General features: G+C 41.3%; 10 protein-coding genes and 4 long non-coding RNA genes across 14 annotated transcripts in view; 9 read left to right on the top strand and 5 right to left on the bottom strand.

Annotated features, from left to right (window-relative positions):
* Positions 1-6041, top strand: part of LOC145450161 (uncharacterized) — a 14726-nt gene extending 8685 nt beyond the window's left edge. The window contains exon 2 of the long non-coding RNA XR_013918437.1: positions 5518-6041. This is a non-coding gene — a long non-coding RNA (uncharacterized LOC145450161). The remainder of the gene's footprint in view (positions 1-5517) is intronic.
* A 5165-nt stretch (positions 6042-11206) lies between these two features.
* On the top strand, positions 11207-13955 carry LOC145451089 (uncharacterized). The gene is made up of 5 exons (XM_080329580.1): positions 11207-11362; positions 11476-11624; positions 11774-11876; positions 13577-13697; positions 13756-13955. The coding sequence occupies exons 2-5, from the start codon at positions 11476-11478 to the stop codon at positions 13857-13859; spliced, it is 477 nt and encodes a 158-aa protein (XP_080185706.1). The 5' UTR covers positions 11207-11362; the 3' UTR covers positions 13860-13955.
* Positions 13956-52208: 38253 nt separating this feature from the next.
* Positions 52209-59649, top strand: LOC145451093 (uncharacterized). The gene is made up of 7 exons (XR_013918686.1): positions 52209-52701; positions 53221-53347; positions 54167-54283; positions 54856-54962; positions 56281-56397; positions 56608-56714; positions 59414-59649. It is a non-coding gene; the product is annotated as an uncharacterized LOC145451093 (long non-coding RNA).
* A 46801-nt stretch (positions 59650-106450) lies between these two features.
* Positions 106451-108941, top strand: LOC145451087 (UPF0669 protein v1g209471-like). The gene has a single exon (XM_080329579.1). The coding sequence runs from the start codon at positions 107452-107454 to the stop codon at positions 107995-107997; it is 546 nt and encodes a 181-aa protein (XP_080185705.1). The 5' UTR covers positions 106451-107451; the 3' UTR covers positions 107998-108941.
* Positions 108942-109432: 491 nt separating this feature from the next.
* LOC145451062 (tRNA (32-2'-O)-methyltransferase regulator THADA-like) lies at positions 109433-122546 on the bottom strand. The gene is made up of 19 exons (XM_080329545.1): positions 122400-122546; positions 122213-122339; positions 121386-121470; positions 121084-121271; positions 120905-121018; positions 120682-120822; positions 120398-120614; positions 120201-120340; positions 115900-116502; positions 115617-115838; positions 114918-115097; positions 112985-114584; positions 112683-112927; positions 111354-112073; positions 110153-110253; positions 110007-110094; positions 109850-109946; positions 109672-109790; positions 109433-109599 (listed from the first exon to the last, which is right to left on the bottom strand). Exons 1-19 carry the CDS (start codon positions 122432-122434, stop codon positions 109549-109551), a joined length of 5073 nt encoding a protein of 1690 aa, XP_080185671.1. The 5' UTR covers positions 122435-122546; the 3' UTR covers positions 109433-109548.
* A 5-nt stretch (positions 122547-122551) lies between these two features.
* Positions 122552-127325, bottom strand: LOC145451078 (4-hydroxy-2-oxoglutarate aldolase, mitochondrial-like). Its single transcript, XM_080329570.1, has 2 exons — positions 127007-127325; positions 122552-125438 (listed from the first exon to the last, which is right to left on the bottom strand). Exon 2 carries the CDS (start codon positions 125401-125403, stop codon positions 124417-124419), a length of 987 nt encoding a protein of 328 aa, XP_080185696.1. The 5' UTR covers positions 125404-125438; positions 127007-127325; the 3' UTR covers positions 122552-124416.
* A 2938-nt stretch (positions 127326-130263) lies between these two features.
* On the top strand, positions 130264-135196 carry LOC145450693 (baculoviral IAP repeat-containing protein 5-like). Its single transcript, XM_080329197.1, has 4 exons — positions 130264-130629; positions 131516-131614; positions 131958-132089; positions 134920-135196. Exons 1-4 carry the CDS (start codon positions 130453-130455, stop codon positions 135019-135021), a joined length of 510 nt encoding a protein of 169 aa, XP_080185323.1. The 5' UTR covers positions 130264-130452; the 3' UTR covers positions 135022-135196.
* Positions 135197-143732: 8536 nt separating this feature from the next.
* LOC145451066 (TBC1 domain family member 1-like) lies at positions 143733-279326 on the bottom strand. Its single transcript, XM_080329558.1, has 2 exons — positions 279315-279326; positions 143733-149346 (listed from the first exon to the last, which is right to left on the bottom strand). Exon 2 carries the CDS (start codon positions 149263-149265, stop codon positions 146092-146094), a length of 3174 nt encoding a protein of 1057 aa, XP_080185684.1. The 5' UTR covers positions 149266-149346; positions 279315-279326; the 3' UTR covers positions 143733-146091.
* Positions 153401-189854, top strand: LOC145450943 (uncharacterized). Its single transcript, XR_013918646.1, has 2 exons — positions 153401-153644; positions 189755-189854. It is a non-coding gene; the product is annotated as an uncharacterized LOC145450943 (long non-coding RNA).
* On the top strand, positions 208790-211807 carry LOC145449984 (uncharacterized). The gene is made up of 4 exons (XR_013918395.1): positions 208790-208798; positions 208889-208991; positions 210271-210328; positions 211441-211807. It is a non-coding gene; the product is annotated as an uncharacterized LOC145449984 (long non-coding RNA).
* LOC145451091 (uncharacterized) lies at positions 223054-246415 on the top strand. The gene is made up of 9 exons (XM_080329582.1): positions 223054-223060; positions 225430-225543; positions 230961-231070; positions 232626-232770; positions 241109-241155; positions 244026-244116; positions 245637-245698; positions 245757-245840; positions 245918-246415. Exons 4-9 carry the CDS (start codon positions 232643-232645, stop codon positions 246118-246120), a joined length of 615 nt encoding a protein of 204 aa, XP_080185708.1. The 5' UTR covers positions 223054-223060; positions 225430-225543; positions 230961-231070; positions 232626-232642; the 3' UTR covers positions 246121-246415.
* On the bottom strand, positions 251392-255075 carry LOC145449966 (uncharacterized). The gene has a single exon (XM_080328404.1). The coding sequence runs from the start codon at positions 255073-255075 to the stop codon at positions 251392-251394; it is 3684 nt and encodes a 1227-aa protein (XP_080184530.1).
* LOC145451069 (glutaminase kidney isoform, mitochondrial-like) lies at positions 264801-283284 on the bottom strand. Its single transcript, XM_080329559.1, has 12 exons — positions 282724-283284; positions 280047-280417; positions 277877-277982; positions 275289-275880; positions 273590-273719; positions 271732-271873; positions 271546-271664; positions 270893-271068; positions 266660-266859; positions 265661-265746; positions 265443-265577; positions 264801-265032 (listed from the first exon to the last, which is right to left on the bottom strand). The coding sequence occupies exons 1-12, from the start codon at positions 282851-282853 to the stop codon at positions 264958-264960; spliced, it is 2262 nt and encodes a 753-aa protein (XP_080185685.1). The 5' UTR covers positions 282854-283284; the 3' UTR covers positions 264801-264957.
* Positions 268491-270465, top strand: LOC145451079 (uncharacterized). The gene has a single exon (XM_080329571.1). It carries the CDS (start codon positions 268598-268600, stop codon positions 269576-269578), a length of 981 nt encoding a protein of 326 aa, XP_080185697.1. The 5' UTR covers positions 268491-268597; the 3' UTR covers positions 269579-270465.
* Positions 283285-288358: the final 5074 nt, after the last annotated feature.

Here is a 288358-nt window from a genome sequence, read left to right as displayed (position 1 = left end):
ATCTGCCGCGAAAAATTCTAATTTAGTGGTCACCAACGAGGTGCCCGCGGGTGCCAGGTCGCCCGCCAGGACCAAATGAGTAGCCCGTGATCGCAGTAGCAAATATTCACATGAGATCTTTGACGGTTGAAGTGGAGAATAGTTTCATATCAACAGCAGTTAAGCATGGGTCAGTCGACCCTAAGAAACATGCCAACGAAGTTTTCGATCGGGGCGTGGCTCGTCTTAGCCCTGCGGAAGCTTAACGGGAATATAGGCGAGCGTCGGCGCGAACATTGGACCTTCGACCCGCAGTGCGGCAACGCAACTGAACTCGGAGACGCTATAGTGTGAGTCCCGGAGAGGGTTATCTGTTCTTGGTAGGGAGCAGAAACCCTACCAGTGCTCTGAATATCAAATTATAGATAACTAACATTGTTATCTATAGTCTAAGACTAAGTGAAGAAATCCAACATAGTGCGGATAAACGGTAGGAGTAACGGGTTTCCCTTCTCATTAGCCAATACCCAAGAAGTAGCTATTGGTTTCAAAAGGGCTTGTGATCCCTGTTCTAATTTATGGTCGTATAAGAAGATCGGAGAAACATGTGGATTGCCTCTGGCTACGCCGATGCGTCGGAACTAATATTTTAGTCATCAATATCCCAAATTTCGTAATCCAGGCTAATCGAATTTTGGTTGGCCTTGCGAGTTCATAATAAATTAACTGGATAATTTATTTTTTGATAATATATCATTTCGAGAATTACCTCGCCGGCCACCCAAACATTGTCATTCACCACGGGTGGGTTACCCCTGATCTACGTGATATAACTGTTGAACCGACGAAGATTTAGGAGAGTTCCAACCATTCCACGTCGTATACGTCGACTACAGGGTGCAAATCATCCGTATAGCCAGTACTACATGTGCTGGATAATAAAAGCATTTAACATTTAATCAGAATTGCTTCGCGGGCGGGCCTCATGTATGACATCCCTGGATTATATAGGATGTCGGAACGATCATGTGCCTAATTAGGCTCTATCGTCGTAGTTCTCAACCGCCGGCATTGTCAAAGTGCGATTCCATAACCTTCCCGCTTACATATTTTGAGTATATAAATTTATAAATCAGGATTGTTTGATCACACTGTATATGTAATCGCATCACTGTTGTTGTTGTTGTTTTTGGTGTTTGTCGACTACTATGGTCAATTACACCAGGCCAATTTTCTTTATTTTTTTCAGTAGCTGCCGACTTGGAGCACGGCCCACTTTTAGGCTTATATAAGACACCGCTTATACGGATGAGATGGCAAGGACGAGCTTAGATCGCATCACGGTCGAAGACTACTCAAATCTAAATTTGCCGAACCCAGCCCTGGTCGGGGCTCAGGCACTTTTGGTCGCAAAAGCCATTTTCACCGTAAGGCCGTGGTGAGGTTGGTCAGAAAAAAACATGAGCCTACCTGGTCCGTCAATTACATGTTCGAAATGGGACTGGACGTAGAAGAACAAATTGAGAGTTTTGATAGTATTTTTAAATTTTCGACTTCCTAGTCCCGTTAAAAGATAGTAAACAATTTATGGTACCTCATATCCGAGTCGCAGACAATTTTCAAGCATAGCCTACAGTTGTGACAAGCTGAGAATGTTCGCGACGACGACATAGGAGAGGGAAACGGCAGCTGGCAATTTAGAAAAAGTCGGACTAAAATGCAATTTTCAAAACTTCCAGACATTTAAGCATGTTTTATCATGCTCCCCGGACACAGTTGAAACACTAAAATCCGGGACTTGTCCAGGGGAAATTCGGACTTATGGTGACCCTAAGCTGGCGCCAATAGCACTAGCGCGGCTACAATTTATGTGGGCCTATATTAGTTTAAATTCCCAGTGCTAACGACAACATGTTGAGCAACGAAAACGTTAAATTTCGATCACTGACAATCAGGCCAACCTAAAGTCGTGCATTATCGAGTACAAAATATGCTTCACTACTCCGTACAATCTGACTCTTTGCATGTGTATTATAAATAAGTCATCGATCGTGATTCCGTACTGTTACCAGCATATGGTGTATCGCGATATAAACCAACGCATCATACTATGTTTGTTGATTATGGGTCGAGTCACCATCTCCTTTCGTGCACTATGCAATTAATAGATACATAAACCGTCCATCCTGTATATGGAAAGGATGTCTATCGCCTTGTTTGCAAGCAACTCACTGCGAAACCTTAATCTACCACACTCACGTTCGAGCGTAAATCAACACAACGAGACCGTTTCAAAGCACGCTTGCATATCCAGCCATTTGCAAGCCGTTTGTTTAATTTCTTCAGTATCGTAAGTTAGAACTCATCATTAGGGCGATTTTTTTGACATGTCGAAAAAGTCAAAATTGTAGCGTTAGGTCAAAAAATGTCAAAAATGTTTACAAAGTTAAAACTTTTTTGCCACCTGCATTTCGTTTTGTATCGTAGATTTTGCACTGTCGATGAACTTATCATTTGAAATTTTACAGCTTGTAGCCTACTTTATAAGGCAGGGTTGCCATCGATATGGACCAAAAAGTAAGGACAGTCGAAAAATTAGATCAGCAATAAAAAAGCGTTTTTGTACCTATTTTGTATTTATACGAGCCGTGGCATATCACATTCCATACTTTTTGCCAGAAACAATCTGCTTCAGCAACTCCTTATTATTAAAAAGTGCTTCATGGATCTCACGGCAGCGCAGGTCTAGGTTTGCCTTTACTTGTAACTGGGATTTGACTGTCATTTCACAAGTAGGCTATGTTCCTTTCCTTGGTCCACTTCGCCGACACAAGAGAGAACACTCTTTAACTTTAACACTAAACTATATGAAAAGAGTGACTTCTTGTGACTTTGATTGTTACGGCACCCTTTGCTACATTGGCTTTATTTTGAATCTGGATTACGCACGCGAGGTATACGTAATTGCGGCATATTATTGAACAGGCTTCAAAGTAAACGAATATGCAGTTCAGTTTTCACAGCCTGTGGTTTTAATCCATTCATAAACATTCAAAAGTAGGTTTTATGTTTTGAATTCGAAGCAACTTTTCGCGTGCCAGAATAGCGGCGCGGGCCGCACTTTGTCCAGGCCTGATCTAATAAGTCATGTCTCTTGCGTACCGCACGAGTGATTGGTTATGATTGCGACATCGTATTGAGTAGCTCGCCTCCCAACAACTGTTTTCTGATTGTATCAACGACGTCTCTGACGAGGTCGCGTGGATTCGCCTAATTACTAATTACTAGTTACAAATTACTGGGGCGTTTGAGCATTTTGTACGAGGTGGCGCACGTAGCCCCGCTACAGCTGAAACTGCTATACCACTCACGAATCTAGCTATCTCACCACTTAGAAGTCAAATCCTGTGGTGTGTACACCACAGGAGTTCCGTTCATTCATGATGTCATGCAATCTCGACGCAAAAGCATAATTTACGAATATTATGCAACACAGATACCAGAGGCAAACGATCGAAGTTCTGTAGTTGTTGAAATTAAAACAAAATAAGGACTCAGGTTGAAAAAAAGGACATTTCTTAGAAATAAGGACAGTTGAGTTTTCTAAGACCTGACCCTTCAAAATAAGGACAAATCTTAGAAATAAGGACGGTGTGGCAACCCTGTTTATAGGCCTACCGTTGCAGACGGCCCATTGTCTGCTCATTGTGAATCATAAATATTCAAATGAAACAAATAGGTTGACATGATGTCATCATAGTGTCCTATATGGTGTCGACACAAGCAAATCTCACGGCTCAGTGAAATTGTATCACGTCACAATTTCCATTTGGCTACAGGCAATTTGACGGTCATTTTTGACCGGCTTGTCGAGCATTAAATTTGGTGAAACGGGTATCAATCGAAAGCTGTCTCTGCACTGATTAGTCTCTCGTTACTCTCTCGTTTCGCCAGACAGCATTGTTGCGTCCCAATGCCAATCTCCATAACAATGACAAATTCGAGGCTGATTGTGGGGGTTCCAGGGCCGCGAGCGGAATAAAATTTATATTTTCGTAATGCGTGACAGTAAATTCAAAAAATAATCTAACCGTTAATATCGCTGGTCAGCCCGTTTCCAACACAGATGATGCCAAATATCTCGAAGTTTTACTGGACTCGAACATGTCCTGGAAGAGTCATATTCAGTCCCTAGAAACTAAATTATCACCGAAGTGCGGCCTGTTCTACAGCCTTGGGCGCTTCATGCCAGCATGGGTTCTTCTGATACTCTTTAAATCCTTAATCCAATCGAAGTTACCTTATGGCATCCTCTGTTGGGGGGCTGCCAGTAAAACTGCACTCAAACCGCTGCAGAAACTACAGCATAAAGTACTCCGAATCATAGCTAGGGCCCCAAAGGGGCCTGGCTGCCCATCCAATAAGTCGCTGCTGAAGAGATTCGGCGTCCTAAACATAGAAGATATGCGGAAACTAGAAATCGCCAAGTGTATGTATCAGTTTCACTGCGGTCGTTGCCCCGAATATTTCAATGACTTCTTTACCTCTGAATCAAAAGCGCACAAGTACAACACACGCGCGTCCACGTCGTCCAAATATCATATGATCGACCGAAAAGATCATCGCTTTATCAAATATGCCGGACCTGATGTGTGGAACATTATCCCGCCGGCCATCCGACAGTCGACGAGCATGTCCACATTCAAGTCGAAATACAAGCAATTACTACTAAATAAATACAGTCCATCCTCAAGATTACCGGACCACGACTGACCTATCGATCTCGCTTCCCATGACATGCCACCCTACTTCTTGTCGCTTTCTTTTTCTATACTATCTTCTTTACTTTCATTCAGTGTGCATGCCTCCTCTTTACATCGCCTAGGCCAAGGTGGGTGTCAGATTCCATAGACTACTCCTTGTTGCTTCGACATCTTCCTGTCTTTTCATTGTATCGCATTTTTTGTGGTGTATTGAACTGATAAAATTGCTAATAAACCAATGTTGATGATGATGATAATGTAACAATTGGAATTCTTCATGGGGCCAGATTTCGTTAAAATAAAGTTTTTTATGTAGAAATTTGTCAGTTTTTGAGGCAAAAAAGTTTTCTTCAGACCAAACTACCTCGTAAGGACAGACAGTTCCATCCAGAAATGAAGATAAGTAGTACAATTTTAACATTATTTGGGAAAACACCTAATTTGCATACGTTAGGTAAAATTTGGTTAAAATTAAGATTATTAAGGTCCAAAAATGTCAAAATTTTGATTTTTTATGTCAAAATCTTCCGTTTTTAGGTCAAAAATAAATCGCCCTACTCATCATGTTATGGCGCGTGCAGCGCGCTGTTTTCACACATTTTAGGCGACATGAAAGCTTTCTATCTCGTGTTCATGGGTAATCTCTTCAATAAGAAGCGTACGAGACCCCGTGAATGAAAAGGTGTATTTGCATTTGCGAAGCGACCATAATATGTATAGCTCTGGGCGCAAACTGAGTAACTGCAGATTTCGTAAAGACTTTTCTGTTATACAGAATCGGTGCTCAACCACAAATCATTGATTCACCATCGTTGCTGGTATCTTCATCAGCACAAGACACACAATGCAATGCGCGATGCAGTGAGCAGATAAGAAGATGTCGGAACCAATGTGTCCTCTAATTATTCAATCTGTCTGTTCAGTCTGCGCAAGCATCACACGAACTCTATGCGCAGTCACTTGGACAATTGTGAGCAACATCCAGGACCAAAACAGCACTTTTGCAACCCCACAAAGCGCTGGTCTTCAGTCCCACAGGACTCTGGAGAGATACTTCTGGACATACTTCTGGAGGGTGCAGCCCACCATCTACGGATAACTTCAGTATCGTCACAAACACACACTCTTATTCCGCATAACGAACCAAGTTCGGCATCACGCGATTAACGAACGAGACGGGATAAGTAGGCCTAATACGCGAACGTTGGACTCGTGTAGATATTTGTATCGGCTGACTACGAAAGTATGTTCTATAGTGTCAAGGGATGCATTTATTCAAAAACATGTGTGCTTAATTGACTGCTTGTACTTGCATATTCAGCTATTATGTCTTATCCTCTCTCAGCATACGTGATCATATTTACCTGTAGGGCTGGATGATGAAGGGGTGACTTCGAAAATTCACGGCATCTAGGCTAATTGTACAATATACCTTTGAGCAATGTTCTTGCCACGCGGAGAAGACTATTCGTTAGTTTTCCACCGGTTAGCGTCGAGCGAGCCCATTGTTATTTAGAAGTTTGGTAATCCATGATATTTCTCCACCTTCATGAAAGATTGCGCTACTGAAATGATGTTGGTATCTGCTTTCGTGAGACGCACGTCATTCAAAATTCTCATTTCTTCGCGGAGCGCAATATGCACCTTTGCGGGCCGCAATTGTAGCCTACCTCGGGCTCAGACTGCAGGAATAAGACTCTTCGTCCCAGGCATGGGCGTAGCCACAAAATATTTAGGGGGAATTTTTTTTTATGAGTTTAGGGGAACTCCCCCCGAGGGAACGGACCACGGATCCGTCCATCCCGCAATGGACAATTTTATCACTACCCTTTATACCAGGGGTTCTCAAACTTTTTTCAGCGCGACTCAAATGTGAGTTTTATCGTCATCTCGCGACCCAAGCCTAGCATATCGGAATAACGCATGTTTAATGTTACTACGTTTCACGGGCATGTATGAAATATAAAAGGTCGGCACAACCTATGAATCATGTGTGACGCCGGTGTTTTCGAATTGGGGTGCATTGTTTTCGTCGGTTGGTCGCATTTGCGCTGCACGGCTCAGATTGCAAGGACCATTTCGAAGACATGACATATCAATATCGAGGGTTTTAGCCAACCAGCGACGGTCTTATCGCCGCCGATTTTTTTAGCACCGCACTCGGGCAAAACCTCATGTCTTCATGTGTCCTGGTGCGGAAAGGGTCAACGCAGAAATGCCTGTGTCTAATAGTCTCGCGCCCGCAGTATATTACCACCCATAGACTAAAGCATCCAACCGATCTAAGACGGTGTTGAGCGATACCAGGAATTTACCGTACTTTCCCAGTTGCGAATACGGTTAGAATTATTTTTGTAAATTATGCGCATTAAAAAATCTATGGGGTGTCGCAGTTATGGCCCCTTCCTCCCTCGTCCATATCCGAGTATCGCCCGCGCAAGTTAGAGCGTTCCAGAGAAACCAAAGACAAATCTCATCATGACATCAAACAATTTTTGTAATACAATGGTCCACATATGTTTATGAGCAGGCCATATTGCCGTAACTATTTTTATGCGTTTCCTGCTTATTGGTTATACTACCCAAAACAATGAATGAACAGAAAACGGACACGAAACCCTTAACACCTGTTACACTTCTGAAAGCCGTCTCATGACGACGCGACGTCACTCCAATAAATATTTCTCCGAGACGACTTCGTGATGTCAATGGGAATAATAACGTTAGCTGCATAAATACGATCCGATGCATTCGGTCGCTCCACTGTCTCACACTGAAAAATGCTACAGAATGAATTATAATACGCTCATTTTATATCATATTCAAGTTGGATTATTCTCTTGCGCTCAGCACAGATTTTCTGTGCGCAACTCACCAGTGAGCAATTGCGCACGAGCGCAGCTCAGAGGGAACAGTGGTCGGAACGACCACGTGACTAATCTTGCTCTAACATGCCCCTCAGCTTAGTGGTATTGCTATAGGGTTGTGTTGGCAACATTGCGATTAACCTGTTCAACAATCCAACAGATTCGTGTCGTTCTCGTCGCCTAATATAGCTTTCATTTGTCGTCGGGATCTGAGCATCATAGTCGAGCAACATGACAGGGATAAACCTTGATTTGGCTAGGGATTTTCAAAGTAGTATCGAAGGAATTCAGCCGTTTATTTTTCGACGTGGGACATCTAAGCCACATTGGGACGAAGATGGGCTGGTATCGGATGCAGCACTGGATCCCAACCTTTTTCCTGTCATGGATTCCTTGGCCGAAAAGTGAGCCAAAATTCCCCCATAGGAGAAATCTGCGCGGTGATTAAAAATGTCGTTTTTCCCCGCGCAAACACCTGTTGACTGAAGAATAAGACGTGCTCTACAGAGTGTTTGTTTCAAGCAGATTTCAAACAATACTTTGTCAGCCTCCAAAAATAATGGTCTTGGTCCCAATCAACACAGCTTCTGGAAGGCTTCGTTCCGCAGATTCCCCATGTCGCAATACTTCCATTGATACATACAATTCACACTGACACAAACACACGCACTCACAACCCTTTCCGCAGCGAACCAAGTCCTGTATCACGCGACTAGTAGATGTGGCCGGGATAGGTAACAGCAAACGTAACACTCATCCATTTATGCCTATCGGCTTACCATACAGCAATCGCTAATATAACTGCAGTGAAAAAGCAGTATGCATTAATTTATTGGTTGCACGATTTTTTTAAAGTTTATGAATGAGTTTAATAGCATACACGTGATCAGATTTCCAGCTGAGGCTGATGGAAATGGTGCCTTCGAAAAATTTTGGACACCCCATGCCATACAGTTAAGACTATTAATGACCTTTCGGATGGGTCGACCTTACTTTGTTGAAGCATGTTGCTATTTCGTGACCTCCGGTAAATATTGTCACTAGGCTATTCGAAAGATTCCAAATTAGTATTTCTTGACTGGGCGATATCCTTCTTCCTCGGGTCGCATTTGTACCACGGGTCTCAGTTTCAAGGGCAGGACTATTGGTTGCCATGATTTCGGAGCCTCGCAGTCATATCAATATCGACGGTTTCGGTGAACATGTGTCGGACATTTTATTTTCTAGGTGTTATCATCATCGTCGATCTTTCTGGGTGCACATTTCGCAGAGTCTCAGGTCTTGATGTTTCCTATAGTGCGGACATGCATGTAGGCCTACCTAATGGTCCCGCACTAGCCTACTGCGCAGCTCTAGAATGATGCATCTCTACTGCCTTACAGGTCTTACGAATGAAAAGCCCCACTCCCCTTTTCATCAATAATATAATAATAATAATCTTTACGGCCTCCAGATATACTAACAAAATACCGTCCTTTCATAATTGCGAATACAGTTTTACTCAATTCTGTAACTCAAACGTATTTGATATTTTCATTTTTAGTTTGGAAATATTTGAAGTCAAATGAATTTGCACCAAAAATAGTCTATTTATTGCTCATTATAAAATAACAAAGAGGTCCCTTTCGCCCTCTGGCTAATAAATATAGCACAAATAAATAGTACGCCCCTTTCTGTTTTGGGAACATTGCAGCAAGTTTAGCATGTTTTTTTTCTCGCTCGGGTGGCTGTTCACAAAAAATGAGGCAAGTTCATGCACTTGGGATCTCCTTGACTTGAATCGATAAAGTTGGAGTGTTTTGTCACTACCTGAAAAATGTTGACTCGAAAATAAGATAAATACTTTCACTAGAGGCCTCGTCGTGATGTATTCGGCACGACGTTTGTCCGCTCAGGCCGTCGCGGGGCCATCAAATTTGTCTCGCGAACTGCATTTTTAGCATATCTAAACTAGTTTTAAAAGTAAGTGGGAATTTGCTTCCAAAGGAGAGATTTCAAATAGCATTTGAGCATCTACTTACAGAAAAAAATATAGCCAAAAGGAACATACGATCGGAGGTAACTAGTTGACTACTTGATAGTTCGGACATGAAATATCATATAAATCCGTTACATTCTACAGCAAAATTTCCCCCTAAAATTACAAAATTCCCCTTAACGATGGAATTCCCCCCGGTTGGGAACCATGCACTGGGATACAGAAATGATTCATAATCTTTTTTCCAAAGCAACCCATATTTGTAGAAAGTCTTTTTTTGTTGAATTTCCCTAGGACAAATTTACAACGTTTGCAATTAAAAAATTGTCCAATTGCTGCAACTCATGTTGCACTAAATCAAGCCTCCAAAATATCAACGGTTGTTGAGACGGAATGTTTGAAATAGTATATACTCCACTGCATAATTTATTGATTATTTTTTATTTGAAGGGCGGAATCGGAATACGAGTCCTTAATTCAACACGAGACTTGCATAACTTATTGGTGCAATAGCTGAGAGAGAGAGAGAGAGATATGATATTCTTTCTCGCCTGCACCATCGAGATGCTTTGGCGACGGAGTTGCGATACGGCCCCATGAGGTCATCTAGTCTGCGCCCCCGTTTTTTTCTCCTCCATGCTATCCGTGATTGCTGAGCGCCTAGCAGGATAGCTGCGGATACCATTTTTCGAGTCTTTGGTATGACCCGGCCGGGGATCGAACCCACGACCTACCGCTCGAGAAGCCGGACGCATAACCATTACACTATCTCGCTCTGAACTACGTCTGTCAATCTGTGCCAGCAAATGGATCATTCAAATCATCTGTTTCCTTACTGGGGGCCTGATATTAGTCACAATAGTCAACAAACCAGCATGCACAAACGTCGGTCATACATTGTCTGGCCATGTCGATGGCTCCACAACATGCTGGCGCGCGGTTACTTGATTCACAAAATCAAATTTGATCGCAAAATGTCTAGTCTTTCACAGATTTTTCCAACATCACATTATTATTAAGTTAGTGCATTGCCTTCCATCAAATTCATAGCAGAATTCATAGCAGAATTTAGTGACTTTATCCCAATACTGAAATACTACTATCGCCATACACGGCACATAGACTAAATATGGGAGTACATGAGCTGCTGCTAGATAATTCTTGAAATGGGTTCGTACTGGCTTGTGTTTACGACGATTAGAAGCCTGATTCCGTGACTGTAGCAAAAGATTGGGAATCACCGCTCACCAATAAATACTCTATTATCTTAAACCTGATTACGGCAATCTTAGGAACTTACGCTGCAGTCATCAGTATTTGATGTCGAATGATATAATTGGCGGAACGAACCGTTGTTGTTGTTGTTTTTTGTTGTTGTTGTTTTTCTCGGTGGTATGAATGTAGAGTAGTTGAAAAAGCATGATTATGATTGCGTTGGATTAACATAATTTCGGATAAACTATGTCATGGAGGGCTGCCGTTGCTGCAGGCTTCATTGCTGTGATCGACCTATGCAATTTCCGAATATAGTATATATTTTCATGCTCCTTTGAATTAGTCATTTTCTCAACAGGATGTCAGTGTAATGATGCTTCTGCCCATGCAGCCATTTTGGCCGTAATGATTAGCCCCATCGAAGAGTATTCAAATCACACTCCGTGGTGTGACTGATTTAGCAAAAAACGTATAAATAAAGCTCCAACGGGCACTGAAAGTTACTGGAACACAAGATTGATTAGTTGTGGACTCTGGGTTTCTCCAATAACGCTACAACGGTGAGTTGCTCTCTTTTGCTATTTGAGTACGATTCAAGAATTGTATATCATCGATACTTAACACAGCAACAAAGATACGAGTGTAGTATAGTATTATTATCGTTGTCTATTAGATGAAATTCCTGGTACCAATAATGTTGATGATCGCACTCTGCATCGTGATCCAAGACGTAAACGCATGGGGAAGAAGGAGACGGAGGGGTAAAAGTGGTTGGTTTAAAAAAACAGTTAAAAAGGTCGGGGGATGGTATAATAAGCACAAGTGAGTAACTGACGTTGCAATATTTTTAACTATATGTTTACCTAATGACGATGCTAAATTACAGGAATAATCATATTTGACTTTGTGTGGCCAGGCCATTGCTGTTTGCTAACGTGGCTATTCGCTAACAAATTGAATTTTTCACACAGGCCAACTATTCATAAGGTTGGGGGCGCGGTATGGAACGTAGTAAAAAAATGGAAAAAAGACTCTGATAAGGAGCTCGTCGATCTTGCCTATCTCAAAGAACATGTAAGTCTCCTCGACAGCATATCAGGAATTGAAAGCGGCGATGTCGAGATTTATCAATAAAACTCTATATCGGACTAGGAGACAATTATTACCACCATCTATCCCTGAATAGATTTGTTAAACATATTTACGTGCGAAGTCAGAAGCGATAAAATGATTCTCCGATTTCCTTAGCGTTAGCTCACTTGAGTTTAAGTAGACGTAGTGTACTCCACTTGGCCTATATAAGGTAAATTACAACCACATTTCACGTGCCGAATACTATTCAAATTGGCAATTCTTCACGGGCCGCAGTTCGCACACCCTGTTGTAAAGATTTACTGCAACAGGTAAATTAGCAATGAATGACGAGATAGCGTGGTGGTGTGTTCCCCAGCTGTAACATAAATGAGTAGCGAGTCTGACCAGCTCCAGAATCCCTAACTAAGTGTTGTGGCTTATCTAGCCTCCTCCTCGCCATGTGATCGGCGTACGCGGTGTCACAAAAACCTAGAATGAAAGCGGGCGAGCTAAATGCTGACAGCTCAGGAACCATGAAGATAATGTTGGCCTGGAGCAAAAATGGCCATTGACCTATGTCAGGGGCGGCCAACCTGTGACCCGCGGGCCAAATGTGGCCCACGAGAAGGTTTTGAGCGGCGCGCGAGGCAATTCTCGCAATTAGGTATAATTCCCAAAATCAATTATCAATCTAATTTATAGTGAATTCGCCAGATCCACCAACAATTTGATTAGCCTGACGGCGAAATTTGAGATGGGGATGACTAAAATATCAGTTCAGATACATTGGCGTAGCCAGGGGCCAGCCACATTTTAGTAGATCGTCGCATATAACCATTTGGTAGAATATTTCGCGGCAGATTTATTTGACTTGATATTTTTCTCAGCACTTTACGAGATTTATTGTCACTCGATTTCTTGCTTTTAGTACCGGTACCCCTTCCTGAAAATTAAAAAGACGCCCAATTTACAGAATTGAGTCTGACCATAATCGCAATTATGAGTGAACGTGTCGCACAGCATACGATTTCGTGTCTGCACTCGCAGAATGATCGTGGACGATGAAACCTTTGCACAAAATGATACACGCATCTTCGCCGAAATCATCGATATTTATACGTCCAAGCGCCGAATAATCCTGTCTTTGCCAAATGAGCCGAGCCGTATAGAAAGGCGACCCGCAAAATATGCAAGTGGCATTGCTATTGGCCGAATTCATTCATAAACTTTCAAGAATTTTCGTGCTTAGCGCGGTAAAGACATAAATGGACATTGGCTTTTCATTGACATAATTGTTACGGATTTTGACGCGTAGTAGCCTATTATAAGTGTTGTGTTCACCTGTTCGCTCCTATCGGACGAGTAAAAAAGGTGATCAACATTCAAGTGGCCCGCGCAATAGTTCGGAAATTTCATGTGCCTTTGGGCCGAAAGGTGGGCCACCCCTGGCCTATGTACTCGAAATACGAAGTTACAGCGTGTGGCCCATAGAAAAGCGTTCCTTTCGAATTATAGAATCTATATACTCACGCCAACATTACCAGCTATGTATTCGACTTTATACGTCACATTTAACGGCGCAAAAAGCTTTCGTTGCCAAAAGCATCATAAATCATTTTACACATAATAGTCGTAGCACCATGAGTAGCCTAACAAAAACAACAATAGCCTTGAAGTTATATATTTTTCATCCCACATAGGATCGGGACGAATACGATGGTGCGTTGCAGCAGATTCGCTTAGATGTGGAAGAGGAATTCCCAGAGACAGATGCCAGCCAGGTAGTAGCGACTCTGGATGAATTGATTAGCATGGACCCTGGTAAGTCGAACATATGCTTGGTGTGGAGAAGGACATGAAATGAGCTTTGAAATCACAGACGAACGCTCGCGTGTCATGCACAGCTTGGACGTTGAGGGTAGCCACCAATATGACCTTGAGTTTCTCGAAGCCTTGTCTGAACCAACCGCCGACATGGACTAAAGAAGCCCACTGCTTCTGTTTTTCGCAGCAACCGTCTCTGATTCGACTACTATCATCCAATTATTCAGAAATGATTAAATATATGTGCACGGTATATGTTGTTCATTGGGATTTTTTTAAAGTAGAGTGGCTGTCCTTATAGTCACATCCTTCTAATTGGCAAATCAACGCGTTGTTAGAGACCGTGGAAGATAAAAGTGCGGTGGAGCCAAGTGTCGAAACTTTAGAGACCGCGTGATATAAAGGTGCAATGTAGACCAGTGACGTTCCCCCTGTCTCGTGTTAGACAGAGGAAAGATGTTAGCTTCTCGTTTTTCTGCTTAGATGTTATCAAACTAAAAATTCGATTTACCTACCATGTGCAGTCGACCATGAAACCTCGAGTGGAGACTGGAGAGTAGAGTAACGTTGTAGGCTATTTCACAGCCAGATCTTAGTTCTAGATATCCCTGTTATGAATGCCTGAGAATTGGAATTAATTTCTTCCTACAAAGGCTTTGTGACCGTTGATGGGGAATTCAGCAATCTAGTCCGATGTGCTACAATGAGCAAACACTTGCCGCGACGCGAGCAACTGATAACTATAGGCAGTGGCGGCTCGTGACAATATCGGGTGGTGGGGCAAGGGCTGCGAGCGACTTTTATCAACATGACGTCACAATGGCGTTTTCCAACGTAAAAAAGTAACTTTATGATGCTCACATGAATTTCCCGACAACAGTGATTTTAACGTAGGTGCCGCGAGAGGTTTGCCGGTGAGCCGTGACTTGAAGTGTGGTAACAAATGTTTTATTCATTTATTTTTTAACAAAGGATTATTTTACAAAATGTACGTGAACTAAGAATCGTCCCTATGCCACGAATCAAGTATCAGGTCATCCTTAGTAGCATGCGTTATGATTTCATGGTATAGTTATAGATTACGCAAATCGATAGACCCTAATTTTTCTAAGCCCGTCCGAAAGTGTTTCGTACACGATCCTGGTGTGTTACGACCACTGAGCTGGTGGTTACGACCAGAGATGGGCGGATTCCAAAATTTCGGGATCCGAATCTATCCGGATCCGGCTGGCAATTGGAAATTCATAGTCCAAAGAAATCCGGCTGGTGAATGTCCAGTTCGGAATCCGAAAAAATCCTGCCAGAACAATGCTAATTAATCATATCACAGCAAAAAAATCCGGCTAAAATCCGACCGTCACCCCAAATTCAAAATCCGGATCCAGTCCGGCCAGGTAAAAAAACATTGAAATCCTGCTCCGGCTCCTGAACCGGACTGTGGCCATCTCTGGTTACGACCAGGTGCAGGTGATAATAGGCAACCAAAACGTAGGCACCCGGCGTACGATTGGATCAATAGACTGGACAACTTCTAGACCTCTCATTTTCGCTCCAAAGACAACTGCGTAAACTACGTACGGAGCAAAGATTCAATACGATTCATGTTCGCACTTGACTTGACCTGACTCATTCCAATGACTAGAACTCGAGAGATTGCGTAAGCCTAACTGGAAAGGTCAACGAGTTCGGACACATACGCAATTGTTATCTCATAGATTGGGCCTGTCATATTGAATCCAGAACATCAATTTGAATGGTCTTTGAAGAACTAAGGACAGCAGCCTCGGAACTTCGGTCTCGTAACATCATAGGACATTTTGGCCTTGAAACTGGAGACTGTGACACAACACATACGGCTTACAGTCTATAAGTCTGCTGCGAAATCGCCGTTGGAAAATATACTAATCAATAAATACATGAATAAAAGCCGTAACTTAGTATACTGTTACAAGAAATCATCGAGAAGTAGCAAATGCAATCTCATAACCCATTCCGGTATGGTACACTGTCAAAATCAATACAAACAGACGAACACCGAACTTTGAGTAAAATAGATCAAGGAATAGGCTGATCGAATGATCAGCTGTTAGCCGACATCGAAAATGAAATAGCTATCGCATTTGACAGGGGATTGTAAGCAAATGGTTTGAAGGCCACAATTTCACAGTGAAATGGACATTGGCGAACATAAAATTATGTGAATATTTGAATGCAAACCGAGAATCTTGGTCAGCTGTTTCATGCGATCATCGAGATATACCATTGGAAATATCATCACCGATCTCGTTATGGAACGCAGACTATAGATTAGCACAGACCGACACCGGCTATTGCGTGAGATCCGCAATGACGTCGGTAGGCTAAGTATCAGATCAGCGCGCATCTCTACCATACTCGACCTCGAAAACTAAATAACTGCCTCAATCATCGAGTGTCAACTTTAAGACTTGGCACCGTATTCGATACTAAAATCCAGACATACCGTGCGAAAGCGCATGACAGATCTAGGTATGGAACATCGTTGAAATCAATAGAGACCAATAACGGCTTTTGCGTAAATTTGTTGGCGATAAATGAAGAGTCAGCTCTTACTCGACTTTGGAAACGAAATTACCACCCACATAGTTCAGTGACAAACTTGTAACTTGTTACAGCGGTCGATACTAACACTTATCGTGCCAAATGTCATGACCGATCTCGGTATAGAACATCGTCAAAATCAATGGAGACCAATACCTATTCCAGCAAAGGTCGACTCAACGCATATTACGGTAACCGAGTTCAGATATAGATGCGATTGTTACATCACACCTTAGGGGCGAGCAAGCATATTTGCCCCGGTTGCTCGGCCATTTTACGAATAGGAGAGAGTAAATCACCGTTTCTTTATTGTGCGCGGCTTTGAGAGAATAGATAGTGAAAGCTTGTTATGAGCGCTACCGGGGCAAGCCCCGGCTAGGCATTCACAAAGCGAAAACACAGAAGAGAATTCGATTTTCGCAGAGACTTCGCTATGTATGGGCGTTTGCAAGCGAAAGCACAAGAAGAACGCGGGTTTCGCTGTGATCTCGGTATATATTGATTGCTGTGCGTCTATAAATGGTTAAATTGTTATTGAACAGAATTTTAGGTGGGGCAATGCCCCAGTTGCCCTATAGGACGAGCCGCCACTGACTATAGGGCTGGGCAAAATCGAGTATCTGAGTGATTCGATTCTGAATCACGTACTATTCTTCGAGTCGAGTATTCGAATATCGCTCATTATGACGTCATAACATAATGTAATATGTAAAAGTTCAAATATGTGCCTTTTACGCTGCCACAAAGAATGTAATGCCCGTTATTCATCGCAACTTTGGTATTTCTTCGACCCTGTAGTAACGTGACTGACGGTCTGTATAATATACTAGACGTGTAGTTCTCAAGCGGTCATGTATTCAGTGACGACTAGGGTTGGATTATCCGGATAACGGTTAACCGGTTAACCGGTTAACCGCAGGTATTTTCACTATCTGATATCCGGATATTTTTCTGCCGGTTAACCGGATAAAAAAGAATCGTTGCTAATGCATTTTACACGTTTTAGTAAGCTTCAATAAGTCGTATTCAGTGTTGGCGCGGCCGATTAACTAGAAGCGTGTTGCCAATTAGCGAGATGCGTCTGTACACATTGCACAATGTAATGTGACGCGATCTCCTGCTGAGAAGATCGTTAAATTAGGCAGTGGCGGCTCGTCCTATAGGGCAACTGGGGCATTGCCCCACCTAAAATTCTGTTCAATAACAATTCTTTACCATTTATAGACGCACACCTATCTATATAAACCGAAATCACAGCGAAAATCGTATACTTCTTGTCCTTTGGCTTGTAAATGCCCATATATAGCGAAGTCTATGCGAAAATCGAATTCTCTTCTGTGTTTTCGCTTTGCGAATGCCTATAAGGGGCTTGCCCCGGTAGCGCTCATAACAAGCTTTCACTGTCTATTCTCTCAAAACCGCGCACAATAAAGAAACGGTGATTTACTCTCTCCTATTCATAAAATTACCGAGCAACCGGGGCACGATAGCTCTGTGCCCTTAAGGTGTGATGTAACAATCGTATCTATAGCTGAACTCTGTTACCGTCATATGCGTTTAGTCGACCTTTGCTGGTATAGGTCGATTTTAATGGGGTTTCACACCATGAAAACTCTTGAAACTTGTTATGTCATGTCGTGATGGTGGTATTTAACACTGCCCCAAGTTTCAGGGTTTCTACTTAAAGTTTAGGGTAGTAATTCCGTTTCCGAAGTTGAGTGTGTGCTGATCCGTCATGTATCGCAAACAGATTTTACTCAAAAGCCGGTATTGGTATCCATTGGTTTTGACGGTGTTCAATACTGAGATCGGTTATGACATTTGGCACGGTAAGTCTTAATGTTAGTATCGAACGCTGTACCAAGTTTTAAGTTTGTCACTGAACTGTGTTAGTGGTAATTTCGTTTCCTAATTCGAGTGAGAGCTGACTCGTCATTTATCGCTAACAGATTATACGCAAAGCCGGTATTGGTCTCTATTGATTTTAACGATGCTCCTTACCTAGATCCGTCATAAGCTTTTGCACGGTATGTCTTGATTTTAGTATCGAACGCTGTGCCAAGTCTCAAGGTTGACACTCAATGATTAGGGCAGTAATTTCGTTATCAAGGTCGAGTATGGTAAAGATGTGCTCCGATCTGACACTTTAGCCCACAACACATTGAGGATTTCACGCAAAAGCCGGTGTATCTGCGGTAACGTTAAGTGAGATGATGATATCATTCTCAGTTTGCATTCAAATATTTACTTTGATCGTATATTCTCCAATGTCAATTTCACCGTGAAATTGTGGCCTTCAAGCCATTTGCGTACAACCCCCCCCGTCACTTGATCAGCCTATTCCTCAGTAAATTTTACGCAAAATTCGGTGTTGCTCTGTTCGCATTAATTTTGACAGTGTACCATACCGAAAAGGGCCATGAGGCCACTTCTCGATAATGTCATGTAACAGTGTACCAAGCAGAGTTGGATCAATTGTAATTGTAATTGTAATTGAATGTAATTAATTACATTTTTCAATGTAATTGTAATGTAATTGTAATTGAAGCATTTTTATTTTGTGTAATTGTAATTGTAATTGTAATTTGACAAAAATTTGGCTCAATTACAATTTCAATTACATTAAATTGCTATTGAGACCTGACAAGCACAACATAAAATATTTGACTTATAATGCATTCTCTTGAAATGTCGACAAGGAATTTGGTGGATCAATTTGCGGAAGCCCTTGACTGCGCCCTTGCGGGCGAAGTTTTTTTTATTTTTACCGCTATGCTGGCCTCGGCTGCCATTGTATACAATTTTTAGATTACTAACCGACGGATGGATTCGCAACACGTGACTCACGATTGAATACGCCGAGAAGCGAACTGCTGAGCCAGCTAAAAGCAGCAGAATTGATAGCCCCATACCTGGCGATCCAAGTGTCGAAATTTGATATGTATGGTCCTAATCGAAAGCTAGTGTCGCACTGATTCCGCAATAAAAGTATAATTCCAGGCAAAGGTACCATCCCAAAATAGTCGTGAAAGTCTGGGAATCGGCATTGTTCTGAACAATCGCTGGGCGTAATTGGCAATTGTTGTGGTCATGCTGCTGCAGCGCTATCACTTTTCAGAACAGTCGGCCTTAAACGGCTATTTTGGACCAGTTACATTGCCCTGACGAGATTTTATTTTGTATTTTCGGAAGTAGTACATCAATAGCTTACGATAAAGACCAGATGCATCAAATTTGGACGCATGGATCGCCAGCTCTAGGACTACAAAGTTTGCTGCTTTTAGCCGGCTCTGCAGTACGTTTGTCGGTGCATTCATCCGTGACTCACATCTTGCGCATCTATCCGTGGGTTGGCAATCTACAATACGATTTCAGATCACGATGCTGCATCGTTACTTCGTCTGGCTAACTAACCAGACCACTGGATATTATATAACGTCCTATCTGACAAAGCACGGTTTTGTTTTTACTCCTCATCCTAATTCCTACGTCCCTCGATAAAAATAATATTATTTCTTTAATTATATACTATATACGCAAATCCAACACGTGCATATATTATAATACTTTTTCAACGACATACTGCACCCTATCCATAATCCTAACCCATAGGAAATTAGGTAAATAACATTTTACATTTCCAATTACGTGAGCCATAATTACCGAGCATACAAAACACGCTTATATTACGTCACAATGACATCTTACATAGCATACTATGTACGCACATAAACGCATTGATTACTACACAATCTGAACTAGACTTGAATTGTTGTTAAATACGACGCTACGGTTGTCAAGGAGCACGGTTGAATTAATGATTAATCATTACATGTTCAACAGCAGCAATTGTAATTGTAATTGTAATGTAATTGAAGCATGCAAGGAGTAATTGTAATAGTAATTGTAATTTGATATTTTTAGCATGGAGTAATTGTAATTGTAATGTAATTGAAACATACATGAAAGTAATTGTAATTGTAATTGTAATTGAACTGAAATAATGTAATTGATCCAACTCTGGTACCAAGTTTAGGGCTTTCATCCACGTATTTATTCGGTAATATATTTTTCAAAGGCGATTTCGCAGCAGACCTATAAGACAGTAATAAAAACGTATGTGTCGTGTTACAGTCTCCAGTTTCAAGGCCAAAATCTCGTATGCTGTACCGAGACCAAATTTCCGAGGCTGCTATTCTTAGTCCTTTACAATGATGTTTTGGATTCAATAGGACAGGCCCAATCTATGAGATAACAATTGCGTATCTGTCCGAATTCGTTGACCTTTCCAATTAGGCTTACGCTATCCCTCGAGTTATAGTCATTTCCATTTCTGCAGATAATTAGTCAGGTCTAATGCGAACATGAACCGTGTTGAATCTTTGTTCCGTACGCCGTTTACGCAGTTACCACACTTCAAGTCACAGCTCACCAGCGGACCTCTCGTGGCACATACGTTAAAATCACTGTTGCCGGGAAATTCATGTTACCGTACCATCATTAAGTTACTTGTTTACGTTGGAAAACGCCATTGTGACGTCATCTTGATAAAAATTCGCTTGCAGCCCTTGCCCCACCACCCGATATTGTCACGAGCCGCCACTGAAATTAGGTCATTGATTGCCGCGCGCTCGGCTATCGTCTCTGGCCTGATTTATCGCGTCTTCAACAAGCCGATAGTTCCACTGGATTGAAGAATCACATCTGCAATAGGCCATGTGCAGTGTACACACTATTCCATCGCTGGCCTGCACAATCGCATCTTCATTGGCTTGGTGCTCACGATATTATCGTTGACCTACACAATCGCATCTGCAATAGGCCTACGAACTATATAATCATTGGCCTAACCATCTCGGACCCAGCATGCATTGGCTCCTATCTCTCGATGGCTTGTTGACGATATGCCGTTAAGTGTATTCTAATTAGTGATTCTGAGAGTGACACCGCGAAACTGAATGACATCGAATGTTCGCAAAAATGTGCGTGCGTGCAAGCGTAATTGATTTCCGCTGATGATTAATTCGAAAAAAAATCGAAACCCCCTGATTTTATTTCAATCCCCTACATTTTCGGCTGGCTGCGTGCCTGATCACGTGAATTAGAGCGAGGTATCATGTCGGCATCAATTCCAGTATCAGCTAGTCGTCCTTCTAGTACTCCAAACCTAAACATAAGGATGGTCAAAAGGATGTAAAGCCGTTGAAGTTTCCGGCGTACGACCTGCCAACCTTTTGACTCTCTACGAAACGCTGCTTTCTATTCAGCCCACTTCTGTGGAAGCTGAAAAAGCATTCAATGAACGTGGACTCTTTGTTACAAAATTCCGGTCCCGGCTACAGGATCCCACAATTGATGCATCTGTGCTTTATAAAGAGGGCATTGCAGAAGCAGTGAACATTAAATTTGCGTGGTTTTTCTCGTATTCGCTCTTACTGCGCGCGTAGGTAGGTACTCTACAATAACACTGTGTAATGATTTTGCGATCCGTTTTACATGCAGACCTAACGAAATCGATTGTCTCACTTAGCAGTTATTATCCGGTTAACCGGTTAGATAAATTCCAAAATATCCGGATATATCCGTTATCCGGATAGTGAAAATTATTGATATCCGAACTAACCCTAGTGACGACCAAGCACCGTAGCATCTGCGATGTCGTCACACCCTAGTGGCACCATAGAGCTACCACTACATCTCCCTTCTCGGGACAAGCACAAAAGCTCATAAGCAGCACATATAGCAGCACATATATACAACGCAAAACAGAATGAAGACACTAAACCAGTCGTTCTCAACCTTTTTGTCTTTGCGGACCCCTTTCGGACCGTCACGGACCCCGCGGACCCCCACGATATTTTTGGTCAAATTTAGCTCAATTATCGTGCAATCGTCATATGTCTTGTGCAAGTGATAACTGTAGGCTTGGTAATAAACAGCTACAGAATGTGGAAAATAAGATCATACTTCATGTAGAGATTGGGTTCACTTCTGTTATTTCAAAGCGAATTCTGCAACTGCATTTTTTGAAATACGTGGTCGTGTCTGGAAAATCCGCGCCTTCGATTTGGATTGGATATGAACGAGTGCCGAAAACCTATTTCCACAAATAAAGGTGGTGGCGAATGTAATGATAACTCGCAACGCTTCCGATGACACATTTGGGTATGATCGCAACAAAAATGGCACCAAAATTGACAGCCAATTCTTTATTGAACATATAGCGTCAAGCCTGGTCATTTCTATCAACCAGATTATTATCTTGAAGTTATTATGGAAAATTAGCTGTATCACAGGAGAAAATGGATTTTTGTAAACATCTCGAAGTCACCGTGAGTAGTTAGTATGATCGGTCGTGACTTGGTGTTTTTTGCATAGGGCTCTTATGGGTGCGGCGGTGATTCGCCTGAAAACCGGGGGTGGCACATCGTACTTTCAGACCCCCCTTCCGCTCGCACATCGCCATTGGTTCTTATGGATGCGGTCGCATGTCGCACTTTCAGGTATAGGCATCTCTCGCACATCGCATGGAAAACTCGTGGTGGCACATCGTACTTTTAGGTATAGGCATCTCTCGCACATCGCACATCGCTATAGGCTGTGGTGGTGATTCGCCTGTCATGTATTCTTACGCGGTCTCTGGTGATTCGTCATGTGTTCTTATGGGTGCGGTCGTGATTCGCCCTTTCGGGTATAGGCATCTCTCGCATATCGTATTGAAAACTCGGGGTCGTGACTCGCCTTTTTTGCTATAGGCGGTGGCGGTGATTCGCCTGTCGTGTATTCTTACGGGATCTCTGGTGATTTACCATGTGTTCTTACGGGCGTGGCGGTGATTCGCACTTTCGAGTATAGGCATCTCTCGCGCGGTGTTGAATATGTACGAGTCACCAACAATAACCGCACAAACGGAAACGTGGCTTGTTGTACAATAGGATTTACGCAGTGCGTGCGACCTATATTTCGAATAACCTGCGCGCTGAATTGTTTCACGGCTAACCGCGTGCTACTATCGATTATTACACTTTTCCATTCAGTGCGAAATAGTTTGCTAAATCTAGGAGTCACTTCCGAGGTTAATTAGTTTACCGCAGAGCCGGCGTAGACGGCGATTCGAATATCAACAATAACCGCGTTCACAAACTAACACTTCAAAAATGTGTGAAATAGTTTGCAAAACCCCGCGATCGCTGACAAGATAATGTCTCGGACATAACCATCTTTCGCGACTTGGTGTTACAGGCATATCGATCGCTCACGCGGTGAAATATTCGTAAGCATCATTCGCAGAATTATATTTTGGTAATTATTTTGTCACAGAGCCGGCGTAGACGGCGATTCCAACACCAACAATAACCGTGCACACAAACTAACACTTCAAAAAAGGTGTGAAATATTTGTAAAATGCTACGATCACTCACAAGATAATGTCCCAGACATAACCATCATTCGCGACTTGATGTTACATACATACCAATCGCTCACAAGGTAATAATTTGATAGTTTGGTACGGAACTTGATTTCACTCATAAGATTTAATAAGTAACGAATAACAGACCGCCAGTGTCGGTAACTTGAATAGCGACAAATTGTCACTAATTTCCGCTCTAACCCTAATCCTTTGTGAAGTGAACGCTTATTCAAAAGGGTGTGATATAATTTTAAAATCCAACGACCACTCACCGGGTAATGCTTCAGACATAGCAATCCCTCATACCGAACGCTCACAAGGTAATATTTCCGCAATAAGTTTGTCACAGAGCCGTCGCAGACGGTGATTCGTAAACCAACAATTTGACACTTTCTGGTGGTCGCTATATGTTTTGACACTCCCGAATAGTGGTTGACTTTAGTTGCGTGATAAGATCCATGAAAATATTCAATCAATGTGTTAGTTTATCAACTTGAAATGAAACTCACTACACATATCAAGTCGATTCGTATCTGAATGTTTTAAATCGGTACAACTCTAATCCTTTGACAAATCCCTTAACGCGTTTTTGTTGAATCGAACGTAACCCGAATATTACTGACGCCGACTTTCAGCCGCATCGAATTATTCGCACATTCCGCGCCACTGTTTTCACACTTATAGAATCAATACCAACTATAACTCTACAAGAATCAAGAATCACAAGTATGTGCATTACACAGTTATTGTCTTTATTAACTTGAAATCAAACACTTAACAAAAACACGCAACTAATCATTTGGCAACTCTAGCATTACCAAAAAATTCCAGTATTGTTGATTGAAAATCCTTGAGTCATTATTATCAAAAATGTTATAGTACCGCATCGGAATCCATTCGCGGGATGTACTAAAGGTAAATCCAGATAATCCAAAATGAAATATTTGGACTTTGACAAACATGACTACCAACTTTGATCCAGTCACATTTCAAGATCATACTTTGAAACAATCCTTGAAACTTACAACTCTATTCACGACTGAGTTTTCCGTTTATCAAATAGAGTTTCAGTAAATACTATCGCTATATTTTAATGTGTTACTACACACAATTGAGTCAATCAATGAAATAGCACCTGTTGTAAATATTTCTAACTTGACAACCCCTTGTGCATACCGCGATCGAGTTGCGACGCGATGAATTAAATCGGAATATTTCAATCTACTTTGTCGAGACCTTGAACAAGCTATCTGGTTATTTTTTGTTGCAATTGAGTTAACGGAAATAGTATTACGTCTCGACATTTTAACATCTTGCCATACTCCAAAGAGACAACAAGGAAAACCTTGTCAAGTAAATCCGTTTGTAACTCGCCCAATTAACCCAACAGTATCCGTATGGAAAGTAGACAAGATTACACGAGTACATACAATCGCTACAATCTAAAATCCATAACAAGTTCGGTTGTAGTCATACACCTCCAATTCGTCTTTTTGTTCAACTGTAAAAGTAATTACTACTCGGTATACTCTGTAACATAAAGTAATTACTTCTCGGTGCTGGCGACTTGAGATTAACATAATATGTTTGAGTATACGAGATTTGAAAGTCTGACCAACGTAGTTGAGAATTCATTTCTTACAATCGAACGCAGGTGTTATATTGAAAATTATCATGATGTAAACATAAGGATTGACACATTGATTTGACATATGGGATTTTGTAATCGTCGATCATGACTTGATTAATAAATTATTAACGGTAATTAGACCTTGCATTGTGGTAAAGGTTATTATGACATCAACAAACTTTTCACTACCCTTACACACCTTACACAGTATGAAAAAATCACTTTGGACCCCGGGCGACATCATTTAATCCGTGTTAAACTCTATTCACACTCTCTGTCGAATGCGTGAAATGTAAAACATTACGAGGTTACACTCTAAGACTTTGATCAGTGCAGAAGCAATTGGAATATCTTTACTGGATGGATCCTATTCAACCGATCTTGGTTAATACAAAACTCATACCAATAATAAAATCGAAGTATATGCTACACTGAAATCTACAAAAAAATGTATTTGTATTGGTGTTCATAGTAGGGATATCGATTTGAACCTCCAGAATAATTGTCATCATCTAACCAAACTACTGAAAGTCGTTGTCAATTTGTATGATGTTCACTGAATGCATACTAGAACTATTTGTGCAACACACACCATGAGAGAAATTGGAAATTTTTTCCAATATCATTCGTCAAAGTAAATGTCATCTCAATACTCATACTCACTAAATACTTTACTTGTATATGATTGCATCACCGACAATTAACTCGCTAAATCAAACCCCTCAGAAATTTCACTCATCAGATTATGATATTAAACAGCCTCGCTTAATCGGTGTAGATCGTTTTTTTCTAAATGCAAATCATAGCCATCCAACAGAAAATAATTTTCACTCGCTTGGTAATGAAACCGAGGTGTGGGTCTTCATTCAATATTTTGTTTACTTGTATGTGATTGAATCGCCGACAATTAACTAGCTAAATCAAACCCCTAAGAAATATTCCACTCGCTCATTGGATATTAAACAGCGTCGCTTAATCGGTGTGGGTCGTTTTTCCTAAATACAAATCATATCTGTCCTGCCAAAAACAATTTTCACTCACTTGGGTAACGAAACCAGTGTGCAATATCAACACAAGATATTTCCCTCGCACAAAAAAATAATCAACTTTACTCAATATTCTCGTAAAACGAAACTGTACAATGGTTTCATATTTTTTGTATGACATGGAATTAATACCGATCGAAGTAGCCGCATTGGAAATGATTTTTAAACAAACACACTCTACGTGGTTAACATTCTCATCGATTCTATTGTGATCAATGTATACTTCATGTGCTCTGGATTCATTTCGATATGGTTAAGCATTCAACCTCGACAGATACGAATTGTCACACACTCAACTAATGTCATACCAAATAGTTATTTACAACAACCAAGACACAGAACATTTGTTTTGAACTTTTTTACACGAACGGTCACACATCTAAATATTCAAATAATCCACCACACAACTATAGTACTTACAGAAATATCATAGTTCTTGTAACAAAGTTATATGTGTACAATACATGTTTATCATAAGTCCTACACAGTCATGATATCTGGCCGAGTTTGACTTTTAGAAAACATTATACCGACATCGCGACATCTTACAAAATTGAAACCGCGGTGACTGCTTGAGAGACCTACCAGTGATATCGCAGTAATCTAGTTACTTCCACAAAATAGTATGTATTCAACTTACTTTCCACAAATCTAACGCGCAAAACAATTTACTTTGCTAACGAAAAGTGCTGAGTCATCATATCATTATCCACGCAACAATACACCTAAAACATACTATCATACAAAATGGTCGCTAACCTCTTTGTGCACCAGCTGTAAATCTCACAAGCAACAAGTTTCAAGATTCCAGTTATTGAAAAAACGTTAAAGTGTTTCTCCTGCGCCAAGTCGTTATGTTCACGAAAGCGTATATTGTAATATCATGATCGATTTGCATTCGTTGGTCACAAACTGTCACTACTCTAAATAATTATTTTTCACTCAAACACAACAGCATACTTGTCGCCATTCGTTTTCATCAAGCACGAGTTCAATAAACTTACTTACTACGACATGAATTGGTATTTTTATGTTGTGTAAATAGGTAATAATTAATTTTAGTAACACTATATCAACATCATCGAGTTGTGCGAATAGATTTACATGTGGTGTTATGGTTTTAATCGAAGTACACTGCACGATCTAATGTAGAGTCATCTCTATTGTATAGCAACTCGGTAATCGAAATGCATGCATTAACATTTAAACAGCGATCGTGTTTCGTCACACGAAAAATATGTTCACTACCGCGATACTCTGCACAGGGCGTGCAAATCCGTTTCACACTCGTAATAGTATACCAACGGCTACCGGCGACAACGTTTAACAATACCAACGACACTAAACATACGATACCTACCCAAGTAAAATTTCCATTTTCACCCGGAGGTCAGCCGTTACCTGACTAAAAATACCATTGTCCTTTGGAGATCTTTGGTTTACCTAGAGTGACAATACATTTCACTTGGCGATCTACCTTTTCCTATAGTAGCAATAACCTTTTCGTTTGGAAATATATTTTTCCCTGGGTGGCAAACCATTTTCACTTGGCAATCTATATTTTCCCTGAGCAACAAACCATTTTCACTTGGTGGCAGTGGCGTAGCAGCCACCTGGCGGTTCTGGCTCTGCGCCAGGGGCGGCAGGCTCCAAGGGGGCGGCAAAATGAGGCTGCACAGTGAGAGAGATGCCTGCATCATCGTGATGGTTTGAAGACGGAGATGCGATAAGGACTTTATAGTAAGGTCATCTAGTCTGCACCCCGTTTTTTTTCTCCTCCGTGATTGCTGGGCGTCTAGCGGGATAACCGCGGATACCAGTTTTCGAGTCTTCGGTCTGACCCGGCCGGGGGTCGGGCACACAACCTACCGATCAAGAAGCCGGACGCATCACCATTACACTATCTCGCGCGGCGTGTAGACAGCCGGCTAAAAGAAGAGTGCTTGGTAGTCCTATAGCTGGCGTCCCGTCAGCTAAAATTTAATCAAACAGGTCTCAATCGAAAGCTAGTGTCGCGCTGATTCCGAAAACACGAATTAATATGTTAACATGGCGATGGAATCACTCCGAAATAGCCGTCACGGCCGATTGTTCGGAGAGTTCGCAGAAAAAGGAGAATGTCTGGCGAACAAACAGAAGATGCTGGCCTCAGTGTTGTTGAAGAATTTAGACGATGCATGTTTCAAGCATAGGACAGATTTAAACTTGAAGCTGAAACTAGGTTTACCGGCATTCACCACTTAAATGATATATTTGGATTTTTGAATTCCCACGCGCTGCTGCAAAGCGAAAGTCACAATTTATTCACCAGCGCTTTTAGAAGCCCTTATGACGACGAGGTGGACTTTTTGGAGTTAGCTGCGAAAATTGTCATGCCTTATACCTCGAATTAGGGATCGTATAAAGCAGAAGATTGCTAGCTTTTCGTACAAACCAATATGAGGCCTCTAGGACAGGGGTTCTCGACCTGGGGGGCGCGCCCCCGTTGGGGTGGGGGGCGTGAAAGCATCTTAAGAGGGGGCGCGAAGAATCGGTCAAATGAATTTTTTCGCGCTATGCGCGATTTACCTCCAATTCACGCGTGTTTCTCTATATATAGACCCAGTTTCTTATTTTTGAATTCTCTCATCAACAGTCATAACCTTCCATGCCATCAAACAATCTGTTAGGGGTTGCTAGCATCCCGATTGGATCTTGTAATATGACGATACGAGGGCGCGGAATTTTTCACTATCCTAAAGAGGAGCGTGTCTAAAAAAAAGTTGCGAACCACTGCTCTAGGACGAACACAAATTAAGTTATGATCATATGAAGTTGTTCAACTTGAGATTTTAAAAGGGTTAAGAGGCTGGTGCGGAGCAGTGAAACCACGTCTGATGTTTTACAGTGGTTGTTTAATGCAAAGCTACTTGATTCGTCACCGTATTTATGCTCGTGTCAGAAACTTTATCTGAACATTGGTGTTTCAACTGCGAGCTGTGTGAGGAGCTTCTCAAAGCTCAAACTGATTAAGTCTTATATATTTAGTTCTATCATGATTCATGAATAATGATCGGCTATCAGCTCCATCCATTCTGTCTATAGAAAGAGCCAACGTTCAAAAACTTGAATTTGAGGATATTATCGCTGCTTTTGCTTTGATGCGGCCATTGATTTTCTATTTGTGCAATACATTTGTTCGCTATTTCTTGTTTTTATTATTTTTGGCGTTCACCATTAACGTTGAGACGGTGAAGCTGAGAAGGGGCATATTATTTGTAATTATTCCTATTGACAAGATTACTTGAACATCAATCTATGTCGAAATTTGATGAGGTCTACCTAGGGGGCGGCATTTTCAAGAGATCCAGGGGCGGCAACACATGCTGCTACGCCAGTGCTTGGTGGTCCATCGTTTACCTGGTTAAAAATATCATTTTCCTTTGGAGATCTGACGTTTACCCAGAGTAACAATACATTTCATAAACATTATGAATATTAGTAATTCCAGTCGTGTCTATCTTGTGATGTTTCAAGTTGCTAAAACCATCGAGTGAATCAGCGAACGGATAGTAATCTCGGTTAAATCTCGATACAATTATTGTGGCCAGTCCCCATATTTACCTGTGGATATATCACTCTAATGATATGTGTTGCATACTGTATCGTTCGCTGTATCGAGAGATCAATGGTAGTTGACTGAAGTCCTGGAGGGTATGATGATGTTGTCTATGGGTCATACCGATGTGTGCATAAACACCCAACATTTGTACACCGACACATTGTATGTAATGTCATAAACCACATTTACGTGAATACTTGGTAGGGTTGAACAATCGTAAAGTATATTCGATATGTATTGTCATTTTTCACGAAAAAATCAAGGGTTGTGAATCTATATGTTTAATTACATTTGGTCATTGGTTCTGCTTTATCGCTTTGCATTGAATATCCGGATCCGGTTATGAACTGGCCTGTATTGGGTTTGTAATTCCATACTGGATGGGGCGATATGTATTGACCAAACCGATTACCGCTACATATCCCTGTACGTATAATCTGTATAGTGTGAGCAAGGAAATTAATCACAAGTAACCTGGAATCGTGCGCACGATGGGTAGCATGTGTTCCTACATTTTCCGAAGATTGTTATCCGTGTATCAACCAGTTAACAAAGTCGGGGGGGGGGGATTACAACTTTAGACGGATTGATTCTGGAAAATCTAAAGCACGTACCCGGACATTGCAGTCATATCGAAATAGCGCGTTGTTATTGTGTGTGTGTGTGTGTGTGTGTGTGGCTAACCGTCGATTTTGATGGGATGCACCAGAACAAGTGAAAATGCGATTACACAAATGTATCGGAGTCGTTGTTGGTGTATATGTTGTCACTGTCCGTTGTAACAATATCCAAAAATATCAAATTGACCCGGTGTGGTGGTTAGTTTTCAAAACGAAAATGGTATTGTTACCCAGGAAAATGATAGATTTCCAAGTGAAACGGTATTGGTACTCAGGTAAATGACAGATTTCCAAGTGAAAATGTATTGTTACACTGGGTAAACGCCGGATCTCTAAAGGAAAATGATATTTTTACTCAGGTAAACGACGGACCACCAAGTGAAAATGGTTTGTTGCTCAGGGAAAAATGTATTTCCGAGTGAAAATGGTTTCTTGCTCAGGGAAAAAATATATTTCCAAGTAAAAATGGTTTGATGCTCGGGGAAAAAATATATTTCCAAGTGAAAATGGTTTGTTGCTCAGGGAAAAAATATATTTCCAAGCGAAAAAGGTTTGTTACCCAGGGAAAAAATATATTTCCAAGTGAAAATGGTATTGTTACTATAGGAAAAGATGGGCCGCCAAGTGAAATGTATTGTTACTCTGGGTAAACGTCAGATCTCCAAAGGAAAATGATATTTTTAACCAGGTAAACGATGGACCACCAAGCACTGGCGTAGCAGCATGTGTTGCCGCCCCTGGATCTCTTGAAAATGCCGCCCCCTAGGTAGACCTCATCAAATTTCGACATAGATTGATGTTCAAGTAATCTTGTCAATAGGAATAATTACAAATAATATGCCCCTTCTCAGCTTCACCGTCTCAACGTTAATGGTGAACGCCAAAAATAATAAAAACAAGAAATAGCGAACAAATGTATTGCACAAATAGAAAATCAATGGCCGCATCAAAGCAAAAGCAGCGATAATATCCTCAAATTCAAGTTTTTGAACGTTGGCTCTTTCTATAGACAGAATGGATGGAGCTGATAGCCGATCATTATTCATGAATCATGATAGAACTAAATATATAAGACTTAATCAGTTTGAGCTTTGAGAAGCTCCTCACACAGCTCGCAGTTGAAACACCAATGTTCAGATAAAGTTTCTGACACGAGCATAAATACGGTGACGAATCAAGTAGCTTTGCATTAAACAACCACTGTAAAACATCAGACGTGGTTTCACTGCTCCGCACCAGCCTCTTAACCCTTTTAAAATCTCAAGTTGAACAACTTCATATGATCATAACTTAATTTGTGTTCGTCCTAGAGCAGTGGTTCGCAACTTTTTTTTAGACACGCTCCTCTTTAGGATAGTGAAAAATTCCGCGCCCTCGTATCGTCATATTACAAGATCCAATCGGGATGCTAGCAACCCTAACAGATTGTTTGATGGCATGGAAGGTTATGACTGTTGATGAGAGAATTCAAAAATAAGAAACTGGGTCTATATATAGAGAAACACGCGTGAATTGGAGGTAAATCGCGCATAGCGCGAAAAAATTCATTTGACCGATTCTTCGCGCCCCCTCTTAAGATGCTTTCACGCCCCCCACCCCAACGGGGGCGCGCCCCCCAGGTCGAGAACCCCTGTCCTAGAGGCCTCATATTGGTTTGTACGAAAAGCTAGCAATCTTCTGCTTTATACGATCCCTAATTCGAGGTATAAGGCATGACAATTTTCGCAGCTAACTCCAAAAAGTCCACCTCGTCGTCATAAGGGCTTCTAAAAGCGCTGGTGAATAAATTGTGACTTTCGCTTTGCAGCAGCGCGTGGGAATTCAAAAATCCAAATATATCATTTAAGTGGTGAATGCCGGTAAACCTAGTTTCAGCTTCAAGTTTAAATCTGTCCTATGCTTGAAACATGCATCGTCTAAATTCTTCAACAACACTGAGGCCAGCATCTTCTGTTTGTTCGCCAGACATTCTCCTTTTTCTGCGAACTCTCCGAACAATCGGCCGTGACGGCTATTTCGGAGTGATTCCATCGCCATGTTAACATATTAATTCGTGTTTTCGGAATCAGCGCGACACTAGCTTTCGATTGAGACCTGTTTGATTAAATTTTAGCTGACGGGACGCCAGCTATAGGACTACCAAGCACTCTTCTTTTAGCCGGCTGTCTACACGCCGCGCGAGATAGTGTAATGGTGATGCGTCCGGCTTCTTGATCGGTAGGTTGTGTGCCCGACCCCCGGCCGGGTCAGACCGAAGACTCGAAAACTGGTATCCGCGGTTATCCCGCTAGACGCCCAGCAATCACGGAGGAGAAAAAAAACGGGGTGCAGACTAGATGACCTTACTATAAAGTCCTTATCGCATCTCCGTCTTCAAACCATCACGATGATGCAGGCATCTCTCTCACTGTGCAGCCTCATTTTGCCGCCCCCTTGGAGCCTGCCGCCCCTGGCGCAGAGCCAGAACCGCCAGGTGGCTGCTACGCCACTGCCACCAAGTGAAAATGGTTTGTTGCTCAGGGAAAATATAGATTGCCAAGTGAAAATGGTTTGCCACCCAGGGAAAAATATATTTCCAAACGAAAAGGTTATTGCTACTATAGGAAAAGGTAGATCGCCAAGTGAAATGTATTGTCACTCTAGGTAAACCAAAGATCTCCAAAGGACAATGGTATTTTTAGTCAGGTAACGGCTGACCTCCGGGTGAAAATGGAAATTTTACTTGGGTAGGTATCGTATGTTTAGTGTCGTTGGTATTGTTAAACGTTGTCGCCGGTAGCCGTTGGTATACTATTACGAGTGTGAAACGGATTTGCACGCCCTGTGCAGAGTATCGCGGTAGTGAACATATTTTTCGTGTGACGAAACACGATCGCTGTTTAAATGTTAATGCATGCATTTCGATTACCGAGTTGCTATACAATAGAGATGACTCTACATTAGATCGTGCAGTGTACTTCGATTAAAACCATAACACCACATGTAAATCTATTCGCACAACTCGATGATGTTGATATAGTGTTACTAAAATTAATTATTACCTATTTACACAACATAAAAATACCAATTCATGTCGTAGTAAGTAAGTTTATTGAACTCGTGCTTGATGAAAACGAATGGCGACAAGTATGCTGTTGTGTTTGAGTGAAAAATAATTATTTAGAGTAGTGACAGTTTGTGACCAACGAATGCAAATCGATCATGATATTACAATATACGCTTTCGTGAACATAACGACTTGGCGCAGGAGAAACACTTTAACGTTTTTTCAATAACTGGAATCTTGAAACTTGTTGCTTGTGAGATTTACAGCTGGTGCACAAAGAGGTTAGCGACCATTTTGTATGATAGTATGTTTTAGGTGTATTGTTGCGTGGATAATGATATGATGACTCAGCACTTTTCGTTAGCAAAGTAAATTGTTTTGCGCGTTAGATTTGTGGAAAGTAAGTTGAATACATACTATTTTGTGGAAGTAACTAGATTACTGCGATATCACTGGTAGGTCTCTCAAGCAGTCACCGCGGTTTCAATTTTGTAAGATGTCGCGATGTCGGTATAATGTTTTCTAAAAGTCAAACTCGGCCAGATATCATGACTGTGTAGGACTTATGATAAACATGTATTGTACACATATAACTTTGTTACAAGAACTATGATATTTCTGTAAGTACTATAGTTGTGTGGTGGATTATTTGAATATTTAGATGTGTGACCGTTCGTGTAAAAAAGTTCAAAACAAATGTTCTGTGTCTTGGTTGTTGTAAATAACTATTTGGTATGACATTAGTTGAGTGTGTGACAATTCGTATCTGTCGAGGTTGAATGCTTAACCATATCGAAATGAATCCAGAGCACATGAAGTATACATTGATCACAATAGAATCGATGAGAATGTTAACCACGTAGAGTGTGTTTGTTTAAAAATCATTTCCAATGCGGCTACTTCGATCGGTATTAATTCCATGTCATACAAAAAATATGAAACCATTGTACAGTTTCGTTTTACGAGAATATTGAGTAAAGTTGATTATTTTTTTGTGCGAGGGAAATATCTTGTGTTGATATTGCACACTGGTTTCGTTACCCAAGTGAGTGAAAATTGTTTTTGGCAGGACAGATATGATTTGTATTTAGGAAAAACGACCCACACCGATTAAGCGACGCTGTTTAATATCCAATGAGCGAGTGGAATATTTCTTAGGGGTTTGATTTAGCTAGTTAATTGTCGGCGATTCAATCACATACAAGTAAACAAAATATTGAATGAAGACCCACACCTCGGTTTCATTACCAAGCGAGTGAAAATTATTTTCTGTTGGATGGCTATGATTTGCATTTAGAAAAAAACGATCTACACCGATTAAGCGAGGCTGTTTAATATCATAATCTGATGAGTGAAATTTCTGAGGGGTTTGATTTAGCGAGTTAATTGTCGGTGATGCAATCATATACAAGTAAAGTATTTAGTGAGTATGAGTATTGAGATGACATTTACTTTGACGAATGATATTGGAAAAAATTTCCAATTTCTCTCATGGTGTGTGTTGCACAAATAGTTCTAGTATGCATTCAGTGAACATCATACAAATTGACAACGACTTTCAGTAGTTTGGTTAGATGATGACAATTATTCTGGAGGTTCAAATCGATATCCCTACTATGAACACCAATACAAATACATTTTTTTGTAGATTTCAGTGTAGCATATACTTCGATTTTATTATTGGTATGAGTTTTGTATTAACCAAGATCGGTTGAATAGGATCCATCCAGTAAAGATATTCCAATTGCTTCTGCACTGATCAAAGTCTTAGAGTGTAACCTCGTAATGTTTTACATTTCACGCATTCGACAGAGAGTGTGAATAGAGTTTAACACGGATTAAATGATGTCGCCCGGGGTCCAAAGTGATTTTTTCATACTGTGTAAGGTGTGTAAGGGTAGTGAAAAGTTTGTTGATGTCATAATAACCTTTACCACAATGCAAGGTCTAATTACCGTTAATAATTTATTAATCAAGTCATGATCGACGATTACAAAATCCCATATGTCAAATCAATGTGTCAATCCTTATGTTTACATCATGATAATTTTCAATATAACACCTGCGTTCGATTGTAAGAAATGAATTCTCAACTACGTTGGTCAGACTTTCAAATCTCGTATACTCAAACATATTATGTTAATCTCAAGTCGCCAGCACCGAGAAGTAATTACTTTATGTTACAGAGTATACCGAGTAGTAATTACTTTTACAGTTGAACAAAAAGACGAATTGGAGGTGTATGACTACAACCGAACTTGTTATGGATTTTAGATTGTAGCGATTGTATGTACTCGTGTAATCTTGTCTACTTTCCATACGGATACTGTTGGGTTAATTGGGCGAGTTACAAACGGATTTACTTGACAAGGTTTTCCTTGTTGTCTCTTTGGAGTATGGCAAGATGTTAAAATGTCGAGACGTAATACTATTTCCGTTAACTCAATTGCAACAAAAAATAACCAGATAGCTTGTTCAAGGTCTCGACAAAGTAGATTGAAATATTCCGATTTAATTCATCGCGTCGCAACTCGATCGCGGTATGCACAAGGGGTTGTCAAGTTAGAAATATTTACAACAGGTGCTATTTCATTGATTGACTCAATTGTGTGTAGTAACACATTAAAATATAGCGATAGTATTTACTGAAACTCTATTTGATAAACGGAAAACTCAGTCGTGAATAGAGTTGTAAGTTTCAAGGATTGTTTCAAAGTATGATCTTGAAATGTGACTGGATCAAAGTTGGTAGTCATGTTTGTCAAAGTCCAAATATTTCATTTTGGATTATCTGGATTTACCTTTAGTACATCCCGCGAATGGATTCCGATGCGGTACTATAACATTTTTGATAATAATGACTCAAGGATTTTCAATCAACAATACTGGAATTTTTTGGTAATGCTAGAGTTGCCAAATGATTAGTTGCGTGTTTTTGTTAAGTGTTTGATTTCAAGTTAATAAAGACAATAACTGTGTAATGCACATACTTGTGATTCTTGATTCTTGTAGAGTTATAGTTGGTATTGATTCTATAAGTGTGAAAACAGTGGCGCGGAATGTGCGAATAATTCGATGCGGCTGAAAGTCGGCGTCAGTAATATTCGGGTTACGTTCGATTCAACAAAAACGCGTTAAGGGATTTGTCAAAGGATTAGAGTTGTACCGATTTAAAACATTCAGATACGAATCGACTTGATATGTGTAGTGAGTTTCATTTCAAGTTGATAAACTAACACATTGATTGAATATTTTCATGGATCTTATCACGCAACTAAAGTCAACCACTATTCGGGAGTGTCAAAACATATAGCGACCACCAGAAAGTGTCAAATTGTTGGTTTACGAATCACCGTCTGCGACGGCTCTGTGACAAACTTATTGCGGAAATATTACCTTGTGAGCGTTCGGTATGAGGGATTGCTATGTCTGAAGCATTACCCGGTGAGTGGTCGTTGGATTTTAAAATTATATCACACCCTTTTGAATAAGCGTTCACTTCACAAAGGATTAGGGTTAGAGCGGAAATTAGTGACAATTTGTCGCTATTCAAGTTACCGACACTGGCGGTCTGTTATTCGTTACTTATTAAATCTTATGAGTGAAATCAAGTTCCGTACCAAACTATCAAATTATTACCTTGTGAGCGATTGGTATGTATGTAACATCAAGTCGCGAATGATGGTTATGTCTGGGACATTATCTTGTGAGTGATCGTAGCATTTTACAAATATTTCACACCTTTTTTGAAGTGTTAGTTTGTGTGCACGGTTATTGTTGGTGTTGGAATCGCCGTCTACGCCGGCTCTGTGACAAAATAATTACCAAAATATAATTCTGCGAATGATGCTTACGAATATTTCACCGCGTGAGCGATCGATATGCCTGTAACACCAAGTCGCGAAAGATGGTTATGTCCGAGACATTATCTTGTCAGCGATCGCGGGGTTTTGCAAACTATTTCACACATTTTTGAAGTGTTAGTTTGTGAACGCGGTTATTGTTGATATTCGAATCGCCGTCTACGCCGGCTCTGCGGTAAACTAATTACCAAAATATTACCTCGGAAGTGACTCCTAGATTTAGCAAACTATTTCGCACTGAATGGAAAAGTGTAATAATCGATAGTAGCACGCGGTTAGCCGTGAAACAATTCAGCGCGCAGGTTATTCGAAATATAGGTCGCACGCACTGCGTAAATCCTATTGTACAACAAGCCACGTTTCCGTTTGTGCGGTTATTGTTGGTGACTCGTACATATTCAACACCGCGCGAGAGATGCCTATACTCGAAAGTGCGAATCACCGCCACGCCCGTAAGAACACATGGTAAATCACCAGAGATCCCGTAAGAATACACGACAGGCGAATCACCGCCACCGCCTATAGCAAAAAAGGCGAGTCACGACCCCGAGTTTTCAATACGATATGCGGGAGATGCCTATACCCGAAAGGGCGAATCACGACCGCACCCATAAGAACACATGACGAATCACCAGAGACCGCGTAAGAATACATGACAGGCGAATCACCACCACAGCCTATAGCAGTGGTCGGGAACCTATGGCTCGCGAGCCATATATGGCTCTTTGGGGCATAAGATATGGCTCTTTGCGAATTTTTTATTTTTGTGCCCAATTTTTCAATATTGCAGCAACGAGTTATTAAATCTTCAACACGAGCAGTATAATTCTTCTTGTGGCAGTATAAAATGTATTTGAGAGGTTACTACAGTGACGTATTCAAGGTTAAGAGTTCGGACCCCCTTTTCAAAATCCTCAAATTGAAGTTGCTGTCGCGTCGGCGATCAATATCACTCGCAATAAATTCGATGTACCCGGTACGAAATCTTGAATTGCACGATGCATTCATTGATCAAAGAGACGAGGAGACATGGCGGCACCTGTATCACAATGCAGTTTTCAAATATGCATTGTCTTTCTGATCTGCGGCGAGAAATAAACTGCGATGGAAGTGACATTCACAATTACAAATTTAAATTACAAACAACGGCATAGCTATCCACGTTCTTGATTGATAACGTAGCTTTGTAGAATGTAGACGTTGTTAAAATGTAGGCGTGGTGCGCAAATGTTACCGCCGAACACGTGAGAATTAAGAAGTCGAATCGGTATCAGTGAGACAATTACATTCGAATAATATCAGTCATTATACATTCAATGATATTTACGATGAATTGCCCTATCACAATGCCTTGTCCTCTGTTTCGAACTTTATTTTCTGACAATAAATAGGCAATAAGTTACGTGATTTTGGTAGTAAAAATTAGGGATGGTGTGAACGTGAGGTTCACGTTCGCGTTCTGTGTGTGAACCTCAGTAATTTTGAGGTTCGCGTTCACAACAGAACCTTGATAGGTTCTGCACTGTGAACCTTTTTCATATATTACAATTTTCACGTCATTATAACATCTTTGGTTCACATTTATTGCATTTCAACTGCGGGGCACTTTATATGCATGGTGCTGGCAGCATAAACGATCAACACTAAACGAGCATGCACCTTGACAATCTCAAAAGTTTGCTCGAAATATCCAACTTTCCGTTTGTGAATATCTATTAGTGACTCTCTGCTGTGAGCTTGACCCGCAATCACACAACACGAAGAGCGAAATACACCACATGTAGTCAGCGAATGATGCTTATTCAACCAATCAATGAGATTGATATCATTTTCTGATGTAAAAATCTAGCAGGCGATGACATCATATGTTTACTTATAAAAGCCGAATCCGTGCGATTGCGGTGTTGGCTACACCTGTATAACTTGTTAATGGGGTAATATCGGTAGCAAGTATAGTAACCCGTTATGCACTCTGCTCAATACCCAGACGCTGAATACATTGTCTGGTCTGGACTAGCCAGTTAAGGCTTAAGCTTATATTCACTGGCAAGTCCTCGTCGAAATTATAGGCAAAACGTCGGAAGATATTGATTTTATGGGATCATTTGATTGTCTCAGTTGATACATTTAGCGACGTTTGAAACGTCAATATGTACTTCAGCATGGTGGAATTAATGTGACCCGATTCGTCGCTAGGTATCGTGTACAAGTACATTAATATAGACTGTCACTTCATCGAAATATAGGGTTGATATTATCAATATGACGTCACGTGACGTCATGAGGTTCACGTTCGCGTTCACACAGAACCTTTCAAAAAGGTTCGCGTTCACACGAACCTGAACCTTTCAGAGGTTCACACCATCCCTAGTAAAAATGTTCAAAATCTAGAAGACAGGTGAGGCACTACGAGCCATATATAGCTCTTTTGAGTATAAATATGCTTCTTTGCCAAATATATATTGTTGTACTGAATTGATCAATATTGCAGCAACTTGCTAGAAAATTTTCATCACGGCCAGAATAAGTATTCTCGTGGCAATATACACATGGCTTTGAGAGGTAAATACAACGCCGTCTTCAGGTTTGGGGGCAGGAACCCCCTCTTTTCAAAATCATCAAATTTAAGTTACTGTCGCGCCGGCGACCAATATCAGTCGCGAATTCGATGTAGCCGACTCGAAAGCTTGGATTGCACAATACGTTGATTGATCAAAGAGATTAGCAGACATGGCGACGCCCATATCACAAGTCACAACGCAGTTTTCAAATACACATTATCTTACTGATCTACGGCGCGAAATGAAATGCCGTGGACGTTACGTTCACAATTACAATACTCAAATTACAAAAAATGTAGTAGCTATCCATGTTTTCGATTGGTAGGCCTAAGTAGCTCTGCACTACCGGCAATAAGACGTAGGCGTGCGGCGCAACGTTATATGTAACTGCCGAACACTTTGAGGATTGAGAATTCGATCAGTATTTAGATCTTCGGAATCACGGGGACAATTAGACTAGATTAATATCAGTTTTATTAAATCATATAAGCTATTTACGATGAATTGTGTTATCAATGGTCTGCGTCTGTGTCTACCTCACGTTTCGCGCTTCATTTACGAACAATAAATATGTAAATTGTGTGATTTCGGGAGAAAAACGTTAAAAATCGTGTCATTCATGAACATCGATAGAAGATACCAAAAGTAATTGAAGGTTTCAAAATTTTCGTTCACTCATCCTGACGACAGGTGAGGTACTGCCTCACTTGCCTCCCCTAACCCGACGTCACTGATGTATCACAAATTTTAGATTGGTAGGCATATTACTGCAGTAGTGGCCATTAGGGATGGTGTGAACCTCTGAAAGGTTCAGGTTCGTGTGAACGCGAACCTTTTTGAAAGGTTCTGTGGGAACGCGAACGTGAACCTCGTGACGTCATAATCCTAATTCCAACCATGCATTTCAGTGAGTTGATATATTAATGTAAACAATACTTTGCGACAACTCGGACCACATTATGCCACAATGCAGGAGTAGGCTACATACTGACTTTTTAACCGTCACCTAATGTATTAAGTGGAGCAATCAAATGATATAATAATCCCATAAAATCAATATCTTCCGTCACTTTGCCAAGAATTTCGACGAGGACTTTATGGAAATATCAGCTTACGCCTTAACGGTATAGGCCAGACCTGAGCAAAGTGTAAAACGGGTTTCTTTCTATACTTGCTACCCATATTACCCCATTAACAAGTTATACAGCAGTAGCCAACACCTCAATCGCACTGATTTGGTTTTAATGATACTGTAAACATGTGAAGTCAAGTTTGACGCCTGCTACATTTTTTACATCCAAAAACGATATCAATCTTCTTGATTGGTTGAATAAGCATCATTCGATGACTATATGTAGTGTATTTCGCGCGTGATGTTGTGTGAGTGCGGGACAAGCTCACAGCAGATAGTCACTAAATATTCACAAACGGAAATCTGTATATTTCGAGCAAACTTTTGTAACAAAGCCGGTAAAATTTTTGAGATTGTCAAGGTGCATGCTCGTTTAGTGTTGATTTTTTTTATGCTACCAGCGCCATGCATAGAGTGGCCCGTAGTGAAATGCACAAAATCTGAACCAAAGATGCTATAATGAAGTGAAAATTATAATACATGAAAAAGGTTCACAGTGAACGTGAACGTGAACGTGAACCTCTAAATTTCCAAGGTTCACACACAGAACGCGAACGTGAACCTCACGTTCACACCATCCCTAGTGGCCATGTTTGGCTCCACCTACGCATGTGATCATGGGTTCTCGCATTTAAAAGGACAATCACGACGAATCTACGTTCTAGTAACTCATGTTTTGCATGCTTAAATAAAGTAACCAGTATGATTAGAACGGGTTTTAACAGAGAAAATGTGGCGCACCCGACGGATCCCATGTAGTTAGTTGAAATTAGTGCTACCATGACGTCACGAATTTTCAATTGTGACGTAACAGTCGATCCACATGTATGGCTCTTTGGGAGTTAAAATGGAAAAAATAGGGCCAATATGGCTCTTCGGACAAAAAAGGTTCCCGACCACTGGCCTATAGCGATGTGCGATGTGCGAGAGATGCCTATACCTAAAAGTACGATGTACCACCACGAGTTTTCCATGCGATGTGCGAGAGATGCCTATACCTGAAAGTGCGACATGCGACCGCATCCATAAGAACCAATGGCGATGTGCGAGCGGAAGGGGGGTCTGAAAGTACGATGTGCCACCCCCGGTTTTCAGGCGAATCACCGCCGCACCCATAAGAGCCCTATGCAAAAAACACCAAGTCACAACCGATCATACTAACTACTACCGTGATTGACCTTACTCATCCAACTTTTCTTTCCACAATCCCCAACAAAACATCACTAAACAGCAAAAATATTTGTATCAGTAGGCTATCGGCAATTTAACAATTAAAATGAGTATGCACAGTAGGATATTTTATCTCAGACGGCCAGTCTGTCGATGTGAGCTCCAGAGTTTTATCAGTAATGAAGCGAAACTGCCTCGTGATTTTCCGAATTTAAATGAATACAAATTATGTTGTCAACTATTTTGAGGCTTCGCGGACCCCCTGAAAATGCTTCGCGGACCCCTGGTTGAGAACCGCTGCACTAAACAATCCGAATTGAGGCAGTTAGCGGTACAAAGTATGATGCAATTGGCAGGAAATAGGTGAATGAAGAACACAACATATTTACACACACTACTCCTATAACTACATCAGTACTCCTCGATGTATCTGCCAGGTGCAGTTCTGTTCCGATCCGACCGCCGGACTAGCGGCGCCTCATTACGGTCATCGCGATCGACTCTAGTAGTGCTCGAACTGCTATCTCCTCCCTGATCGGGAAATTTGAAACATACACATGCCTCACTGGTGGTGATGTCGACGCCTTCTTGTGGGGTATTCTCCGTCTGGTATCTCCGCACCATTCGGCGATTTCTTCTGAAGGTGTCACGCCCAGTTCTGATAACCAACGATCTGGGTTGAGTGTCGCTGTCAAGTTTTTCCGCAACACCCTGCGATATGCAGTCCCTCCCAGACTCGATCTCCCACCTTGAACTCATCTCCAGGTACTAGGCTACTCTGTGTCTTTTGTAATCACGAGTCACTCTGAGTCGGTAAACTGCTTCGGCTTTCATCATGGCGGTTCGGTCGACAGATTTGGACAGAAGATCATCTGAATGACGCGGTATATACTCTTGTTCTTAGTTTGCACCCCGTGCTCAATTCTTCCGGCGAGTAGCCGATAGCCAATGGCGTGTTGCGGTATGTGAGTAGCGCCAGATATTCATCGTCACACTTTCGCAAAAGGTTTTTAATGGTCCGAACTGCACGCTCAGCCTCCGAGTTCCCCTGGGGATATCTAGGCGAGGACATTATATGTTCAATTTTCCAGCTTTCGCAATAGGATGCTAAGTCACGGGAAGAGGACACAGGTGCTCCATCTGTTACCAAAGTCTCGCAGATGCCGTGCTTACTGAAAATCTTCTTGAATTTCAGAATCGTCTCTGCTGCGTTCGCTTTTTTGGATACAATGCAAATCACAATGTCCTTGGAGTAGGCCTAGTAGTCAACGGCTAGCAGGTACATGGAATTCTGGTATTGAAAGAAGTCGGCACCAACACGGGACCAGGGTCTCTCTGGGGAAGGATGCTGACAGCATCGGTTCCACCCTTTCTCGCTGATGTTCTGTGCACTTTTAGCAATTTCTGACGGTTTCTTCAATGTCCTTAGAAATTACAGGCCACCAGCATGACTGTGCTGCATTGAGTCGGGATCTTGTCACCCCTTGGTGAGCATCATGAAGCTATCTTGGAACAGTGGTTCTCAACCGCCGATCCGCGACGACTATTCTGCCGGCTCGCCAGTTAAATTATATACTTTAATTGCAAAATACAATAAGTTGAAGGCTTCCAAATTGATAAAAGAAGCAACACATCACATTTACAACTGAATAAAAACACCCACATTGTATTCGTACTATACGCTTTTCGTAGAACGTCTGGTTGTAGTGGGAAATGAGCAAAGGGGTTTTCCCGACTCCAAAACGCATTTTCTCTCGATATCATCGAGTAGAATAATTATATTCAAGTTGGTGTATCCCAGAGGTTCCCATCCTAGGGGTTGCGACCCCAATGGGTCCGTTTGCCTATTCTACGGAGTCGCGGGGACAAATTAAATACCAATCACCATTACAAAAATGCCATTGAGCGGGTCTGCAGTTCATTCCTGAATATTTTAGTTCATTTTGCAATATAGAAGAAAAAACGACCTCGAAAAACTTGGCAAACAGGGTATCAGATCAGTCGTTTGGGGTCCGCGAGACAATTTTTGGGAGCGCGAAGCACCTTCCGAAAAATTCAAACTATCCATAAAAAAAACAATTTTTAGAATATAAAGAAATTCACGTAAGTAATTGCTAAATCAAACTCGCTGGTGGCCGACATAATATCGTTAATAAACATGAAGTAGAATATCTTGGTGCGAAATTATTCAATTGTAAATTTTAGTCTTGTTTCGCGCGCTTTTTATTATCACTATGCATTTCTCGATTTTATTGTGCGTAGACCCACCCGGGACAAAATACGCATAAATTTACAGAATTGAAATCTAAAGAATCTAACTACATTCGCAATTATGGGAGCATCGCTCATGGCCGTTGAAATACTTTAATCTAGGGGCGGGTAAAGAGCGGCTGCATTATCGCCATTTCGGCGCTGACCGTCTCCGCACCAGGACACACAAAGACATAGAGCGGTTTGGCTAACACGCGACTTCACGACAATTGCCCTTGCAAAAAGATAACTGTCGGCATGTTGGCCGGAACCTTCGGTATTAATATGTTCAGGCGCCATAATAGTCGTCACCGAATAGTCTTAATCTAGGCCGCGCGCGGTACAAATGCGACCCGCGGAAGAAAATGCACCCAGTGTTAAAATGCGTATTGAAAAGGAATTTTTCCTCTATCTTAGTCTGTCAAGTGTGAGCGACTCCTATAATTTTCGAGTAGCCATAATCATTACCTGGGTTCACGAAATAACAACATGCTTCAACAAATTAAATTACTATAATATTGACAAAATTTACTCCCTAAAACACTGCGCGATTCACGCGACAAGAAAATAACTGCACAATGATTTTTCCACGATTGCTTGGTGCTTACTAAGCAGATAGAAACAAATTAATAAGTCTCGCGTATGCCGTTAGCTAATTCGGCTCGTTCGTGAATCGCGTAATACCGTTTGTGAATCGGATGTATAAAGGGTAGTGTTGAAATTACCGAAAGCGGTACGAGGGATCTGAAGGATTTTTTCCCCCAGAAATTAGGTTGCTCGCCCTGTGGCGACCATGCCCATCGTTTTGTGTTAATTTGGTAAGGGACCGTGAGTCATACAAAAGATGGCCAAGGGACCGTTTCGTGGAGTTTTCCTAGAAGTTTGAGAACCACGGAGTTAACAGAACAAAGAAACACGCTAAGCGCGGCCAAGCAACTCATAGATTGTTGTCTGCATTTGGCGCGACGCAGAATTTCACGTAGCAGTACTCGACTACTTCGATTCGATATAGATAGAAATTCCAAAACAACGATATATTGGTATAGTCTTGGACGGAGAAGGAGATTGACACGTCCATAGTTACAACCAGGGCTTTGGAGCCGGAGCCGGAGCCCGGAGCCGGAGCCCCGGAGCCGTGCATTTTCACCGGAGCTGGAGCCGGAGCCGGAGCTCTACATACAATTCAGCCGGAGCCGGAGCTGGAGCTCGTTGTTTGAGGAGTAGCTCCGGCTCCGACCTATTTCATAAGATGCTATATATATATGCAACAACCACATCCGCTGATTTATCATAATTGAACACCAGGCCTGAATTCTAATGCTGTGCACAGAAATGGCATATAGTAAAGTGCGTTCTACTGCAACTATGATGTTGTCGACAATTGACAAGTATTCAGTATTCAGTATGAAGTCACAAGCCGGCACGGCGGCACCTATATGTCTTCGTTGCTACATCGGATGTTACTGACGGCTGAGAGACTCTAGATTACTATAGATAACTAACCTATGGTTAGATTAGTAATCTATATAGACCTGGAATGGCCAACCTCTTCGGCTAAAGGGGCAAATGCAATTGACGACCGAGTGAGCGGTCCACTAGCCGCGCCAAGCGGGAAGATTTTCTAAGTTTATAAATAAACTAGGTGAGTATTGCGGGTCTATTGTATACCACCCGCTAGGCTCAGTTTGCAAGGACACGACTATTCGGCGTATGGACACATCGATATCGAAGGTCTCCGATAATATGCGACTATCATTTTGTGCCTACATTTCACCGTCGACGACTTTTATGCGAGCGCAAACGCGAAAAGACTTTCTCCTGTAATTGCGAATACAGTTAGACTCAATCGGGTAAATTAGGCGTTGTTTTTTTTCATTTTCAGTAGGGGGTAGGCTACCAACCAAGAAATCGTGTGACAATTAAACACGCGAAGCGTGAAGAAAAATTTCGCTACTATTTTAGTTTATTGTAATATACGACGATTTACTGAAAATGTGACTGGACCCTGCATCTGCCAATGCGTCGGAACTGATATTTTAGTCATCAACATCCCAAGTGTCGCAGCAAGAATTGTAATTTTTGGTTGGCATTGCAAGTTCACAATCTGAGCAATTCATTTTCGATAATATAAAAGGAAATTACCTCGCTGGCCACATTTGGCCCGCGGGTTGGCCACCCCTGATATAGACAGGACTATTCGATAATTTCAGAGCCGGAGCCGGAGCTGGAGCCGGAGCAGTGGTAATAATGCGGCTCCGGAGCTGGAGCCAGAGCTAATGTATGATAGAAGAGAGCTCCGGAGCCGGAGCTGGAGCAGTTTAAATTTACGGCTGCTCCAAAGCCCTGGTTACAACATTGCTCTTACTGCGCGCATGGTCGTCAGCTTTCCATATGCTCACCATTTTTTGTAGCCAGCACGCCAAATTGAGAGGTAGGGTAGCGGAACATTTTCAAATCGGAGTTAGATGTCCCGAGGTCGCGACCATAAAAAGGTTGGGAACCCCTGATGTAATCGGTTAATCCACGGCCTTCGACACACTATCGCAGAATTTAATGAATGCCGTCATGAACACAGATAAAACCCACAAAATGTCATTCTTTAGTAGCTCTAGCAGCTTTCTTGAAAAACTTGCTTGCCATTTTTTTATCGTAATTGCATTTCGCGCTTATTCGATTTTTGAAGGTCCACCGGTCCGCCGACTATTTTTTGAAATTTTACCGGTCTGCGAGCTCAAAAAGGTTGAGAACCACTGTTGAGAACGTCTTGACTCAGCGTACAGGGGATCACCAAGCGATTCCCTTTATGCAGGAGTCCGTCATAAGTAGATAAACAGGCTCTATCATTCCAGTATGGCCCAAGTGGGCCATGCAGCGTCTCTTTGCATTTTAACCACCCCGAGTATACATATTGCATCACTATGCGCAATACGACATCTTTCGGGAGCTCAGAGCGAATTTCTTCCTACCGTTTGCAGGACGCAGGAAGGCTGGATGTGACGGCATTGACATAGGCTTCTGTCTCGTTATGGAGGCCATCAACGTCCTCGAAAGTTGGCAAGGGACAACGAGACAATGCGTCCGCAGTATATGGCAGTTTCCCCGGCACATGAGATATGGTGAAGTCGAACTTCATCAAGTGCATTCGGAACCGTTGCACTATAGAATGTAAACATGGAACGGCAACGACCGATTTTGGAGCTTCGCTTCGCTTCGCTGAGGCTGGAGTGGAGAATTGTTTTGCGTAAGCGACTGTAGGATTTCTGGCAATTCTAAAGTTCAAAGGGTGGTGCACTATACAAATAGATATACAATAGATCTTGCATGCAGGAAAGGTTCTAGCGGCCTGATATTTTATGCCTCAAAAATCTATGTCGATACTTGAAAGGTTTGAATGGCTATCATTGAGAAAGGTGTACAGAAGGCTACATATATTCAATTTGTTGTGAGGTTGATAATTTAATATGATGTCACAGACTAAGATGTTCCAAAATGTGACAAAACAATTTAGCTGTGGAATCAATTTCAGCAGGGCAGAGGTAAGAATTGAATGATCACAGGGCAAGTTTTTGCAACTTTTTTTTAGAGCTTCTGGCCGCTTCCTAAATACTATAGTTATGTAGTATGGTGTTTTAAGCTGTTTGGAGGAATCTTATATTGCAACTTTTCATTTTTTCAAGCAACTTTTTGCAGCTTTTCGATTTTTCATGCAACTAACTTCTTACTGGAAATATTTGGTACTATATGTATATAGATCGCTTGATTTTTTCACTGTCGTTTAAAATTGAGGTCATTTCTGATTTGACGTGCATTCAGGCTAGACTGCCGAAAATTATATTACCACTTGGTCAATTTTTTCGGGCAATTGACTTTGTTGAAGTCGCCAACACTGAGTGTTGCTACGGTGCCTTGGATACGCATCGATTCGAGTATCTCATAACTTGATAATTTCAAGGAACTTTAGTGAAAAGTAAATGCAACTTACTGCAACTTTTATGAAAAATAAGTGCAACTTTCCGCGGATTTGACTGCAACCAAAACTTGCCCTAAGATCAGGGGTGGCATAAGACAATTTTTACCATTACATTCTTTAAATGGGCTACCAGTTCAATTCAATATAATTCTTCTAAATAGGTGGGTCTCGACACGCGAGCAGTATAGTAAATGTGCGGAATCCCCTCATTCTCGATTTATAATAAGTAAACAAAGATTATCAATATAATAAGTAATTAAAGATATACCTCATTCTCAATTTTGCAGCAATATTTTTATGACCCTGTCTGCGGCAATCAAAAAAGGGGGGATTGATGCTAGAGAGAAAACGAACAAAGAATCTCGATTGACCTTTTGTACTCTGGCCAGACATGAAACTTGGATTATTAATTCTACTTGTACTTTTCCACTCGCCCTCTGATTTTACCTCGCTTGACCTCTGGACACGAGACTTGTGTATTTGATAGTATTTTTTATATTTTCCCTCGAACAACAATGGATTGGCTTTTAATTTCAATGGTATGCACGCCGACGAATCGGTATAGTTCTCCTGTCTTGACTTGTCGTTCCGCGGTGGGTTGATTAATCCAATTACGTGTAAACACGACGGGACTTGGAAATATTTGCCCGTCAAACATGACGTCAGTATAGTATTTGTTCCTTCGGATCCGTATGTGAGATCCCGGCTCGTGTTTTAGGTGGATTGTCAACGCCTGGGCAGATGAATTGATAAAGTGGTTTTTCCTTTATTTACAACAAAAACAATACGTATCTATCCGTAGTATAATAATCTATAGTACGATGGGGGCTGGTAGTGGTTGTCTGACGCGGAGTTTTCTCCTGATACGTGATATCCAGGTACGTGTTTTAGGTTTCAATGCGTTTGGCTGTGTAAAGTGACGCTCACGGCCTGTGTCATACTGGATGGGTTCTTTTACTGCTTCACGTCTGGTCAAGCGTAATCATGCCGGTGTCTGTAAATGATAGACAATTTACCGCGGCATATTAATTTTGTATGATGTACATGATGTACAACTTGAATCGATCAGTTGGCGAACTGTACGATATATATCGATCGCTAGCTCACCACGCACTTGTCGTTCGAGAGCGACTAATTTCGCTATAGACAATCAGTTGTGTTCGCGTGTACCGTAACATATCCTCAACACTTGTTATGCCAACACCTCCACGCATATTTACAATATCATACTAAGGATATATTGCTTCGGCAGCCACGCACTGTCGTTCGAATTCGACTAATTTTACTGCAGACAATCAGTTGTACTCACGTGTGCCGTAACATATCCTCAACACGTGTTATGCCAACACCTCCAAAGCATTTTGCAGTATCATACTACGGGTAATCGGGTATATTGACTCGGCGGAGTGTTCCCGTCAGAGAATTGCTGCGTCACGCCTTCGAGCCTCGCATTTCCCGTTCAAACTCGGTAACTGCGAGTACGATGTCAGATTCAATTGTACAGTGACGAATCGGGGTAGCTCGCTTCATCGGGGATCAGTGGCTGAAACGCGCTCGGTTTCGGTGGTGCAATAATGGGAATGAAGTGTGACAGATCATACGTGATGCGATCTATAGCCTGCTTTCGGTGAGGTGTAAAGATGAGTGGGAGATTTCGAAATCGGCATCCACTGTGACTATAGGGTTGCAAAATCAAAGTCCAAAAAATCCGGCTGGCACGTAAAGTCCTGGTATTTCCATATATTGGGGTGGTAAAATGTATCATAAATCCGACTCTCTAAGACACTTGGCCGCATCCAGTCCGGGTTTAACCAAAACTGATGAAATCTGCGCCGGGTCCGGAAACGAATCGTGACCACCCCCGTCCAGACAAAACAGTTATGCTGTAAGGGGGGTGTCGTTGTACATTAATTTGCGTACAGCGAAACTTTGTATCGACTCATTGGCGGACTTCTGTTTGTCTGTACAGGTGTTATTAGTGTAATTAGATTTGGCACCACAAGGAGCATATTGGCAAAATCACACAACGATAACAACTTTACCCGCCAACAACTCCAATGGGATATATCCATGTAAATTTCATTCATATTATTTTGAAAAGCTAATCCACCACGTTCACACGATAATATTTCGTACGACTCCTTTGACAGGGTTGTTTACGTTAGTATTCTAACATGGTGATCGGTGACGGTGGACTTCTAATCCAGGTTTAAAGAGTCTAGAAATTCGTCAGTATTACACCCGTCAGCCGGTAGGGTATTCGAAAAAATCGCTTAATTTTTCGACAGGAACGATGATCACACCGACGGGTTCTCATGACTTGTCGTTCGAATACTTGTAATTTCGATGTGGTGTGATGTACGCAAATCAGCTGTGGGCAATCGAGCGTGACACAATCGATGTCAGTCATCAATCCGCCTGTTTGACAAAACTCGCGTTTTCTGGTTGACAGCAACACAATGCGATCCATTTGATGTCCCCATCGAGCCCGTATTTTAATAGGGTTACCATACGGCCTCAGTTAGGGGAGCATACACTGTAAACGAAAATGGTGTGTTTTCGCAATTCACACCCAAGCGTAGGGTGTGTTTTGGGTCATCACACCTATTGGGTACTAAATTTGTCATTTACACCTAAGCTATTGGTGGAAATGAGCCGAATACACCCCTACACACATATACCATAAGATATACACCCCTAGCATTGGCATTTGGGGTGAATTGTTAAAGATTACACCTTTTATCAGACAAATATGAAGTTTGGGATTCAATCCGCGCTAGCCGCTTCCACAAAACTTGACTGTTGAAGTTTTAAGTCTGTGTCGGTCAGAAGTCTGGTTAAGCAGGTACGGGTGCGGCAAGTCTGCATTCTTGTTAAAAATTTAGTCTAATCCCTGTACTGATCATTGTATGGGCAGTGGGCACTTGAGAACTTCTCTGCTGTGTCTAACTGTAGGTCGTGTAGGACATATTCTCTTTGGGGTTGAATTATCCACCGAAAATGCGTGTTTTCGCCCACTTTATTGTTGTCCATGTCTTTAAGGCTTCTTGGGTAGGCTTCGGCAATGTTCCATTGTTCAGTTTTTATGGATTTAACCCGGTTCGATCAAGTAAACTCGCCTACGCATATAGTTTCAGCTTCAGTGACAAATAAGCATTCGTTGTATAAGTTCGTGTGCTACATTGACATGAATGAATAATAGCTAAGTCCGCAATATCATATTGTAATTCACATTTATCGTGCACTGCGGTACTCGTACTTTGGCTGAAATTTCACCCTGTCTACTGTAGTGTGACCGATGTATCTCAAGTGTGTGGCAAAAATACGACACATTATGAAGTTGTCACGATACTGGTTTAGAATTTCTTTCATGTCACGTCAAATGCACAATTGTACATTGTACGTAGCCTATATGTACAAAATATATCGGCCCTATTCCGCACAGCATTAGTGTATAACCACAATATAATGCAGGTTAAGGGTATTTAGAGCTGGGAATACTAGAAGGAGTTATTACAGCCACAAACTTATATGAGCAGTACGCAATATGGGCGTAGCAAGAATTCAAATTAGAATGGAACACCAGGTTACGTCACGGAACAATCATTGAATTGGGCGGAAGAGGGACTAAATTGGGCAAAGTTTCCTGGTTATTTTCATATCTATATTGATGTGTTATTCACTATTTGGTAGCTTTATGAATTGCACACTAAGCCTAACCGACAATTCGCATACAGCTTTCGGATCGTATCAATGGCTCGATCTATGAAGATAAATCTAGTACTGCAAGACTTTTTGAAGCTTATTATGATGCAATCTGCAGCTTCACAGCTATCAAATCCATATTTCCGATAAATCAATTATAGTATACATACAAATATTCCGGAGATCCTTAACTTCAATATATTTATTACATCAGTGAGTCTATTGTCACATCATAATGGAATATACAAACCGTCGTCACCAGAACAGCTGCTGCTATGTTTGGCTACAGCTATGTAAAATGTTTCGTTATATGCCGTATTTCCGCGCTTAAGAGACCAGACTGGCTATCGACTGACCGTATTAGTCGTCGTGAATCTGTGAAGAAAGCCTCTTTCGAGATTGAAAATATCTGGAGGGTGAGTTACATTTCGTATCTGTACTATTGTAGTAAAGAACATTTGTTCCGTTGCGTTTCCAGTACAGATCCGATTCCTGTTACTCAGTGTCGCAGCTGTACTGAACAGAATTATATGTAGCAAGTTGGAATTTTAAACGTACCGGTAGTGACGATACATTGAATTCACATAAATTGTTGTATCACCAGTACCGATACCAATCTCCAAGACACAGTAGCTCAATGTCTCTAATGAAGATACTGTTGACAGGTCCAGCATTAGCTATGATTAGAAACTACGGTAATTTGGGTTTGAGCGACATCGTTTGTAAGTGCATTGAAAAAAAATCGACTCGATTGTCGTTATATTGATTACCAAAGCACATCACGACCTGTTTGAGTGTAAAGGGTAGCCTACCACTGACTATGCAGAGAGATGTTTATAGGCCTATCACCCTGTCATTATCACTGAGCTATAAACACATTATATATTATGTTATGTTATGGTAGGAAGGTAAACATATTATCTATTCTACTTCAGACTTGCAAGGGCAAAGATCGCAAATTTGGGGTCTTGAAGAATGAAATTATCGATTTCTCCTCATGAGAAAACAAGTGTAACATACAAACAGCAAAAGGCAGAAGCATATGAAGCAATGGTATCTGAGGTGAGCAATGGACATTTGATGAAAGCTTTCGATCCTCGTAAATTGGGGCCAGTAAATGTTAATGATATTATGACATGGGTGAAAATATGACGATGCTATATTGCTATCACTATGAATATGAGAGACTTGACTAGGAACAGGCTTACCTCATTGAACATATTTTGCAGTGGCCCCCTCAGACTATCTGCTAAGAGTATGTGACCCATCAACTAGACTACTTCTTTTGAAACTACTTCTCTGAGTTCTGTTCATATATTTATTTTAATTTGAAGCAGCTTGACATGGATTTGACATAGCCACTTCTATATGCTTGTCATTGAGTAGAAATTGACATCTATTGCTTGAGTAGCAATGCGCACTACTGCGGTCAACTCGGTGTGCAACAATGCACGGATTAGCTGGGTCTTCAATGTTTTGACCAATATGAAGAGGCAAACATAGCCTTGCCAAAGTTTATCAAACTATCCTTTCGATCAATATAAACAAATCATAATATATGCACTTCTTGACTCATGATAAGACATCCTACACACGATCTGTGCATATGCACAAATCTGCTTTTTGTTAGATTCAAGGACTGATTGCTATTAGTAGCAGACTCTTACTCTGTGAATGTGAAATCAAATATGTTGTTGGTGAGTAATATACTATGCGTAGGATAGTTACAAAATTGTACTTTAACGCGCTTATTTACAAGCATAAAGCAAGTCAAGGCTACAACATCAGTACACATGTCGGATGTCTTGGGCCTTTCGAATCCAATCCAAATTTTCAACTAAACGTTTACCGTATGCCTCATGGTTATTTTTTCAATTTTAGGATGCTGCTATAAAAGCTAATATCATGGAATTTCGACCAAATCGACGTCACATTTAACGGTAGAAGCGTATGCTGCGAAACAGTAAAGGATCGTTATCAAACAGCTTGTATTCCAAGGTAATCATTATCATTCAGCTAATTTGCAAATTTCCATGTATAGGCTAAGGCAGTGGTTCCCAACGTGGGCGATATCGCCCCCCAGGGGGCGATTTGGCGGTCTAGGGGAGCGAAAATGACGAAGGGGGCGTCAGGGGGGCGAAAATAGGAAGGGGCGATAGGGGGGGCGATGACGCGTCAAAACGGCTGACCTTTTTTTTTTTAGTCAACCCACGGAAATTTAGTTACAAAAGTGTGTCAAATTAGACATCGAGCCGAAAATTTGACCTTTTTTTTAGTCAACCCGCCGGTGATTACTGTTTGTATGCCCAATTTTCGGTACACAAAATTTTGGGAGGATGATCGGTGTTGACCTTGAAAAGGAGGCGATGGGTCGAAAAAGGTTGGGAACCACTGGGCTAAGGCAAGTCAAGGTTTCCTAATCAGACCTGTATCTGCGGTCGCTTTGAATCCATTCTGAAAGTCAATATTGCCCAACTATAGAAAACGTTTTGTGTTTTGGATTAATACCAAGTAGTCAAATTTAAATCAAGTCCATGCATCTCTTTCTCTGATTATTTTTTAAATTTTAGGATGCTGCTTAAAGACTGCATGCTCCAAGAGCAAGATTATATCACTGGAACTAACCGAGTTTAGGAGTATGCTGCGACAACTGAAAGACTCGTTATCAAGTCAGCAGGTATGACAACTTTGTTAACGACACCTGATGTCAACTTTCGTAGTCGCATATATGAAGTAAACCAAAGCAGAGATGGTCAAAGTTACTAGCGTTGCTACTCAAGTCTATGTAGAAATACCCCGTCAATTTATACTCGATTACAAGTAGATGCAACAGTTCCCAATACAAGTCAAAACTACGTCAAGTGGAAGTAGAATACGAAATGTCGGAAAAATAGTCAATTATGGTAAGTAGTTTTTCGGAAGTTTGTACTTTGAAAATTGCAATATGAATCTTCGCGACTAATATTAAATTACTAATGGTATATGACACTACTAACAGGAACAATCTTCATAAATATATTCAGTTATTCCTGGTACAGGTGGTGTTGCTAGACTTGGACAACTAGATATTCTAGTTGTTTAATTATACTAATTGAAGCTATTCTAATTTGTGAAATGTTTCTATGCTCTAATTCTAATTCTAATCGAATTTATGAAATCTTTCTATGGTCTACGGTAATTTTAATTCTAATCTAATGTCTGGGTTTCCTGAAAAGGCTACAGGAGAACTGTAGAATGCGAAACGAGCCAAGCTTGCGGTGCAGTAGGGGTGTTCAAAAATGACTTTTTATTCTCAAATTCTACTCGCTACTTGATAAAATTGTTAGGTTACCTTATTGAAGCTTGCACACTAAATTTGGTTTGATTCCAACCAGCAGCCGCATTGCTACTGGAGAAGAAAGTTTTTTTAATTTATTATATTAAAATGAGTCAAAATTTTCTGTTCACCCATGAAATTGTTGTCCATAAACGATGCCCACCAAATTTGCCACAATTCAAACCTGCCGAAGCGGAGTTACTGATGTCGAAAAATTTGGATTTGAATAAAATAGTATTTACGGTGGGCACAACTGTAATAACTGATTAAAGAATCGGTCACCGTAAAAATACTTTTGTATTAAAATACAATATTTTTTAACGGCAATAACTCCGCTTCCACTAGTTGGAATTGAGCCTAATCGGTTGAGCAATGTTTCTATAGGAAACCTAACAATTTAATGGGGTGAACAGAAAATTTCAAATCTTCTTTTATTCATTTTCATATAATAAATAAAAAACTTTCTTCTCCTGTAGCAATGCGGCTACTGGTTGGAATCGAACCAAATTTGGTGTGCAGGCTTAAATTAGGTAACCTTACAATTTTATCAAGTAGCCAGTACGATTTGAGAAAAAAATCAATTTTTGAAGACCCCCAGCGCACATATCAGATGAGTTTAGAATCCAATCCAAATTGTCAACTAAACGTTTATACCTCATGGTTATTATTTCAATTTTAGGATGCTACTATACAAGATCATGTCAGGGCATTTCAACCAAGTCGACGTCGCATTGAACCATAAAACCGTATGCTGCGAAACAGTGATGGATCGTTATCAAACAGCACATATTGCAAGGTAATCATTAGCATCAAGCTAATTTGCTAATTTCCATGTATAAGGCAAGTCAAGGTTTTCTAATCAGACCTGTATCTGCGGTCGCTTTGAATCCATTCTGAAAGTCAATATTGCACAACTAGAAAACGTTTCGTGTTTTGCATTAATACCAAGTAGTCAAATTTAAATCAAGTCCATGCATCTCTTTCTCTGATTTTCTTCTAATTTTAGGATGCTGCTTAAAGACTCCATGCTGCAAGAGCAAGATTATATCATAGGAACTAACCGAGTTTAGAAGTTTGCTGCGAAAACTGAAAGACTCGTTATCAAGCCAGCAGGTATGACAACTTTGGTAATGACTAGGGCAATTTTTTTGACCTAAAACATGGAAGATTTTGACCTAAAAAATCTTAATTTTGACCTTTTTTGACTTAAAAAACTGAAATTTGACCAAATTTTGACCTCACGTATGCAAATTAGGTGTTTTCGCATATAATGTTAAAATTGTACTACTTATCTTCATTTCTGATTGGAACTGTCTGTCCTTACAAAATAGATTGGCCTGAAAAAACGTTTTTGGCTCAAAAACTGACAGATTTTTACATGAAAAACTAGTATTTTAACGAAATCTGGCCCTATGAAGAATTCCAGTAGTTACATTACGTATTCTGGTGGAAATAATTAAAATTTGTTGTAGTACAACGAAAGATCCTTTCCTACATTCTCGGGTAGAAAGTGTCTGTCCTTACTACGTAGCTTGCCAAGAACGGAGAAAGAACATTCAACAGCAGCATTTGTTGGCTGACAACACTCAAGTTGTGTGCACACTGCTAGTGACAAACCGTGTTGCTTCATTCTGACAATGTTGTCTATATCACAATTTTTAAGCTTGCGCTTCTTGATATAAGAACCATGCAATGTCCAAGCATTCTTGCTTCAGCTAGGATATTGTGGTACGTTGACCATAAAACCATGTCCATATTTGTTTCATTAGACCCTTTATGATTCACAATGAGCAGACGATGGTCCGTTTACAACGGTAGGCCTATAAAGTAGGCTACAAGCTGTAAAATATCAAATGATAAGTTCACCGACAGCGCAAAATCTACGATACAAACGAAATGCAGAGGTCAAAAAATGTTTGACTTTGTAAACAATTTTGACAAATTTTGTAAACAATTTTGACAAATTTTGACCTAACGCTACAATTTTGACCTAATTTTGACTTTTTTTGACATGTCAAAAAAAATTGCCCTAGTAATGACACCTGATGTCAACTTTCGTAGTCGCATCTATGAGGTAAACCAAAGCAGAGATGGTCAAAGTTACCAGCATTGCTACTCAAGTCGATGTAGAAATACCAACTTCAATTTATACTCGATTACAAGTAGATGCAACAGTTCCCAATACAAGTCAAAACTACGCCAAGTGGAAGTAGAATACGAAATGTTGGAAAAATAGTCAAGTATGGTACGCAGATTTTCAGAGGATTCTACCTTGAAAATTGCGATATGAATCCTCGCGACTAATATAAAATTACTAATGGCATATGACACTACTAACAGCAAGAATCTTCAAAAATATATTCATTTATTTCTGATATAGGCGGTGTTGCTAGTATTCTAGTTGTCTAATTATCCTAATTGAAGCTATTCTAATTTGTGAAATGTTTCTATGCTCTAATTCCAATTCTAATCGAATGTATGAAATCTTTCTATGGTTTAATTTTAAGTATAATCTAATGTCAGGTTTTCCTGGAAATGCTACAGGAGAACTGTATAGTGCGAAACAAGCCAAGCTTTCTGTACAGTAGGGGTGTTAAAAATGAATCTTTATTCTCAAATTCTTCTGGCTACTTGGTAAAATTGTTAGATTACGGAATTGAAGCCTAAACACCAAATTTGGTTCAATTCCAACCAGTAGCCGCATTGCTACAGGAGAAGAAAATTATTTTATTTATTATTTAAAAATTAGTAAAAAAATTCAAAATTTTCTGTTCACCCTTGAAATTGTAAGGTTGTCTATAGAAACGATGCCCACCAAATTTGCCTCAAATCAAACCAGCCGAAGCGGAGTTATTGATTTCGAAAAATTTGGATTTGAATAAAATAGTATTTACGGTGGGCACAACAGTCATAAATAATTAAAGAATCGTTCACCGTAAATACTATTTTATTCAAATCCAAAATTTTGTGACGGCAATAACTCCGCTTCCACTGGTTGGAATTGAGCCAAATCGGTTGAGCATTGTTTCTATAGACAACCTAACAATTTAATGTGGTGAACAGAAAATTTTAATTCTTTTTTCGTTCATTTTCATATAATAAATAAAAAACTTTCTTCTCCTGTAGCAATGCGGGTACTGGTTGGAATCAAACCAAATTTGGTGTGCAAGCTTCAATTATGTAACCTAACAATTTTATCAAGTAGCCAGTAAAATTGAAAGAAAAAGTCATTTTTGAACACCCCTACTGTACAGTAGACATTTGCTATTCTCATGCTCATAAGATGAACTATGATTTGATGATAACGGAGTTTGATTCAACTTTTCGCGATTTCAGTAATTCTAATTCTAATCTAATTTGAAAAAAACTGTTAGCTAGAATTATAATTTTAATCTAAGTTACAACTGTGTAGCTCAAATTTTAATTCTACTCTAATTCGAAAAAAAAAAACTTGTAGTTGTAATATAATTCCAATCCAATTTGGAAAAACGGAACGTTTTCTAGTTGCCCAAGTCTGCCTGTTACATGCGGTTTGCATGAAAACTATCCATCAATTTCCATCTTGTCGATGACTAATTGCCCACACATACAGTGATCGTGTGTGAACATGTTTCCTATAGCGGTAAGTTCACCCTATCGGACCACAGTCTGTGCTGCAATTCCTTAGCAAGTGTAACATCTCACTTTTTGTAAGTACTTTGTGAAAATATATATACTTTGTAATGGCTTCTATTTTTGTGGTCTTTCATTAAGTTATGCATGTTAGCATATGTGCCTGTTATTTGGGTTGTGAATATGCATTTTGATTTCAGAATGATGCCACAAGTTCTTGCTGAAGATAGTGACTCAGCCTTCGCCGTACAAGAGTGTTTTTCGGAAACCTGGAGGAGGCGACTTCCCAATACTACATGGGCAATGTTCTTCGAGCAGTATTTTCAGTGAATTTTTTTCTTCGTCGCTGGGATCTCTGTTTTTGTTATTTCACTAAATATGTTTCCATTTTATGTTATTATGGTTCAATTGATATCGAATATATGCAATCAAGAAAGTTTATTTGCAATAGCGTGCCATTTGGAAGAAGATGCAGGATTTCAAGTGGGGTGTATATATTGAAATTCCGCCCCAATCAATTCTAATGGCTAGGGTGAGATATCCGATATACACCGCAAGGAATCGGGTGGATCCTGGTCATTCACACCGGCAGGGTTACGTAAGTTCTGTTTTCGTGTACCACCTTTTGGGGTGTGTATAACCACTCTTTTCGCTAAGAGTGATGTCCTGCTTTTCCCAGATATGTCACCCCTTCGCCCCAAATGTACTCTCTTTCTGTCAATTTGTCCTCCTTGTTAGCTTAAAATATCCAAAAAAACACCACGACTAACGCAAAATGTGGGCCTAGATTACGAAAGTCGGGTATTTACGTAGCCAAATCGGAAAAATGACGCTATGATGGTATTGTGCAGGCTATTACGTGGATACGGGGGCCTGTGTAAACATGTATAGGTGAGTAGTAGAAGCGCCCCAAACTACCGTTACATCAAAAAGATCGAGCGCACTCGACCATGTCGGGATATATCCACCTTGGTACAGCCAAATGATCCAATGTCGTACCGAGAATAGCCGGGGTGGTGGTACATCATTCTCACAAGATGTAGTTTGGAATGCGTGTGAAATCGACATCGTCCGCTACTCGACTGAAGCAAGTCGCCACTGCAGTCCCTCTCTGTGTATACACAACCTGCTGAGCACTGCAGATCCGGACGAAACCATTCATTCTGGCGTGGTTATCGAGATAGCTGGAGCGATTTACAACACATGCTAAATTTACTTCAAACGGAATGACAAAATATAGCTTTGGAGTACTCAAGTAGTTTTAAAGAAATGACGGTATCGTGATATCGCTTTCTATCCTAATTATAAAAGAGTAGGTCCCCATAAAACTGTCGAGCCCAAGCACGTTGGTAACTGTGATAGTAGACAAAACTGACTCGAGTACCTCAGAAATAGTGACTGTATTTCGTTTGCTGACCACGCTCCTGCTTATTCACACCGACTGACTTGCGTAGTAAGCAACTGCACCCCCGCCATCTTCTTATTGCTCAAATAATTTTACAATGAATATACACGAAATCCATTCTAATTTGTCGCTAGTGTTATCAGCACAAAAGACACAGTTACACAAGTCTCGCAAAAAGGTGTTGTGTTGATACACTACAATCGTTTTATCGCCACTATTTAACTCATAGCTCGATCGCACGACTGACGTTTCCGCAGATCAATTTTTGACGTTTGATCAACTCTTGCCTGGTTATGGGGTTTCTAATCACAGGACGATTGAGATTCTGGTGTGTCTTTTCGATACGTTGCGCAAACTCGACACCTTTCGTTCGGAGTACGTATTCGCGTTGCGGAAACCATTTTGCATGTTCTGTCCAAACCTCGTCTTCCCGGTCCCAACGAAGCCCTCCGTCACAGTACTAGCATTTGGTTCTGTCCGAATCGACGTAGTAAAACCCCGCTTTTGCTAACTGTTCAACGCTAGCCTTAATTTTATTCGGTTCCCAGCCGTTGTCGAACGTTGCGATTCTTTTTGACAACGACGACATGAGAGGATTCACGGGGTTAAGACAAGGAAATAGTTGCTCAAGACATCGCTTTTCGTCCTCGGAGGGTTGCTGTGGTTCTTGTAGATGTAAAGTGAGACGTCGTATTTTGTCGTCAAGCAACTTATCCAAATTGTCTCGTTCGTGCTCGGTTAGCGCCACATTGCCCGAATCGTCGCCACGTGCGAAACAACAATCCGGGAGATACGTCAAGTGTATTTCAGATACATCGTCTGTAGGCCTCCAATTGCGGAGAACGCCGGAGCAGCTGAAGCACTGCGTTCTGTCTAGGTCACCGAGGTAGAATAAACCTTGTTTTGCCAACTCGCCGACCGCCCGTGGTATGGGGTAGCTGGGCCATTTATCAAAGGTTTCGCGACGCTTCGACTCCTTTCGCAAGTCGAGATTCCTAACCCGATACTCGTGCTCTTGATCAACGATATTCGCAAAGTTGATGTTGGCGTTTCCAGCGTCTTTAAACTCTCTCAATAAACTTTTGAAATTCGATTTCACGATAGGTATGTTCAACGCGTCTCGTACACAATTCGCGTCATGACGCCGTGAACTCGACCCGGTCCATCTTTCGAGGTACACACTGCATCAAAAGCATTTGATTTTATCTTCAAATCCTAGCCAGTAGTATCCTTCAGACGCTAAATCGGTGCGTGTTGCGTATGATACTTTAGAGAATTTGGCGAACGTGGCGAGTCTGTACAATTCACTGCGGTGTGAACCGGAAGCGATATACACGCGTTTCTGTCCGGGTGGATCAGAGTATCTCTCCATTCACGTTATGCCAAGCTCTTTCATAAACATGAAGTACTAAGACAGAGCTTTTGTGTCTAAACGTGCCCCATAGGTCAACCGAGTCGGCTCACACATATATTCCTAGTTTATCCTTGAGAGCTGTATAGATTACTGGTAGCTGTACTTTTATGGCTGATTGACAACCGTTAGCTGTCGCTATTGCACCATGTACATATGTGTTTACCAGGAGCGGGCCACTTCTGCAGTCCGCGGGGGGCGTGTATAGCATAGTACCTCGGCGGTGCGAATTGCTGAATCGATACATTATTCGACCACCGATCAACATATACGAGAAATAAATCGTATTCAATCAATGTATTTTAGCAACAGCAATGTCACTACAAAGCCGTATCTCGCCGATAATAACGAGGACAATGTGGATTTGAGAACAGTATTTTTATACAGGCACCGCCATGTCTGCTTCTCTCTAATCAATTAACACACGGTGCAATACTTAAATAAGATTTCATAGTGGTCTATAAGCCTGATACCCTAAATTGACAGAGATATCAATTCATTACAATTGTTTTCTAACGACGCTACAGACAAGTACCAGACCAGTAAACACAAAACGAATAGTCACACTGTTGCGTCAATTCACCGAAGACTCAGTATGAGACACTCTCGACCAACGAATGTGCATTGGGCAACCGAAACAGGTGACCTTGCGTAGGGGGGTATTTTCGATAACACCGATACGGCAACTTTATTTTCTCTAAACGGGGTGGGGGGGGCAGACTAGATGACCTCATGGGGCCGTATCGCAACTCCGTCGTCAAAGCATCTCGATGGTGCAGACGAAAAAGAATACCGTATCTCTCTCTCTCTCTCTCTCTCTCTCTCTCTCTCTCTCTCTCTCTCTCTCTCTCTCTCTCTCTCTCTCTCTCTCTCTCTCTCTCTCTCTCTCTGTCTCTCTCTCTCTCTCTACTGACAATGTGATGGAGAGCGGCTTAATTCAGCAGACAAAGACTGGAAGCAACAACTAGCAAACACAAATCTAATGGCCACACCGACATTCACAGGTATTCGATAGACCCGATCATACCGAGGTTACCCCACTTCTGTAATGGCACGGGTACGAAGCATTTTGAACGGTGTTGCTCAGTCGCGGTTCTTGGCATTTCAAGACCTCTGTTAGCATCAGTCTATCTCACCGTTGGAGTGCCAATGTCAAACGTCGTAATAGTGATCACTCGCTCATGTGTAGAATATAGAAATTGACGCCTGTCCTATTTGCATGACCTCATGTCTTTTGGTAAACTTACTAAAGCGGAAAGTCACTGCCAAGCTGGACATTGATTGATCGGGCATCGAATTGACTATAGCTCGTATCGCGAAAATTGTTCACCGACTATAACGGCTTTCTGGGATGCATTTCTCTATTTACGTTCTCAGATCCTTACAGCAATACACGATCATGCGCAGGATTGAATTACAATTCGCAGGCACAAACAATAACACACTGTTGAATTTCGTCGTACAAACAGACAGAATTTCACACAGTCGGCGCGAATGATTGTAATTGGTGATGGTGGTTGGCGGCGTTCGAAAGATTAGTGCCTCGGCCTGCCATAGCTGAAAACAAGCGACCCCTTCCCCCTAAATAAGCGAGCGACCCGAGTTCGAGTCGAAGCTCATGTATTGGAAACCAATGTTCTACTGACAGGGCCATTCTGTGCCTACCATTTTGCCACCCGGACATACAAATATCGAAGGTTTTCGCCAACAAGCGCGGTCGCTCCGGGCCATGGTTTTATCACCGCCGATCATTATGACAGCCCACTTCGCACATGCAGTCACATATTGTTGCCTGAAACTTTATATCTTGGTGTGTCCTGTACGGAAATGACCAGCGCCGAAATACCAATGCCAGCGGGTTGTACAGGCACGCCCCTAGATTAAAGAATCTCAACGGTATTGAACTGTCTCAAACGACACCAATATTTTACCAGGGCTTACAATATTTTCAGCCTCCCAAACAGTGCATTTTTGGTGTTAAGTAAAACGAAAATAGAATTGTTACGTTTGAGTTTGATGATGTTTTATATTCTCTTGTTAGTAGCAGGCAAGATTTACAAGAACAAAGCAAGCAAACGTTACAAGAACTGACACCAAATAACAAATCATTGAAATCAAATATATTTTTCAGATTCAGCCCATGACTATCTTGCGGTTCCCTTAATTTCTGCCAATAAGTAATGATTAGGGCAAATTGTTGTTGCACTAAAATCACGAGAAAGTTGCATTTAATTTTAACAATAGTTGCAGTAAAAAGTTGCACATATAATTTGGTTAAATTATTAGGGTATGAGATACTCGAAAGGCTCCGTTGTATAACCTATAGTTCCGGCAGTGCTGTCAAATTTGTTACTTCGCCATTTAACGGTCTGACCAAAAATTACATTTTTTTCGGCACACAGCAAGAAAATTACGCAATGCGGGAATAATTTTCCCGCAAAATTCCAAACAGCATAGCGACAACCCCCACCCCCTAAAACAGTGGCTCTCATCCTGGGAACGCGGGAGGCTCTGAGGGGGGCGCGAGAAATGGACAAAGTCTGTATGAATTCTGACTAAATATGTGTTTCACAACCATTCTGAGAAGACGATTGTTGGAGATGAAACTTATTTCGTAGTCAAGAAAGCTCATCAAATTCAAACCCCAGCAGTCACGATCAACGGAGTATAGGCTGATGTCAACTTCATTTGAACAAATTTTTGGTATTCTTTGAAGATATAGAGCAATTCCCACATGTCAGTCATTCATTACTTCATAGCTTTGGCAGTAGCCTAAAGCTCGATGCGCTGGATAGTTGTTGTTAATAGCTAGCGAACTGCACTGCCTTAAGACAGACTTAGATGCAATATAGGTTTCTCGGTTTCGACCTCAATTAGGTTACCCTAAATCTACACATTTTAATTCAATTCCAAAACTGATCAAATTTAGCATGGCAGTAGGGGAGATGTGGTACCGATGGATCAAAAATTGGAAAATGATCGCTGGCCCCAAAATGTTCAGCCGGAAACAGCAGGTCTTTTGCTGGCTCAGCACTTTGATACAAGCTCTACCTATCGCGCACATCGTCTTTTCAAAAAATATTTATGGACGTTCAAAATTTGTTGCTCGAACGTGTCATCGGTCCCCACCCGGTGAGTCCAATGGCACACGACCCGGGGACCTATGACACACATACCCTAAATGCCTCAGATGTGACAACTGTTCTTGCTCAGTATTATAATCTAAGCTACAGTAAGCCAAAGAAGAATGTTTGATCGCAACCGTCAAGAAATAGAATAAATATTAACTCAAATGTTGTCATAAAATCACGTTTCGATTTAGGCTCGGACTTATAAATTTGAGGGTACATACATATTGCCCGAAAATCGACAGTGTGACTTCCAAACACCTCGTTATAGCGATAAAACATCATATGCAATTATTACATAAAGATTTTCTGTACGTAGGCATGTTTCATTTGTTTTATGATTAGTATGCTTGATTATTTTGCTTGATTTGGCTATGGTATCATCGGTCCCCACCCCTAGAATTTTATACATGAATCGAAAAAAATTCCACTCAAGGAAAGTACTGAAAAAAATAATAGGTGCCATTATATAGCCTGATACAAGCCCTGCACGTCACAGTGAAAATGATTGCTGGTTGGTTCGTGTTGAGGGTTACAAAGAAAAATGTATATGTCGATATAAATTTACTTTACACCCCCCAAAACAAAAATCATCTGTGAGAGACGCCATAGCTCGCGCACGTCGAATTTCTTTGTATGTGAGGAAAGATTTTGCCAACAAGCAATTGTAGACAAGTTCACGGAGTGTAATCATGGAATTATCATAGAGAATTTTCAAAGTATTTTCGGTCCCAGTGATCCATCGGTACCACATCTCCCCTACATAACGACGCCGTGCTCTCAGTAGTCACTACCAGTACCAGCATAAGGGTTAGTCTCAGTGCAACCTGCCTTGAAATAAATTGATGTCTTGTTCAATGTTTTTTTGCTATTTTCCATCAAGTTTGAGGAAATTTGTCAGAAATGTTATAGACTCAACAACTGGAATGCGGATTCAAACTTGGCGTAAGACATAGGCTACCATATACTATTAGATCAGGGATGGGCAACCGGCGGCCGTAGAAGGGAATTTGCACGGCCGTCGACACCTAATTCAATTAGTATGTGTTGGCGGCCGTCGACATGCAATTTGAAATTACGAATTCACTGCCGAATTTTCGAGAGATTTCAATTAATTTTGGAATATTATTCGCGCTCCACGCAATTCAACATTACTTCAGTTTTCGATTTTATTGTAGTAGCGCCTTCTCAATCTCAGCCGGAATTCCGCGTGCTCCTCATGAAAGAAATTTGTTTATGTTACATTTGGGCGATCTCAATATATTTCCACTACCGATGCAATCGACAATCCTAATGGGGGGGGGGGTCAAGAAGTAACAGCATGCAAAAAAGTAACTGATAACAATTGGCCCACCCGAAGTTGCATCATCATTTATAACTTGCCCTAAATTTTCGAAAGCACTACCTCCATTAATTCTACCGGGGAATCTGATCACATGGGCTGAGAAAGGATAAATATTTGATAGTAATATGTAATATGTGATACTGCTACTATAAATTACGGAATACGTGAATCTGAAAATTTTTCGCGCTGCGCGCAATGCAATATCCGATCCCAGCAACTATTCATAACTTTGCCACTCACGATTTCCGTGCGTACAGTAGGCCGTTGTGAAAAGTAGAAAAGTACGGAGTTCACCGGGAATGATATAGACAGATTAGCATAGGTATTTTGTGTCAAGTTAATTCATTACGGCTATGTCCTGGAATGCGGCCTTGGGCTACATAAGTAATCGAAATGCGGCCGTGATTAGCAAAGAGTTTGTCTACCTCTGTATTAGATTATGTGCTCTTTTTGATATGACGAGGGCGCAATTTTTTGATCATCGCCAAGGGGGCGCATATCCAAAAAGGTTGAGAACCGCTGCCCTAAAACAAGTAGAATAACACACCCCAAACCCTCTAGGTCTACAAACTTGACCCAAGGTATTACATAAAAACTCACTCTTGGCGAATTGAACAAAATCAGTAGCCTGAAGAAGGGGATCCAGTGAAAATGTAATTTTCGGAGGTCTCGCCTTGGCGTTGGCGAAATGGGAAACTATCTCAAATTTAAACGACACAATTAATAACGTGATCAATTTACATATTGTTTGGGCACGGTGGTGCCTGGCTGAGGTAGTTGAACTTCTTGCTTGCAAGCCATTGTGTCATACATTGTGAGATGCAGCTAACCCATCATAATAGCTCTTTGTTATGCAAATCGAAGAGAGTAGAACCATACTAACAATTGTTTATAGTATGTTTTTAAATCACTCCTTTACGTTTTTACGCAATATTTTATAGAAGTTGCAGTAAAAATTGTCTATGAAAAATAGAGAAAAGTTGCAAAAAGTTGCACTATTAAATCCCCCCAAACAGCTTAAAACACCATAGTACATAGATTCTGAGTATCTACGAAGTTGTCGGGAGCAGTAAAAAAAGTTGCAAAGTTGCAAAAACTTGCCCTAGTTCGTGGAATTGTTCACAGGAAATATCATTGAAATAAAATAACTACTACAGTGAAGATGATCGAAACTGATCCAAGCAATAGGTCTGTTAAGTTCAGACGTGGTCACTAAGTAGCATACTTCTACTTTATCAAAGTAGGCCTACTCAAGTAATTTTCTTCAACTAGCAGTACTTGCTCAAGGAGATCTAATATTCATATATACCTCTACTTCTACTTGGTAATATTTGGTGATATATATTCTTACTTACTTTTCGCTATCGCAGTATCTCAAGTAGAAGGATTAGATTTTTCCCGTGAGAGAGACGGAGCGACCAAGTGATTTAGTGGCTGTTTTCACGCTGCACAAACGAGCAATTTATTTTTAACAAAACTTAAGCAAAGTCCAGAATTTCCGTCGAGGTTAGCGCGAGATGGATTTGGAGGTACAAATATTTTCCTTTCACACCGCGTTGTCGCCCATATAACATGTTTATAATATCATTAAATATGGCCCAACGTTTGATACTATCGTATCGTTGTCTAGTAGCACACGGCATGTCCTAATCTCGAAAAAGTGATCATCGACTTTTGAGCATACTCGACCCTATTTTGGCGAACCACCGATGAAGCTTGCTGGACAAGAGACGCAATATATATATTATATGTTACGCTTTTTTGAAAATAGTATTCGTATTTATTTTTATTATTATTGAGCATCTAATTGATCTGACTTCTTTCGCCGGGGCACATGCGGCTTGAAGTTAAAAACCCAGTGTGGCTTTGCATTGCATTTTCCGGAGGTGTAACCAATTTTATATTTACCAAATAGCTCTGTAGCATACCTCAAAATGCCCTTGTGGCCCACCAGTTAAAAATACTGCTTTAGGCCAACCTTGCTGTCTGATTAAAAGACGACTCCAAGTATCGCAATCTTGTGGTGGTTTGCAGTGATGAAAAATTCAATCAAAATGACTGACTGGCACAGACCAGAGTTTGAATCAACATTTTCATACAAGTTGACCAATCCAAGTTTATTAAGACCAGTGTTTCCCAAACTTTTTTCACACAGCGCCCTTGAGCCATAAATCAGGTGTCGAGCGCCACCCCCTAACCCACCATACTCCCGAAAAGAGTTCTTTAGTAGTTTATTGCAAAGTCACTACATTTTCTGGCAGCTTATTGGTAGCCCGATATACGTTATGTACCATATGTAAGAATCACATTTTGTACTAATTTGAGAATGAACACAATTAGTGAAACAATCGTACAATACAGCTCATTTTCCACATCACCATAGCCTACTTCGTTTTGGTGCGATATGGGCCTGAAACTTCATCGTCTTCGTTGTGCATGCGTTTGAACGTGTGCTCGTTACTTGCGCTCAATAAGTGCATCGCTGTTTGATTGATTTTTGCAAGGTTGTAATGACTCGACTCATGGCTCGACTCGAGTGGCGATTTTTGGTTACTCGACTTGACTCGAGTCATTTTTTAACAGTGTCAAATGACTCGACTAGAGTTAATTTTTGTATTGACTCGACTTGTACTCGAGTCAGTGTGCAAGACTCGAACCAACTCATGAGATTCGGGACTAGGACGGCCAAGACAGACATTTCATTGTAATTTCGAAGAATAGTAAATTCACCCCATTGGTATTTCGTCTATCAGTCCTGCGATACTTGGAAAATAGGGTCAGAAACTGTCAACATTGTGGAAAATCAATATGTTATGAGTGCGAGCCATTCTATATCACTTGAGCAGAGTTGAAAAAAGTGGGTGGAACCGGATTGAACTGAAAATTGAACAGTGAACACAATTACTTGGACTAGGATTCGAGTCAAAAACCTATGACTCGATCGACTTGATCCTCTTTCAGCTGACTTGGACTCGGACATGCCTCGGTGTTAGATTGAAAATTACTCGACTTGACCCGAGTCAAAACTATAAAAATGAGATTGTCTTCTGACTCGGAACCTTGTGACTTGGTTACAACTAGGGTTGCATTTAAAACAAATGGTTGTTTATAACACTTTATGTTTAAAACATGATTTAAAAATGTTTTAAACAAAGGCCTTTTAAAAAAAAAATTAAGTTGTAGAATTATGCCATAATTGTGTACATACTTCCCAAACGACATGTTGTATGAGCCTACGGACGATTATCACCCAATATAGCCGACGTATAGTACCAACCATTTTTGCAACCATCAAGAGCTACTTCTTGGGTACTGATTGAAGCGGCGGGCTACTAGGGATGGTGTGAACCTCTGAAAGGTTCAGGTTCGTGTGAACGCGAACCTTTTTGAAAGGTTCTGTGTGAACGAGAACGTGAACCTCATGACGTCACGTGACGTCATATTGCTGATTCCAACCCGACATTTCAGTGAAGTGAGAGCCTATATTAATGTACATTGTACACGATACCTAGCGACAACTAGGGCCACATAGCGCCACAATGCTGAAGTACATACTAATATTTTAAACGTCGCCGAATGTATCAACTGGGCGATCATATGATATCATAATCCCATAAAATCAATATCTTCCGTCGCTTTGCCAACAATTTGTACGAGCAAGGGAATATAAGCTTACGGTCTAGGCCAGACCGGACAATGTATTCGGCGTTCGAGTAATGCTACGTTGACATAGTGCAGATTGTAAAAGGAGTTTCTAGACTTGCTACCGATATTAACCCATTAACAAGTTAGAGAGTAGTAGCCAACACCCCAATCGCACGGATTTGGTTTTCATGATAAAATAAACAAATGAAATCAAAATTGACTCCGTGCACCTGCTGATTTTTTTTTTACATCAAACAGCGATATAAATTTCATTAATTGGTTGAATAAGCATCATTTGCGAACTACCTACATGTAGTGTAGGCCAGTGCTCTTCAACCTTTTTCGACGTGGTACACCCTTTTAGCGTTTGCTCAAAACTCGTACACCCCTGTTCATTAGGGGTCTTCAAAAATGACTTTTTTCTCAAATCGTACTGGCTACTTGATAAAATTGTTAGGTTACCTAACTTAAGCCTACACACCAAATTTGGTTCAATTCCAACCAGTAGCCACATTGCTACGGGAGAAGAAAGTTTCTATTCATTATATAAAAATAAATAACGAAAAATGTCAAATTATTCTGTTCACCCCATGAAAGTATTAGGTTGTCTATAAAAACGATGTTATTCAAATTTGGTTCAATTCCAACCAGTAGAGAAGCGGAGTTATTGCCGTCAAAAATTTGGATTTGAATAAAGTAGTATTTGGTCACAGAGTCTATTCGCAGCTAGTTAGGCCGCCCACCACGCAAATTGGAATTTATTTCGTGTCAGCCGAAAAACAGCATGACATTACGAACGATAATCAACCTAAATGTAACAGTATTGGGGAGAGAGTAGGTAAAGCTACTGCTGCAGAAGCGGTAATTCAGATCAGCGATGATAGCAGGCGCACCAGCCTACTGCGTGTCAGGCCTGCCCCACGCCACACACAGTCGATAGTAGCACATTAGCAGCTGCAAGAGACGTCAGTAACCTCCGACCGTATGCCGCTATACACAGTCTATTGTCGCTAATTTGCATCACAAATATCAAAATACTAAATTGCAAATGTCTGGCGAAATATTGGACATAAAATCGGCATTTTAAAACGAAAGGGTTTCGATTTCAACATGGAAGCTGTTTCGACCCTGGCTGGCAACTTCACTTCAATTTTGTGCATTGCGGTATTTATTAACGTCGGGTAGGAAGTACCGATTCAAGAAGTCTGAGCTATCGCGGCGGTTTCCTCAAAAATCATGAACAGACAAATGACTAGCTGGACACATGTTTGTTAACTGCATACTTTCCAACACCAAACGGAACCATTGGTCTGTTGCCGACGGCTAAATGAATAGGAGAAATATTTTCTTATGACATCATAATCAAGCGCTGTACAGTATTACTATAGATTACTAACCTACTAACCTAACCGTCGGTTAGTAATCTATAGTATTACACTTGAGGTAACATCGTACCATATTGCTCATTAACCTGTGCGTCAACCTGTATACTGACCCATAAACCTGCCTTTGTGATAGCTAGCCATCGGCTCATTGTAATTCGGATCTGGTACACCCCTGTACACCCCATCCGAGTGGTACACCCTTTGCAAATTCTGGTACACCCTAGGGTGTACGACAACCCCGGTTGAAGAGCACTGGTGTAGGCTATTTCGCTCTTGATGTTGTGTGATTGATTGCGGGTCAAGCTCACTGCAGAGAGTCACTACATATTCGAGCAAACTTTTGTTAACAAAGCAGGCAAAATTTTGCTCATTGTCAAGGTGCATGCTCGTCTAGTATTTGATTTTTTTATGTTGTCAGCGCCATGCATAGAGTCATCCGCAGTTGAAATGCAATAAATTTCAACCAAAGATGTTATATTGAAGTGAAATTGTAATATATGAAAAAGGTTCACAGTGCAGAACCTATCAAGGTTCGTTTGTGAACGTGAACCACAAAATTTCCGAGGTTCACACACAGAACGCGAACGTGAACCTCACGTTCACACCATCCCTACGGGCTAGCATTCACTCCCGCCGTTTACGCAGGTACCAGACTGAATTCCCACTTTTATCTTCATAACACTGGGCAAGAATCACATTGTGGGAAGACTTCTAAGACATGAAAATCAAAACATCTTAATTCAACTAGCTAGCCGCAAACATTTCTAAGAAACCATGAATTACGTCGCACTATGTTTGCATAAAATATGCAACAACAGTCGACTCAAATTTTTAAATAAATTAAATAATGTCACACTTCGGACTGGACATCATGTCATCTGTTTCTATATCAGTCCGTGGGATGTCTGTTTGTGGATTGCCAGTCTGCAAGGTCACGTCAATTTTACATTGAATACTTCTATTATTGACGGTGCGACCCGCGGCGTCATCAAAAACTAGGGAATTGGCCCGCGAGCACATTTGAGTTTGAGACCCCTGGTTTATACATACCACATGGTTCAGTCCGCGCGTTAAAATTTCAAATTCGGTTTTATTTTCTAATCTGACAATACATTCTTTGTGAAACCTGGCTGAGGCAATAGATATGGCCGGCAGCAGTACAAAAATATCTATTCAAATAAATTCAGATCATACAATTCTAGTGGTAAAAATGAAAACACCAATTACTATACAAGAACGTTGCAGACCACGGAAATTTAATAAAGCAAAAAAGAGGGCACCGGACCTCGGCTACCTTAACAATACCGACTATACAAAAACAGGCTAATCGAAGATGTAGAGCAATCTCTTTCAACTGACTGCCAGGGAAATGATGTGGACAAACAAGACGAAAACCGATAGCACTATCGATACTAATGTCCACAAAGAACATACTCCCGAAAAATAAAAAGGAAATATTTGGAAACTTATGGGAAAGGGATCAATCACTGAACGATTTGCTATAGAAACTGAAAGACGAGGGACGGAATAATCTGGACTCTCAAAGTGCAATAGCACTGCTCAGAAAGAAGATTAGAAAGATTAAAAACTTTTTGATGAAAAGCACTGGAAAACTGAAGCAGAAAAAATAAATCTAAACGCGATAAACAAGGAAACCGCAACTCTGTTCAAAACGCTAAAACTCACGGTTGTACTCTTATACATTACAGTGTCAGATTCGAGATGAAAATAGACGACCGGACGTACGTACGCAGGCAAAAAGTAGGCACGTTGGCACAAAGTAGAATTTATAACAAAACTTAACGCGAATCTCAACGATGTTTGTTTTTCATTTCATTGACATGCTAACGACATCCATAGCGCGACCGTTTTACCAGGGTACTGCACAACCCTGTGCGTCTATTGAGCACGTGACTCCAAAAGCTCCAAGTTCTCAGCCACAAATTTGAATTTCATACAACTTCCTATAGCTGCAAAACGGTAGTTGGCGTCTACCGTGTCTTGAAGGTTTCCGCCGGAACGACTCTTATCCTCCTGAAATCACGTTTCAAGATTTCCCGAACATTCTCAATTGATACAAACGTTGGGGTGATGTACCATTGCTTATGAACAAGCAGAAATCCAGCGAATTGCGAATGACGATAGATATTCTTGCCGATCTTTGCCAGATAACCCTATCCTACCGCCGGGCATGATGGCAATAGCAATTGGTGATGTTTGGTCTGTTGACGAATGTTGAAGCAGACAATCACGTGAACCCACTCCGTGATTCTGAAAAGTCCTCTTTGATCACGATCCGGGACCAAACTCGATTACTATACGATTCAGTCCATTTAGGAGTAGGCCTACCCTACTCCTACTATCGCACAGAAGATTACGATTATGGCGATACTGTAGGGTGATCGATTCAGGTGGTTATCCAACTCAATATGAACCGAAATATTGTTATGCAGATGCACCTTTCGGCAGCACAAAATCAACCGTTTATAATGGACTTACTCGTTTATATGATATACCGCCGGAGATCACCGGAATCCCGACCTTCGAAACGGATTTAACCAAATTATATCAGGTATTTCTGATTTGACTCGCTGCAGTTAGGTTTAAATAAGGTTATAACTTACATGTAACAAAGAAAGATTTGTAAATTCCGACGAAAATGCTGCCAAGTCAAACTTTTGGAGTTCTTCCAATTCCTTAATTCAATCTCTCGCGCTAATCATGATCCGGTACAGCAGCAGGGTGTAGGATTTGTTCGTGATAAATGTATCGACTCGACGACCATGGGTTCTCGAAATCCTATTTTGATAAAATCACTCTTGATCGGGGAATGGTGTATATCAGGGTCCGCCACCATTTTTTGCTCAGCTGGTATCAAAATGATTCTTTTCTCGGGCCGGGTCATTTGGAACAATATATACAGACATCGAATTTGGATATATTATTGATTCAGGAAACGCATAAGATCGAAAATATGGATATACGTAACTGGGCAGCCGACATCGGATTTATTATCTACTTCAACACAAAGAACGAAGTGAGACAATATTCTGGTACTGCGATAATGATTAAAGAACATCACGAAGGTAAAATTTTACGCCACTATAGCATGATCGAAAACCGTGCCCAATGCCTCTGCATCCAAATTGACAAATGCCCAATAGCTATAATAAATATTTATGCCCCGTCTGGACAATCCGCAGATGCGAGAAAGTTACGGGACGATTTCCTAATCCAACTAGAATCAGAAATCCATGAAATTGAAGTCCCGGTTATAATGGGTGGTGATTTCAACCTAATTATTGACAAAAAAGACACTCGAATTAAACAGAACCTCCATGTTAGAAGCGCCGAGAGACACTTTGAAAAGCTAACTAACGACGCGGAACTGATTGATGTGTTTAGGAGTAAACATCCTCTTGCCGAAGTATTCACTTACGTCACTGGAAAAAACGCGAGGAGACTAGATCGTTTCTACGCAACCTGTGAACTCATGAGCCATGTCCAAAATGCAGGACATGAAAATAACCTTGTAGCTGACCACATAAGTCCGACAATAACACTCGCAATTGAGCCAAGCACTCTATGGGGAAGAAAAAATTGGAAGTGTAATAATGATCTTTTGCGAGATGACGTGTACCGAGATATAATATCTAATCTCATAAGCTTTGAGGAGAATAATATTCAACACTGCCACGGAATACAACAATGGTGGGACAGACTAAAAGATAGAATTGCCAACGTAAGCAAGAGATATGAAATAGACAAATATAAAACCTGTGACCCTCAGATAACGTATCAGAGGGTAAAAGGAAAATTGCGCATGTTAACCAAAGTTGACCGTTGCGAAGGTGAACCTAACACGACGAGACAATTTTGGCAAGAATTGAAGACCAGACGGCGCAAGACCGAGCTTAAAGAACTTCAGCTCAGAGATGGAACGGTAACGACTGACCGCAATATTATTGCTAACCAGATTGAACAATTTTACACAGAATTGTGGACCCGACACGACGGCATTAATTCGTACGATCAAGACGAATATCTATCATCGTATCAGCAAGACTGCATGCACGGGAAAGACAATGAACAAATATCGGTAATACAATCTAGCGAAATATTACAAATACTCAAAGCAATGAACAGGGAAAGGTCACCGGGTTTCGACGGCCTGACAGTGGAATTCTACCTTGCAATGTGGCAAAACATTGGTTCGAGATTAACAGAAATCATAAACAACGCGCTAATATACGGAAACATACCGCATAGCTGGAAACGTGCTAAAATTATTTTGATTCATAAAGGAAAGGACAAAAAGGATTTAGCGAACTGGCGACCCATTTCGCTATTAAACACGGACTACAAAATAATGGCGAAAATTCTCAACAACAGACTGGTTGAGGAGATCTCGAGCAACATCAACATGACACAGAAAGCGGGAATTCCCGGAAGACAAATGGACGTGATACACAACAATGTGAGTGCAATTGTTAATTATCATCAAGAAAAACCTTTGGAAGGTTATATAATGACCATCGACGCTAGGAAAGCCTTTGATAAGGTGGACCATCAAATGCTCATGAAAGTGCTTGATAAACTGCCCGTCACGGGAGAAACTCTTAAAGTGATCAAAGCCATATATGATAATCCTATTGCGACCCTCGAGGTTAACGGCCTCCAAGCAGCCAATGTAAATTGTACGAGGGGCATTAGACTAGGACAGGGGTGGGCAAACTACGGCCCGCGGGCTGCATGCGGCCCGCAACACCGCTCTGTGCGGCCCGCGAGAATACAAAGAAACTTATTAAAAATATTGATGAAATGCGTACTAAAAATCGAATTAATGCAGGGACTTGATTAAATCTTTTCTTAGTATATTTTACCATGATAATTCGAAGGCAGTGGTTCTCAAACTGGGGTGGGGGCGAAAAGCTGAGCTCAACTGAATATTTTTTTCGCGCTCCGCCCGATTCACAGCCTAATTCGTTACTATTGCTCTGTATTTAGTCTAAATTTCATATTTAAAAATCTCTCATCCACAGTCGTAACCTTACATGCCATCATGCTATCCGTTTGATTTGCTAGCATCCTGGTTGCCTTTTGTGATATAACGACAAGGGGGCGCGAAATCTTTCACCATCACAAGGGGGGGGGGGGATGGCGTGTGTTAAAAAGTGTGATTTCAGATTGGCCACTCTAGTTTTAATTTTTTCAGTGATGTGCTTATAAAAAAACACGATTCGCGCGTGTCTTATGTAGAATCGTTCATTCTCTGTCTGCGTCTAATTGGGGTATTTGTATTTTATCTATACCAGTGGTTCCCAACCTTTTTTAGACACGCCCCCCTTTATGATAGTGAAAAATTTCGCGCCCCCATCATCGTGATATCACAAAATTCAACCGGGATGCTAGCAACCCCAACAGATTGTTTCATGGCATGGAAGGTTATAACTGTTGATTAGAGAATTACAAATATGAAATTTGGTCTATATATAGAGAAACACGCGTGAATTGGAGGTAAATCGCGCCTGACGCGATTTTTTTTTCAGTTGACCACTTCTTCGCGTTCCCCAGGTTGGAAACCACTGATCTATACGCATAGTAGAAGCGTGTTTGACGCTAACATTGTTATGATGCTGTCAGCATTGTGTGTCCTGGAACTGATTCAAAAGTGTAATTAGTAAATCTATGAACAGATCGCTGCTCACAGATTTAAATTTTAATCCTGTTCTAATAATCGGGTCAACCGACTTTCTTTTCTATAGTTTTGACGAATTGGTTATTGAAGTCGACCTGCCTAGAAAATATCGCCACTATGTTTCCGACGCGTGTACGATATCACCAAAGCAATGTTTGTTTTGTTTTAAATAAGCACATATAATATCTCCATGTCATCACTATATAATCAAATACGAATATTACGATTTTGTTTATAATCCCAATTTTATATAGTGCGGCCCGCGAATGGATTCAGATGATGAATGCGGCCCGCGAGCTCAAAAGTTTGCCCACCCCTGGACTAGGATGTCCTCTGAGTATGACACTATACGCGATTAGCGCAGACCCTCTAGCCCACAAGCTATGCACTAATGACAACATCAAAGGTATCCGAATCGGCGGGATGGAGCATAAATTGGACCAATTTGCTGATGACGTCACACTGTATCTAAGAACAACTGACTCTATTACCACAGTCCTTAACGAATATCAAAGCTTGCATAGAGTGACAGGTCAAGATATCAACACAGACAAGACGGAAATCCTACCGCTGAACGAAAAATCGCGTATCAGACTGCGAAAAACTGCGCACGCACATATGCTAAAGCCAGTAATTAAGATACTGGGCTTATACCACGGAGAAAGCGAACTGCAAATGAACTTTGACAGACTCTGGCAAGGAGTCGAGAAAAGCGTAAGGCATATTAAATCAAAACGGCATTCTTGGATTGGTAAAATAACGGCGATTAAGGCATACATAATTAGCAAAATAACTTATACATATGCTAACAAGCAAATTCCAGATGACAAGCTCAAGCAACTCGAACGTCTCGTCTTCGGCCTACTGTGGAGTCCTGAGAAACTTGAGCAAAAAAGCAGAATGCAACTTATCAGACCTAAGCCAGAAGGAGGAATTGATATGCCAGATATCGAATCTGCAACACAAGCGAAGAGAGCAAAAAGACTACAACAACTCAGTCGACTCGAGCAAGCGATCGATATCTGGCATGCAGAAGCGATATACAACCTAACAACGAAGGTGAGAGATATAAATTGCAATTTATACAACAACCTCTACCCTCACAGAAATACATTGACGGAGGAATGGAAGAAGGAAAAGAAAATCTTCGACGTAATTAAAAGCCAATCACAAGATATACAAGAACTAAGCCAGAAAGAAATGTACCAGATCCTTGTTAAAACGAAGACGCAACAAGGAGGAAGCCGCATGGCGGACTGGAAAGAGATATGGCTATACCAGCCCAACATTGACAACAAGAAACGTGAGATTTCGTATCGCATTAACACTGAGAGCTACTTTACAGGCTCCAGAAAAACCAACGCAGGCTGGGTACGACGAAAAGACGCCTACTTGAAAAACAAATGCAAGTTCTGCCAACACGCCGAAGACACTCTGCGTCACACTTTCGCCGAATGTGCAACTTACAAAAAACTGTTCTCTCTTGTAATACAGGATCTCGAGAGCGACCTGCAAACGTCTATTGACGCTACACCCGACGAGATCATACGCAACGTCTACGACGGACCGCAAGCTCCGACTATAATACAAGCTTTTATGAACGTGAAAACCCTTGTGTGGGAATGGAAAAATGCACTCGACATACAAAATGAATACGCCCAAAATATTGACGAACGCATCAACGATATAAGAAGTAAAATATACAGAATAATTTAAGCGAGCCCATTAAACGCTCGCGCGATAAATCGTATTGTATTTATCGACCCACAAAAACCAACCAATCCACCCACAACCCATCCCAACCCCCAAACCTCCCATCCATCCCACTTTACCCCACCCCTAAACCACTAAACCCTACCCCGACCAACCCTATCCACCGCCCCCCTACCCTATTCATACCCCACCAACCACCGCTCCACCAAATATATATGAAAACACACGTAAACGAGCGCCAAGTTCTGGCGGCTCCTACTACGACCGAGACCGCGAATCGACATCGACTGCTGAGATGAGATGAGCCGAGCGACTACGAGCGCCAACTTTCGAAGGCGTCTACTACGACCGGGAATACAAATCCGACTTCGGCAACGGCTGAGACGAGATGACCCGATGATGGGGAAAGATTTTCTTTATGAAATTTTTGATATTTTATGTACATATTTAAATAAACATCACTAAAACGGTCATTCGAAGACCATATACGTTCAAATATAGTGTAGCTTACACGCTAGAAGGTAACTAGAGAGTGTCTAGTAAGGCAGCGACACACATGTATCGATGAAAGATATTAGGACACTTTGTTTTTAAGCTTCATCTGAGATATTTCAAAACCAATCGAGAAATTTTCAGTATTGGATAGAAGACATAATATCGCTCAAAATCGCGTCGCGGCCCACATTTGGCGCAATCTATGCTCGTAAACTGTGTTTGCAAATCAAAATATCCAAGTAATTATAGTGGAATCTGTTTTGTGTATGACAGCGATTTCAGGTTTCAAGACAGTCCTTTCTTATCTTTTGATAACTCGAGCCTTGACACACATCTTCTGAACGTTATGTTTTAGTAATAGCGGATATCAATTAGGCTACACCCATTAAAGTTTGAGGCCAATAGCGCAGATTCGATGTTATTCAGTTTCAAGATGTCACTCTTGAACCTGTATGATATATATATATAATTAATAATATGATATATATAATTATACACCAAACGGCATTGTCTCTAAATTAGGGATTCTCAACTGGGAATGATAACCTGATATGTAATTTTCTAAGTTCGCGGGTACATTATCACGTCGCTGGACGCCATATTATAGTGTCTATGTCCATTTCAGGTGTACTCCGGACTAATCTATTTAATCATATAGGCTTGCTATACGTACCGAAATCGCTAGTGTTCACTGGTCATGTTACGGGGGTGTTCATAGTTGCGCAAAGCGCGAAAAAAATTTCAGTTTTACTAATGATTTTCGTGATTAATATTGATACATATTACTATCAAACATTTATCCTTTCTCCACCTATGTGATCAGATTCAACGGTAGAGTTGATGGAGAGGGTTCATGTTTTCAAAAATATAGGGCAAGTAATAAATGATTAAGTATCTGTGGGCGAGCCAATTTTTATTATTAACTTTGTTGCATGCTGTTATTACCTGACCTCCCATCAGTATTGTCGGTATAGTGAAGAGTACACCATTCCGAGTTGGTATTTCAATGTGGGGCGCATCATTTTCCTCTGCTGTTCGATTCTGTAATGTGGGGCTTTGATTACGGAAAGGGCGCTACTATTAAAATAGTAAAAAAACACGAAGTAACATGGAATCGCGCGCAGCGCGTAGAAAATTTCAAGGTTCATTACCATCTCTCAAGAATCTCTCAAGTCAATTCGTTAATTCAAATTGCATGTCGACGGCCGCCAACACATATAAATTGAATTTCGTGTCCGCAGCCAGGGCATGGTATGGTATGGTATGGAACGAAATTTCGGTATGGACATTTCATCCATTGTCGCAAAACGATTTAGTGGTGTAAAATTATATTGCAAGATCTATTCCAGTGGTTCTCAACCTTTGTCTTCGCGGACCCCTTTCGGACCGTCCCGGACCCCGCGGACCCCCACGAAGTTTTACTTCAATTTTACCTCAATTTTCGTGCAATCGTCCTCTGTCTTGTGCAAATGATAACTGTAGGCTTAGTGATAAACAGCAACAAAATGACTTGTCTTGAAAATAAAATCATACTATTCATTAAGAAATTGGGTTGAATTCTATTATTTCAAAGCGAATTCTACAACCGCATTCCTTGAAATACGTGGTCGTGTTTTGAAAATGCGTGCCTTCGATTTGATATGATCGATGTCGAAACTCCATTTCCACAAATATAGGTGGTGGCGAATGTAATAATAACGCTTAACGCTTCTAACGACAACTTTGGGTATGATCGCAACAAATATGTCACCAAAATTGACAAACAATTTTTTTAATGAACATACAACGTCAAGCCTGGTCATTTCTATCCAGCAGCTTATCTTGAAGTTATTATGGAGTACTGGATATATATCACAGGAGAAAATGGATGTTTTTAAACATTTTGAAGTCGCCGGGATTGACCTCACTCATCCAACTTTTTTCCGCCAATCCACAACAAAACATATCTAAATAGGAAAGTGTCTGTATCCGTAGGCTATTAGCAATTTAGCAATTAAAATAAGTCTGCACAGTACAATATTTCATCTCAGACTGTCATTGATGTGAGCTCTGGAGTTTAACTGGTAATGAAGCAAAACTGCCTCGCGATTTTCCGAATTGAAATAAAAAACATACAAATTAGGTGATCAGCTATTCTAAGGCTTCACGGACCCCCTGAAAATGCTTCGCGGACCCCTAGTTAAGAACCACCGATCTATTCTAATGCAGTGTGGTTTCCAACCGGTGGGAATTCCCCACTTGTGGGCATTCAGGGCTTTCTGGTTGGGGTGGACTCACTTGTAAAAATATACTTTATTTAACCTCGTTTATTAAACGTCTGTATGGTATTCCGATCGTATCTCTAATATTTCTTAGCTCATTTTCAATTCAACAATTCGTAGGATTATCAGAGCCTCCAATTAGCGAGAATCGACTGGACAGCGGCACGCGTTCTTCCACGTATAGGTTGTTGTTCATTTGTCTGCGAAGCACTGTGATTGAAATCACCTGATTCGTTATAATAAGAGTTCATATGTATATGAATATTGAATATGTAGTCACGGGAGATCGCGGACTCGATAATTGATAGCATAGCGGGACTCGTTGCAGATTGAATACCATATTTCTTTCTTTTTGAGTTATAGTAGCGGGCGAAAGTGTAGCTTGTGGCAACTTATATGTTTCATACGCATAAGTTCGTCAACACCAGGAGGTTTATCTGACCCATGCATTACATTGGTCAACAAAATGAAAAAAAAATTTAGGAAGAACTTCTGAGAGCCGTTTCTGGGGTTTTTGAGGTTGCTGATTACGAATATCACATTAGTTTTGTCAGATTGGCTTTTTGTCAGGAGATATTTATACCCCTAAAAAAGCCCAAAATTACTGTATTTACCTTTAAATATTTCACTTGGTAGGAAGAAAATCGTGTTTTTTTTCTTCTAATTTTATACTGCGCATGAATAGATGATTGACTATGAAGAACCCTCATGTCGTTTTCAGTCATTCTATCAATATTAACATGACATGATGCGAAATATTTGTTAGTCAAAAAGCAGTTTGTGATGCCTAAAAATTGTACTTGTGCACAACGGAAATACATATTCTCCTATATCAATTGGTCATTCTACCATGATTAAAGAGGAGTATAAAGCTATAAAATTAGTCCTTGAAAAGCTTAACTACAATACTCATATGCGTATCATTCCTTTTGACTGGTAAATGGATAATTTTCCGCTGAGTCAACAAAGTGGGTATACCTAGTAACCCTATCAAACGAGAAGCTTAAATCGGGTATATTCGAATACCGATGAAAGATTCCAATTTGACATTAGGAAGGAGTTCACTGCATGTAGTTTCTCCTAAGATGTAGTAAATAAAACTTTTTAGATGACCGCAAAGCACCCGACTACAAACAGTTGGTCCGAAAATTCGTATCTTTATATCGAAAACTTGAGCACAAACATGAGCATAAAACTTCACTTCCTGTGATCATCTTGTTGATTAGCTTGCGGAGGGGTTCTACTATAGCGTGCTCTGTCGTGGGCGCGCTTTCTTCTTGGTCCGCGGCTCGATAAGTCAAAGTAGACAAGTCAGCATTGCTCTTTTAATAAAACAACTAAAACATGACGATGCTCGTCCGACGGAGACTAAAAGACGACTGGCATCGCGGACGGTCACTAAACGCGACTTCATAAAAGAGTGCAACACAACAAGACGTGGCAGTAACATAATCAGTCATCAGCGAGGGTAATTATAGGTTAATCATGGAGCGGTACGCTACACTACCAAGACATCAGAACAACAAAAGAAAGATATCAGGGCAGATGGGATCAAAAATTGAACATATTATGGCAGACCATTGCTGGAACCTTTCGAGAAACTGCCCAAAATGGCTTACTGGCGAAAATCGTACAGAAAACAATTGTGCTTTAAAGTAAATTATTAATATTATATTCCAACTGATTATTTCAAATTTACAATAGTTGGTTGACGGTCAATACGTATATACAGTACTAGAGTTTATTTATGTACATGATATCCGTGAAAGTCTGTACCTATGATAAATCTAATACCCATAAATATAGTGCTGTTGCTGTATTTTGATTTCAAAGAGTGTTCTCTGTGTAAAAATAACAAGTAGATTTAATTTCTAAACTTTATAGTACGACTGAGCCGATTTTATATTTAGTCATTACCGCGAAAATGGGAGATTTTGGTCGAAATAGCCTCGTGGGTTATCTCCACATCAAGAGCCAATTTGAAGAAACTAATGACATTTTCGGAATCAGTGCTCTTCAGAACCCCTAAAACCACTCTTACTTTGTCTGCCTAAAATTATGTGTTGACCAGTGTTATTCGTCATTTACACATAATTTGATGCTTATACTCGCTCGATTTGCAAAAATTTCAAACCCTTCCTATTTTTCTGTCCGCTTACACATACATTTTGCGAAGGCGCAACATTCCATTTACAGTTACCAGTTCAATGCTCATTAATCTTATTGCGTGCTGTTCAATTCTGGGGGTCTTAACTTTCACCAATAGAAAGTCGTTACAAAAGAAAGTCTTGCCAAATTCTATCGGAGGGAGCAATTTTAAAGGGTGTAGATGTAGATGTCAGGTTGTGGGGAATGATGAAAAAGGTTGTCCGTTGTCTTCTAATTTGACAATACCTTTGATTTATGTAATTTTATAGATGATGTTACAGCTAGCAGTGCATTACTACGCTAGATTTACTTGCCATGAGATCCTGTTGTGATTTCCAAAGAATCCCGTGTGTAACGTTCCGTCTCCGATGATTAGGCAACCTACATTGCTTATTGCATATGATATAAGGAAACTGGGGAGATCATTCGTGCATCTGCATCAGGGATGTTTAGATGGAAAATTACATTCAAAATAGCTCGAATATATACGCCGGAACATTTCCACACATCAAAAATAGAATATCACTTTGTGTGATTATCTCTTACTACTATCTCTCTCTCTAGTAGTTTCCCTAAACGCATGAGCGATCTCGTCTTCTTGCTGTTGTGATTGTGCTACGTGTGTGCATGTATATATTAGCACCCACATCTTGTGAGTTGTTGGAGCAATAGGGATTAGGTTAGTCGGTGCAACTGTTCTTTTGTATTTCAGTTTGATCATTTATTACGGTATTTAACCTATGAATAAATGCAAAGTTGCACATGATCAAACTTATAACAACCAAGGACTACGTTATTGGGGCGCAAATTTTATGTTGATTCCCGCTTCAATCGCCATTAGAGTATTTGGTTGGACGTTCTCTACACGCTGTATTTTGAACTCCTCACTCAATGCATGTTGATTTCGTTAGGAGTTGGGGGGGATGTGTGATTATATCTTACTACTATCTCTCTCTCTAGTAGTTTCCCTAAACGCATGAGCGATCTCGTCTTCTTGTTGTTGTGATTGTGCGACGTGCGTACATGTATATATTAGCACTCACGTCTTGTGAGTTGTTGGAGCAATAGGGATTAGGCTAGTCGATGCAACTGTTCTTTTGTATTTCAGTTTGATCATTTATTACGGTATTTAACCTATGAATAAATGCAAAGTTGCACACACTTGAGAGGTTTGGCAGTTTCGAAAGTATGGAAAAATTATCAAATATGGAATGGAAGAATGTCGCTATGGTATGGAAATTGTTAAGTATGGTATGGGACGATTGGGGCAGCGGGCAGGTATGGAGTATGGAAGATTCCCATTCCATGCCATGCCCTGTCCACGGCCCACGGCCGCACAAATTTCCTTCTACGGCCGCAGGTTGGCCCCCACGAATGACATGACGAGGAGGAGCCTAGATAAACCTCTAGCACTTAGGTAGGAATGGCGAGGAGGGGCCTAGATAAACCAGCAACACTTAGGTAGGAATTCTGGAGTCGACCTCGGTCGGACTCGAACCCGTAACCCATTGGTGTTGCAGCTGTCGATTATATCACTACGTATTGTCGGCATTGAAACATCCTGAATCGAGCCATTACAACCCTAATTTCGGCCCCCGAGTGGCATTGTCGGCATCACTGGGCTATATTGGCATTGGCGACATTGACAAAATAGATACACATCGACATTGGCGATATTGACAAATTAAATACACCCTGTAGCCGACCAGCCGTCCAGCAGAGATGAGCGGATTTGAAATTTCTATGTCCTAATCCAATACAAAATTACAAATCCGAAGCTTCATATCCTAATCCAAGTCCTAATCCAGAAATTTTGTATATTCCAATCCTAATCTTGATCCCAATCCGATATAAACTTGGAATAATAATAATCGTTGGTTTATATTTTTCATCTGAACAAGTCACACATAATGTACAATGCGATGTAAACTTGAATTTCCTCGTAAAAAAATCACATATTTTGCCTCTAATTATGTAAAAAGTAAAACGCAAAATGATTGCCAAATTACATGAAGTAGCTTTGGTAGGACGAAAAATCTCGCCGCTATTCGCCACAGGACATGGACAGGACATCAATCTGATCTGCCTGAAAATCGGTAAATCCAATCCTAATCCATCACAAAAAAAAATCTGAAATCCTAATCCAATTCAAATCCGATAAAATTTCACAAATCCTAATCCTGATCCATGCTCATCTCTGCCGTCTAGCCACTGTAGTCTGTAGTATTATCCAAACGAGGCAAACATCAATTCCTTTTGATGCCTGTGAATGATTTCTGCAAGGAACGGTTAGTGCCAGTATAATGTAGTAGGCAATGCTATGGGCGCTATCGGATTAGATCATATCACCAAGTGAAACTAGACACTCAAGTGCAGTGGTTTTGTTAATGTTCAGTTTATTAAGAATTTTCATCAATTCAAATCACCACACAAGACTGCGATATAATGAAAAGATAGAAAGCTGTCGAAACGACTTGCAGTACCGGTAGTCTTTGAAATCAGACACCTAGTTGTTCCCTTACTTTGAATGCGTTGCAGATTCTCATTCAATCTACTTCCGTTCGAGAACGGACCGACTTGAGGTCACAAAGCCTATCCATCGTATTCTGGGCCATAGGCAACCAGAAGTTAATTCCATCTTTAGTGCGACAAAATAATGAACGTTTAAAAATGAAAAAGATATACGCTCCACATGAAATTTTGTGCGAATTGGCCTGTACCCTGCACCTGCAGTAATTAAAAGGTTTCCGACTCCTGATTCTAGTTGTACGTTGTAGGCTACCATGTTTCCTGACTAAAACTTTATCGCAAACGGACCAGCTTTTGTACCGTCGTATAGGTTATATCTATAATCTTGTGAAAGATTGCCTGGTCTACTATGATGTACCCAGATTCTCTGGGCCGACATCAATGCTTATGAAATGCATCAAGGTAGGTATACTTGTAGGTAGCTATAGCTATAGGCAGTGGCGGCTCGTGACAATATCGGGTGGTGGGGCAAGGGCCGCAAGCGACTTGTTATCAATATGACGTCACAGTAGCGTGTTTCAACGTTCATGATGGCCACATGAATTTCCCGTAAACAATGATTTTTAACGTAGGTGCCGCGAGAGGTTTGCCGGTGGCGTGACTTGAAGTGCGGTAACAAATGTTTTATTCATTGTTTTTTATTCAAATGATTATTTTACAAAATGTACGCGAACTAAGAATCGTTCCCATGCCACGAATCAATCATCAGGTTATCCTTAGTAGCATGCGTTATGATTTCGTGGTAGAGATTACGCAAGCGCCGAGTAAGACTATACCAAAAATACACAGACCAACTACCTACAAAGAGCATATGCATGACACCTTGTGGTGTTTTAATCGTTCCATGCTCAGCAATTCTGTAAAGTGCTGCAGCGCCTCCGACCCGATTTGTATATGGATTCTCGTCCCGAAAGCGAGTCAAATCGATTTGCCCTCGTCCGAAAGTGTTTGGTACACGATCCTGATGCGTTACGACCAGGGGATAGGCAATCAAAGCGGTGGCACCCATAAACGTAAAACATTATAAAAAGCCAGCTGTTATCCATGGAAGATTAATTACGAGTCTGCCTGCCATCATTCAAGCAGGAATCAAAGCATTGTGTTAAATTGAAATGCGAGCACATATCGCATTAAACAATTTCATGAATAAATTATTTCATCTTGATGAATTTTTCACTTTTTTTCCATAGCCATAACAAAATATATCGGTAAATTAACTGTCAGTGTTCCTCGAGTAATAAGGATGAAAACCACTCACTTTTCCTTAGCCATAGACATGGTTGAGTTACCTGGGCTCACTTGATTGAAATTATTCGGAAAGAACATGATGTGTACAGTCGTCCGCCCACCAGCATTAATTTATGTCTTGTATAAGTATTGTGCGCGACGTGATTTCTTATTAGCAAAATGTTCAATAACGAGTTTATTGAAATCTGGAATTCCCAGAACCACGTCGTTGTGAATCGAGAGAACAGCCAACGCATTAAGCCTATCTTGGCCCATCCTGTTTCTGAGAAAGGTCTTGATACGTTTCAATGTGCTGAAACTGCGCTCGGATTCCGCGGATGAAATCGGGATGGTCAAAATGATATTCAGAAAGCTAGTTACTGTAGCAAAGTTGATCGAAAGCGAATTTTCAACTAGGAATTTTGAAAGTTCACTAGTGGTTTTAATTTCCGAAAAGGATGTGTTAGAATACAAACAAGTCAACTCGCTCTCCAACCGAGCAATGTCGATCATCGGGTAATAACGAGGCACGCTGCGCAGTAGTCCAGAAGGAAAATGAATTTTGTAGGCAGGGAAATTTCTCGGATTTAACAGGGCGAAAGTAACCAACTGGTCACTATTCAGACGATGTTGGATTTGGGACATCAGTATATCGCAACATTCGTAAGCCGCAACAAGCAGGTTTTGCACACTTATCCCACGACGTAAAAGCGCTGTGTCACCAGCGAAGTGTACATTCGCCCGGATATGCGAAATTGCCTCACAAAAATGTGCAATACACAATTGCGCAGTAGTACCATCGGCCATACGCGACTGAAAAGTGCTGTACAGTGTATCGACGTGCATGAAGATGTCACAAAAAAAGCTTCAAAAAGAACAAAAATTCTTCGTCTTCCAGGAGTCGTTTAAGCCCCGCCGCTTCACGTATGGAAGTATCATCCCAGACAGGAGAGCTCTCAATCACTGAGAAGCATTCCAGAAGCTCCACCCTACTCTCTGACACTCGTTGCACAACTCTGGATTGGAAGTTCCACCGTGTTGATACGCATCTAGGTAACCGGTGCTTGCATATGTCGCGCAATAGATCAGATCGCTTTGGCGAAACAGAGAAAAAGGAGGAGAACCCTGAAAGATTTGCAAAGAATATCTTGACAGAAGATATTCCTAAGCACATTTTTTTCACTACAAGATTGAGCTGATGCGCGTAGCAATGCAAAAAATGCGCATGCGGGTAAACTTCTTTCATTAAAACTTGTACGCTATGTCGCGATCCGCTCATGACTGCTGCGCCGTCGTAGGTTTGCGCAATAAGTTTCGACTCAACTGAATAGGGCTGTAATGTTTTTTTTAATACGTAAGAAATTCCGACAGCAGTGCGATCGTCAACAGCCACAAAGCTGTGGAATCGTTCGACTGGCATACCAAATTTCGTGAACCGAAAAATCACGACTAGTTGTGACAAACACGTAATGTCAGTTGTTTCGTCAGACTGAATAGATAGAAATTCAGCGTCAACAATCTCGGTAAACAAATGCTGTAGATAGATGTGATATATCGAATCAAGCACATCATTTTGAATAGTCTTTAAGGTACCCTTAGCTACTGTCGCGGTGTCGAGATGTTCGCGCAAAATGCTATCAATGGAAGCCGTGTATTTAATTAGATCCAAAAATACCCCCCTATTGAGAGAGCATTCCTTCTCATCGTGGCCTCGAAGGGGCAATTCATGAACTCCAATAAATTTAATGGCATCAATCACCCGAGAGAGAACATGCCTATTCTTATCTACAAGCTCATTGTGCTTGCAGACTGATACGCGATAACTTTCATTGAGCTTCGACATTACATTTACTCTGCCAAACAATTTATATTTAACTGCACTAGCCATGTGCACTTGGGATTTTTGGTGCGTTTTCAGACGCTCTGACAAATGCTTCAGATCGCGATAACCAATTTTGTTCCAACAAGAGCCACTGCTTCCGGTACCGGCACTGTCGAATAAAAGACAGTAAAAGCAAAACAAGGCGTTTTTATCCTCGCCATAAGTAAGCCATTCATTTTTATCGAAATGCGCTGAAGAAAAGGCACGAGTGCGCTTTCCTCCGGCGTACGATTGGATCAATGGGCAATTTCTAGGCTGATACGGACCTAGTCGCTTTACCTCTAATTTTTGCTCTAAAGGCAGCTGGCTAAACGGCGTACGGAGCAAAGATTCAACTCGATTCATGTTCGCACTTGACCTGACTACTTATCTGCAGAAATGGAAATGACTATAAATCGAGAGATTGCGTATGCCTAACTGGAAAGGTCAACGAGTTCGGACACATACGCAATTGTTATCTCATAGATTGGACAAGGAAATGTCATATTGAATCCAAAACATCATTCTGAAGAACTACGGATAGCAGCCTCGGAAATTCGGTCCCGGTACAGCTTGGGAGATTCTGGCCTTGAGGCTGGAGACTGTCACACGACACATACGGCTTACGGTCTATAGTGTCTATATGTCTGCTGCAAAATCGCCTTCGGAAAATATATTACCGAATAAATACGTGGATGAAAGCCGAAAACTTGGTACACTGTTACATGAAATCATCGAGAAGTATAGCCTCATGACCGTTTTCGGTATGGTACACTGTCAAAATTAATACGAACAGATCAACGCCGAATTTTGCGTAATATTTACTGAGGAATCGGCTGATCAAGCGATCAGCTGTTAGCCGCCATCGAAAACGAAACAGCTATCGCGCTTGACAGGGGTTGTAATTGTGAGCAAATGGCCCGAAGGCCACCATTCCACGGTGAAATTGACATTGGAGAATATAAAATAAAACTAAATATTTGAATGCAAACCGAGGATGTTAGTAAACTGTTTCATGATATCATCATCTCATCACCTATCTCAGTATGGAACACAGATACACCGGCTTTTGCGTGAAATCCGCAATGCGTTAGGTAGGCTAAGTGTCAGATCAGCACACATCTCTACCATACTCGAACTTAATAACGAAATTGCTGCCATAATCATTGAGTGTCAACCTTGAGACTTGGCACAGCGTTCGATACTAAAATCAAGACATACCATGTAAAAGTTCATGACGGATCTAGCTAAGGAGCATCGTTAAAATCAATGGAGACCAATACCGGCTTTGCGTGAAATATGTTTGCGATACATGACCGATCAGCACACACTCGACTTTGGAAACGGAATTACTACCCTAAACTTTGAGTAGAAACCCTGAAACTTAGGACAGTGTTAAATACCACCATCACGACATGACATACCAAGTTTCAAGAATTATCATGGTGTGAAACACCATCAAAATCGACCTGTACCAGCAACGGTCGACTCAACGCATATCACGGTATCCGAGTTCAGATATAGATACGATTGTTACATCACACCTTAGGGGCGAGCAAGCATATTTGCCCCGGTTGCTCGGCCATTTTACGAATAGGAGAGAGTAAAGCAACGTTTCTTAATTGTGCGCAGCTTTGAGAGAATAGATAGTGAAAGCTTGTTATGAGCGCTACCGGGGCAAGCCCCGGCTAGGCATTCACAAAGCGAAAACACAGAAGAGAATTCGATTTTCGCGGAGACTTCGCTATGTATGGGCATTTGCAAGCGAAAGCACAAGAAGAACGCGGGTTTCGCTGTGATCTCGATATATATTGAGCGCTGTGCGTCTATAAATGGTTAAATTGTTATTGAACAGAATTTTAGGTGGGGCAATGCCCCAGTTGCCCTATAGGACGAGCCGCCACTGGATAGGTCCTAAAATGTCATTCATGCAAATATATGCACACATAGCGGGTACATATCACCTAGAATGGAATTGGTAGTAACGTCACGCACAAATCCTTCTGTCACGCGCAACCTATATTGCTAAAAACGACCACTGTATCCCGGCTGGCCTATCACAACTTATTCATTGTCTGATCTAATTTAATATGAACCTATTTGAATTTTAGTAGTATCAACTTTGATATAATACAGTCTATAGCTGTAACTGTAAGCCATTTGTTTGAAGGTTTATTTGGTATGTTGAATGGTACGAATGGTGTGATTGCGGGTCTAGCTCACAGCAGAGAGTCACTAAATATTCACAAACGGAAAGCTGGATATTTTGAGCAAACTTTTGTAACAAAGCAAGTAAAACTTTTGAGATTGCCAAAGTGCTCGTTTAGTGTTGATTTTTAATGCTGCCAGCACCATGCATAGAGTGGCCCGCAGTTTAAATGCAATAAATTTGAACCAAAGATGTTATAATGAAGTGAAAATTGTAATTTATGAGAAAGGTTCACAGTGCAGAACCTACCAAGGTTCTGTTGTGAACGCGAACCTTTAAATTTCCGAGGTTCACACGCAGAACGCGAACGTGAACCTTACATTCACACCATCCCTAGTCTTAATGTCTCAAATCGATTTTTTAGCAGAAAAAGTCTTAAAGACCAATTAGTCTTACCAAGTACTTTCTGTCTCAAAAGTAAGACACAAATTGATCGAAAATAGTAGCAGCGATTTGGGGGTATCCTTTTCAATGTTGGGGTCTGAGCGAAGAGGAAGCATGCGAGAGACCTGAATTTGCAGTGTTGGTATAATCATAGTGTCCTATATGGTGTCGACACAAGCAAATCGCACGGTTCAATGAAATTGTATCACGTCACAGTTTCCATTTGGCTACAGGCAATTTGACGGTGATTTTTGACCGGCTTGCCGAGCATTAAATTTGATGAATCGGATATCAATCGAAAGCTGACTCTGCACTGATTACGAAAATATAAATTTTATTCCGCTCGCGGCCCTGGAACCCTCACAATCATCCCCCAATTATTCATTGTCGAGTAGATTGGCAGTGTGACGCAACAATGCTGTCTGGCGAAACGAGAGACTAGCTCAAGAGCAAGGATGCGGCCGAGCGGCGAGAGTGGGATCAGCTGACGTCGCGGCAATAGCGATGTGCAAACGCGCCACAGAGAAACGCTGCGCTGTTGATACTTTTTCTATGCGTTTCGGTACAAGCAAGCACACACCAGCCTTTCCTTGACTTGTAAGGGTAGAACTGGGTCCACAGAATGTATTAGGGCCCTACCAAATTTCGCGCAATATCCTTCAGCTGATAAAGATATGTAGGCTACGTCTAAGTAGTCTACATTGGATATGTCAGATTATTATGATATCGATTGCCTTGGCCCGCTTGTTGCGTAGGGCTCCAGAGACACGTCGCGCTGTTGATGGCGGGTGTCGATACTTTCTATAGTCGCTTTTATGGTTAAGTGTGAGCAAGGAGCATTGAGCATGAGCAGTCGAGCATACATTACAAGCTTATATTTGATCCGTATGGGTAGGACTTGGTCCGCGAATACAGCAGGTAAAATGTTGATTGTTGAATAAAGTTTAACAGCAGGAGTGTCGAATTAAACTGGTATCGCTGTCCGGATTCAATCCGTTACTAGAAAGCTTGCGGGCCATACCTGCCAAATGATTCCGAAATGTTACCACCAAATTCATACCTTTGTTTTTCACTGGAATATATCTGATATCACTATAAACGTTGACGTTGGAATTTGGTTTAGCATTTTTCAATCACCAAATAGTTTTTTTTGAATGCCGGGGACCTTTTGCGTCAAAAGTAATACAGTGGTATCACAGATATTTGAATTATATTCATTCTGTAGCCTGTATATATATTCCTAATGTAACTTACGTAAAGCGGATTTGCAGTATTTTTTTCGCATCTGTGAATAACTGAATGTCCATTGTCCATTCGGCCCAACAGAGTTTGCACTTTTTCGCCTTCTCGGAATTTGGCAAGGTCACCGACGTGGTGCTTATGGGGACTAGAGTGAAAACTCAACACTGTAGTTGTATTACTACATTATGATATATTTACATTATCTAAATTTGCTGTCTTGAGTGAATCTTATTACTTGAAAGTATATTTTTCTTACTAGAAATATCTCTAACAGCTGAAGGATTGCGCGAAAATTGGTAGGGACCAAATACATTCTGTGGACCCAGTTCTACCATTACAAGTCAAGGAAAGGCTGGTGTGTGCTCGCTTTTAGCGGAGCGCATAGAAAAAGTATCAACAGCGCCACGCATCTCTGGAGCCCTACGCAACAAGCGGGCTAAGGCAATCGATATCATAATAATCTGACATATCCAATGTAGACTACTTAGACGTAGCCTACATATCTCTATCAGCTGAAGGATATTGCGCGAAAATTGGTAGGGCCCTAATACATTCCGTGGACCCAGTTCTACCCTTACAAGTCAAGGAAAGGCTGGTGTGTGCTCGCTTGTACCGAAACGCATAGAAAAAGTATCAACAGCGCAGCGTTTCTCTGTGGCGCGGTTGCACATTGCTATTGCCGCGACGTCAGCTGATCCCACTCTCGCCGCTCGGCCGCATCCTTGCTCTTGAGCTAGTCTCTCGTTTCGCCAGACATCATTGTTGCGTCACACTGCCAATCTACTCGACAATGAATAATTTGGGGCAGATTGTGGGGGTTCCAGGGCCATGAGTGGAATAAAATTTATATTTTCGCAAGCAGTACAGCGTCAGCTTTCGATTGATACCCGATTCATCAAATTTAATGCTCGGCAAGTCGGTCAAAAATCACCGTCAAATTGCCTGAAGCCAAATGGAAACTGTGACGTGATACAATTTCATTGAACGGTGCGATTTGCTTGTGTCGACACCATATAGGACACTATGGCATAATACTGTACTAAGAAGTTTACAAGATATTCACTAGATTACTTTATCAAGGTACATGTCACTTACTACTGGCATGTAATATTCAGAACAATATATATACGGTTGTGTGAGTCAAAACTAGCATTTGTGATGAGGGCGTGGTTATACTCAGCTATCGCAGCTCCCGCAGCTATCACTTATGGATATACTCAGCTATCGCAGCTATCACCAAAAATCGCAGACATCCAGGTCATTTAAAGGTCACGTATCGTTTAGGGCGCAGCTATCAGCGCTGGACCTTGTCTGGGTTGAAATAGTGCGCAGCTATCAGATTCGGAGCATGTGCGGGTTGAAATAGTGATCAGCTATCATATTCGGAGCATGTCTGGGTTGAAATAGTGCGAAGCTATCAGATCCGGAGCACGTCTGAGTTGAAATAGTGCGCAGCTATCAGATCCGGAGCAAGTCTGAGTTGAAATAGTGCGCAGCTATCAGCTCCGGAGCACGTCTGGGTTCGAATATTGCGCAGCTATCAGCTCCGGAGCACGCCCGGATGCAAATAGTGCGCAGCTATCAGCTCAGGAGCACGTCGAGTTGAAATAGTGCGCAGCTATCAGCTCAGGAGCACGTCTGAGTTGAAATAGTGCGCAGCTATCAGCTCCGGAGCACGTCCTGGTTGAAATAGTGCGCAGCTACCAGTTTCAGAGCATGTCCGGGTTGAAATAGTGCTCAGCTATCAGATTCGGAGCATGTCCGGGTTGAAATAGTGCGCAGCTATCTGATCTGTAGCGACTCCGGGTTGAAATAGTGCGCAGCTATCAGATCCGGAGCAAGTCTGATTTGAAATAGTGCGCCGCTATCTGATCCGTAGCGACTCCGGGTTGAAATAGTGCGCAGCTATCAGATCCGGAGCAAGTCTGATTTGAAATAGTGCGCAGCTATCAGCTCCGGAGCACGTCCGGGTTGAAATAGTGCGCAGCTATCAGATCCGGGGCAAGTCTGATTTGAAATAGTGCGCAGCTATCAGCTCCGGAGCACGTCCGGGTTGAAATAGTGCGCAGCTATCAGTATCAGAGCATGTCCGGGTTGAAATAGTGCTCAGCTATCAGATTCGGAGCATGTCAGGGTTGAAATAGTGCGCAGCTATCAGCTCCAGAGCACGTCCGGGTTGAAATAGCGCGCAGCTATCAGCTCCGGAGCACGTCCTGGTTAAAATAGTGCGCAGCTATCTGATCTGTAGCGACTCCGGGTTGAAATAGTGCGCAGCTATCAGATCCGGAGCAAGTCTGATTTGAAATAGTGCGCAGCTATCTGATCCGTAGCGACTCCGGGTTGAAATAGTGCGCAGCTATCAGATCCTGAGCAAGTCTGATTTGAAATAGTGCGCAGCTATCAGCTCCGGAGCACGTCCGGGTTGAAATAGTGCGCAGCTATCAGCTCTGGAGCAAGCCCGGATGCAAATAGTGCGCAGCTAACAGCTCATGAGCACGTCTGGGTTCACATAGTGCGCAGCTATCAGCTCAAGAGCACGTCTGGACCAGTGTCGGGATGACTCGAGCCATGACTTGACCGTGACTCGAAGCAAAATTAACGAGCCAATTTCAAGTCATCAAGTAATCGCTGTCGATTAAATCACTCGCACTTCTTTTTCCTATTTTATCTTCTTTACTTTTTGTTCAGTGTTCATGCCTCCTCTTTACATCGCCTAGGCCAGCGGTTCCCAACCTTTTACGTCTCGTGGCCCCCTTTGGCCGATAGTTGAGCTGAAATTCCCCCCTATGAAAAATTTGCCTGTGATTAAAAAAGGTGCTTTTTAACGCACAGCCATTGTTGATTGAGCAATTGCTGGACAATCATATTCAGATATGTCCGAACTATGTCGAATGCGGACCGCACTACACTGTGGTAAAGTACAGCTAAACTTGATCTGTTTTTTTTAGCGGTCAGGTAGCCGCTGACGAAACATAAATCACTATAAGCCCGCTTGCTATGGCCTTGAGTCGAATCGATAAAATTGATATGTTTTTCACATTAGCTCATATGTTCACTTAAAAAAGGTAAACATATTTCACCAGCGGCCTTGTGCTGAATTCGGCTTGACTTTTTCCTGCTTTTAGTAGCAATTTAGTCGGGAGGCTGTCGCGGGCCCAACGAAATCGTCTCGCGAGCCTCACTTTATCAGGGGGTGTAACGGTGTATAGGCTATATCTACGGAAGGCATTGAAACATACACCCAGCTGAAAATCCGCCAAAGAAACATACACTTGTAAAGAATTAGTTTCTACGTAACAGTTCTACCATAAAAATCTAAAAACCTTGTGCACCCAGTAGGTCTGTTTTGAGGTGTTCATGGTGTGTATTGACTACTATGTTCATTTACACCAGGCCAATTTCCTGCACTTTTGATATTCCGTAGCGGCCGACTTATAGAACGGCCAACTTCTATAGCCTTTTATAAGACACCGCTCAAACGGATGGAATGGCAAGGAGGACCCTAGATAAACCCCAACACTCAGGTAGGAATCCTGGAGTCGACCTCGGTCGGACTCGAACCCAGAACCCATTAGTGTTGCAGCTGTGGAGTTTACCGCTGCGCTATTTCGCCACACATTGTGAACCATGTGTATCTTCCGATACAACGCCAAAGTCACATTACCTCCTAAAAATTTCAACATTCCCCAATAGGGGAATCCCCCCCCCCCCCCCCGTCGCCGATTGGGAACCACTGGCCTAGGCCAAGGTGGGTGTCTAATTCCATAGACTAGGCTACTCCAAGTCGCTTCGACACCTTCCTGTCTTTTCTTTTCATTGTATCGCATTTTTGTGGTGTATCAAACTGATAAAATTGCTAATGAACTATATAATGATGATGATGATGCCGTTATAGTAGATTAAACTAATAACAATGTGTCTCTGTTTCTTAGACGGTTCAATGCTTAAGTTGCGCATGCGCAGTGCTCCCCTTTAGCAACCCTTTTGTATGATTTAAATCGAACAACTATGGTCTGTCCGTTTATATTCTCACGGAAGTGTAGATGGGTGGTGTAGGCTATTGTACCATATAAATTTGTTCTCAGGGACTGTTACCAGCAATTTTCCATCGGATGATATCTGGCTCTTGTTATGACGCATGATGGGCTCTGATAGGAATATATATCGAATATCAATCTCCTGTCTTTTTCAGGTTTATCATTCCATTCATACAGGTCCATTTCAATACTTTAAAAATCCAGTGTTTCTCAACCGGTGGGTCGCGACCCACCAGTGCGCCGCGAAGCTATTTTAGGTGGGCCGCGAAGACGCTCTAACTGTTATACTTTCGTATTCAATTTTCCAACTATTCTAGACACTTTATATTCTCAAGATTAGAAGAGTTAATGCACATTCTTCTCCTCCAAATTTCAATTGTTTTGCGCCCACAAGCACCACAAGCCACGTTGCCGTTCTCACAATAATTCGTGAGCCAGATTTTCGTCACAGTCATATTGATTGCAGCGTGAAATCCGACGTTATTGTGTAGCGACTGTAGCCTATGCTTGAAATTGAAATTCATTCTTTCCTCCAAAGGCTTTGCGAACGTTGGTCGTGAGATGCAGCAATCCAGCCCAATTTGTCGTTACAATCAGCAAACAATTGTCGCAACGCAAGTTACTCACTTTGTGTTCGACGTAAAGACGAATGGCTGATTGGATACGTGCTTGCTCGTCTGTTTCTGTCTGTGGTAATCATGGTGTTTTTCTACAACAACGGTCATTTACACCGGGCCGATATTCTTTATTATGATTCCACATCTGACGACTTGGAGCACGGTCCACTTCCAGGCTTTTTTAGAACACCGCTAAAGCAGATCAGATGGGAAGGAGCCTACATAAGCGTTTCACGCCTGTAATCATCTCTGTTACATGCAAGATGTTATGTTCTTGATCTTGTTTGAACAATAACTCAATACGACGAGGTTGCAATAAGAAATCAGTATATTAACAGCAGAATAACTTTTAGACAGGCGACACGATCCAGAGTGCAGTTAAATGAAAGACCCCGAGAGAACAGAACACAGGGTATAAATACAAAGCACGACACACGAGGAAATAATGATTGGCGGTAATTACTAATCCTAGACAAATAAGAGACAAACGATACCAACGTAAAATGCACGAACATAACAGTCCTCCCCTGTAAGTTTAAAGTACAAGGTAATTTTACGTTGGCCGATAGAAATCAGTCTGGGTCCTAATTCTAAGCTGTTAACGTCTGCCCGACGTTCGAGCAGGACTAGTTGCAGGGCGTTGTGCCCTATTCCTGACCAATGGTTGCTCAGCTTGGGACTGTTGAGGCCGAGCAACTTCCTGTGTGGCTGTATCATGACCAGCGGAAATCAAGCGTGGTTGGAGTTGGTTTTTGTGCCTCCTCCAATACCCATGATCTGTTTTTATGATGTACACAACACGCCCCAGTATTTCCGTCACCACGCCAGCAACCCACTTGGGTCCGCTTCGGTAACTGCGAGCGTAAACCGAGGAACCAATCTCAAAATGAGTGACTGATTGTCTAGGCGTAACGGGTTTCGATTTGTCGAAGGGCGAGCACAAACTTAACAAATTGCGCGGCTGCCGACCATGTAAAATCTCGGCAGGCGTTTTCCAGTCTATGCCCGGGTGCGGTGCACATCGGTACGTAGCGAGAAGTGTTTGGAGCGCGAAGTTGAGATCTTTTCCCCCGTCGCAATTTTTTATCAATCCAGCTTTTAGAGTCTGGACGAAACGCTCCGCTTCCCCGTTAGAGGCAGGGTGAAAAGACGGTGATACGATATGGCTGATTGCCAAATTAGAACAAAACGTATCGAATTCATTCGATGTGAATTGCGGCCCGTCATCCGTGACAATTGTTATGGGCAAGCCTTCAATACAGAAGACTTCCCGCAAAGCGTTGACTACACACAAGGTTGTGGTAGATCCGACATTCATTACTTTAACGAAAGGATATTTCGAATGCGCATCGACGATGACAAGAAACATTTTATTGTTTATTGGACCTGCGAAATCCAAATGAATTCGTTCAAAGCTTTCAGAAGTTTTTGGCCATTCGCGATACTGACGATCAGGCGCTTTCATTACCTTACGGCAAGCGTCGCAACTCTTAACGAGATTTTCAATGTCGCGATTAATGGAAGGCCATGCGATGTAACGTCGAGCCATCTGCTTCATTTTCGCGATACCCCAATGTCCTTCGTGCAACAATGATAAGACTCGAGAGCGAAGTGACTGCGGAATTACTACGCGCTGAAAACCATCAATATTGAGCATGACTATGTCTTCGTGCAGAGAAAGCGAATGTTTGCGAGTCGAAAACCAAGAAAAATCATCAATGTGCACCTTTGGATTCCAATTACCATGAGTGACAGATAATTTTACCAATTTCATGGTTTTGTCCTTCAGCGTCGCGTCGCGAATTTCATTGCGAGTTAACGGCAAGCCATCGAATGCCATATTAATAGCGTGAACGATCTCCGCGTTTTCACGAATTTCCAGTTCGTCAAACTCAGGGTCTGGACCCTTTGGTAGGCGAGATAAACCGTCGGCGTTTCCGTGCTGATTAGTCGGTTTATAGCGAATATCGTATTGGTAAGCCATGAGCGTTAGTGCCCATCGCTGTAAGCGTTGCGCTGTAATCACGGGAATTTTCTTGTCTGGCGAGAAAATAGCTAAAAGCGGTTTGTGGTCCGTTACGAGCGTAAATTTTCCACCATACAAGAATTGACGAAATTTAGTGACTCCGTAAATGATTGACAGAGCTTCCTTCTCGATTTGAGAGTAGGATTTTTGCGAATCGGAAAGCGTTTTCGACGCGTGCGCGATCGGTCTCTCTTCGCCATTGTGCTCAATTGAGAGGACAGCGCCGATTCCGAATTGAGAAGCATCAGTTGACAAAATGCGCTGCTTGTTTACATCATAATGAGCTAACTGCGTAGCGTCGATTACGTCGTTTTTGAGAATGCGAAAAGCTGCGTCACAGTCCGCATTCCAAAATGTATTTCGCGTCTTTTTGAAGAAGGCGATACAAAGCAGCGGCTTTATTCGTAAAATTAGGAATAAATGCGCGATAATAATTGACTTTGCCCAGGAATGCCTGTAGCTGGCGAACATCCTGAGGTTTAGGCAACAGTTTGATTGCTTCAACGGATTTGTTAGACGGGCGTTTGCCGTCCTTGTCGATTATTTGACCAAGGTACTCGATACTACTTTGGAAAAATTCACATTTAGCGAAGTTGACGGTGAAACCGTATTCGGTGAGGCGCTCAAAGAGTAGCGATAAGTTGCGAAAATGGTCGCGTTCATCAATGCCAGTAACGATTATGTCATCGATAAAACTAGCAACACCGGGTAAGCCGGCGATCATGGCATCAATACAGCGTTGAAAATTGGCGGGACTAGATGCGACTCCGAAACACATGCGTCGATAACGGAATAGACCGAATTGCGTGTTGATGACACACAAATTCTTCGCATCATCATCTAATTCTAGCTGAAAATAAGCATCGGCAAGATCAATTTTCGTGAAAATACAACCACCCTGTAACTTATGAAGGATTTCATCCAAGGAGGGCAGGGGATGTTGATCTATCTGAATTTGTTGATTCAATGCTTTGAAGTCACCACAAATGCGTACTGATCCATTTGATTTAGTGACGGCAACAATTGGTGCTGCCCAATCACTGTAATTGATTGGTTCGAGGATACCTTGATTGACTAATCTATTCAATTCGGTTTGAACAGCGATTTGCCTTGCGAAAGGCAAAGGACGTGGCTTGTTAAATACGGGCTTGGCATTAGGTTTCAAGTGAATTGTCACCTTTGTCTTGGTGCATCGTCCTAATACATTAGAGAAAACGGAGGGAAATTTGGACTGAAAAGATACCAATTTGTCGTTCGAATCAGAAATGTCAATAGTATTACATGATTGCGATTCGACCATCTGCGAGGAAATTGCATCCAAAGCAGACGTTCCCTTAGCGGTCATGGAGAAAGCATCGCTCCAATCGAGACCAAAAATGTTTTGCCCACGGTGTTCGTCGAGAACCACCAATTTTAAGCCAACTCGAACTTCAGAACCCACCTGCACGGTTACAGTGCAAATACCTTTCACTTTCAATGGCTTGTCGCCATACGCTACGAAAGAGCAATGGTATGCTGAGAGTTTCGGAGAGCCCAAAGTTTTGTACCCAGTCAATCCCACCATGGCGGAGGGTGCACCAGTGTCCCACTGTGTCGGCAACGGAATGCCGTTGATGCTGGAGTTGATCCAGAGCTGGTTTCCCACGCGTCGATATAGTTGATCGATGTCGAAGGAGAGGAGTGGCACTGAGCAGAAATTGACGGATGTGACCTGTTGCGTGATACTGGTTTGGTATACATGCACACAGGTTTGATATGACCTTTACGACCACATTTCTGACATACTGAATGTCGATATTGACAGTCTTTTCTCTGGTGATCGATGAAACAGCGGCTGCAGGATTTCAGTCTTTCCGGGAAGTTGCCTTGGTTGGATTTGGAAGGTTTTTTCCCTTTCTGATAACTTCCCGTCATTTTGTTGACGACGGAAGTGTCTTTACCGCTACTCTCGCCCTGGATAACCCTATCAGTTTCCAGCGTTCTCACGTATGTTGCGGCTACTTTGAGAACGTCGTCAAGGGATGGATTGGTTTGTGTTAGACAATGCCGTCTCACATCCGCGTGCGGCGTTTCTTTAATGATGAGATCGCGCATTAGCTCATCAACGTAGCTCTGATCACAGCCATCTCTTGAGCATATGAAGTTGCAATCCTTGGAGATTCCGCGTAGAGTCGCGATCCAATCTGCATACGATTGTCCCGGCTGCATTTTGCAATTGTAAAATTCGTACCTGGCTGCTTGCACATGAATTGAGTCCCTGAAGTGTGTAGGCTAGACAACCTCTCAGTCAACGCGTCGAAAGTTTGCGCACTGACATCAGCAGCACCAAACAAATTACGTAGGAGCGAGTACGTTTCAGGTCCAACCCATGAGAGTAGACACGCTCTTTTCTTCTCCATGTTGGAAATGCCGTAAATTGCTAGGTGATGGTTGAATCGTTGCAGATACTGGTCCCATTTCTCCTTTGATTTTACAAATGAATCAAACTTGGGAGCGGTAGCTTCAGATGTTGACGCACCGGGACCCAGCCACTGCGTTGATTGCGCCATCTCTGTCATGACTTTTGCCATTGCTTCGTCATGCTTTGCTTGTTGTTGTACCATCATCTCTTGCTGCTTCGCTTGTTGCTTCAAATCTTCTCTGTGCTGTGCGTGTTGTTGCTCCAGCTGTGCTTTTTGGTTTGCCATTGTTTCATGTAGGCTCGCCATCATTGCCTGCTGCTTCTCGAGAAGCTTCAAAATACCTGAATCCATGCTTTACCTTCGTCGCAGAAATAACTATGAATCCGACTTCTGACACCAATTGTTATGTTCTTGATCTTGTTTGAACAATAACTCAATACGACGAGGTTGCAATAAGAAATCAGTACATTAACAGCAGAATAACTTTTAGACAGGCGACACGATCCAGAGTGCAGTTAAATGAAAGACCCCGAGAGAACAGAACACAGGGTATAAATACAAAGCACGACACACGAGGAAATAATGATTGGCGGGAATTACTAATCCTAGACAAATAAGAGACAAACGATACCAACGTAAAATGCACGAACATAACACAAGAATTTAACTGCCCCACCCTAATCCCCCAATTGGTGCATCGAGCTTGAAGATGGGCGACAATTATCCCATGAATCAACATATTCAACATATATTATGGAGTATTTGTTTGGAGACTTATTGAACTTCTTTCAAATTTTCTTCGCGCATGGCACGAATTGGCAACGATAGTGTCTTGGTTTGCATAGCGGTTTACACATCTCCCTAATAGAATAATACGCATAATTGATCGAAATAGGCCTTTCGGTTTCGGCCATTGCCGCTCCACGATGCACCAAGACATAAGAAGTTTCGGCCAACATGCGACTCCCCGAATTATGCAGCCAAAAACGTCGACAGTGAGAAAACCTCTGCCGAAAAGGATCGAAACCTTCGGTATATATATGTCGAATTGTCCATGGACTATATGCGGCACGCGCCTAAATGACTGTCTCCAAATATCGCTGTCTCCAAAAATTCATACTAGTAGCCTATATGTAATTGGAAATATCATTGACTGAATGCCATACATGAATTCCAGAAAATATTCGCACTAGGCGCGACCAGATAACTGTAACACACTGACAACATAAAAACTGGCACCCACTAGCAGTGGTTTAATCGCGATTCGCGAAAGGGCGTCTATTGGGTCGCGCAATGAAATTTGGATGAAAAGTGGGTCGCGAACTGGAAAAGGTTGAGAAGCACTGCTTAAAGCGTTACAATCCAGGTTTATAAAGTGATCGTTGAAGGTCAATGAACATGCTTGTCACTAAATCGTACAATACAACGATCAAGTCTGACACTTTTGAATGGTTTTTCACTTAGTTTCAACTTTGATCATAAAATTAACGGTTTAGGCGTTATTTGCGGTGAAAAATCTGTCTGTAGCGGCAATGCGCGAGCGCAGTGTCTTGTTTGGTCCCCAGACTTTACAGCGAGCCGTCTCGAGGAATCCGTGGTTTAGATATGGCAATATCTGCGGACAATTGGTCTCGCAATAACTCTTTAAATTATCCTCTCGTGACGAAAACGTGGCGAGGCACGATGACTCCAGTAGACTCGTTACACCCTCAATTATACCCTCCGAATAGACTCACTTGCCCCAACCTTAATTGAGTGATTTAATAAAAAAAAATTCAGGGGATTGAAGCATATTATATGTTATGCACACGATAGTCCTTTCAATAACGCGATGTGCATTGCAACTATTTCAACCCGGACGTGCTCCTGAGCTGATAGCTGCACCCGGACTTGCTCCTGAGCTGATAGCTGCGCACTATTTAAACCCAGACGTGCTCCGGAGCTGATAGCTGCGCACTATTTCAACCCGGAGTTGCTCCGAATGTGATAGCTGCGCACTATTTCAACCCGGACGTGCTCCGGAGCTGATAGCTGCGCACTATTTCAACCCGGACGTGCTCTGGAGCTGATAGCTGCGCACTATTTCAACCCGGACATGCTCCGAATCTGATAGTTGAGCACTATTTCAACCCGGACGTGCTCCGGAGCTGATAGCTGCGCACTATTTCAACCCGGACATGCTCCGAATCTGATAGCTGCGTACTATTTCAACCCGGAGTTGCTCCGAATCTGATAGCTGCGCACTATTTCAACCCGGACGTGCTCCAGAGCTGATAGCTGCGCACTATTTCAACCCAGACGTGCTCCGGAGCTGATAGCTGCGCACTATTTCAACCCGGAGTTGCTCCGAATCTGATAGCTGCGCACTATTTCAACCCGGACATGCTCCAGAGCTGATAGCTGCGCACTATTTCAACCCGGACGTGCTCCGGCGCTGATAGCTGCGCACTATTTCAACTCAGACTTGCTCCAGATCTGATAGCTGCACACTATTTCAACCCGGAGTTGCTCCGAATCTGATAGCTGCGCACTATTTCAACCCGGACGTGCTCCGGAGCTGATAGCTGCGCACTATTTCGACCCGGACGTGCTCCGGATCTGATAGCTGCGCACTATTTCAACTCAGACTTGCTTCGGATCTGATAGCTGTGCACTATTTCAACCCGGAGTTGCTCCGAATCTGATAGCTGCGCACTATTTCAACCCGGAGTTGCTCCGAATCTGATAGCTGAGCACTATTTCAACCCGGACGTGCTCCAGAGCTGATAGCTGCGCACTATTTCAACCCAGACGTGCTCCGGAGCTGATAGCTGCGCACTATTTCAACCCGGAGTTGCTCCGAATCTGATAGCTGAGCACTATTTCAACCCGGACATGCTCTGAATCTGATAGCTGCGCACTATTTCAACCCGGAGTTGCTCCGAATCTGATAGCTGAGCACTATTTCAACCCGGACGTGCTCCGGCGCTGATAGCTGCGCACTATTTCAACTCAGACTTGCTCCAGATCTGATAGCTGCACACTATTTCAACCCGGAGTTGCTCCGAATCTGATAGCTGCGCACTATTTCAACCCGGACGTGCTCCGGAGCTGATAGCTGCGCACTATTTCAACACGGACGTGCTCCGGAGCTCATAGCTGCGCACTATTTCAACCCGGACGTGCTCCGGATCTGATAGCTGCGCACTATTTCAACTCAGACTTGCTCCGGATCTGATAGCTGTGCACTATTTCAACCCGGAGTTGCTCCGAATCTGATAGCTGCGCACTATTTCAACCCGGAGTTGCTCCGAATCTGATAGCTGAGCACTATTTCAACCCGGACATGCTCTGAATCTGATAGCTGCGCACTATTTCAACCCGGAGTTGTTCCGAATCTGATAGCTGAGCACTATTTCAACCCGGACGTGCTCCGGAGCTGATAGCTGCGCACTATTTCAACTCAGACTTGCTCCAGATCTGATAGCTGCACACTATTTCAACCCGGAGTTGCTCCGAATCTGATAGCTGCGCACTATTTCAACCCGAACGTGCTCCGGAGCTGATAGCTGCGCACTATTTCAACCCGGACGTGCTCCGGAGCTGATAGCTGCGCACTATTTCAAATCAGACTTGCTCCGGATCTGATAGCTGTGCACTATTTCAACCCGGAGTTGCTCCGAATCTGATAGCTGCGCACTATTTCAACCCGGACGTGCTCCGGAGCTGATATCTGCGCACTATTTCAACCCGGACGTGCTCCGGATCTGAGAGCTGCGCACTATTTCAACTCGGACTTGCTCCGGATCTGATAGCTGTGCACTATTTCAACCCGGAGTTGCTCCGAATCTGATAGCTGCGCACTATTTCAACTCAGACGTGCTCCGGATCTGATAGCTTCGCACTATTTCAACCCAGACATGCTCCGAATATGATAGCTGAGCACTATTTCAACCCGGACAAGGTCCAGCGCTGATAGCTGCGCCCTAAACGATACGTGACGTTTAAATGACCTGTATGTCTGCGATTTTTGGTGATAGCTGCGATAGCTGTGATAGCTTTGTATATCCACAAGTGATAGCTGCGGGAGCTGCGATAGCTGAGTATATCCACGGGGCCGCGATGAGTGGGTAAAACGAGACCAAAAAAACTGCAGAATTCGTCTTGAAAACAAGACCAAAAGAACTGAAGCATCAAAAATTATCTCAATGAGCTAGCTGTGTCTGTAAAGTCCTTAGCGCAGTATTGTCCCATGGTCTCTATCACTCTCCCCCTTCACTCAGAACGGAAAAGGATGCCCCCAAAGCAATGCTCCTATTATCGATCAAGTTGAGTCTTACTTTTGAGACAGAAAGTACTTGGTAAGACAATCTGGTCTTATAGACTTTTTTTTCTAAATAGCCTAATCGATTTGAGACCAAATTTGTCTAATTTTATGCTCTTGGCCTATGTCAACTTTCCGGTCTCATTTTTAAGACCACGAACAATGTTGTTTCTTGATTAGCGAAATCCGTCTTGAAAACAAGACCAAAAATACTGACACATGAAAAACTGTCTCAAAGAGCTAGTTATGTCTTGTGCTCTTGGCCCATGTCAACTTTGCGGTCTCATTTTTAAGACCACAAACCATGTTATTTCTTGATTAACGAAATTCGTCTTGAAAACAAGACCAAAAAAACAGATGAATCAAAAACTGTCTCAATAAACACAATATGTCTTATAAGATGCGCTTTATTGGTCTGATTTTTAAGACGGAATGATTGTGACTATTTTATATGGTCTTAAAAAGCTGAATCAGTCTCAATTTTAAGACCTAACTTCATCAGCAAGACTGAAATTGCTGAAAATTAGACCAAATTATCCTCATGTCTTACATTTGAGACCAACTTTGTCCACTTTTTTTTGTAGTATAGACTGGATCATGAGACGTGACTCATTTATTAATTTCGCGAAATTACAGTGTGAATGTGAAGAGTGGAATACAAAATTGTAGTATCGTAGAAATGAATACATTTCAGATCAGCTTTACATTTTTGCAGTCATGATCTCAAGGTAGCGTAGTCTCTGGTGGTGGTCGACGTGTGCTATGCAATGGGTATACCAAAGGAGATATTTTTGCTATTTGCCGTTCTCTTCTGCAATCACACCGCCTTTGCTTATGGCGAAGTCGGTCTGACTCATGTACAATCCTTCGAAGGAAAAGTGGGTAGCGGCAACTTCACATATTACTCTCTCAATCTCGCTGGACATGTTATCATACAACTTGAAAGCTTGTTTGGAGATGCGGACTTGTACGGTTCTTCGTCGACTCTACAGCCTACTTGGGAGAATTATGAATTCAAATCGGTCACATGCGGGATGGATGAAATTCATATTGAACCGAGATTGAAGCGACCAATCGGTATCGGAGTGTATGGTTATATATCGGAGGATATCAACCACTTTAAACTCAGTGTTTACATAAATACTCACTACGTAAATCCATATCTTAAAGAAGGGTCTAATCTGGACCGAGAAAGTAAGACGGAATCTCCAGTTAAAACAAGAGCACCGTTACATGATGAGACAGAAGAAGAATCTATACTGTGGACTATATTTGTTGGATTTCTAAAAGTATTGTTTGATATTTTAATCTGATCAATATTTTTTCATATCTTTTATCTCCAGTTTGTTATGAAATTATATTGTGTTTAATAACAAATTTCTTTGTTTTTCATGCTCAACTGAAATGATATTCCAAATATCATGATCTGATTTTCTATTGTACTATTGATTGACACTGCCCACCTTCTCTATTAGTAACATACTCAGGTTTCCTCCGGAAATATATTGAAACTGATCAATATGATAAGATAAGACATGCTTCCAGATGAATGGTATATAACTTTGTAATCGTGATTATGTTATTGATGGCATGCTAACGCAGTGCTTCACTACTGGTGTGTAGCGATGGTGCTGGGTGTGTCGCAGTGTTAACTATTGATATATGTAACCTGAACTTTAAAATACTTTTCCTACTAAAAAGACCTTACAACCTTCGCAAATTTTCATGTTGCAACAAACAGCTATACCACTCTCAAGTCCAAATTTCCGATGTTAGGCCTATATTATTTCATAATTGAAGTCTTAAGTATCCTGCAGAGGTACTCCAACTATATTAGTACTGCTACTTTTTTCGATTTGATCCAGTACAAGTTTCTTAGGCAACACTACTCACTTTTACACTTCGGATTTAGTAGAGTAGAATGTGGTTTTGCTGGCATCAGTTTTATGAGTGGAAATTGTCATGAAAACCGTGTGAAATAGCTCACGTATCGTGGCAACCGAATATGAATATATATTTGGAAATTGCACCATGATGCAATTGATGCATTCTATTTGGTGTAGTTTTGTCATGTAAGCTACTTCTACTTGTAATTGAGTAGAAACAGTGGCTACTTTGACCACCTCTGGACTCTAGTAGCCAGTATTTCGCTGGTCGAAATCAATAGCGGCAAGTAAAGATGTTGCGTCAGTAAAATTTATCGATATCTTGTAATACAATGGATTCTTCAAGAGAATAAACGACCAACGGAGGATAATGAGCCAGAATGAGTGCACAGCATTTCAGGTTCGGAAGGTAGCTTTTTAAATTAGGCACAAAGTTTTCCATCTTCGTTATTGATTAAACACTATTGCATTTAGGTATTGCATATAGGTAAGAACTAAGAACCAACATACATGTTGCATATGCAAGTCTGGTGGTTCTCTAAACAAGCTGCTGGGTTCCTGTCTACATGCAATGCGGCAAGGGTAACCCAACTTGTGTGCGTGTCTTATCGCTGCTGGTCAAGGTCTCTGCTCCATAACCATAATAATCCAACTTGTAGCCTATATGGCATACATGTGTTTGAAAAGTGATACTACATGTTCAAATGACCTACATCCTAACTTGTCTACTATACTATTATCCCTAAACATCAGCTCAATTTCGCATTCCCACAAATAACCGCTTATCTGCCAACCCTGGCAACATGGTTAACTTGCACCCGTACAATCTAATATGAAGTCTGCCACTGATATGTGCACAAAATCAATGCAATACCACCATATATTGTCAGTTTCTTAAAATATCTTTCAATTGGTGACAGAGTAACGGCTGTCTCTAGGATTCCTGGCAAGTAGACAGCATCAGAAGAAATAGTTCAGTTATTCAAGTGAATCAAGTCCTGCAGTCACTTCTGCCTTCAGGATAGGTGACTGAAATTTGTTTAAAAATAACAAAATTATATCACCAAGACGTAGCATACAATGGTAATAAATGGTACTTACATCAGAAGTATCCTTGAAGAAAGTGAATAGTTTGAGAAGGTTTTTTCGGCAATCATTGCTCCTTGATATTCTCGATGCCAATTGCAGACATTTGATATGAACCAAGTTGTACAAACGTCCTATAAAGCAGTGTTGGAACTGTACCGTTTCCATCATACCATTAAGAAACAAAACTTACTTTGCTCTTCAGAATGAATTTCAGAGACCCTAACTATTAGTTCACTTGCGAGAACATCCCGGTTTGATTCATTGAGATCATTCATCAGTGGGCTGACCTGAGACCAAAGCAGTGCATAATAGATGACATGTACTAAAGAAAAATCAATATGTTTTACCACAAAGGCATCAGCCACCATTTCCGCCATCATGACCGGCTCCTCGTATAAATTGAATGGTTCAGCTTCGAAAAGTACAGATTGATGTCTGTTACATGTAGCATGTTAGATCAGTAAAATGCCTTATATTAGATGGGCATAGTTACTTGACGAAATGTTCTTTCTTTAGTCGAAACACATCTTCAAATATTGTCACAAGAGAAGAGAAATCGAATGCAGTTGTGGCAAAGAAATGTTGAAGGAATTTCTGTAATTATGAGATAATACAATCAAAATTATTCCACACCAAGTAGACTAATCGGAAACATCATTTTGGCGTATCATGTACTGAGTGCCCAATCCCATTCAAGAGACTGTCAGTAACGAAGTACTTGTACTTTTCATGAGTACTCAAGTAGGTAGTGTCTAGTCTACTTTAACTATTCAATAAGTTAGGGTTACCATATTTTGAGATCCAAAAAAAAGGACAATTTTTACAAATCATAAATACGGGAATTTGGCAATTTTACTGCTACGGTAATTGATGAGTTGACTAAAAAACGTCATTTTTCCGATCATAGTCCCGGACGAACCCGCCCAACCCAACCAACTTTTATTTTCGGCAACCTTGCCATCCGATTTATTATTTCACGTATTTTGTGCCATCTTTTAGTTGTCTCTGTACTGGCTCTCAAAGCTATAAAGGAGGACAAATTGTGAATAATGAGGACATTTTAGATTTCTTGAAACTGGAAGATATCTGGTAACCCTAATTAAGTGATCGTGTTTTCAGACTACTTCCACTTCCACTCGATAATTTTGAGGCAAAACTATTTGCTTTTTACACTTAGTTTTTTGTGCAAGTAGAAATTATTTTTCGTATAGGAGGGCATGACTTGTGTGAATGAAACTATCATAATAACACAGCAAAATAGAATAGCCCCTGCATCATAGTATTGGTGGCAGTATATATTCTTGAAAACACATCATTTGTGTTATCGCAACGGTTCATCTTGTGATTTCGAGAGAAGCCCACCTCAGATTTACTACTAACAAGTATGCTAGCGACACTTCAACCAAATCTATGTTTAAAAACTACTTACTGGAGTACTTTTCATGAGTTTCTAACCCTACTCGAAGTAATTTTAGTAGTCTTGGATTTCGCTAATTTAACTTGTAATTACAGTACTTTATGGCATTACTTCTGCTTCAAAAGCAATACTGACTATTTAGACCACATCCGGCTAAGGCAGTATCAGTCTACGAATATTTTTCATCATTTCAAATGGAAACAGAAATTTTGCAAAAATCTAAAAGTTTCTTACACACTTCCATTACTATTCAAAAAAGAGCATCAAATCACTGTACCTTGCTAGCGGAAGTATGATACAACCCGCCATGCTGTCGATTTTCAACGAGCATTTCAACAAAAGAGCAAGCTGGTTGTCTGATGTAACCTTGTTCGTCGTGAAGAAGAGACAGGATAGCACAAACGAAGTCTCCCATCTTAATCCTGTCAGCCGTTACACGTTTGAACACTTCAATCCCAGCAATTTCAATTGCTTCCGCTGCAGATAACCGCAGCGGCTCAGATACTTCATTTCTCGACGTCCGTGATATAACTTGATCAATCCATGTTGTCAGAAATTTGTAGAAGTGTTTGTGTTCACAATTTGGTTGATTTGGTAATAGCTTTACGCGAGCAGCGAGAAGAACCGACAGTAACTTCAGACCAGAACATTGTGCGCTCAAACCCAAGTCACGACAAATAAAATCACAGGCCATTTCACCAACGACATAGTACCCTTTTTTGGCTAGCAGGCGCACGAATATAGGATTATTTCTGTGAGAAGCTAGAACCTCAACAATACTAGTCAGAAAGCTAGTATTTTCAACTTGAATATTGTCCAGCATCAGTTGCATCAAATCATTATCGTATTCATGATCTGATATCCATTCGATGGCAGCTTTCAACATTGCGTTGTTCCTCTGATTCAGGCATTTCTTCAGTAGATGTTGAACAGAAGTGCCACGAAGAAGTTGAAGTCCGAGCTTTGTCTTTTGATATTGACATTCGTAATCACCAATCTGAAACGTCATGTTTCCACACCAAAACAAATGTCTCCGTAGGATCATTTAATGACTGATAACCAGACAGTGCACATAATTCATGTTAGTATTTTGATTCATTTGAAAATTCGAGTAAGGTGCATTTTTCAGAAAATGATAACATAACATGGCAATGCAAATATCCAGTGTCTAGGTTCGGGTCTGTGTTCCGCAAGAGCTAAATTGAGGCACGTTGTAACCTGGGCTGGTCCTTTAATAAATTCAGCTGAGATGGAGAAGATACCTTAACAATAACGGACCCCACTTTTGACATATCGTTCTTGTCAATAGTTCGTGGCATATTCTAGTTTTGTCTTTCTTATGTGTTAATTATTGCATCTATCAGGGTTCATGCCTCTTTAATGGTTATTATTACTAATCTCATGTCATGGATTTCAAGAAGTCTTATCAGCTTCTCTGGGTAACTTTTATAGCATCGCAATATTATGGTGCTGATAACTACTATGAAAATTATATCTAAAACAATAAACTTCAAAACAAAATCTATTTGTAAGTGGGCGGGTAAAACAGGGTCAATGACATTGGAAATTCCATTGTCTAATTATAATTATGATAACAACCACTTACTTGATGCAGTAAAGGTTTCGAAGATAATTCAAAACCCGTCAAAACGTCCTCAGCGACAACATATTCATATTTTGACACAATTTGTATCGCAAGAGAGTAATTAATCGGATGGATTCTTTTACTCTTCAACAGATTAGTCAATGTCATAAACACAGATCTTGATTCTGAGACTTCTGCATCGGCTTTTCCTGCTTCTTGTAAAATTAGTAGAAAACCGTGCAATGCGTTGGAATCACTGATTCGCTCTGTAAAACGTCAACATTTTTGATATGACTAACTTGAAACAAACACTCCTTGAGTACCTGGCAACGCATCGGTCAAAGTCGTGATAAAAACCATCTTGCTTTTGACAAGACCTAAAAGTGCTTTCGCGGCCATACTTCTGATCAGATACACGGGACTCGACAGAAATCTTGTGATCAAATCCACGAAACCGACCGGTATAAAGTCTTCATCGTCAATACAATACGTAAGCTTTGCCAGCAGACACAAAATCGGATGCAGGGCTGGCTGCGGTAGTGTGCTTGACGGCAGTGATTTTTCCATTTCTTCCGACAGAATCTTGCCAACGGTTGGATACCGACAGAAGAAGTCACAGCTCGACACCGAATTTTCCATCGATTCCACCTGGGACCCGTCAATGTGTTTCTGACCCAGCATGCGGTTCGTGACAGCCCCGAACAGATGAGTCGCGGCATTTCGCACTACCCATATCGGCGAAGATAAGGATTTTGTCGCTATTTCAAGAACGGAAGAAGCGTACGTCAACACGGCAGAACCGAGTTGAGAATTTCGGAACAAGTGTTTTAAAATATAAAGCCCGTGCACTTGAGGAATATCAAACTTCTCATCGTCTTCAACAGCGAAAGGCACTTTTAGTGATAAATTCACAATGCTTTTCAATACAACGTGGAACAGCTCAGAACACCTGTGCGCCGCTTCCGCGACTAACACGGCTTCTAAAATCAGCGGAATACCGGCTGACCTTCTTGTTACGTTGCTTCCAGTCACACTCTCCAAGTTAATGCACACTTTCGTGATTAAATCACAAGGAATCCGTCGATAGCTATCGGTTTTCGAACATAACAGAGACTTGCATACAAGCAAAAAAGCTTCGTAACACCCTTCGATCGCGCCTCTATGACGACAGCTGGTCATGATTTTCACCAGAGTGTCTGAGATAGATCTCAGCAAATGCAGTTCGCCAGCTTGTTTCTCAATGATCAACGCGAGATGCGCCAGCAAAGAACTACCGCGAAGCAGGCATAGCCAAAACGAAGCCAATATAGTCTCATGATCGTCAGTTAGCAGTGTTTCACGATCTTTACTATTATCAAGTGTTAATTTTTCAATGCGTTCCGTCATTTCGCAAAAATCTGCAGATACGCCAAAGCATTCATCACTATTCCCATCAGATCTAGCGTCACCCTTGAAAACGGTGTCCAGCGAGAATTTAATCAGGTCACGAGTAGTTTCGGAAAGTTGAACCAGTAACGGATAACAACTCTGCAACAAGAAATCAGACTGTAATGACGAGATGCATTCTTTGATCACCAACAGCCATCCGTGAGGTGGGAATTGGCGCGATGATGTGACAATATCGTTCTTCATCAATTCCACAGTGTTTTGCAACTGTTTGAGGTGATTCACCAGCATGCTTTTGCGTTCGTTAGAATTTTTGCGTAGCGCTACGACTTTCAATATATTCGCAGCGCTTTCATTGTCTCGAGAGCGGGGACTGGTGCTTAGACGATGGGCGACGGTAGAGTGTCTCTCCAGGCAGCTTGAAGGTATGAACGCAAAGAACTTGTTGAGAAACGCGGAAGCCAGCGTGCGAATTTCCGGGACTGGGTCTAGCAACATTTCCAGAAGCATGTCTGCATTATTGTTTTCAAAGAGTACCTGCGAATAAGTAATTGAAAATTGGGACATCAATGCAAAGTTGGTCAATTATGAAGTACTACTTTTTTGGAGTAGGCCTACTCAAGTAGATTTCGCCGACTTGCACTACTTTACTCGAATGATTATGATTTCATGATTTCAGACTGCTTCAACTTCACAGTTTTCTATTTTTCAAGCAAAACTATGCCTACTTTATTACTCCTCTAGTAGAAATTGATGACATAACTGCTACTAATACTAGAGTGCCAACGACGACCAGTTTGCTACGACATGAAAAATTCTGAGATCATTTGCTATGGGAAGTATTCTCCATATAACAAGCTCAGTAGTCACCTGTGCAAATGGGAAGTCCTTTTGATTGGTATAAAATGTATTGAGCAGTGTTCCAAGAATGTCAATGGCAGTTTTCTTTCTTTGATAAGTGAATTCCGGGTGCAAAGAACCGACAGAGAGTTTGTACAAGAATTTGAAAAGGTCGCCGCACTGCACTGCATAGTCGCCATCATCCACGCTCTGCGAGAAGACAGAACACTCATTATGGATAATGCTGTAAAATGGTACACAGACATATATTTTGGGCAGTATGGGATTAGTGAAAGGCTCAAGCAAAAATAATGGAAATGTTAAAATCGTATTCAACTGGCTGAATATGGTACTTTTGGCAGTAGTAAATTTATCAATTAGGAATGGACTACTTTTCAGAGCGATATGCAGAATATGCATGCAGCATGGCTAAAGGTGTAACAAAGAGTACACAGGGTCAAGACCAGGGTTGTAACAAAGCCACAAGGTTCCTAATCACAGGCCAATATCACTTTTATGATTTATGATACCAGCAATGATAAGAACAGCGGATTCTGCGGAGTTAATATGAGATTCCTTTATTGGCTGCCCGAGTTTCGAGTTTGAAACAAATCATTAGGAAAACACAAGTAGAGACAACCTACTTCGAAAGAGTAAGACTAATATGTCGGTGACGTCTTTGCCTATGTCCAAGTCAAGTAATGCACTAGTTTTTTACGAAATACACACCTCAAGTTTTGACTTTGCCCTTTTATTCGGATGTACACCGTCGCGTATTCGTTCGGCAATGCATTTAACGCAGTACTCCAGCTGCTGTCTGAATACCACTGAGTCGCTGTTCATGTTGAGTGGCAAGAAAGATTTAATCAACTCCATTTCCGGTTTCGATATTCTTGCCGACGATTTGGTGTAGCAGCACACAACTTGGAAAGCCTCCGACCTGACAGCATCCTGTTTAAAACAAAGATCATCATCAATTATATTCCTTTTTATATAAACTATTCTTACTAACGTTGAAGTGTGACAAGCCGGTACAGATGAGATTATAGTCCAAGTCCGTAAAGCTCAACTTGTTTTCTCTCCTTGCGAATTTGGAGGTCGCCATGAGTGCAAGGTATTTTATTTCCGCGTTAACTCGGTGCTTGTTAGCGTCTTCTTGTATTTTACCGAGTATTTTATGATAACTATCTCTGAAGGATTTCAAATGTATCGGAAGCCAATACAGCACAGCGTTACTCCTGACATGGAGATTGCGATCAAGAATCGCGATAACCAATCCAGGAAGTAATATCTCTTCCCAGAATTGAACGTCTTTCCGAGCTGCTATATCAGCAACAATTGTTCGGTAAGTCTTCGATATAGCAGGACACATGTGATTAACGGCAAGGAGCGGTTTTATTCGGCACAAAAAGTTTGGATATTTCTGCAATAAAACCTTGGCTCCAGCTCTCGCGACGACCAATGAGACAAAATTATATTTCCCTTTGATCGATGCGGGCAGTCGCATCAATTTGCCGAGCAAATCATGGAGAAATGTTTCTTCCTTGCCAGTCGACTTCATGCAATCAGCAATCGCGGTCATGATGCTCAACACAAGTGCAGGAGTGCCAGATATCTGAAAAAGAATTTTGATTTCTATACAGTACCTCACAGAGACAGTAAGGAACAAATTGCTTGTTTTCTTGAGTAGCCTACTCAATTGGATTGCCTACTCTCACTACTTCATTCAAGGGGTTGCGTCCTTCAACTACTTTTACTTCAACTTAAACTGCTTTGAAGCCAAACTACATACTTATCAATTTATAGATTTTTATCGAGTAAAAAGCATATTTTGATAAATTTGCACTACTGCTGTTAAAACCAAGCGATGTAGACCCTGTTTTGTGGAAACGTAATATATTTTTGAAAATTGCACACATTTGTGATGTAATTAGTCATTCTGAGTTGGTTACATGGATGCATCTTGCAATTTTGAAAGCTGTTGCCTGCGATTGACTAACAAAAGGCTTTAATCTACTTTTTACAACTACTTCAGTCATTGCAGGACCTCTGATTTCAGGACAGGGGTCGCCAACTCAAAACGGGTCGCGGGCAACTTTTCAAAATTTGTAGAGGCCGCATGACTTCAATATCAAGATAAAAATAGGCAACACAGTTTAACAGCCACGTCAGTACAACGCTGTGCAATCTAAAATCGGTGACAGCTATAGTTACCACAAAAGAAATCATATTTTATCGAAGAAATACAAATACAACAAAAATCATGATCATCACTTTCATTCTATTTTGATCTGTGAGCTGCGCACGATACCTGACAACACTCTTCAGCAACTAAAGCAGGGGTGGCCAACCTTCGTGCTATTCACGGCCGCATTTCGATTACTTATGTAGTATATGGCCGCATTCAAGTGCATAGTTGTAATGAACTAACTGGAGGTCAAATATCCACATTAAACTGTCCTTGTCCATTGCCGGTGAATTCTGGAGTAAACTAGCTATTCACTCATATTGGCTTACTGTGCGCACCGAAATCGTACGTATAGTCTCGTTATGTATAGACATAGGGATCCGTTTTGCAGTAGCGCCAAGCGCGAAAATTCTTCCATATTCATGAGTGAATTTCGTCAACAATATTAGCATAGTTTCACACTATCAAATATTTATCCTATCTCAGACCATGTGATCAGATTCACCGGTAGAGTTGATGCAAGGGCTGGGTGTCTTTGAAAATTTAGGGAAGTATTATTCCTGTGCTACGGTACATCTTTGGCTGGGCGAATTGTTATTAGTCCACTTTTTCGTCAGTCTCAATTGTTATTCGTCCCCTCTCAAAGATTTGGGCGCCAATTCGTAACTTCAATTTGCTTATTAACGGTCGCACATTTTTCCTTCTACTGCCGCCGATTGGCTACCCCTGGACTTAAGAATCGATATTGGGGTTAGCTAGACACGGTAGGCTACTTGCTGTAAAACTATCCCCTCTTAAAGCTTGGTATTTTAGGGATCCCGAAGTCGTTTTCTAAGCATCTCGGTCTTGTCGGCGGCGGGCCATAGCGCGTCCAGGCCATAATATACCCATTTATGTCAGCAAATTCTTACTCTGTGGAATGATATTAACAACGCCAAAGCCGTATCAGCTAGTGAGAAATAGTGAGAAATTAGGCACAGAAGAACAGCTTGCTTTGAACAACAGCAACAATATGTTTAGACCGAAATCAATTTCAGCATTCCCAAATGATATTAAGCGTTCTTCCGAAATTTCAAATCAGGTCACGGGCCACAAAATATGACCTCGCGGGCCGCGTGTTGGTGACCCCAGTTTTAGGACATCAAATGCCAGTAATTTGAACAAGTTTATAAAATTGTTACTTCCACTTGCACTTGAGTCAACATTCAGGGCATAACTTTTACTGGTAGGCTACTTGAGAGTATCATCAATGACAGCTTTTGACTGGTAGTTCGTTGAGAGGTAGCAACTGCTCCATACCCTCATAGCCACATTACAAAGCGAATGCCGAAAATGTACGACACATCTGTCAGAAACGGTTGCTCGACATACCACGCAATGGAAAACGGCAGTTCAGCATGCGTCACGTCATCATGTGACATTCTAACCAAAAACTTACCCTAACCCGAAACACTGCCCTGAAATTAACCCTTACATATATCTTAAGCCTAACCCTAACCCAGAGGTCTCAAACACGCGGCCCGCCAGAGCATTTTGTGCGGCCTGCCACGACATTTTAGATTTTTATTAATTTGACAATTATATAAGTGTCACATATATCTTTTCAGGTTATAAAGTGAAAATTCCCTCTTAAATTGCCCCGAAAGCCTCACACTATTCATCAAACTTCACCATCACATCAATTGCAAACGCTACCATGCAGTGGAAGATTCACTATTTCGCCACATTTCCAATTCATGATGACAAATCGTGACCCTTAGACGATTCGTAACTGAAATTTGTGAGTTGGACTTAGACGCGACCTTTCCTAAATTACTCAGACTCGGGCTAACTTGATGGCAAAATGAAAATGACTCGAGTGGACTTGGAGTGACTCGGAATGCCGTGAATTTGTTAGAACCATGGACGCAACAAACTAATCGCGTATCAGTGGAGTAATAGATCAGAAGGTCGCAGCTTGGTATTTCGCTAACTAAGCAAGTTGTTAGCCATATGCAATCTGTTAGTTACATCTTTGGTCGCTAAACCATGTTATTAAGGCCACTTAAAGGTATCGAGTTCCGTAGTGGGACGCTATAACGATGTAACAGGAATGGGCCGTTCGGCGTTCCGACATTTCAATCACTAGGACACATTCATTAATATATTTATATTATATTTATATTTTTTCTGCTCCTATATTTGAAGATATATGGCCATGAGATTAATAGACTACTTATCAGAAGTATACCCGAATCATGGATTGGAATTACAATGCTCAACTATTGTTTTGATATCAGATCAGTCTCTATTATCAATCTGTTAAATTCAAATTATTCATAGTAACTGAAAAATAATAACCTGATAGCTTTTATGATGGTATCACACATTTGTCCGCCATATGGTGTCTATATCTTATAATTAATATATATCAAGTACAACAACAATTCCATTCAAATAGTTATAAATGTGATAATTCTATTCGCGCCAGGCCTAAATTGATACAAGAGTAAATCACATTTTGACGATGTGTGTTCACTGTCAGTCTGTTGGATCGGCTCACTTTCAATAGGAAAATTAATTCCTGCAAAATAAGGCCTACTTGGAAAGACATAGAATACCCCTATAAATGCTGCGGCCCGCGGCGTCGTCAAAACTGGAAAACTGGCCCGCGAGCACATTTGAGTTTGAGACCTCTGCCCTAACCCAACCATGCACCCACCCCTAACCTGTAATTTAACCCACATGCTCATGTGTCGCATGCCGAATTGTCGCATGCCGAAGTGCCGCATGCTATAATGTCGCACGCTCATATGTCCACGGACCGCCAGAAACGTCTTACCTATCTTGTGTATTTATCGCGCCGTATTCTGGCAATCGATTATTACATCCTGCCGTAATTTACTTCCGGTATGGCACGACAAGAGGATCAGGGAGATTCATTGCTAAACCTACTTGCATCATATTCGTATGTCTTGAGTAATATCTGTGGACTAAAATGATGTCATACGCCGAGGACAGCTCTTCCAGATTATGTAGCCAGTCAGCTAAACTTAATAATTTGGTTAGCTCTACTTCTACTCCAGGAATCCCTAAAATATATATATAATCTAAAATATAAATATATATAATCTTGGCTAACATACCGGACTATCCCACTGCCGAAAAATAAGCTGTACGGTGCCTTTCACGTGTTTGTCTTCGACTTGTACCATATCACGACCCGATTTGAGGTGCTCTTGTGATTTCAGTGACCCCTGAACTTTCATCCACCATAACTTCAGAACTGTACAAAAATAGGTAGTCAGGCATGTGCTTTCAAAATGATACCGTACTTGATCACCTTGCAGGCTATGAAACTGAATTTCCTCGTGCAATTCTGACGCTTCGCATATAGCATCGAATAAAACATGTAGTAGCGTGTCGCCACATGGCAAGTGAACAAAAAACACCGATGATCGTACACAGGAAAATATCCCTTTTAGGAAAAACGTCAAAATCGTGCGACTGTTGCTCGTGCAAGGAGTTGGAAATCCAAGATCAGAAAATACACCGCTTGCCTATAGCAACATAAGCAGAATTAACTTCTCCCGTGATCTAAACTTTAAATTCAGCACAGTGGCTTACAGTTATGTTAGCAGGAGCGCCTGACAAAATATTGGAATACATATTCCAAATAATTTGAGAAAGAGTATGATCTGCTTGGCAATAGTTCAAAATGTTCCCAAGATATATACCCGCCATCAAGCGGACAGCGTCGTTGTAAACCTTAACGACAGAAAAACCAGCTTTAGAATTTGTCATCAACCGACTGGGTGTAGCGGAATGCGACAGACTTTGTCATATATACCTTTGTTCGCGACAAGATTTGTATGCAGAGCTTTGAAGCCTGAAGCAAATCACGGCTCATTTCACTGCTTTCTTGGAAACAGCGGTCAACATCATCATGGAAGAATTGAAGAATCTATGCCAAGAAAAGGAGTTCATTCATGGGTTCAACAATTTGGTAACCGAGCACACATTCAACACCTGCACCATGACTTTTAGTTGTTCGCATAGCTTATCTTGGTCATATTTCTCACGGACATCACTGTAAGATGATAATAAGGCTTTGCTTAGTAAATGAGCTAAGCACTCGATGTATGCAGCCAACAGATGTCGTAAACGGGGGTACTCTTCCAGAAGAAATGACAATGTCACACAGTGGACCTCAATATCTAAAATAAAATTATTGCGATTGTGTAGTCGTGGTGGATGCTAAAATTTTGGAAATGAAGCAATCATTATTTGAGGAACTTATCTAGTCTGAAAATAATATTATGTAGGCACACCTGAAGAAGGTAGTTGGACAAGTCTTTGCTTGATACAGATTTCCAATTCACGGAAATGTTCTTCATTTAATGAGATTATTACAGCCTGCAAAATTCATAACATATGACCATAATCCATTAAAATGAAAAGTATTACTATGGAATGTAACTGCAGGACAAGTATTTTTATGCAGGTGTTTCTCGATAGAACATAGTTAACCTTATTCAGTAAAACAAATTAAATCACTCCTAGTGAAGAGAAATGTGAATGTCACGTATTGAAATATAGGGAGCCATCCAGAAACTGATGAACAGGAATGTAACCAAGTCACAAGGTTCTGAGTAACAAGTCAATTTGACTTTTAGTTTTGACTCGAGTCAAGTCGAGTCATTTCCAATTCACCATCCAGTCCAGACCGAGTCCAAGTCAGGAAGAAACGGGTCGAGTCCGGGTCATAGTATTGAGACTCGAGTCAGAGTCCAAGTCATAGTTCAACTCACTTCTGTGAAACTCTTTGGTGCAATCGAAGACCTCGGATTCATAATATAGGCCTACTCATTTTTCTCACTCTCTACATGTGTATTCAAATAGATAAAAGACCGTCTCTGGGCCTACTGTCAGTCCTGATATGCGAGAAAAGAATAAGTCATATAGAATCTGTCCAGTCATGTACAATGACTCAAATACAAGTATCTTGATAATTCGTGTATTGACTCCGGTCAAGTCATTTTCTATGTTTAAGAAAACACATGCGTATGATTTTTCTGCGTACCAGAATGGTAGACTAGAGCGGATGATAAGCTACAATGGGTTAAGGGCTACTCCCTGCCCCATTCGACAATCATACTTTGAAAGGCTTCTTCACTGATTTAAAGTTCCTTCCAGAGAAGAGTATAGCTGCTATTGATTCACACAGTGATTGTCCCGTCAAGTCAAGCTTCACCGGACTCTCCAAACCAATCTTTGCACATGCCCTAAAAACAGATTCACAACAATATGATCCACGGTCATATGTAACTCTAGCTTACGTGTACCTTGACAGTTCGTTAATTGCTCTGTTCAATTTCATGATGCCTTCAGCACGTTACATGAATCGAAGATGATAATTCTGAAGGGGTTTCGTATACGCAATGCCACATATCTAGTATCTACATTTAAAAAACTACATAACCACACACTATGTCTGAAGTGAGCAATGAACAATTTGAACATGATTTCCAAATTTGCTGAAAATATTTCGAAAGCATTAAATGCGAAAATCTACAGGAGCTTTTATGTGGAGGACACAGGATTTTGCAACGTCTGCAAAATCCTGAGGTCCAAGTACTGTGGTGTAATTACACTTCAAGGACTCATTACATAAGTACAAACCCAACAGGAAGTATTTGAGGGGAAGAGAAGCTTTTCAAAAGGTCTGTTGCAAAGAAAATTACCAGGTATGTATGAATCAGATTTGGTGCAATGGAAAGTGATGACTTCAAATTTTCAAAACTACATTGATATCAAGTTTTGATTACTGTTTTCGCTGCGGTAGTTAACGTTTTTGATTGAGCAAGTTTTCAAGTCAAAAGTCAATCATCCAGCCTACTGCGAAAACAATTGCAATCATACCATCAATACTGACTTACGACAAATTTATAGGGATTTTATGACACAGAAAAAGAGAAAACGACCTTGTAGTTAGTTGATTGCAATGTGCACTATGCTATAATAAACAAAATCATCAAAAAAAGGTCATGTATTCTGTACTGGACTGCAGCAAATTAGGATGCGAGAATTATTGCCTGAAGAAGTGAAGATACATGGCATGATCAATAGCTAACTCTTCTCTGCAGTTATACAATGCTGAGTAGCACAAAAGTTATATCTCAGTACTTTTCTTTCAGTGATTAAACTTCTGAACATAGAAATTTTGAAGGAAAAATAACTATATTTGCAGTTAGAGGAAATGGAGCCGTAGGCCTACTCAGAAATCTTAAGACAAAATGAACTTTATAAAAAATGGGCGATACAAATCAAGGATTTGCAGTCAACACTAAAGCCAGACTGATATCTGCCTCAGTAGAAATATCAGCATCAGCATCGGCCAGCCAACTCCAGCCGATTTTCATTAGTCAGTCCAATGACATCATCACTTCATATAGGCCTACCACGTTCCTTGGTCATTGTTGATATCTCATATTCCTTGTAAACATCACATTGTTGCTAGAATAAAATGTGGAATCCATCGCCTCATTGTTATAAATCATTCAAGAGATGATAGCCTACTGTCTGACCAATACACCGCCAAGTACTTATGGAGGTTCATTAAAGGTTAAAGCAGTCAAGAGAGGGATTCTTCATAACCCAAAACATTGCCTTGTTCACATATCCCTCCCTGCTGTTTCACTGTTTTATGGTAATGTTGGTGCTTTCGATTTGTGATGTCAGAAAAAGCAAGGTATGTTTGCAGTAAGGTTGGAATGAAGACAGCAGGATAACGCGGAAAAGTTGTGTTACCCTACCTATAACATATGTATTTTGGTATGGAAATAGTTTTTTACTCTGCTGCAGTTTTATAAGAAGTACTGTAAATGAAGGCGGATAGAATATATTTTTCAAATTACTGCCACCAATTAGAAGATCTGGTTGAAATATATTTTGATGTCGGTACACGGTACATAATATTGTTTGTGGGCAAAAATAAATTGTATTGGTGAAACCAGCCTGATATCAGCCTGTCAGTCGGCGCCAGAAAATACAATTGCTTTCAAAACACACTAGTGAACTATTTTGTGAATAAAAGAAAATATGGCACAGTATCATACCATCATCTTGGTACTAATTGTCAGAATGCACATTAAAAATTTAAGAGATTAGGAACAGATATTTGCCGCAGAAGACAACGATTCAGTCTCAGAACAAAGGCACATGTCGGATCAGATACTGTCAAGTCATTGTTCTTGGTGACACTGGGTCCATGAAATTATTTTGCTCTCAAATTTTTCATCGGCACAAGTGCACGCAAACCCCGAAGTCTAATGAAGTATCTCCAAACCGTGTCAAAATAAGTTACTGATTGAAAAACCCACTGTTATTGAATATCTTCAACATCTGACTCCTGCTGGACGCGCTCAAATCTTCCAAAGGCAGTCTTGTCTTGCCTCCATAGTAGCCAAAAGCATCCAAGGCCGCTTTAAGCCCGGGAACTCCAAATTGCTTCGTCACGGCAATATTCGGCGCTACCAGTCTCTGCTGCAGCAACTTCGCCTCTTCCATTTTTTCATTGTCAAACAGATCCTGAACTCTGCATACTTCATCACCTAGCATATTGGCCAGTGCACACACACCCCCGACACAACCGACAGAGAACGCTGGAAGAAGAAATGATGCTGAGCCAGCTAAAACTTGAAATCCTCCAGGAACTGACTTGGTCCGAAAGATTACGTTTGTGAGTTTAGCTATATCTCCGTTGCTGTCTTTCATTCCGATGATATTCTTGTGGTTTGAGAGACGCAATATTGTTTCAATAGGTAAATCCAAACCGGTGTTGACGGTAACATTATATATTAGCACGGGAATAGGAGAGTTACTGGCTACTTCTTCATAGTGTCTCGCCAATCCAGACTGGGTAACTCCTGACTTGTAATAAAAAGGAGTTATGACCAGAGCCACATCGGCACCATGTTTTGCCATTTGTTCCGTCATAATTATTGTCTCGATAGTCGATTCACACCCGGATCCAGCAACTAACAATTTTCCATCCGGTATCATCTGCCTAACATTTTTAACAAGTTCGACACGTTCGAATGCCGACAAGAACGGGTATTCACCGTTCGATCCCATGACCGTGTAACCCCGAAATGGTTTTGTGTTCCATTTGTTAAAGTTTTGATGAAGTTTATCGTAAGCGACGGTTCCTTCCTTCTCGTCGAATGGTGTCGGAATCGGAGGGAACATGCCTTTCAAGTCGACTGCATTTTGAGAATACTTTCTCAAATCCTGTATTTGCCTCGAGAATTTAACACTTCTGCAACCAGTCGCAAATGCGGTCATCATTTTTACAGCAAGTCTATATAATTTGATGCCTGAAACTAAAACAAAATTGTAATGTAAACCTGACGGTAGTTACAAGGATGCAGTGCAGGGCTTCGTCACTCATTAGCCTAGTCAGAATAATATAGTCGGCATTTAGGGCTGGAAGGTAGGAGTCCGCACAATTAAATTTGATTGGAAGTAGCCAGGGAGGTTGTAAAATGGTAAACAAATATGTTCCTCGTGCCTCGTGGTAGAGAACTTGAATATTGCAACGAACAACACAATCATATTCACAATTTATTCACTTTAAGCTTTTCAACTGACACTCATCTGGAGCGGCCGTCAGTAAATACGGAGATTGCAATTTGAAATACAAAGATGAAATACACAGTGTGACGAAAGTATGGTATTAAAACACCAATGACACAAAAACACAAAACAAGAGCGTTAAGCAAAAATGCAATTAGCGCAATACAAATTAGCTGCAATTCATGGACAGAAACGCAACACTAATGAAATACACAGAGAAATTAGAGCTTTTGTCGACAAAGAATCAGTTGCTTGAGTTGTATATTATATTCGATTCGAGAAGCTTTAAATGGAGCAGAACACGTCCTCATTGTCTCTCATTGCTGGTTTTATACCATTCTTACGTCACACTATCTATTTCATCCTTAAATTTTTAATTGCAATCTCCGCAGTCCGTGTATGTAAACTGACGGCTGCTCCCGATGAGTGCCAGTTGAAAAGCTTAGAGTGAATAAATTGTGAATATGAATGTGTTATGCATTGCAAAATGGTATACATATTTAAAATTATAAGTCATTCATTCTACTATGACATCATAATATGATGTGATATTCGAAGCTTACTACTCGGATCAGAATTGAATCACCCAGCAGGAAGACTTGGACAACTATAGACATTTATAGTTGTATATTTAGAGCAAAATACCTGTTCGCATATGTAATCCGAATCTATGCTCTAATTTCAATCCGAATCTAATTTCAGGTTATCATGAAAATGTTACAGAGCTCGAGAGCTGTATACTGCCAAACAAGCCAAAGCTTGCTGCATAGACATTTGCTATATGGTACTCATGCTTATAAGAATGAGCTCAGAATAGTCTCATTTGATATGAAGTGAACTGGAACTTTGTTGTATTGTTATTGGCATTGTGAATTCGGTAATTCTGATTCTTTTCCATACTAGAATCTCGCTACGTTTTGCTTAATCTAACACACAAACAGCGAGGATTCTCCCAAGTTGAAGTAATTTAATAAAAATAATAAAAAAAAATCAAGAAGTGTGCGAGCAGTGAGCACAGGACACCGATTCCATGATTCTAATTTATATATGGAAAAAATTCTGTACATATAATGATATTTTTATTCGGAAAATCTGAAAACTTTCTAGTAGTTAAACTCTGCACCCACTGACCATAAGGGACTCGCTCGATATAGCAGCTATCAATCAATCACATTACCGTCGATTGTGCCCAGGCCACAATTCTATAATCGTTGAATTATGCCAATTATGCCAACCAGTTGGATGGTTAACACCTCAAACTGACAGTCCTCACTGTGTATTGTAGGTGTACGCACTATCCTTATTGAGCACTCACCAGCAATGACCCTCCTTCAGCATCAGCTACTCTGCTACTGCAAGTCTGCATCTCTGCAATCCAACAACTCCACAACGATGCGGCATTCTCCCCCTGTCTATCAGCTACGCATGAGTTGTCCTCGATTTATCCCCAGTTGCAGGATGCCCCTCTGACTTATTCTTTGTTGTCTCGTTAACCGGCCCATGGTATATTCAAGAAAAGTAAAGCAAAGTGGAGTCACTAGTTAACACGCAGACGATTCGCTACACACACAAACCAAAATCACGCAGACAACATATTTCCTGCATTTAGAATTTGATTCACCGTATTACTGAGGTTGGCTACGGATGAAAATCAGCCGAAGAGCTTTTACTGCGTAAATTAAAGATATTACGTTATCGTATCGTTTCGTTTGATTCTGAAACTCTGTTCCCTGATCCGTGAGAGGCTTCTTTGGAATCAAAGTCTCTCAACTTGTTTGAAACGCAAAGTAAGTATGGACGATCCACATGTGGCGGTAGAAACCCGCGCAATACGAAATATTTATAAACACTAGTTTTAGTACTGTAGCCTACTACGCGGCCTACACTTGGCAGTAGCACTGGCGCTGAGGGTATACAGCGATTTGTATCGTATAGCTGTTCTCTGACACGCGGATTTGATAAGGAGGAGGTATATTTTTGCTTCAAATTGATAGCGAAAGTCGTCATTTATATTACAGACCCGCCCCCGCCATTAATTGAACACTACAAAAAAATTAGACAAATTTGGTCTCAAATTTGAGAAATGAGGCAGATTTGGTCTCATTTTCAGCAATTTCAGTCTCACTGATGAAATGAGGTCTTAAAATTGAGACTGATTCAGCTTTTTAAGACCATATATAATTGTCACAATTATTTGGTCTTAAAAATGTGACCAATAAAACGCATCTCATAAGACATATTGTGCTTATGAAGAGTTAAGACAGTTTTTGATGTGTCAGTATTTTTAGTCTTGTTTTTAAGACAAATTTCGCTAATCAAGAAACGACATGATTTGTGGTCTTATAAATGAGATCGGAAAGTAGACATGGGTCAGGAGTTCTAAGACATAACTAGCTTGATGAGACAATTTCTGATGTGTCAGTATTTTTGGTCTTGTTTCTAAGACAAATTTCACTAATCAAGAAATGACATGATTTGTGGTCTTAAAAATGAGACCGGAAAGTTGACATGGGCCAAGAGCATAAGGCATAACTGGCTTTTTGAGACAGTTTTTGATGTGTCAGTATTTTTGGTCTTGTTTTTAAGTCGGATTTCGCTAATCAAGAAACAACATGGTTTGTGGTCTTGAAAATGAGACCGGAAAGTTGACATGGACAATTTGGTCTCAAATCTATTTTTATGTTAGGTTCTGAGTGAAGGGGGAGAGTGAGAGAGACCATGGGACGATAATTTTCTAAGGACTTCACAGACACAGCTAGCTTATCGAGATAATTTTTGATGCTTCAGTTTTTTTGGTCTTGTTTTTAGGACGAATTGTGCAGTATTTTTGGTCTCATTTCACCCACTCACCATAAATGCTATTTTCGACTCGGACAACCATATATATATTGATCTGAATAGTACATGTGAGCAGTAAGTGGCATGTACCTTGATAACTATATCTAGTGAATATCTTGTAAACTCCTTAGTACAGTATCATCCCAACACTGCAAATTCTGGTCTCTCTCATGCTTCCCCTTCGCTCAGACCCTAACATAGAAAAGGATGCCCCCAAGGCACTGCTACTATTTTCGGTCAATTTGTTTCTTACTTTTGAGACATAGAGTACTTGGTAAGACTAATTGGTCTTTAAGGCTTTTTTTTGTAAAAAATCGATTTGAGACAGAAACTTCTTGATAAGACTAATTGGTCTTTGAGACTTTTTTTGTAAAAAATCGATTTGAGACATTGAGACCAAATTTGTCTAATTATTTTTTGTAGTGAACCCATGGCATTGCCTATTCTGTTGCTATAGAATGCTATAGTCCAGTGGTTCTTATACTTTTTAGACCGCGACCCAAATCTGACTTTTAGTGGTATCTCGCGACCCAAGCAACACACACGAAAATGAATGCATTTGGGTGCCGACCAATTATATCAATAACGAAGGGTTTGGCCACCCAGCGACGGTCAATTATCGCCACCGAACTTTTTGGCACCGCACTTTGCCCAGCCGTATGTTGGCCCAACGTCATATATTCATGTGTCCAAGCGTGGACGGGTTTTGGCCTCATAAACCGGCAACCGCTCGTACAACTCTACACTAAATCGTCCCAGGTCTCCGACGGTGTTTTCCAGAGAAACCAATGTTGAAAAAATCTTATCACGAATTCAAGCCAATTTGTTTAATACAAAGGTCGGCACATTTTCATGATCAAGTCATGTTGTGGTGGCGACGTCTCCGCGTGTCTCGCTTATTGGCCGTGGTACCAAACTCAGTGACCTCTGATATGCTCAAACCAACTACAGTAAATCGCGCGAAAAGCGAAGATATTTTTGTTGTTGCAATGACCTGTAATAATATTACATACATATTAAAGGACTGCTCTGGTACCTTCGCGACCCAAAATTATACCCTTCGCGACCTATGTTTGGGTCGCGACCCATACTTTAAGAACCACTGCTATAGTCGAATTGGATTTTTATATAGATTGGCAATACACTGTTGGCTGACTGCCTTCGCTTGAAAGCAAGTTGTTAGTGTGATCAGTTGAATATACTAGTAGCGACTTCATATGATCCGGAATTGGTGGCAACGTCACGCAGGATTTTCTGTTTATTTGCTTGATTATTCTATACAGAAAAGCTCTCATCACGCAGGATTTATTTCAAAAAATGAACCGAGATTTCATATAGGCGATATGATTTGTGCATGTACTGGGTAGCTTCGTTGCCTGCATGTCTGATTAGGTGAAACTCATCCAAATTAGGCTGTTAGAAGTAATTTGAAAAGCGAAAAGTCGGGCATTAATGCTGTATATTCAGTACAAAGTTGAAGAGATATGCTACATATGTCTTTTCAGGCGTGGGACGAAAGCAATTTGATTTGTCATGATTATGAGTGCATTTGCTGTATCTAAAGAATCAATTTTTAAACCACCACTTTGAAACCATAACAGAAATACCATCACCACAAATAAAATTAGAAAATATTGTTGCACCCTGAAGTCGATATTGTTTTGTAGCTATATGATGGGATTGGGTTGAGTTTTATATAATAGAACCACTTGAGCCCTCCTAAAATTACGCAGTTGTTCTCTTGTGACAGATTCACGGCTCACGCAGTGAAATACGAGCTGTCATGCGCTTCTTTAGTTTGATACACCCCAAAATCGACTAGAATACAAGCAATTGATTACGGACAAACTACCTTGATTCTACCCATACAAATCTACATTTCTCGAATGCCAGATAATTTTATTACTGATTCTGGGTAGTTTTATGCCGATTGACTTTCATCGAAAGGCGGAACATCAAATTTTACCTGAAGAACAGCAATATTTATACTTTAAAATGCTTGAAGAGCAATTGAAGATGATTTTCACCACGGAGAGGCTTCGCACCATGCCCAATTGGCCATTCACAAAGGAAGACGGGTCCAAATGCACTGCAGAGAAGGTGATCATTTGTTGTTGAATTAGTGTCAGCTGTGTAATTCATATTTGTCAAAACTTTGAGAACATTACAGAAAATGATCACCTAGTTGAATAGTGTCTAGTGCTAGCACAACATCACCTTCGCTGTGGATATTTGAGTAAATGCTGTCTTAACAAATCATAAGCAGGTCTGTACTTATGTCAGTAATTCCAGAGCTGGTCAAAGTGGTCAGCGTTACCACTCAAATAGAACCAAACCCATGAATTTCTATCCAATTACAAGTAGAAATACGGTAACGATTTCTACGACATGTCAAAACTATTTCAAGGGGAAGTAGCCTACAAAACAAATATCTGAAAAGTAATTAAGTGGAAATAATCTAAAAATGTAATGAATAGAGTCGTAGAAGTAGGCAAAAAGAACTTGGTTAGACCTACTTTAAAACATCTATACAATATTCATGCATCGCTTTCATAATAATGATAGTTATTCATCATGTGCCAAATTTACTTGCAACCGCTATTTTAGTTGCAAATTCTTCTACCTATTAGAGATCGACCGATATTGATTTTTGCAGGCTGAAACCGATACCGATTATTGACACACTCACAAGGCCGTTAAACGATATCATAGGCCGATATTAATATGGAAGGAGCAGAGAACCATTTCGCCAAAAATATTATGTATTAGGAAAGATGGCACTTACACATGCCTCACAAAGCTGAACTTTTGAACTACAAACGAGAAAACTGAAATTTGAAAGAATTATTGCTCAATAACCTCGGTAATCGGCCGACCTCTACTACCTACCCGAAGTGGAAACTCCCTGTGGTTATATTAGGTTCGTTAGAACACATCTTGTTTCCTGGCCTGTATCTCAGTTCCTTATCGTTTGTTATTGGTTTAGCTTGCGGAGGCCGGATTCTATTGCCCGAATCCACAAGAGGACCCAGGAAGTCTCTGCTGCTTTTTATGTCAAAAAGAACTGGATGGCTGGGAACCTATGGTAAAGTGCAAGTGCAACCACTTTAAGTCTATCATTTTAGCCTCGGCTATAATACTGCTAAACTCTCTCTACTAATCGGTTCTTCTCAAGACTCCCACACGAATTCGGGAAGTGGTGACCCGCCATAGGCCGTATTGGTGCACCTTTTATTTGAGTTGCTCTGACTCCATGCACCCATTTCGGCATTACCATATGCAAAATCAAGAAGTGCGTGTGAGCGAAAACGGTCATTTCACCTGCTTGGCATCCGGTTATCGGTTTGCTTTCGCCTACTAAAACTATCATCAGAATTCAATAGTGATGTCAGAGGTGTGCTTCGAACTTGCTGTTTTGTTGTTCGCAGGATGACCCTATGGAGGAACATCGTAGCCACAATGCGAGATGTAAATTTGTGAAGATGGGCTTCAGAGACTCCGAAGATATGACAGTGAAAGAATATATGAAACTATCAAAAGACATTTCTCGTTTAAAATTGGTAAATTCAATAGCCATTAACTTTTTTGACTTGGATTTCCAACTTAAATTAGTAGGCCTGCTAGGGTATTTTGTAAAATCAAGCTATAGCACTGTGCTTTTCAACCTGTGGGAAGGTACGCACTTGTGCGGTAAGTATGGTGGATCAGCAACTTCTGAACTTGTTAGACTTGCGACGCACCACAAATCGTAGCTTTTACAATAACTTGATATCGCACCAGCCATAGTAAATTAGTATTTACCAGAGGTGGTCAAAGTAGTCAAGAAAGCTACTCAAGTAGAAGTAGCGATGGAAAAAATCTACTCAAGTATGAGTAGAAGTACTTCTTCCATAACCAACCTAAAACTACTTGAAGTAGAAGTAGAATTGACTGACTTCAAATCTACTCAAGTAAGTAAGTAGCTGTGAAAACGATAGTAATTCGTTCGCATGGATTGTCAAAAGGTGCAAATTGTGTTATGCGAAAGGTGCCGAGCTTGGTTCATGCATACCAGGAGGTGTACATTAGGGTTGTTCAAAAAAAACTTTTTTTTCCAAATCTCACTCGCTTGGTTATTAAATCGTCAGGTTGTCCAAAAAAACGATGCACACCAAATTTGACTCAATTCCAACCAGTAAAGGCCATGCAATCTTGAATTGAAATTTTCAATTTATTATTAAAAATTGAAAAAAAAAATTTTCAAATTTTTCTGTCAACTCCATGAAATTGTTGAGCTGTCTCCAAAGACGATGCAAAATAAATTTGAGTCAATTCCGACCAGTAGAAGCGCAATTATTTGAGTTTTTCGTTGATAATCCCGAATAACTCCGCTTCTACAAGTCGGAATTGACTCACATCACGAGCATCACGCTCGGTGAAAAGCTCACCCTTAACTCATCCGCTTAAGCTTGATGCTGACGGATCAAAAGCCATTAATTCTGCCATCGGCAAACATCTGTTCGATAATCCGAGACGAGAGATTTCGCGTCGTTGGGAGGGGCCGTTCACACTTCCACTTTCACACTTCGTGCGCCTTGGTGTCGACTTTTATCAAAATACACCAACCAAAACTCTGTCAACAAAAGGAGTTCGTGTACCACCTAAAAATAGTACATTGAACGCTCATTCGAAATTTCATGCTGGTGACGTCATATCTTGTGATAGGATTGTTGGTATTAAATGTTCTTTCCAATTCTCTACTAGTTGCTGACGATTACTCCTGACGAGTGTCAGCCGAAAATATTAGGGCTCATTACAATATGAATATACTATTCAATTGGATATTATTTTTATTTAATCAAATATCTAGTTCGAAAGTGAGTGTAGAGGCAGGCATACACTGAATCAGCACATCTGAGCCTGCGACAATTCAGGCTGATAAAGCCTAATATCCCGTTGATTGACTAATTTTTCACAGTAAAAAATCTGCTGGACAGTGACGCTGGGTCAAGCTCACTTCTGGTCGTGCACTATTTGTAACTGTCATCTCTGAAATTTTATGGTATGCCACGAAGCATTGGCGTTTGATGGTGTTGTCAAAAGGTGCGGTTACATAAATTCGAGAACTTGCATTAGGATTATTCAAAGCCTGGATTTGGCCTTTTCCTGAATCCACTGAAGTACATTGATCAATGCTTCCTAGTTCCTCCAATATTTTCGATATGCCACTCGTCGCCTAGAAGATTCCAAGTCACCAGTCAATTCACTATTACTGTTTTGACTCCCGAGTCAACTTGAGTCATTTTCAACTCGTCACAAGGTGAAGTCCGAGTCAGGTAGAAAGGGTCGGGTCATAGTCCTGAGACTTTGAGTCCAAGTCTTAGCGTAGCGTTTTTATAAATAATTTCAAGTCAGGTGTAAGTAGGGTTACCATACGTCCTCCTTTACCAGGATTTATTGTCCTTTTTCAGGTTTTTGAAAATGTCTCCTTTTTGGCAATTCGTCCTCCTTTACAGATGATGTCGAGATTCGAGTGAAAATCGGCATAAATGACGCTAAATAGGGGATTCGTGGTTGGTGGTTCGATCGAAAGTGACGACCTGTTTTTTTAGTCAACACCACTAATTAGAAGTAAAAAGTGTGTAAATCGGGAGTCGAACGAGAGTGATGACCTTTTTTTAGTCAACCCACCGAATTTTACAGCAAAAAGTTTGAAATCGGCTGTTTTCAGGTTTGATCAACTAACCCTTCTGATTTGGCAAAAAGTGGCTTCCTTTCCCGATTCCAAAATATGGTAACCCCAGGTTTAACTCACTTTTCTGTAACTTTTGAGTGATATCGAAACCCTCGCATCCAAAATGTAGGCCTACTGATTTTCCTCACTCTTACATGTTTATTCAACAGATGAGATATACTTTTGGGTCTATTTTTCAAGTGTCGGTCGAAGATAGACGAGACTTCATAAATTCATGCACAATTCACAATGACTCAAATAAAAGTCGAGTCATTTTCCTTTTTCAAGAAAATGACTCGTGTCGAGTCAGCAAAAAAATGATTATTGAGTCGTTATAGCCAATGTTCCCTCTAAGCTGCGCGCGTGCGCAAATGCGCAGTGCTGACACGGTCTCTGCGCACAGAAAATCTAAGTTGCGCACAAAAAATCTGAAGTGATGACCTTTTTTTTCAGTCGTTACGCACTGTTGTCCAAGGGTCTGCGGTCTGCGCAGTTAAGCTGATGAATGTGCGCAGACTCGTCAAAAATTAGAGGGAACATTGGTTATAACCCTGCAAGTTTAACATTTTCCAAAGGCATCTTTTTATATCGCTAAGGTCTTTATAACTTCTAATTGACGAGGCGGTAACGGTAGAAAACTATTAATAGGAATGGTCATTAATTCCATATAAATTCAGGACGAAATGGAACAACGCATTTTGAAGGAGCATCGGTCAGCCACTGAAAAGGATGCAGAGGAATTGCGGAACTTCATCGAACCTAACCGCTCCGATTGTTGAAAAGAAATTTTATTACTTTGTCCTTACTGCAGAACTGTACCGTACTCGGTGTGCAGGTTACAAAATACCACCCACCAAGGAGTCCCAGTCATTCTTTTTAATGTTCCTGTAACTTGCAGGAACTCATTACATGTCTTTTAACGATCTGTATTAAAGCTTTGTTTTCGCTAATGTACATGGGAGCTGGGTATTGAGTACAATTTTCTGTTTTATCTGATGTATATATTTAGACATGGGGCTATTACGGAGAATGGAGATAGTGACATATAATTGAGGGGTGTCAAAGCAAAACGTGGCAGTGATCAGGCGGGTGGTAGTCGCGATTAGGGTTGGATTATCCGGATTACGATTAACCGCAGTTATTTTACTGTCTGATATCCGGATATAATTCTGCCGGTTAACCGGGTAAAGAAGTATCGTTTTGATGCGTTTTACACTTTTTAGTATGTTTCAATAAGCCGTATCATTATTATCAGTGTTGCGCGCGGCCAATTAGCGAGAAGCTTGTTTCCAATTAGCGAAATTCGTCTGTGCACGTCGCACAATCTGACACGTTCTCCTGCTGAGATGATCGCAAAATTTGGTCATTGATTGCCGCGCACTCGGCAATCGTTGGTCCGATTTATCGCGTCTTCAACAAGCCTAGTTCCGCTGACGTGAAGATTCTCATCTGCAATAGGCCCTGTGCAGTGCACACTTCACCATCCCTCCTCGCTACCACATCCCCGTAAGCGGTTTCATATTTACAAAAAGCCTAGAAGTGAGCCGTGTGCTATTAGTCCGCAGTTACGGAATAAAAATGCAGAATATCGGCCGGGTGTAAATGACCATACTAGTCGAAAACACCATGAACACCACAAAAACAAACAAACACTACACCGGCCGTCGCTAGCCTGCACAATCGTATCTGCATTGGCTTGGTGCGCACGATATTATCGCTGGCCTAACCATCGCGTCTCGGGCATAGCATGCGTTGCATGGCTCCTATCACTCGATGGCTTGGGAACAGTAAGCCGTTCAGTGTATGCTGACTGGGCAATTCCCAACCTGGACAATAAAAGTTGGAACCACCACATTCCCAAATCTTCTGAAATTTGGTACATGCATGGATGAGTTAATTTCGAACATAATAATGTTTATTTGAGGTAAATTGATCCCCGGTGTCAAAAGTTATGTCATTTTGAAAAATTGACGATTTTCTGCTCATTTCAGCTCTGCAGCCTTCAATTTTATCGATGTAAAATTCAAAAAGGTGTAAACAGATGTTGGATTACAGTTGAGATTTGACACTGTGTTTTCTGAGTAACTAGTATATTGGTCTATATTCCCATGTGGTATTGAATGCCATGCGGTGTAGTGTTAAAGGTTAAATTGAGGCGAAACTTGGTCGATGGTCTGAAATCGGTCAAGCGTTACGCAATTTAGAATGCGAATTGGGCAAAACCTTATAAGTATATTCAATCGAGTAGGGTATCATATGAAAGCTGGTTACAAAGACAATTTTCCATATCTTTTTCATTTTGCTTTTTCGACTGTAAGGTGGGGCAATCGCAATCTCAAGAGTACACTGCATTTGTACATGGATATTGGATATGCTTAAGTTTGGAATACTACCCATACTTTTTTGACTCAACACACCTTGTTAAGCTCAACTTATATTCATCACTACCCCTGAAGACTATATGTCAATTTCCAAGAACCTATTTGAAACCAAGAGCTGTTCCTTGGGTACATATTAATGAGAATAGCTACCCATTGCTCCAGCCGTTTACCCGTCCGTTGCTAAATTTCTCAACTTTGACATTCAGAGTTATCTTATTTTTTAATAAAGAGCAGAAACTCTACCGATAGTGCTCTGAATGTCAAAGTAAGGAAATTCATTGGATTAGTCCGGAGTTCACTGGCAATGGACATTAGACAATTATCGATATGGACAGTTCAACGTGGGTATTTGGCCTTCAGCTAGTTCGTTACGACGATGCATGTGAGTGAATGCGACCACACTACATAAGTAATCGAAATGCAGCCGTGAATAGCAAAAAGTTTGGCCATTCGTGCTTTAGTTGCTGAAAAGTCTTGTCAGGTATCGTTGCGCAGCTCATAGTTCAAAATAAAATGAAAGTGATGATCATAATTTTTGTTGTATTTGTATTTCTTCAATAACATATTATTTCTTCTGTGGTAACTATGCCCGTCGCCCATGTTAGCACAGCGTTGTACTGACGTAGAGTTATCCAAACGCGGTTAATAAACTGCGTTGCCGAGGCCCCGGCGTTGCCTATTTTTATCTCGACATTGAAGCCCGCGGCCTCTAGGAATTTTGAAAAGTGGCCCGCGACCCGTTTTGAGTTGGCGACCCCCTGGGTCACCCTCACTCCCGTCGGTAACCCGCGCCTATGTTTAATTTCCTTATTTTAACATTCAGAGCACTATTGGTAGAGTTTCTGCTGAAAAATATAACTCTGAATGTCAAAATTGAGAAATTTAGCAACTGACGGATGAACGACGGGAGCAATGGGTAGCTGTTCTCATCATCATCAATGGTTTATTAGCAATTTTATCAGTTCAATACACCACAGAAATGCGATACAATGAAATATAGGAAGGTGTCGTAGCGACTTGGAGTAGTCAATGAAATCGGACACCCTCCTTGGCCTAGGCGATCTAAAGAGGAGGCATGCACATCATCATCATCATTGGTTTATTAGCAATTTTATCAGTTCAATACACCACAGAAACGAGATACAACAGATTCCATTGACTACTCCTTGTCGCTTCGACATCTTCCTGTCTTTTCATTGTATGGCATTTTTTGTGGTGTATTGAACTGGTCAAATTGCTAATAAACCAATGATGATGATGAAGATAGGAAGGTGTCGAAGCGACTTGGAGTAGTCTATGAAATTGGACACCCACCTTGGCCTAGGCGATGTAAAGAGGAGGCATACACACTGAATGAAAAGTAAAGAAGATAGTATAGAAAAAAGCAAGCGACAAAATGGGGTGGCATGTCATGGAAGGCGAGATCTATAGGTCAGTCGTGGTCCGGTAATCTTGGGGATGGACTGGTATTCATTTAGTAGTAATTGCTTGTATTTCGACTTGAATGTGGACATGCTCGTCGACTGTCGGATAGCCGGCGGAATACTGTTCCACACATCACGTCCGGCATATTTGATGGAGCGATGATCTTTTCGGTCGATCATATGATATTTGGACGACGTAGACGCTCGTGTGTTGTACTTGTGCGCCTTTGATTCCGAGGTAAAAAACGCCATTGAAATATTCGGGGCAACGGCCGCAGTGGAACTGATACATGAACTTGGCGATTTCTAGTTTCCGCATATCTTCTATGTTTAGGACACCGAATCTCTTCAGCAGCGACTTGTTGGATGGACAAACAGGCCCCTGTGGGGCTCTAGCTATGATACGGAGTACCTTATGTTGTAGTTGTTGCAGTGACTCGAGTGCAGTTTTATTGGCACCTCCCCAACAAAGGATGCCATATTGTAACTTCGATTGGATTACGGAATTAAAGAGTATCAGAAGAACCCAGACTGGCATGAAGCGTCCAAGGCTGTAGAACAGACCGCGCGTCAGTGATAATTTAGTGTCTAGGGACTGAATATGACTCTTCCAGGACATGTCCGAATCCAATAAAACCCCGAGATATGTGCCATTATCTGTGTTGGAAACGGGCTGACCAGCGATGTTAACGGTTAGGTTATTTTTTGAATTTCTCAATAATATATTCCCAAGGAACAGCTCTTGGTTTCAGATAGGTTGTTGGAAATCGACATTTAGTCTTCAGCGGTAGTGATGAATATAAGTTGAGCTTAACAAGGTGTGTTGAGTTAACAAAGTATGGGAACCATAGGTTTACCATATTCCAAACTTAAGCATATCCATGTACAAATGCAGTGTACTCTTGAGATGGCGATTTCCCCACCTTACAGTCAAAAAACCAAATTGAAAAAGCTATGGAAAATTGTCTTTGTAACCAGCTTTCATAGGATACCCTACTCGCTTGAATATACTTATAAGGTTTTGCTCAATTCGCATTCTAAATTGTGTAACGCTTGACCGATTTCAGACCATCGACCAAGTTTCGCCTCAATTTAACCTTTAACACTACACCGCATGGCATTCAATACCACATGGGAATATAGACCAATGTAATAGTTACGCAGAAAACCCAGTGCCAAATCTCAACTGTAATCCAACATCTGTTTACACCTTTTTGAATTTTACATTGATAAACCTGAATGCTGCAGAGCTGAAATGAGCAGAAAATCGTCAATTTTTCAAAATGACATAACTTTTGACCCCGGAGATCAATTTTCCTCAAATAAACTTTATTGTGTTCGAAATTAACTCATCTATGCATGTACCAAATTTCAGAAGATTTGGGAATGTGATGGTTCCAACTTTTGTTGTCCAGGTTGGGAATGGCCCGACTAGCGTTTGGGAGCAACGAGTGACTTCGCGAAACTGAATGACATCGAACGTTCGCAAACATGTGAGTGCGTGCAATCGAAACCCCCCATTTTTTCAACCCCCCTTATTTTGCGGCTGGCTACACGCCTGATGATGGTAAACTCTCGAGGAGGAATTAGAGCGAACCATCTTGTCGGCATCGATTCCAGTGTCAGCTACTCGTCCGCTTCAATAAGTACTTCAAACCTAAACAGGAATAAGATAGGTCCGAAAGGAATGACCTTCACACTCTCTATGAAGCGCTGTTTACTATTTAGCTCGCTTCTGTGGAAGCAGAAAGAGCATTCCGTGCATGTGGACTCTTTGTTACAAAACTCCGGTCCCGTCAGTGACGTGCGGTCCAATGAGGCAGGTGAGGCAGTGCCTATCACCTGTCGTCAGGGTGAGTAACTGAAAATTATCCGTGAGTCGATGATTATTGATATTTTACATCGATGCTCTTAAATAACTAAATTTGAATATTTTTTCACCCAACTTCATCAATTTGCATAATTATTATTCAAAAATCCAGCGCCAAATGAGATGTGAGGCACAGGTGAGGAACGGGCGGCTAGTGTACCTCACCGGCGACAATGCAATTTTCCATAAATAGCTCGTAATTCATAATAACTGGTATCAATCAAATACACAAGACCAGAGCTGGTCAGTAACGAAGTACTTATACTTTTTGGAAGTACTCAAGTAGTTTTCCTCTACTTCTGGTACTTACTCAAGTAGATCTGATTTTCTCTACTTCTACTTCGTAATATTTTGTGATCTACTTACTTACTTTTGGCTATTTTCAGTTTGTCAAGTAGAAGTAGTTTAATCCCCCAATACGAAAGATATAGCCTTAGGAATTTCGGGGCTGTTTTCACGGAGAACCAACATTTAATATTCATAAAAGTCAAGTAAAGCCCATAAATTTTGTTGCGCTTCGCGCGCAGTAGTTATGGAGTGACAAATATGTTTTCAGGGAAGTATCAGTGAATATAATTTAGGTACTGGATCGCTTGGTTCCGCTCACACCGCATTGTCGCCCATATTAAATTTTTCATCACAGTAGATATGGCCCACCATAACGTTTGAAACTACCTTTTCGCAATCTAGCAATTACCAATCATATCGTGATCTAGCAGCCCATTACGTGTCCTGCTAATCTGGGAAATCCAGCTGTTTTGAACGTTACACCCGTTTCAGCAGATCACATTTGAAGCTTTATGGACAAAAAACATGAAATATAGTTTCCGCTTGTTAGAAGTGGTATTTGTATTTCACTTTCAATTGCGAGTATCATACTTTGAGTTCTAAATACTTACTTTTTCATGGCTACTTCTACTTCTACTTGAGTAGCTTTCTTGACTACTTTGAACACCTCTGCACAAGACAAATACATTCCGACAGGGAAAAATTATATTCCAGTGAATAAATATACCAATCTGAAATCGTGTGATCTTTTAGTTTAGCACGTTTACGCGATTCTATATTTTTTGATATTGCAGACCGCAGACCGCCCGCCCGAATATGTTCAATGTTCAAATTTACGGGCTCTACAGTTTCAAAGACCACACTCAGCTCTATACCGGTAAATCTGATTACGTGAGCAGAAAGGACATGAAATTGATAGCAATATATATAGAATTCCCGTTCTTATTGACCGATTTCATCATGAATTATCGAAAATTTTCGTGCTTCGCGCTGGCTCACTAGACCAGTAGTTCCCAACCTTTTTATCCTAATTCACCACTTCCGATTTATTCCGAGCCTTCATTCCTCACCTAAAATCTCTATATCCATATCTACCCTTTAAAGTGCTACCACCAACAATAAAATTTTGCAATACTTTGCTGAGTAAATAGTACGTGCTATTGGTGATTGTTAAGATCCCAGAAATTGATCAGCACACAATAAAATTAACGCAGTGGTGAACTGGTAACCGTAAACGCACCTGCGTAAACCCCGGCGCGCAGCCAACAGAAAAAAAGGAGGGGTTTGAAAATTTTCCAGATGTTGCGGCGTATCATCAATTTACACACGTAGGCTAAATGCCGAATAATACATGGGTCAGATAAACTTCCTGATGTTGACGAACTCATGAGTGCGATAAGCCGCCGTAAACTACACTTTCGCACAATATTAAATGGACTTGAAATAACATAAATATGTAATTTAATTTGTAACGATCGAGTCCGAGTGTGCTATAAATTAGCGAGTCCACGATTTCCCTTGAATGCATGTTGAGCAATATGAGCTCTATTCAACGAATCAGAATTTTTCTATCACTGCGTTTCGTGACCGATGATGTTGTACAAATTAATAAAAACATTTCTGGAGATCGCTATCCGCAGGCGATTCTCGCTAATTGGAGGCACTGATGATATGAATCGCTGAATTGCAAATGAGCTATGAAATATTCGGTCGGCACTTCAAAACGACATTTAATATAGGAGAATATTACTGTGAAGATTTTTCAAAAGTAAGTCCATTCCCCACTAGAAATTTCACACCGTCTGGGAACCACTGCACTAGACAGTAGGCTACAATTATAATATCGTGGCAAAAGCGGACTTTGCTAATCAATATATATCCCCGATGCAATGCAATTCCCGATCATATTGACCGATTCGGTCATGAACTATAGAATTTTCTCGCGCTTTGAGCGTTTAGGCGAGAAAAGATGACTCACTAAACGGACACCCAATGTAGACGACAGTAGCTGTAAACACTAGGCTATATAACCTGAGGGGGTTCTGGGGTTTATCACCATATGTGCAGGGTTGTAATGACTCATCGAGTCATGACTTTGACTCGAGTCACGATTTTCGGATGACTCGAGTCATTTTCTCAGAACATGCAAATGACTCGAGTCAATCTGTGTATGACTCGAACCAAGTCATATGACTCGAGACTCACACAGCCAAGACCGACATTTCTTGATAATTTCGAAGAATAGTGAAGTAACCACACTATTGGGATTTCGTCTATTGGTACTGGTACTTGAAAATGCGACCAAAACTTCTGAAAGTGAGGAAAATTAGCATAATATAAATGCGAACCATTCGATATCACCAAGCAGAGTTATAAAAAGTGGATTTAGCAAGGCTTCAACTGGAAACTTTGCAGTCAACACAATGACTTGGACTGGTGGTGAATTCAAAATGACTCTAGTCAAAACTATAAAAGTGAGAATGACTTGTGACTCGGAACCTTGTGACTTGGTTACAACCCTGCATAGGGGGGGGGCAAGACCAACGTTTTGGGAGGGGCCTGACGAAGTGCTGTTACGGCTCTGCTGATATAGGAACAGATAACATGAGGTCCAGTCTAAAGTGTGACATGATTTATTTTAAAATTTGCGTTGACTGCTGCTGTATAATTTATAAAAACATGGTGGGAAGTATAATTCATGATTTCTTAAAAAATCTTAGTGGCTAGCTAGTTGAAATGAGATATATTGATTTAAGAGACGGACATTCAGTCTGGTACGGATAAACGGCAGGAGTAAATGGTTGCCCGTCGCTCCAATCATTACCCAAGAAGTAGCTCTTTGGTTGCAAAAAGGTTGGTGACCCCTGCTCTAATTTGTCACGAGTGTGCACTCACCAACTCACCGCGCGGTCTCTTGAACAACAGTGCGCAACGACTAAAAAAAGGTCATCACTTCAGCTTTCTTGTGCGCGGCCGCGCACGTGCGCAGCTTGGTTAGAGGAAACATTGGCTGTGACTGATGTCAGTGAACAATGCGCGCGCTCTAATCATAATTATTTTTTCATGGTACCAAGGCCAAGTACACGCCTTGGAGTAAGAAAATAGCTGTATATTCTGATACTGCCGCCATCGCGGCGCCGGCTGAGGTGGAAATTGGACTCTTCGCCACTTGATAGGCCTATTTTTATTCCCCAACTGCAACTCGTTAGCGCTCGAGATAACGGGATCACGATATGTCATATCGACCTCATCGACCGACGGGTGCCTGCCTGACCAAAAGGCAACTCCTTTCGATTTTTTTTCATTACATCGCAAAAGTTGTGACGTTTTGCATGGATAAAATTACCAACAAAACTGATACAACGCTGAGAAACAGGGACGAGTAAATGTAATGTGCTGCCTGTGGTCTGTGCTACCATGCCGCTATGGAATGTAATTTCAAGTTTCCAGCGTTTTTGCCGCGACCGTGTAACTCAAATATCACCCTGTTTTTCTTATTTGTAACATGCGAAAGAAAAACACACGAATTGCAGTGGGACGGTGATTTATTTCGGATATGATCGTAAATAGCACAAATTAACATCGATCGCCGGTTGCCTACGTCTCGAAAAATCGATGCGAGTGTAAATGCTAGCTTCAGAAACAGTGTAGCTTCACAAACAAAACCTACAAGCATTCCAATGGCGTATGGTGCGCAGCAAGGCGTTGGCGATATTGTCGCAAAGTGGTTATAATCATAATTAGAGACCGGCGAGGTAACCCAGCAGAATTGCACGAAAGCGTTCATTGAACTCAAACGAAAAGACCAAGGAACAGACAACGCTCCATTTAAAATCAATGACCGTAATGAGTAATATCGTCACAGCTACGCAAAGTGTGACAAAAGTACGTATCGTTGGCGACATTGATCGACAATCGTACTAAAATAACTACAAACGGTTAGCAACGAAGCATGATTTATCAGATAAGATACAGATCAATGATACAGCGGCAATGAAACTGGAATTCAAGTATCAAGTTCATGATCGTTCAACCATACGGAATCAGCGGATAAAAGTTATTGACAGTTTTAGCGTAAAAAAGTGGTTTTCCCCACCAATCAATGGAACGGGTCAACGCTTTAGGCCGAGCATTTGCAACAATATCGTAAATCAGTTCGTTGGCAGACAATGTGGCAAATAAGTACGTTATCCAGGGGGGTAACCAATTACTTTTTCAGTTCTTATCATTCGTAACAGGTGTTTCGAGTAACGGGAATATGCGCTTTCACAACAAGAGTATTTGACAAAAAATATAGTTTCGGCACTTTATTTCCACCGTTCGAACATCGAATCTCGCTTAGCGGTATCTCAACATTCAAAAACATGTTGCAGAAGGATACGATTGTTCAAGTCATTATTACCAATCGTATGACGTCATAATATATGATACTCGAATCGATTCGAATTACCCAGGTACTCTATTTTGCACAGTCCTGCTCATATGATGGGTGGATACTATCGGCGCTACCATGCATGGTACCTTGTTTTCGACTCTTGGCAACGGAGTTAATCACTGGTAAAGCACTCGATTGCCTTTGGCTAGGTATTCCCCAGTATGAACGAAGAAATTTGCCGTTTTAACCATCCCATAACAACAAAGCGGACGAAAACAAGTCGAAAATGCACGGCCGAGTTAATATGTTATATGATGCATTCGATTTGGGTTCTGCGGCGTGATCAAAAAATGATTTCGAGAGGAATGTTTCCATAATCCATTGCCACAAAACAAACACTACTGCACCACGAGATGGAGGCCAGAGCATTTGCTGATTATAGTAATGTGCAGGATCTCAGTATCGTATTCTTGAAATATCTCTCTCTCCACAGCAAAGCAGTGGCTAACAGCGCGGACAATATATATTCCATTAAACATTCATTCAGAAACTCACAGAGCAGAATGGACGAAAATCTTGGTGGGCTCAGTTCATAATGCCACATGCGAAGGGAAATGACTGATCATTCTACGAGCAGTTCATTTTAATTCTGGATTAGTTCAACAGTAGTTTTCTTGTTAGTTACACAGTGTCAAAGATTGCCAACAAGGCAGAATGTTGAACACATCAACTTCATCAAGTACCGCGGTTTCTTTGTGGCTTGAAAAGGGAATGGACAAGGTCTTCCATAATAATGTACTCATGATTCACTTCCTATACGTTTCTCGCTTTTAAATATGAAAAGATATGCGTCCAAGTGACAAAACCACTATTAATAAATGGACAATAGGACACCACACGTTATGCCTACAGTAATACAGTCACCATGCGATGGAATAAATCCGCAATTTCAACAATAAACAATGAAAAAACAATAAAAAGTGAAGAAGAGCATATGAAATCAAACAGCAGCAAAATATGTAAGGACAGTTTAAACGAGGAAACCTAAAAATCGGAAATGTGTAAGTCAGACGGAAAGTGCACTGTTTCAGGACTGCTTGTGTACCGACAGCGACGTAGATAAGAATAACATGTGCGTGCCGTAAAACAAATTCAAAACTAGCGATAAACGGGACCACCATAGCAAACATATTCGCGAGGCGCGGTATTCCATCAGCATATTATCAACGACATGGTGTGAGCAGCAGTGTAATTAACTGTGGATATTGGAACCGAAACATATTGCTACTAAGACATAAAATCAGTGAAGATGTCATGGAATCAAGTACTTGGTGTCATGAGATCATACAAGTACCGGTTAGCAGCTGCTAGATATGCAAAACGCAAAACTCATGAATTCTAATGACTTACAATGACCTTTCGGGAGCGCCCATAAATTTTTAAAAAGCTACGGTAGCTGTTACTCGAGATTTTCCCTAATTCGAAACTGAACAAGGACTTTGCCAGACGATTCAATTTCTACAATTCTCCCTAAGCTGCTTTTGTAGGGAAGCGATTTTTTGCTGCGCGTCTTGAATCTGCCCCATCAGCTCACAGTTACTCTCGGTTACTTTGTGATTCACGTTCTCCAAACACCGGATCTGATCATCCATTTGCTTGATACGCTCCACAAAGAAATTATTGATCGGTAATTCCTCGGATAATACACGGTATTCCACTTCGTACTCTTGCAGTTCAGACTCGATAGACAACGCCATCGCGTCGTTTATCACGTCGATCAGACATTGCGTGTCGCTTTGCGGGATTTCCGTTTTGATGTAGTTCATGATATCCTCAAAGTCGTCTAATTGCAAAAACCCAGACTTGTGCTTTCCGAGCAAGCAAATCGCTACTTTGTAAAGTGCGTTCATACCGTCGACAAACACCATATCGAAAACCCTGGCGACAAAACTCATCGGGAAAGTGGACGCGAACATCGTCAGAAACCACGGAGTCGCGACAAGCATCATGGTGATTTCGTGAGTTTGAAAGAACGCGTAAACCTCGTTTTCTTTATCGTGCAGCAATCTCGTCATTTTATACATCGCCATCTTCATACCTTTCATATCTGGGAGATACATGCTCCTGCATCCGACTTCGTGCATGATACAATACAGCAACTGATAAGCCTCATCTTCAATGCACGTGTGCATTAAAAGCACCCCGGCGATGAACGACAGACCTTGGCAATAACCTACTTCGGTGTCGAACAAGGAATACGCTTTCAGCACGTTAAACAGGCTCAACTGGCCGGGCCCGAGAATTTGCGAGTACATGGGGTGTGTCGGAAAGGTTCGTCCTATATCGATAAGAATCGCGTGTTGGTACGGAGTGAGGTTGTCCAGAAGTTTTTGGTACCGTTTCGTGCCAAATTGTGCCTCGTCGCAAGCAACATAGTGACATTGGTTACGGAGCAGCTTCCAGACCCGTCCGCGATAGCTATTTAACACGCCTTTTCTGACAGCTTCATGCAAAACTTGATGGTCCACATCCTCTTTATCGTCCAGCGATATTCTGAATAACTCCATCCAAATCTCCTCCATGTGATCCGATATGATGGTCAATTCTGAATATTCATAACTGCCGTGCGAGGCGTTACCTTGAGCGGGTTTTGGGGCAGCTATGGCGTTAATCTTATTCAACAGAATCTGGTATCCGATGGCCCATTTCCAGGCTTTCCGTATATCTTCCGCAGTATCGAGGGGGCATTGATTACGCTTACGCAGATTGGAACGAGTGTAGCTATTCACTGCAGGTGACTTACCACCAGGCCCCGTGTTTGTAACGGCGTGATATATCTTATGGTAAAACAACAGGGGAATGTTATTCTTGTCTTCGTCTGATAAATGCAAAGACCTTGGTTTTAAACCAACCGATGTGGAGCGACTTCGTGACTTTGAAAGCCCGTCGAGCAGAGAATTGGGCTTTTGCGGCGTGGTCGGGGCTGATGTTGAAAAGGACTCGGAAAACATCCGAAATTTCTGCACCGGGCTTGTGCCGCTCTTTTCCGAGGAGTGGTCTGGATCCAGGTGAAGTTCTTGCATTTTCTTTTTTCCTTTTTGTATCAAGCTTCCGAACGAGGTCATGGCCCTACTTTTGATGTTGTCGAATTTACTGGGCGGGGAACCGAATCGGCTGTCAATATTCAGACTGTCGACTGTCTTCGATTCGTCAGCGTGTTTGATGTGCTTGATTTCGTAGAGTCTACGTAACGCCGCCATCAACGCAGAAAGACGGTCGTGCCGATTTTTTGGGTTGATCTCCAGCACTTGAGCCTTCAACATACTAACTTCGATATCACTCAAATCCTTCATTTTACGGCTCACAAACGCAGACGCTTCTTCCACCGTCATGGAGTTCATTTCTTTGCACAAAACATCAAATTCGTCCATCGGTGATGCTTCACTGTACGATGTGGCGAACGCTTGCCTGATTCCTTGCATAATCTCTTCGCATATGCTTTCGTCGGAACACTGCAACACGTAGCAGCTTAATTTTTTTGCGTTTCCGTGATGCTTGTGGCCACGTTGGTTACTGCCGTCGGAATTTGTAATCATTCCGAAATGGTCACGATGTTTGATGCCTTGCATGCATCGGGAGATATTCGCGAACTCGATTTCACACGTACGCACGGCTTTATTGGGGCAGACCATTTTTATGGAAGAGTGCCCAATTTGAAATAAACGTATCCTGGTTTTACGCGTATCGCCTGCTAGTACGCTGGGTTCGCTGCAGTGGCGCTGTCTGCGTCTTGGCGCTGGTCGGTCTGTGTTTGCGTGACCAATCGAACTGCACCGTTGTCTCATTTGCTTGATCATTTCCATTGAACCTTCTCTGGAATCATCGATTAACGAATTGGGTGAACCAGACTCGATAACACCGGGAGAAACGGGAGTGTGACCAATATCAACAGAATTACTCTCAATTTTGCTTTTTTCTATTCGCTTATACCGTTCTTCAAATTCGGCAACTGCCTGGTCAATCAAAGAGTGCGGAGGGTCAGGATTTTTCAGGTTCACCACCCCAACTAGCATGACTTCAAATCTCACACAATCGTTATCACTATTTTGATTACAGTCTTGCGGAGACTTTGTGAAAACGCACTGCATTCCAGTTTCTGATTCCACTTTTATTCGTTTCTCAATATCATTGTTCACTATTGCAATGATGTTTGTATCTGCTTTGAACGCATGACAGTATATGGGTTTCTCTCCTTCTTGTACAACCAGTATGAAGTATGACGACAGTGAGTTTTCAATTAATCGAGTGTGCAAAATTCTGTTAAGTTGTATCTGTAATATTGTTTCCATGACGACTGGCAATTCAGCCGGGTTAGTCATATTGAGTGGCGACGTCTCACCCTCCTCCGCAATAACATTGATGTCATCGAACTTCATCAAATCTTCTGCGAGGCTTTCCAATCCATCAGGAGTGGTGACGGAATTCCCAGAAGAGCTCGGAATCCTCGATACGAAATCGCGCTTCAAGGCAATCTCGTGCGACGCCAAGCACACGGTGACATTTTGAAGCCGTCTGCCCAATTCGATCTCGCTTACAATCCATGGCAGCATAGAGTCGGAAAAGTATGAATTTATAGCAGCATGTCCCATGTAACACAGCGAATATACTGGGTCTTTGTCGGACATATTTCCCACTTTCAATATATCGATCCCCACAAATATTCCAAATAGGTTTGTTTCACTAATTTACACCAGCTAAATAGGATGCTGAAATTCGCATGCATTTTGTACTTTAAATCACAAATCATGTCCATGAAGAGACGAGTAGCCTAACTGGCGCAATTTCAATCAAGATAAGAATTTTAATTATTGATATTCCAATATGGCTTTATGACATTCTCTTAATATCGGTTTAGTACCATTCATGTAGGAAATGACATGATACCTTGACATTGTACCTACAGTCACAAACTTTATTGAAAAGCCATGTTTCTACTTCTACGGTGTTTCTATTATTCAATAGTCAGTCATTTTAATTTTTTACTTCATAAATTCACGACATTGAACTGAGAGCTTGAAATTGCAAATAATATGTAGCAATGGACAACGCGACTAGTTACTCATCAATTCTGACGCAGCCTTGCGAGCAGAGCGACTCACATATTTTGCAACCCCTACTGCTAGCATACAAAAATTACTTAATGGATCAAGAGTGGGGAAGGAGATCTGATGAAGAATATGTAAGAATGAAGCTATAATGTAATAATGAAACAAACATTTGTGTAACTGCGAAAATCTAGAGTATAAAGAAAACTGTTCAACGACACTAATATCAGTTTTAGCAAGGTATTCAGTCGAATATTAAGAGAGTATAGCCAACTAAAAATATGTCCTGTTAGCAGTAATGATGTAGTCCCACACCTACTTGTTAAAAACTTGTCCATGTTTTGGTGTATTCCTTTTTTTAATGTGATATTTGTTATTAGTTACATGTTCTGTATAGAAATTGCAGTCAAAATTGGACAAGTGCTTTCTATATTCAACCTGTAAAAATTACTGGATTATATCGAAAGCCAGCTGTGATTCAATAATTATTGATTTAATTCATACGGCTAAGCAAAGTTGAGTACCTGTATGAAAATAAACTCTCTACAATTTACGAATGTTGAACTCTTCATTCATTCTGCAAGTCTCACCAGCACCTGTAGCTTATGTATTGTAGTGACAGTGTGTAATAGCCTAATAGGCTTGATGATTACCGTACGTCTTATGTGAGCCTTCATGCCGGCTTACGGCTGTATAACTGGAGCAATATCTGAACCAATTCCAACGCACGATTTGATAATATGTTTTCAGCATTATTTTAAAATGAACTTTGTTTCAAATGGGTTGGCAGAATTCCGCAGTCAGCTCATCAGAATTATGTCTGATTGACACTATATTAGAGTTGAGGTTGAGCAATTGTATATGCTTTTGGCCGGCCCTACTGGAATCTTGCTACGTTCTGTCTAGTATATCCGGTGAGCAGCGATGATTCTCCAAGGTAAAGTAATTTAATAAAAAATAATTAAAAAAATAAAACGTAGTGTGAGCACAGGAAATACAGGTTGGCTGGCTCCCTCAACATCCAGTAGCTCACTGAAAACACACACCACCTATGGAAAAGGGATAAAATATCAACGACATACTACCAGTGCTAACAATGAAGTATAAGTATATGGTTTACCGTATATAAATAAGTATGCCCTAGCCCTATAGTTAGCCGGCCGGCGACTATATAAATACAGTAACATAAGTTAGGGGCGGCCAACCCTTGGCTCGAGAGGTTTTGAGTGGCAGGCGAGGTTATTGTCGAAATTAGTCATACTATCAAAAAATTAATTACCGAGGTCATTAATTATGAACGTATCTAACGTGGCCCTTTAATCGGGACCTACTCGGGACCTATCATCTGGAATGCATTACCACCACACATCCGTGAATTGCCTTATAATAGATTCAAAAAAGCCCTACTTGATCACCTCTTGTCGTTACACTAACACTGTTGCCCTACCTCGCCCAGACATTGCTTCATTGATCATTTGCTACGATCGTTTAAATTTTCTTCTATTTTATTTTTTCAACTACTGTAACCTTTTTTACAGCCAGACTGCTTAGAGTCAAGTGTACCTGTTTGATGCTGGTGTGATCAGACTAGATGACCTTCACGGTCTTATCGATCATTCCTATCTAATACCGAATACTGTGCAAGCATATTTTCTGTACCACCATCACGGCCGTGTGTTATGTATTTTGGTTGGATGCAAATAAAGACTCTCTCTCTCTCTCTCACCCCTGTTATAAGTTCAATGCTTGGTATTAGCCTACCTAGGACTAATTTTTCGTTTATCCATTGTAATTGCACAGGTGGACACTATCGCCATATTCACTAATCCGGTTCAACTGACTAGCCACCAATATCATCGCCTGTCGCATATCGCACCCATTCATGCACTGCAATGCAAATGCAAACTACAGATTGATCCCAACGAGGCCTTTGCAGTAGGAACAAAACAATCAACAACGGCAGAGTGAGGTCGCTGAGCGCACGAAGAGACGAGCGGATTTGAAATTTCTATGTCCTAATCCAATCCAAATCCGAACCTTCAAATCAAAATAAAAATCCTAATCCATAACTTTTTCATATTCAAGTCCATGTCCAATCCTAATCCGATTCCAACTGGAAATTCAGAAAAAATACTAATTTATGCAATGGTGGGATTCGAAAATTTTCTTTCACAACCAACGATTCACTTGATTCAAGATAACTTAGTAACCATAATTACATTAATAACTGATCTCAATAAAGTTTGTCACCATTCGCCACACGACACTTCAATCACCCAGAAAATCGGTAAATCCAACCCAAATCCTAATCCATTCTGAAAAAAATGTCTAATCCGAATCCAATCCAAATCCGACAAACTTTCACAAATCCTGTTTTTTCAAAACCTAATCCTAATCCATGCTCATCTCTGGAATATAGATTCGGATCTGAGCCGGGTTTCTGCAGTGATTAATCGATTGCCACGATGTAGCCTGTGGTTATTACCATACTGGTTGGAATATCTCCTCAAAATCAAAAAAACATCTCTCATCAATGCATTCACTTATGTCCCGTTGCTGGTTCAAATTATTTATTAACTGTTATCACTATACCCAATGATATATACAATTGAATAGTATATTCTAGGGATGGTGTGAACCTCTGAAAGGTTCAGGTTCGTGTGAACGCGAACCTTTGTGAAAGGTTCTGTGTGAACGCGAACGTGAACCTCGTGACGTCACGTGTCGTCATATAGCTAATTCCAACCCTATCTTTCAATGAAGTGATAGCCTATATTAATGTACACAATACCTAGCGACGACTCGGGCCACATAATGCCACAATGCTGAAGTACATTTTGGCGTTTTAAACGTCGCTAAATGTATCAACTGAGGCAATCAAATGATATAATACTCCCATAAAATCAATATCATCCTTCGCTTTGCCAATACTTTCGAAGAGGAGTTGCCAGGGAATATAAGCTTACGCCTTAACGGTCTTGACCAGACCGGACAATGTATTCGGTGTATGAGTATTGCTACAATGATATTGGGCAGAGTGTAAAACAGGTTTTTATACTTGCTACCGATATTAGGCTACCACAAAAGTTATACAGCTGTAGCTAACACCTCAATCGCACGGATTTGGTTTTAATGATACAGTAAACATATGATGTGAAGATAGACCCCGTACGCTAGCTAGATTTGTACATCAAAAAACGATATCATTCTTATTGATTGGTTGAATAAGCATCATTCGCTCTCTACATGTTATGTATGTCGCCCGTGATGTTGTGTGATTGCGGGTTGGCTCACATAAGAGAGTCACTAAATATTCACAAACGGAAAGTTAATATTTCGAGCAAAATTTTTGTAACAAAGCAAGTAAAATCTTTGAGATTGTAAAGGTGCATGCTCGTTTTGAGTTGGTTTTTTATGCTGCCGGCGTCATTCATAGAGTGGCCCGCAGTTGAAATGCAATAAATTCGATCCAAAGATGTCAATATGAAGTGAAAATTTCAATATATGAAAAAGGTTCACAGTGCAGAACCTAACAAGGTTCTGTTGCGAAAGCGAACCTCTAAATTCCCGAGGTTCACACACAGAACGCGAACGTGAACCTCGCGTTCACACCATCCCTAGTATATTCATATTGAAATGAACCCGAATATTTTCGGCTGACACTCGTCAGGGGTAATCGTCAGCATCATCATCATTGGTTTATTAGCAATTTTAGCAATAGGCCTTTTGCAGGACTTCGATCACGTGACTAGATACGCATAGCAACAACAAATTGGTTAGCAAGCTACTTTCTCGCGCACCTGCTTCAGTGCTAAATATCGCATAGTGTACTGTTGATTTCTGGTTGTAAACGTTTCGGAAATGTGCTGTAGAAGTCATCAGAGATTCACCTATGCTAGATGTCAATCCTGTACAAAGCATTTAGAATTATATGGTCAGAATTACGCAGAAATCCATCGGTAATGTAGTCGTATTACGGTACTCAACTCTGATCATGTGTACTTAATTTATGCATTTGAAGTAAAGCGATTGGTTTATATTCTGGTAAGAGTATTTGTTAGTTCAAGCAGTACTATTTGTCTGTTGTGGAGCCTGATTTTGGATGAAAGATATGACTGAAGCAGCCGGGACCCGCAAGGATCAGGATATTATACTGTCTGCTGGTTTGGGTGCTGGCGTGCTGCTATAAAACAAATGTCTTTTGGGAGAACCTGCCGTCAAGACTAAGCAAATCAGTGCACTTTATTGTTGCCTTATACAATGCCAATTTTATTACCACTACTACTTCGCAACTGTGATTGAAGTGGATTTGGCAAATCACACTCGATTTTGATAAATAGTTGATGTCACATATGTGCGATATTTAGCGAACTAAGGGAAGTAACTCTCATATAACTCTTAGAGCAGCTCAAACGCAGTGACAAGATCGGTCATCCTATACCCAGACGTGGTCAACGTGGTCATTGTTGGGAACCGAGTAGAAGTAATGCCTTAATTTATACTCCAGTACAAGCAGCACTAATTACTTCCAGGACATGTCCAAAGTACTTTAAGTGGAAGTAGAAATGAATTTCTGAAAAGCGGTCAAGAAATTCGTTACATGAAGTAGATTTGGTTGAGGGTCACTTAGTTTTAGAAATTGATGCCATGTGACAACTGTAAACATTGCATGTTGCATCTTCTTGATCAACGCAAAAGGGTGATGACACCACAAATAAGTGCAATTTTCAAAAATTAATTTAGTTACCGTGGTACTGGGGCTATTTTGCCCAGTTGTTATGACAACCTCACGCTTGAAGGGGATGCAATCATGCGCCAAAGCTGCTTTCTAGTTGACAAAATCCCAAACCTGACAAAAAAGTACTACCTAAAAAGTGTCAAGTAGAAGTGGAAGTAGCCTAAACTCATAATGACGCTAGTACTCAGGTAAAATAGTACTTCGTTGCTGACCCCCTCTGTGTATTGGCTCAACCAACTCAGAAACATCCTCTAAAGACGACTAACATTGTTTCTTTCGCATTGACTCCGTAATATTCTGAACTTATGATATTCTTTGATTCATTGAATTTACAAATAAACTTGCAAAGAAGATCGATTTATTATTATTTTTGTGTATTCGATACCCAGAGCATAAGAAATAGTTGAAGAAAAATGGATGTTAACCTTATCAAGTTCAATAACTGCCGAGACTATTATGCCTATGTATTTTCCTCTACCTCCATAGCCACTTGTCTAGACATATTCATAGCATCCACGGAAGAGCGCTTGTCTTGCTGTACACAAATGAAATATCATTTTCAAAGCAGACATCAACATCGGGAAAGAAGTTCAGGACAGTTAGTCAGTGGTCAGATCATCTGCTGACATTTTCTGTTGGCATGAAACCACGCTGCCTTCCACCGCATGACCAAATTTTATGTGGTGATAATAATTGGCTCCAGGCTGAATTCTTGACGAGGGCATCATCAATTTCTTAGTTGCCTATGTTCGGCTCTCTTGGGATAATCCATCAGATCATTAATTCGTATGCATGTGGTATAGCCATATGTCTTGAAACTCAAGATATTTGCACTGTGCCATAGAGTGCAGTAATCCAATTCAGGCAATCAATCAAGTAATCCAGGCCCCGGGACAGTTTCTTTCACCCTCAATTGGAGCTGATGATCATTTTCCTTCGGGTATAGTGGCACTTGGCACTCTTGGCAGCATGACAGAATGATCAATAACTTGTAATATAGGTGTAGAGGTCTAAATATTTTGAATTGTTTACCTGAGAAGTCATACAATAGCTTAGGATATTTAATATATATATGGTATGTAGCACATTGCATGAATTCATAACACATCAACGTACTGGCACTGGCAGTCATTGTCTCTTAGGCTTAAAAATAGCAGTATCCTATATATATTGCAATCGATATCAATCATCAAAATGCTGCAATGATTACCAACTACCGCTACAATACAACTATAGTATACTATCCACACCTAACTTAATGCTGCAATAAATATCACGCAGTCAATGTCCTGCAATGTCGAATTTTGTGTCATAAAATCATAGTTGACTACCAAATAACGGCTACAATGTCGATCATTTTGACGCAAGGAGTTTACATAGTTCATGAATCAAAGACATCCAACATATTTGAATCCTTGCGCATCTGCATGACACTTGTGAACGTTTACAGCCCGAAAACGATAATATACTGTATCCGAAATACGGCTACGTTAACGACGGATTTCTGCGTAATTCTGACGATATCATTCTATATGCTTTGTACAGGATTGGCATCTAGCATAGGTGAATCTCTGATGACTTCTACAACAAATTTCCGAAACGTTTACAACCAGAAATCAACAGTAGCCTACAATATGCGATATTTAGCACTGAAGCAGGTGCGCGAGAAAGTAGCTTGCTAACCAATTTGTGGTTGCTATGCGACCTATAGTCACGTGATCGAAGTCCTGCAAAAGGCCTATTAGCAACTAGTTGAGAATTCAAAAGGGTTGCCAGTGAACTCGGCACTTGGTGAACTCGGCACCTTTAACTCGGCACATGGTGAAATCGGCGCTTGTATTGTGACGCAACAATGCCGTCTGTCGGTGTTGGCCTACTCGGTGCATGTATTGCTAATTTGACACCAAAGGGGATCGCAGCCTCGGAAATCCAGCCTCGGAAAATAATAAGGTATTGCACGCGCGCACACTCACGCGCTTCAATACCGTGTAGTCCAGTGGTTCCCAACGTGGGCGATATCGCCCCCCAGGGGGCGATTTGGCGATCTAGGGGGGCGAAAATTACGAAGGGGGCGATAGGGGGGCGAAAATGGACAAAGGGGGCGACGGGGGGCGAAAATAGCGAAGGGGGCGATAGGGGGGCGATGACGCGTCAAAACGGCTGACCTTTTTTTTTTTTTTTTTTTTTTGTTAGTCATCCACCTAGCCATTCGGAGAGAAAAAACGTTATTTTCAGCTCTGAGCAGAGAAAGATGACCTTTTTTTTTTTTTTTTTTTAGTCAACCCGCCGGTGACTACAGCCTGTAAGCCCAATTATCGGTGCACAAAATTTGGGGGGCGATGATCGGTGTTGACCTTGAAAAGGGGGCGATGGGTCGAAAAAGGTTGGGAACCACTGGTGTAGTCGATGCCAGATCAGACTGCGTCTCGGCTAATCATACTCATCTTCGTTAAACGAATTTCTAGCTTAATCATCGAGTGCCCACCTTGAAACTTGATATACTGTTTGATAATATCATTAAGGTGTACCATGCAAAATTTCATCACCCATCTCCTGATGGAACACCATTAAAATTAACCAAGTACAATACCGACTTTTCGGTATAATCTGTGTTGCGGTAACTTAGCACGCAACTACACACTATACGTACTCAAACTTAAACGACCGAATTACCATGCCAATCATTGCGTGCCCACCTTGAAACTTGTTACAGTGTTCGCTGACATCATTATGGTGTACCACACAAAATTTTGTCACCCATCTCATGGTGGAACAACTTCAAAACCAACGCTGTCCAACCTCGAATTTTGCGTGAAATCTGTTTTGCGGTAACTTAGCACGCCACTATACAATATACATACTCAAACCTAAATGACCGAATTACCATGCCAATCATTGAGTGCCCACCTTGAAACTTGTTACAGTGTTAGCTGACATCATTATGGTGTACCACACAAAATTTTGTCACCCATCTCATGGTGGAACAACTTCAAAACCAACGCTGTCCAACATCGAATTTTGCGTAAAATCAGTTTTGCGGTAGCAGCACGCAACTATACGTACTCAATTCCAATGACGTAATTACCATGCCAATCATTGAGTGCCCACCTTGAAAATTGGTACAGTGTTTATTGACATCATTAAGGTGTACCATGCCAAATTTCGTCACCCATCTCCTGATGGAACAAATTCAAAGCCAACGCTGTCCAACATCGAATGTTGCGTGAACTCTGTTTTGCGGTAGCATAGCGCGCAACTATACAATACATGCTCAACTTCATTGACTGAATAGCATGCTAATCATTGAGTGCCCACCTTGAAACTTGTTAAAGTATTAGTTCACATCACACTAAGGTGTACCACACTAAATTTTATCACCTATTTTTTGGTGGAACAACTTCCAAGCCAACGCTGTCCAACATCGAATTTTGCGTGAAATATGTTTGCGCTAGCCTAGCACGCAACTATATGTGGTCTACTTTAATGACGGATTTACCATAGTGTCCTATATGGTGTCGACACAAGCAAATCGCACGGTTCAATGAAATTGTATCACGTCACAGTTTCCATTTGGCTACAGGCAATTTGACGGTGATTTTTGACCGACTTGCCGAGCAATAAATTTGATGAATCGGGTATCAATCGAAAGCTGACGCTGTACTGCTTGGGAAAATATAAATTTTATTCCGCTCATGGCCCTAGAATCCCCACAATCTGCCCCAAATTATTCATTGTCGAGTAGATTGGCAGTGTGACGCAACAATGATGTCTGGCGAAACGAGAGACTAGCTCAAGAGCAAGGATGCGGCCGAGCGGCGAGAGTGGGATCAGCTGACGTCGCGGCAATAGCAATGTGCAAACGCGCCACAGAGAAACGCTGCGCTGTTGATACTTTTTCTATGCGTTTCGGTACAAGCGAGCACACACAAGCCTTTCCTTGACTTGTAAGGGTAGAACTGGGTCCACGGAATGTATTAGGGCCCTACCAATTTTCGCGCAATATCCTTCAGCTGATAGAGATATGTAGGCTACGTCTAAGTAGTCTACATTGGATATGTCAGATTATTATGATATCGATTGCCTTAGCCCGCTTGTTGCGTAGGGCTACATCGGAATGTCTATGTTGTAGAAAGTAAATACTTTTATGGAGTTGTGTGTTTAATGAAAGCGATTGGTTACAAGTACGTGTTGGGAAAAGAAAATTTATTTTTCTGTATGTGACAGTTTGTGACGAAATGAAAATAGATTCGTGGTTTTAATTGAATTGTGACTGTGTTGTTTTAATGTACGTTTCAACAGGTAGACTTGACACTGAACAACAATTCGACTCACAAAAAATGTTTGTTGTATGATTTGTCACTGGTGCGCAAAGGGTTAGAAATATTTTTGTATGATAATATCTTCTAGCTGTTTTGTTGTGAGGGTAATCATGTGATGACTCAGCACTTTTCGTTAGCAAAGTAGATTGATCTATGTGAAAGATGTAAGGACCGTGACTAGAAAACATATGTACTTTGTTGTTGGAGTAGCTGATTTACTGCTATGGCATTGACATAACCCTCTGGAAGTGAGTATGCTTTTCTTTCACGAAAGTTTACGTGGCTCCGTTGTAATAAATTTGTGTTAACTAAACTCGGATGGATACCGCAATTGTGCTGGACTTACACATGGTATTCGCATACTGTACACATACAAACTTTTGTGTAAACAACTCTGGTGTTTCTGTTCGTACTAGTTCTGTGTTGAACTATTTGATTATTAAGATACATGAACACCTATTCAGACAATAAAGTTCTTGTGATATCGAAACAGTTTGAAAGCGTCACCAATCATTGCGTATGTTCGTAGCATGAGCGAATATTTTCATGTGTCATGAATATCTTTCGTATACACTTAGTATGAAATGAGATGTGTGGAATAATAATTAGTGTCGTACAAAGTGTTGTGTTTGATTGCCTACTTTTTATCATTATTTGTTGTTGAAAGATGGGTGAGTTTACATTTACATTAAGCGGAGAAACTCAAGTAATAAATTTTACTCGTTTGAAAATATCGATCAATGGAGTAACAGTATCAATATGAGTGGTACATCGTAAATGCTGACAATGTAAGTCTTCTCGCTTCGACGAACTTAAGCTAGGGTTACCATATTTCAGCAACCCAAATTTCGGACACTCTTCAGCTCCCACAAGTGGATTTCCAAATGAGTTATAACGTCACACTAGCAAACCATTGTTCATAGACCAGAGGTGGTCACGATCCGGTTCAGGAGTATGTGGCTGTGTGTGATTTATAATCGGGACCGAAAGCACATGTTTTCAGCTTCATCCCGCCCAAATAAACAATGATTTTGAGTCCACACTATAGGGTAATCGATGCAACTTCTGGGTGGGGGGTGCTTGCTATATTAATTTGTTTTCTATATGCATCTGGTCTTAAATTATTTGAATGAATTCTGTCAATAATATTGGTCGTTCCATATATTACTATATAGATACTACTCTCCGCCCACATGATCAGAGTTAGCGGCAGAGCTGGTGGAGGATAATGATTTCGAAAATACAGGGATCGTGATTTCACATCGTTAAGTCATGTTCATGTCCTACCGATAAGATCGTTTATCAGCCTTATGCCGGTGCGCACCACAGAGCTTTATAAGCACCCCACATCCAGTGGTTTCCAACCTTTTATGGTTGCGACTCCATCTTCAATTTGAAAATGTTCCGTGGCCCGGATCAAAATTTGACGAGCTGATACTAAAAGAAGTCAGCACCTTTGCTCGGACAAACTCACGGGATAATTTGGAAGCTGATTACCTTCAACATATTCGCAAACCGCAGAATAAAGGCAAACGACCCCCCTCCCGTTTGGAACCACTCTCTTTAAATGAAGCATTTAAACCGCCCTAACGATCTCTAGGAATATACCGTTCTCCTATAATTGCGATTACAATTAGGCTTATTCCAGTAAATGAAGGTTGTTTATATGTATATTTTATTGCAGATTTTGAAAGGGTGGTAGTCACCAGAGTTGGATCAATTACAATATTTTGATTCAATTACAATTACAATTACAATTACAATTACTTCCTTGCATGTTTCAATTACATTACCATTACAATTACTCAATGCTAAAAATATCAAATTACAATTACAATTACAATTACTGTTAAATATGTAATTTTTTACAATTATAATTACAATTACAATTACTTTTAAACAGGTGATTGATTCAGTACAGAGGTGTTCTTTGACAACCATAGCGACGTAATTAACAACAATCTCAAGCTATTCATGTTTAATTCCCGATATGTAGAATACCCGTTAATTAGAAAAAACTCGAGCGTATTCGAACTATTCCTAATCATGAGTACTGAAAACTACAAGCACATAAAATGTTTCAAGCGACTATTGAGAACCAAAGGTTTGAGCGACTAACAGCGAATAGGCTACAGGACAGTCAATGAAATGTAACCAAACGATTAGGCTACTCAGAGCTGAGTCAGGATAATGAAATGTAATTGGTAAGGTGTCAGCGATAAGGATGATACCGATAAGGTATGTAAAATTAAAATAAATGCAAAAGGAAAGAATCTCCTGATAGCCAAGAATTACAATATTTTGGTTCGCATTTACATTTTCACTTGCTCGGAAACTTTTAGATTGCATTTGATGAACATAAGGGTGCGAAAAGTTTCTGGCCAAGATTGGAGGTAAGATTGGGATAACATCTCTACAAATGCGTGGTCAAGTTTGATGAAGCCTTGGTTGGAAACTTGAATTTTTTTGCTATTGTTGCAACAATAAGTCTCGGTACTGGTCAGAGATTAAAAAAAACTTTGAACGTGCTGTAGGAAATGGTTCAGCCCAGGTTTCAAAAGAATTTATTTGCTGTTCATCCATTTTTGAAATATTAAGATTTGGTTTAGCCCACTGGTTCTCTAATTTTTTTAGACACGCCCCCCTTTATGACAGTGAATATTTCGTGCCCCCCTTATCGTCATAGCTCACAATGAAACCATAAAGTTAGAAATCCTTACATATAGTTTGATGGTATGGAAGGTCATGACTGTTGATGAGAGAATTCTCCAATACGAAATTCAGATTATACACCGAGCAATAACCATAAAACGGAGGTGAATGGGGCCAAGCGCCAGCGCGGAAAAGATTTCAGTTCACTGGAGCGTCGCGCCCCGTTCAGATGCTTTCACGCCTCCCAAGGGGGCACGCCCCCAGTTTGAGAACCACTGGTTTAGCCTATATTGTAATTCACAAAGTTTTCTGTTGCTACTGAGGTATGTGAAACAGTTTAGCCTGACTGAATTATCTAGTTATAACGCAGCACGCATACAACAGCGATGTAAATAGGCTAATTATTACATGTGGTGACTGTTTATAGGTCCTAAGGCCCCTCGTCGTCATCCTGGTTCGTATCGGATTTTCACTGGTGTGACGAATAAATGATTGATTGAATTATTATTTTATGTTGTGATTCTCAGATTACCATGAAAATGTAATTGAGATTGTAATTGAGCAAACTTTTGATCAAATTACAATTACAATTACAATTACATGAAAAAATGTAATTAATTACATTCAGCTCAATTACAAATTACAATTGATCCAACTCTGGTAGTCACCATATCAAAATCAATAAATGTGATAGTAAATCGCGCGCAGCGCGAAGAAAAATATCATGCATCAGCATAAATATTCCCCATAAATACTGTTTTTATGTTGATTTACGAAAAAATTATGAGCCTACGTCAAGTCATCAAAATTACGGACATTTGGCATATTTTAGAAATTCCTCCCGGACGCTAGTTTGAACCGTGAAATTACGGACATGCCCGGGAAATTCTGGACGTATGGCAACCCTAACTTAAGCGTAAGCTCCACTCTGGCACGCTACATACAGTCACTAAATTACGGTCACTAAAATTTAACGTAGTAAGCTAGTACTGGGGAATCTCGGAAGACCGGGGCCGCGGGCCACATTATCATGTAAGACGGAAAACTCTCCGCGGGCCGGATCCGGTCCGAATGTCCAAAAATATTCGCGGTGCACAGTGTAAACTCCGACAAGAAGTCAGCAATAACCCTAGACGGTGGTGTACGGAAGAGCTTGATCTGCTTGTCAGGGTAGAAGAAAACTATGTTTTTCTTATTGGGGCCATCCCCTATTCGAAAACAAAAGCTAGGTAGATGGAAGGCGGCAGGAAATTACCGAAACGTTAAATGCCGCATGATTTGGATCAGAGTTTGAGGCAGAAAAAGTGAAAAAAGTGGTTCGATTGCAAAGTCTCTTGCAAAGAAATATGTGGCGAAACACAGAAGTTTGAGAACTACATGCAAGACTTGGGGTGGTAATAATCAAGTCGAAACAAACAAGTCTTCCCGAATGGCGATCGCACGAACACGAATGGTATTGAGTGTTATTGGTCTGCCGAAGATATTTGTCCGATTTCTCGACGATTTCTCGAATACCGACGATTTGTATTCTTACCCTGTAATAACTACCATAGGGTATTAACCAAAGTCACATGAGACCAGGGCTTTGGAGCAGCCGTAAATTTGCATTGCTCCAACTCCGGCTCCAGAGCTTTCTTCTACCATACATTAGCTCCGGCTCCAGCGCCGGAGCCGCATTATTACCACTGCTCCGGCTCCCAGTAGGGGTCTCAGCTTTCCCGTGGCCACTTACTGGCCACAGATTTTTTGTGGCCGGTCACGAATATCTCGTGGCCGACGACTTCCACTGTATTATCGCACGTACCTAAGTTACATTACCACTTTATTGAGTAGTTTAGGGATGGGTTCAAGATTTGCACGGCTTCACACGTGTTACCTTCTCTGTTCGCTGTAGAAATGGATTTAATTCCCACTGACTATTGAAAAAGTACTCTGGGACGGTGCGTTGTGAACTAACACCGAAACATACGTTCCTTGAACTTTCTAGAATCTAGATAAATATTTGATAGAGTAATGTATGAGCGTACTGCGTACATCTTATTGGTCGGTCAGACAAACGTCTTTACATTAGAACTGGTGTCCACACAGCTTCCACGCCAGGCGAACAACACAATGGGAAGAATTGCGTGGAAAGATAAAACCGTGGTGCAGACTCGATAGCCTTGCAGTTTCTTCGCATCTCCATCGCCCAAGCCCATTAGTGATGCAAACGTAGATAATCTGACTCCCTGCCCCTCTTTCGATTTTTACATAAAGAAACCGTCATATTTTGCTACAAAAAGTTTGTTTATTCCGTTACCAATTTCACAAAATCTGAAGCAATTGAAGATATGAATACAATCATTCACAATTCATATACAAGTAGTTGCATGAATGCAATGTGTCCAGTACATGCTTTTCACAGAAAACACCCAGGGGCACGAGAGATCAGATGCACTATACACGGAGATAAGTATTTGCACTGCATTCAAATGTCGAATTATAATGAACGATTGGGACTTGTCTGTGTCATCAAGATTGTTCGCTGAATTGCACATTGTTCTCTGCATCAACCACAAATATATCATGCCTATATATTGGTCAATTCGCAGGCTTGGCATGGGCATTTTTTCATCGATCGATGGCGCTGCATTTGATGTCGCATCGATCGATGATGCTGCCTTAGATGACGCAAAGTATCTGAAGTTATCTATTATTATAACAGTAATTTAATTATATAGCAGGAACATTTACGTCCTATGCCCACCACATCGGTTAGCAGCAGCTTGATCTAACAACGACATGCGATACAAAACGATCCTTGCACCCAAGTAATCAAGTATCCTCTGGTATCGTTAGTGACTGCGACATGCATCTCATTCGTACAGTATTTGCTTCAACCTGGAAGAACGGCACCTAACGGCACCACAATATACATTATACATACAAATTATATAGGATCGGAAACGTGACCAAAATCAAATTTCTGGGAACAAAGCCCCACATTTTACCAATATTACCGGTAGGTTTAGGTTAGGCTACATCGTTGCCTTTATTCTACATCTACAGAACATCTGCAGTGTGTCAAGCTCACGTGCTGCTACAGCATAGAAATATTCTTAGATTCATCAACACAATTATCATCGTGCACATGCGTGCAATCTCCATTGATGTTGAGGATCTCGAACGTCGTATGTATTGTATAGCAGTACGATAATCAAATATGTATATAACCGTATATCGCGGACTCATCTAGGCTTACCATACGTCCTCTTTTAAGAGGATTTGTCCTCTTTCATGACTTTTTTGAAAGTGTCCTCGGAGGACGCCCTTTTGTCCTCTTTTTTGAGATTTTGTCCTCTTTTTTGAAAATTTAGGTCAGATTTAGAGCAAATTGCGAGTGATATGCCGCAAATTATCACAGAAGTGACGCTCCGGCGGGTATTTCGGAGTGAAAAATGAAGGACATTATCATCATCATATTGTTTAATCGTAGCTTTGCATATTTACAAAATAAAACTAACTATACAATCGATTGCAACTGCACAATGCACTTTTTCACATCTTACGGTTGAAAATCAATAGCCCATTTACATGGCCGTTTGGGTCAGCTTCGAAGCTGACTCGCTAATCCGACTCTCTCGTTTTTGAAAAAGAGAAAAAGGCAGACGGCTTCAATCCGTCTTGAGCTCAATCCGTTCCGCAGAGTCCCTTGGAGACGGCTTGAACAGTACCGGTACTTGAAAACGAATCCAGATTACAGCAACATACCAACATTTCATGTTCATGTTCATATTTCACGAAACCGGCACGTATTTCAACTGGGTGAATGTGAAACCTCTATCAGTACATGATACTGCTTTTATAATATGCACGTGGACGTGGTCTTATTTGTTCAGCGTCACGACTTATGAAGCGAGTACAGCCAACAATATAACTTGCCCAACTCACTATAAGAAAGAATATATACACGGTGTATTTGGTCATTCTAGAATTGTGCTATAGTATATCTGGATATCTCAACTACCGTAGCATATTCCCGAGCTGAATCCCAAAGTGCTGTGTATCACTCGAGATGCGATAAACATGACCATATAAACTCGATCACTTTGGCAAGCCACAGAATAGCACTTTTCATTTCCGGCCACGAAAATATCCGTGGCCAGTAAATGGCCACGGGAATACTGAAAGCGCGTCTCCCGGCTCCAGCTCCGTCTCCGGCTCTGAAAACTATCGAAATTGTCCGTCCATATCAGGAGTGGGCAACTCGCGGCCTGCGGGCCATATGTGGCCCGCGAGAAGGTTTTGAGTAGCCCGCGAGCTAATTTCCCATTATATTATCGAAATTCTGTTATATTATTGAAATTGAATTGCTCAGATTGTGAACTTGCAAGGCCAACCAAAAATATAATTAGTATGGCCTCGACACTTGGGATGTTGATGGCAGATCAAGGGTCCAGCAGTCACATTTTTAGTAAATCGTCGTACATTACAATAAACTGAATAAGTAGTAAAATCTTCACGCTTCGCGTGTTTAATTGTCACACGATTTCTTTCTCTGTAGCCTACCCCCCTGAAAATGAAAATAACGCCTGATTTAGCCGATTGAGTCTAACTATATTAGCAATTACGAAATAAAGTATTTTAGCGTTTGCGCTCGCAGAAAGATCGACGACGATGAAATGCAGGCACAAAATGATTGTCGTATATTAGCAGAAATCTTCGATATCCATAAGTCCAGATGCCGATTAGTCCTGTCCTTGCAACTGAGCCAAGCGGGCGGTATACAGTTGACCGGCAATATACCCAAGTAACAATAATATTAACTTTGAAAATTTTACGCGCCTGGCGCGGCTAGTGGGCAACGCACTCGTTCGTCTATTTCATGTGGACCTTTAGCCGAAAAAAGTTGGCCACCTCTGGTATATATTGATTGCTAATTTACCCGTAGGTTAGTTATCTATAGTAATCCTGAGTCTGTCTGTCAGCCGTCAGTAACATCGGATGCAGCAACGAAGACAAAGGTGCATTTGGGCTACTCTTCTGCCATCCCCTATTTGCGCTCGAAAATCCTTACTGGAGTGAATGACGATGATGCGCAGTAATGAATTCCAATTAGCATGCATAATTGCATACTCCATATTATGGTCCAATTTCGCAGCCCGATTAAAAAACTATCACGAAAGAACGAGCATTTGCTCATCCGATACATAGCAACGATGAGATGGAATTTCTCGGCTTGTGCTCGTCATATCGACATGTGCAACGGAATCACGTTTTTATCCTCTCTCCCATTCCGCGTAATACATAGTGATCATTATTTTCGAGCCGTATACAATTGGCCAACAAGGTTTGTGCTGATGATGAAATTGCGGGTATGCCGAATACCCACAATATTCACAGGCAGATTTCGCATACCGAGGTTCGGCACTGTATGAAAATTGAACATTGAACATACGACTTCTCTGCTATTAAATCCCCAGGAACATGGTTAGTCGGAAACGATAGCGCCATAGAGTAAAATATTCTTAATTTTGCGAAGGCCTGCTGTTGAATTATGTGAACTCAGCAGATATGGTTGTTGCATATATAATAGCATCTTATGAGATATACGTCGGAGCCGTAGCTACCCCTCAAATAACTGGCTCCGGCTCCGGATCCGGCTGAATTTTATGTATAGCTCCGGCTCCGGCTCCGGTAAAAATGAATGGCTCCCGGGCTCCGGCTCCGGGCTCCGACTCCGGCTCCAAAGCCCTGCATAAGACTGCGAGTCACCAGTCAATCCCACTCTCATAGTTTTGACTCGAGTCAATTCGAGTCATTTTCAATTCACCACCGAGTCAAGTGAGAGTCCAAGTCATTGTGTCGGCTGTTCAGTTTTCAGTTATAGTCTATAGTTAAACCCGCATTTCATACCTCTGTTTGGTGATATCTAATGGTTCGCATTTATAATATACCAATTTTCCTCACTTTTAGCAGTTCTGGTCGCATTTTCAAGTAGGGGAGATGTGGTACCGATGGATCACTGGGACCGAAAATACTTGAAAAATTCTGCATGATAATTCCATGATTACAGTCCGTGAATTTGTCTACAATTACATGCTGACAGAATCTTTCCTCGCATGCAATAAAATTTGACCTGCGTGAGTTATGGCTTGTATCAGGCTGTATAGTGTATAATGACACATATTTTTTGAATCAATACCATCCTCGAGTGGACTATTTTCAAGTCAATTACAATATTTATGGGTTGGGGGACATATGATACCATAGCCAAATCAAGCAAAATAGATGAACCAACTATCACTGAACAACAGAAACTCGCCTACATATATATGGGCTGTAACTCATAGTCCCCTGTGGTGTTTTATCGTTATTTCGAGGTATTTGAAAGTCAAAATGTCGATTTGCGGGTAATATGTATGTGACATTAGTTTTGAAAGTTTAGGCGTAAATCAAAACATGATTTTAGGCCAACATATGAGTTGATATAATCTATATTATTCTTGAAGGTCGCGACGAAACATTCTTCATTGGCTTGTTGTAGCTTAGCTTATAGTACACAACAAAACAAATCAACAAATTTGAGTTTTTGAGCGTATGTCTCATAGGTCCCATGGTCGTGTGCCATTGGACCCACCGGGTGGGGACCGATGACACGTTCGAGCAACAAATTTTAAACGTTCATAAATATTTTTTGAAAAGGCGGATATTCATGTAAATGTCCGCGATAGGTAGAGCTTGTATCGAAGTGTTGAGACAGCAAAAGATCTACTATTCTCGGCTGAAGATTTGAGGGCCAGAGATCAATTTGCAATTTTTGATCCATCGATACCACATCTCCCCTACCAGTACCATTAGACGGAATCCCAATTGTAAGGTTACTTTATTATTCTTCGAAATTACAATGAAATGTAGGTCTCGGCCGCTCGAGTCTCGAGTCATAGGGCTATTACTTGGTTCGAGTCGTGCGCACTGACTCGAGTCCAAGTCAATTCAATGCACAGTTCGACTCGAGCCGAGTAATTTCCGTATTTTGAGAAAATGACTCGAGTCAAGTCGATTCATCAGAAAATCCTGGCTCGAGTCGCGTCATGACTCGAGTCACTACAACCCGACATCCAAAAAGGTTTGGAACAACTGATCCCTAAGGGTTCCATACGATATTCGGTTTCCGTGGGGTTTCCGCACATATTGATACACATAAAACTGTTAGATATCATGACATTATCATTGATCATAAACTCGGATGGTCTGATCATATCAACAATATAAAAACTAAAATCTCGCGAGTAGTATAGTAGATCGCTCGTGACTTGGTGATTTTTGCATCGGGTAGTATAGGGTGCGGCGGTGATGTGCCTGGAAACTCGTGTTGGTGATGGTACCCTTTTGACCCTCCCTTCCACTCGTGATGTGCCATGTGTTCTTATATGATCTCTGGTGATGGTACCCTTTCGCGTATAGGCTGCGTCGGTGATGTGCCGTGAAAACTCGTGGTGATGATGGTACCCTTTCAGATATATGCTGTGGTGATGAGGTGCCTAGGTGGTGATGATGTGCCTATGTGGTGATGATGGTACCCTTTCAGATATATGATGTGGCGATGATGTACCCACGGATTCTTGTGTCGTAGTGAACTAACGTTGTGGATATAGGCCGCGGTGATGAGGTGTCTATGTGGTGATGATGGTACCCTTTCAGATATATGCTGTGGTGATGAGGTGCCTATGTGGTGATGATGTGCCTATGTGGTGATGATGGTACCCTTTCAGATATATGCTGTGGCGATGATGTGCCCACGGATTCTTGTGTCGTAGTGTGGATATAGGCCGCGGTGATGATGTGCCTGTCATGTATTCTTACGCGGTCTCTGGTGATTCTCTATGTGTTCTTATGGGTGCGGTCGTGATTCGCACTTTCAGCCATCTCTCGCGTGGTGTTGAATAGTCACCAACAATAACCGCACAAACGGAAACGTGGCTTACTGTGAGGATTTACGCAGTGCGTGCGACCTATATTTCGAATGACCTGCGCGCTGAATTGTTTCCCATGCAGCTGTGTGCTACTATCGATTATTACACTAATCCAGTCAGTGCGAAATAGTTTGCTAAATCTAGGAATCACTTCCAAGGTAATATTTTGGTAATTAGTTTACCACAGAGCCGGCGCAGACGGTGATTCAAATACCAACAATAGCCGCGTTCGCATACTAACACTTCAAAAAGCTGTGAAATATTTGTAAAACCCCGCGATCGCTGACAAGATAATGGCTCGGGTGACATGATAACGTTACAGGTATAGGCTGTGGTGGTGATTCGCCATGTGTTCTTATGGGTTCGCTCGCACGTAGTACTTTCAAGTATAGGTATATCTCTCGCATGTCGTATTGGAAACTCGGTGAAATTTTAGTAATCAGTTTGTCGCAGAACTTGATTTCGCTGGTAAGATTTAATAAGTAACCACTAACAGAACCGCCGGTGTCGGTAACTTGAATAGCAACAAATTGTCACTTATTTCCGTCCTAACCCTAATCCTTTGTGTGGTTACCGCATACTCAAATGGGTGTGAAATAATTGTAAAATCCCACGATCGCTCACAAGGGTAAGGAATAACAGAACCACAACGGTAACGACTTGAATACCCACAAATTGTCAATTGTTGGTATAACTCGAATCTTTTTAAGAGTATAATCCTTTTGAAATTGAATATTACTTGACTTGACCAACTTTCAACTCCGTTTCCGAATCATTCACACATTCCACGTCGCTGTTTTAACAATTATAGAATCAACACCAACCATCTCTAACCCGATAATATTCAATCATTTTGGTAATTTGTCAACTTTAAATCCGTTCGTCAGATGTACTACAGGTAAACTGAGATAATCAAAAATGAAATAACAAACATGACTACCATCTTTCATCTTTCCAAGTACCATTTCGATATTATACGCACATTGACTTGAAACAAGTAATGAAATATTACAACTCTATTCGCGATCAGGCTTTCCGTTTGTCAAAGAGACATTTTAACATCTTACCATACTCAAAAGAATTATTCACAACAAACACCAGTGTTAAAAATCTAGTTTTCACTTACTTGATTATATCAGTACAACTAGCAAACTTGAATTAATTCATCTGGTTGTATTCATATGACCGATAATTTTTATCCAACTGTAAAGGTCGTTATACTACTCTGTAAGACAGACTATTTACTAATTGGTACATATGCGACTTGACCATAAACCTATTATATTTTGTGTATACGAGATTTGAATGCCAGGACAATAACTGAGAATTAAATTAGCACTATTGAATCCGTATATGACAGCGTAAAAGATATTGGAATGTCAGCAACTCTTTACGGCCGTAGTTACAACCACATTAACTAATCTACCCAGGCAACTCGTCATGATCATTCCTGAAATCAACACAAACACGACCACTGACTTGAGTTAACCACAAAACAGCATCAAGTTTTAAATCCGCTTGCAGCTGACGGATTATTCGAATGCATCGATGGAGAATATTATTGAACTCGTCGGTATTGTTACTTCAACAAATTACACCGACTGCGAAAGTTAATATCGAATGGTAAGACTTGATCACATATTTATTGATCACAGACATGACAACATTACCGAGATTTTATAAACTAGTCATATTACTCTACACATCTATCAATATCAAAATGCGAGTCATCCAATTTTTCTACTAAAGTAACATTTCACTTTCGGATTCGGATTCGGTATAGTCATACAAATTGTATTAAATCCAACATCAAAACAAAAGGACTTTTTTAGTTCATTAAAATCAAATCATTCGTCTTCGACTTGTGCTTTTTTAGATTACCCGCGACAATTCGTTTCGAGAGAGTTGTAACCGAAGTCAAGATAGCTTTGTGTCCACAGATATGGAAGATGAATATAGCTAACACAATCACGAATCGACGTTTCAGAGTATTTCACGGATGTAATAAACTTGTTAGTGTCGCCTATCTAAAAGTACGCACGCGTTCGATTTCCATACCGACTGTTGCGATGTTTAGGATTCACTTACAATAACCACGGGTGAGGATTTAACATCAATGTCGTTACTATCGGAATTCACAACAGAGAATTGAAACATTATACAGGGCGAAAATATCTCTTTGATATCAAAGCACTACACCAAGTACACGATTAATACTCAACTCCGCTCACACTTTTCTATAATACATGCTAAATGTAAAATATCACGAGGTCGCACTCTAAGACTTTGATAATTACAAAAGTAAATTGGAATATGTTTGCTAGATGCATTCAAATCAGCTAGAAATGTCTGGTGCACAACAATCGTAATACCAAGGAAGTACTTGCTACACTATAATTCACTAAACGTGTTTTGTATTGTTGTTCATTTGTAGTATTGATTGTTTTTGAACCCTCAAATAATAATTCCCGACATGAAACTAAGCCGCCGAAAGTCGTTACCATCACAAAGAAACAATTTACACGATGTTTGCCAAATGTATCCTATAGTTAGGTGTACTGGAATTATTTGTAAAACACACTCTGGTAAAGAAATCGAAAAGATATCCTACACCTAAATCTGATAAAACCATTTTGCACTTTGTGTTCGTCAGTAGTATCCATTTGAATTTTTTCCATTTCCTCTCGTCAAAGTAGATGTAATCATAGTCGCTAAAGAACTTACTTGGATGTGTTTGAATTCTAGACATAGTTCTAATTTACTCGACGCAAGACCCAAGAACAACCGTAGTTTACAACCGTGCACACATATCCAAAATATCGCACACTCCGCTATCCCTAAAGTACAAACACCCGATACAAAATATTACTTGTTGTGTTGTTGCGGCATCATCTTCACAATATCACCCTCAATACAAATGATGTTTATGTGTAACATGCTATTGATTTGAATCACACCCACCTGACGGAGGAGGATTTACTCAATCTTTACAAAATGGATATTGACCAACATCACATCATCGGATTGTATCTGTTTTGCTGGATATGAGTTATGTTAGTTTAACAGTAAACAAATTTCACCCTCTTGGATTATGAACTCAATGCGTTAGCAGTCATTCAATATTTTGTTTGTGTCAACTAGTTACTTTGTATGTTACTCCACAACTCTTACAAAAGTACGAAGGATATTAACATCACACTAAGTAATTAACTTTACTCGATATTCTCGCATTATGAAACTAAAGAATGGTTGGTTAGACTCTACAAACTGTTTCGATATCACAAGACCTTTATTGTCTGAATGGGTGTTCATGTATCTTAATAATCAAATAGTTCAACACAGAACTAGTACTAACAGAAACATCAGAGTTGTTTACACAAAAGTTTGTATGTGTACAGTATGCGAATACCATGTGTAAGTCCAGCACAATTGCGGTATCCATTCGAGTTTAGTTAACACAAATTTATTACAACGGAGCCACGCAAACTTTCGTGAAAGAAAAACATACTCACTTCCGGATGGTTCTATCAATGCCATAACAATAAACCAGCTACTCCAACAAAAGAGTACATATGTTTTCTAGTGGCAGTCCCTAAATCATACACACGAAACAATCTACTTTTGCTAACGAAAAGTGCTGAGTCATCACATTATCGCCCTCACAACAAAACAGCTAGTAGATATTATCATTCAAAATATTCCTAACCCTTTACACACCAGTGACAAATCATACAACGAATATGTTTTGTGGGTCGAATTGTTGTTCAGTGTCAAGTCTACCTGTTGAAACTTACATTAAAACAACACAGTCACAATTCAATTAAAACCACGAATCTATTTTCATTTCGTCACATACAGAAAAATAAATTTTCTTTCCCCAACAAATACTTGTAACTAATCGCTTTCATTGAACACACAACTTCATAAAAGTATTTACTTTCTACAACATAGACATTCCGATGTAGTCAAGAAATATGTTTATTAATCAAAATCATCGACTTCTGTTTACGGTGTTAGTGTGTGCATGTCATACACGTGGGGCCCGTATTAAAATGGACACGACACAACTGGATGTAAGGAGATAGAAGTCTATCGCATAGATTTACATGTGGTCTTCGCTACGGTTTCAAAAAAACGAATCATCTCTTTTGCATTGATCTAGACCAGGGGTTCTCAACCCTTTCTTGGCCGTGGCCCATTTTCCGGTTTAAAAATGTGCTGTGGCCCACCTGATAATCCTGTTTAATGCGTGATCATGGACAGCGCCGATATGCCTATTTCTCTAGATTATGCGCATATTTCTCAAACTGATGATATTTAAATATCGATCTTCCGGAATATGAAATCGGGCGAAGCGCGAAAAAACTTTCAAGATGAATTAATATCCTTCAACAAACGACCAACGAAATAATCTTGGGTCCCTTCGAGCTCCCCCAATTGGGGGTGTGAGTGCGGCAGTTACGGCCCTGGCAGATCATAAGCTAAAACTCCTAAGTAGATTATTTTCGTCCGCTGCTCCATTCGCGTCGCGAAGCACAATGATCAGAACCCCGCACTGTGTGATTGGGACTTGAGTGATACTATTGTGGGGAATAATATAATAATTCTGGGCCAGCATCGAACAGTTTATTGGTGAATGGGGTACTACAGAGAAGTGGAGAAAGATTTTTCAATACGCATGATGTACTTTGTATGTCTTGTACCAAAACAACTTAAGTTGCGATGTCAGAATATTAAAACCAATAGTACAATCAATTCCTGTGACTCTTTCATTATGTACAATGATTTCCAGGCTGGACATTTTAAACCGACTTCAAAGATTAATGCGCTCCGATAAATCCTCAATCCATTAAGATTCGTTGCGGTGGTGCAGTATACCTCCACCAGAAGTTGCAAATAATTTGCAATTATGGCTATTTTTAGCTTGCAATATTACGGCCTGCCGAAGTACAGTAAATCTGTATATCAATTGCTCTTCATTCCGAGTTCATTGCATACCCCTTTCAACGGCATACGACATATGACCCTGACGGAATACTTGGTTACTTCAGCATTATCTTCCAGTATACGCTTGAGTATACGCTTATTTTAGTTACTGTTAGCCGTAGGTTGTCATAGCCAGTAGAAAAGGCCACCGTTTCTCCCTAACGTTTTCGATTTGTACATGCTGACTTCATACGTGCCACTACGTCTAATCAGAGTCGGATGAAAAGCTTTATGCAGCCTACGTATAATTCGATAGTACGAATATATTTTTAGCGAATAACATAAGAAATATAACTAAACTTACATTAATTCTGAAATTTTCTAAATAGCTCTGTGGCCCACCTCAAAATGCTCTGTGGCCCACCAGTGGGCCATGGCCCACCCTTTGAGAACCCCTGATCTAGACCGAGCAAGTTAGTTAATGACCATGATTGTGTTTGTCATATGCGAATGATAGGGTTACTGTCAAATCTACATACAACAACCTTCTGGCACTCATAATAGCAATTTCATTCTCTCCCTTCGTAGTCATATACCCCAAACTCGGTTTTTTTGTTCATCGACAGCTGCGTTTAACAAGACCAACGACACTGAACCCACGACGTTTACCTATGTAAAATTACCACTTTCACTCGGCAGTCCGTCGTTTACCTGGCTAAACATATCATTTTCACTTGGAAATCTATTTTTTCCCAGAGTAAGAAACCTTTTTCACTTGGAAATCTATTTTTTTCCCTGGGTAACAAACCTTTTTCACTTGGAAATATATTTTTTCCCCGGGTAACAAACCTTTTTCGCTTGGAAATATATTTTTCCCTGGGTTACAAACCTTTTTCACTTGGTGGTCCGTCGTTTACCTGAGTAAAAATATCATTTTCCTTTGGGGATCTGGCGTTTACCCAGTGTAACAATACATTTTCTCTTGGTCATCTAGCTTTTCCTAGAGTAACAAAACCATTTTCATTTTGAAATCTGACAAACACACCTGACAATTTGATATTTTTGTATATTGTTACAACGGATAGCGACAAAATATACACCAACAACAACTCCAATACATTTGTGTAATCGCATATTCACTTGTGCTGATGAAACCCATCAAAATCATCGGTTACCCACATGCAATGTGCTGTTGTACATCGACGTTTATGTTTTTGGAAAATCGGACAATAGGCTTCGATAGTTCTGTGATGTCCGGGTTCGTGCTTTGGATTTTCCAGAGTCAAAATGTCTGAATAACACACCTCCTTGACGATGGTTGGTATGTGGATAACGGTGATCGGAAAACGGTTGGATTTATGTCACCCATCGCGATAACAATTCCAGGTCGAGTTTTCCCTTGCGTGTTTACTATATTGTGTCTTTATTGGTCATGTATGTCTCGACATTCAGTTTGAAATCGGAAACCCTGATAAAGTATGTAACCGGATCCGGATATCAACTCTGAATCGATAAACCAATGAACAGTATTCAAAGTAAACATGTTACACCCTGTGTTTCCACGAAAAAATACCATCCAGACATACGTCGCGCTTGTTTGCCCACATCAGTATACGCGTAAATGGAGGTGTGTGACATTGCATGCAATGTGTTGGTATACAAACATCGATCCGCAGACATTATCATAGTCGGTAGTTTTGATGTAGATCGAATGTCATCACACCCGATAACAATGTCATACCAATAAGCCACATTGCAATGACTCTGAGTCCGCGCTATTACATCGATATTTCGGCACCGTTCACTGATTTACTCGATGGTGTTATCGTATTGTAACATTACAAGATAGTCATGGCCCTATCTCCGGACCGACCACCCAGACCAATTGGATACATCGGTCAATATCCATCGTGTTGTCGACATCGAAGTTTTCTGCTGCAGCGTTTGACCAAGGTGAACCATCGAATCACGGGTGCTCGAAATGATTGCGATCAATCTTTCAGTCACGATGCATGGATGTCACTACTCCCACATAACGAATCCAGATAAATATCGTGAACAGTGATTCTGCAAATCTCGGACTGATAATGTGATCCAATAAGGTGTGTTTCTGTGGAATGAAGACTGCAATCGTACACCACAATAGAACACTACCTCGCGATTTCACACGAAATCATAAAACACATCATCGTAAGGGTCCAGTTCGTCCAGCGACATTTCGAAACGGTCATCGCTACAAGAGATCAATTTGGTCTCGTCATATCGGTATCATTTTGAAACGACATCGTCACAAGTCTATTGACGTCGATTCTGTTGGTCATGTCAATCCGTTTCACAATCCACCGTTTTCAACTCCCCGCACCATAGTGTTACGACACAGACAAGAAGCGTCGGTGGAAATAATAAAACACGGAAAGCACACTTTGGTGTTAGATGACATGGATTTTACACCCGACGAACCTTACATTCGAGCGATGCATTGGAATGACGCTTGTATTATTGACGTAGAAGGAACATAAATGTATCGATTTATTGGTTTCGTACATATCCAACAAAAACCAGGGTATGTGATTGTGCGTGGTTCGCATATTCGACTGTGAACGCTCTATTGGTATATGCCAGGGGTGGGCAACATACGGCCCGCGGGCCGGATCCAGCCCGTGAAGGGATTTTGTCCGGCCCGCGGACAGTTTTTCGTCTTACATGATAGTGTGGCCCACCGGCCCCAGTCTTCCGGGATTTCCCACTACTTGCTCACATACATTTTAGTGATTGTATGTTTTTATACATATATGTATGTACAGCAAGCGAGGGTGGAGCTTACGCGTAAGTTCGTCGAAGCGGGAAGACTTGCATTATCGGCATTTATGATGTACTGAACCCTAATGTCATTTGTGGTAATAATGGTGTTTGTCGACGACAATGGTCATTTACACCAGGCCGATATTTCCTATTTTGATTCCGTAACCGCCGACTTGTAGCACGGCGCACACTTCTAGGCTTTTGTAAGACACCGATTATGCTAGGTGTCGCCAACTGAAAACCGGTCGCGGGCCAATTTCAAATTTCGAGGCCGCGACCGGCATGAATTCAATATCGAGATAGACAGGCCGCACAGTTTAACAACCACGCTAATTCGTCACCTACTTAACCCTAATGCATTGACATCTTGGTAAATTTGGGGTACCTGGCTTATTGAACGCCTTGAAATCTTAATGAAGGACTGCACCGTGTGTTGATTGATCAGAGAGAAGCAGACATGGTGGTACCTGTATGACAGGGGTGGCCAGCCTGCGGCCGTAGAAGCAAATTTGTGCGGCCGTGGACACGTCATTCAATTAGTAGGTATTGGCGGCCGTCGACGTATAATTTGAATTTACGAATTGACTCCCGATTTCTTAAAAGATTTTAATTATTCTAGAAAGTTTCTTCGCGCAGCGCGCGATTCAATGCGACTTTATTTTTCGATAGTTGCGCACTTTGCAATCAGAGCCCCACAGTACAGTTGCGAACAGATGCGCCACATATAGAAATACCAACTCGGAATCGTGTTCTCCTCACCATATCGACAATCCTGACGGGAGGTCAAGACATGCAAAGAACAACATGCAACAAAGTGACTAATAATAATTGGCCTGCCCTGACCGACCCTCCACCAGCTCTACTGGTGAATCTGATCACATGGGATGAGAAATAATATGTAGAACTACTAATTTTAATGACGAAATTCATGAATGAATGTGAAAAAATTTTCGCGCTTGGCGCGACTATGAACAGCCTACATTATTTAATGGATTAGTACGGAGTTCGCCAGAAATGGCCATAGACACATTAACATGAGTATTTAGCGTCCTGCTAGTTCATTACGATTATTCCCTGGAATGCGGCCGTAGGCTACATGAGTAGTCGAAATGTGGCCGTGGCTGGCAAAAAGATTGGCCACCCCTGCTGTATGACAGTGCTGTTCTCAAATCCACATTGTCTTCGTCATTATTGACGAGAAATGGCATTGAAGTTGCATTGCTGTCGTTAAAATACATTCAATAAATACGATTTATTCCTTGTATACGTGGATAAATGGGCGAATAATGTATCGATTCAGCAATCCGGCCCGCCAAGTACTTAATTTTCCTACATCCGGCCCGCCGACTTGGAGAAGTTGCCCGCCCCTGGTATATGCTGTATAGTTCACTTTCACCGTCGTGCGAATAACCCATGTTACGGTTCGATGTTTGTGTGTCTGTATGTCACGCTTCAGATTGACTCAGAGTCATTGCAATGTGGCTTATTGGTATGACATTGTTATCGGGTGTGATGACATTCGATCTACATCAAAACTACCGGCTATGATAATGTCTGCGGATCGATGTTTGTATACCAACACATTGCATGCAATGTCACACACCTCCATTTACGCGTATACTGATGTGGGCAAACAAGCGCGACGTATGTCTGGATGGTATTTTTTCGTGGAAACACGGGGTGTAACATGTTTACTTTGAATATTGTTCATTGGTTTATCGATTCAGAGTTGATATCCGGATCCGGTTACATACTTTATCAGGGTTTCCGATTTCAAACTGAATGTCGAGACATACATGACCAATAAAGACACAATATAGTAAACACGCGGGGGAAAACTCGACCTGGAATTGTTATCGCGATGGGTGACATAAATCCAACCGTTTTCCGAACACCGTTATCCACATACCAACCATCGTCAAGGAGGTGTGTTATTCAGACATTTTGACTCTGGAAAATCCAAAGCACGAACCCGGACATCACAGAACTATCGAAGCCTATTGTCCGATTTTCCAAAAACATGAACGTCGATGTACAACAGCACATTGCATGTGGGTAACCGATGATTTTGATGGGTTGCATCAGCACAAGTGAATATGCGATTACACAAATGTATTGGAGTTGTTGTTGGTGTATATTTTGTCGCTATCCGTTGTAACAATATACAAAAATATCAAATTGTCAGGTGTGTTTGTCAGATTTCAAAATGAAAATGGTTTTGTTACTCTAGGAAAAGCTAGATGACCAAGAGAAAATGTATTGTTACACTGGGTAAACGCCAGATCCCCAAAGGAAAATGATATTTTTACTCAGGTAAACGACGTACCACCAAGTGAAAAAGGTTTGTAACCCAGGGAAAAATATATTTCCAAGCAAAAAAAGTTTGTTACCCGGGGAAAAAATATATTTCCAAGTGATAAAGGTTTGTTACCCAGGGAAAAAATAGATTTCCAAGTGAAAAAGGTTTCTTACTCTGGGAAAAATAGATTTCCAAGTGAAAATGATATGTTTAGCCAGGTAAACGACGGACTGCCGAGTGAAAGTGGTAATTTTACATAGGTAAACGTCGTGGGTTCAGTGTCGTTGGTCTTGTTAAACGCAACTGTCGATGAACAAAAAAGCCGAGTTGGGGGTATATGACTACGAAGGGAGAGAATGAAATTGCTATTATGAGTGCCAGAAGGTTGTTGTATGTAGATTTGACAGTAACCCTATCATTCGCATATGACAAACACAATCATGGTCATTAACTAACTTGCACGGTCTAGATCAATGCAAAAGAGATGATTCGTTTTTTTGAAACCGTAGCGAAGACCACATGTAAATCTATGCCATAGACTTCTATCTCCTTACATCCAGTTGTGTCGTGTCCATTTTAATACGGGCCCCACGAGTATGACATGCACACACTAACACCGTAAACAGAAGTCAATGATTTTGATTAATAAAAATATTTCTTGACTACATCGGAATGTCTATGTTGTAGAAAGTAAATACTTTTATGAAGTTGTGTGTTTAATGAAAGCGATTGGTTACAAGTATGTGTTGGGGAAGAAAATTTATTCTTCTGTATGTGACGAAATGAAAATAGATTCGTGGTTTTAATTGAATTGTGACTGTGTTGTTTTAATGTAAGTTTCAACAGGTAGACTTGACACTGAACAACAATTCGACCCACAAAACATATTCGTTGTATGATTTGTCACTGGTGTGTAAAGGGTTAGGAATATTTTGAATGATAATATCTACTAGCTGTTTTGTTGTGAGGGCGATTATGTGATGACTCAGCACTTTTCGTTAGCAAAAGTAGATTGTTTCGTGTGTATGATTTAGGGACTGCGACTAGAAAACATATGTACTCTTTTTTTGGAGTAGCTGATTTATTGTTATGGCATTGATAGAACCATCCGGAAGTGAGTATGTTTTTCTTTCACGAAAGTTTGCGTGGCTCCGTTGTAATAAATTTGTGTTAACTAAACTCGAATGGATACCGCAATTGTGCTGGACTTACACATGGTATTCGCATACTGTACACATACAAACTTTTGTGTAAACAACTCTGATGTTTCTGTTAGTACTAGTTCTGTGTTGAACTATTTGATTATTAAGATACATGAACACCCATTCAGACAATAAAGGTCTTGTGATATCGAAACAGTTTGTAGAGTCTAACCAACCATTCTTTAGTTTCATAATGCGAGAATATCGAGTAAAGTTAATTACTTAGTGTGATGTTAATATCCTTCGTACTTTTGTAAGAGTTGTGGAGTAACATACAAATTAACTAGTTGACACAAACAAAATATTGAATGACTGCTAACGCATTGAGTTCATAATCCAAGAGGGTGAAATTTGTTTACTGTTAAACTAACATAACTCATATCCAGCAAAACAGATACAATCCGATGATGTGATGTTGGTCAATATCCATTTTGTAAAGATTGAGTAAATCCTCCTCCGTCAGGTGGGATGTGATTCAAATCAATAGCATGTTACACATAAACATCATTTGTATTGAGGGTGATATTGTGAAGATGATGCCGCAACAACACAACAAGTAATATTTTGTATCGGGTGTTTGTACTTTAGGGATAGCGGAGTGTGCGATATTTTGGATATGTGTGCACGGTTGTAAACTACGGTTGTTCTTGGGTCTTGCGTCGAGTAAATTAGAACTATGTCTAGAATTCAAACACATCCAAGTAAGTTCTTTAGCGACTATGATTACATCTACTTTGACGAGAGGAAATGGAAAAAATTCAAATGGATACTACTGACGAACACAAAGTGCAAAATGGTTTTATCAGATTTAGGTGTAGGATATCTTTTCGATTTCTTTACCAGAGTGTGTTTTACAAATAATTCCAGTACACCTAACTATAGGATACATTTGGCAAACATCGTGTAAATTGTTTCTTTGTGATGGTAACGACTTTCGGCGGCTTAGTTTCATGTCGGGAATTATTATTTGAGGGTTCAAAAACAATCAATACTACAAATGAACAACAATACAAAACACGTTTAGTGAATTATAGTGTAGCAAGTACTTCCTTGGTATTACGATTGTTGTGCACCAGACATTTCTAGCTGATTTGAATGCATCTAGCAAACATATTCCAATTTACTTTTGTAATTATCAAAGTCTTAGAGTGCGACCTCGTGATATTTTACATTTAGCATGTATTATAGAAAAGTGTGAGCGGAGTTGAGTATTAATCGTGTACTTGGTGTAGTGCTTTGATATCAAAGAGATATTTTCGCCCTGTATAATGTTTCAATTCTCTGTTGTGAATTCCGATAGTAACGACATTGATGTTAAATCCTCACCCGTGGTTATTGTAAGTGAATCCTAAACATCGCAACAGTCGGTATGGAAATCGAACGCGTGCGTACTTTTAGATAGGCGACACTAACAAGTTTATTACATCCGTGAAATACTCTGAAACGTCGATTCGTGATTGTGTTAGCTATATTCATCTTCCATATCTGTGGACACAAAGCTATCTTGACTTCGGTTACAACTCTCTCGAAACGAATTGTCGCGGGTAATCTAAAAAAGCACAAGTCGAAGACGAATGATTTGATTTTAATGAACTAAAAAAGTCCTTTTGTTTTGATGTTGGATTTAATACAATTTGTATGACTATACCGAATCCGAATCCGAAAGTGAAATGTTACTTTAGTAGAAAAATTGGATGACTCGCATTTTGATATTGATAGATGTGTAGAGTAATATGACTAGTTTATAAAATCTCGGTAATGTTGTCATGTCTGTGATCAATAAATATGTGATCAAGTCTTACCATTCGATATTAACTTTCGCAGTCGGTGTAATTTGTTGAAGTAACAATACCGACGAGTTCAATAATATTCTCCATCGATGCATTCGAATAATCCGTCAGCTGCAAGCGGATTTAAAACTTGATGCTGTTTTGTGGTTAACTCAAGTCAGTGGTCGTGTTTGTGTTGATTTCAGGAATGATCATGACGAGTTGCCTGGGTAGATTAGTTAATGTGGTTGTAACTACGGCCGTAAAGAGTTGCTGACATTCCAATATCTTTTACGCTGTCATATACGGATTCAATAGTGCTAATTTAATTCTCAGTTATTGTCCTGGCATTCAAATCTCGTATACACAAAATATAATAGGTTTATGGTCAAGTCGCATATGTACCAATTAGTAAATAGTCTGTCTTACAGAGTAGTATAACGACCTTTACAGTTGGATAAAAATTATCGGTCATATGAATACAACCAGATGAATTAATTCAAGTTTGCTAGTTGTACTGATATAATCAAGTAAGTGAAAACTAGATTTTTAACACTGGTGTTTGTTGTGAATAATTCTTTTGAGTATGGTAAGATGTTAAAATGTCTCTTTGACAAACGGAAAGCCTGATCGCGAATAGAGTTGTAATATTTCATTACTTGTTTCAAGTCAATGTGCGTATAATATCGAAATGGTACTTGGAAAGATGAAAGATGGTAGTCATGTTTGTCAATCCTATTTCAGTTCAAACTACACCAAGTCAAAATATTTCATTTTTGATTATCTCAGTTTACCTGTAGTACATCTGACGAACGGATTTAAAGTTGACAAATTACCAAAATGATTGAATATTATCGGGTTAGAGATAGTTGGTATTGATTCTATAATTGTTAAAACAGCGGCGTGGAATGTGTGAATGATTTGGAAACGGAGTTGAAAGTTGGTCAAGTCAAGTAATATTCAATTTCAAAAGGATTATACTCTTAAAAAGATTCGAGTTATACCAACAATTGACAATTTGTGGGTATTCAAGTCGTTACCGTTGTGGTTCTGTTATTCCTTACCATTGTGAGCGATCGTGGGATTTTACAATTATTTCACACCTATTTGAGTATGCGGTAACCACACAAAGGATTAGGGTTAGGACGGAAATAAGTGACAATTTGTTGCTATTCAAGTTACCGACACCGGCGGTTCTGTTAGTGGTTACTTATTAAATCTTACCAGCGAAATCAAGTTCTGCGACAAACTGATTACTAAAATTTCACCGCGTGAGCGAGCCAACACGAGTTTCCAATACGACATGCGAGAGATATACCTATACTTGATAGTACGACGTGCGAGCGCACCCATAAGAACACATGGCGAATCACCACCACAGCCTATACCTGTAACGTTATCATGTCACCCGAGCCATTATCTTGTCATCGATCGCGGGGTTTTACAAATATTTCACAGCTTTTTGAAGTGTTAGTATGCGAACGCGGCTATTGTTGGTATTTGAATCACCGTCTGCGCCGGCTCTGTGGTAAACTAATTACCAAAATATTTCCTTGGAAGTGATTCCTAGATTTAGCAAACTATTTCGCACTGACTGGATTAGTGTAATAATCGACAGTAGCACACAGCTGCATGGGAAACAATTCAGCGCGCAGGTCATTCGAAATATAGGTCGCACGCACTGCGTAAATCCTCACAACAAGCCACGTTTCCGTTTGTGCGGTTATTGTTGGTGACTATTCAACACCACGCGAGAGATGGCTGAAAGTGCGAATCACGACCGCACCCATAAGAACACATAGAGAATTACCAGAGACCGCGTAAGAATACATGACAGGCACATCATCACCGCGGCCTATATCCACAACGTTAGTTCACTACGACACAAGAATTCGTGGGCACATCATCGCCACAGCGTATATCTGAAAGGGTACCATCATCACCACCTAGGCACATCATCACCACATAGGCACCTCGTCACCACAGCATATATCTGAAAGGGTACCATCATCACCACGAGTTTTCACGGCACATCACCGACGCAGCCTATACGCGAAAGGGTACCATCACCAGAGATCCCATAAGAACACATGGCACATCACGAGCGGAAGGGGGGGGGTCAAAAGGGTACCATCACCAACACGAGTTTCCAGGCACATCACCGCCGCACCCTATACTACCCCATGCAAAAATCACCAAGTCACGAGCGATCTACTATACTACTCTCGCGTGGTGTCGGGGCTCTCTATCACCTTAAAAATTTAATTTCTCATCAAACTCTCAGATCAGTCTACTATGCCTTAATTCACTGCTATCTCATTTATGGGATCCTAGTTTGGGGACCTGCTGCGAAGAAACATCTGCAGAAATTGCAAGTCTTGCAAATCCGAGCCATACGAATTCTCTGTCGGAAATCTAGATATGAGAATTGTAATAGCATGTATCGTAGCGTTAGAATATTGAAAGTGGTAGACATTTTCAAATTTGAGGTAATGAAATTCATGCATAGCTATCATCAGGGTGAACTGCCTCTATATTTTGATAATCTGTTCAAGATACCTTCAGATACCCACCAACATCATACCAGATTTTCTTCCAACTTTGTCTCTGTCTGTGCAACACCACTCCACCAGTCTAGTGCAAAATTCAATCAGTTTTATTGGTGTCAATGTTTGGAATAAGCTGCCACCTAATCTCCGCAATTTAGACTCGTTATGTGCTTTTAAAAAACAATGTTTTCATTCTCTTATCTCTAATTACCGCTAAATTGTATTTGTGTTGCATTTCAAATTGGTCCATGATACTGTGTCTTATATTTCCTTTCGTTTATTAGTTTATTTTAATTTTTTTTCATTAGTTATCGACTGTGAAAATTGCTCCTGTCCCGAGTGGCTCGGCTCTGAAGACCATGTCATATCGAGCCTCCCGTTTACTTTGCATGTCGGATTTCACTGTTACATTTTTGTAGTGTTATGTTGATATGTAATGTATACGAAAACAGATTCTCTCTCTCTCTCTCTCTCCCACATAATCAAGAGAATAGCAGAGCCCGCGAAATTTTTTTTCAAGATAAGTAAAATCTGCCCCAAAAGACTCTATTTTATGTTGATTTATGAAATAATTTCGAGTTGTCTACGAGATTGTTCCATTTTGAAAACTTATGTTACACGTTTTGCAGCAAACATTGTTATAATATTGCGTGGCATGCCATGAAACATCTCGCGAGCCACAAATGGAACGCGTGCTGGGGGGTTGCCGCGATTCCTGCACTGTACTGTACTGTATCGTCTATATCAGATGATGTCGCGGTATGGAATTGGAGTTTCAAACATTTTCGATATTTGACGATAGGACACCCTGGCACGATGTTAACGCCTGCAAACTCTAGAATTGCACCTAGAGAAGATTTTGATACGGGGCACGGCGCACTATAATCAGTTTGCGAGTTATTTTGCAAACATCCATCCATAATTAACGAATCTACCTGCGACGACTGCGAGGCCAATCGCACGAGGGAAAAATTATACAGGATTTTATTCAGTCAGATTGACATAATGTTTTTGTCTATAGTGAGGGAAACTTATGAAAATCTGTGAACTATATTGTTACCAATCAATTTCTTCGCCAATATGTTTGTTAAGGTGTGTAATATCATGTGTTAAAATGTTGAAGTTCAACTCTTGTGGTAAACCCCCCCAAAAAGCTGTTAAATTTGACGAATTAAAAAAAAAAATTGAAAAAAAAATTAAAAAAATCTTTATCGCCCATAAGTAACTTAGGACGGGTTTAATAATGGTTTTCCATGGTTTTCTATTGATTTTTAACACTTATGTTTCACTACAGGCTCTGCTTTGTGAAAAACGCCACATCCACTTCTATATTCAATTATACTCATGCGCAAAATAGCCTTTATTTCGCATAGCCATATTCACTGAAGAGGTTGCTTATTTCTCATGCACAATATCGGACATTTCATCAGGCAATGCCTATGCCTTCATCGGACTCAACATCATCGTTGTTGCAATTTTTGCATTATAAAGCCTTTACAAACTCCACAGGCCGAAATGCACGTGACCTCATTCTTCTTGCAGCTGTTCGGTCGCTGCAATCTTTTTGACAACTACAGCTTGTGAACGGCAATAGCGTATCAAGAGCCATGCGTTCCAGTGTTGGAACTGGCTCATATCCATGTACGCCTATTGTCCATCCGTAGTCGCTGGGATTCGGAGACATGTGCTGTAAAATAATCCAATGCTTGGTCTGCAGGTACTCTCGGAGTGAACGTTGTGCAGCTGCACCCTCTGTTAGAGATAGTGTCTCTGGTTTGATCACTCATGCCGCTGTCTTCCTCGAGAACATGTTGTATCTTTTGGTGAACTGTTGTAACTATCAAATACCACAATTACATTCTGAAAGCAACGGCCCAGATACTACACCTAGCTTGGGTAAGTGTTGGCAATACCCTGTCATGTCTCACGTTGTTCCCAGTTCACCATGTACAGAAGCCATATACACCATCAATTATGAGGGTACAGCATGGTTGGTTAGTTAGTCAAGTCAAGTGGGTCAGTTAATGCCTACAGGGTTGTATTCGAAAATTCTGCCTTGGTAGCCTTGTTCAATTGTTCATCTTTTGATCTTTGTTGCTGAACAGGGACAGCGGGAAATAAGTGAACTCATACTGTAAGCTTGTCGCAACATCCATATCCCGCTGGGTAAAAATGATCAGTCGGTTGAACAACTTCAATGAGTCAATGTGAATGTTTTACTTGTAAACCCTAATACATTTTCTTTGTGATGACAGGGCTTTGACCTTTGACATGAAAACCATGGTCGACGTCACTGACTTTCCATCCGGGGTAATCCGCATGGCCATTGGCCATCCTATTTCGACTACGTCATCACCCGTCCTTGTGAATCCAGTTGAGAAATACATGAGCAACCCCCTTTATCCATCTTTGACGATTATGACTTCATTTCCTCAGACCATTTTAGGTCAGATTCAATGGCCCCTGCATCTCGATTCATCTGTGTCTTGGTAAGGTCTCTGTGAACGAGTAGGCCTACATGTCTACTGACGTCATCCTATATTCGTCCGTTGACATCTGACAGATGACTAAGAGAGTGATCACCCAACTGAGAGTGATCACCCAACATCCGTGCCCGGAAAAGCCGTTGCTCATTCTTCCTCTGCTCGGTTCACCAACGCGGCTCCCGCGGGAGGCAGGAGTAGTAATGCAGTGGTTCTCAAACTGGGGGGGGGGGGTGGTCGTTAAGGCATCTGAGGGGAGGGGCGATGCAGCCTGAGGGAAATGATTTTCTCTAACTCGAATGGGTTTAATTTGTGGTGAAACTTCCAAGTTTCAACAACGGCAATAATCCTAGTTAGGCCCATATTTCGATTTGAAATGTCATAATTGCACCGTATCATCCAAACACTGATGCTGGATTTTGAGTGATACCGAACCTCGCAGTAATAAGAACATGTCCCTGAATGAAGTGTAACTGGTAAATGCGGTTTTTTTATTTAGGTTATGGTCAGGTCCGTTCGAGCTAATCTCAAGTGCAATAGAAGGGTATAGGCACCAATATCGCTAAAATATCTATGTGCTACATGTTATCATTGCGCAAGCACATGGTAATGTTAAGCCAATTATTTGGTGGCGGGATAGCGCAGTGGTATAATCCGCGGCTGCAACTTCAAAGGGTTGCGCGTTGGAGTCTGACCGAGGTCGTCTTCAGAATTCCTATTCCTAAGTCTTCGAGGTTTATCTAAGCTCCTACTCGCCACCTCTTCCGCGTAAGCGTTGTCTTACAAACAGCCTAGAAGTGGGCCTTGCTATAAGTCGACAGTTACGGAATAAAAATGAAGAATATCGGCCGGTTGTAAATGAGCATAGTAGTCAATAAACACCATGAATAACACGAAAACAAACAATTAAATTATTCAAAGTATTAAACTGGAACTCCATATTTGAAAAGTGTCTCAACAGCCATAATATCTCTCGTGCAAACAAACAATGCGTTGGGATTGCAAACATACTGGTTGCTCTTTTTCTTATTTTTCGATATGACGATAAGAGGGGGGGTCGAAATTTTTTACTATCATCAAGGGGCGTGTCGAAAAGACTTTGAGAACTAATGATGTTGGCCTGCAGGTGTGAAGCATCTTGGTAACAATGCAGGACAGATTCCAATTATGGTCTACGGGTCACTCGGTTCTGATAAAAACCTTAGGCATATCTATCATGTAGTGGTACTCTACTCAGAGTGCAGGTGTTCTTCCTCTTTTTGCAAATCGATTGAACGTTTCTTCAAATATTCACTCAAATACTGGCACTGCTGGGTCACAGTGTCTGACTCCCATTTCCACATCAGCCACTTTTTCCATGAATGACGCCATGTCACCACGCTTATCCTCGGTTAAGGCAATTTCTATGGTCTGTTGATAGATAGCTGCATCGATGAGGAGGTGAGCGCGGATTGCCCTGTCAAAACATCCCCCATCCATGATGTGGCTGATTGTTGTGCTTCCAGCATAGATCAACTGGATGACATATAGTAGTAGCCGAGAAAATTCCTTGTTGTTACCAATTGATTGATCCCAGATAAGATTTCAATAGGTGAAAACCACCCAACCTTGGAATGACTGGTCTGGTCAATTTGTCTACTGCATTATATATATATAACATTCAGCCGAATAGGAAGATCGGCGGTCACTATAGCGACCCCAGCGCGCTGTGTGCACAGTGCACACTCTTTAAGAGTGGTAAAGAAGGTTTTGAGGTCATCAGGGTCTCCTTCAATAACCGGAAGGAACTCGATCTGTGTGTGCCGTTTTCCATCAGTAGCATTGATTCTCTTCATCCAGCCATTCCAGTTGGAATGTTGAAACCCAGGATTGTTGGCTTTAATAACCCAAACCGCCGCTTATATTGTGTTATCTGGATAGATAAGAGGCTGATCCAATCTGATCCATGTGCCAAGGATCAGAAATTATGGTGAAACAGCGACGATGCATTCAGCAACAATCGACGATGAACTCACACAAGGCAAGGTTCATATTCGCTTTTTTACTTCGTTACAATTGCGTCCACCTTACATCTTGCTGCATGACTCAAGTCGTCCTGGCGAAATTTCGGCGAAATCTTTGTGATCATGTGAAACACGATATTTGACATGACGAAATATTAACCCTCAACTTGACGATTCACCGATTGCTCCATTGAAACGGATCTATCCTGTGTCGAAATATTCCGATTTTCACTAAATACACATTCGGGCATACTGTATTTAGGGATTGTCTTTCGTCCTGCTTAATTTTGAATACGATTAGCAACTTTTACGCTATATTTCGCTCTTGTTTGAGTACCGAACTGCCGATGTACAGCAAATGTCTATTTTCAGACTGGATTTGAGAGTGTACCTGACATACAATTCCGCCAATGGACACATCATCGGAAAGAGCTTGCAAAGTGCTTTAATAAAAATCCATTTTCATTTTCAACTTCGTCCTGGTTAAGTACGATTACGAGTACCAATAAAGCGTTTCATTACGCTGTCGACCATTGCGTCGGCATCAGTTTCAACGAACGGCAAATGCCGAATTCCGGGCAGGTTTTTGAGATTGTGCCTGACTTGCAATTCCTATAATGAACACATCATTGGAAAGGCATTGCAAAGTACTTCAATAAAAACCCATTTTCGTTTTCAACATCGTCCAGGTTAATTAGAAATAAGACTGCCAAAAAATGCATTGCATTGCGCTGCCGGGCATTGTATCGGGATCAATTCAATGAACGGCAAATGCAAAATTTCAGGCGGGTTTTTGAGATTGTACCTCACTTGCAATTCCTATAATGAACACATCATCGGAAAGGTCTTGCAAAGTACTTCAATAAAAACCCATTTTCGTTTTCAACATCGTCCAGGTTAATTAGAAATAACAGTGCCAAAAATCCATTGCAATGCGCTGCCGGGCATTGTATCGGGATCAATTCAATGAACGGCAAATGCCAAATTTCAGGCGGGTTTTTGAGATTGTACCTCACTTGCAATTCCTATAATGAACACATCATCGGAAAGGGCTTGCAAACTACTTCAATAAAAACCTCTTTTCGTTTTCAACATCGTCCAGGTTAATTAGAAATAACAGTGGCAAAAATCCATTGCATTGCGCTGCCGGGCATTGTATTGAGATCAATTCAATGAACGGCAAATGCCAAATTGCAGGCGGGTTTTTGAGATTGTACCTCACTTGCAATTCCTATAATGAACACATCATCGGAAAGGGCTTGCAAAGTACTTCAATAAAAACCCATTTTCGTTTTCAACATCGTCCAGGTTAATTAGAAATAACAGTGCCAAAAATCCATTGCATTGCGCTGCCGGGCATTGTATCGGGATCAAATCAATGAACGGCAAATGCAAAATTTCAGGCGGGTTTTTGAGATTGTACCTCACTTGCAATTCCTATAATGAACACATCATCGGAAACGGCTTGCAAAGTACTTCAATAAAAACCCATTTTCGTTTTCAACATCGGCCAGGTTAATTAGAAATAACAGTGCCAAAAATCCATTGCATTGCGCTGCCGGGCATTGTAAGTAGTATAGTAGATCGCTCAACCGGTGCCTGGGGCTCTTATGGCGGGGTCGCATGCTAACGCGAAAACCGGGGGTGGCATGCTAACGTTTTCGTCTTATGGCGGGGTGGCATGCTAACGTTTTCGTCTTATGGCGGGGGTGGCATGCTAACGTTTTCGTCTTATGGCGGGGGTGACATGCTAACGTTTTCGTCTTATGGGTGCGGTCGCATGATAACGCGAAACTCGTGGTGGCATGCTAATGTTTTTTGGTATACGTGCGGCGACATGCTAACGACGATAAATGTGTCTGTCATGTATTCTTACGGGATCTGTGGCGACTCGCCATGTGTTCTTATGGGCGCGGTCGTGATTCGTACTTTCAGGCATCTCTCGCGCGTTGTTGAATATGTATCAAGTAAATAGTCATGTGAATGAATCTTTGTTAATGTGTATATCGTTATTCTTATGGATGCGGCGATGATTCGTACTTTCAGGCATCTCTCGCGCGGTGTTGAATATGTACGAGTCACCAACAATAACCGCACAAACGGAAACGTGGCTTGTTGTGAGGATTAAGCAGTGCGACCTATATTCCGAATGACCTGCGCGCTGAATTATTTCCCGGCCAGCCGCTACTATCGATTATTACACTAGACCATTCAGTGCGAAATAGTTTGATCGTAAATTATGATATATGATGTCGTAGTTTAGTCGTATCAAATGACCGATCGTGTTCTCTCTTTCCTCGCTATTGATTGCTACCTGAATAATATTTTCGGTTTATTCACTGTTTCGCGCCTACAAAATAGTCTGCTGTTCATAGTCACAGATTCATCGCGATAGCACAATTTTCACACCTCGATCAGTAGAACAACACCGCGCTAACCCAGTTGTCGAAACACATAGGTCATACATTTTACGTGAAATGAAATATTGTATTGTGGTATACAAATATGCAAACTATTCTTTCAATTCAACAAGTCTAGTTAACGAATCGATTTTCAAGCTGCCGACACAGTTTTTAACACGAGTGAGTTGATATTTCTTCCCGGGTACGAGCGAGGCTTTGTTCCATTGATCCAAAACCACCTCGCCAGTATCATCCTTCAATGTAAAACTGTATAATTTCAACTCCTTTCCGGCACCAGAATTGACCATCTTCTCCTCTCGAGAAACACAAGTAGCGGCGATCGAGACGTATTCATCTTTATTTCCGTATACCGATTCACAGGTCAATAATGGGTATTCTTCAGTCGTATGTCTCGATTTTCCATGTAGAGTTACTGACGAAGCCCGACCAAGTAATACAGCGGGTTTTCCAGTAAATTTATCAATTTGAACCCAACCGGATTTGACCATGAGTTTTTTTCGTTTGGTGAATGCTTTCTCAATGTTCCCGAACAAATCACGATTGAAACACGTGAAAGATATCTCTTCGTTATTGCCGTCGATGAATATACCTTTGAGATATTGGCTACCGCCACCTCTTTTGAGTGATGAGACGAATTTGACGCCGACGTGAAAATTTGAAGTTGCTCCGACTTGCATAGTGTTGACGCTGTTCGATGTCATATCGTTTGATAAAGTGGGAGTCATCAGTGTAACTCACTACACAAATCAAGTTGAATCGTATTTGAATGTATTGATTCGACCCAACTCAAATCCTATTAACGCGATCTGTTGAATCGAACGTAACCTGAATATTACTGACGCCAACATTCACCCTCATCGGATCATTCACACATTCCACGCCGCTGTTTTAACACTTATAGAATCAATACCAACTATCTCTGACCCGATATTATTCAATCATTTTGGTAATTTGCCAACTTTAAATCCATTCGCGGGATGTACTAAAGGTAAATCCAAATAATCCAGAATGAAATATTTGGACTTTGACATTGTGTGAATTGAAATAGGATTGACAAACATGACTACCAACTTTGATCCAGCCACATTTCAAGATTATACTTTGAAACAAGTAATGTAACATTACAACTCTATTCACAATCCTGCTTTCCGTTTGTCAAAGAGATATTTTAACATCTTACCATACTCAAAAGAATTATTCACAACATTAACAATTGTTAAAAATCTAGTTTCACTTACTTGATTATATCATTACAACTCACAAATTTGAATTAATTCATCCTGGTTGTATTCGTATGCTCTATCTTTTTATTCAATTGTAAAGGTTGTTACTATTCTGAAGACAAAGTATTTACTAATCGGCGCATATACGATTTGACTTGGACATATTATATTTTGAGTATACGAGATTTGAATGTCTGAACAATAACTGAGAATTAATTTATCACAAATAAATCCGTATATTACAGCGTAAAAGATATTGGGGTGTCAGCAACTCTGTACGATCGTAGTTACAACCACATTAACTAATCTACCCAGGCAACTCGTCATGATCATCCCTGAAATCAACACAAACACGACCACTGACTTGAGTTAACCGCGAAACACCATCAAGTTTTAAATCCGCTTGCAGCTGACGGATTATTCGAATGCATCGATGGGGAATATTATTGAACTCGTCGGTATTGTTACTTCAACAAATTACACCGACTGCGAAAGTTAATATCGAATGGTAAGACTTGATCACATATTTGTTGATCACAGACATGACGAAAAAAAAACATTACCGAGATTTTATAAACTAGTCATATTACTCTACACATCTATCAATATCAAAATGCGAGTCATCCAATTTTTCTACTAAAGTAACATTGCACTTTCGGATTCGAATTCGGTATAGTCATACAAATTGTATTAAATCCAACATCAAAACAAAAGGAATTTTTTTTTTAGTTTATTGAAATCAAATCATTCGTCTTCGACTTGTGCTTTTCTAGATTACCCGCGACAATTCGTTTCGAGTGAGTTGTAACCAAAGTCAAGATATCTTTGTGTCCACAGATATGGAAGATGAATATAGCTAACACAATCACGAATCGACGTTTCAGAGTATTTCACGGGTGTATTAAACTTGTTAGTGTCACCTATCTAAAAGTACGCACGCGTTCGATTTCCATACCGACTGTTGCGATGTTTAGGATTCACTTACAATAACCACGGGTGAGGATTTAACATCAATGTCGTTACTGTCGGAATTTGCGACAGAGAATTGAAACATATGCACTTTACAGAGTGTGAAAATATCACTTTGAGTATCGAGTACCGTTCGAAGCTAGCGATCAATTCTTAATCATTTCAGTAACTCCCCATTGTGCGTGCTAAATGTAAAATATCGCGAGGTTATACACTCTAAGACTTTGATTATTGTAAAAGTAAATTGTGATATGTTTGTTAGATGCATCCAATTCAACTAGAAGTGTCTAGTATCCAACACTCGTAATATCAAAAAAGTACTTGCTACGCTGTAATCCACTTAACGTGTTTTGTATTGTTGTTCATTTGTAGTATTGATTGTTTTTGAACCCTCAAATAATAATTCCCGACATGAAACTAAGCCGCCGAAAGTCGTTACCATCACAAAGAAACAATTTGCACGATGTTTACTAAATGTATCCTATAGTTAGGTGTACTGGAATTATTTGTAAAACACACACACACACACACACACACACACACACACACACACACACACGATCAGAGAAATTGGAAATTTTTCCGTTGTCATTCGCTAAAGTAAATGTCATCACAATACTCTGTCACTAAAAGACGTTACTTGGACGTGCTTGCATTCTAGACATAGTTCTGATTTACCCAACACAAGACCCAAGGACAACCCTAGTTTCAGCCGAACACAGATATCCAAAATATCACACACTTCGCTATTCCTAAAGCACAAACACACGATACAAAATAATACTTGTTGTGTTGTTGCGGCATCATCACTCAACAATATCACCCTCAATACAAATGATGTTTATGTGTAACATGCTATTGATTTGAACCACACCCACCTGACGGAAGAGGATTTACTCAATCTTTACAAAATGGATATTGACCAACATCACATCACCGGATTGTATCTGTTTCGCTGGATACGAGTTATGTTAGTTTAACAGTAAACAAATTTCACCCTCTTGGATTATGAACTCAATGCGTTAGCAGTCATTCAATATTTTGTTTGTGTCAACTAGTTACTTTGTATGTTACCCCACAACTCTTACAAAAGTACGAAGGATATTAACATCGCACTAAGCAATTAACTTTACTCGATATTCTCACATTACGAAACTAAAGAATGGTTGGTTAGACTCTACAAACTGTTTCGATATCACAAGACCTTTATTGTCTGAATGGGTGTTCATGTATCTTAATAATCAAGTAGTTCAACACAGAACTAGTACTAACAGAAACATCAGAGTTGTTAACACAAAAGTTTGTATATGTGCACAGTATGCGAATACCATGTGTAAGTCCAGCACAATTGCGGTGTCCATCCGAGTTTAGTTAACACAAATTTATTACAACGGAGTCACGTAAACTTTCGTGAAAGAAAAGCATACTCACTTCCAGAGGGTTATGTCAACACCATAGCAGTTCCCCAACAACAAAGTACATATGTTTCTAGCCACGGTCCTTACATCTTTCACATAGATCAATCTACTTTGCTAACGAAAAGTGCTGAGTCATCACATGATCGCTCTCACAACAAAACAGCTAGTAGATATTATCATTCAAAATATTCCTAACCCTTTACACACCAGTAACAAATCATACAACGAATATGTTTTGTGGGTCGAATTGTTGTTCAGTGTCAAGTCTACCTGTTGAAACATACATTAAACAGCGCAATCCAATTAAAACCACGAATCTATTTTCATTTCGTCACATACAGAAAAATAAATTTTCTTTCTCCAACACATACTTGTAACCAATCGCTTTCATTAAACACAAAACACCATAATAGTATTTACTTTCTACAACATAGACATTCCGATGTAGTCAAGAAATATTTTTATTAATCAAAATCATCGATTTCTGTTCACGGCGTTAGTGCGTGCATGTCATACCTGTGGGTCCCGTATTAAAATGGACACGACACGACTGACTGTAAGGAGATAGAAGTCTATCACATCGATTTACATGTAGTCTTCGCTACGGTTTCAAAAAAAAACGAATCATCTCTTTTGCATTGATCTAGACCGAGCAAGTTAGTTAATGGCCATGATTGTGTTTGTCATATGCGAATGATAGGGTTACTGTCAAATCTACATACAACAATCTTCTGACGATCATAATAGCAATTTCATTTTCCGCCCCTTCATAATTGTACAACTCGGTAACTACGTTTAACAAGACCAATCACACTACCGGCGTTGAACACAAGATACCTACCCAAGTAAAAATATCATTCTGGTTTGGACAACTGACGTTTACCTGTGTAAAATTATCATTTTCACTTGGAGGTCCACCGTTACCTAACTAAAATACCATTGTACTTTGGAGATTTATCGTTTACCCAGTGTAACAATCCCCTTTTCTCTTGGAAATATATTTTTGCCCTGGGTAACAAACCTTTTTCACTTGGAAATATATTTTTTCTCTGGGTAACAAACCTTTTTCACTTGCAAATATATTTTTTTCCTGGTTAACAAACCTTTTTCACTTGGAAATATATTTTTTCTCTGGGTAACAAACCTTTTTCACTTGGAAATATATTTTTTCCCCGGGTAACAAACCTTTTTCCCTGAGCAACAAACCTTTTTCACTTGCAAATATATTTTTTCCTGGGTTACAAACCTTTTTCACTTGGTGATCCGTCGTTTACCTGAGTAAAAATATCATTTTCCTTTGGGGATCTGGCGTTTACCCAGTGTAACAATACATTTTCTCTTGGTCATCTAGCTTTTCCTAGAGTAACAAAACCATTTTCATTTTGAAATCTGACAAACACACCTGACAATTTGGTATTTGTTGTATTGACGATAGTTTGAAATAGATTACAACGAACAGCGACGGAAATATACACGGACTACCGGTTTCAGAGTATACCCCCTTCAGTCGTATCACATCAATATCATCGGTTACCCACATACAATATCCTCTTGTACACCGAAATGCATGTTTTGGAAAATTGGACAATAGACTTCGATAGTTCTGTGATGTCCGGGTTCGTGCTTTGGATTTTCCAGAGTCAAAATGTCTGAATAAAACACCTCCTCGACGATGGTTGGTATGTGGATAACGGGGTTCGGAAGACGGTTGGATTTATGTTACCCATCGCGATAACAATTCCAGGTCGAGTTTTCCCCCGCATGTTTACTATATTGTGTCTTTATTGGTCAATGTATGTCTCGACATTCAGTTTGAAATCGGAAACCCTGATAAAGTATGTAACCGGATCCGGATATCAACTCTGAATCGATAAACCAATGAACAATATTCAAAGTAAACATGTTACATTCCACGAAAAAATACCATCCAGACATACGTCGCGCTTGTTTGCCCACAACAGTATACGCGTAAATGGAGGTGTGTGACATTGCATGCAATGTGTTGGTATACAAACATCGGGGGATAGGCCTTCGATCCACAGACATTATCATAGCCGGTAATTTTGATGCAGATCCTATGTCACCCGATAACAATACCAATAAGCCACATTGCAATGACTCTGAGTCAATCTGAAGCATGACATACAGACACACATACATGGAACCGTAACATGGGTTATTCGCACGACGGTGAAAGTGAACTATACAGTATATACAAATAGAGCGTTCACAGTCAAATATGCGAACCATGCACAATCATATACCCAGATTTTTGTTGGATACGTACGAAACCAATAAATCGATACATTTCTGTTCCTTCTACATCAATAATACAAGCGTCATTCCAATGCATCGCTCGAATGTGAGGTTCATCGGGTGTAAAATCCATGTCAAATAACACCAAAGTGTGCTTTCCGTGTTTTATTATTTCCACCGACGCTTCTTGTCTGTGTCGTAACACTATGGTGCGGGGAGTTGAAAAACGGTGGATTGTGAAACGGATTGACATGACCAACTGAATCGACGTCAATAGACTTGTGACGATGTCGTTTCAAAATGCTCCGATATGACGAGTCCAACCCCGATCTCTTGTGGTGACGACCGTTTCGAAATGTCACCGGACGAGCTAGACCCTTACGAAAGTGTGTTTTATGATTGCGTGTGAAATCACGAGGTAGTGTTCTATTGTGGTGTACGATTGCAGTCTTCATTCCACAGAAACATACCTTATTGGATCACAATATCAGTCCGACATTTGCACGATATTTATCCGGAGTCGTTATGTGGGAGTAGCGACATCCATTGATCGTGACTGAAAGACTGATCGCAATCATTTCGAGCACCATACTTCGATAGTTCACTTAGATCAAACGCTGTAGTCTCAGCAGAAAACTTCGGTGTCGACAACACGATGGATATTGACCGATGTATCCAATTGATCTGGGTGGTCCGTCTACAGATAGGGTCATGACTATCTTGTAATGTTACAACACGATAACACCATCGAATAAATCAGTGAACGGTGTCGAAATATCGATGTAATAGCGCGGACTCAGAGTCATTGCAATGTGGCTTATTGGTATTGTTATCGGGTGACATTCGATCTGCATCAAAATTACCGGCTATGATAATGTCTGTGGATCGAAGGCCTATCCCCCGATGTTTGTATACCAACACATTGCATGCAATGTCACACACCTCCATTTACGCGTATACTGTTGTGGGCAAACAAGCGCGACGTATGTCTGGATGGTATTTTTTCGTGGAATGTAACATGTTTACTTTGAATATTGTTCATTGGTTTATCGATTCAGAGTTGATATCCGGATCCGGTTACATACTTTATCAGGGTTTCCGATTTCAAACTGAATGTCGAGACATACATTGACCAATAAAGACACAATATAGTAAACATGCGGGGGAAAACTCGACCTGGAATTGTTATCGCGATGGGTAACATAAATCCAACCGTCTTCCGAACCCCGTTATCCACATACCAACCATCGTCGAGGAGGTGTTTTATTCAGACATTTTGACTCTGGAAAATCCAAAGCACGAACCCGGACATCACAGAACTATCGAAGTCTATTGTCCAATTTTCCAAAACATGCATTTCGGTGTACAAGAGGATATTGTATGTGGGTAACCGATGATATTGATGTGATACGACTGAAGGGGGTATACTCTGAAACCGGTAGTCCGTGTATATTTCCGTCGCTGTTCGTTGTAATCTATTTCAAACTATCGTCAATACAACAAATACCAAATTGTCAGGTGTGTTTGTCAGATTTCAAAATGAAAATGGTTTTGTTACTCTAGGAAAAGCTAGATGACCAAGAGAAAATGTATTGTTACACTGGGTAAACGCCAGATCCCCAAAGGAAAATGATATTTTTACTCAGGTAAACGACGGATCACCAAGTGAAAAAGGTTTGTAACCCAGGAAAAAATATATTTGCAAGTGAAAAAGGTTTGTTGCTCAGGGAAAAAGGTTTGTTACCCGGGGAAAAAATATATTTCCAAGTGAAAAAGGTTTGTTACCCAGAGAAAAAATATATTTCCAAGTGAAAAAGGTTTGTTAACCAGGAAAAAAATATATTTGCAAGTGAAAAAGGTTTGTTACCCAGAGAAAAAATATATTTCCAAGTGAAAAAGGTTTGTTACCCAGGGCAAAAATATATTTCCAAGAGAAAAGGGGATTGTTACACTGGGTAAACGATAAATCTCCAAAGTACAATGGTATTTTAGTTAGGTAACGGTGGACCTCCAAGTGAAAATGATAATTTTACACAGGTAAACGTCAGTTGTCCAAACCAGAATGATATTTTTACTTGGGTAGGTATCTTGTGTTCAACGCCGGTAGTGTGATTGGTCTTGTTAAACGTAGTTACCGAGTTGTACAATTATGAAGGGGCGGAAAATGAAATTGCTATTATGATCGTCAGAAGATTGTTGTATGTAGATTTGACAGTAACCCTATCATTCGCATATGACAAACACAATCATGGCCATTAACTAACTTGCTCGGTCTAGATCAATGCAAAAGAGATGATTCGTTTTTTTTTGAAACCGTAGCGAAGACTACATGTAAATCGATGTGATAGACTTCTATCTCCTTACAGTCAGTCGTGTCGTGTCCATTTTAATACGGGACCCACAGGTATGACATGCACGCACTAACGCCGTGAACAGAAATCGATGATTTTGATTAATAAAAATATTTCTTGACTACATCGGAATGTCTATGTTGTAGAAAGTAAATACTATTATGGTGTTTTGTGTTTAATGAAAGCGATTGGTTACAAGTATGTGTTGGAGAAAGAAAATTTATTTTTCTGTATGTGACGAAATGAAAATAGATTCGTGGTTTTAATTGGATTGCGCTGTTTAATGTATGTTTCAACAGGTAGACTTGACACTGAACAACAATTCGACCCACAAAACATATTCGTTGTATGATTTGTTACTGGTGTGTAAAGGGTTAGGAATATTTTGAATGATAATATCTACTAGCTGTTTTGTTGTGAGAGCGATCATGTGATGACTCAGCACTTTTCGTTAGCAAAGTAGATTGATCTATGTGAAAGATGTAAGGACCGTGGCTAGAAACATATGTACTTTGTTGTTGGGGAACTGCTATGGTGTTGACATAACCCTCTGGAAGTGAGTATGCTTTTCTTTCACGAAAGTTTACGTGACTCCGTTGTAATAAATTTGTGTTAACTAAACTCGGATGGACACCGCAATTGTGCTGGACTTACACATGGTATTCGCATACTGTGCACATATACAAACTTTTGTGTTAACAACTCTGATGTTTCTGTTAGTACTAGTTCTGTGTTGAACTACTTGATTATTAAGATACATGAACACCCATTCAGACAATAAAGGTCTTGTGATATCGAAACAGTTTGTAGAGTCTAACCAACCATTCTTTAGTTTCGTAATGTGAGAATATCGAGTAAAGTTAATTGCTTAGTGCGATGTTAATATCCTTCGTACTTTTGTAAGAGTTGTGGGGTAACATACAAAGTAACTAGTTGACACAAACAAAATATTGAATGACTGCTAACGCATTGAGTTCATAATCCAAGAGGGTGAAATTTGTTTACTGTTAAACTAACATAACTCGTATCCAGCGAAACAGATACAATCCGGTGATGTGATGTTGGTCAATATCCATTTTGTAAAGATTGAGTAAATCCTCTTCCGTCAGGTGGGTGTGGTTCAAATCAATAGCATGTTACACATAAACATCATTTGTATTGAGGGTGATATTGTTGAGTGATGATGCCGCAACAACACAACAAGTATTATTTTGTATCGTGTGTTTGTGCTTTAGGAATAGCGAAGTGTGTGATATTTTGGATATCTGTGTTCGGCTGAAACTAGGGTTGTCCTTGGGTCTTGTGTTGGGTAAATCAGAACTATGTCTAGAATGCAAGCACGTCCAAGTAACGTCTTTTAGTGACAGAGTATTGTGATGACATTTACTTTAGCGAATGACAACGGAAAAATTTCCAATTTCTCTGATCGTGTGTGTGTGTGTGTGTGTGTGTGTGTGTGTGTGTGTGTGTGTGTTTTACAAATAATTCCAGTACACCTAACTATAGGATACATTTAGTAAACATCGTGCAAATTGTTTCTTTGTGATGGTAACGACTTTCGGCGGCTTAGTTTCATGTCGGGAATTATTATTTGAGGGTTCAAAAACAATCAATACTACAAATGAACAACAATACAAAACACGTTAAGTGGATTACAGCGTAGCAAGTACTTTTTTGATATTACGAGTGTTGGATACTAGACACTTCTAGTTGAATTGGATGCATCTAACAAACATATCACAATTTACTTTTACAATAATCAAAGTCTTAGAGTGTATAACCTCGCGATATTTTACATTTAGCACGCACAATGGGGAGTTACTGAAATGATTAAGAATTGATCGCTAGCTTCGAACGGTACTCGATACTCAAAGTGATATTTTCACACTCTGTAAAGTGCATATGTTTCAATTCTCTGTCGCAAATTCCGACAGTAACGACATTGATGTTAAATCCTCACCCGTGGTTATTGTAAGTGAATCCTAAACATCGCAACAGTCGGTATGGAAATCGAACGCGTGCGTACTTTTAGATAGGTGACACTAACAAGTTTAATACACCCGTGAAATACTCTGAAACGTCGATTCGTGATTGTGTTAGCTATATTCATCTTCCATATCTGTGGACACAAAGATATCTTGACTTTGGTTACAACTCACTCGAAACGAATTGTCGCGGGTAATCTAGAAAAGCACAAGTCGAAGACGAATGATTTGATTTCAATAAACTAAAAAAAAAATTCCTTTTGTTTTGATGTTGGATTTAATACAATTTGTATGACTATACCGAATTCGAATCCGAAAGTGCAATGTTACTTTAGTAGAAAAATTGGATGACTCGCATTTTGATATTGATAGATGTGTAGAGTAATATGACTAGTTTATAAAATCTCGGTAATGTTTTTTTTTCGTCATGTCTGTGATCAACAAATATGTGATCAAGTCTTACCATTCGATATTAACTTTCGCAGTCGGTGTAATTTGTTGAAGTAACAATACCGACGAGTTCAATAATATTCCCCATCGATGCATTCGAATAATCCGTCAGCTGCAAGCGGATTTAAAACTTGATGGTGTTTCGCGGTTAACTCAAGTCAGTGGTCGTGTTTGTGTTGATTTCAGGGATGATCATGACGAGTTGCCTGGGTAGATTAGTTAATGTGGTTGTAACTACGATCGTACAGAGTTGCTGACACCCCAATATCTTTTACGCTGTAATATACGGATTTATTTGTGATAAATTAATTCTCAGTTATTGTTCAGACATTCAAATCTCGTATACTCAAAATATAATATGTCCAAGTCAAATCGTATATGCGCCGATTAGTAAATACTTTGTCTTCAGAATAGTAACAACCTTTACAATTGAATAAAAAGATAGAGCATACGAATACAACCAGGATGAATTAATTCAAATTTGTGAGTTGTAATGATATAATCAAGTAAGTGAAACTAGATTTTTAACAATTGTTAATGTTGTGAATAATTCTTTTGAGTATGGTAAGATGTTAAAATATCTCTTTGACAAACGGAAAGCAGGATTGTGAATAGAGTTGTAATGTTACATTACTTGTTTCAAAGTATAATCTTGAAATGTGGCTGGATCAAAGTTGGTAGTCATGTTTGTCAATCCTATTTCAATTCACACAATGTCAAAGTCCAAATATTTCATTCTGGATTATTTGGATTTACCTTTAGTACATCCCGCGAATGGATTTAAAGTTGGCAAATTACCAAAATGATTGAATAATATCGGGTCAGAGATAGTTGGTATTGATTCTATAAGTGTTAAAACAGCGGCGTGGAATGTGTGAATGATCCGATGAGGGTGAATGTTGGCGTCAGTAATATTCAGGTTACGTTCGATTCAACAGATCGCGTTAATAGGATTTGAGTTGGGTCGAATCAATACATTCAAATACGATTCAACTTGATTTGTGTAGTGAGTTACACTGATGACTCCCACTTTATCAAACGATATGACATCGAACAGCGTCAACACTATGCAAGTCGGAGCAACTTCAAATTTTCACGTCGGCGTCAAATTCGTCTCATCACTCAAAAGAGGTGGCGGTAGCCAATATCTCAAAGGTATATTCATCGACGGCAATAACGAAGAGATATCTTTCACGTGTTTCAATCGTGATTTGTTCGGGAACATTGAGAAAGCATTCACCAAACGAAAAAAACTCATGGTCAAATCCGGTTGGGTTCAAATTGATAAATTTACTGGAAAACCCGCTGTATTACTTGGTCGGGCTTCGTCAGTAACTCTACATGGAAAATCGAGACATACGACTGAAGAATACCCATTATTGACCTGTGAATCGGTATACGGAAATAAAGATGAATACGTCTCGATCGCCGCTACTTGTGTTTCTCGAGAGGAGAAGATGGTCAATTCTGGTGCCGGAAAGGAGTTGAAATTATACAGTTTTACATTGAAGGATGATACTGGCGAGGTGGTTTTGGATCAATGGAACAAAGCCTCGCTCGTACCCGGGAAGAAATATCAACTCACTCGTGTTAAAAACTGTGTCGGCAGCTTGAAAATCGATTCGTTAACTAGACTTGTTGAATTGAAAGAATAGTTTGCATATTTGTATACCACAATACAATATTTCATTTCACGTAAAATGTATGACCTATGTGTTTCGACAACTGGGTTAGCGCGGTGTTGTTCTACTGATCGAGGTGTGAAAATTGTGCTATCGCGATGAATCTGTGACTATGAACAGCAGACTATTTTGTAGGCGCGAAACAGTGAATAAACCGAAAATATTATTCAGGTAGCAATCAATAGCGAGGAAAGAGAGAACACGATCGGTCATTTGATACGACTAAACTACGACATCATATATCATAATTTACGATCAAACTATTTCGCACTGAATGGTCTAGTGTAATAATCGATAGTAGCGGCTGGCCGGGAAATAATTCAGCGCGCAGGTCATTCGGAATATAGGTCGCACTGCTTAATCCTCACAACAAGCCACGTTTCCGTTTGTGCGGTTATTGTTGGTGACTCGTACATATTCAACACCGCGCGAGAGATGCCTGAAAGTACGAATCATCGCCGCATCCATAAGAATAACGATATACACATTAACAAAGATTCATTCACATGACTATTTACTTGATACATATTCAACAACGCGCGAGAGATGCCTGAAAGTACGAATCACGACCGCGCCCATAAGAACACATGGCGAGTCGCCACAGATCCCGTAAGAATACATGACAGACACATTTATCGTCGTTAGCATGTCGCCGCACGTATACCAAAAAACATTAGCATGCCACCACGAGTTTCGCGTTATCATGCGACCGCACCCATAAGACGAAAACGTTAGCATGTCACCCCCGCCATAAGACGAAAACGTTAGCATGCCACCCCCGCCATAAGACGAAAACGTTAGCATGCCACCCCGCCATAAGACGAAAACGTTAGCATGCCACCCCCGGTTTTTGCGTTAGCATGCGACCCCGCCATAAGAGCCCCAGGCACCGGTTGAGCGATCTACTATACTACTATTGTATTGAGATCAATTCAATGAACGGCAAATGCCAAATTTCAGGTGGGTTTTTGAGATTGTACCTCACTTGCAATTCCTATAATGAACACATCATCGGAAAGGGCTTGCAAAGTACTTCAATAAAAACCTCTTTTCGTTTTCAACATCGTCCAGGTTAATTAGAAATAACAGTGGCAAAAATCCATTGCATTGCGCTGCCGGGCATTGTATTGAGATCAATTCAATGAACGGCAAATGCCAAATTGCAGGCGGGTTTTTGAGATTGTACCTCACTTGCAATTCCTATAATGAACACATCATCGGAAAGGGCTTGCAAAGTACTTCAATAAAAACCTCTTTTCGTTTTCAACATCGTCCAGGTTAATTAGAAATAACAGTGGCAAAAATCCATTGCATTGCGCTGCCGGGCATTGTATTGAGATCAATTCAATGAACGGCAAATGCCAAATTTCAGGCGGGTTTTTGAGATTGTACCTCACTTGCAATTCCTATAATGAACACATCATCGGAAAGGGCTTGCAAAGTACTTCAATAAAAACCCATTTTCGTTTTCAACATCGTCCAGGTTAATTAGAAATAACAGTGCCAAAAATCCATTGCATTGCGCTGCCGGGCATTGTATCGGGATCAATTCAATGAACGGCAAATGCAAAATTTCAGGCGGGTTTTTGAGATTGTACCTCACTTGCAATTCCTATAATGAACACATCATCGGAAACGGCTTGCAAAGTACTTCAATAAAAACCCATTTTCGTTTTCAACATCGGCCAGGTTAATTAGAAATAACAGTGCCAAAAATCCATTGCATTGCGCTGCCGGGCATTGTATTGAGATCAATTCAATGAACGGCAAATGCCAAATTTCAGGTGGGTTTTTGAGATTGTACCTCACTTGCAATTCCTATAATGAACACATCATCGGAAAGGGCTTGTAAAGTACTTCAATAAAAACCCATTTTCGTTTTCAACATCGTCCAGGTTAATTAGAAATAACAGTGGCAAAAATCCATTGCATTGCGCTGCCGGGCATTGTATTGAGATCAATTCAATGAACGGCAAATGCCAAATTTCAGGCGGGTTTTTGAGATTGTACCTCACTTGCAATTCCTATAATGAACACATCATCGGAAAGGGCTTGTAGGCTAAAGTACTTCAATAAAAACTCATTTTCGTTTTCAACATAGGCCAGGTTAATTAGAAATAACAGTGCCAAAAATCCATTGCATTGCGCTGCCGGGCATTGTATTGAGATCAATTCAATGAACGGCAAATGCCAAATTTCAGGTGGGCTTTTGAGATTGTACCTCACTTGCAATTCCTATAATGAACACATCATCGGAAAGGGCTTGCAAAGTACTTCAATAAAAACATGATCACAAAGATTTCGCCGAAACTTCGCCAGGACGACTCCAGTGCTGCATGGCTTAGTACTGTATTTGAGGAATTACTGTACTGGTTTTAAGCCTATATATGTGTGTTTAATCCAGTATTACCGTATACAGAATTTGTTGAATCGTTCGGTATCGAATTACTGAACAGTGTACTTATGACGGTATAACCATAGCAATTTACAACGCTACGTTGTAAATTGCTACGGTATAACTATGCGGTCTATGCCATCAGTGCCATTACTTTTACATATATTTCCACAAAACACTCTATAGTAAAATGTAAATTTAACAAATCAATTGATAATCATGAAAAACCATTATTAAACCCATCCTTAGTTACCTATAGCCGATAAAGATTTTTTTTCAATTTTTTATTTTATTTTTATTTTTTCAAAATTGGTAAATTTAACAGCTTTTTTTTCCTGGGTTTCCCACGAGAGTTGAACTTCAACATTTTAACACATGTTATAGGACACCTCGACAGACATATTGGTGAAGAAATTGTTTGGTAACAATATAGTTCACAGATTTGTGAAATATTTCATAAAATGCCCTTACTACTACTCAGTGCGACGCATTAGCCATTTTCTTCGAAATATTGGAGCATGTGTAATGGAATGTACGGCGTGTAACGGAAAATGTATCGAATATGACATGGAAAAACGTTGCTATAGCATGGAAAACAGTGGTATATTATGGACATAGTGAGGCGTGCATGGAACAATACAATTTCCTGATTTTTACCACACCATACTCTGCCCTTGTTATGTCACTGAGCTGTATCCGCTCGTTGTATCCGTTCGGTAGTTCTGATTATTACGTCACAATGAGAAAATTTCAGAGTTGAAGTTTGGTAAACCTTATATATTGACTCAGTCTGAAAGCAAAAAGTGTAATGAATCAAGTAATATAAACATATTTTTTTGTCACGATGTTGAAGTTCTGTACCTCTAGAATCCTATCTGAATGATATCGTCAAAAAATCCCGGCAGTGCCGTTCTGCATCAATGATTAACATATGTCGAAGTCTATCAGTTTGCCGCCATTTCGTGTGTTTTACGTTGACTGGTAGGTGAGAACGAGGTATCTTTCGTAATGTCAAGTTATGCTAAGAACGCCTTAGGCAACACAGCATGCTTGAACCGAACGGGGGGGATGTTAAGGAAGTTGAGCGATGAAAAGACTTGTGTCGGCTACAACAGGCGCGGTAGGCAGGCTAATGCCCGCACCAGCACCAAACTGAACCTTCCACATGGAATATAAGTAGGACTCCCATACGTCCTCGTTGAACAGGATTTGTCCTCTATTTTTAAAATGTCTTCGAAGGACGCCTAAATGTCCTCTTTTACGAGACTTTTGGTTAAAATATAGGAAATCAGCGTCCAAGTAACGGTGCGCTGTTTTATTATTAGTAAACCGACCATGACCCATCCGGGAAAAAATGAGCGATTTTTCAGAATTTGACCCCAGTATTCCAAGTCTGAAAATTTTGAAAAAGTGTACCCTTTTCAGATTCCAAAAATATGGTAACCCTGATATAAGATCCTTGAAATTTGGAAATAGAATGAAATTTAATATTTCAAACGCACTCGCTTGGATGGTGTTATCGTTGATAGGCTGTTGAAAATAACAAGCATCAAGTTTCAGGCATGTCTCAAGGAAGTGTGATGCTGTTTTCGCTCATTTACATCTTGATAAGGACTGTGAAGACTGCCGAATGACTTGACTCCAGACAATTTGTGTATATAGACTGGAGTGCAACTAGAGTGCCTAGTCATTGCTCTTGCCTCGAGACATTCAATATAACTTGATTGAAATCATGTGTGTGTTTGGATCTGGACCGAAACATTAGAAATACCGTAGGCTCAGAACTCGAGGACTCGAGTCATTGCACATGACGCGAACCAAGTCATATGACTCGAGACTCAGACGGTCAATACCGGCATTTCAATGTAACTACGAAGAAGAGTATTAAGTAACCACACTATTGAGATTTCATATTGGTATTGGGACTTGAGAATGCGACCAGAAACTGCTAAAAGTGAGGAAAATAGTATATTATCAATGCGAACCATTCGATATCACCAAACAGAGTTTTAAAAGTGGGTTTAACAAGGCTTTAACTGGAAACTGAGCAGTCATCACAACGACTTGGACTCGGACTCGAGTCATAATACAATGACTCGGACTCGACCCTCTGCTCGCTGACTTTGACTTGAACTTGACTCGGTTGTGAATTGAAAATGACTCAACTTGACTTGAGTCAAAGTATAAAAGTGAGATTGACTTGTGACTTGGTTACAGCCCTGGTAGAAACCCACGTTTCATCTGTTTGAATAAGTATGCTAAAAGTGAGAGAAATTATGAATTTGAGGCCTTCGATATGATGCCAGGGTTTCACTCGAGAGAGTTGAACCTGACTTGAACTCGAAAATGAGCAGTGTGTTTTACTATATTTTCATTGTGTTTCAGATCCTAGATCTATAGATATCCATATCCTATTCATACAAACTTTGAATTTCGCCTTAGAAGATCCATCTGAAGGTGAGCCATGCTATGAGTGGATGTTGATTGGAGCACTCGGGTTGCTCAGAAAATAACTTTTTTTCTGACTTTAGTGGCGTCTTATTGATATGTATAATTGCTATATTGGCTAGGAATGTGCTGTATATAAAATTTGGCTCCATTCCAACATGTAAGCTTAGCTGCGAAAGTAGAAAGTTCGAAATTTTTTCCAGTAGCCAGTAAATTTGAATAAAATTTTTTTCAACAGCCCGATTGAACATGTGGCGAAGAAAGTAATAATAAGATTAGTACAGATAGGACGGCTGGGTGGAATAAGTCAAGTTAAGTAGCAAAAGTCAAGGTTTTAGAATAATGAGAAAAATCTAAGTCCAGCCTACACCTTTTATCACTTGACACGCTTCAATATATCAAATCATTTAGGCGTACCGGTAAGAATTTTTGCGGCAGTCACAAATTCTGATAAGGTATCCTTGTTCTCACGGGCATTTTGCAACTGCACCTGTCTCAGTGTCGGGAAGACTCGAGTCACCTTTTTTGTATGACTTGACTTGGCTCGAGTCACTTTAGAAAAATGACTTGACTTGACTCGACGCTTCAGAAATGCAGATTGACTCGTGACTTGAAGCAAAACTTACGAGTCAATTTCAAGTCATCAAGTAATCGATGAATTAAACTACAAAGACAATGATATGCAGCTTACATGGAAAATATAATAGATGTCTTCAGGCTCAAGAGAAACCCTAATCGCAGTATAATAATATGAAGCGAATCCCAACGTCCGGGTTTACAGTTAAATCTTTTGCATTCCGCATATCCAGGGTTGATGCCGATATATCACTAAAACGAAGGAAGCATAAAAGTATGTCAACTTCTATCATCGTTAGCCACTGTTTTATCGGCTTATAACTGTATTTAGCCGCCCATATTGCCAATTCCATCGTTTGCAAATAAATGGTGCTAGAATAGAACCCTGGCTATGATATGTGTAATATAATATTGTGTACGTACGCTGGTTAATGAAGTATTCAAATGAAAAATAGGAGCATAGATTTTGAGGTATTTTTAGATTGAGGAATTTTGGTGCGGCTCGCGAGCGATCTGAAGTGTTGAATCCGGCCCGCGACGTCACTTGAGTTTGACACCCCTGGTATAGCGTGAACCAAATTGAAATCCCTATCACCTTTGGAAATATAGAATTCATTGTGGCGAATTACGACATGTCGTCACGTCAATTCATGGAGTCCCACACATGCGTAAAGGGAGAGTGATGTATTTTTAACACGTTTTCATCTTTAAGATGTCTCGCGGCGGATGGCTCGACAAATGGCTCGACAAATGGGAAAATATTGCAATAAGTGAGTGCTGTCGCGGTGCCCATTTCTCTCTGTGTCGACTTCCGATGAAGCACCGGTGCTTTATCTAAATTTGCCCACTCGAGCTCTATTCTTTTTCGTCAAATGCTTAGCAGTGCAAAGAAAATTCCAAATTGCTTTATCGCACTTAGGTCACTGTTTCTTAATGTTTTTCACACTCGCGCCCCTGAGTTTTCAATAATATTTCTCGTACCCCCTGCCCCGTTCATATTAAGACAACTTCTGATGTTGCCTATAGTAAAATCAAAAAGACCACAGCCGTCAAATCGCTCATGGTGCTAAGAAAATTTGCGAGTTGTATAAATCTGCTAAAAAATATTCCACTTTGTCTTAGTTTGTGAAACAATATTAGGCCCTAGTTAGCGCGAGAGGTGGTCAGTAACGAAGTACTTCTACTTTTTCGAAATACTCAAGCCGTTTTCCACTACTTGTGGTACTTACCCAAATAAATCTGATTTCCGCTACCTTCATAAAAGTTTGTGCTCCACTTCCTTCTCGCTGTTTTCAGTTTGTCTAGTGGAAGTGATGTAATCCTCCAATCAGAAAGATAGCCTGATGAATTTTGGGGCTGTTTTCGCGGAGTACCAACATTTAATTTTAAGTTATAAGTCAAGACTGGAATTTTTGTCGTGCTTTGCGCATGGTAGGCCTACATGTCGAAAATTGATGCCTGCTGGGATGGATCAATATGAATCAGGCTTTCCACACCTACCGCATAGCTCAATTTGCAGCTTTTGACAGTCTATGTGAACAAATTGCGATCGTTTTTCACAACTATTTACTTGAGTAGATTTAAGGTCAGCTGATTCTACTTCAAATAGTTTTAGGTGGCTTTTGAAATAAGTACTGCTAATCGCACTTGAGTAGATTTTTGCATCGCTACTTGTACTTGAGTAGCTTTATTGACTATTTGGACCACCTCTGGTTAGCGCACAGGACCCATTCCACCCACAATGCAGCTCCTAAACAATGATTTGGTGCTTCGTACCGCAAGGCGTCCACGGATTCCCGGTGAAACATCCCTTCTGACTGACCGAAGATTGTATGAATGGAAATCCAGATTGCTCGTTTTTAATTGAATATTTGCTCTTCAGATACCCCATCCGACTCCGAAGTTTGGGTTGATCCAGACGAAGGAAGGTTAGTAGCATTTGCTTCGTCGAGTAGATATACATTATACAGTACATGTCATTATAAGATAGCTCTACCAAATCAATGAACTCTTTTTAAACTAAATTATCTCGTGAAGGCAATTCCAATTGATAATAAGTTATGTTGCTCCATCATAAGATCAATCAATACACGCTTTTGACATCCTACCCACTGCTTCAGTGCTTAATTGTACCTATAAAATCAGTAATTTGCTTGTAACTTTTTTCTGTTCATTTTTAAGAGTAAGTTCTATGGAAGTGAGATAGAAACATGTTGCTTCTGCGTCTTTTAAGCCCAAAACTGACTTTCTAGTGTAGCCTAAGCGGTTATCAAGTTATTATGAAATTAGCTATTTTCGGTTCGTTTGGTGAAATTAGACCACCACTAGAGGGTGTAAGAACCCAAAATGATGGTAGAATTTATTTCTTTGCTATTTGGCAACACATGTCAAGACCCTTTGTTGAAATTCAATAATTATCATTTTACACTCCACCCTAATCTCCAATTCTCTTGCCTGAAGGTCTGTTAACAAAAAGAGAATGCATTCTAAAATATGAGCTAGTGAAGTATTCCTTATCTTGTCATCTAGGATTGAAATATGTCGTGTCATGACTAGAGCCCCCCTCTCCCGATTTTTCATGCCATAGCCTTACAATGGTTATAAAGCTGAAGGTTTTGAAGTGTGATGGATAACAGGCACTATATTCTTTGTGGTCGCATAAAAGGTATATATTTGAACTTTGACATGCTGCATTATATTATAACGTCATAATGGTTTAATTACATGACTTGACATGAAGCATATTACGTGACTTAGAATCAAATCACTCAGGTACTCGATTTTGCCCAGCCCTAATCGGCGTAAAAATATGATATCGGTCGGACTCAAGTCTTGTCTTATGACGTCGATAACACCTGTAGTCATTGTACTCAATTGTTTTCAAGCTGTGGCATATTCGATTTTTCCATTCAAATTGAATTTAAAAATAAGTCTGATGTTTGGACAAGCTGTACGCTTCTAACCGGTTCAGTTTTGAACTGCTTACAATAAACAAGACTTATGTCTTTTCCACTGCAGATCAACGAACCCGCCAGATCTGGATAACTTGTACGACCAGGTCGTGGGTGACCTTTTCGGGGGTATGGGCATGGTGGTGGAACCTCAGCAGCGTACACAGCCATCTTCGCTGCCCGCAGAGTCAATACCGTGGCCTGCAGAGACAATTCCGTTGCCTTCAGAGCAGTCATGACTCGACTCGAGTCAGACTCGAGTCACTATTTTTTTGTGACTCGACTTGAGTCGAGTCATTTTCTTGAAATGAAAAAATGACTCGACTCGACTCGATGTAATATTTGGATTGACTCGACTTGCACTCGAGTCATTACGCATGTCTTGACCCAAGTCATTTACTCGGCTTATTTTATATGACTTGAAGATGAAGAAATTAGCGAATCGTAATGGCTAGATTAACGCATCTGTCGAATTCGGCCGACATCGCTATTTGTCGCCACTGCTTTCGTTGCACTCGACTGATATCAGATATGCCGCCGTAAAAACAGCAGACGATGGTACATATAGTAGCAACGCATTGTACAAAATCATCCTGTGATGAAGAGGTAATAGATCCTCCGCAATCAAAGTACTCAAGACATTTCAATTATACAAGCAAACAATCGCAGCAAAGTTCAATTAGAGCCGATGAAATGACTCAGATGGTCAAGTACTTGTAAGAGACTGATAAGCTCATGCGATGATTCTTTGCATTTTTGGGCGACTATAAAGAATGAGTACCCATACCCAATGCTCTTCAATGTGGTTCAAAAATGCTTGTCAGTTCCTGTATCTAGTGCACCAGTGGAAAGTGTATTCAGTAGATGTGGATTTATTCTAAGGCCATGCCGCTATAACATATATGAGGATCTCCTTTCCACTTTAGTATTTTTGAAGTGTAAAACTCATTGATTTGATCTGCTGTCTATGAAAACACACAATACCCACCGCCATTTGGCGTTTTGTTAGGTATGTGCATTGTGCACGTGAGTAATAATGAATGGCTAATGTTGTGTGATGTTTGTACAATAGGGCTGTTCAAAAATAACTTCTTTTTTATTTTACTGGGTGGCTACTTGATAAAATTGTTATTTTGCGTAAAAAGAACACTGAATCTGGCTTAATTTTAAAAAGCTGAATGATGATATGAGAGGAGAAAATTTAAATTTGAAAATAAATGGGGTGTTTTTAGTGAGAAATTCTTGCATATGACTTAATTACATAGGCTATAGCAAGCCAACTATTTTATCCTATCCAAAATATTCCACTCTTAATAAATTCTCTTTTGCTAGTTGGAGTTGAGCCCAATTTGCTATGATTCATATTTTACACAATATAACAATTTCATGAGGTAGCCGGTAAAATTCGAAAATCTCTATTTGTAATTAATCCAAAATTTTCCTGATAGTAGTGATGCTCCGGCGGCTATTTTGGGAGCTGAGCAGGAAAGCTGACCTTTTTTTAGTCATCCATCTGATAATGTGAAAGAAAAACTGTACCTCAATATAAACATGCATCTGTTGATTATCTATCAGCTGGTATCTAGACGTGAATTCGTTGGTTCTATATCAGCTATAAGCTAATTCAGGATTGAAAACATAAGTTGAACATGACTTCAATGCTGTGACTTGGACTCGGACTCGAGTCATAACACTATGACTCGGACTTGACCCTTCAAACGGTGACTTGGACTCGGACTCGACTCGGTGATGAATTGAGAATGACTCGACTTGACTCGAGTCAATACCACAAAAGTAAGATTGACTCGTGACTCGGAACCTTGTGACTTGGTTACAACCCTGCTGCAGAGCCTATTACGCGGCCTGCAGAGACAATTTCGCTGCCTGCAGAGCCTATTACGAGGCCTGCAGAGACAATTTCGCTGCCTGCAGAGCCTATTACGCGGCCTGCAGAGACAATTTCGCTGCCTGCAGAGCCTATTACGCGGCCTGCAGAGACAATTTCGCTGCCTGCAGAGCCTATTACGCGGCCTGCAGAGACAATTTCGCTGCCTGCAGAGCATATTACGGGCCTGCAGAGACAATTTCGCGGCCTGCAGAGCATATAACGCGGCCTGCAGAGAATATTACGCGGCCTGCAGAGACAATTTCGCTGCCTGCAGAGCATATTACGCGGCCTGCAGAGCATATTACGCGGCCTGCAGAGCATATTACGCGGCCTGCAGAGCATATTACGCGGCCTGCAGAGCATATTACGCGGCCTGCAGAGCATATTACGCGGCCTGCAGAGCATATTACGCGGCCTGCAGAGCATATTACGCGGCCTGCAGAGACAATTTCGCTGCCTGCAGAGCATATTACGCGGCCTGCAGAGCATATAACGCGGCCTGCAGAGACAATTTCGCTGCCTGCAGAGCATACGACGCGGCCTGCAGAGCATATTACGCGGCCTGCAGAACATATTACGCGGCCTGCAGAGCATATAACGCGGCCTGCAGAGACAATTTCGCTGCCTGCAGAGCATATTACGCGGCCTGCAGAGCATATTACGCGGCCTGCAGAGCATATTACGCGGCCTGCAGAGCATATTACGCGGCCTGCAGAGCATATTACGCGGCCTGCAGAGCATATTACGCGGCCTGCAGAGCATATTACGCGACCTGCAGAGCATATTACGCGGCCTGCAGAGACAATTTCGCTGCCTGCAGAGCATATTACGCGGCCTGCAGAGCATATTACACGGCCTGCAGAGCATATTACGCGGCCTGCAGAGCATATTACGCGGCCTGCAGAGCATATTACGCGGCCTGCAGAGCATATAACTCGGCCTGCAGAGACAATTTCGCTGCCTGCAGAGCATATTACGCGGCCTGCAGAGCATATTATGCGACCTGCAGAGCATATTACGCGGCCTGCAGAGACAATTTCGCTGCCTGCAGAGCATATTACGCGGCCTGCAGAGCATATTACGCGGCCTGCAGAGCATATTACGCGGCCTGCAGAGCATATTACGCGGCCTGCAGAGCATATAACTCGGCCTGCAGAGACAATTTCGCTGCCTGCAGAGCATATTACGCGGCCTGCAGAGCATATTACGCGGCCTGCAGAGCATATTACGCTGCCTGCAGAGCATATTACGCGGCCTGCAGAGACAATTTCGCGGCCTGCAGAGCATATTACGCGGCCTGCAGAGCATATTACGCGGCCTGCAGAGCATATTACGCGGCCTGCAGAGCATATTACGCGGCCTGCAGAGCATATTACGCGGCCTGCAGAGCATATTACGCGGCCTGCAGAGACAATTTCGCTGCCTGCAGACTGCAGAGCATATAACGCGGCCTGCAGAGACAATTTCGCTGCCTGCAGAGCATACGACGCGGCCTGCAGAGCATATTACGCGGCCTGCAGAGCATATTACGCGGCCTGCAGAGACAATTTCGCTGCCTGCAGAGCATATAACGCGGCCTGCAGAGCATATTACGCGGCCTGCAGAGCATATTACGCGGCCTGCAGAGCATATTACGCGGCCTGCAGAGACAATTTCGCTGCCTGCAGAGCATATTACGCGGCCTGCAGAGACAATTTCGCTGCCTGCAGAGCATATGACGCGGCCTGCAGAGCATATTACGCGGCCTGCAGAGCATATTACGCGGCCTGCAGAGCATATTACGCGGCCTGCAGAGCATATAACGCGGCCTGCAGAGACAATTTCGCTGCCTGCAGAGCATACGACGCGGCCTGCAGAGTATATTACGCGGCCTGCAGAGCATATTACGCGGCCTGCAGAGACAATTTCGCTGCCTGCAGAGCATATAACGCGGCCTGCAGAGCATATTACGCGTCCTGCAGAGCATATTACGCGGCCTGCAGAGCATATTACGCGACCTGCAGAGCATATTACGCGGCCTGCAGAGACAATTTCGCTGCCTGCAGAGCATATAACGCGGCCTGCAGAGACAATTTCGCTGCCTGCAGAGCATACGACGCGGCCTGCAGAGCATATTACGCGGCCTGCAGAGCATATTACGCGGCCTGCAGAGCATATTACGCGGCCTGCAGAGACAATTTCGCTGCCTGCAGAGCATATTACGCGGCCTGCAGAGCATATTACGCGACCTGCAGAGCATATTACGCGGCCTGCAGAGACAATTTCGCTGCCTGCAGAGCATATTACGCGACCTGCAGAGCATATTACGCGGCCTGCAGAGACAATTTCGCTGCCTGCAGAGCATATTACGCGGCCTGCAGAGCATATTACGCGGCCTGCAGAGCATATTACGCGGCCTGCAGAGCATATAACGCGGCCTGCAGAGACAATTTCGCAGCCTGCAGAGCATATTACGCGGCCTGCAGAGCATATTACGCTGCCTGCAGAGCATATTACGCGGCCTGCAGAGACAATTTCGCGGCCTGCAGAGCATATTACGCGACCTGCAGAGCATATTACGCGGCCTGCAGAGACAATTTCGCTGCCTGCAGAGCATATTACGCGGCCTGCAGAGCATATTACGCGGCCTGCAGAGCATATAACGCGGCCTGCAGAGACAATTTCGCAGCCTGCAGAGCATATTACGCGGCCTGCAGAGCATATTACGCTGCCTGCAGAGCATATTACGCGGCCTGCAGAGACAATTTCGCTGCCTGCAGAGCATATTACGCGGCCTGCAGAGACAATTTCGCGGCCTGCAGAGCATATTACGCGACCTGCAGAGCATATTACGCGGCCTGCAGAGCATATTACGCGGCCTGCAGAGCATATTACGCGGCCTGCAGAGCATATTACGCGGCCTGCAGAGCATATTACGCGGCCTGCAGAGACAATTTCGCTGCCTGCAGAGCATATAACGCGGCCTGCAGAGACAATTTCGCTGCCTGCAGAGCATACGACGCGGCCTGCAGAGCATATTACGCGGCCTGCAGAGACAATTTCGCTGCCTACAGAGCATACGACGCGGCCTGCAGAGCATATTACGCGGCCTGCAGAGCATATTACGCGGCCTGCAGAGCATATTACGCGGCCTGAAGAGCATATTACGCGGCCTGCAGAGCATATTACGCGGCCTGCAGAGCATATTACGCGGCCTGCAGAGACAATTTCGCTGCCTGCAGAGCATATTACGCGGCCTGCAGAGCATATTACGCGTCCTGCAGAGCATATTACGCGGCCTGCAGAGCATATTACGCGGCCTGCAGAGCATATTACGCGGCCTGCAGAGACAATTTCGCTGCCTGCAGAGCATATAACGCGGCCTGCAGACACAATTTCGCTGCCTGCAGAGCATACGACGCGGCCTGCAGAGCATATTACGCGGCCTGCAGAGCTTATTACGCGGCCTGCAGAGACAATTTCGCTGCCTGCAGAGCATATTACGCGGCCTGCAGAGCATATTACGCGTCCTGCAGAGCATATTACGCGGCCTGCAGAGCATATTACGCGGCCTGCAGAGCATATTACGCGGCCTGCAGAGCATATTACGCGGCCTGCAGAGACAATTTCGCTGCCTGCAGAGCATATAACGCGGCCTGCAGAGACAATTTCGCTGCCTGCAGAGCATACGACGCGGCCTGCAGAGCATATTACGCGGCCTGCAGAGCATATTACGCGGCCTGCAGAGCATATAACGCGGCCTGCAGAGACAATTTCGCAGCCTGCAGAGCATATTACGCGGCCTGCAGAGCATATTACGCTGCCTGCAGAGCATATTACGCGGCCTGCAGAGACAATTTCGCTGCCTGCAGAGCATATTACGCGGCCTGCAGAGACAATTTCGCGGCCTGCAGAGCATATTACGCGACCTGCAGAGCATATTACGCGGCCTGCAGAGCATATTACGCGGCCTGCAGAGCATATTACGCGGCCCGCAGAGCATATTACGCGGCCTGCAGAGCATATTACGCGGCCTGCAGAGCATATTACGCGGCCTGCAGAGACAATTTCGCTGCCTGCAGAGCATATAACGCGGCCTGCAGAGACAATTTCGCTGCCTGCAGAGCATACGACGCGGCCTGCAGAGCATATTACGCGGCCTGCAGAGACAATTTCGCTGCCTACAGAGCATACGACGCGGCCTGCAGAGCATATTACGCGGCCTGCAGAGCATATTACGCGGCCTGCAGAGCATATTACGCGGCCTGAAGAGCATATTACGCGGCCTGCAGAGCATATTACGCGGCCTGCAGAGACAATTTCGCTGCCTGCAGAGCATATTACGCGGCCTGCAGAGCATATTACGCGGCCTGCAGAGCATATAACGCGGCCTGCAGAGACAATTTCGCAGCCTGCAGAGCATATTACGCGGCCTGCAGAGACAATTTCGCTGCCTGCAGAGCATATTACGCGGCCTGCAGAGACAATTTCGCGGCCTGCAGAGCATATTACGCGACCTGCAGAGCATATTACGCGGCCTGCAGAGCATATTACGCGGCCTGCAGAGCATATTACGCGGCCTGCAGAGCATATTACGCGGCCTGCAGAGCATATTACGCGGCCTGCAGAGACAATTTCGCTGCCTGCAGAGCATATAACGCGGCCTGCAGAGACAATTTCGCTGCCTGCAGAGCATACGACGCGGCCTGCAGAGCATATTACGCGGCCTGCAGAGACAATTTCGCTGCCTACAGAGCATACGACGCGGCCTGCAGAGCATATTACGCGGCCTGCAGAGCATATTACGCGGCCTGCAGAGCATATTACGCGGCCTGAAGAGCATATTACGCGGCCTGCAGAGCATATTACGCGGCCTGCAGAGCATATTACGCGGCCTGCAGAGACAATTTCGCTGCCTGCAGAGCATATTACGCGGCCTGCAGAGCATATTACGCGTCCTGCAGAGCATATTACGCGGCCTGCAGAGCATATTACGCGGCCTGCAGAGACAATTTCGCTGCCTGCAGAGCATATAACGCGGCCTGCAGACACAATTTCGCTGCCTGCAGAGCATACGACGCGGCCTGCAGAGCATATTACGCGGCCTGCAGAGCTTATTACGCGGCCTGCAGAGACAATTTCGCTGCCTGCAGAGCATATTACGCGGCCTGCAGAGCATATTACGCGTCCTGCAGAGCATATTACGCGGCCTTCAGAGCATATTACGCGGCCTGCAGAGCATATTACGCGGCCTGCAGAGCATATTACGCGGCCTGCAGAGACAATTTCGCTGCCTGCAGAGCATATAACGCGGCCTGCAGAGACAATTTCGCTGCCTGCAGAGCATACGACGCGGCCTGCAGAGCATATTACGCGGCCTGCAGAGCATATTACGCGGCCTGCAGAGCATATAACGCGGCCTGCAGAGACAATTTCGCAGCCTGCAGAGCATATTACGCGGCCTGCAGAGCATATTACGCTGCCTGCAGAGCATATTACGCGGCCTGCAGAGACAATTTCGCTGCCTGCAGAGCATATTACGCGGCCTGCAGAGACAATTTCGCGGCCTGCAGAGCATATTACGCGACCTGCAGAGCATATTACGCGGCCTGCAGAGCATATTACGCGGCCTGCAGAGCATATTACGCGGCCCGCAGAGCATATTACGCGGCCTGCAGAGCATATTACGCGGCCTGCAGAGCATATTACGCGGCCTGCAGAGACAATTTCGCTGCCTGCAGAGCATATAACGCGGCCTGCAGAGACAATTTCGCTGCCTGCAGAGCATACGACGCGGCCTGCAGAGCATATTACGCGGCCTGCAGAGACAATTTCGCTGCCTACAGAGCATACGACGCGGCCTGCAGAGCATATTACGCGGCCTGCAGAGCATATTACGCGGCCTGCAGAGCATATTACGCGGCCTGAAGAGCATATTACGCGGCCTGCAGAGCATATTACGCGGCCTGCAGAGCATATTACGCGGCCTGCAGAAACAATTTCGCTGCCTGCAGAGCATATTACGCGGCCTGCAGAGCATATTACGCGTCCTGCAGAGCATATTACGCGGCCTGCAGAGCATATTACGCGGCCTGCAGAGCATATTACGCGGCCTCCAGAGACAATTTCGCTGCCTGCAGAGCATATAACGCGGCCTGCAGACACAATTTCGCTGCCTGCAGAGCATACGACGCGGCCTGCAGAGCATATTACGCGGCCTGCAGAGCTTATTACGCGGCCTGCAGAGACAATTTCGCTGCCTGCAGAGCATATTACGCGGCCTGCAGAGCATATTACGCGTCCTGCAGAGCATATTACGCGGCCTGCAGAGCATATTACGCGGCCTGCAGAGCATATTACGCGGCCTGCAGAGCATATTACGCGGCCTGCAGAGACAATTTCGCTGCCTGCAGAGCATATAACGCGGCCTGCAGAGACAATTTCGCTGCCTGCAGAGCATACGACGCGGCCTGCAGAGCATATTACGCGGCCTGCAGAGACAATTTAGCTGCCTGCAGAGCATATTACGCGGCCTGCAGAGACAATTTCGCTGCCTGCAGAGCATATAACGCGGCCTGCAGAGACAATTTCGCTGCCTACAGAGCATACGACGCGGCCTGCAGAGCATATTACGCGGCCTGCAGAGCATATTACGCGGCCTGCAGAGCATATTACGCGGCCTGAAGAGCATATTACGCGGCCTGCAGAGCATATTACGCGGCCTGCAGAGCATATTACGCGGCCTGCAGAGACAATTTCGCTGCCTGCAGAGCATATTACGCGGCCTGCAGAGCATATTACGCGTCCTGCAGAGCATATTACGCGGCCTGCAGAGACAATTTCGCTGCCTGCAGAGCATATTACGCGGCCTGCAGAGCATATTACGCGGCCTGCAGAGCATATTACGCGGCCTGCAGAGCATATTACGCGGCCTGCAGAGACAATTTAGCTGCCTGCAGAGCATATTACGCGGCCTGCAGAGACAATTTCGCTGCCTGCAGAGCATATAACGCGGCCTGCAGAGACAATTTCGCTGCCTACAGAGCATACGACGCGGCCTGCAGAGCATATTACGCGGCCTGCAGAGCATATTACGCGGCCTGCAGAGCATATTACGCGGCCTGAAGAGCATATTACGCGGCCTGCAGAGCATATTACGCGGCCTGCAGAGCATATTACGCGGCCTGCAGAGACAATTTCGCTGCCTGCAGAGCATATTACGCGGCCTGCAGAGCATATTACGCGTCCTGCAGAGCATATTACGCGGCCTGCAGAGCATATTACGCGGCCTGCAGAGCATATTACGCGGCCTGCAGAGACAATTTCGCTGCCTGCAGAGCATATAACGCGGCCTGCAGACACAATTTCGCTGCCTGCAGAGCATACGACGCGGCCTGCAGAGCATATTACGCGGCCTGCAGAGCATATTACGCGGCCTGCAGAGACAATTTCGCTGCCTGCAGAGCATATTACGCGGCCTGCAGAGCATATTACGCGTCCTGCAGAGCATATTACGCGGCCTGCAGAGCATATTACGCGGCCTGCAGAGCATATTACGCGGCCTGCAGAGCATATTACGCGGCCTGCAGAGACAATTTCGCTGCCTGCAGAGCATATAACGCGGCCTGCAGAGACAATTTCGCTGCCTGCAGAGCATACGACGCGGCCTGCAGAGCATATTACGCGGCCTGCAGAGACAATTTAGCTGCCTGCAGAGCATATTACGCGGCCTGCAGAGACAATTTCGCTGCCTGCAGAGCATATAACGCGGCCTGCAGAGACAATTTCGCTGCCTACAGAGCATACGACGCGGCCTGCAGAGCATATTACGCGGCCTGCAGAGCATATTACGCGGCCTGCAGAGCATATTACGCGGCCTGAAGAGCATATTACGCGGCCTGCAGAGCATATTACGCGGCCTGCAGAGCATATTACGCGGCCTGCAGAGACAATTTCGCTGCCTGCAGAGCATATTACGCGTCCTGCAGAGCATATTACGTGGCCTGCAGAGACAATTTCGCTGCCTGCAGAGCATATTACGCGGCCTGCAGAGCATATTACGCGGCCTGCAGAGCATATTACGCGGCCTGCAGAGCATATTACGCGGCCTGCAGAGCATATTACGCGGCCTGCAGAGCATATTACGCGGCCTGCAGAGCATATGACGCGGCCTGCAGAGCATATTACGCGGCCTGCAGAGCATATTACGCGGCCTGCAGAGACAGAGGAATGGCCGCTGAGGACGGTAGCCTACAGTAGGGTTTATCGAAAGTAATTATTTTTCTCAAAGTTTACTGACTATAGTTGATAAATTGTTTGGTTCGATGATAAAATCTGTGACCATCACATTTGACTCAGTCCCAACCTGTAGAGGCAAAGCTATTAGAGAAGAAAATTCTAGATTGTGATTTTTTTTCAAACTTTATGGGCTACCCGTGAAATTGTCAGGTTGTATGAGTAAACAGTCCAAAACAAATCTTGCCCAATTCCGAACTTTAGAAGAGAAATTATCGGGGTTGAAATATTTGTATTTGAAGTGAATAGTATTTACGGTGGTAATAACATTGATTGCAGGCCCACCCGCAAGGCCAGCACAACACCTTCTTCGGACGACAAACACCAGCAGGCACGAAGGCGTAGGACTTTGGTTCCCCGGATTCCACCACCTGAAAAAGAAGGCGAAGGTCAGTATTAGCTTAGCCTGGTCCGCGGTAGTGCTGGACATAATGATTTCCGGTATGAGGATTATAAATATAAATATCAGACCAATATTTCTGAGCTTACAAATTAGCAATTAACACTCATTTTGGACATCCCTAATTTATAGGATAGAGCTGATGATGGACTAATTTTGAAGGCAAGTACACTGGTCCAGGTGAAGAGCTAGGGTTGTAACCAAGTCACAAGTCAATCTCACTTTTATAGTTTTGACTCGAGTCAAGTCGAGTCATTTTTAATTCACCACCGAGCCAAGCCCGAGTCCAAGTCAGAGAGCAAACGTCCGAGTCATGGTATTATAACTCGAGTCCGAGTCCAAGTCATTGTGTTGACTGCCCAGTTTCCAATTAGAGTCTTGTTAAACCCACTTTTTATAACTCTGGTGATATCGAATGGTTTGCAATTCTAATATACTAATCTTTTTCACTTCCAACAGTTTCTGGTCGCATTTTTAAGTGCCAGTACCAATACCAATTGATGAAATCCCAATAGCGTGGTTACTTTACTATTCTTTGAAAGTGCAATGAATCAGGCATGGTCGAAAACATATCAAATGATCTTTACTGTGATTGATGATATACGTAGGTGGAGCCAAACATGGTCACTCTGCAGCAGTATGCCCACTGTAATGTGTCATGGGTCGGTGACATGGGGTCGGGGAAGGCAAGTGCGGCAGTGCCTCACCGGTCTCCTCGATCTTGAACATAAATTTACTATCAAAATCACGCAACGTGCCTAGTTATTGTTAGAAAATAACACGTGAAAGGAGAGGTAAGACATCGGTGAGACACTTACGGGCCATGCCTTCCTTACCTATGATAGCGCAATTCAGCGTAAATATCATAGAATTTAAAATAACTGATATCATTCGAATGTAATTGTCGCACTGATTCCGATTAGACTGCTCATTTCTTGAAGTATTTGGCTGTAACATAACGTTGCGAATTTGTAATTGTGTCACTTCCACGGAAGTTCATTTCTCGTCGTGGATCAGGAAGACAGTGTGTATTTGAAAACTGCATTGTGATACAGGCGCCGACATGTATCCCAGTCTCTTTGATCAATAAATGCATCGCACAATTCAAGATTTTGTGGCGGGTACATCGAATTCGGTAGTGAAATTGGTCTCTGGCGCGACATCAACTTAAATTTGAGGATTTTGAAAAGTGGGCCCGAGCCTCTAGCCCTGAATATGCCACTGTAGTAACATCTCAGAGACATGTTTGTACTGCAACAATAATAATAATACTGGTCATGCTGAAGATTTATTAACTAGTTGCTGCAATATTGATATATTAGGCACAAAAATGGAAATTTCTCAAGGAGCCATATTTTATGCCCGAAAGAGCCATAGGTTCCCGACCACTGGTGTAAGTAATGCTGTGGAGCCTTGGCACTGAATTTCCCAGCGCGAGGGGTATATATTCTTGTTAACTTCCTGCACAATGACGCGGCCAAAGATTCATTTTCAGGAAAACAATAAATTAAAATATAATTAAAATTGGACCGCTAGAATTATCTAGTTGTCCAAGTCTGTCGGAGACGAATGTGGTCAATATTGGCGAATTCATGGATATTAACTTGAAATTTGTCTAGTAGCTTTAGTCACTCAGATATGGCCCGATGCCAAATGTGATAACAATGCACGGTTTCACATTCACTATTGTATCGTATCCTAGCGATGATCGGATTCAATCTTTTTCCATCTGTTTCTATCATCAATGACATATTTTTTACGTCTTGCTTTTGTGACTTTCAAACAGCTATCAAAATGCTATGACGTAATTATGCTTTGTTCTTGTAATAATTAACTTGACTTGAATTGTGACTTGACTTGTGGCTTGACTTGAGTCACCTTCAAGAATCGATTGACTTGACTCCAGTCAAAATGTGCAATGACTCGTGACTCGAATGTAGTGACTTGATCGCAGCTCCGACACCTGCGCGCGTTCATCAGTCAGTCCCAATTCAGACGCATGTTCTGATCGGTACAAGATTCAGTAACAGTTACAATCTAGCGCCTGGGTATGGACGCTACAACTATAACATTTTAAATTCTAGTATGAGTCCGAATACTGCCATCATGTGAAGTTTCAGCACAGATTGAACTCATTCCCTGTTCAAGAAACTTCATCACTTCATATCTCTTGGGCATCTTCGCGCCCCCCTTCGGACGCTTCCATGCCCACTCCCTCCGGTGTCTTGTACGGTAGCGGTGCTTTTCAACGGTAGAATCGATACCTGAATTAGTACTTGAGTCATGAGTGTTTTCTTGATAGGAGACGACATATTGAGTACTCTGACCGATGCTGATATGTCATATCAATCATAATAGTCTTGGAAATTCTGGACAACAAAAGTCTCTTGCAAAACCATCGAAAGATCGCAGCGTATTACGGAAGCCAAAAACAAGAGCCGCTGGGAAGCCGAAGCTGGCCAATTCGTCCGGGTGAGGTTGTGGGCGCTGAATAAGTTTTGCCCGGGTTGTAATGACTCGAGTCGCGATCTTTCGTTGACTCTACATAAGTTTGAAATGTCCGCTGAGGACGGTAGCCTACAGTAGGGTTTATCGAAAGTAATTATTTTTCTCAAAGTTTACTGACTATGGTTGATAAATTGTTTGGTTGGATGAAAAAATCTGTGACCATCAAAATTGAATCAGTGCCAACCTGTAGAGGCAAAGCTATAAGTGAAGAAAAGTTCGGAATATGATTTTTTTTCAAAACTTTCTGGATACCCCGTGTAATTGTCAGGTTGCATGAGAAAACAGTCCAAAACAAATCTTGCCCAATTCCAAATTTGTATTTGAAGTGGATGGTATTTACTGTGGAAATTACATTGATTACACTGGTCAACAAAATGGAAAAAACAATTTTTAGGCAGAACATCTGAGAGCTGTTTCTGGGGTTTTTGAGGTTGCTGATTACGAATATCACATTAGTTTTGTCAGATTTGCTGTCCGTCAGAATATATTTATACCCCTAAAAAAGCCCAAAATTACTGTATTTACCCTTAAATATTTCACTTGTTGGGAAGAAAATCGTAGTTTTTTTCTAATTTTATACTGCGCATAAATGGCTAATTGACTATGAAGAACCCTCATGTCATTCTATCAATATTAACATGGCATGATGCGAAATATTTGTTTGTCTAAAAAGCAGTTTGTCAAGCCTAAAAATTGTACTTTTCCAAAACGGAAATTCATCTTCTCCTGTATCAATTGGTCATTCTACCAAGATTAAAAAGGCGTATAAAACTATAAAATTTGTCCTTGAAAGGCTTAATTACAATACTTATATGTGTCTCATTTCTTTTGACTGGTAAATGAATAATTTTCCACTGAGTCAATGAAGTGGGTATACCTAGCAACCCTATCGAACGAGAAGCTTAAATCTGGTATCTGGTATATTCGAATACCGATGAAAGATTCCAATTTCACATTAGGAGGAGTTCACAGCATGTAATTTCTCCTAAGATGTGGTAAATAAAACTTAGCTGATCACAAAGCACCCAACTACAAACAGTTGGTCCAAAAATTCGTATCTGCATATCGAAAACTTGGAACAAACATGAGCATAAAAGGTCACTTCCTGTTCCGTCACATATATTTCTCGATCGTCATGTTGATTAGCAAGGGGAGAGGTTCTAACAAGATATCAGAACAACAATAAAAAGATACCAGGGCAGATGAGATGAACCACTGATCATATTGTGTCAGACCGTTGCCGGGACCTTTCGAGAAACTGCACTAAATAGCTTACAGGCGAAAATCGTACCAAAACATTTTCGATTTAAAATATATCAATAATATTGTATTCCAACTGATCATTTCAAATTTACAATAGGTGGTTGACGGAAAACTGATTGAATTAATGTCACATTATTTTAGTATCTAGGTAAATACTTCTATACATGACTGGAGTTTATTTATGAACATGATATCCGTGAAAGTCTGTAACTATGATAAATCTAATACCCCAAAATATAGTGCTGTTGCTGTATTTTGATTTAATATAGTCTTCTGTGTGTAAAAATAACAAGTAGAAGAAATTTCTAAACTTTATAGTACCACTAAGCCGATTTTATATCTAGTCATTACTTCAAAAATGGGAGATTTTGGTCAAAACAGCCCCATGGGTTATCTTCACAACAAGAGCCAATTTGAAAAAACTAAGGTCATATTCGGAATCAGTGACCTTCAGAACCCCCCAAACCACTCTTACTTTGTATGCCTAAAAATATGTGTTGACCAGTGTTATAGGCCTGCCCGCAAGGCTAGCACAACACCATCTTCTGACGACAAACACCAGCACCAGCAGGCACGAAGGCGTAGGACTTTGGTTCCCCGGATTCCACCACAGGAAGAAAAAGGCGAAGGTCAGTATTAGATTGCCCTGGTCCACAGTATTGCTGGACACAATGATTCTGTCATTAAAATTTCGCTATGAGGGTTATAGGTGAAGAGCCAGGGTTGTAACCAAGCCACAAGTCTTTGAGTCATAAGTCAATCTCACTTTTATAGTTTTGAGTCTAGTCAAGTTGAGTCATTTTCAATTCACCACCGAGTCAAGTCCGAGTTCAAGTCAGCGAGCAGAGGGTCGAGTCCGAGTCATGGCATGATGACTCGAGTCCGAGTCCAAGTCCAAGTCATTGTGTCGACTGCTCAGTTACCAGTTAAAGTCTTGTTAAACCCTCTTGATATAACTCTGGTGATATCGAATGGTGCATTTGTAATTTACTAATTTTTGTTCAATATGGCGTGCGCACCAGGCCTGTTGGTGATGCGTAGTGTTTAGGCCAGCGATTACATCTTGCGCACATGGCGTGTTGTATATGCGGGTGTTAGGCTTGTTAACGCGATAAAGTAACGAGGAGTGCCGTGCACTCGTGCAGCAATCAATCACCTAATATCGCTCGCGTACAAACGGCACACCGACTAAGCCGGAGATCGCTTGTTGTTGTGAAGCGTATACGACTCGCTAATTGGCAACACGGTTCTCGCTGATTGGCAGCGCTAACCCCCCCCCCCCGATTTTAGGACAAAAAATCATTAAAGTTTTGCTCATTATACATGGAAAATTTTGGTGCTCTGTTCATGTTCCCGTACCCGTATTCGGAGATCGCCACCAAGTGACTCCGACTCCGAAGTCGAAGAGATGCCCGTCAGGCGAAAGATCAAGCTGATGAAGAGGCCCCTGTCGCCATCACCCGATGATAGCGAGATCACCTGAATATGAAGGGAAAGGTCAGTATTAGATTACGCCGGTCGACACCAAATTGCTTCTTAGAACAGATTTATACGACTAGGAAATTTCGGCATTCCAAATTAGAATAGAATTAGAATTAGAGCTACACAATTTTTGCCAAATTAGATTAGAATTAAAATTAGAGCTACACAGTTTTTTCCAAATTAGATTAAAATTAGAATCAGAAATACCGGTACACTATTTTTCCAAATGAGAATATAGAATCAAAATTAGAGCTACACAATCCTTCCAATTTAGATTAGAGATATAACTGGAAATACACAATTTATTCCAAGTTGAAGCAAAATTACAATTAGAGCTACACATTTTTCCAAATTGAATTAGAATTAGAAATACACATAGATTCGAATTAGAATCAGAAATAAATTTTTTTCCAAATGAGGTTAGAATTAAAGTTAGAGCTACATATTTTTCCGAATTGGATTAGAATTAGAAATAGAAATATACATTTTTTTCCAAATTAGATTCGAAATACAATCAGAAATCAAGTTTTTTCCAAATTAGATTAGAATTTAAGTTAGAGCTACACATGTTTCCAAATTAGATTCGAATTAGAATCAGAAATAAAGTATTTTCCAAATTGGATTAGAATTTAAGTTAGGGCTACACATTTTTCCGAATCATATTAGAATTAGAATCAGAAATAAAGTTCTTTCCAAATTAGATTAGAATATAAGATAGGGCTTCCGATTTTCCAAATTAGAATAGAATTAGAGTTGGAGCACACAGTTTTTATCTAAATTGGATTGGAACTAGAAAGTAAAAATACGCAATTTTTTCTAAATTAGATTTGTATTACAATTGGAGCTGTACAGTGTACAGTCTTTTCCAAATCAAATTAGAATTAGAAATACAAAATTTTTTCCAATTAGATTAGAATTGGACTTGCAGTATTTTCCCAATTAGATTAGAATTAGAATTAGAGCACACAGTTTTTATCGAAATTAGATTGGAACTAGAAAGTAAAAATACGCAATTTTTTCTAAATCAGATTTGTATTACAATTGGAGCTGCACAGTCTTTTCCTAATTAGATTAGAACTAGAATTTGAAATACCCAATTTTTTGTGAATTAGATTTCTATTACAATTGGAGCTGCACAGTCTTTTCTAAATTAGATTAGAACTAGAATTAGAAATACGCAATTTTTTTGTAAATTAGATTTGTATTATAATTGGAGCTGCACAGTTTTTTTCAAATTACATTTGAATTAAAATAGAGCTAGGCTACATTATTTTTTCAGATTTGACTAGTTTTACAATTGGAGCTGCATAGGTTTTTCCAATTGAGAGTAGTACTAGAATTAGTAAATTCGCAAAAACTGACAAATTTTTACCCGAAAAAAAAATTATTTCAACGAAGTCTGGACCTATGAAGAATTCCAGTAGTTGCATCACGCATTATGGTATAAATAATTAAAATTTGTTGTAGTACAACGAAAAATACTTTCCTGCATTCTCGGGTAGAAAGTGTCTGTCCTTACTAAGTAGCTTGCCAGGAATCTAAGAACGTTAAACAGCAGCAGTTGTTGGCTGGCAACACTTAAGTTGTGCGTATACTGCTGTTGACAAACCATGTTGCTTCATTCTGGCAATGTTGTCTACATCACAATTTTTCATTGTGCGCTTCTTGATATAAGCATGCAATGCCCAGGCCGTCTTGCTTCAGTTACGATATTGCGGTACGTTGAGCAGAACACCATGTCAACCTATTTGTTTCATTTGAACGTCTATGATTCACAATGAGCAGACAATGGACGATATGTCTACAATGGTAGGCATATAAAATAGGCTACAAGCTGTAAAATTTCAAATGATAAGCTCATCCATAGCCTTTATATAGGCTATGGTCCATCGACAGTGCAAACATCTATGATACAAATGATATGCAGGTTGCGAAAAAATCTTAACTTTGTAAACCATTTTTTGACCTAATGCTACAATTTTTTGACTCATTTTGACATGTCAAAAAAACTCGCGCTAGTTATAAGTACTTGAAACATTGCGTTTAGCCCTAATTACCAAGCCTTTTCTAAATTTGGGTGGATGATATTTTTTTTACAGAAGATGACATACCAAGTACACTTGCAAAATTATCAAAAGACCTAAACGTATCACGGAAGCCCCAAAAAAAGAGCTGCTGGGAATACTAAGCCGACCAATACGTCCAGGTGAGGTTGTGGTCGGTGAATAGGTTTTGCCCTGGGTTGTAGTGACTCGAGTTGCAATCTTTCGCCGACTCGACATAAGTTTGGAATGACCGCTGAAGACGGTAGCCTACGGTAGGGTTTGTCGAAAGTAAATATTTTTCTCAAAGTTTACTGACTATAATTGATAGAGTGTTTGGTTGGAGCATAAAATCTCAGAGCATCAAATTTGACCCAGTCCCAACCTGTAGGGGCAAAGCTATCAGAGGAGAAAATTTTGGATTGTGATTTTTTTTCAAACTTTACAGGCTAGCCCTGTAATTATCAGGTTGTATGAGAAAACAGTCCAAAACAAATCTTGCCCAATTCCAAATTTTAGAAGAGAAATTATCGTGGTAGAAAAATTTGTAGTTAAAGTGAATAGTATTTACGGTGGTAAATACATTGATTGCAGGCCCGCCAGCAAGGCTAGCACAACACCATCTTCGGACGACAAACACCAACAGGCACGAAGGCGTCGGACTTTGGTGCCCCGAATTCCACCACCGGAAGAAGTAGGCGAAGGTCAGTATTAGTTTATCCTGGTACACAGTAGTGCTGGACAATGTTCCCTCTAAGCTGCGCACGTGCGCAAATGCGCAGTGCTGAAGCGGTCTCTGCGCACAGAAAATCTAAGTTGCGCACAAAAAATCTAAAGTGATGTTTTTTTAAGTCGTTGCGCACTGCTGTCCAAGGGACCACGCAGACGCGCAACTCGTGAATTAGAGGGAAAATTGCCAGGGGCAAACAGTGTTATCGCTGAAGTCTTACACCGCCAAGGTAAATATTGTGCTCCGTGAACAAATGAGACTTTGCAATCACGAGCACCTAACGAAAAATCTTTTCTTTTAATATGGTCTCGTACGCGTGAGCGCTACTGATATCATTTCAATAGCGCAATATTTTCTGGGAATGGCGTAATAACATGGTTTAACAAAGTTATAAATAACAATGGGCTAGTTTGAAGTTAATCTGCGAGAAACTAGCGCATAGTCTTCTCCGCGTGTCATGAACATGGCGTAAGATTTCGTCAGGACCGTAACTGCCGCACCCCAAACCCTCGATTAGGGGGCCGAGATCGAAGGGAGCCCAAAATTATTTCATGAATTAACATAAATCATGGTGTATTATTTGGGAATTTTTCAAAATCTTTTTCGCGCCGCGCGTGAATTAATTTTGTCAAATATCTGTATATTTGACAAAAAATACGTGTGATTAAGAGAAATGGGCACTTGGGCGTCAACCATTACCTTGCCACGACGCACCAAGACATATGAAGTTATAGGCTATGTGACATGTGACTCCGAGAAGTGCGCCAAAACGATCAGCAGCGAGAAAGCCTTGGCCGAAAAGGACTGCCCTATATGCTGACCGAAAACTTCGATTCATACATACAAGTTTAATTGTCCATAGGCGCGTAAATGGCTGGCGCTGAATGTTCATGTGCTGGCGATCCGAGTCCCACAACAAGACAAATGCCATGTCGAGGGAACATTATTTGCCAGTAGAGAAATACCAATTTTAAATCGTGTTCGTGTTTTAGATTAGTACGTTTGAGCGATTTCAATGTCTTTTGACATAGCCGATAGGAGGTCACGAAATAGCATCATGTAACGAAGTCATTATACCAACTGGTGCGCCGAAGATGTGTAATTAATATTTAGAGGACCTACCTTTTCTAGCAGACCTCACTCGATCAGCTTTACCGGTAAATCTGATTATGTGAGCAGAAAGAGGATAAAAATGGATAGCAATAAATATATGCAATTCCCGATCATATTGACCGATTCAATCATGAATCATATAAAATTTTCACGCCTCGCGCGACACGACCGCCAAACCTGCCCTCGATGTAGATGATAAATATCAGCAAAAAGCGCAGAGCCCGATAGGGGGGTCTGGCGGGCTTCGGTTTATCACCTTATTTGGGGGGCTGGTTGCGCAGTGAGTTAACGTGTGTGCGCAGACTCGTGAAAAATTAGAGGGAACATTGGTGCTGGACACAACGATTCTGTCATTAAAATTCCGGTATGAGGTTTATAAATATAAAATATAAAACCAAGCATTTTTTTTATTATAGGAGACGACATATCGAGTATGATGACTGATGCTGATATGTCATATCAGTCTTGGAAATTCTGGACAACAAAAGTCACTTGCAATTTACCGAAATTACGGGAGCCAAAATCAAGAGCTGGGAAGTCGAAGCCGCCCAAGTCGTCCAGGTGAGATTGTGGTCGGTAAATAAGTTTTGCCCTGGGTTGTAACGACGCGAGTTGCAATTTTTTGTTGACTTGACTCTAGTCATTTTGTGTATTTGTGACATAACAACGAAAGGTACCTCAAGCAATTTAACACTGATCCGTGACACACGATTTCGGACAAGTTAATAACATTAGCAACAATTCCGACATAGTTCGAACGAGCGTGTGATTGATGCGGTGATACTTTCCCCGAGAGATGACACAGATCTATCTGTTGTAACAAATCCCGACCCTTTATATAAAGGATTTCCAGCCTGTGGGCCATAGCCCTCTAAGGGGCCATAGAGCTTTTTAAGGGGGACATGGGAAAATTCAGAGATCATTATCTCCAATTGTATTTTACAATAAAAATTTGCATGCCTCTACGACTGTATATTAAAGATGAAGGACGAACAGTCCTTTGTACCACCTAACCAGCAATTACCGTAATTTTCCATGTACAATGCGCGGAATTTTTCCGATTTTTTTTGTCTAAAATCCGGGGGCGCGTAATGCGTATTATGCATGGGTATTGGGTACGAGTCTTGAAAAAAATCTCCCTCGAAATAGAACTTGAATACACACCGTTCTTCATGTTTGTTGTAATCGCGTGTCACATTCAGCCATCGTGTCCAGTAATTCGTATTATAAGTGGTGTGCGCTGCCAATCTGCGGGAAGCGTGTTACCAATTAGTGAGAGTCGTCTGCGTTGCGCAACGGCATGCAATTTCCTGCTGGGTTGGTTTGTCATTGACACACGAGCAAAATTAGATCATTGATTGCTGCACGCGCGCGCGGCAATCCTCGCCAATTTATCGCGTGTACCAATTTATTATAGGGTGCATACTATACATGGGTACAGACTTTTTCTTGGAATTTACACGCCATTTTAATGGTGCATATTATACACGGGGGCGTACTATATTTGGAAAATTACGGTAAGACATTTTCAGAGCAAAAACAAGCTCAACCAATACTGCAGATGTAATTACTAATGATACATATTTGATGTGTGTTGTATTTACATCATTTTATCATTCTGGCTACCGTGTACTGATTAAACACCTGTTTTTTAATTATACAACCACTTCTCATTCTAGGGGGCCACGGTGTGAAAAATTTTGTTTGAGTGACTAAGTGAAAATCAGGTTTAAATGCGGGTGCCGCCACCAGGAGGCTAAGCCACTTTCCCATCGACAATCCACCAATTTAAATTCATCCCTGAAAGAAACAACACACTTAAAGAAACCGTGCATTCTATTATATTCTCCATCCTCCAACATTTTATATTTCAATTTTTGCATAAAGGACATTATCGACTACATTAAGAACCACTGATGCATCACATTTGCACATTGTTAGGGTCGAAGTTGGTCACTCGAAGGATTCTGTTGGAATACGATGCAAAACAAATCAGGTTCAAGAGTTTCTTGGAGGTGCAGAACTTCAAAATACAATTGAATAGTATATTCATATTGAAATAAACTCGGATATTTTCGGCTGACACTCGTCAGGGGTTAACGTCAGGGGTAGTCGTCAGCAACCAGTGGTAGGAACATTGTATATTATTAATTGTATCGCAAAATATGACGTCACCAGCATGAAATTTCGAATACTTTTAGATGGTACACAAACTCTTTTGGTTGACAAAGCCTTGGCTGGTGTATTTCGTTATAAGTTGACTACAAGGCGCAAAAATGAAAGTGTGCACGGCCCTATTCAAACGTGTACAGGGAAAGTCATTGGAATAGAGAAATTTGGATTTGAAGAAAATAGTTTGCACGGTGGTATTTACATTATCTATAGGTCCACCCGAAAAGGTAGCGCGAAACAGAAAAATCCTGGTTAAAGGAACCGCTCACCATCCCCAGATGATGGCTGCGAGATTGCAACCAAGCGTCGTAATCTGGTGTCCGGGAGGGCCAAATCGTCTAGGTAAGATTGTGGTGCGTAAACAAGATTTTTGGCTAGTAATGACTCGAGTGGCAATTTTTTGTTGACTTGATTCGAGTCATCTTTTCATACATAGAAAATGACCTGATTCACTTTGTGTATTGACTCGACCAAGAGATGTGACCGGAGATTAGGGCTGGGCAAAATTGAGTACCTGAGTGATTCAATTCAGAATCATGTAATATGCTTCGAGTCCAGTATTCGAGTATCATTCATTATGACATCATAACAGAGTGTACTCTGTCAAAGTCCATATATGTACCTTATATATCAGTGGTCGGGAACCTATGGTTCATGGGCCATATATAGCTCTTTTGGGTATAAGATATGGCTTTTTGGCATATTTTTGATTTTGTACTAAATTTTATCGATATTGCAGCAACTTGTTGGTAAATTTTCTTAGCGGCCAGGATAATGATTCTCATGGCAGCATAGACATGTATTTAAGAGGCGTATCCAGGGTTAAGGGCTCGGATAATGAACTGTGAACACTGGCTCGGATTCAATGTTTCTAGACTTTGACTGTGACTTGACTAGGTGGTGAATTGAAAATGACCATACAGGTAAGATGGATTTGTAACTCGGAACCTTGTGACCCGGTTACAGCCATGGTTTTCCGTGGAAGGAAAGTACATAGTTAATTTTTGTCCTTAATGTTTTTTGCGGCATACACACTGACTCATGATAAACATAGACACTATCTGTGCATATGCGTACCAAGAGGGCATGATTTGCATATGCCGCTAGACAAGGAAGGTGCAGATACAGCCTTGTAAGGCTTTCTAAGTCTTGCACCACCTCTCCATGTTATTCCAGTAACACATGAGCGCCAAGCAGGGAAGTCATTAGTACCAGTGTTACTAATCAGGTCTTTGGGTTGTAACCAAGTCAAAAGGTTCCGAGTTACAAGTCTATCTCACTTTTATAGTTTTGACTCGAGTCAAGTCGAGTCATTTTCCACTAACCACTGAGTCAGGTCCTAGTCCACGTCAGCTAGAAGTGGGTCGAGTCCGAGTTATAGTGTTGTGAGTCGAGTTTGAGTTGAGTCATTGTGTTCACTGTTCAGTTTTCAGTTCAATCCGGTTCAACCCATTTTTTCATCCCTTCCCCCAAGAAATAATACGCATGGGTTACAGAAATGGGCATCTCGGCGTCAGCCATTACCACGCCATGACGCAACAAGACATATGAAGTTTCAGGCCATGTAACATGCGACTCCGAGTAGTGTGCCAGAACGAGAAAACCTTGGCGGAAAAGGACTGCCTTTATGCTGACCGACTTCGATATATGTACGATATACATATATTTTTAATTGTCCATAGGCACCCAAATGGCTGGCGTCAAATGTTCCTGTCCTGGCAATCAGAACCCCTCAAGACAAATGCCATTCCGCCTAGAAAAATTGATTGCCAGTGCAGAAATACCAAATTGAAATCGTGAGCGTCTTTTAGTTTAGTACGTATGGGCGATTTGAATATGTTTTGACATAGCAGACAGGCCACGAAATGCCATTACGTAACGAAGTCATTATACCCACGGGTCCGCCCGAATATGTTCTATTACTATTTACTGGCCATACATTTTCCAAGACCTCACTCAGCTTTACCGGTAAATCTGAATACTTGAGCAGAGAGAGGATAAGGAATTGAAACTAATAAATATGCAATTTCCGATCATGTTGACCGATTCAATCATGAATGATATAAATTTTTCGCCCCTCGCGCGAATTAAGCCGACTCACTAAAGCAGTGGTTCCCAACCTTTTTCGGTGGCAGGGCCAAATTTAGAATTTCAGAGTACTTTCCGGGCCGCACGAATACCAGGCAATGAAAGGAACCCAAAATAGTCACCATACTATGAAAATTGGCATTGTTCCGATCATTCGCTTGACGCCATTGGCCATTGTGCTTCCGTTGTTCAGAACAATCAACCTTTGCTGACTAATTCGGAGTAGTTTTAATGCCCTGGCGAGATTTCAATTCGTAATTCTGGAATCAGTGCGACACTTGCTTTTGATAAACACCGATATATCAAATTATTCGGACGCTTGGTTCGCGAGCTATAGGACTACCAATTATGCTGCTTTTTGCCAGCTAAGCAGTACGCATCTCGGCGTATTCAATCGTGAGTCACTTGTTGCACATCTATCCGTAAATTAGTTATCAATACCCAGGGCCCTAACAGCACTTCGTCAGCCCCCCCCCCCCCCAAACGTTACTCTTGGGCCCCCCATAGGGTGATAAAGCGGACTTCGAAGCCTCCCAGCTCCCCTCAGGCTAGATGGCTGTTTACCGCTATTTCTCATCTAAATCTGGTGTCCGTTTTGGGCAGCTTCTCTCGACTAATCGACTAAACATTTTTATAATTCATGATTAAATCGGTCAATATAATCGGCAATTGCATATATATTGCTATCAATTACTTGTCCTCTCTGCTCAGGTTTCTTGGAAACTGTAGGCCCCGTAAATAATAATTAAACATATTCTGACGGGCGGACCCGTTGGAACGTCTTCGTTACATGATGTTATTTCGTGACCTTCAGTCTGCTATATCAAAAAATATAAAATCGCCAAACGTACTAAACTAAAAGATGCACTAGCATATAATTATTTCCTGCGGAATGGTAGCCTATTTGTCTCGTGAGGTTCAGATTGCCAAGACAGGAACATTCGGCGCCAGTCATTTAGGCGCCTATGGTCAATTATAGGCTACCTATATGTATTTTGTATATACATAGCGAAGTTTTCGGTCAGGGTAAGGGCAGTCCTTTTCGGCCAACGTTTTCACGCTGCCGATCGTTCTGGCATACTTCTTGGAGTCGCATGTTACATTGCCTAAAACTTTATATGCCTTCGTGCGTCGTGGCGCGGTAATGGCCAACGTCGATATGCCCACTTCTATAAATCTTGCTGGAATAGTACCCAATAATGAAGGTGCTTGGAAACTTAAAATTGCGCGGAGCGCGAAAAATTTGGAAACAGTTGCATAAAATTTCATAAAATACTCTATAAATTACGATAATTCACTAAAAAAATTGGGCCCCCTTCGAGCTCGCTCCCCCCAATTGGGGGGCTTGGGGTGCGGCAGTTACGGTCCTGTCAATACCTATATCTATAGGTATATCTATATCTATAGTATCTATAGGTACTGCTCGTTCAACTGGAAAGTTAATGCACATTACATTGAAACAGCAGTGACGCAATCTTAGCAGTCTACTCACCACTTTCTTGCAATCATAATTGAAAACTCCAGACTCCAAGCCAAGCAACAGTCGATTTCTCAATATTTTTGTGGGGGCCGCAAGAAGGCTAGCTGAGGGCTGCATCCCTCAGGGCCGCGGTTGGGAATCACTGCACTAAAGAGTCAAACATTTTTTGCCGAGAAGTAGCGGTACAGAGGTATTGGGGAAGTTGAGTCTGAGGGATGCAGCCCCCAGAAGGTTGCTTTATTACCGTATGGGGGGCAGGACCAACGTATTGGGGGGTCTGACGAAGTGCTGTTACGGTCCTTTGGAATCAAGTAGGAGAAATCACCTTTTTTGTTAGTCAACTCACCAAGATTTAGCTGTAAAAGTGTTATTTCGAGGTCGAGCCGAAAAGTTGACCTTTTTTCTTAGTCAACTCGCCGGTGATTACAGTCTGTATGCCCATTTTTCGGTTCCCAAAATTTGGGGGGGGGGGCGATGATCGATGTGGAGTTTGAAAAGGGGGCGATGAGTCGAAAGAGGTTGGGAACCACTGGTCTAGGCCATCTTGAGTCTCGAGTCATATGACTTGGTTCGAGTCATGCACAATGACTCGAGTACAAGACGAGCCGAGTCATTTTACGCATGTGAAAAAATGACTCAAGTCAAGTGGAGTCACCACAAAATCGTGACTCGAGACATTCCAACCCCAAGGACTTAATTCCAGCAATATAATTTGATAGCCTTGATCCGTCACTCGGGCTAGTCACAATGAGTTTAGTATGTACTCAAATTGAATTGAGTATTAATTCCAATTTTTCGAATTGAGTAATGAGAAATGATATTTTTGAGTACTGAAATTATCCAATCTTACCCAATAGAGGAAAAATTATTAACAATAAACAGAATGCACCTGAAACTGACAATTTATCAACGAGACTTACGGTGTTGATATTATTTTCCACTATGGGAAGCTATGAACCACAACAATGTAGTATAGGGTTGTAATGACTCAAGTCATGACTTGACTCGAGTTGCAATTTTCTGATGACTCGACTTGACCCTAGAAATTTTCCTAAAATATGAAAATGACTCGACTCGAAATGACTTGGACTCAAGTCATTGCGCATGACTCGAACCAAATCATATGACTCGAGAGTGAGACGGCCTAGACCAGTGGTTCCCAACCTGTGGTACGTGTACCAGTAGTGGTACGCGAAGGTCTTCCAGGTGGTACACGAGTACATTCTGTTTTTAGTTCAGGTGGGGTTGATTTGGAGTTTTTTGAAGTCGTCGTCGTGGTAAGGTACGCCAAAGAAACGAAACCGACTTGTTGCGCCCGTGCATGACTTTCGATGCGCTGTGAGCAAACGTAAGCCACGCATCGACCAGCTAGTGCAGTGGTTCCCAACCTTTTTCATCTCGCGGACCCCTTGGCTAAAATGTGAGCCAAAATTTCCCCAAGTAGAAATCAGCCCAATGAATAAGAAAGGTCGTTTCTTTTCCCGCGAACACACCTGTTGACTGAAGAATGGGACGGGTGCTACAGAGTATCTATGTCAAGGAGGGCCGCAACAATACTCTGGCCGTGTTAGGTAACGATTAACGCAAGATTTATTCATTAATGTTTTTCAGCTCACCAGTCACCATGCACCAATCGCTATCCAATCACTGTGAAAAATCAGTATGCCTAAATTTACTAGTGGCGTGAATGTTTTTTTTTTAGTTTATGTATGAATTTGGTCAATAATATTGGAACTTCCATATTCCATATATAGCATGAACTTGATCAGATTTCCTGCAGGATCTGATAGAAACGGTGTCTTCGAAAATTTAGGACGCCCATAGCCTATGTCAAACCGCTAAGACTATTAATGAAGTTTCGGATGGGTCCTCATTACTTTGTTGAGGCATGTTGTTATTTCGTGACCTCCGGTAAGGATTGTCGCTAGGCTACTCAAAAGATTCTTAATTCGTAGTTCTTGACTGGGTGTGTTGTGATTTTCTCGTTGGGTCGCATTTTGTACCGCTGGGCTCAGATGCATGACTATTCGGAGGCGTGCGGTCATATCAATATCGACAGTTTCGGTAAAATTTTGTCAGTCATTTCGGATTCTAAGTGTTATCACCGTCGATCTTTCTGGAAGCCCACTTTGTGGATCCGCAGATTTCGCGAAACGTTTATATGTCGAGATGTGTCCTAGCGCGGATATGCACGTACCTAATGGTCCCGCACCAGCCTATTGCGCAACTCTAGGCTGTTGCATCCCTACGGCCTCAAGCGAGACTAATAAAATACTGACTGATAGGCCAGATACGTGATTATGATGTCATAAATGGTAGATGTAGGTGGTACGCGAGCACTTCATAAATACTCAAAATGGTACGTGGGTGGAAAAAAGTTGGGAACCACTGGCCTAGACCGACTTTTCATTGTAATTTCGAAGAATAAGAAAGTAAACATACTATTGGGAGTTCATGTAGTAGTAATGGTACTTGAAAATTCAACCAGGAACTGTTGAAAGCGAGGAAAATGAGTATATCATAAATGCAAACCATTCGATATCACCAAACAGAGTTATAAAAAGTGGGTTTAAACAAGAATTTAACCGGAAACTGATAAGTCAACACAATGACTTAAACTCGTTCCTCTTTTCGATGACTTGGACTCGGACTTGAGTCGGTGGTGAATTGAAAATGACTCGACTTGACTCGAGTCAAAACTATAAAAGAGACATTGACTTGCGACTTGGTTACAATCCTGCAACAATGTCAAAAAGTTCAATTGAATTAGTTATGGTCGAAAACATACCTAATAATGTTCAATGTGATCTAGAAAAAAGATTGGATTCTTTGTGGTGGCATAGAAAAGGTACATATTTGAACTTTTCACTTCATTCGTTATGTTGTGATGTCGTAATTAGTTATATTCGACTCGAAGATTAATATTCAATTTAGAATCAATCACTTGGGTACCAACCAAGAATGAGTTTAACATGACTTGAGTTCGATACTTAACAGTGAACAGTATGACTTGTATTTGAACTCTAGTCTCAACACTATTGTTCGGACTCAATCCTTTGCACGCCGACTTCGACTTGTTATTGAGTCGATAGAAAATGACTCCACTTGACTCAGTCAAGACTGTAATAGTGAGATTTACTGAGACATCTTATTTTCTAGGAAACCTATCGTAGCTGCAGTTGCCACCACAGTGGAAGAATTTCCAGGTAAGCTTCAGGCCCAATTTTGGGGATTGGAGATTAACCTTGACATTGACATTCATGTTATTCTTCTCTAATCAGTACATCACGGTCGCTATCTTGCCTAGTCACTTAAAATGTTACCTATAGCGCAGGATTCACATTTGTATCGCAATTTTGGATAAGAAAGGAATACTGTATTTGGTTTGAATGAGTAACTACTTACATGTTTGTAATGACTTGAGTTGTGACTCACCTCAATTCGTTTTGTCAAGTGCGTAAATTGACTCGACTTCAGTCAATTTTGTATTGTCTCGTCTTGTACTCGAGACATTGTGTATGACTCGATCTCGAACCAAGTCATATGACTCGAGACTATAGGACAGCCAAGGCAGACATTTCGTTGTAACTTTGAAGAATAATGATGTCACCACAATATTGGTATTTCGTCTATCAGTCCCGATACTTGGCAAATAGGGCCTGAAACTGTTACGGAAAATTACTATTTTTTGAATGCGAGCCATTCTATATCACACGATCAGAGAAAAAAAATAGGTTGAACCTGATTGAATTGAAAACTGAACATTGAACATTGACTTTGACTCGAAGTTGAGTCTACACACCATGACACTGACTCGCCCCTCTACTAGCTCACTAGGACTCGGACTTGACAACTCGGTGGAGAATCTAAAATGACGCGACCTGACTCGAGTCAAAAGTATAAAACTGAGATTGACTTGCTACTCGGAACCTTGTCACTTGGGTACAACCCAGTGTTGGGATCAAGTCACTACCTTCGAGTCACGAGTCATTCCGAGTCATTGCACATTTTGACTCGAGTCAAGTCAAGTCAATCGATTTTCAAAGGTGACTCGAGTCAAGTCAAGTCACTCGATTTTTGGAGGTGACTCGAGTCAAGTCGAGTCAAGTCAAGTCAAGTCACGAGTCAAGTCACATTTCAAGTCAAGTTGCCTTTTCGAAGTATGAGGCATGATTACGTCATTGCAATTTGCTAGCTGTCTGAAATACAGACTGAGTGATCATTGATTCCGAACCAATGAACGAATATAGAGTGAAATATACCGGCAAGAAGGCGCTGTATCGCTCACATACACGTAGAGCTGTTAAGCTACGTAAGTAATTGCATAGCCTTAGTTTATATAGTTACCAGCCACCTATAGTGAATAGCGAAACGAATTGATAAGATGCAATACATTACTCATTTACACATAGATATGATAAAATTCGAGCTTGCGCTAATGGTTGAGGACAATATACACTATATTCGAATTCAATTTCAATAAAACAAGAGGTTCGGTTAAGGTAAGAACAGAGAATAGAAATAGACATTTTGCTATTTTATCATTTTAATACTAGAGTTTACGACAACGTAACTGTAAGCTTCGATCACTTCGTTTGCGATCAATTTATTTATGAGAGAACAATCGAGGCTCAGTGAAGCGATCGATCATTGAATCATTGGTCGCTTTCAAGGGTTACACCAGCGTTTCGTGAACAATTCGAACATATGCAAGATACAGTGATTTTTATCGACACCGATTACTTGATGACTTGAAATTGACTCGTGAATTTTGCTCCGAGTCACGAGTCAAATCGCATTTCTGATACGACGAGTCAAGTCAAGTCATTTTAGCAAAGTGACTCGAGTCAAGTCAAGTCATACGAAAAAGGTGACTCGAGTCTGACTCGAGTCAAGTCATGACTCGAGTCATCCCAACACTGGTACAACCCCTCTTCATCTGTACCCGCCTTCAAAAATAGTCCATCCTTAGCTCCATCCTATAATTTAGGGATGTCCAAATTGAGTTGCTAATTGCTAGTTTCTAAGCTCAGAAATATCGGCCTTATCATTTATATAACCATCATACCAGAATTTTAATGACAGAATGTGTGAAATTCTCTTCTATAATTATAAGAACAGCAAACGTATCAAGAGTCAAAAAAGTTTTGACTACACGTTGACATTTCAATATGAATTTTAACGCAACTGTTCTCCAATAATTTGGCAGTATTTGCATGGGATTGACGACGTAGCAATGTAATGCATGTTTTCCATGGGGCTCCTACTCACTACTGAGTGCAAGTAAATGATAAATTTCTGAGAGTAAAGGAGATTAAGGCCGGATATAATAAAGTTAGCTGATCCGGGAGAATGCTAATCATGTGATTAAATACTGCTAATCGCGATGCATAAAGTTGGAAAAGATTATATCGATGATTGGTCGAGGTGTCCTGAGTTTTCAATCAAGTGGCGTTATCTGTTGCATCATAATGGAAAAATGCGTTATTGGCTGTCAGTTGTCTTTTTGTTGAATGAAACAGCAGCCTGCTGATAATGATACTGCCACTGTAATAGGTACAATTATCATCTTGCCAAATGAAAGTCGTGTCCAAATGGTACCTTACAGCTAAGAATCAGATTGTAGAATATTGATATCGCTCTGCAATGGTGGGTACCTAATTCGTTGATTGTTAAGTGAAGCCATTACCTAGGAGACAATCGACACGGTCATTATCGAAAATATTTGCTTGTAGGAATGGTACGCAGTTTTTAAAAATAACTAGTTACCTATAGTTAATTCCGGTTTGGTAAATCATGAGATTAAAACTAACTTTGTGTGCTGCGATCATCCGGTTTCCTTAATCCTGGGTTGATAAATCCTGACGAACCCGATAATTAATGTTATTGCTAATCCTACTTCATCATCTCCGCCTTAAGTTGTTAGGATAAGGCATCCTGGAAAACACTGTTTGGTTCAAGTGTAGGAATACCCTGCTATACATGGTTAATGAAACGCCATTATTAGAATCTAAAAACTGATTGCGTTGAAATATTTGAGCTGATACACATTCTGAATTTAACCCTTTTTTGACAGTGCCGACCGTATCCAATCCGAAAGGGCTGCGTAGGAGTGCACGAGTTCGATTACCAGTCACCCCAGGCGTCCGGTACGGACTTCACTATTCGTAAGTGAACAGCGAGTGCACTAGGGTTGTTCGAGAGTACCTTTTTTGGTCGAATTTTACTGGCTACTTGATAAAATCTTGGAGTTCACCAAAAACGCAGAAAAATTCTTACATTATTAACTGTAGAATTAGCCGCCATACACACTATTTTTCAAATCTGAAATTTCCCGTTCCACCTACAGTGGGGTTGTTCAAAAATAATTTTTCTTCATGATTCCAGCCATCCGCCGATTAAATTGTCAGGTTACCGCAAAAATCAAGAATAATCCGAGAATTACCAACGGAAAACTCCAATAAAACTCGACTTCTACTAGTTGGAATTGAGTCAAATTTGTTTTGCATCGGTTTTGATGACAACTCAACAATTTCACGGTGCTGACAAAAGAATTTGAAATACTTTTGTAAAATTAGTTTATTAAATTATAAATTTGAATTGCCTCTGCGGCAGCTTATGCTTGTTAGAATTATTTCAAATTTGGTGTGCAGTGTTTTAGGGTAACCTGACAATTTAATCGGTGAATGGTTGGAATCAAGAAAAAAAGTAATTTTTGAATAGCCCTAACCTACTGCTTTGCTTCTAATGGTTGAATTTTTTTTTGTACACAGCTAAACGATTTCATCGGGTATCTGGCAAATGTTGGTAAAAAGTTTGTCCTGTACACCTAAAACTAAGTACGCACCCTGCATTCGCAGTACACGAGTACATGAATAGTTGCGGTTTAGTTGGCTATTCGATGTTGTTCTGTTTTGCGATGTCGCTGTCGAACAATCATCACATAATGATCGCTAATCATAATACAATGAACGGCATTGTCTCCAAAACAAGAGTAGATAGTAGCCAAAGCCTGTGAGGTCGGCGACGCGATAGCTCAGGCTAGCGACACACGACATCTTGCGCACGTGGCCTATTACAATTACAGATGCGATTGCTCAGGCCAACGGTTATGTCGGGCGCACCAGTCCTGTTGGAGATGCGACTGATTACGCAAGCGATTATATCTTGCGCACATGGCCTCTTGTGTATGCGATTGTTAAGGCCTGTCGTTGACGCGATGAATCAACAAGGATTGCCGCGCACGCTTGTAGCAATCAGCGACCTAATTTCGCTCGCGTACAATCGGCAAACCAACTCAGCAAGAGATCGCGACGACCCTCGTTAATTAGAAACACGCTTTTCGTTAATTGGCAACATGCTTCTCTATTTGGCAGCTCGTTACACTCTATAATACGAATTACGGGGTCAAATGGCTAGAGGTGATGCGCGATTTAAACAAACATGAAGAAAGGTGTGATTTCCAGTTTTTGATCGAGGGATTTTTTTCAAGGCTTGCTGTACCCATGTATAATACGCACCCCCCTATTTTAGGGCAAAAAATACTTAAAATTGTGCGCATTATACATGGAAAATTACGGTACATCGTTGTTTTAGCCCGTAAAATTTTAAAAAGGTATTTTTGAACATCCCTAGCGTGAAGGCATAACTGTGGGCTCCAGCTTATTATGTCTTTTGTGTTGTGCAGATCGGAGTTTGATGACAATGGCTTTCGAAAGGTGATCGGAGTGAGGAAGATCACCGATTACGGTATGCAGACGCGGTCCTGGCTGCGTTCCCTGCGCATTATCACATCCCTTTTTCTCAGATGATCCGGAATTGCAAGCTGCAACCGTACTGAAAAAGGCGTCCCGTTCCCGAAAAGTGAACAATGAAAAAATCAACAACCAGGGTATGCACACACAGTTGCATTCTCTACACAATAACACAGTAGTTTCAAAAGTGAGCATCAACGCGGCCCATGAACAGGTTCTCGCGCACTCATAAACAGACAAGAGTATTCAAAGCTCTACGCACCGAATCCTTTACTGGGTTGGAAAACCTACCAAATGGGCAATATACCCATTCGAAGACTGTCTGCGTGCATGCCTGAACATATCCCGCGCAAGCCCTGTCTGGGGAAAACTAAATTGCTTGTTGAACTCAACTGGAGAGGCTGGATGCTATCATAGCATCACAAATGGAATGGATGCTATGGACCTCACCCTATTAGAGTTGTGTAGCTTTTACACAAGGAAGGACCTGGAAGCACCCTTGGACAAGCCTGATGCTCTGACAGCATTAGGAACAAAACAGTTAATAAGGACCTAGTCCTCCAGAGTTTTGAAGTTCTAGGAACCGTATTTTACTACAGGTGCATTGTGCTACCTGCTCTTGCATGCGTGCGTATTCGCGTTCGGCTGTGGGTTTTTTTGAAAGTGTGGCTTACTCTGTTTCTGAACTTTTCAATACACTGTTGGTACAGCAGGAGTGTGTCAAGATATCTGCTTATTTATAGTCGGGGTTGCCATACCGTCCTTATTTCTAAGATTTGTCCTTCGGAAAATATCCGGGAGTTTTAGGTGATAACCATATTTTATTTTTAATTTTTTGTTTATTTTTACAAACCAAAATTTTTGAGTAAAGTACCAAATACATCTGAAAAGTCTCAGCTTTTCAAAAAACGTAGTACCCGATGTCTAGGGCGTGTCAACATGGAGAAATCGGTGTCGGAGACATGCCATATCATGTATGATACGCGCACCTCGTAAGGGTTAAGGGTCACTTCTTGGAAAACTCAACTGTCCTTATTTCTAAGAAATGTCCTTCGACATGTGTCCTTATAACAACTATACAGAACTTCGATCGTTTTCTTCTTGTACCTGTGTAGCATAATATTCCAAGTGGAGAGATAGCTAGGCAGTGTGTGGTATAGTAGTTTCGGCTGTCCCAAGCTATCGCAGCGGACATCATTTTACTAGTAAACAGCAGCACCAGGTGTCTGCAGTCTAGTCGGCACAATGAGCTGTGGGGGCAGGCAGCATTTATTGCGTACTGGAAAAGGGCGCAGTGCTGTCGACACTTGGGCTAAAAAGTAGTAAAGCTATTATTCATTGATAAATTTATCTAATCTATTGCACATATAGTTTCAGCTACTAATAAGGCTAAGGCTGTTTAGTTAAATTGAGCAGGCGTAGAAACGTTTTACGTAACGATTATGAGAGAAAATTTAAAGGTATTAAACGAAGCTTGAAGTGCGAGTGTTTCGCAAATTGCAATATATCTGCAATTGGGACATTAACATGGAGGCCATAGAAAACATCGCTATTTAAACTCACATTGATACCCCAAAACACAAGAAGGGTGTCATAATGTTTGATTCGAGCCAGTCGATGAGTAATTCTTTCACAAGTCTATCAACACCAACAACCAGAGACTACTAGGCAACTTCTGCTGAGGGTACCTGGGCATTCTATACTGTCAAACACCTCCTCCATTCGTCTCATCACCCTTTCTTTTGTCTTTCTACCTTTCGCCATAATCCTTCTTGTCGATTCCTTTCCTATTGTTTTTTCTTCGGATAAGAGTGTTTGAACCTCTTTTCCTTCATTTCTTTATATTCTCATTGATGGAATTTTATTTTTGCAGTTTTATTCTTTGTAACATTTTCGTCATTTTCCACATGTTTTTCCTCCATCCTTTTCGTCTGCCAGAAATGTGTTCGATATATTCAGGTGCTGTTTATGTCGCAGCACATTACGCTTGTATATCGATATCAGCGTCAACTTTAAGCTGTCTTCATTCAGCTTCTTGGCGGTGCCCTCATATCTTTTCAGCCGTTGGCAGCTGTCCAATGGAACCGTCTAGAGCAGTGGTTCCCAACCCTTTTCGGTGTCGGGGCCAAATTTAGAATTTCAGAGTACGGTCGGGGCCGCACGAATACGAGGGCAATGAAACGGACCCAAAATAGTCATCAAAATATGAAAATTGGCTTTGTTCCGATCAATCGCTCGAAGCCATTGGCCAAAATAGTCATCAAAATATGGAAATTTGCATTGCTCCGATCAATCGCTCGAAGCCATTGGCCATTGGTCATTGTGTTGCTGCACTCCCACTGTTTAGAACAATCGACTTTGGTGGCTATTTGGGAGCAGTTTTATTGCCCTGGCGAGTTTTCAATTCGTATTTTTGGAATCAGTACGACAGTAGCTTTCAAATTATTCGGACGCTTGGATTGTTGCAGTTGCAGGACTACCAATTATGCTGCTTTTATTGCATGGACGCGCGAAGCGCGGAAATTTTCTGTAATCCATAATTGAATCGGTCAATATGATCGGGAATTGCATATATATTGCTATCAATTGTTATCCTCTCTCTGCTCACGTAATCAGTTTTACAGGCAGAGCCGAGGGAGGTGTGTTTGAAAAGGTAGGACCCCTCTCAATAATAATTTAACATCTCCGGGCCTATATCCGTTGGCAGGAACGAAAGAGCACTTCGTGAGCCCCCCTCTCCCCAAAAAAACTTTGGTCTTGGCTCTTGTGCTCCCATAGTGTGAAAAACCTACTCCTATCACCTTGTTCCCTTTTACCACGAAATTAGCTGCACCGTTAAGCGAGCCAGCGCGAAGCGCGAAATGTTCGATAATTTATGATAAAATCGGTCAATATTATTGGGAATTGCTAATATATTGCTATCAATTTCTTGTCCTCGCTGCTCACATAATCATATTTACCGGTAGAGCAAAGTGAGGTGTCTTGGACACTGTAGAACCCGTTGGTATGACCCCGTAACATGAAGTTATTTCGTGACCTCCTGTCTGCTATATCAAAAAATATAGAATAGCCCAAACGTAGGCTACTAAATACGAGACACACACTATCTCAAATTGATATTTCTTCACGGGGATATAATTTGTACCTGCGGGATGACATGTGTTTTGCGAGGTTCAGATTGCCAAGACAGTATTTTGTATATATAGCGAAGCTTCGGTCAGCATAAGGACAGCCCTTTTCGGCCAAGGTTTTCTCGCTGCCAATCGTTCTGACACACTTCTTGGAGTCACATGTTACTTGGCGTTAAATTATTAATATTCGATAAATATATTTTTTGGGGGGATGAGTATCCAAAAGTCAAGGTATTTGGCAGCATGAAATCACGCCTAGAGTAAAAAGATGCATAAATTTTCAAAAAATACTCCCTAATTTATTCTTATTCCCGAAATAACTTTGAGCCCCCTTCGAGCTCGCCCCCCTAATTGGACGTTGTGGCATGCCAGAGTTATGGTCCTGTCGATACCTATATCTATAGCTACTGCTCGTTCAACTGGAAAGTTAGGGCACATTGCATTGAAACAGCAGCGACGTACCGTTAGCAGTCTACTCACGACTTCTCTGCAATCCTAATTAAAAACTCCAGACTCCAAGCCAAGCACGTACATTTTATAAAAAAATTTTTTGTCAATACTCGATTTCTTAATATTTTATGGGGGCCGCAAGAAGGCTATCTTCCGGCCGCATGCGGCCGTCGGGGCCGCGGTCGGGAATCACCGGTCTAGAGTCCAGATATCGTGGATATCCATTAGCTTATGTAGCGGATAAGGATTCAACCGTATTTAACGACAGTATCAGTGCTTTGGTGGAACTGGACTGGAATATCTGCTGCGGCTAACGACCGATTTCTAACTGTCCGTTAAAGTCCAGACACATTGGATTCCCTGTGATTTGTATTGCGGATAATGGTTAACTATACTGGCCTATAACTTATCGTTAAAAATATGCTACCAATTACTCTAAATCAGTGGTTCTTAACCTTGCCTCCAGAGCCCCCCAAGGGGAGCTGGCGCCTTTGAAGGGGGCGGAACCGCTCAGTGGACGCTGGGATCAGGGGGCGGTATGGGGGCGCTGGAGAAAAATGGCTTCGCAGCAGATGATGTGGTGGTAGGACATATCCTTAATGAGCATTCAGAGCAAATTAACACCGAAAACTTCGTTATATATAGCCTACAAAAGACATATAGTTTTAATTGTCCATGGGCGCCTAAATGATTGGCACCGAATGTTCCTGTCTTTGCAATATGAACCCCAGAAGAGGAATTCCATCTGGCGGGGAAAAATTATATGTCAGTGAAGAAATACCAATTTGAAATCGTGTGTGTCTTTTAGTTTAGTACGATTGGGCGACAGGGAAATCTAAAACTAGATATTCCTGTTGGGCGATATCCCTGTTGGGCGATTCTATATTTTTTGATATAACAGACGAAATAACATCATGCAACGAAGTCATACCAACGGGTTCGCCCGCCCGAATATGTTTAAATATTAGTTACGGGCCCTACAGTTTCCAAGACACCTCACAATGTTCGCTCTACGTTTTGATGAGTCTGCGCACACTCAACAACTCACTGCGCAGACCCTTGTATAACAGTGCGTAACGACTAAAAAAGGTCATAACTTCGGATTTGTTGTGCGCAACGTAGATTTTCTGTGCGCAGAGACCGTGTCAGCACTGCGCACGTGCGCAGCTTAGAGGGAACATTGCACCTCATTCAGTTCTACCGGTAAATCTGGTAACGTGAGCAGAGAGGATAAGGAATTGATAGCAATATATATTAGGCTTACCATATTTTGGAAATCAAAAAAGAGGACACTTTTTCAGAAATTCTCAAAAACCGGTTAATTTTTCCCCACTTTGTGATCGGTTGACTACAAATAACGTTTTCTACTCCACATTGCCAGGTGGATGACTAAAAAAAAAAATGGTCATCTCTTCGCTCAGAGCGAAAATCACAGTTTTTCACTCCGAAATACCCGCCGGAGATTCACTTCTGTGCTAATATGCGGCATATCACTCGCAATTTGCTCTAAATCTGCCTAAATTTTCAAAAAAGAGGACAAAATCTCAAAAAAGAGGACAAAAGGGCGTCCTCCGAGGACACTTTCAAAAAAGTCAAAAAAGAGGACAAAAGAGGACGTATGGTAAGCAATTCCCGATCTTACTGACCGATTTTATCACGAATTATCGAAAGTTTTCGCGCTTCGCACTGGCTTGCTAAACAGTTCAGCTGATTTCGTGGCAAAAGCGAACAACGTGACGGGGGGCGGTCGGTTTATCACCCTATTGGAGCCCAAGACCCAAGTTTTTTTTCGGCAGGCCTGACGAAGTGCCGTTTCGTTCCTGCAAACGGGTATACGCCCAAAGATGTATAATTATTGTGGTGACCTTTCGAGGAAAGCGTAGGTAGACGAAGACGAAACTGCTTGACAGCTTTCTAGGTTCTTATTAACTGAAATTCAGCTACAATCAACTTCACGGAACTAGGACATGCACTCGACAACACAGATATAAGCAACTGAGGTACGAAAGGAATGAACAGAGCAAAGTAAACTAATTACAGTAATCAGCACTTATACAATCACAACAATCACCACATTCACCCCCACCAAGAACATAGGGACTAGCTTTTACGAGGTCCCTTGCCCGTAACGTTCGGGAGCGGGCCTTATGCGCGTGGATCGACGCAGTGGAGGTTCCTCGACATCTGCGCTGCTACTGGGCTCCACTACTTCGTCGCGACGCGGAGGAAATGTTTTACTAGCAACGCCATCTTTTTCGCTGCTGGACGAGGTGGTAAGTTCATCGGATGACGGCTCCGTTGTATCGCAGACAGAGGAAAACTCTTTTTCCTTTCTTTCAAGCGCCTCAGAAGACTTTGTAGAAACAGGGTAGGGTGCGAGATCTTTAACGGAAACCGTTGATTCTACGCCGTTTCTGTAACGTATTAAGGCATATTTAGGGTTGGCATCCAATAGTTCTACCTCATTAACGAGGGGGTCGCCTTTGTTCCGCACAAAATTTCGTAGAAGTACGGTGCCGCCACGAAGAAGCCAGTCGGGGATGGAGTCGCCCAACATGGATCTCCTTTCAAACTTGAAGAACCTGTCATGAGGAGAACAATTAGTTGCCGTGCATAAGAGCGACCGGATGGAATGCAGAGCATCCGGCAAAACCGATTCCCAATGTCTCTCCGGCAATCTCCGACTTTCCAAAAGCAACTTGACGGATTTCCACAAAGTCTGATAAAGCCTCTCGCATTGCGAATTGCCTGTGGGGTGATAAGGAGTCGACTTGCTGGTGGCAATACGCTTGCGTGTCAAGAAATCGGTGATTTCCTTAGATAGAAATGAGGCACCCCTGTCACTGTGTACATATTCCGGTACACCGACAAGCGAAAACAAGGATGAGAGACAATTGACGACCGTTGACGACGTCATGTCGCGACATGGATAAGCAAATGGGAAGCGACTGTACTCGTCAATAATAACAAGTACAAACTTTCTGGGTCCATCAACGGGACCTTTGAAATCGATGCTAATACGTTCCCATGGTCGAGTAGCTTTTATCAACTTGTTCGTTTCATTAGACATGAAGAACCGAGGTTTCAATTTAGCACATATTTGACAATTAGCACAAGTTCTTTTAACGTCCTCCATAGAAAAAGGTAGATTCTTGGATCGGACAAAGTGATCAAGTCGTCGAATTCCAGGGTGACTCAGCGCTTCATGGATCTCTTGAAGGCTCATGTGTGGCTGGCCTGGGGACGAACAACAAACCCGAGACAAAGTATCAGGTCCGATATTCTCGGATCCAGGGCGGTGAATTATTTGATACTTTAGCGGACTTAACTCGAGTTTCCACAGAGTGAGCTTTGCATTTTTAATCTTACTCGGATGGTCTTTTCTAAATATGAAAGATAATGCCTTTTGGTCCGTTATCAATTTCAATTCATTTCGGTTCAAGAGATAATCCCATTTTCGAAGAGACTCGACAATGGCCAAAGCTTCCTTTTCTACAGCGGGGTATTTCATTTCGCATTTTGATAGCGTTCGAGACATGAACGCAACAGGCCTGCCCTTTTGGCTTAAAATAGAGGCGATCGCAACTTCGGAAGCATCGCATTCAACTTGAAACGGTTCGTCATCATAGATGCAGCTCAAACAGGCGCGAAGTAGATTCTGTTTTAACGTTTCAAACGCGTTTCTCTGTTTTTCAAGCAAGGGGAACACGACACTTTCACATAGGGGCTTCACTTTGTCGGAAAAGGACGGAATCCATTTTGAATAGTACGAAAACATGCCCAAACAGCGCTTCAGACTACGAGTATCGCTTGGAGCCGGCATTTGCGTTAAGGGTCGCAAATGATCCGGATCGGGTCGAATATCATTGTGGGATATCAGATGGCCGAGCAGTGAGAGCTTCGAAACCCCAAACGCACATTTATTTTTATTTAGAGTCAGACCTGTTGAATCAGCGGCGGACATGAACGAAGAGAGCCTCTCATTGTGCTCCTTCTGATTCCTTCCGTATATAGTTACATTATCCAAGTAAGCTATTGTGCCTTTCAAGTGGTTGTCCGCTATAAATTTATCAATGAACCGCTGAAATGCAGCGACCCCATTGGTGATGCCGAAGGGTAGGCGACGAAATTGATACAGACAACCATCAGCTTCAAAAGCTGTGAAGGGTCGGTCGGCCGCAGAGAGAGACACCTGGTGATAGGCAGACTTGAGATCGATCGTGCTATAAACAACACCTTTTGCAACTTCATTGACAATGTCATCAATTTTTGGTAGCGGATAAGCATCCAAAGGGGTGTATCGATTTATCGTCCGCGAGTAATCAATCACTAACCTTTTCTTATGTCGAGGGTCCTTGGTTACCAAAACTTGAGCTCGCCAGGGAGATACCGACTTCTCTATAACGCCTTCATCCAGGAGCTTTGACACCTCGCTCCGTACGAAAGATCGATCCTCTGAGCTGTACTTTCTCGACTTCACAGCTACAGGCTTTACAGCTGGGTCGACAAACTTGAATATCTCAGGCGGATCAATCACTTTAGCGGCAGCTACGGCACAATGCTTGCGTCCTATTACGAGATCTCCCTTCGGCCCACCGAATTCAAATATAACTCTCTTATGCTGTTTGAGGAATTCCAAACCGATAATTACGTCGGCGCACAGTTCATCAACGACGCAAAATTGAGTTGCGCCGTAATCTTTATCTTCAATACGAAGTGTCGCGTATGCGTGACCAATAACTCGAGCAGAAGATGACTTTGATGCAAGGGTAATAGTGTAATCCCGAGGAGTAAGAGCGAGATTGAGAATTTTGGCGAATGATGAGCTAATGTAGCATTCGTATGCCCCCGAATCTACAAGTACTTTGACCAATCTCTCAGCAACAAAAACTTCCAACGTCGAACGCCTCAAAGAACCGGGTACACCGGCTAGCGAAGCCAAATTGAATTTGCAGACTTTGGCAAAGTGACCCCGTCGGCCACATCTCGAGCATTCGCTGTTTCGGGCTGGACAAAACTTGCGAAGCATCGTATGGAAACCGCCGCAAAATAAGCACTTCTTTTTTTCAGGAGACTTCTGCAATGCAGCCAATTCAGAGCTGCAGGACAACATAGGCGATTGATCAGGCGTATGTGAAGTCTTCTGCATTTCCTGATTTCCCGGTACCATGTTGGCGGTAGGAGGCGATATTTCATAGGACGAGGAAAACGCTTGCGCCCGTTCAAGAGAGTCTGCTATCTGCATGGCTTTTTCGAGTGTTAACTCATCATGTTCCAGAAGACGCAATCTAATGGCAGAGGACCGCAAGCCAGTAATTAGGGCATCTCGCACGGCCTCCATTTTCTGCACTTCTGCATTAACAGCTTCAAAATTGCAATCACGAGACAGAGCGATCAACTTTTGTGAGAAATCAGCGACGGTCTCACCAGAGTCTTGCTTAGCAGTTGCGAGTAAATGTCGAGCATATATGATGTTCTTTTTCTTCCGATATAACTTGGTTAGGTGTGCCATGGCAGATTCGAACGTGCCATGATCTTCGATCAAAGCGTACACGCTTGGCGATACATAACCAATCAAAATAGCCAACTTATCGAGAACTGCCCCGGGACGGCCACTGCTAGATTCTTGTCCAGTGTCCGTGCTGCTGGTCGATGGCAAAGAAGACTCTGCAGCCGATATAAAGCTCGACAACATTTTGTCCCAGTGGTTGAATACTTTCGAAGAGTCTTGAGAGCTCGGTAATAAATCTAGAACCGGCACGCGGATATACTTCTCTTGAGAGAAAGTCATTTCAGGGTCGATTGTGTAAATAGCAGTTAATAAAATTGTGGTGACCTTTCGAGGAAAGCGTAGGTAGACGAAGACGAAACTGCTTGACAGCTTTCTAGGTTCTTATTAACTGAAATTCAGCTACAATCAACTTCACGGAACTAGGACATGCACTCGACAACACAGATATAAGCAACTGAGGTACGAAAGGAATGAACAGAGCAAAGTAAACTAATTACAGTAATCAGCACTTATACAATCACAACAATCACCACAATTATTATTGAGGGGTCCTACCTTTTCAATCACACATCACTCAGCTCTACCGGTAAATCTGTTTACGTGAGAAGAGAGGGCATAAAATTGATATCAATATACACGCAATTCCCGATCATATTGACCAATTCAATCATTAATTATTGAAACTTTTCGCGCTTCGCGCGCCTAGATGAGAATAGCTGCCTTAGTAAATGGACAGTGGACACCCAATGTAGATGACTAGTGGATAGCGGATAGCCGAAGAGGGGTCTGGAGGCGAAGCCACCAGGAAGTGAGGTTTATTACCCATGGGGGCCCATGATCAACGATTTTGTTTGGGGCGGGGGGGCTGACGAAGTGCTGTTACGTCCCTGGTAACGAATTAATTGTAGGCTACTTACTTTAAATATTAATTACGTGCCCTTTATTTTCCTATACAACAGCTCACTCAGCGCTACTGGTAAATCTGATTTCGTGCGCTGAGAGGATAAAAAGTTTATAGCGGCTTGTATATGTAACTACCACCTATTCATTCATGCATTATAGAAAATTTTGGTGCCTAGGGCGACCAGGCCACACAAACTTTGCTGACCATCGAAATCACGCTACGGGGTTCTTGGGGGAGAAGCCCTCAGAAGTTTGGTTTATCACGCTATGGGTGCGCAACTGCGCATGGCAATCGTTTTTAGCGGGTTGACGAAGTGCTGTTACGGTCCTCACTCTTACTCATTGTCTTTATTACATTCCTTTCAATATGAGGGCGCTGGAGCACGATAATTTTTGAAAGGGGACGCCGGAGGAAAAAAGGTTAAGAACCACTGCTCTAAATGACATATATTACGTTAATTCAATGTTAGACGAAATGCAGTGTGAAAACCCTGTTAACTGCACGACATCTGTTTCTGAAAGACCAAAATTTGGTCTGTTCTTCTCTCGACGGATGTAAGTTGTTCGAACGTGACCTACTCAATCGCCCTGGTAAAATCGCTGTGAAATAGCCGGCCCTGTGGCGACTGGCGAATGCGTTGGCTGCTGGCAGAGTTGTTTTCATGACGACGTCAGTCGGCACTTGTATTTTTCAACTCTTATGTGGATTGCCGACCGGCATTGGTGTATATTGTATCCGAGGGTGTCCAGCCAGTAGGTAATCAGATTCATATCCATCGCGTGCGTCTCTTGCGCCAGTAGGATTACCATGTTTGATGTTAATATGTTGTTTTAAATATTTCCCGAACAGTCCATTAACGTTAATTGATGATATATTCATTTATTTTTTGCGTGCTATGATCAGAGCCGGTATCGTGTTCATCTTCTAGGCCTGTTCACGTCGGTTTATTTTCTGTTCTTGACTCACTGATGCTGCTATTTGGGTCCCTATATCTCTTATTGTGTTCCGATACTAATGAGTCCTGTGGTATAACGATTCCATTATGTGGGTCCAGCGGCTCATTTTCCGAGATAACATATGCTCTTGGATGTCCGTTCCTCTCGTAGCTAGGTGGTGAGGTTGGGGTATCTTGGAAGCATACGATTGACTCGGTATGCTGTACTTTAATGTTGTTCTTCTTACTGCAGTTTTTCTGAGCTTGTTTCACTTTTATTTGGTGACAATCTTCTTATTGGAATTTTTCTGTGCTTGTTTCACTTTCTTTGATTTTCGTGCGGGAGTTCTGCTTGGGTGGTCCTGTTGTTTTCGGCGTATGGTTTCTTGTCTTTTTTTATAGCAGCCTCGACTTGCTCGTATTATTCGATTAATGCGCTCTGGCTTGGGTTTTGCTCTTGTGCGGGTGCAATAATTACATCACTGTTGCGTCTAGACCAGTGGTTCCCAACCTTTTTTGACTCATCGCCCCCTTTTCAAACTCCACACCGATCATCGCCCCCAAATATTGGGAACCGAAAAATGGGCATACAGACTGAAATCACCGGCGAGTTGACTAAGAAAAAAGGTCAACTATTCGGCTCGACCTCGAAATTTCACTTTCCCAGCTAAATTTTGGTGAGTTGAGTAACAAAAAAGGTGATTTCTCCGACTTGATTCCAAAAGGACCATAACAGCACTTCGTCAGCCCCCCCTCCCGCAATACGTTGGTCTTGACCCTCCCCTCCATAGGGCGATAAAGCAAACTTCTGCACCCCTCATACCCAACTCCCACGATACCTCTTCACCGCTACTTCCCAGCACAAATTGTTGGACTCATTAGTTAGGCGGCATAATTCGCGCGAAGCGCGAAAAATTTCCATCATTATGATTGAATCGGTCAATATGATCGGGAATTGCATATATATTGCTGTCAATTTCTTATCCTCTCTCTGCTCATGTATTCAGATTTACCGATAAAGTTGAGTGAGGTGTCTTGGAAAATGTAGGGCCCGTAAATAATAATTGAACATATTCGGGCGGACCCGTGGGTATAATGACTTCGTTACGTAATGACATTTCGTGGCCTGTCTGCTATGTCAAAAGATATTCAAATCGTCCATACGTAGGCTACTAAACTAAAAGATTCACACGATTTCCAATTGGTATGTCTGCACAGGCAATTAATTTTTCTCTGCGAGATGGCATTTTTTGTGGGGTTCTGATAGGGATATATATCTCTGGGTTCTGATTGCCAGGACAGGAACATTTGGCGCCAGCCATTTAGGCGCCTATGGACAATTAAATGTATATGTCTATCGTATATATATCGAAGTCGGTCAGCTTAAAGGCAGTCCTTTTCCCTAAGGTTTTCTCGTTCTGGCACACTTCTCGGAGTCGCATGTTACATGACCTGAGACTTCATATGTCTTGGTGCGTCATGGTGTGATAATGACTGACGCCGAGATGCCCATTTCTATAACTCATGCATATTATTTCTTGGAGGAAGGGTATCCAATAAGTAAGAAATATGAGACCGCGAAAAGGCGCCCAGCGCGGAATTTTTTTTAAAAAGTTGCCTAAATTTCCACAATAATTAATGTTAATTCACGAAAGAATTGTGGGCCCCATCCCAATGGGGGGTTTGGGTGTGGCAGTTACGGTCATGGACGCCAATATAGCCATTTCAACGCGCCATCGCCCCCTGTCGCCCCTTCGTCCGTTTTGGCCCCCCTATCGCCCCCTTGGCTATTTTCGCCCCCCTGGACCGACAAATCGCCCACTGGGGGGCGATATCGCCCACGTTGGGAACCACTGGTCTAGACTTTCTTGCTGAGGCATTACGGGGGTGTGCAATATTCAGCAGTGCGTCCTTTATGAATGCATTCCTGGCATGTTTCTTGATCTTTTGGGCACTCTCTTGCGATGTGAATAACTGCATTACAGATGTGGCATTTTCGTTTCATCAGATGTCCATATTTGACACAGGTACCAATCGATATATGTATAGTTCGTCATCTTTTCTTGTTCAAAAGAATCAGTACGGCAGTTGTATATGCCTGTACCCTTGCTGTAGACACTCGTTGAGGACACAACTTTCCCGAAGCCTGGACTATTAATTTCTTCCATCGCGGCAGCTGTTTCTGTGGGTATGGCGCTCGCAATGACTTATGTAGCTGGTGGCTTCGGCAATTCTATTTTGAAGGGCTCAAAACTAGGTCCCTCGAAACTCTGTTTCCTGATTTTACGGTATACCTAGTGTAGGGTTGCCATATTTTTGTGAAGCAAATTCCGGACACTGTTTAGCGCCCACTAGCGGAATTTAAAATGAGTTTTAACACATTGACCGTCAATATGACGTCACACTAGCAAAGCATTGCCCATCGACTATATACAGATACACTATACAGGAATGAAGTGGAACATATGTCATGAATTGAGCCATCTGTAATGTGAGCTCTGGTAATTGCTACTTGCTAGGGTTTGCAATAGATTCCTCCACGGCCGGATGAAATCATCTGGCGGGTCGTGTCTGGCCTGTCAGGGCCCAAAAAGCACTGATCTTGGGCCACCATAGGGTAGTCGATGTAACTTGTTGGGCACTTACTATATGCATTTAGCATTTGGCTGTTGAATTTTATGTATGAATTCTGTCAATAATATTGATTCTTCGATATATTAGGCTATTATAAAATGCACCAGCAGGCAGTGGCGTAGCAGCCACTTGGCGGTTCTGGCTCTGCGCCAGGGGCGGCAGGCTCCAAGGGGGCGGCAAATTGAGGCTAACACAGTGTACACAGCCGGCTAAAGCAGCGTAATTGGCAGTCCTATAGCTGGCGTCCCGTGAGCTAAAATTTAATCAAACTGGTCTTAAACGAAACCTAGTGTCACGCTAATTCCGAAAACACGAATTAAATGTTAACATGACAATGGAACCATTCCGAAATAGCCGTCAAGGCCGCGTGTTCCTAACAATGGTTGGTTAATGGTTAGTTAATGCAAAGCTACTTCATTCGACACCATATTTATACTCGTGTCTGGAACTTCATCTGACCATCGGTGTTTCAATTGAGAGCTGTGCGAGGAGCTTTTCAAAGCTCAAACTGATTAAGTCTTATTTACGTTCTACCATGAATGATGGTCGGCTATCAGCTCTATCGATAGCAGTGGTTCTCAATCTTTTTGACTTCGCGGACCACTTTTGGACCGCCACAGACCCCGCAGGTTTTTGTTCAAAATTGGCTCAATTATCGTGCAACCGTCAACTGTCTCGTGCAAACATTGATTTTAGGTTAGTAATAAACAGCCAGAAAATGAATTTTATTCAAAATAACATCACACTATATGTCGAAATTGGGTAGACTTTTAATATTTCGAAACGAATTTTCCACCTGTATTTATTGTCTTGAAAATTCTCGTCTTTGATTGGATATGAACGAGTGCCGAAAGTCCATTTCCACAAAGATATATTGGTGGCGAATGTAATATTAGCGCGTAACGCTTCCGCCGATAGCTTTTGGTGTGTGTTTGTAATGCACATATCATGTCCACGCAGCCTATAGTCATTTCTATCTAGCATCTCATCTTGAAGGTATTCAGTGGTTATACCACAGAAGAAAATGGATTTCGTGGCGGCACGGTTTCAATTCCTTCATTGGGACAGATCAGGAAAAAAGTTCTAGGAACTTCTATTTCAAACGAAATGTTTACAAATTTGCTGCGACTGACAACTGCAAATCCAAATTGCTATCTCCAACATTTAATTTTTCAGAAACCTTAACAAAACATTTATAAACAGCAATATATGTTTGCATCGGCATGCCATTGGTCAGTTGACAATAAAATGAGTTTGCACAGTCGGATATTTCATCTTAAACGACCATTTTAATGACGTGAGTCCTAAATTTTAGTAATTTTGAAGCGAAGCGAAAACTGTCCCATGCTTTTCCTAATTAAAAAAACGTAGATGACTTTACAATGACCAGAGGCTTCGCAGACCCCCTGAAAATGCTTCGTGGACCACCAGGGGTCCGCGGACCCCCGGTTGAGAACCACTGGTCTATGGAAAGAGCCTACGTTCAAAATCTTGAATTTGAGGATACTATCGCTGATTTTGCATCGGCAAAGCCCGAAAAGTTAAGTTTTGAGACGGCTATTGATTTTCTATTTGCACAATACATTCGTTCGCTATTTCTTGTCTTTAATATTTTTGGCCTTATATTAACGTTGAGACGGTGAGGCTCAGACGCGGCATATTACTTGTAATTATTTTTATTGACAAGATTGTTTGAACATGAATCTATATTGATACTATAGCTGCGGTCTACTTCAGGGGCGGCATTTTAAGCGAGAGCCAGGGGCGGCAGCACATGCTGCTACGCCAGTGCCAGCAGGTTGCACATCCAGTGATTTCCAACCTTTTATGCTCGCGACCTCGTTTCCCACTTGAAAATGTTCCGTGGCAAAGCTCAAAACTTGTAAAGCTGATTACTGAAAACATTTAGCTTGCCCAAACTTACTCACGGCCTATAGGAAGGTGATTACGTCCAACATCATCGCGATCTCCAGATAAAGGTGAACGAGCCCTAGATTTGGAACCACTGTCTGTGATTGAAGCATCCAATCGTTTTAACCAACTCTAGGAATATACCGTTAGCTTATAATTGCGATTACAATCAGACTTATTTCAGTAAATAATGGTTATTTATATTTATTTTGATTGCATTTTTGGCGAGGGTGGTGCCTGGAGCCCATACTAATATCATTATACATTGCATTAACTCGTGCGCGGCGCGAAGAACAATTTTGAATAGCATAAATCTGCTTGAAAATAACATTGTTTATGTTGATTTACGAAAAACTTTGGAGTCTGCTTCAAGCCTTCAAAATTCCGGACATTTAGGCACATTTTAGAAATTCCTCCCGGACGCAGATTTTTCGGTGAAATTCCGGACATGTCCGGGAAATTCCGGACGTATGGCAACCCTAACCTAGTGCGCCTCTTGTTGACACGGCTTGTTTGTCGTTAAAGAATTGCATAATCCATAATCCTCTCCAGCTGGTAGAGTTAGGCCTAACCCTGGAAGATGACAAGGCACTTGTTACGTTACATTCGTGGAACTGTTGATTATGGGATACTTTACAGGCGTGAGCCGCATACAATTATGGCCTACGCATATGCTGATTTTGGTGGAGATCGAGATGACAGAAAGTCAACGTCTGGATATGTAATAATGAAAAACAATGGTCCTATTGCATGGAGATCGAAAAAACAAACTGTAACGGCACAGTCTACTGCTGAAGCCGAATTCACTGCGTTGAATCTTGTCGCTCGAGAAACTGCATGGTTTCGTCAGTTGCATGACGAAATGGGGAGAAAAATTGATGGACCAATCACAATATATGAAGATAATCAAAGTGCTATTGCTATGTGCAAGAATCCTGTGAATCACCAAGCAAACAAGCACATTGCAATAAAATTTGGTTATATCAAACATGAACTTGATGGTGATAGAATTGAAATTCGGTATGTACCAAGTGATGATCAATTGGCCGATATCTTGACAAAGCCTTTACGTCGACAACCTTTCTGTTACTTGAGAGATAATATTGGTGTTACTCAAATGCCAGCATGATGAACAGTTAAAAAATGTCCTATGAAAAGGAGTGTTAAAAATGATAATTTTGTGATGCTTGAGACATCGTTAGACTGTTGTACATAATGCTTGCTATACTAGTGTTAGAAGTGTTTGGGAATGTTGATTGTGTTGTGTCGTCATAATGCCGCGTAGAATATCTGGCCAGTGTGCTTACCTCGTGGCACAAGTTTTTAAGAAAGTTTCGAGACGTCGCTCGCTGTTTTGAACAGGTACGCTGTAAAATACTCTGCTGTGTGTTGGACTGGTGTTTGGATAAGAATCTCAAGCCGCAGGTAGAACGGAGTAGATTCTGAGTTTTTCATCACGCAGTACTTCATTCCCGATGTTTAGCGGACCAGTGCCGAAATGATGTCGGGACCATATTTGGTTTCAATAACACAATCACCGAAAATTTTGTATTAAGGTCACCAAAGACTATGCATGTGTTTCGCAGTACTTTATTCCAAATATTTAGTGGACCACTGCCGAAATGATGTCGGGACCATAGTTGGTTGCATTAATATGATCACCTTAAATGTTCTAAAAAGGTCACCAAAGTCTATGCCTATGGCTCGCAGTACTTCATTCCCGATATTTAGCGGACCAGTGCCGAAATGATGTCGGGACCATATTTGGTTTCAATAACAGATTCACCGTAAATTTTGTATTAAGGTCACCAAAGACTATGCATATGTTTCGCAGTACTTCATTCTAAATATTTAGTGGACCACTGCCGAAATGATGTCGGGACCATATTTGGTCTCAAAAACATAATCAACGTAAATTTTGTATAAAAGTCATCAAAGACTATGCATATGTTTCGCAGTACTTTATTCCAAATATTTAGTGGACCACTGCCGAAATGATGTCGGGACCATATTTGGTTGCATTCATATATTATCACCTTAAATGTTCTAAAAAGGTCACCAAAGACTATGCATATGGTTCGCAGTACTTCATTCCCGATATTTAGCGGACCAGTCCCGAAATGATGTCGGGACCATATTTGGTTGCATTCATATTATCACCGTTAAAGTTCTAAAATGTCACCAAAGACTATGCATATAGCTCGCAGTACTTCATTCCCGATATTTAGCGGACCAGTCCCGAAATGATGTTGGGACCATATTTGGTTGCATTCATATTATCACCGTAAATGTTCTAAAATATCACCAAAGACTATGCATATGGCTCGCAGTACTTCATTTCCGATATTTAGCGGACCACTGCCGAAATGATGTCGGGACCATATTTGGTTTCAATAACACAATCACCGAAAATTTTGTATTAAAGTCACCAAAGACTATGCATATGCTTCGCAGTATTTCATTCCCAATATTTAGCGGACCAGTGCCGCAATGATGTTGGGACCATATTTAGTTGCATTCATATTATCACCGTAAATGTTCTAAAAATGTCACCAAAGACTATGCATATGGCTCGCAGTACTTCATTCTCGATACCTAGCGGACCAGTCCTGAAATGATGTCTGGACCATATTTGGTTTTACTCTGTAGCTGTTTCCCAGTCACGGAAAATTCATCCGGCTTCAGGAATTCGATTATCTGAGGTTTCACTGGTAAGATTAAATAAGTAACGAATAACAGAACCGTTGCAGACGGTGATTCGAATACCGACAAATTCTCACTTTATTTCTGATCCAACCCTAATCTTTTGCGAAGTTAACGCTTATTCAAAAAGGTGTGAAATAATTGTAAAACCCTACGGTCGCTGACAGGATAATGCATCAGACATAACGAGTCAGATATTTTTGGGCGTCGGAATCCATTCGCGAGATGTACTACTATAGATAAATTTAGATAAACCGAAATGAAATATTTTGACTTTGGCATAGTATGAATTGAAATAGGTTTGACAAACATGACTACCAACTTTGATCAAGTCACATTTCAAGATTATACTTTGAAACAATCCTTGAAACTTACAACTCTATTCGCGATCCAGTTTTCCGTTTGTCAAATAGAATTTCAGTAAATACTATCGCGATATTTTAATGTGTTACTACACATAATAGAATCAACCAATGAAATATCGCCTATTGCTGTAAACATTTCCAACTTGACAACCGCTTGCACATAACGCAGGGGTGGGCAACATACGGCCCGCGAAGGGATTTTGTCTGGCCCGCGGAGAGTTTTCCGTTTTACATGATGATGTGGCCTGCGGCCCTGGTCTGCCGAGATTTCCCACTACACTGCGAACCTTGAATGGTTCGGTTACGAACGCAAACCTCCAAATTTCCGTCGTTCGCAAAGCGAACTCGACACCCTTTTATAGTTTCTAAAGTACTCCTCCGTTCCAACCGCATTATTTGCTGAATAGTTACAATGGTTCAATATACTATACATTATCCTATCTCATCTATACATACCTATCCCAAATAAATAATTATAATACTCTCTAAATGTATGGCTTGAGTGTTATGTATATATACCTCTGCTCTCGTGTAATAATATTTACTACATATATCCTTTGTTTCGGCTGCTCCTCAGAGGTTTTTTAGCAATGAAAATATATTTGTTGCACAAATAGTCCAGAAATATTTACGAAACACAACCACAAAGGTATTTTTGCGACCTTAATAGTGGTATTGCGCCATTCTATGAGAAGATTTCATCGTCGACTTCATCGTTTGCAGCATCTGTCTTCTCGGCTCTTCAAATTTCGGTACAGCGAGAAATTGAACTCAGCTCCTAAATTCTGTGATAAAAATTCAACATGTTTCTGCATTCAGGCACAGGCACTGCCAATCTGATTTCGAGTCTATGCGCTGTGTGGTAATAGTGTGGAATTTGTCGTCCCGTAATCACTATATTTTCGAAGAGCCGCGACGAACTTCAAACATCAGATGCGGCATGCTCCGTGAACAAAAGTAGTTGTAGTTCTCAGAAATCCATGCGAGCCTATCATAAACTACTTTCTACTTTACAACATTCTCAAAGTCCAAATTGGAGTGCTGTGGATGTAGGACCTGTTCAAACAGAAGTGGAAATATCCTAAAGGATGGAACTTGAGTACAGCAAGTTGGTTAACCTACTCGAGTAAGCGTACTTGAGAAGTACTTCGGTAACGACTATCTATGCTCTCAAAGTCCCAATCAATTCACTCACATGAATCAAAGAGTCCACCACTTTCGAAACTGTTGGTCTCGGATATGAATGCAGGAAAAAGACGAGTCCCAGAACGCCGGGTATGACAAGAAATACAGTGCCGCTTTCACTCGTTGTACAACAGATATCTTCCATCTATTGAAAATCAACAGTCAACAGAAATATGCGATGAATCATAAATAAAACAATAGGTAGGCCTATTTAACTAGTAACTATACCTCCTTACAGTCGGTATATTTCGACAAGCTACATCGCATACGCTTCAGAGTGTGCTGAATAATTTCTTCCTTGAAAACTGTTTCATCTGGAAAGGAGATGTTTTTGTTACGGGGAAGTGATTCAATATCGACTTTTTGTATTAAGTTTCACCCCACGACTCATTTTCAATAGCTGTTTATGTTATGAAGCGAACTTCTTCTCTCGTAGGAATCTTCCACTTCGGAATGAACACACCGAACTATGTGTGCTGGCAAGGAGCTGTTAGGCCCTGCTGGCATTCTGTCGGACTCGAGCGACGCAGCAACGAAGCACGTATGGATGTCACCCGCAATACCCAAAAGTTTGGTACTCAATTTATATGGTGGTCAAACGAACTTGTTGGGGGATACAAGGCGCTGTTTTCGTATCAGCATCGTTATTTTCAGTTTTAGCAATGAACAAATCATTTGACGTAACCACAAACAATGAAACACGTCGCTTAGTCACTACTATTAACTAGATCAGTCCCCCCCCCCTTAGGGGCGTAAAAGCATCTGAACGTAGGCGCGAAGCTGCGGTCAACCGAATTTTTCGCGCTAATTTATAATTAGTGTAGTCACGATAAGGGGGCGCGAAATTGTTCATTTTCATAAATGGGGGTGTCTAATTAAGTCTGAGAACAACTGCACTAGATAATCGAAACGATCACTTGCCACATAAAGAGGGACGCGGTAATATTGCGAAAGAAACCATTTGAAATTTGAGAAAATTACCGAAATTACTAATTTTTGTGCCCTTTCGCACTTACCCTTTCCTCAATTAGTTAGGTTTGAGGTGCGGCTGTGAATACAAGTATGATTGATTGTGCTAACTCGTCAGTTCTAGTCATGCCATATCGAAAATACGTTTTCTTGGATGCATTTATGACGTAGCCAATATTCATATTTGCAGACATATTGACTTACTTATCTTGGCAAAGATAGCGTGGTAAGCCTATTGGTCGATTGTTGACTTGTCACCTGTCAGAGGACATTGTCCGCCATTTGCAATAGTTGCCGCTGCGATAGATGCCGAGTCACAAGTAACGGCCGTGGACGAAGATTGAAAATGGAATTCCAATAGATCCCCAGGAACGCACATCCTCGGCAGTTTCAATCTTGCACTCAAGAAATACGCTAGAGATATTTCTTCGTGGGCGTACAATCTCTTGAGATTGTAGCTGAAATGAATACAATACATTTGGGACAAACGTTTTGGGCAGAACGTTTATTCGGACATTCTCTCTCGGGCAGTATATGGTCACGGTGGGATATACGTTAGTCTTTGATTGAACAGGGCTCACTGATCGTATTAGCAAACTCAAACCAACAAATCGTCCGTACAGAGATCACACAAATCAAATTCCATCGTTCCATATTTATGTTGAGATTCGACAACATCAATCGAAATGTAGGGCTAGAAAGGGCGCAAATAACTATATATAACCGACTTCGATGGAACGGGCGGAGTGAACGAAACGATGAAGCTCGGAGCGGCGCTATCTATGCTAGTGCTTGACGCGACCAGGACGGTCCCCGGCGCTGTCCAGTCCAAATTGACGGACCCATATCGGTACATTGTGTGGGTCCGGCGCCACTGTTTCCTGATGAGCTACAGGAACGATCGGTTTTTGTCGGTCGGGTGGCTCGTTCCAGCCCGAGAAAATCTTAGCGGTGCGTGCCGTAACAGCTATCGTAATACAAACAGAATTTCGCAATACGTCCGTCGTCTTATTCGACTCATCGTAAAATGATCCGGCTACCGCTAAAACTACGGATGCATAAGTTCTGATAAAAATAATGACGGGGGTATAGGTCGGAGGAAGGAAGATAAACTGATTTGTCTGTAGCCGGGGTAACGGGGCCTACGATATTCATAACCACTTTTCCAGCTTGGTAGGTTGGCAGCAATATTGAAGCAAAAAAGTTATACGCTGAGAAGATTCTAACCAAAGATTCTACCAAAGATTCTACGATACTGCGCCACTCAATACAAATCTTGCTCCCTAACTCGGATAATGGACATATGTCCTTACAATATCGAAGAACCGTGAATTTTCACATATCATGATAAGAATTAGATTTTACTTTTGTATTATGAGACACAACTGTGTTCGCCAACGCATGCACTATTGAGAGAGAGAGAGAGAGAGAGCATCTTTATTCGTATACATAACATATCAACATAACATTGCAAAAATGTAACATTGAAATGCGACATGCAAGGTAGACGTTAGGCTCGATATGACAAAGTCTTCAGAGCCGAGCCACCCAGCCAGGACAGGAGCAATTCTCATAGTCGATAACTAATAAATATTGTGCAGTTTGTAATGAGCTAGGCAATCGTCGCGGCAAATTTCGACATTTTATTCTCTGTTGTATTGTTTCTTCTGCATTCATGGCATAATAACTTGACCCGATTGCAATCTACATTGTGAATATGTCGAATGTAAACATGGAATGGCAACGACCGATTTTGCAGCTTCGTTCCGCTTCGCTAAGGCTGAGTTCAGAATAATTTTGCGGCAGCGACTGTAGGATTTCAGGCAATCCAGAAGTTATCAAGACCAGATTCCGTAAATTCCTGGCTCTGGAAGATAACTTTTCGATTGCCAGTCACTGCCGCGAAATAATTCTGACTCCAGCCTCAGCGAAGCGAAACGAGGCTGCAAAATCGGTCGCTGCCATTCCATGTTAACATTCGATAATGAATCGAAACCCGAACCCACTCAGTGACCCGAACTCTAAGTGAGTTTCTCAATAAAATTCGAACTACTCAACCGCAAAATTTCCAGTCACGGTTGAGTGATTTTGCTGACTTATCAGCTAAAGCGGAACACCGAGCAGCAGAGAAATGTAAACATCACAACCAGAACCAGAAACTGGTATCAATGTAAAAGCTGGTGGGTGAAGCTCGCTATGTCAGGCCAAAACACCATCCTCATTTGCCACCGGGATATGAAGACGTTGGTCGCGAGGATCGAAAAAGAAATCGCAGCCAGATGTTCTCAATCTAATAGCAAGGTGAGGGTGGATGTTAGAATGGACGCCGTAAAGTGGAATGCATTCGAGGATGGCTATCCCAACATTTTCATCGAAAACATCGAGGACTTCAGTGACAAGCACGTGATCTTCGTCGGAAGCTTTTACTCTCCTGCTATTATATTTGAGCAGATTTCCGTTTTATATACATTACCTAAATCTTCAATCAAATCACTGACTTTTGTACTTCCTTATTACAACACTGGGACAATGGAAAGAGTCGACACCGAAGGTCAAGTGGCTACAGCTGTTGCTATGGCAAGGTTGCTATCAGCGATACCACTCTCTTCTATGGGACCAGCTCGTTTGATGACATATGACATCCACGCTCTTCAGGAAAGATTCTATTTCAGCGATAATATCGTTCCTAAACTTGCATCGGCGATGCCAAAGTTCATTGAAGTTATCAACCAATTTGAAGACGATATCCCAATTGCCATAGCATTCCCAGACGAAGGCGCTTATAAAAGGTTCAGTTATTATTTCAAGGATTTCCCTGTGATCCGCTGTATAAAACGACGTAAAGGAAGTGAACGTGAGGTCACAATAGTGGATGGGAATCCGAAAAACCAACATGTGATAATCGTTGACGACTTGATCAACACCGGCGGAACTGTACAAAGATGCATCGCTTGCATGAAATCGGCTGGCGCTTCCAGGGTCAGCGTATTTGTAACTCATGCGGTTTTCCCAAAGGGCTCGTGGAAGCGATTTACAAGAAACCCCATGAATGAGCATGTTCCGGATACCTTTTGGATAACCGATTCCCTACCGCATGCTTCACTGATAACTGAACACGAACCCTTTAGGTTGGTATCTTTATCCGACAGCATATGCTCAATGCTAAAATTGTATTGAAGTTGTATACAACGAAACTACCAAGATTAAATTTGTAACTAAGGTGATGCAGCAGATGACCACAAGTTCTGCAGTTGAAATGTGATCCATGTCTTTAAATACTTTACCAGGATATTGATTGTTTTAATGAATCTACTACAGGAGATAAAAGATTATTATCGAAAATAGCATATTGTCTGTCATGCACTGCCATGAAAATGATTCTGACAAGCAATTGAAAATTTTCACACTGAACTATGCCTGAACCTGTCATGATATCCGTTGCTTAAAACCAGAATGGTGTTGGTAAAAAAGTGTCATGGAAATACTCACGATGCACCAAGACGAAGCTTCCTTTCCATGCCAATTTGACAATGAACAAAAGAAATTTCAAGTTGGCTGTGATAAAAGCCACTTGCCACCCCTTTACTGTGCGGACTGTATGTTTTTTTTTTATTGTAATGTGCTTTCTGGTGCAGTGAGATCCATATTACACGGAAATAAGACTGCCCCAAGTTCTTTGGGTTGATACCGATTACTGAATTCATACAAATAACATTAGTTACGTACGAAGGATACTTGAAATTAGATAATGATTTTGCTCCCCGATGCATTCTTCAATCTGATTTACCTTCATGTGCATAAAGCTAGACAAATTTCAATTTAATGGAATCGCATCTACTTTGGTTGGTGCCAGGAGCATGAGTACCTTCATGTCTGGTCTGAATTCTTTCTGATCCTAGAACACTTTTTTTCGCGAAAAATGCACTCAACGTCATGGAGTGCTTTGTGACTTCTGCATTTCCGTGTCATAAGTTGTAGGTTTTGTAATAATTTTTATCGAAATATTATTGTTCATCAATGAATAAACTACCTGACCCTGCAATAAAGTTCTAGCCCCACTCCAACTATTGGAGTAAATTCAGCGTATACTATTCAGGAGATTTTGAGTATAGAATCAGTTTCTGTCATTTAGATCCTTGATAATTTTTATAGTTTGTTTTGTTATGAATGCAATTACATTGAAAAATGAATATAATATGATAGATGTTTTGTTGCAAAGTTAGAGTATATAAATGTTGAAGTAGACTTGACCAGGTATGGGTTAGGAGAACGTGACTCGTAAATCGCGATCTGCTTAAGCGCCTCCAAGTTTTCCTACCTATGCAGCTCAAGAGACGTTTATAAGGCCAGGGTGGGGCGTTCTGATCATGTCCATGTATACGGAGAATGAAGAATTTAATCTCCTTGGTGTGGTGGGCAGCTTGTAGGGTTACGTTACGTTACGTTATGTAACCCATAGATAAATTTCAGTAGGTCATATACTCGTATTACCTCAGATTATCGCAGCACAGCGGTTCGTTTGCGATGGCTTGCGAATATATTTCGTGCACTTCGTCGACCTGCATCTCCGTGAGTTCTTTATGCAAAAGTGTTGCGCAAGTCAGGATCGACCCGGCTTTGGTAAAAGGGTTCAAAACCTTGTCGTCTTCGTCAAATGTAAATTCATCCTTGAACGAAAGAGAATGCTATCAATGTAACCACAACCGCGGCTTTCCGTATGATGCTGAGTCTGGCTGACCCGTAGTACAGGCCAACAATTGTAACATTTTTCACATTCACCAGCGATACGTATATTTCTCATGGAAATTTTGTTTTCAAATATTCGAGTTATCAAACTAACAACCGAATACTTGAACTGATACTAAAACTGGAACTCATTTTGATAATACATAAATATATATAGGCTATATATATATATTGGGTACATAAATTTGCCCCTTGCTCTGGAAGGTTGTTCAGCATTAACAAGATAAGTCATAACGGACCAACTCATTTCTCAACTCGCATTGTTAACTGACTGACGTATAAATGTCGCAATGTTCCCCTATTGCACGGCAAGCAAACAATTGTCGTATAGGAGGGTGCCGAAACGACTTGAAGTGGTCTTTTAATCAGACACAGGCCTAAACATATGTCTGTGTTACCTCATTTCGCAAAAGAGCCGACTTTCCGATCCGCGATTTCATGGCTTGAATCCCATTTTTGCGACATGCTATGCAGTAGTTCAACACGGCGGCACACGAATCAAGGGAATGGAGGGTAGCTATGTATCGTAAACACGAGGCTTATGCACATGCGATTTCGTCACTTTACAAACTTAATCTTCTTACCTTGATCTCCGTAAGACAAGCGTTGACCATCGACAGTGCATACTGACATGCTAACAGATTTCGACTTGTCCGATCTTCTGCTTTGCATAAAGTCGATGTAATTAGACGACGAATCATAGCCGGAGTGCTTGATTGTAGGTTCCTTTTCGTTTGACAGATGAAAAAAATACTATTTGGCTGATTGATATAGTGGATTCTGTACCAAACCCCGCTGTTGGTGTTGCACAGATTTTATAGCAAAGTTGATACCGAAATCCAATACTACTCGAATAGCACACTGTTCAACCAACTTGTTCTTAACCCGTAGGTCAGGAGCGGCCAACCTTTTCGGCCAAAGGGCCATATGAGATTTGCGAACCATAGCGCGGGCCACTCTGGAAGTGGTACTAAATTCAAGAAATTGAGTGACAATATCGCGCGAAGTGCTAAGAAAAATATCAAGTCAAATAAATCTACAACGACAAATCTACTTTGTGGTCATATAGGGAGATCTACGAGAAAGGTTGCTGGCCCCTGGCTGCGCGAACGCGTTGGAACTGGTATTTAAGTCATCAACATCCCAAATTTCGAAATCAGGCTGATCAAATTTTGGTTGGTCTTGGAAGTTCAAAGTAAAGTGCCGGAGAAATTTATTATGTGATATTAATACTAACTTCGAGAATTATCTCGCGGGCCACTCAAAATCTTCTCGCGGGCTATAGGATGGCCGCCCCTGCCGTAAGTGGTTCACGGAACTTTCGAAAATTGGTCGCGATGTCGTCTCAATATCCATCTTAGACGAGAGTTGCCGTTTCAGCTCAACCTCAGATAACGAAGTCAACTTTCGATTGGTTGGGAGAAATCGAGTAATTCGTCTGTGAGTCGATTCCGAGTCTATAGGCCTACTAAACTTCGAGTCGAGTCGTGCATTCGAGAGCCCTCTATTATGACGTAGTAACAATAATGATAATTATGACCTTAAAAGTTCAAATATGGAGCCTATATTTTTGTGGGTCAAAGTTTGCAACCATCGATTTAATCTGGGCGCCCTTGGGGTTGGCGTGCCAAAAGAAAGACCTCCAACAGGCAACAGCGGCTTTGAAGACGTCGCTGGTGTTGTTGCCACATACCACGGAACGGGGACATAGATCTTCGCTCTTGCGGTTGTACGGAACGTCTCCAGTTCGAATTAGAGGTCGACAGATTATTGCAGACCGATACCTATTATCGGCACACTCACAAGGCCGATAACTGATATCATAGGCCGATATTAATATGGAAGGAGCAGGGAACCATTTCGGCAAAAATATTATGTATTAGTCAAGATGGCACTTGTACATGCAACAGAAATTTGAACAACAAACAAGAAAACTGAAATTAAAAAGAATTATTGCTTAATTGTGCGCATTCATTGAAATTTGGGATAACCCAAAAAGAAAAACGTGATACAGAATTGTAGGTCAGGCCTGTAGAGGTAGATTGTACTGCAGGAATCATATTTTCTCTGCATGCTCAGTTGCTCACCCAGTTAAACTCGCCCTGCAAGGGTAAATTTGTCACGTATCGCCTTTTGCGTCGTCGATTTCTTGAGATTGAGAACACGAAGCATTGAATTTCCAATATTTTTGAATTTTTTAATATATAAAATATCAGTCGCGATATCGGAAAAGCTCCTCATATCGGCCTGGTCGATAATCGGTCGACCTGTAGTTCAAACGCGACAAGAGATGCGCTCTCCTTACCACCAAAACACAATGTCAAAAACTGTGCGTTGCTAAACAGCAATTCATGGCGCATATTGAAATTTTCAGTCATACCAACTGCGTATACCTGGCCTATACAGGCTGTAGGACTAAGCTAATTAGTGTAATCACAATACCATTGCCGTCAGCTCTGTGACAATGCTTTGGTAAATCTTCGCCATTCCTTTTCGGAACACTTGAAATCCGGGTATAGTCAGTTGACTCAACAGCAAGCGCCGAACCAATTGACTTGCAGGCGTGCAAATCCTACAATAGAAGGCGAATCATATATGTATAATAAAGACAACACGTTCCAGTTGGATTAAGTACATTCATGTTTTCGCAATATATTAACAGGGTGATATGCATTAGCATCGACTTACATTGAACTTGGAAATCCAGATTTGAATATATACCTTGAATTTGGATGGTACTACGGTTCACGAAACCGGATTAGACTTTGGACATGATATAAGGATATTATCATGAATGCTCATTAGGGCTCTTCAAAACTGACTTTTTTTCTCAAATCGTACTGGCTACTTGATAAAATTGTTAGGTTACCTAATTTAAGCCTACGCACAAAATTTGGTTCAATTCCAGCCAGTAACCGCTTTGCTACAGGAGAATAAAGTTTCTATTTATTATATATAAATAAATAATAAAAAATTTGAAAATTTTCTGTTCACCCCATGAAAGTGTTAGGCTGTCTATAGAAACGGTCCTCACCAAATTTGGTTCAATTCCAACCAGTGGAAGCGGAGTTATTGCCGTCGAAAAATTTTGATTTGAATAAAATAGTATTTACGGTGAGCACCAGTATATTAAATAAACAAAGAATCGGTCACCGTGAATACTATTTTAATCATAATCCAAATTTTTCGACGGCAATAACTCCACTTCCAGTGGTTGCAATTGAACCAAATTTGGTGAGCATCGTTTCTATTGACAGCATAACACTGGAAACGTGGGCCACATTATCATGTAGGACGGGAGAGTGTCCGTGGGCCAGACAAAATCCCGTCGCGCGCCGTATGTTGCCCGCCCCTGCTCTAAATGCTATTAGTTCAAACTGACTCGCAGAAAACAGATCACATGTATGTATTAGTGCGGAGCATGGACCGGAGCCGGATTGGATATCCGGCCGGAATTTTACAATTTTAGCCGGACCGGATCGGAGCCGGATCAGTACTTTTTCTGTTACGGCCGGAATCTTTATGGATAAGCATGAATTTCATAACTAAATAACTACCAACCAACCACACGCAAGTAAACGCCAAGCCAGTGCGAACATAAGCGAGGCATATTTATCAATTCACGGAACCCCCGTACCGTGTAGGGTCGAACTTTTTCATTTTTGGCCGGAGTCGGATTGGAGCCGGATCAGTACTTTTCCTGATACGACCGGAGCCGGACCAGAGAATTTGTCGATCCGCTCCGCACTAGTATGTGTATGATGACTCGGGGTATGCCACAAAAACATACATCAAGGACAAAAATATATACGGTATATACTCAAGTTTTTTTTATTTTGCTGTAGGTAAGTCTACATATGATCTTTGTCATAAAACATTAGCGGTGCAGCACCATTTAGATATTTTACAAAATTGTCTGTGGGTATCTACCGCATTTCCATACGGTATGTGAACTGATTGTTTCAAATAAGTATTTAGTTTGCCGTCGATATTTGATATTTGTCATAAAACATTAACGGCAGCTACAGCAGTATTCAGATATTTCAAAATTATCTGTTGGTATTTACCGGATTTTCCATACAACGTGAAAGATATTTTTGGACGAATATCAATCTCTGTTTCAAATATGTATTTAGTTCACCTTTTAAAAACGTCTTCCGTGAGCTCGGTTTCCTCCTTCTTCGGCTCTTTTTTGATAACACGAAGAGTCTCCTTGAGTCTCGGGTCAGAAAGCCAGATGCCTTTTGCTTGCAGAAGCGCAGCGAAGTCGGCGATCTTCGGCTCCGAACTTGAATTCTTTTCCAGCGTCAAAGACGCGAGTTTGTAAAATTTCTTCAAGCCCCCATCTTCGACAGGATTCTCGGATATTGCTTCGTGCTTCTTGCAACCGCTTTGGTGTAGCCTCAATTTGTCAGTCTGCGATAACCTTACGCTGGGTTCCGATTCCCTTCGGGTGCACAAGTCGCTGTATATTCCCAGAGTCGGTGATTTTCGGTACCTCGCCACCCGAGGTGGTTTCTCCAAACTTAGCTTGCAAACCGTCTTATCTACTAGATCATTGACGATACTTTGAATATCAACCGCGTTTGATTCGCTTTTGAACGCACGGCACTGATTAGCATCACGACAGCTCCCAGTAGCTGGTTTTGGCGTTGTAGATTGCCTATCGCCAATGGCAGTTGTAAAGTCACAATTGTTGTTCTTCATCACGTCAACAATCTTTGATCCATTATCTGCATATGGTAAGAGTGACTATTGCAGGCGATATATGTCAAGGCACTGACAAATCCCCGTTATATAGGAAAACTAAATCAAGCTTCGTTGAAGCATGAAAATCAATCCCGCAATTCTAGTTAAAGAACTATAGATTACAATATCGATTGGTAAGGAATATCATAGTATAGCTACTAAAGCCGGGTATGGCTATGCAATTAAGTCTACCAATATCTGCCGGTCTACCAACCAAGCTAAACGAATTCGATGTAACTAGACAACAAGGCATACGATTAGTTGATATTGATAGTTCTGGTATAGCCAGGACCAATCACAGATCCAGCAGTGGTTCTTCACCTTTTTGCTGCGACCCAAATCTTGATCTCTGGGACCCGAAATCGTGATGCTTTAATGACTATAATGACTATAATTTCGAAACTTGCATATTTAATAGTTACCCAGCGCATTTCACGGCACACGACAGTACAAATGTCGAAGCAAAACTACAGGAACGCGCTGAAACTGATATTGTTATTCTAATGCACTGGTTCTCAACCTGGAGGGGGGGGCGCGAAGAAGCGGTCAACTTGAAAAAAAATTCGCACTTTGCGCGATTTACCTCCGTCCATTCACACGTGTGTCTCTATATATAGACCGAATTTCATATTTTTGGATTCTCTCATCAACCGTCATAACATTCCATGTCATCAAACAATCTGTTGGGGTTGCTAGAATCCCGGTTGGATTTTGTGATATGACGATAAGGGGGGGGGGGGACTAGTTTCGGATATATTGCAAATGTTTCGAACTTCATTCCGTATCATTCGTTAGAAAAATATAGTGATATGTTATAGTGATATGTTATTATATGAATTGTTATACAACTTCAAATCCGTCCAGTACACGACAACAATAGGTAATATTTTCGGGAGTGAGATGACGTGTACGGCATTTCCCGTCCTGGTCGCGATATGACCTACAATTGAAAATTTATGTATCCTGTTTCACTGTTCATGCTCATTTCTGTTTCATTTACGACTGGTGAAAAAATACATACATGCAATATATGCTCATTGGAATCTCGTATACATACGTCGAATGCACGACTAAATGTAGATCGTGCAAATGTCCAATTGTACATTCATTTTACAACAAAAGCAATTTGCGAGTTCAGCATGTGACAACACAGCTTTGGAATTACATACTTCGTGAATGGCCTGGATGAACATAAAACTTTATACCAACTTTCCTTATATTTAACAAGTATAATAGCAGCTGTGGTGAATGATATACGTGGCAGAGCTACGGTTATAGCATTTAGGCACCGGAGTTTTGTACACATACCATGTAGTTGAGCTATGTCACAGCAGTTAAAACTACTACAGCTATTAATTATACACCCAGATATACGGCGTGACCACTGACCATAGACAAATGTTTGTCGCAATATACTGGCACTGCCCGCTAGTCGGAGCCCAGAACGAAATGATGATGCAGAATGCGTGTTTGATGACCGATGTCATTATAAAAGCTTATTGCATCTGCTACTGTCGAAGGTGAGTGGCTTCCAATCACTATCATTCTCTGACTAATTAGGCGGGAAATCAGTCATTGGGATAACCCACAGGTGGATTGCACTAGGGATTACGCACAATTGATTTTGGTTCCTTATTTGACCTTCCCAATGCAATCCGATCTTCACACAAATACAACCGTTTGTTACGCAACACGAGGTTCCGTATTCGATCGATGACTCTTTCCTAAAGCTAGCGGTCCCGCAAAATCTATTACTATGGAACGCTTCAGATCGAAAAAAAGAACTCTGCAGAAAGTATACTATTTGGATATCGAAAGTACAACTCACTATACCTGCGTTAATTTCATTACATACCACGTAAAGTAAAGTCTACAGTCGTGCCCAAACTGCTACAACTAACTCTGTATAAACTGACGCAAGAACTATAGAGGGCATTTTAAAATGGACGGTTCCCTTCGGGAATGGCCGGAATGTCTTACCATAGCTGTTGTCTCCGCCGGCAGAATATACATCGTCATTAAGTGGCGCACGCATTTGTCTCTGGTTTTTATCAACTTCACTTTTGACACCTGCATCCTTCGTCACCTAATGAGAAAATACCCTCGATTGACATTATATTTCGATCTCCAAGCGTTACGTAACCACATGTATTTGGATCTACTTGAACCAATCGATTAGTTCTGACACTTACAAGACCGGAATATGAAAATCGGCATTTGACCCGTGGGAAGTATTACAATGTGTTCTGTATTGTGAGAATCGCTGCGGAATATTCGGGGTGAAAGGTCAATTCAATAAGGCAGCGTGAAAGTGCTGGCTGCTTAGTGAATGGACTTTGTATACAACTAGGGTTACCATATTTCAGCAACCCAAATTCCGGACACTCTTTAGCGCCCACAAGTGGATTTAAAATGAGTTATGACGTCACTCTAGCAAAGCTTTGCTCATAGACCAGAGGTATGGTCACGATCCGGTTCAGGAGTATGTGGCTGTGTGTTGTGTAACCGGGACCGAAAGCACATGTTTTCAGCTACTTCCCGCCCAAATAAACAATGATTTTGAGCCCACACTATTGGGTAATCGATGCAACTTATGGTTGGGGGGTCTTGCTATATGAATCTGGTTTCTATATGCCTCTGGTCGTTAAATTATTTGAATGAATTCTGTCAATAATATTGGTCGTTCCATGTATTACTACTACTCTCCGCCCACATGATCAGAGTTAGCGGTAGAGCGGGTCATGGAGGAGGATGAGTTCGAAAATACAGGGAGCGTAATTGTACATCGTTAAGTCATGTTCATGTCCTACCGATAAGGAAGTTTATCAGCCTTATGCCGGTGCGCAACACGGAGCTTATAAACACCCCACATCCAGAGGTTTCCAACCTTTTATGGTCGCGACTCCATCTCCAATTTAAATATGTACCGTGGTCCAGATCAAAATTTGACGAGCTGATTAAAATAAGTCAGCGCCTTTGCCCAGACTGACTCACGGGCTATTTTGGAAGCTGATTACGTTCAACATATAGTCGCAAACCCCAGAATAAAGGTAAGCGACCTCATGTTTTGAACCACTATCTTTGAATAAAGCATTTAAACGGCCTTAACGATCTCTAGGAATATACCGTCCTCCTATAATTGCGATTGCAATTAGACTTATTCCGGTAAATGAATGTTTTTATATTTATATTTACGAGGGTGGTAGTCTCCATATTAAAATCAATAAATGTGACAATAAATCGCGCGCGGCGCGAAGAAAAATATCATGCATCAGCATAAATATTCCCAAAAGATATTGCTTTTATGCTGATTTACGAGAAAATTATGAGCCTACGTCAAAATTCCGGACATTTGGCATATTTTAGAAATTCCTCCCGGACGCTAGTTTCAACAGTGAAATTCCGGACGTATGGCAACCCTAATACAACCTATATAGCAGAATAACCTACAAGTAGGGCTGGGCAAAATCGAGTACCTGAGTGATTCGATTCTGAATCACGTAATATGCTTCGAGTCGAGTCGAGTAATCGAGTATTACTCATTATGACGTCACAACAGAATGTACTATGTCGAAGTTCAAATATGTACTTTTTATGCCGTGGCTGCTTTTATGTCGTCGCTTTATACTATGTCTGGTATGGTGCGACACGGCCAATCAAGGTTTCAAGGCTTCCTCAGTGGAAAATAGTATCAACACTATAATTCTCGTTAGTAAATTAACTTTCAGTTGCGAGGAGCGTATATTTTCAGTACTCGAAAAATTTGTCTTTTACTACTCGACTCGAATCATTAGAATTAATACTCGATTCAGATTCGAGTACTCGAATCATTATGCCCAGCCCTACCTACAAGTTTCTATACAAAGTGCATGATATAAGTGAGACTAATAGTGGTTGGGACGACAAGGGATAAAATTATTACTACTATTCACTACCTACATAATCATCGTTTCTCAATTGCGTAATAATGCATCAGCAGTAGACATGATGTAACACTCAGCGAACAGTCGGCTAAGTTGGAGGAAGTGTGATATCGGATTGTCCGTCCAGCCCGTATACTATACGCACCTGCATGAACCCTTCCTTGTCTGTTTCTACAATCGGTGTAATTACGCTGGACAATTCGATTCTAAACACGGTGTGTACGCACCTGCATGAACCCTTCCTTGTCTGTTTCTACAATCGGTGTAATTACGCTGGACAATTCGATTCTAGACACGGTGTGTCGTCTTCGCCTCCCGGCATCCGAATTATTGGTCTTTTTCCTAGTTGCTAACGTGGTACCCCCTTTCGGCATAAGGAAATCTGATTGTCGAATTCTTTGAAGATATCCCGTGTTCACAGATTTTCCGTTTTGCAACGTTCTGAAATCAAAGCCGTGGTTTGCCACTGACGCATTTTTTGTCGCTTGCATTCTGGAATTCGGATTTCCGTTGGCGTTAGGTGTTCTGGTTGAGGATAGGTTTTCAACAGAACCAGTTGGGAAGTCTCTTTGTATCTTGCTGAATGTGGCATCCCATTCTGAAAAAGACGGACAAATAATCATCAAGAACTTCAACATGAGTGACGCAGGGGTACTCTGGCACATGCGTCGGCAACCTTTCTTGCTCTGTAGGCTGATTTCGAAATGCATTTTAGCTGACCCCTCTTCAAGTACACAAATGTTCATTTGTTCAATAATGAACATTTAGTGCAACGTAATCACTATAAGGCCGTGGGTGGGCGTTATCCAGTGTGAGTCTTGGGATTTTTGCTGCGAAAAGACGCTGTCACATAAAAATTTTACAGCTTCATAACAGCCGCAATGTAAATTTCAGGTTCAATTTGTGTCGCGGTTTCGTCTTTGTTGCTGCCATTTTCTATAAATCCAGAATGTCAGAAGTAGGACGACGCAAACAGCGGAAAGGGTATCAATGGTATCAATCGGTATTTATTGAATTATTCTGTTACCTTCCTCCTTACTACGGGCACCATCCCCCCAAAATCGCCTTATTTGCATATATTTTTAAACATGTATCGTCACTTTGAGTTCCATTTAACGTGAGTTCTTTTGTCTTGACGCCATATATGCAGCAGCTTAAAACTAAGTACAATATTGCCTCTATTTCCCGGAATGAAAACTAAATGTGAATAGTAGGCTATTTCACGATTTTTAGTCAGCGAACTAATCGCACAAAGCGTTAATGCAGGTTTTTCGTACTTAACTTAACTATGGGATCTATAATACGGGAAGGCGCCATTCCATGATATTTCCGGAAACGGGGCGCCAGGATAAAATATGTTAAGAACCGTTGTTCTTCACAAAACTATCTTTTCTATCTCATGATGCACTCGATTTTTTTGCTGTGGAAATAATATATCTCCTGGACTCTTTTCGAAAATATGGCGCATTTACACCCTTGTACCAGCCGTGATGGGTGTGAACAAAAACCCACGGTAAGCGAAACTAAAAATTACCTCAGTATACCTCGGTCCCCGCGGTATAAATTAAATACAATATTTTAATACAAATAATGCTTGTACGTAAACGTGGGAATGTCTGCAAGTAGGCACGTATAGGATTTATAACCGCGATATAATCCTGGGCCAGGTTATATTCTCGTGTATTGGCTACCGCCCGTTGGGTTTGAATGTGAATTCACACTATTTTCGCTGAGAGTATGGACACGAACCCAGTTCTCCCCATCTTCCGCGGAACTGTTTCCTGCTTCTGACGGTCCATGAGAGCGTATTTACGACTGATTTTCACTACTACTACTTACTTACTTGAGTAGATCCAAAGCCTGTCAATTCTACTTCTACTTGAGTAGTTTTGGTTTTGGTTTGCTCTACCCGTACTTGAGTAGATTTTTACGTCGCTATTTCTACTTTTATCTGTGTAGCTTTCTTGGCTACTTTGACCACCTCTGGATTTCGGCCAACATGCGTCGATCAATTTGGGGCAAGGTTTAATCGACGCCGATTTTTCCAGAAGGCGACTATCACGGAGTTGCATGATGATGGTCGAGACTTCGTGTGTCTTGGTACATCCTGGCGCGGGTATGGATGGCGCCTAAATGCCAGCGCCTATTAGATGCGGACATGCAGACTGCACAGTGCACAACCCCTTGTCCGAAGCATCTCATAACGACATCCAATGGCATCAAGAGATACTAGGAATATACAGCATTCTCTCGTAATTGTGAATACAGTCCGACTCGTTTTTTCATTTCTATTTTTGTAGAGGGTATGCATACCAAAATCAATAAATCTAGTCACACTATATCGCGCATAGCCTATCGACGACATTGTAGAGCTCCGCTACAATTGTTCGATATCCGTGGCATCGTATTTTATTCATCGCGGCATCGTTCAAATTAAATATACGTTACATGTTCTATATTTCAATAAAGCGTCGACAATCTGTTCATGTAAGTTTGGAAACAGAAACATTCACCAATATAAAAAATTGATGAGAGGCCGCTCTAATAAGCAGCTAATATCCTTCTGGAGTTCGCATGGTGAGGATTATTTACGTGAAGACTGGGGCTGCTCGAGCGGTCACATATCTCTAGTCGCACTGCGTCAGATTATAGATAACTAACCTACGTAGGTTAGTTATCTATAGTCAGATGCCGCGATCACGTACACGTACAGTCGACACTGTGATATTTACTATAGGCCTACTATTACGCATCGCGGAAATGAACGGTTGCATGATGATTTGCCTCCGCCGTTCGCGGGTCACATCGGAAATTCCTTCAGGAGAGCCGAGCTGTGACTTATAAATCCCGACTGACAGACACAAAAGAGCTAATAAAGAGCTGTATCTTTGCTGCCATACGTACCTGGATTAACTCTATATCCTGGGTACAGCAAACTCGCAGGTTCTATACATGAATAGATGCGCCTCCATGGAGTCCTTTTCCGCTGTCTTCGTTTTACGGCGGTTAATTCATCCTCAACTTTTGCGTCCATTCTATACAGATATAAGGCAATAAGGCAATCCCTAAAAAGACGTATAGAAATTGGACATTATAATGCATATCAGTATAATTTTCTGTAATGGGACAGGGGGAAATTACAGCTTCACTTCCAAAACGGCGCTCATCTTATAGGTTTCAGGGTGATGATCCTCAAGCCTCGATACAAAATACAGGTTGATTTTGGTATCACTTTACCACTTAACCTGTTACTACAACCAGCGCGTTCAAGGAATGCGCTTGAAATCATTGGATGTTAGTTAGGCTGAATTTTCCAGACGACTAGCTTCTTGAAGCGCATCACAAATGGATCAAATTTCAGAAACTTCATCTCCACTGCATAGTCACTGTCACTAAATTCATCATTTTATTGGAGGGACCGGAAAGTAGCCTATTTCGATGCTTTGGCCGTAATCTGAGTCTTTGATGTTGCTATTGTCCGACGTAGCATGTTTGTTTGCGATAGAGCAATTTTGTAACATCGCTATATCGTTTGTTTGCAGCGATAGCCATCAACTAGTTAATGATGCTGCTATAGCGTGCAATTTCAACGATAGCGAACTGTGCCTCGAAGTCATGACTCGATAAGATAGCTTAGCTCCTTAGCAAGTGGAAATTCGATGGTCATTCAACCTTGAACTGCGTATAGTTACCTTTGCGCTTTGGCAAAATGGAATGCTACAGACGGCACTCAACGGATATCATGAGGATATAATTCAATTGAGAAATATAATCCTCCTCTAGCAGATCGCTTGTCGCCAAACATAAGGCAGTACAGAAGGTCAAAAATATGCTGGGTACCAATTCAATTGCGATTTTCACGATTCGTAATTTTCAGGACTAGCCACTCATCAACTCATGACTGTCACGTGCAAAATATATGTTATTCTTGCTCGGTAAACGTCGCATCTATATTCTAAAACTAAAGTAATTGGTTTTGTAACGACACGGTCATGGAATAATGCAAAATAAACTAAATACTAAGTAAGTGTAATAAGTATGAATGTGAAAATAGTATACATCATTGATTGATGTAGTTCAGTATGCTAGCAGTTTGCGAGTGCATAAGAAATTTATAATGTTTCAATACAAGAAAATATGTAGCATATAATGTTTAGGTTATTGGCATGTTAGATTTATTGGTAGTTGTCGATTTATCAAAAATTGAAGGGTGGTGGGAACACCTGAAAGGCCCTAGTTCGCGTGAATGCGAACCTTTTCGAAAGGCTCTATGTCAGGGGTGACGAACCCTTTTGCTATTCACGGCGGCTTTCCGATGACTTATGCAGCCTTCGGCCGAATTCGAGGGCATAGCCGTAATGAAATAACTGGGCGCCAAATACCCATGTTAAACTGTCCGTACATGTCCATTTCCGGTAAACTCCGGAGTCTGGACTAATCTACCTTTTCATACCAGCTTACACATAGGCACCGAAATCGCGAGTGATGGTCATGTTATGAATAATTACTGGGATAGGTTGCGGTCGCGCCATGCGCGAAAGTTTTCTCAGATTCACGAATGAATTGCGTCATTAATATTAGTAGTTACACATTTTGCTATCAGCTATTTATCATTTTCCAGTCCACGTGATCAGATTCACCAATAGAGTTGATGGAGGGGGTGTTTTCGAAAATTTAGGGCAAGTTATATATGATGCATCTTCGGGTGGGCCAATTGTTATTAGTCATTTCATTAGTTGCACACTGTTATTTCTTTACCTCCCATCAGGATTGTCTTTATAGTGGAATTAAGATATTAGAATCCGCCAAACGTACCAGAAACAAATTTCTTTCGTTGGGAGCACACGATTCCAACTTGTTATTTCTATATCCGACGCATCATTTCCCTCTGCTGTTCGCATCTATATACTGCGGAGCTCAGATTGCAAAGGGTGCTACTATATTGAAACAGAAAAATGAAGTTGCATTGAATCGCGCGTGGACGGCCGTGCAAATTTTCTTCTACGGCCGCAGGTTTGCCACCCCTGTTCTATGTGAATGCGAACGTGAACACTAGGGTTGTTCAAAAATAACTGTTTTTCTTTTCAAATCTCACTTGTTTAATGATATAATTGTCAGGATATGCATAACAAAACGATGCACACCAGATTTAGGTCGATTCCGACCAATAAAGGCGTCCATTCTTAAATAATAGTATTTACGGTGGCTAATTTCGACACTGCGCTATGACCAAAAATCGTGTTCCAGGCATGTCTGAAGGGAAAGTGATGCTTATTTCACGGGTTTACATCTTCATAAAGGCCTGTGATCGAGTTTAGGTCAGAAAATTGCTAATTAATCAAAAATTAATTTGACGCTGATTTGCTGGAAATGAGTCGAAGACATTGAAATAGCCTCGTGAATACGATCGTGATTTAACTAGCAAATATAATCCTTTCAACGCAGAAATACGGGACCATATAAAGAGAAAATAAATCGCCAGTCAGATTCAGGTAAAACATAGTGAAATATATTATATAAAATTAAGAGATGGCTTCTGTCGCACCGATGTGAATTTCACGTAATCAGAGCAAATAAGCTTGTGGATGCTGTCTTCACAACTCATTGTAACATTTGCTTTTCCGATATCCTGCGGTAGAGTGTCTATATATTTCTCTGGCAAGCGAGCTGTTTCTTGCCATGCATTTTTTCGACTTTCAGAGATGCCACATCATCCTCCAGGTATTATATTGAGGGAATTCGAGTGTCTCGAGATCGGATGTTCGGGGAATGATCTCATTCACTTCACTAAAATGATGGTCTCAGGTTTAGGTATTTGAGACGACGACCTCGTAGATACGCCCGTAGATACACCATTTTTAACCAATTGTGCAACGTTTGCTTACCCTTGACTCAGTTTGAATTGACTCTAACTTTTTAATGATTCCAAATTTGTAATTTCCAACAGATCGAAAGGCAATAGCATCGGTCAGCGGCCCAGTACAATGCTGCTGATTGCAATTGGGAATAGTCCCCACGCCAATTATCGACATGTTTGGTAGCCTACTTCAGATCTGAATTTTATTCGCTTGGAAACTCAGGGAAACCAAATAGTAACTTACCAAGTTTATGAAGCACATGAGTCATCTGGGGTCTTTCAATATCACTAAAAGCCTCTTTTTGTTGAAGTACAGCACAACGCATTGTCGCACATAGGTTAAGATAAGACAATTGTGTGGCAAGACATCAAATCTCGAGAATGATATGGAATAGTTCGGAAGATTTATTGATATGAGGAAGATATGTCATCAATATTATCAACCAAATGGTCACATGACATCCTGTTGTTGGCTGACCCGAGTTCACCAGATATACATCCCCTAGGGAAGGGGTTCTCAACTTCCCTTGTATAACGGGCCACGTTTTAACAGCAAAAGACGTTGCGGGCCGCATAATAATATTACCATGTATTTGTGGGCTACTATTAAATTTAGGCTACTGTAGCCTATTTACCAGTCGTATACGGGCATTTAGTACATTTTTATGCATTATAAAGTATTAATGGACAGCATTCGTAAGTTTGCAGCTGCTGTTTGTTGTGAGAATATGTAGGCCTATCATATAGCGGCGCAAGTAAATCATTTCATGGAGCGTGGATTGCATTCGTTGACGAGTCGGTATGTGCAACTTCAAAGCCTACCACCAGAGAACCGAACTCAGTTTCAATGCGTGAGCGAGCAAGTATAAATTACGGTAACTTTTGCGTTACAGAGGCCATTATCACATTGAGCTCTGGGTGATATCAGAAGAAGTCTGGCGTTCGGGGCCGTTTCTGAGCAAACCAATCACCCCTTATCATTTCCTTCCATGCCTGGGCCCTGCACCAATAGTTACAGAAGCCAGCTTTGTCAAGTTGATATTTTTCGCTGGTCCCCTCCCCACGTTTGCCCAGCCAGCATTTCCTCTGCATATGTTATGAAAAGTCGGTAGATTCGTCCGAGGCTGGGTTAAAGTAGTCTACGCGGCAACGTGTTTCAGAACATGCGATAAAATATCGCCTGGCATTGATGGTACTCGTCTGGTCACGAATAAATCGGACGACTGTATCTTAAAAATTTGTCAGGTGATGTTGTCCTTGCTGCTAAGCTCCGGAAACAGCAAATATTCGCACACAATGGTAAGGTTTTATTGAAATCACACCTTCTATAGCAGATTTCTTGGGTTTAGTCATATTCCAAGCAATTTTGAACGATGCGTCTGTAACGTAGTCGGCAGAGTCAAACACTCTTTAAAAGTGTGGGCCTACTACATAGCGGGATTCTCTTGAATCCAAGTCCAGCCGAAAACCGATTCAAAACAATAACAATCTGAAGTCGAGCATATATCAAGAAACGCCCCATTAAAGCAGTGGTTCTCAAACTCTTTTAGACACGCCCCCCTTTTTGATAGGGAAAAATTTCAAGCCCCCAAACGTCATATCACAAAATGCAACCAGAATGCTAGCAATACAAACCGCTAGTTTGATGGCATATGAAAGGTTATGGCTGTTGATGAGAGAATTTTCAAATATGAAACCAGACTATACACAGTGAAATAACTATGAATTGGAGATAAATTGCGCCCAGCGCGAACATTTTTTTCAGTTGATCTCAGTTTCGCGTCCCCCCTTCAGTTGCTTTTACGCCCTAGGGGCCGCGCGCCCCAGTTTGAGAACCACTGCATTCAACAACGAGCAATCAAACGAAACAGAGACGGTGCAATAAAAGTGCCAAGTATCGAAATTAATTTGTAACAATACTGTGTCAGTAGTACTTGCGTTTATAATGAAAGATGTCGCGGGCCGCGGGTTGAGAACCCCTGTCCTAGGGTGATGCGGATCCACTAAAATTCGAAAATAATGCCTCATAACTCGTAGTTCACTACGTAGTGGTATAAAGGAGTCGTGCAAAGCAGATATCATAACGCATTGCGATTTGTGAAGAATACTGCCACAACGACGAGATGATTTCGTGAATTCTACATTACCCCGACAAAAGATACTTTCGGGTATCGATAATGATCTGGGAAATACCTTTTGCTGTATTTTACCTGTTGTCAGTTAATGTTTTCTTCATGGTGCTAGATTTCAGCCTTGAAGGTATTATATTTGCTAATTTCATCGCAATCGTTTTCACGATGCTATTTCAATGTCTTTGACTCATTTCCAGCAAATTTGTATCAAATAGATATCTCATTAATTAGCAATTTCATGACCTAAACTCTATCACAGGCCTTTATCAAGAGGTAAACCCGTGAAATAAGCATCAATTATTCTTCAGACATCCCTGGAACAAAATGTTTGGTCATCCCGAAATGTCGAAATTAGCCACCGTAAATATTATTATTTCAAAAAATCGCCGAAATTTCAATTTAAGATTGCACGGCTTTTACTGGTCGGAATCGATCCAAATTTGGTGTAATTGTAATTGTGATTGTAATTGTAATTTGATGGAAATTTTGCGTAATTTCAATTTCAATTACATTGTTATGGAAACCTGACAATCACAACATAAAATAATCA

Source organism: Botryllus schlosseri, chromosome 11, assembly GCF_051294905.1.
Source record: "Botryllus schlosseri isolate E-star chromosome 11, Bs_hap1, whole genome shotgun sequence".
Classification (NCBI taxonomy): Eukaryota; Metazoa; Chordata; class Ascidiacea; order Stolidobranchia; family Styelidae; genus Botryllus; species Botryllus schlosseri.
The sequence above is the reverse complement of the archived record's forward strand: the minus strand, read 5'-3'. Positions and strand labels throughout refer to the sequence as shown.

What these genes read in the sequence shown, in the direction of transcription:
- LOC145451079 (XM_080329571.1), top strand. Translation starts at nt 268,598, where the DNA reads ATGTCAGGCCAAAACACCATCCTCATTTGCCACCGGGATATGAAGACG.
- LOC145451087 (XM_080329579.1), top strand. Translation starts at nt 107,452, where the DNA reads ATGGGTATACCAAAGGAGATATTTTTGCTATTTGCCGTTCTCTTCTGC.
- LOC145451091 (XM_080329582.1), top strand. Translation starts at nt 232,643, where the DNA reads ATGATGACTGATGCTGATATGTCATATCAGTCTTGGAAATTCTGGACA. An exon ending in AAGCCGCCCAAGTCGTCCAG is followed by an intron (nt 232,771 to 241,108) that starts GTGAGATTGTGG and finishes CTTATTTTCTAG; the next exon opens with GAAACCTATCGTAGCTGCAG. An exon ending in GAGGAAGATCACCGATTACG is followed by an intron (nt 245,699 to 245,756) that starts GTATGCAGACGC and finishes CCTTTTTCTCAG; the next exon opens with ATGATCCGGAATTGCAAGCT.
- LOC145451066 (XM_080329558.1), bottom strand. Translation starts at nt 149,265, where the DNA reads ATGTCCGACAAAGACCCAGTATATTCGCTGTGTTACATGGGACATGCT.
- LOC145451089 (XM_080329580.1), top strand. Translation starts at nt 11,476, where the DNA reads ATGAAATTCCTGGTACCAATAATGTTGATGATCGCACTCTGCATCGTG. An exon ending in GGATGGTATAATAAGCACAA is followed by an intron (nt 11,625 to 11,773) that starts GTGAGTAACTGA and finishes TTTTTCACACAG; the next exon opens with GCCAACTATTCATAAGGTTG. An exon ending in ATTGATTAGCATGGACCCTG is followed by an intron (nt 13,698 to 13,755) that starts GTAAGTCGAACA and finishes TTGAAATCACAG; the next exon opens with ACGAACGCTCGCGTGTCATG.
- LOC145451078 (XM_080329570.1), bottom strand. Translation starts at nt 125,403, where the DNA reads ATGATGACCGCATTTGCGACTGGTTGCAGAAGTGTTAAATTCTCGAGG.
- LOC145451069 (XM_080329559.1), bottom strand. Translation starts at nt 282,853, where the DNA reads ATGGACGCAAAAGTTGAGGATGAATTAACCGCCGTAAAACGAAGACAG. An exon ending in CGGCGGAGACAACAGCTATG is followed by an intron (nt 275,881 to 277,876) that starts GTAAGACATTCC and finishes TACCATATGCAG; the next exon opens with ATAATGGATCAAAGATTGTT. An exon ending in CGGACAATGTCCTCTGACAG is followed by an intron (nt 265,747 to 266,659) that starts GTGACAAGTCAA and finishes TCTCCTTTCCAG; the next exon opens with ATGAAACAGTTTTCAAGGAA.
- LOC145451062 (XM_080329545.1), bottom strand. Translation starts at nt 122,434, where the DNA reads ATGAAATTGAACAGAGCAATTAACGAACTGTCAAG. An exon ending in AACTAAAAGTCATGGTGCAG is followed by an intron (nt 121,019 to 121,083) that starts GTGTTGAATGTG and finishes TTCTTGGCATAG; the next exon opens with ATTCTTCAATTCTTCCATGA. An exon ending in GGGCAAAGTCAAAACTTGAG is followed by an intron (nt 115,098 to 115,616) that starts GTGTGTATTTCG and finishes GTCTTCTCGCAG; the next exon opens with AGCGTGGATGATGGCGACTA.
- LOC145449966 (XM_080328404.1), bottom strand. Translation starts at nt 255,075, where the DNA reads ATGACTTTCTCTCAAGAGAAGTATATCCGCGTGCCGGTTCTAGATTTA.
- LOC145450693 (XM_080329197.1), top strand. Translation starts at nt 130,453, where the DNA reads ATGCCGATTGACTTTCATCGAAAGGCGGAACATCAAATTTTACCTGAA. An exon ending in TGGATGGCTGGGAACCTATG is followed by an intron (nt 131,615 to 131,957) that starts GTAAAGTGCAAG and finishes TGTTGTTCGCAG; the next exon opens with GATGACCCTATGGAGGAACA. An exon ending in ACATTTCTCGTTTAAAATTG is followed by an intron (nt 132,090 to 134,919) that starts GTAAATTCAATA and finishes ATATAAATTCAG; the next exon opens with GACGAAATGGAACAACGCAT.